Here is a 269,047-nt window from a genome sequence, read left to right on the forward strand (position 1 = left end):
TGAGTGAAGACTCCGGGAGGGGCACGGGCACATATGTTTTTAAGAGTGGACCGCAGTGTTTTCCGCCATCCCTGCTCTTCATGGTGTCCTTTTCCACCTCCCCCTTCACAATCATCATTCCCCCACTTGACAAAAGGAAGACATACTTCTTACACGTCTTCAGTGTTACTGTTGTGCAGTGTCCCTGTGTGTAAAAACTTGGGTTGCCACGTAAAGGGACAATTTCACCTCTTTCATCTCAGCAGTGTCACATAATACATCAGTCCTGAGAGAACCCCTTGAAAGTAAAGCAAAGAGCATTAGGAAGAAATATTGAGACTGGCAGTATTTTCTTTCATTCAGGCAACAAATTCATGGCACAGCTCTGACTGTATTAAGATTCAAAAGTGAGATTTTTAAAATGGAAAACATGAAAATGAAGCCAGACTTTTTCCACCAGAAGGTAAATCAGTTTTGACTGGTTTACCAATGAGGACTTTCCACTTAGTTTATATGGTAGTCATTTTTCCATAATTAGAATTAGCTGCATTCTGCAGCTACAAAGTTCTGACAAAAACATATTGAAAGCAAATGATTTAAAAATTATCAAAAAAACACTGTTGGTGAGAATGAGAAATTGGAACCTTTGTGCATTGCTAATGGAATGTAAAATGGTGCAGCTGCTGTGGAAATGTGTGGCAGTTCCTCAAAAAAATTAGAATTACACTTTGATCCATTTCTGGGTATATACACAAAAGAATCGAAAGCAGGGACTCAAACAGATATTTGCACACTAATGTTCATAGCATTATTCACAGTAGCCAAAGGTGGAACACAACCCAAATGTCCATTGAGGGATGAATGGATAAACAAAATGTGGTATATACACACAATGGATTATTATTCCAGCTTTAAAAGGAAGGAAATGCTGATAAACGGATGAAACTTAAAATAAGGCAGACACAAAAGACAAATCTTATATGATTCTACTTATGTGTGGTACCTAAAATAGTCAAATTCATAGATAGAAAGTATAGTGGTCACCAGGGGTAGGGATGGGGTGGGATTGTTTAAAAGTACAGAATTTCAGTTTGAGATGATGAAAAAGTTCTGGAGATGGGTGGTGGTGATGGGTGTACAACAGTGTGAATGTACTTAATGCCCCTGAGCTGTACACTTAAAATGGTAAGTTTTATGCTATGTATATTTTACCACAATTTATATATATATAAAGCTATACTGTCCCAGAAATGGAAAGATGTATCAATAGATAATTCATTTTCAGTCTCTCTTTTCTAAGTAGTAAAAACATTTTAAGGACATAAAATCAATTGATTGTGAATGTAAAGGTTTATTTCTGGACACTCAATCCTATTCCACTGATCTATGTTCATCTTTATGCCACTTACTACACTGTCTTGATTACCGTAGCTCTGCAGTAAGTTTTGAAATCAGGAAGTGTAAAACTGCCAACTTTGTTCTTTTTCAAGATTATTTTGGCTCTTCTTAGTGCCTTGCATTTCCATATGGATTTTAGAGTCTTTCTGCAAAAAGGCCGGCTGAGATTTTGATAGGGATTGCATTGACTCTGTAGACAAATTTGGGGAATATTGCCATTTTTAACAATATTAAATCTTCTGATCCATGAACATGAGATGTCTCCATTTATTTATCATTTCTTTTCAATGTTTTGTAGTTTTCAGGTGCAAGTCTTGTACATTCTTTCTTAAATTTATTCCTAAGTAATTATTTTTCATGGAATTGTTTTCATTTTCAGATGGTCCATTGCTAATATATAAAAATACAGTTGATTTTTGTATTTTGATATTTATTCCACAACCTGGCTGAACTCTTTGATTAGTTCTAATAGTTTTTTAATGTATTCCCCTTAGGATTTTATAATAAAGTTTAACATCCTCTGGAAAACATTGTAATCTAAAAATTATATATAAAGCTTATCTGTTTTTTTCCTGAGGGTAAAAAGGAATAATGAAAAGTTTCCAATTCTGTTAAAAAACAAACAAACACATTAATGATGTCATTTATTAAGAGAACCTTTTTTTGTTTATTAAGGGCAGTTAGGCTTGGCCAAAAACTCTTTATTGTAAAAGTCATCAAACCTGTTGAAAAGTAGAAAGAAATAGTATAATGAAAACCCCTCTACCCTTCCCCTAGATTCACCAGTTTTAAACATTTGCCTAATTGCTTTATTAGTCTATATACAAATATGTATATATGTTATATGTATAGAAATATGTGTACTTTATTTTTGCTGAAACATTATGAAACGTCACCCCTAATGTATATCTTACATAACTACAATTCTATTATCATACCTAAGAAACTTAACAATTGCTATATTACCTAATATACAGGACATATTCGGATTTCTCCAATTATCAAAATGAAATTAACAATTACATTCATAGCTGGGGGGGTGGGGGGGTTCAGTTTAGGATATAGCCAGGGTTGTGTCTTGCATTTGGTTAGCATGTCTTATTAGCATCCTTTCATGTAGGAAAATCTGCCTTTTCTTTCATGGTATTTTGCATTTATGAAGGTGCAAGGCCAACTGTCATGTAGAATGTCCTACAGAGATTTGGACTTTTCTGATTGTTTTCTCATGGTTAGATTCCGGTTGGAAAGGCTGTTGCAGAGGTGATGTGTACAATCCATCAGTTCTGGGGGCATAAATGTGTGTCCCATTTTTTGGTCATTTGATCATGCTGTGATTGCCAGATCTTTCCATTGGAAAGGTGCCTTTTCCCTTTGTATCAAGTAATCTGTGGAGAGAGATTTTGAGACTACATCTTACTCCTCAACAAACTTCCATCCAGTGCCACCCATTGATGATCTTTGCCCCAATTTATTACGTTAGTGGTTGGAAAATAGTGATTTCCTAATTCTGTCATTCCTTTTCCACTTGGCATTTTCTTTTCCACCCCAAACAGATTCATCCATATTGAAAGATTCATCAAAATTTATTTGAGTATGTGAACATACCTTCCATGAAGGTTCTGCAGCTGCCCTAAAGGAATCTGAGGGAAAGACTGCTCATGGACCACTGAAATCTCCTTCTTCCCCGACACAAGGCCAGACTATATTCCCAGACCCCTGGTGGTAAGATGTGGGTACATGTCTAACTTGTCTTCAATGGAATGTGATTAGAAGGGGTGTGTGCCACTTACTGACATAAGTCTTAGGATGTTGGATGCACTCCCTCTGTGCTTTCTTTTCACTTACTAATTAAACTCATGGCCACGTGGCCTTGACCATGAAGATGACAATGCCTTAGAGCAGGGGTCAGTAAACTACAACCACCACAGGTCACATCAGACCCTATGCCTGTTTTTGTAAATAAAGTTTTATTGGAACATGGCCAAATTTACTCATGTACATATTGTCTATAGCTGCTTTCACATAACAAATGGCAGCATCGAGTAGTTGGGTCAAAGATTCGCCCACAAAATCTAAAATATTTATTGTCTGGCACCTTAGAGTAAAAGTTTGCTAACCCCTGCTCAGTATACAGTAGGCACTCCTTAAGTGAGTGAGAGCTGGTAACTCTTCCATTAAACAGGCCCCTTCACTTCCACCACCAACTGTATTTGAGGCACATCTACCTTGAAAAATGCTGTGACTTTAATACCTCCAGTTCTTTCCTTTTTTAGCCACTAAACTGGAATCACATGATCCTACTATACAAATTCCAGTATCTCACTTCCAGACTGCCCTCCCCACCAGTCCACCTTGCACATTGAATATTTCTAAAATATTCCTAAATTGTCTTGCTCAAGATCTCCCATTGTCTCTTTACTGCCCTGATATAAAATCTACTGGCTCTTAGCTTTCCAGACCCGGTAATGGGGACCCCCTCTCCCCACTCCTGCCTGACAACCAGGGCTGGGACTAGGGTGAGATGAGTGAGACTTAGGTAGGCACCAAGATAACTCAGTAATCAGAATAAATAATACTTTAATGCAATATTTTTAAAAATAAAAATGCGGAAAGATATATGAAAAACAAAATATCCACATTTTAAACTAAGTCTTCCAGAACTGTCCCTCCACCCAAGTTCACAGGTTTTTTTACATGAAAAGGAGGTAATCACTCAAGACAGCTGGTCAGCTGCCCTCTGCTGAAACCCACAGATCTCAAGAGAGAACATTCTGAATCTTCCCCCACACAGCTGGGACTGACAGAATCTTAGCTTTTGCTAATGAATATATAATAATGTTTTGGCTTTGAAGTGTGAAGCCATCTGCTGATCCTAGAGTCTCAGTGGCTTTCCAGGTCTTATCATTTTCCATTAGCAGCAGAACCTCTTGCAATGTGATACATTCCATCTCACCGCTGGTTGGCTGTTCCCTTCACAGTTGCACTGCGTGGCAGTCTTCGAGTGGCAGAGGAGTCTGACTTTCATATTTAGTTCACTCAGCAACAACAACCGCCTCAGCTTTGTGTTAGTCAAATAAAGATGCCAAAGATACAGTCTTTGCTGTCGAGGACCCTGCAGTCTAACAGGAAAGGTACTCAGATCAGTGTTGCTCAGAGTGAAGAGGTTCAGAGATGGCAGCAATGCCACCAAATCAGGGCAATCGGGAGAGGTGGCCTTCAGCTGGGCCTTAAAGTATTTTAAGGGATTGGGGGGATGGGGGGAGGTGAGAAGGGTGGGTGCATTTTAAAGAGAGAGAAAAGTGAAACAAAAGCAAAGACGAGAGGAAAAAGCTTTGTACAGTTGCTGCCAAAGAAGAAAGTGTTTGGACTAGCACGCGTCTGTTGTTGGGCTTATGGTATTTGTCTCATCACAATACAAATAATTTTCAAAAGGTTCTAAGCGCTGCCTTTTCTCCCTCATTCTTTCACTCCACGCTTGCTTTGGATGAGGAATCTGCTGATTAGCCATGTCCTCCACCCCAGGGCCATTTGCCTTCTATCACTTACCTGAACTCGTGAAATTAAGAATTTCAGTTTCCCCACTAGAGAAATTTCAAACAGAAGACAGCAGCTGGGCATATTTTTTTGGATGAAGGGGCCTTCCAGTGAAAGTGCTTGGCCTTGAAAATCTTTATCTACAGATAACAAACTTGGCTGGGTGAGATGTTGTTTGAGGAACAGTCTCCTTAACAGCTGTATACACTTACCACAGTCTCTGGGCAAATCGCACACCCCTCCTGCAGCAAGCAGTCCAGCTTTAAAAGTGCTGCCCTGTCCTGAAAGCTGTTTTTGGAAGGGGGAGCCTGCCCCTGAGACGCCCTGGGAATGCTGGAGCTTGGTGTGCTGACAGTGTTCTGCCACCCATGACGTTCACTCCTGCTCACCGCCCCAGAAGCACCCTCCACCTCTCTCACCTGCTGTGCTCTCCTTCCACCCTGCTGACTGTCCTCCCTAGTAAGCCACCCCTCCTCCTCCCCAGAGCCCACACCCTCAGCTTTGATCTGCTGTAAATGACACCTGGCTCCCCCTGCTCCCCAAGGTCTCAGCTTCCCCCAGCTCTCTCCAGGATAGGCTGTTCATTCTCTCACATTCCACAAGCTCAGGGTCCAGAGGTGGGGTCACCAGCCTCCCTGCTCCCCAAGACCACATTCACCCGTTTCCCCTCCACTCTGAGATTTGAGCCATACCTCAGCCCATGGCCATCTTCCTCCTGGGGATTCCCCTTTTATAACCAAGACTTTGGCAATGGGCTCAGTCTTCTCCCCACCCAACTGCCACCACCATCCTAGGTGGCCTTTGCAATCAATCTAGCCCATTCTCTGGGTGCTCTCTGTCCCTTGACCTCATCTCCAAAGACCTTCCCCTCCACCCTATTTCAGTCACACATTCTCATGGGCAGAAACTTTCCTGACACCAGGAACTCAGACATTGCACCCCCTTATCATCATCTCCCACCCTTCTGGCTCATTCATCCAGTTACTCTCATCACACTAGCACTGCTTCCTCAGCCTCAAATCCATTCATTCTGCCACTTCCTCTCTACCAGCCCTTTTGGCCTCATGGTGCTCATATCCTATCCAGATTGAACTGCACCCTCCATCGCATCAATCACTAGTTCAGCTTCTCAAAATCACCATTGTCTTCCTGAACCCCAACCTGGATGAGTCCAACAGCCGCCTTCTTTCTTTTTTTAAAAATAGATTTCAGAGAGAGGAAGGAAAGGGGAGAGAAAGAAACATCAATGATGAGAATCATTGATTGACTGCCTCCCACACACCCCCAGTAGGGATCAAACCTGCAACGCAGACTGTGATCTCCTGGTTCTAGGTGATCTCCATGCTCAAGGACTGAGCCATGCCAGCTGAGCCGGGGGTTTTTTTGTTCTGTTTTGTTTTTTTAGCAGATCTCACAGTGGAGTAAAGCACACAGCTTAGAAGATTGGGGCCTTCAGAACAATGGCCACGCACATCAGCTGGGCCCTCTACACTGCCAGCAATATCTCTGTCCTAGTCCCCCATGGGGCCTAACCCGGGGAGCACAGAGCTCCTGTGACCTAACCCTAACCCTTCTATTCTCTCCAGTTCCTCGGGGGCCTGGAGCCACATTTCCTGCCCTCTTCCTCCTGTATGGACAACCTGTTCCCCGTCCCAAAAACTTCCAACAGCATCTAAATAAGCAAAAGTGCTCAAAAGTCTTCCTCATTTGAAAATAAGCCTCCTTTCGTGAGCACATGTCCTTCCAGCTATTGCCCTCTCTCTCCCCTTCATAGCCAGGTATCTACACTCCGTGTCTCCGTTTCCTACTTCCTTACTCCTGGCCCTGCTGTCATCCAGCTCCTGCCTCCACCCCCCGCAGCTGCGGTCACAGGGCCTCCAGGGGGTACCACGCCGCGCTGCTCTGACAGCGGGCCCTACCTCTGCCCCCGTCTCTGTACTATCACTCTCCTGCTGTTCTCTTACAGGCCTTCTGATCGCAGAACTTCAACTCCCACCAAACGTTAATGCTCGTAAATCTGCATCTCCAGGCAGGTTCGTCCAGTTGCCGACTGGACTTCACCCAGGTGTTGCAGGGGCTACTTAATGTCACCATGGCCAGAAACAAATTACTTTCCCTTCAACTCCCTTCTCCTTTGTGTCCCTCTTCTCCGCGAAAGGCAGCCCCGTCCATTCTGTCCCAGAGCAGACCTGGGTCCGGCATATAAAGATGAGTATTTGCTGAATGAATAAATGAATCCTCCATCCTCCCTCATTCTCCACAGCCAATCACCAAGACCTGCCAGTTTCACCTCCTACTATAACCCTCTGCTTTTTCAGTCGAGGCTGGCTGCCTCCCACGCATCCTTTGGAAGGCTTGCGGGACCCCTCAACTCCGGCGGGGCAGGGATCTTGCCGGGTGTTCCCAAGTCCGGGACTGCCGCGCCAGGCGCGGATCACGACGCGCCGTCGGGACGGCCCCGGTCTGTGGCACTCCCCCTGCCTTAGGGCTGCATCTCCATCGGGGCCCTGCGGGCGCTCTTTACGCGCTAAACCGAGAGGGAGGGAGCGGACTTAGGAGGGAGGAGGCCCGGGTGGGCAGCCGCCGCAAGCCCCGCCCCCGGCACGCCCCTCCGTCACTCGGTCCGCCAGGTGGCGGGGAGCCCCGCCCCTGCCTGTCTTCTGGACACGCTATACTCGGACGGGCCAATGGACGCGCGTTTTTCCATGGCAGCCAATGGAAGCGGCTGGCGTAGCCTTCAAGGGGGGCGGGGCGAGCGGCCTGGCACAGGGTCTCGGGACGGCGCGCGGGCTGGTGCTCTCTTCCCACGTCGGCGGTCCCGGCGAGCGTGTCGTCTACTCCCACCCGGCCCTACCAACGGATGATGGGGACTCTGGGCGCCCGGCGCGGCCTGGAGTGGCTGCTGGGGTTCTACTTCCTCTCCCACATCCCCATCACCCTGCTCTTGGACCTGCAGGCGGTGCTGCCGCGCGAACTCTACCCCATCGAGGTGAGGGCCCCGGTCGGTCGTGGCCGTGGGCCGCCGAGTTTGGGCCCCCTCCGCGCGCTGCGGTCGTGCCCAGCGTCCCCTTGACTGCTCTCCTCGGCCCTCGCGCCCACCGCGCCCACGCAGCGTCCCAGTTCTGCCTCCGCTATCCTCCCGCCTTCCTGCCGGTGCTCCGGCCTTGCCTTACCCTGCAACTCGGCATCTTCCTCGGGGTTTTCTTTGTCTATCCCAGACTCTTCCCACAGATTGCTGGGGGCAAACACTCTTCCTTGTAAAAACAGTTCTTCCACGGGTATGTTTAAGTCTCTTACAACCTCAGGTCAGTTGTCAGTAACAGAGAAGTAGCCTGGATGAACCAGTCTAAATCACGCGTTGGATTTGTTTTAAAGTTGTGTTTTTGGAAGAGCTTTAAAATACCGTCTAATCTCAGAGAAATAATCCAAGTAGAATTAGACCTGTCTAAAGAGCATTCACAGATCGTCATTCAACAGATCAGGATCCAACAATTTAAAACGCTCAGAAGTAAATTAACAACACCTTTTCTTAATTGAGTTCCAGTAAGAATGATACCTGAGTGGAAACAGGCGAAAAACTTCATTTTCCTGGTGGGTGGAGAGCATTCTTTACCCCAAGCTTTAATACTTTTTATTTCTTCAGGATTTTATTTTCCTAGTCTTTTCACGACTGGACCCTGTGTAACTTTATTCTATGGAATTCTTGCCCTCAGTTCTGTTTCTCCAGTCTGTCTGCAGAACTGTGGCAAGACTGACTTGTGAACCTATAGGTTTGACTTTGCCTCTGTTTCTTCTTAAATGCTTTTTCTGTGCAGAGCAAGGTTTCTTAACCTGAAGTCCATGAACTCCTGATGGTGTATGCAAAATGTGCCCTTGTGTTTTCTGGGAGAGTACACCTTCCATCAACTTTTCCAGGGGGTCTAACCCTCCCCAAAAGGTTAAGAGCTGCTGCTCAACAATGTACCCCTACTCCACAGTCTTTTTTTTTTTTTTTTTTTTTACTTCTGGATCCAAGCATAACTGGGAAGTCCTCTAACCTGTCTTTTCTTGGGAAAAGTTCAGGTAGTGTGTAATAAGAGCATTAGACTACAGACTAGGGACTGAGTTATTCAAAGAACTGCTTGAGTGTCTTGGGCAAGTCAGGGCTCTGTAGCCTCAGTTGTCAAGTAAGAGAGAGCTGGGTTAAATTACACGCTCAAACATACACAGGGTGTATTAGTGTCCTGTTGCTGCTATAACAAATTACCAAAAACATATTGGCTTAAAACAACACAAATTTATTCTCTTGTAGTATGGAGATCAGAGTTCAAAATGAATCTTGCAGGGCTGGTTCCTTTTGAAGGTCCTAGGAGAGAATCTGTTCCTTGCCTCTTCCAGTTTCTGGTTGCTGCCAGTGTTCCTTGTCTTGTGGCCACATCACTTCAATCTCTGCTTCTGTGATCCCTTTGCCACCTTTTTTTCTATACCATATCCCTCTGCCCTGCTTTTTTAAGGACATATGTGATTACATTTAGGGCCCCACCAGATAATCCAGGATAATCTTCTCATCTCAGGATCCTTAATTTAATCATATCTGCAAACTCTCTTTTGCCAAGTAAGGTTACATTCACAAGTTCCAGGGATTAGGATATGGACATCCTTGGAGGCCATTGTTCAGCATACTTCACAGACCTAGATAGTACATACTCTTTCCAAACAGGTCGTGGAAGCTCTGCATTAGCTATTAGTTGCCTTGAAGAAAGGAGAGCCATGTGTGTGGTTTTCAAAGTTTGTATGCTAACAGAACTCAAGACAGTCTGCCTATTTACAGTCTGTGATGTTATGAGTCCTTTTTTTATATACACTTTGTTGGTTTTGCCAAGGTAAGTTTATTTTTTTAATCCTCACCCGATATTTTTTTCATTGCTTTTCAGAGACAGTGGAAGGGGGAGGGAGAGAAACATCGATGTGAGAGAGAGACATGGATTGGTTGCCTCCTGCACGCTGCCCAACCTGGGGATCGAGCCTGCAACCCAGGTACTTGCCCTTGGCCAGAATCAAACCCAGGACCCTTTAGTCTGAGGACTGATGCTCTAACCACTGAGCCAAACCAGCCAGGGCTGAGTCCTTTTAATATTGGACAAATATGTTACTTCAGGTTATTCCAGACTTAACTGTTGGTTTCTTTATCCTTTCTGAATGTGCCCTTCCCGCAAGTCTTTGCTCAACAATCACAAAATACAATTAAAATGTATCCAGCATAATGACCTCACTTAAATTTACATATTTGATTTGGTAAAGTTTTCTCAGCTTTATTTAATGTTGACTTATTGTAAAAGGTCAAGGGCCAATGTAGGCAGGATGTGGCCAAAAACTGTGTGTGTGTGTGTCTGTCTGTCTGAGTGTCTGATGCTGTCTTAAAGGCATTAGAAACAGGGGCATCCTGGCTTGGAAGGCCTGTGTCTCTAGCCATTCTTGTTGCTCTGGGGTGGGGAATGAGAGTTTTGTTGCTTCTCTTTGGGGAAAAGAGTAATAATTAAAGCCTTGCGTTATCCTCAGATTCTCTTCGAAAATATGCCAAAATTTAACATCTGTTGTTCTTCCTCCTTAAGTAGAGGAATTTTTCCCTAGAACTAAAGCCCACATAATGTTTGGGCTAAAATTTGCAAATTAAACCTTTCTTTGTTTGAACCAGCCCAACACTTAGAAAAACTATTATTAAACAATAAGAATTTAGTTTGGGTTAGAAGAGCAATTTTCAACCGGTGAGCTGCAAGAATTTTTAAAACATGCGATACCTGACTATTTAGTCAGGGGCACTGACCTCTTTTCCCTTAGATTGTCAAATTTAAAAAATGGCAACAGCCAGCACAATAGCTGTCCTGTGTGAATGAATCAAAATGGTATTTGTTGTTAGATTGGCAAAAAAATTTTTTTTGGTGTGCCGCAGAATTTTAGTAATTAGTTTGTGTGCCATGAGATGAAAATCACTGGATTAGAAATGGAGAGGGTGACAAGCATTTTGAAGTATCATTTGCAGCTGGGTAGCATTGCTTCTGTTAAAATAAGGAAAAACAGGTGAGCAGCTAGGTCTGAAATCAGTCTGCTCTCCCGTTAGAGAAATGCAAAATTGTTCAGCAACTGCTGGTTTAGAATCCCATGTGCACAGGCCAGGTGAACATTTTTAATGGATAGCAATGGTAAGCTGAGTGAAATGTGACTCAGATATATAAATGGAAACAGTTTTATTACCTTTTGGTGGGGTCTTATTACCTAATAAAAATAGTTACTAATGACCAGTTTTGGGCTGAGATGTTAATGGGATTAAACTCTTACCTCTCCAAATATGTATGGATTACATAATCAATTAAGTAATCTTTTTGTGCTAGCCATTGTTGTAAAGACTGTGTGTATTAACTCATTTTATCTTACCAACAGTGAGGTAGGTACTGTAATTGGGCAACAAACTTAATGAGATTAAGTGATTTGTCCAGAGCCGGCGCTCAGATCCAGGCGCTCTGCCACCAAGTCCCATGCTCTTCACTCTGCCAGGGGCCTGTGCCTTGCCTTCCACCAGCCCTTCTTCTGGCATCAGATGGCTGTTAGGTGACTGTGGGCAGGTGGTTGTGTTGCAGTTGATTATGAGTGCTGGCTGATTGTTTTTAAATTTTGCTAATCTCATCCTACAGCCCTTAGAAATTACAGTACTGTACAAATCTGCCTGGATTTATGAATAGGTGGATCTGAGAGATTGTATACAAATTGAATAGAAAATGAAGTCCAAAGGAACCAGAATGCCTTTTAAGTTCTACAGTAAATCTTTTAAAGCTTTTTTTCTAAGTAAACCTGGAAAGCAAAAAAAAAAAAACCCAAACAACTTTGAAAACATAGTCCAAGTTGCTGTTTTACAGGTGAGGAAATAGAGCTCAGGAGAGGTGCAATGACCTAACCTTTTTGTGAATATTTACTACCACATTACTTTCCCAAAAAGTACTCAGGAGGAAGCTAAGGGTATTACCACACAAACTTAAATTTCAAGTCAAGTACAAATTAAGAGATCACTTGGTCAATAAATTGGTTATCTGGACAGAGCCTATTTTTTAAAATATTGATTTCAGAGAGAGGAAGGGAGAGGGAGAGAAACATCGATTGGCTGCCTCCTGCATGCCCTCTACTGGGGATTGAGCCCGAAACCTGGGCTTGTGCCCTGACGGAATCCAACCGGCAACCTGGTGCTTGGGAGGACACTCAACCAGCTGAGCCACACAGGCCAGTTAATATGCTAACAGAATGTTTGTCTCTGGATATTTGCTTAAAGCTCACTCACAGCAGTGAGGCTTCTACTTAACAATAGTGAGCCTTTATCTTTTGTTAAAAATTAACAGGAAAAATATCTTTGAATTTTCCATTGTAAGCTAAATTCTTACCTTGGAAGTAGACTTTATCATGATAAAGGACATATTTGGCTTTGAAGGCAGGTGTTTTGAGACCACGCCATTTCCAGGAGGTTAAATGCAACAGACCTTCACATGGAGAGCCCTAGGCTTTGTTTGGGCTCTTTAAAAAGCACAGAATGGGCCCAGCTGGTGTGTCTCAGCGGTTGAGCATCGATCTGTGATCCAGGAGATCTCAGTTCAATTCCCCGTCAGGGCACATACCCAGGTTGCGGGCTCGATCCCCAATAGGGGGCGTGCAGGAGGCAGCCTATCAATGATTCTCATCACTGATTGTTTCTCTCTCTCTCTCTCCTTCCTCTCTCTGAAATCAGTAAAGACATATTTAAAAAAACAGCAACAAAGAATGGGCAGCCTCGCCTGGCCGGGCTTGGCTCAGCGGTTGAGCGTCGACCTGGGATCCAGGCGATCGGGGTTCAATTCCCGGTCAGGGCATATGCCCGGGTTGCGGGCTGGGCGGCCGATCACTGACTCTCTCATCATTGATGTTTCTATCTCTGTCCTTTCCTCTCTCTGAAATCAATAAAGATATATTTTTTTAAAAAAAAAGAATGGGCAGCCTCAAACCCTCTTACTTCCTTTCCTCGCCTGTAGCCATGTCAGCATGGGTCTGTATCTTTTGACTTGACAGCATAATTATGAGGGTGGCGCCCCAGCTAAGAACTAAGACTGCTAACTCAAGCCTTGACATAGCCTAGAAGCTATATAGTTTGTGGTTTGGAGTAGAGTTTGTTCTTCTACAAATATCCTACTGGTTTCCTAAAAGAAAAAACCGAGAACTAGGGAGTTAAGAATGGCAATTTATTTAAATTGTCTAAAATTACATCTTCACAAAGGTTCAATTTACCTAACTGCCCCCTATGCCCCCCTCCCACCAAGTCAAATTAAATTCATTTCTGTATTTAAGGAAGTCTGGCCCTCAGACCTTGGTGTGCAGTTGCTACTGTGGAAAGGCAAAATGTCAGGATGGTTTTTGTCATCACTATATAGAACTATATTGTTGGCAGATATGTCACATTTGTGTTCATTCAGCACACTAAGTGCCAGAAATTAATTTTGACAATGGGCAGCACACCTAGATAAGTGTTACCATGGAGTCACACCAAGGGTGGCACCAAGTCGCTGCAAGAGCTGAGGAAAGCTTCTAGGAGAAGCTAACATTTGAGTTAGAGCTAGTGAGTTTTTATTAAATGACCATCTAGGCTGCACCACAAAGCCAGCTAGGTGTGCCATCTGCTGCCAAGGGGGCTGAGTAATAAAAGACTCCTAGTGGGTTGGAGCTGCTGAGCCTACCCTGCCAGTGGTTGCATTCATTCTGATCTTTTTTTCCAGTTGAGAGACCTGCTGAAGTGGTACGCTAAAGAGTTCAAAGACCCTCTGCTACAGGACCCCCCAGTGTGGTTTAAGTCCTTCCTGTTTTGCGAGCTTGTGTTTCAGCTGCCTTTCTTTCCCATTGCAACATATGCTTTCTTCAAAGGTTAGTAAATGGTGGGGAAATCCCTTTTGCTCTGAAATCAGGTCCCAGAAATCTTTTGGGAGAGTTTCTTCAAGGGAGAGAGGAGTGGTCCCTCTAGTTTGTCTGGTGGGAATGACCAGGAGAGCTCCTGTAAATGGACATTAACGTGGCTTAGGCTGATGTCTGTCACCAGTTGGGCTACATGACCACCTCAGCCAAAGGAAATGTCTCATACACATGAAACGTGAGGCTACTTAAAGATTGAACTTGTTGCTTTCTATTTCTTTTTCATCATTGGGTTTCATTTCTCTGCTTTACATAGTATCATACTGGCTTATAAGCAGTAGCATCAAGCTAATTCCTAAAGGGCTTAACTTCTTACTTAAAAATTATTCTTACAGTGTCCCCATATAACTGATGCTTTTATTAAGAAGGTGGCCATACCAACATACATGGTAACTAAGCTTGTATAGCTTATTTCCCACCGGAGCTCCCACATCCATCTTTTGCAGAATCTACTGATCTTTTCACCTATATTTACTGTAATTACTTAACAAACAGATGCTGCTGCAGCACCTCCCTCCCCCACACACACATTTAGACCAAACAGGTTTAACTTTTACTGCCCTAGTTTTTTTCTGAATTCAGTTCCAACCCCCACCCTCGGTTCTTTGGTTGCCAGTGTGCTAGGGACCTGCCCTGTCACGTACATTTGCGCAGGTAGGCAGCATTATAACACATCCAGTTTTCCACTTGGAAAAGGAGGTAGAATGATTCAGCTGAAAGGAGCAGGCAGCATGGAGAATGTCATGGGCATCCCTGGAGTCTTGAACAGACCTAATGCTTCTCTCTCTTCCCGACAACTTTAGGAGGCTGCAAGTGGATCCGCACCCCCGCAATCATCTACTCGGTTCACACCATGACAACTCTAATTCCAATTCTCTTCACGTTTCTATTTGAGGATTTCTCTAAAGCCAGTGGTTTCAAAGGACAAGGACCTAAGACTTTACGTGAACGCTTAACCCTCACATCTGTCTATGCCCCCTACTTGCTCATCCCTCTTATGCTTCTGCTTTTGATGTTGCGGAGTCCCTACTACTATAGATATGAGGAGAAAAGAAAGAAAAAATGAGAGAGAACTGCTGGCCCAGTGAAGAGATGCCCACAGGGCAGTTTCCTGTTGGACCCAGTACAAGGAAAACTGCTCAGAACCCATGTCTTCAGTAGCATTTGAAACACACAGCAGCAGGAGCCACATCAAAATTTCCCCTTCCAAGGGCACTGGCACAGACCAATCACCTGAGGATGGACCAAGTTCAACATGTGCCCAAGTTCCATTGCAGAATTACTAAAAACAAGGCCGGACCAGAAACTAGATCAGCTTCTAAGAAACATCCTGCTTGGCATTTTCGTGAGTCATTTCATCCACAATATACATGTGACTAACCCGTTGACTCAGGATTCTCTACAGCAAATCACTGTTCAGCAAAATGAATAGTGGGATCTTTCAGGCCATTTTTAAGTTTGAAATTATGCCTCTTTAATATTCATTAAAAGTAGTGTTTTTAGGAGGTTTAAACTTAGCTTTACTTAAGGTTCAGCCCTGGCATGACTTCCAATCAGAAATGGGTTGAACTAGGAGGTGTTTTGTGTCTGTCTCAAGCAGCTCATCCAAGGAGGAATTCTTTAAAGTCTCCTTGTTCATCTTTCCAAAGCTCAGTCCTGTATTTTTACAGACCACCTGACAGAAGTCTCTCTACTCTGAGGTCTGGTTCTCGAGCCTGATCTGAAAGTGTGCTTCCTACTGGGTAACATCATTCCTTCCAGTCTTATTCTCAAAGGGGGGGCACAGCTGGGCATAGCACGTCCAGCGTCTCCACGTCAGTACCTGGTGTTCCACTAGCCGCCTCGAAATTCATACTCGAGGCTAACTCCAAAAAAACCCAGAAGAAACTGGTCCTGATTAGTTCTCTCTTTGCCTGTTCTGCTCACAAGTCATGTTGCTCTAATTGTTGGGAGTATCCTCTGACTCATGTGTCCGGTATAAATAAAGGTAGCTGCTGATGACTGCTCTGTTTGTTTTGTGGACTAGGGGCTGGAGAGTCCAAGGTTCTCTTACAAGTGGTTAAGTGTACACTTTAAGGGCACCGGGAAGAGATGTGGATAAGCCATTTGAAAACAATAATTTATTGCTTTTTCTTCCAAAGCTTCGTGAATTTACAAAAAAAAAAAAATCAAAGTTGACAGACTGCTTTTTTCAGACCAAGAATGCAAGAGGTGAGAACCTGGGCCACCGCGGTCACTGGGTGTTCACCAGATATGCACCGGCATCTGAAATAAGCCCCCCAGATTTGTTTTATTGCCTTCAGAGATGGTGCATCTCTCACACACCATCTCACATGATATACGTGGGTCATTAGTCAAAGTCACTGGAATGGCACAGAGGGTTTTTTGCCCTCCTGCTAAATAATGAAATTTTCAGTTCATTTCTGAAAAATAAATTGGTCAATAAATTCATTTTGTTCTGCTTCTACTTTACACAAAGCTTCATATTCAACCCGATACCTGAAAAACAAAATTGTTAGAAGCCCTAAAAATGGGTGAAACCATGGACTTAATTCTAGCGAAGAATATAGGTGATTTAAATGACTCCAAGAAATGGTGTCAGACTGAAGCAGTTAGGGCAAGAAGAGAAAAGGGTTAGATGTGCAGAGCCCCGTGCAGGGCTCCCCATGAGGGTCTGCAGCCCTGAGGGTTTTCTCCCTTCAGAGAGCCAGCCAGCCAACTGCGCACTCGCTCCTGAGCATGCTCTCAAACTACCACAGGCGGCTTGATACTAACAAATTTTCTTTTTCCTTCCCATCAAGTGGAATTTTATTTTTTAAATCTTCAAATTAGGATGACAAGTGAGACACTATTCCTGGGAGAACGATGAAAAGGACAAGAGGTGACATTAAGGAAAAACAGAATTGCAGATGAATAACAACCTTGCTTTGCATAATGTCTTACCTTTCCAGCTGCATTTTCTTTTCTGCTATTAGTGCTTGGAGTTGCTGCTGTTGGGCTTCTCTCTGCTTTGCTATAGATTTGAGCAAATTCCGAGCACCAATGGCCTAGAAAAACAGTATTGCCAAAGAATGTCATGGCTTCATTAAAACATTCTTCAGCATTAAGTCCTCAGTTGGGAGCTGTCTAACTGCCCGACAGGGAAAAGAAGGCTGAACCCCAGAGCCTCACAACTCCAGTTAGACCTGGCCTGGACTCGAGGCACATCCAGGAGCGTCCCAGTCTGGCGCACACGTGTTCAGTGGCCCGTTTGGTGTGCACATTTAATGTCCTTTGCCAAGTCATCTATACTCTGCACACCTTCCTTTCTTCATTTATAAAATGAGGATAAAACCATCTATTTCAGTGATTATGTGAAGAGTAAAGGAAATTATGACTAAGTGTACTGGCATATAAGAGTTCAATAGTAGGTTAACTGGACCAGGAATTGTTTTGTGTGTTGTTTTTTAAGTTTCTTCATTGTTGAAAATATTACAGATGTCCCCTTTTTACCTCCATTGATCCCCTCCACCCCGCATCCATCCCACCCTGTTTGGTTTTTTTAACTGGGGTATAATTGACATGTAATGTTTCAGGTGTACAACATAATGAGTTGATACTGGCATAGGGGAAAAAATCTTGTTTAAATTATAAGAATCTCTCCCCCCCCCACCTCCCCCCCCCCCACACACAAGTCAAGAGGGCAGGATGACAGGATAGTGAACAAGGGGGCCAAAATTTAGATAGAACACATGTTGATCTTACCTTCATCTTCTCATTTTCTGCTTCTTTTGCAAGTTGGTCAACAAGCTCAATTAAACCACCAACTATTTTCTGAAATTGGCCAATTTCTTTGAGGGAAAGAAGAAAATGTTTTTTATTTTTTGTGTCATCACTCCCTCAGTGTTCCCTTTCAACAGAGGGTAGGACTAACTGCCTTTCTAATGTATCAAAACAATTGGTGTCTATTGGCCTAAAGTCTGCCACCCTTGGTCTGAACCTAGAGATGGGTGGCCAGGTGCCCAGAGCTAGACTGGGCAATACCTGAACCTTGAGCCAGCGAGTTGCTATTACCTCAGGCTGTGAAGTGTCCTGGTGGGCCCATTCTATGGATGGACTCCATCCTGCTTTCCCAGGAGTGACAAAGGGCCACATTCATGAAAGGACTGCACAGGACAAGAACGCTTCCTCTTGCAGCCACAGATACACTAGATTTCAGTTAATGGTGGGGTGGTGGCTGTCCACTGTGACCACAGCTAATAAAGAGCTCAAAGCATTTAAGTGCCTAATCTCCCATTCCCTTTTATCAATATCCTTGGGTATGGTGGAAACCCACACTACTGAGGAGTAAACTAAGGCCCAGAGAGGTGGGACAACATTCACACAGAAGCAGAAGGCTGGCAAGAGAACACATGCTACCTTTCACCAGGCAAGCTCCACAGCCTAGAGTCCCCAGAAGGCTCAAATCCCTGCTCTACCTAGGCCTGCTCTATATTCACTGCTCCTGGGCTTGCGTGGCTGCTGGGACAGGAGGTGTCTTGGATATCTCTAGTTAAAAAATGACTTCATGGGGTCTGCTTCTAGAGACTCCAGTTAATCAACTTTCACTCCCAATACAGACAAGGCTACCACTGAGAATACTATTTCTCCCTAGAAATTAAATCATCAGTACATAAAAAAATCAAAGATGGCATATCTCAAATAACACCCTCCTCTCTACATTTCAGTGTGTTTTGACTGGTGCTCCCTGTGGGACTACATGAGAGCATAAGAGAGCAGGTAGAAAAGGTGGGTGGCACATAAAGGCCAGGCTCAACCTCCAGGTAGCCAGTAGCTCCGTTCTGGCAGGACCAGAGCAAAAGCTGGGAGGTGGGGGTGAGGTAGTTGGAACAGCTCAAAGCTGACCGGCAACATGTCTCCCCCCAATGACACTCACTGTCCACAAAGTCCTTGCACTCTTCCTTGAGCTCAATGGTCTGCTGGGTAACCTCTGGGTCCAAAACCCGCAGCTTGTTCAGCTCATCAAAGTGCAGCCCTGCTTCACCCAGGATGTCCTTGGCCATAGCTGTAAAGAAACCAACCCCAATCCATGATCACTTCCCAGCCAGCCAAGGAAATGCCTGCCTCCAGCCCAGCCCCACTCTTGCCCCCAGATACCAATGCCCAAAACCCAGATGTTCCAAAGGCTCCCCCTTCCCTCTGTCTCCACCTCTCTAAGCCTCACCTGTTTCCCTTCCAGCTTCTCTACAGATCTGCTCTGAAGGAGTGATAGTGGCAGCCAGGAGGAGGTGTGTCATAGGAGCAAGGGTCAGGAAAAATAAAGTCCAGTTGCTTGTCACAGGCATCGTTCATTCAACACATTTTTCTTGAGTGCCTACTACATGCCAACATCGCTAGATGCTGGGGGTACAAAGATGAGTGCAACATGGTACCCACCCTGGAGAAGCACAGTTTAGCTGGAAGAAGACAGACATGTAAACTGAGAAATTATACTGTTAAGTGCTTTTACAGAAATATCACTAAAGAGCTAGAGAAGAACAAAGCAGTTAACTTGGGGTGAGGAAGTTGACATTTGAACTAAGTTGTCAGACATAAGCATATTTATTTATCCCCAATTATATACTCAAAAGGACATTAAAAAGCTTTTCAAATAAAGTATTGTAACAACACAAAAAGCAAGTAAAAAAGAAAATATGGGTGAATTTAAAATTAGGGTTAAAAATATAAGAAGCTAGGAGTAAGAATCTTACCCAAAATGTACGCCACAGTATACTGTACACTTGCCTGAACTAGGACCCAAAGTTGGGTCAGTCTCTTTCTAGCAGAAAACACAAAGTAAGGCAGTCAGGGAAGGCATTCCAAGCAGAGAGAACAGCATGAATAAGAGCCAAAAGTCGCTGGAAGGGCCTATCCTGCCTAGAAGATGAAAGGACAGACGATGGAGCTAGAAAGGTCGGTCGGATGGAGCCAGATCAGAAAGACCCTGTGTGCCAAGCTAAAGAGTTTGGGGGTTTTCTGAAGGTAAGAGAACCAGCACAGATACCTTCTCCCTTCCCAGGCCACTTTGCATTCCTAGTCCAAAGGATGCCTCAATTCTAGGAAGGAAACACTGAAAACTTAACCTCATTCTGGCTTAAAAATAACAACACAAAAAGGAGAGACCACATGCCTTGTCTAGAAAGGAAGACAATGCTACTTAGGACTAGCCATTAGCTGCTATACCAATTCCAAAACTGTAGGTGTTCCAAAGGCTACCACCACCTGGCCCTGCACCAGCCCTTCCCTCTGCTCCCACCTTCCCTAACCCATTCTCTTCCAGCTTCCTTAGAGAAGTTCTGTTCTGAATTCTGGGACTGACTGCCCAGAGCATGTGTACCATAGGAAGATCAATGGTTAAAAAAGAATTAAGTCCCACTGATTTTCAAGAGGACCAGAAATCCAGATTTATATATGGAATCTGATTTTTAAAGGAAAGTATCTAATTCAACAATTTAAAGTGAGGAAAAAAACACATCCAACACTGTGTGGGCCAACTAATGCATGTCTATAGGTTGTCTGCGTATAACTGGCCCAGAGCCTTTGGCGTCCCTGGAATCCACTGAAGTAAGTAGGCTAGATTCTCCCTTTAGAAGCATTTTAATCATACAGAACTTCCTTATGATCAGGCTTTTCAAAAATATTTGTCTTCCAACTCGTTAACATTCACACATATGGTCTGAGCATTTAATACCTGCTGGGCGATTAATCAGACCAACTGCTCTAGAAAGCTTCAGGTAACCTGAGGGAGCAAACATCTGCTTCAACTTCCACTCCGTTCCCCGAGAGCATTCAGAAACATCTACTGAGTCCCTGCTCTGGAGACAGAGTAGTGAAGACAATGCTTTACTGCTTTGGTTCCTAGCCTCTGGACAGAGTAAACAGATAATCACAAATTGTGGTAATAGTATGAGGAAAAGCACATGGTGCTACGTGAAGCTGCAGCAGGAGTACATAATTCTTATGGGGGTGGGGGTGTCAACAAAAGCCTTTTGCAGTCTGCAGGTGTGGCTCAGAGGTTGAGCACTGACCTATGAATGAGGAGGTCAGGGTCACGGCACATGCTGGGGTTTCAGGCTCTATCCCCATTAGGGGGCGTGCAGGAGGCAGCCAGTCAATGACTCTCATCACCGATGTTTCTATTTCTCCTCTCCCTCTCACTTTCCTTTCTCTGAAATCAATTTAAAAAAAATTTTTTTTTAAAGCCTTCTGCAAAAGTGACAAAAGCTGAGGCCTAAAAGATGTCCGAAAGATTGTCAAGTAAAGGAGGAGGAGGCGTTCCAGGCAGAAGGAAAAGCATGTGTGCAGATCCCGAGGCTGTAACAAATTAAGCTCATCCCAAGAAATCAAACTAGTGTGGTTGAAACACTGTGAGCAAGGGGGAGCGTGAAACAGGATGACGGCTAGATAAGGAAGCTACAGCTGGATCATGAAGGGCTCTGAAAGCTGCAGTAATAAGCTTGGATTTTATCAGAGGGGTAATGGGCAGCCCGTGGATTCTCAGCAGAGTGACGTAATCAGATTTGTCTTTTAGAGAGACCACTCTGACCCAGGATGGAGAATGAATTGGAGGAAACAAGAGGGTCGGGCTATACCTACCTGGTTCATCACTGTAACCCTAGCATCTAGCATGGGGTCTGTACATAATTGGCACTCAGTAATTGTTTGTGGAATGAATGACTGTGAAAACAGAGGAGCTTATTACAGTAACAAAGGCTTAGAGCTGAAGAAAAGTGTCCCAATTTGAGATGTTTTGTAAGTCGAGTTGTTAGGACTTAGTAAAGGATAGACTGAATGTAGTAGGGGTTTGGGGATGAGTGAAGGAAAGAGTCAGACAAGATTCCCACGTTTCTGGCTTGAGACAACTGTATGGTTGAATGAGATGGGAAAGACCAAAGAAGGAGGGAAGGGAGAGGGTTCACAGTTGTTTATCAGATCCCTCCCAATTCCCACCACACAAGCGTCTGAGCATCTGAGAAACACCGGGCACAAGAGCCAGAGTGAGCTCCCTGGAGATGAGGACAGTGTCACTCTCTCTGCCTCTGGCTCTCCCAGATCCACGCTAGGCACTACGAGCAAGCTCCACCAATGGGGTGTGGGGAAAGGGCGCTGGGCAGAAAATTAGAAAGATCTGGGTGATGGAGCTAGCTGTCTTCACTATGTAAACTCCTCGAACTTATCTGACCCGCAGTTTCCTCATAAGATCGTTGGGAGCACCAACGTGTAAAGCTGCGGGCCCAAACTGTGTGTAAAACCGCTCCCGAAGAGCGGGGCGGAATTCCCAAGTTTCTTCCGGCCTGGGGCTGTCTTTCCTCTGGGCGCGGGCCCGTCAGGTTCACCTCGCCCCGGGTCCGCCCGCGTACCCCAACCGGAGTCACGGCCTACCTCCCGACCCCGTAGCGGCGGCGCGCTGCTGCCCAGGCTGATGTCGACAGGTAGCTTCTCTCTCCGGTCCGCGGCGGCGGTGCCTGCCCCGCCAGCCTCAGCCGCTGCCACGGCTACAGGATCTGTGTACACGGAACGTCATGACTTGACACCGGAAGCATTTACACCCGCCTGACCCGCAGGGCCTGCTGGGAAACAGAGGCCCGAGAAGAGAGAGATGGCTGCTTACAAGACCCAGAGGCCTTTGCACCGGAAAGGCTTCCGGAAGTAGCTGTGCTCTCACCACGGAATATTCTATGGGGCTCTCCACTCTCCCCTGATTGGATGCTGGGCTTGCCCGACCCTACAGTCTCAGACTCCTGGGCCCGCCCCGCTGGGCGGCAACTCGAGACGGAGTCGGCGCTGGGAGGACGTGATTTCACAGCCAGGGATTGCCGTTCGGCAGGCGGCCACAGCCTAGGGGCGGGACGGTGTGGGCCTGCGACCCACCTGACCGGAGAGGCGCCGCCGGGGACGGTGAGAATCGGGTCCGCCGATACCCCAGGGGAAGGGATAGACGGCCCGGTGCTGGAGCAAAGAGGGCCGCACCTGGTCCTGGGGACAAGGCGTGGGGCGGCGTAGGGGAGATGGAGAGCTCAGACCTCTGGTGTCTTCTTTGTGTGTACGTACCGTCTCGATTTCTCTGGAGTAAGGAAAGGTACGGGCTGGGCAAGACTACAGTGGCCACAGAGAGGTTGGGTCTTCTTGAATTTCTCCAGACCCTTCGGATGAAGCCTAAGATCTTTAGACCTAGGACTTTTGCTAGACCCGCCCTCTCTAACCAAGATCTGCTCTGTCCCCACGCCCCATTTCCCCTGTGCGTAACTAATTTCGGAGTGCTCTGCCTTTAGGACCTCCCCTTTCTCCCACCGCCGAGGTTGTTTGCCCTTTATTCCCCTTAGCTTCCCTCGGTGTGACACTCCCCTAGCTCCCTAAATATCCGCACACAAAGTCCGGAAGGAAGAGCACTGAGGCTTCCAGTGGAAACTTCATTCTCACTGGAATTACTTTCTGGGCGTCACCTGCCAGAGAATTCCTGGAACCCATTGGTATGGGCAGAATCCGAGCTGACGTCATCCAGGGGCTCATAGCAATTGCTTTGTGGGAAAAGAATAGATTAACTCTGGGTTTGTCTTTCTCTGTTGGCAACGACCTAGCCTTTGAGTTCCTTTCCTTTGGCAGAATATGCGTGTATGTTTTCTTTGATCCTGGGGAAATTGATGCTGAATACAAAACACGTAGGAACTTGTTAAGGCTGTTAAGGGGCGGGTTTATTCCTTTGGGGTGGGCTGATGAAGGTAAGGTGGTCTCAAACTACTGTTACTGATTCTTCCAGCGAGGGTTCATTGTATCCTTGAGGCAAGTGAGAGTCACCTGGACAAGCCATCGAGGAATTCAGTACCTCACACAGCACCTGCTCTGGCCCTCTCTTGGACGTTCTTCCCAGGGACCTACCTAAATTATCAGGGACAATTTCCATATGACAAACGAACATATAGTAAATGCTTAAAAATGTGTATGGCATTGTGCTAAGTTTGGAGAATGGAGCAGTAAACGGGAAAACCAGTGCAATGTTTCTGGATTGCACTTGCAAGAGTTGGTGTACAACTGTAAACTTCTGCATGTTGTAATGATTAAGTGAAATAATTCCACTTTTTTCCTGTCTCCATTATAGTTGAAGCCTTTACCATCTCTTGCCCAGACTACTGCTGCTTCTAGTCTTCCCACTTGATCTCTTGAACCCTTACAATACACTCTCTACACAGCAGCCAGAGTGATCTTTTGAAAATGTAAATAATTCAGATTGTGTCAGTCCCCTGCTCAAAACTCTCCAACCGATTCCTATTGCAATTCATATAAAATCTGAACTCTTTAATATGATCTGGTCTTCCTTCCTTTCTCTGCACCAGCCGTCGTGGCCTTATCTCTGTTCCTAAAACATGTGTCTAACTCACCTTTTGGCACTTACCTTTCCACCTGTCCGGAATACTCTTTCAGACCTCAGCTGGAATGTCACCTTTCCAAAGAGGCTTTCCCTGGTCCCCCTACCTAGATTAGTGCCTCTCCCTAGTCACTTCCTTAATCACTGTTTTATTATCTCTATTGTATTTCTCACTTTTGGAATTACCTGCTTATTTACTTGTTTTCTTGTTGTCTATATCCACCAACTAGAATGCGAGCTCCATGAAGCCATGCCTTGTTCTCCTCTGTAACTCCAGTGCCTGGCACATAGCAGGGGCACAGTAAATGCTAACTCTTAGTATTTTTATGCTTGTTAACATTATGATCCTTTGAACTCCTTGAAGACAAGGATGATATCTCTCTATCCCTATTGCTTAACATAATAGGCACTCACTATTGTTTTATTGCTGAATAAATGAAGTGAAGTAAATATTGAGTGCCTGGAACATAATAAATATGCAATGAGTGTTTTCTATTATTTTTTCTTCAGTGAATGGATTTTAGTGGTTCTTTAGAAAACCAAAACATATAATATAGAATATAAATCACAAGGGGTGACAGCTTTGCCCTCTTTTGCTTTCCTTGCTCCTCTCTCCTGTGAACTATTAGTATTTCCGTTTCCAGGTCACTTAATTGATTTTAGATTTATCATCTTTTCTGGTCCTTTCTTCCCATTCTTGTTGGGAGGGAAGAGAGGAAGAGATAGGACTGGGCCCGTTCTTTAAAAATAGCCATCCTGTGGTTGTTCATTTCTAAAAAATGGTGACAATTTCAGGAACTTAGGATAGGGCTTGTGCCAAGAAAGGGGAAAGTCAGGGAACCCCAGCTAGAGCCAGGGTCACCTCTGCCAAGAACACTGGCTGGCTCCCCCCAGCCTGGCTCATTTCATGCTCTCCTGAGCTGCTTTGACTTGCCTTCCTGAAGCCAGACTCCAGGTGTTACTCAAAATAAGCACTGGTGCAGGCTGCTCCTGAGCCTGGGATCTTTAGAAAGGAAGTGTGTCCTGTCCCTCAGGCTCCTGGGAAACTCCTAGGCTGGCTGGACTTCCAGTAGGTTTGGCTAGAAGTCTTGGACCCTCGGAATCTTGAGAAGAAAATAAGTGGAATCTGACTGGCAGATCCCCAGGGTGAGAACTTCTGCTCTGCCCAGTGTGTCCCTCTGACTGGCTCCAAGGGCTTGCTTGTCCTTCTTGTCACCCAGAGCTGAGTCTCAGGAGGCTGGTGAAGTGACCAGTTTCGGGCTCTGGAAGGCTGTGCCCCCAGACCTGGTTCCTGGTACCATAAAGAACAGCAGGAGCATCTTTCTTACCATTGCCTAGGACCTTAGCCTCTGCCAGGGAGTCTTGTGCTTATCCGGGAGAGAATGACTGGATGGTCAGTGTTTCTCCTTTTGTTCCCTCCTGACTGAGGGCTCTCCTCTGCTGACTCTTGCCTTCTCTCCCATCTCCTGCTCACAGCCTTGAGAGTATGAGGCTCTCGCCTCCACTGGCCACTCACTCGTGACCCTTCCACCACGGCGGAACCTTCCAAGCCCTCCTCCTGCCGTGTGGTGATCTACCTGAAGCGGGAGATGTCGGGGGATACCTGTCTGTGCCCAGCGTCAGGGGCCAAGCCCAAGCTCAGCGGCTTCAAGGGAGGAAGCCTGGGCAACAAATACGTCCAGCTCAATGTGGGTGGCTCCCTGTACTATACCACTGTGCGGGCACTAACCCGGCACGACACCATGCTCAAGGCCATGTTCAGCGGGCGCATGGAGGTGCTGACTGACAAAGAAGGTGAGGTATTAGGGCTTGTTGGGCAAGGTGGGGAGGGAAGGAGGAGTTCCTGGGGACGTGACTTCAGGGGAGGGGTTAAGTCTGGGTTCACTTTTCCAGTTCACCTAGTACAGGACTCCACCTGGAGTCCTTAGTTGAACTTCAGAATTCTTTGTAATTGTACATAGATTACTGTGTGTTTACGCATTTTCCAGAGAGGCTATCCATACTTTTTTTTTATTCACATAGGACTAGGTTCTCCTAGGAAGCATCACCATAGTGACTAGGCAGTGGGCAGAGGCCAGCCAGGCCTGGTGGTTTCTGTGTTGTCAGGAGGGGCCTGAGCATTCCTGAGCTTAGACCTCTGTAGGTCTCCCTAGAGCCTGGAGGGCCTGTCTCTGCACAGTATGTGCCAGCTCTTGGCTTCAGGGAGGAGGAGTGAAGAGAACCATGAACGTAAGAGCTTGAGGTTCTGTTTTCTGTTACCCCATGCTGTGGGTCTATGCTCATGTGCTCTCTACCACCTGTCACCAGGCTTGTCAGGTGGCCTTTGCTACTGCCTGCTTCTGAGGTACCTGGAGGCAAGTAGTAACCCTCTGGGGCACATTTCAATCCCTAGGCTGGATCCTCATAGACCGATGTGGAAAACACTTCGGCACCATTTTGAATTACCTCCGTGATGACACCATCATCCTCCCTCAGAACCGTCAAGAAATCAAGGAATTGATGGCTGAAGCAAAATATTACCTCATTCAGGGCCTGGTGAACATGTGCCAGAGCGCCCTACAGGTACAGAGGCAGAGTCGGGGCTGGACAATAAGGTTGGGAGTTGGCCCCACCTTCAGGGACATAAGGGGCCATTTCCCGGAAGGCTCTGTGGCAGGTGTGGTTGATGAATCCAAACCTAGTCAGGTACTCCAGGTGTTGCCCAGGCTGAGCAGGTGGGCTGCCAGGTGGTTCGTAGGGTGACGGACTCAAGCAGTCTGACTAGGCCCTGCTGCTAGTTTATAGCCTAGATATCTGGGTTTTAGGTTTTCTGGAAATGGGAGTCTGCTTGCCAGCTGGCAGTTTGTCCTACCAGGGGCCACCTAATTTCTGTCTGATGCCTCAGTATGCAGGGCTGGCCATGGCAGAGGGGCTTTGACAGTTCCTGGGGAAAGCCTGGCCAACAAGATCTCAAAAAGGCTTCTTGGCTGTGTGTGTCACCCAGGACAAGAAGGACTCCTACCAGCCTGTATGCAACATCCCCATCATTACATCCCTGAAGGAGGAGGAGAGGCTCATCGAATCTTCCACCAAGGTACTGGGATCTCTGAGGGACCTCTGAGGGCTCCAGGCAGGGCGTTCCGGGACTCGGACCTGGCCCTCACACTCTCCTCCCTCACAGCCTGTGGTGAAGCTGCTGTACAACAGAAGCAACAACAAGTATTCCTACACCAGGTAGGGTGGGCGTCAGTGGGGGGTGTCGACGGGGGACCTTGGGGAAGGGCTGTAGAAGCAGCTAAAAGGGCTGAGCAGCCAGCGTGGAAGTTTGGCAGCAGACCCAAGGGAAGCCACCTGCACTCCTGGCATGGTTGGCATGGGTCTGGGCCTTAGGAGGGAAGAACAGAGTAGAAGGGAAATTAGGCATTTGGAACTTGGTGCAGGGCCCTGGCTGGGATATAGACGAGACTGAACATGTAATACCCTCTTAACATCTGTTATGCCGGGCAGCATGCCAGGTGTTTTCCCAGCATTATCTTATGGGCTGAAGGAAGGACACTGAAGCCAGTGGCCTGGGACTCCTCCTAAGCTAGCCTTTGTCCTAGGCCAGTTTCCCCCTTGCCTCCCTGAAGTCCCCCAGTGTCCTCTCAACAGGCCACAGTTAGGCTGCAGGAGGCTGCAGGCTCAGAGTCCCAAACCTTCCCAGTGGCTCTCTGGACAGACACGTTGCCAGCATCACCCTTACAGCAAGGGAAAGAATCCTGCTGATAGCAGCAAGCCTCCTTCCTTCAGGCCTAATGAGGGGAGACTTTCCTCCCTCAGTTCTCTCTGCTTTAAATTAAAACCAAGTCAACTCCTTTTCCACACAGGCCCCCAAACCCAGACGGTGCCCCATGACCTTTTCTCTTCTTGACCCCTCTGGCGTCTTGATTTCTCCTCATTTCAGCATGTAAGGGAAGGGTGGGGAGAGCCCAGCTAGTACCCTCCCTGTGCTGGAACCTCATTCCCGGGCCTGCTGGCCCTCGTGGGTTTTTCAGCAACTCCGACGACCACCTACTGAAGAACATTGAGCTGTTTGACAAGCTCTCCCTGCGCTTCAACGGTCGTGTGCTCTTCATCAAGGACGTCATTGGCGATGAGATCTGCTGCTGGTCATTCTATGGTCAGGGTCGTAAGCTGGCAGAGGTGTGCTGCACCTCCATTGTGTATGCCACAGAGAAGAAGCAGACCAAGGTAGGGGGCTTCCCTCTGCATGGGTGGGAGCAGGACACACACGAGGGAGTGAAAGGGGCATCCATTTTGCTGTTTTTCCCAAACTCGCTGGGATGGTGCTGGGCAAGCTGATTGAGCAGGACAGTGTAAGGGGCTCGGGGAATGCATGGAACTATTTGTTCTGTTCAGCTGAGAGGCAGGGGCTGTTGGGAACAGCCGGTGTGCTGGGAAGAACTGGGTCTTTGGAGTTGGCCCAGTTCAAGTTTGAATTCTGGTGCCACCATTTACCAGTTTTCTGACTTTAAAAAATTCTTTTTTTATATCTTTATTGATTTCAGAGAGAGGAAGAGAGAGAGACAGGAACATCAATGATGAGTGAGTCATTGATCGAGCCCACAACCCAGGCATGTGCCCTGACCGGGAATTGAACCCCGATCGCCTGGTTCCTAGGTCGATGCTCAATCTCTGAGCCACGCCCGGCCAGGCCAGTTTTCTGACTTTAGATAAGCCATTTAAACCATCTGGGCCTTGGTTTCCCCATTTGCAAACATGGGAAAGATAGTGCGAATTTAACAGAGCTATTGTGAAAATGAGGCAATTTTTAAGAGAAGCAGTGCAGTGTAGTAGAAGTAGCTGTTCAGATTTCTTCCCTGGCCCCTGCTAGTTTGGTGTCCTGCTCAATCAGCTTAAGCCTCTACAGTAACAACCAAGTGCCAGGTATGCGTGAGGGACTTGTTAGGTGATAGTTAACAAAAACTCAGCTAACCCCTCTCTCCTAGACTGCAGGTGGTCTGTGTCCTGCTTGGAGAGTAGCTTTCCACCGTGACTGCATGTTCTGGAGATGGCTGGGCTTTGCTAGGGTGGGAGGGCAGCTCATCTGGGGAAGTCATGTACATGTAAAGGGCTCAAAGCAGCCACACTCATGTGTTACCTTGTGGCCCCCAGGCTACTAAAGTGCCTTCAGCTGGGCGGTCTGAGCGTCAGGGAAGGACAGCTTAAGGAGGTGGCCTTGCTTCCTCCCATCATTTTTGGGGTAGGAGCTCCCATGGCCACATATCAGTGGAGTCAGGATTCAGGGGCAGGTCTCTGGGGAAGAGGGGGCTGGTTGCACTGTGGAAGTCGCAACAGCACCTCTTCCTTCCTAAGCGCCTCGTCCATGAACTTTCTGACTCCACACACCTCACCTGAGAGAGGCAAGGCTAGGGCCCTTCTCCCCATTTGTCAGATGAGGGAACAGAAGCTCCTGATGGCACATGTTAGTCTAGAAACCGGGTGCCTTGAATGCCATCCCTTTCCATGTTTCAATTAATGTCCAAAACTCTCTGATGTAGATATTAACCATGACTTTACACAGGTGGGAACTCAGGCCTAGCAAGGTTAAGCCCAACGCCCCACAGCTATTAAGTACGTGCGCTGTATTTGTACCTAGGCCTAACCACAGAGCCAGAGCCCTAACTTCTGCACATACCAGTCCATTGGTCTGGGATCAGGTAGGACGTGGAGAGGGTACTAGTCTTCTGCATCCTTATTGCATAGAGTACATCTCCTCACACCTCCTTCGGAGGGAGACCTGCCCTCGGCCTCATGAGACACAAAGCCAGCTGTCTCCTGAGAGTTCAGGCAGCCTCATGAGCCAGCACAGAGCCAGGGGCCTTACATGCTGCTCTCTCTCTGGGATAAAACCTCGTTCAGTCAGTCCTCTTGTCCCCCTCACCCTAGGTGGAATTTCCAGAGGCCCGAATCTATGAGGAGACACTCAATGTCTTACTCTATGAGACCCCACGAGTCCCTGACAACTCCTTGCTGGAGGCCACAAGCCGTAGCCATAGCCAGGCTTCACCCAGTGAAGATGAGGAGACCTTTGAACTGCGGGACCGCGTCCGCCGCATCCACGTCAAGCGCTATAGCACTTATGATGACCGGCAGCTCAGCCACCAGTCTGCCCATCGTGACTGACAAGACCCTCAGGGAGTCAGGGCAGGGGACACCATATCTCCCCTCCTGTGGAACCCCGCCCCATTGGCCACCCCACGCTGCTGCTGGCTGGGTCTCTGCTCCAGCACTCAGAGGCATGACAAGCCCTGCCTGGGAGGTCAGAGGGCCTGAGTAGGGGAGGGGCCCTATTCCCTTGTCCTGCTCCCTGAGCACTTCATGATGACAAGTCCTGGCCCCTTTGCTCAGCATCTCCCTGCGTGCCTGACTGGGAGCTGCTTCTGCCCCTGGGGTGAATGGATTAATCTGCCCACCAACTGCCAAGAACATTCCCCTTGGCCTTTTGCTGATGCCTCTTTGCTCAGCTGAGGCCCATGGGGAGTGGGGTTGTTCTGTGGAAAAGGTGGCTGCTGGTGCTGTGGAGGCCCAGTTTCTTGGAAGGTGGGGCTCCTTTATTCCTAAGGTGTTTAAGCACAGGCTTGATGAAGTTATTATTTTTTTTTTAATCTAGGAAACGAATAGTTTTAGGTCTAATAGTGAGGGGCTGGGTATTTTTGCTACCCCTGCAGGATGCCAAAACCCTAGGTAAGGCAGAACCCTGGGTCTGTCTCAATTCCTTTGGGATCTGTTTCTTTAAAGCACTTTGTACTTTTGTTCAGGAGATTTGTATTCTTCCCTGACCTGTTGTCTTTTTTTGATCCTGATCCCCTCTTCCCTGCAGAATCAATCTGAGGGAGGAGATAGAAGAAGCAGTAAAAACAATGACCAGTTTTGGCTTTGCCAGGCTGGCCAAGCAGCCTGCCCAGAGCAGGCTAAGGAAGGATGTATAAGTTGGGACCTGTAGTTCTAATAACGCCCCTGTGAGAAAGGACATTTTACCCCAACATCTTAGTCACATAACTGACCCCTAGGGTCTAACATGATTGCTCCTTTTGATTCTCTTGCCCTCAGCTCCAAGGCATGCTGTCCTTAGTGTAAAGCCAAAGAGCCATTTCAGGGGCCAGGAGCATGAGCCACAGCAGGAAGGCTATGGAGCCCACGGGCACTGAAGAGTTCATTCTCTGCAGCCCTGTGCAGAGATTGTGTGTGCTTGGCCATACATCCTGTGCCCCCACCCATGCTATTGGTTTTGTGTCCTGGCTGGGGATGGTGGTTCTTTCCTGGGTGAGTCTCTAAACACAGGATAATGTGAGCAGTCTAAGCCCCTTGAAATGTTTCTCCATTTCTTTCTTGTTGGGTAACTTGGTCATGGAGATGCCAAGCACCAGCTCTTGGGCAAGGATACAAGTTCCTCTTCAGGGCTTTGGTTTTTAGGGCTTTGGTTTTCATTCTGTTTGGCTTTGCCCTTGAGAAGCTGCTTATCTGAATTCCTTCCCAAAGGAATGCCATCAGGAAGGGAATGTCCAGCCAGTCTAACAAATAACAAAGCAGCATACCCACTCATTTGGGAAGGGACATAGGTTATCAAGTGCATCTCAACTACTCTTACAGTAAGCCCCTAGGTGGCTGTGTTCATGGCTGATCCACAGAGCCTATAGGCAGATGCCTGGCCAGGGTTAGGAGACACTCAACAAGGACCTGAAATTACATAATGGGGCAAGGGAAATGTGACCCTAATCAGGTATTTTACACTTGTCACAGTTTTGAATGTATAAAGACTTTCAGGTGAGGGAGCCTGGTGATCTGCTATGACAGTTCTTCCAGCCCTCAGTGGAGTAGTAAGAGGACAAATCCATTTGGGGCCAGATTCTGGCTTTGGTTTTGGGCCTTTCTCAGAGCCTGGATTAATTCTGAGGCCACTGGCCTAATTCCTCAGCTCCTCCTGAAGCCCTTTAATACTCAAAGTCCCAGCTTCCCACTGAAGTATTTTGACTGTCCTTTGACCTTCACTGCCCCTGTAGCATCTTTACTGCTCTGACATTCAAATCCTCTTCTGTCTCAATGGTGACTAATCTTTCTTCCTGAGCACGATAGTCTGGAACTCTAAGACACTTTCTCTGATTGGAAATATCTCCTTGTTCTTAAGAAAAATACTAACATTGAGCTCATTGAAGTAATCTTAGCTTTTAAGTTAGACTTTGTGGTGTAAGGGCTTGGAGAATTTTGAGTTTCCCAGCCCCATTCAGAAAGCAGCTCTTGGTTGTATGAATTTTTCAACTCTGAGCAGCCCAGGGGAAAAGTAAACAAAAAATGTGGGTGAAGGTCAAACCTTCTCATCAGTTTCTCAGAAAACTAGAAGCCTACTGTTAAGGACACATACCAGTATTGGGTTTTATTGTTTGTTATCTGACCAAGGTCTGCCTCATAGATGGCACAGATCCTGGCCGGAGGGAACTACTTATCATACAACTACAATTCTTTGTTGTTCAGCATAGGTGATGGAAACAAACACTAATTTCTAATAAAATTGTTACACTACAGTGGTACAGAGCTGTGCTTACAGTGAGTAAAGCTTGGTCAGCTCGCTGCTATGGACATGGTTGTTGTATTTGTGTTCGCCGCCTGACCTTGTGCTCTCCCTAGGTGGTTAAGTCCAATTGCACTCAGCTGTCCTGCAACCGTGGCTCCCCCTGGTGGAAGATTAAGGACAACACTAATAAGGGCTGAAACTGAGGTTTAATATTAATATTAATTCAAGAGTAGCCTGTTTAACAATTGCTGTGGTAGCGGGGAAGCAGGAACCCTAAGAATCAGGGCAAAATGCAGCATATTTCATCTCTGGCTCTTGGAGATCTGTAAAAAGCTCAAAGTAGCTTGGCTTAGCCACCACCCATACCTAAAGCTCCTTGGCTGAATTTCCACCTTTGTAGTCTAGAGGCGCAACAAATTTGTGCACGTGCCTGGCAAGCCCATTGCTCCAGGAAGCCTGGTTAGCTTCCCTCATTCCTCTCCCAGGCCCAATGAAGCCAGAGATGCCAGTGGTTGGCCAGCACTAAGGGTCAGGCCACTCTGCCTCTGATGTTGGCCTCCCACTCCACACTTGGCAGAAGATAAAGAGAACAAGAGTCCAACCCAGCCCCCACCCCACTGACTGAGAGGCACAGTGATCCTGAGAGATGCCTAGCCAACCCCAAGCCTCAGGAGGGAAACATACATACCCTAGTAGAAGGGGCAGCTTCCTGAAAGGAGAGCAAGGAAAGCAATCAAGGGGCCCCTCTGGGTCAAAACGAGAGCATGAGACCCTGGGGGCAGAAATAGCGAGGGTGGCCAAGCGTGCACTGGTTTATTGACCAAACCTCACGTTCCAAACAACTTGTGTGACAGACCAGGAAACTCCAGGCGTGTGGCAGCTGAACACAGAGGTCCTGGTGGAAAGCTCTACTGGAACACAATGTAGGCTGGGCTTACAGGGGAGGTGAGCCTTGGAGGAGTCCTACATGGATCTTCTGGAGAAAACAGTTATAGCCCACTCACCAAAAAAAGAACCCCATATTCAAATGGTGCAAACAATTAAGAGACCCACTGTGGCCCATGATGAAGAGTTCTGCAGCAACTGTGGGATGAGTGCTATTCTTCAGGAACCGAGCCTGGCCACTCGGCCTCAGCTGGCCTACCAGTGAAGGCCTGAGGGTGGTGTCTTCTCATCTTTATTGCTTTCCAGGGAGAAGGGAGGGATCCGGACATCAAAGTGGGAGCCATCAGGCCTCTCAAAGCGGAACGTACCCCTGTAGGTCAGAGAAGCTAGTTCAGAAGGAGGGAGGGCTGAGGCCCTCTTGAGGATCTGGGTAGCCCTATGCCCTCAGCTCCAGAACCACAGCAGGATAGGGCAGGCCTCGCTCGTGCCAGCATAACACTGGTCCAGAGACCCAAGAGCCCTTCCTGGCCCTCATGAAAGAAAAAAATACAACTGTCCTGATTCTCACCCTTAGATGCACACTGCATAAAAAACCCAACTATACTTTCAGGTTAAGGAGTAAAATACCAGGAGGGAAAATTAACTATGTAGGCAACTCTGCATCATCAAATCACCAGACCTCTTTGGCTTAAGTTCTTAGTCCACAAAACCACAGGGAACCAGCAAACACAGTCATAAAAAATCAGAGGAGTCCCCCCCAACAATGAATGGCAGGTAAGGTTCCGCCTCAGGACTTAACTTGGCCCAGGGTTAATTGCAAGCTATGAGCTCCCACTTTTCTGACCTGCAGCTTGTGTCTGTGGTTAAACTGCCCCTGCCTCAGCCCCAGCCCCAGCACATGCTCACTCACCACATATGCCCACTGGAAGCTTGTAGGGAGACGTGGCTGCTGTACTGGAATGCAGGCTGCTCCTTGGATAACACTGGTTCCTGTCAGGGTTCAGGCAAAACAGGTCAGGCCAGACAAGCTCCCTGCACCCTGGGGACAGATGCTACTGCCAGTTCATCAGGACTGGATGCCCCCTCATGCCTCCCACAATGACAGCCTGCCAGTGCTTCCGCCACTGCACAGCCATGGACCTAGGCCTTTTATTCTAACTCTGGGAAAGATCTGAGGGCACCGGGCAGAGATGCTAAGCACAGGACCTACTTTGTAAATACCCCTCCCAGCGTCCATTCACTGAGTGCCTAAGTGGAAGGCCCCATGGCAGTGCTCTGCAAACCCTGGCTAACTCAAGTCTCCAAGGACTCATAAGGTAATAGATATAATCCCCATTTCAGCAGTAAGAAACTGAGATTTTGGTTAAATAACTTACCCAAAGTCATGGTGAGTGAAGAACACAGATGGCATTTGAAGCCAGACTACCCAACTCCAAAGCCCTATCCTTACTCTCTATCCTACCCTGTTCCCCTAAGTCCCTGCTGATTTAGATAAATGCTTGTTAAATGTGACCCCTGCCCACTTTTCATGACTTTATTCCTCAGGAAATAGGGTGGGGTAGTACAGGAATTGAAAAATCAGATCTCAAGGACCAGCAGAAGATGTAAGCATGTAAAAAGGCAAACGGACACCAGGAGTAGTGGGGGGTGCATGCCCCATCTAAGGGCATTCAAATTCAATTTTTAAAAAGGCTCTGTGCTGGCAAAAACTCGACACCAGCTTTTTTTTTTTAATCCTCACCCAATGATGTTTTTCATTGGCTCTAGAGAGAGGAAGGGAGAAAGAGAAACATCAATCAGTTGCCTCCTGTACATGCCCCAACCGAGGACTGAACCCATGTGGGTATGTGCCCTGACCAGGAATCGAGCACACAACCCTTCAGTGCACAGGACGGTGCTCCAACCAATTGAGCCACGATGGTTAGGGCTACACCAGCTTCAATTTCAGACTTACTTGGATTCCAATCTAGGTCCTACCACCACTAGCTATGGGACCATAGGCTAGTTATTTAACTTAGTCTCATTTTCTCCATCTGTGAAATGGGTTGTAAGAAACCTATCTCACAGAGTTGTAATGTTTCTCACCAATGCATTCACACCCAGAGCCTCTGTCCCTAACCACAGAGGAGGAAGAAACCACACATTAAGCCCCCGAGCCTGCTGGGCCGGACCAGGAACTGGGAATTATTGGCCCATTAATGATGATACTTACCCTGCCCACCACCCCTCGGCCTCGCACTGTCTCCAAGGTGCCAGATAGACTGAATATCCTCCAGTGTCGCTCCCGGAGCTGTACCACGTCACTGTCAAGGTTCTCCAAGCGGATACAGTAGCGCCACTGTGGGAGTGGGGGAGAGAGTTCACATCTGAGAAAGTAAACTTTGGACTAGTCTGCCCAAAATTCTAAGAGAGCAAAAGGCAAAAAAGGCTGACACCTGCATTGCACAGGCCCCACTCCCCAGACGTAAACTCCATTATCTAATTTGTCCCCCCATGCACCCCTCCTCAGGTCCTCCTACCCCGGGGTAGACACTCACCCAGTAGACGTGGGAATTCTGGGCTTCCTAGGGGGGGAAAAAAGAATTTAAGTCCCAGAGAAGAGGGCAGGATCAAGTGTGTTCCACTCAACATCTCTCCAATGGAGTAGACATCTTCCAGGAAGGCTGCAGAGCCAGAACAATGCTGTATCTGTAGATGATGATAACTGAACTACAGCCAACAAGCCCACTGTGAGGGGACAGCCTCCCCTGGGTCCATCCCTGGCCTCTTTTCCTCTTATCCACAGGACTCATCCCTTTCTCTGGACCAAATCCCTGCCAGCTGCTGCTCCCTACCCCTCACTGCTGGCCCAGGCCACTGCCCTCCTCTTCGGCCCTACCATAGCCCAACCTTATTACGTTACTTGGTATGGTGTATGTTGACATCCTCCACTACCATGAGGTCTGGAAGGCAGGGACAATGTATTATTTTATCTTTATCCCCAGGACCTAGTTTACAGCCAGGCAAGAAATAGTTCAAAAAATATTTGACTAATGCATAAAAAGTATGAGGATCAGCCTACAATGATTTAGACAAGTATGTGTATATTCTTCATAAACAAGGCTCCCTTTGAGCCAGAAGAGAAGGAAGAATCAGCCTGGAGGACTCCTCCTGGGACCCAAAGGTTTCCCTGCTCTAGGTCTTGGTGTCAGCCATTGCCAAGAGGCTGCTCAACCCCACCCAATACATGGAGGACTCAGACGCACAAGCACAGGCACATGCTTGAAATGTGGAATCTGCTCCAGCAGTCACATTGGGAATACCATGGAGAATCTGGGGGCCTAGCCCTAAGGAAAGGGGCCATGCTGGGCACATACCCTCATGCCCATGTAGAAGGGGATGACAGTGACACGGATGTTCTCGGTTGTTTCCCGATGGACATCGGAGAGCTCTAGCCAGGGGTGATTCTTCTCTTGCCAGGCCCGTAGTGTCTCTCGAGCCACAAAAGGGGGTGCTGGGGCAAAAGGATGACTGGTTAGTCCAGACAGAGTCCAGGGCATTATACCCACTTTCCAACTGCCCCTCCTAGAAAACCCTTCCCAGTGGTGGCCCAGGTAAACAAGACACCCAAATGTGAAGCAAAACACAGGCTAGAAGGCACAGAGCTGCTTCCAAGAAGCCCTGAGAAGGTATGTGGCATCATGGGAAGAGAACTGGACTGGGAGTTAAGAACCCTGGTTTTCAGACCTCGCTCTGCCACTAACTAGAAATCTTGAGTCCCTTCTCATCTCAGCCTGTTTCCATAGCCATCCACCTGACAGGTCTAATGGGAGGCTGAATAAAATTGTGGAAACAGAGCTTTGAAATTACTTCTACAATACTATCTTTGAAGAAAGGGCCCTCCTTCCCCAGCTTCTCTTCTTGAAAGATTACCTTTTGTCTGGTCATAGAGAAGAAATCTTTCAAAGAGCTCATGCTGAATGGGAACCTGATCGGTGGAGGTGTAGGGGAGGATGTCTTCATGGCTGACATAGTCCAGTCCTGGCACAAAGAGGCAAAGAGACAGTGAAACTCATGTAGGAGAGGGGAGGAACAGGGCTGAGAAGAAACACAATTCCTGGCCTTGTCCTAGAATGGGATAACCCTGGTACCATAGCTCTCAGCATCTATAATCCCTCCCAGCATATTAGAGGACATCAGAAAGGCATCCAAATCATCTCCCTGAGACACACCAAACCCCACATTGACAGGCACAATTCAGATGCTCATACTCACCTGGGATGGCATAGAGGGCCCGGCTGTCGTCATGGTTAGCCAAGAAAGTCACAGCTTCTGTCTGAGATCTCTGAGACTAAGGCAAGAAGCAAGTCAGCCTTTCTTAGTCACTCTCCAGTCCTGAGGACTTGGGGACCAGTACTGATCTGGGCTGTCTGAGCCCTCTCCCTCCCTTAGTCTCCATTGGGGTTCAGGCCTTTCCCATGGAAAGGAACCCCAAGCCCAGCCTTCTTGCTTACTTACTATATGTGGACAGTCTCGGGCATCAATCAGCACCTGATAGTAAGTGTGAGTTTTGCCTTTCACCTCCTTAGAGCCATGGCCAGCAGGATTCTCTGCTCTACAGGGTAGAAGCCCAAGATCACCCGAAGAGAAACCGAATCAGTGTCTGCCCCAGCTCCCCACCCCAGTCCCTCCTCATCTAAACTGGTGCCTGATCTGAAGGGGCTTTAGCAACACCCAGCCCAGCTGCTCCCCAGTCAGGGGCAAACAATGGAATGTGGAGGACCCATGGCACAGAGTCATCATTTGTCCTCTCTGGCTGCCTCTTGGAAGAAGGAGCAGATGCTGAGAAAATCAAATTCCTGCCTCAGTCCCTAGAGCCCGAGTACCCTACACTTCTCACATTCCAGGGGCTGTCTGTGGTCACTGAATGAAGCTGGGCCTTTTGTTTTTTAATGTATTCTAATGATGATAAGAGATTAAGGGGAAGATTCTAACTGAATGTCCAGAAATCAAGATGGCTAGTCCCCCAATGCCTTCTGGGTAATTATAATGCAAACCGAGAATAGCTTGGAAGAGTATCCTGCAGAGGCCTAAAGGGATCCTCTGCTTAAGACTGTCCCTGGCACTCAGCATTAGTACCAGGGAGTACTCTGGGGCTGTTCCTAAGGCCCAGGAAGATGCTATCTTCACTCCTAGAATCCCAATTACGTCTGTCACGAGTCAGGCCTCCTTCTGAGGACACTGTGAGGCACAATGCAGGGCAACTTACTTTTCTGGAGCTGCAGAAGCCACGTCCCGGTCATAGAGTCTGGCCTGCCAGGGAAATAGGACGACACCTCGGTAGCCAAAAACACTGTGAAGGAAAAGCTGGGAGGAAAGAGAGGCCTCAGTGAGCCAGCAAGTGCATGCAGGTGGGACCCAGACCACAAAGCAGCACAGGTGTGACAACTCCAGCACACGGTCTTGGCACTCGTCCTTGAACTCCGTGATCCACCCAACTGCAGAACACTCTTACCCTCTCCCTTCCTGGCTGACTTCTACTCATCCTTCAGGCCAGTATGTAGGCCTCTAAGAAGTGTTCCCTGACCTCCCCTCCACTTAGCCCAGTGCACAGCCATTGACCATTTGCATATCATAATCCCTTTCTAAACTGTCAAGTCCACAAAGGCACTGCTTTCTGATTTAACTCCAATGCACAATGCCCAGTCCATTGTAGGTATACAAAATGTTGGAAAAAACAAAAAGTCCTCCTTACCTACAAGAAGCCTAAATCTATCTCAGTGCATCTGGCACAAAGCTGATAGAGAAAAAGAGCCTCAGACCGAGAGTTTACAACACTGTGGAAGAGCTCAACTATGATAATAAAGCACCAAAGGTGTGCTTTTCTGAACACTCCCTACACTGGCTTCCCACCATCCACAATGTTAGAGGACTCTTCAGTAACGTGACTTTCTCCTCGCTATAGTCCAAACCATCTCTGTCCACACTAATTTGGACAGAGAACCCACTGATACATGAAATGCGTTCAAATCCAGGAAAACAGAAACCCACCTTTAAACATTTGTGATTCTGGTCTGGCACCAAACACCAAGGCAGAAAACCAAAACATTCAATCCTATAGCCAAATCTGACCCTTTCAGAAACAGAGCTACACCATGAAAATGAAAGATGACCCAGCCCAGCACTCACCTGCCCAGTCTCGTATTTTCCATTCTGTTTTGGCACCTCAAACACACCAACTGTTTCCAAAACTTTGCCCTCTGGTCGGTTTCTGATTAGGAAGGACAAGAACAAGCAACTGAGCAGCTAAAGAGGTAACAGAACTTATCCATCAGAAAAGGCTACTAAGATACCAAAGGGCCAAGGCCGTGACATCAGAGAAGGGTCAGGTTGTGGGGCCAGCTGAAACAATAGGTAAGGGTCTTGCCACATCACCACTCCACAGAGCGTCTGCCTATCCTCCTCTAAGGTCCAGCCACAGGCTCCTCCCTGGTTGCCATGTTAGGTCTGAGCTCCCAGATCACTGTTTCTCTCCATTCTCAGCATTCTTCATGTTGCGCCTTCATACCCTGCTTAATTGTGCTCCTTGTCTCCCTTTCCTCCCTGAGCCACCCTCCTGATCTCCCACAGCACTTTAACTGTCCTTCCCACCTTGCATTTCAGTTATTTGTATCCATGTCTTATCTCCATTAGAGACCAAGTTCCCTGGGAGCAATGACTGTGTCTGATTAGCCAGTGTTACCCCTCAGAGCCTAGTGTGTACCAGGAGCTCAAAAAATTGTTGTTCTGTGTTATAATTCCATGCCTGTCAGCCCCCCTCCCCCAAACTGCAGTCTTCACTTTGCGCTTGAAGGGCTTCATCATCCTCTCTAGATTTCCTACTGTACTCCCTACATTGCACCTAGTAGTCTCCCAATCTAGTTTTTGTTCAGATTTACATCAGTTTGCACAGGGGTCTGAAAATGCAAATAGTCATAATCTCTCCCCAATATAAGTGTCTAATCTCAGCCACTAAAAGGCCAGTTCTCTGAGCAGCGACCTCTCTGGACAGGTGCTTATTCTAGGGGCTTTTCAAAGCACTGTTATTCTTACTATTTTTGAGATGTGGCCATGTTTCCTCCTACTTGATCCACTAGCCCCAATTTGATCTGCCTGTCCCATCCCTAGAGATAATGTTCACACCATCCCCATGGCCTCAAGCCCCCTTCACCAAATCACATAGAGAGAACCGGTCTCCCCAAGGTCACACTGAAACCGGGGGGCCCGTGCAGGGTTCAGGCTCAAGTCCTGTTTTCAACTTAGAACATCTTTCTAAGGGAGGCCTTGCCTCAATCCGGGGCTGGGGGGGGGGGGGCGTCAAACTCAAAAGCCCTAGGACTTAACTAAAAGGCTGTCCACTAACAGCAGCGCTGGAAGATCTCCACTCGGGGAGGTAGGATTCACTAGGAGGATTACTGGTTCCCCCTCAGAGCCAGCCCCGCACAACCCAGGGGTCTGGAGCGCGCTCCCTTCTCTGCTCCTGGCACACATCCCAGGCGGCGCAGGTCGGCTCCCGAAGGGGACCCTCTCTGTGTCGAACTCCAATCACTCTCAGGGGCCCAGACCTCCTGGCCTCCTCTCTGGCCAGGAACACGCTCCCTAGGCTACGGGCCCCTGCCCCGCGGTCGGTCCCTCACCGGGACGAGAGGTGCCTCCGCGTCGTGGTCGCCGCTGGTAGGAAGGCCCCAGCTCCACCTGCCGCACAGAGCGGCCTTGGCCCCCGGGCCCCGGTCAGCGACCGGGACCACCAGCGGCTGCCCACGGCCAGGGCCCGCCGGGCCACACAGCCCGCCATGTCCCCCCCGAGCGTCTGCTGTGCTGCTGACACAGGGCCCGACCCGCGGCCGGGAGGCGTCCCGCCCCCGCCCCACACTGCCCCGCGCCGCGCCGCGCCCCGCCCCCTTGGCCCTCTGGCCCGCCTCGCCCCGCCAGCTCCGTGCTCCTTCCGGCGGAAGTCCCTGCTCGGGGGTCACCTGACCGTAGAGTGGGCTAGAAATGGCGTCTTACTTGATTGCTGGTGAGCGGCTAGTGCGTGCTTTGGCCCCTGGCGGGGAGCTGGAGCGAGAGCAGCTGCCACGGAAGCTGCGGGCAGAGCTTGAGGCTGCGTTGGGGAAGAAGCACAAGGGCGGTGATGGCTCTAGTGGCCCCACACGCCTGGTTTCCTTCCGCCTGGTCCGAGATCTGCACCAGCACCTGAGAGAAAGGGGTGAGGCCCGTTCTCCAGTTCGGAGTCGCCTCCTTTTTTTCCAGAGTCTGTTCCTTCTTGAGGTCTTTTTCCCACATCTAGCATCTTTATTCATCTCTCTTTCGCTCGCGAAACGGTCATCGAGCCAACCCAAGAGTCGCCTCATAAATCCTAAGGCAACTTACTCCCTTTCCAACTTCCATGGGAGTTTCTTATGGATTACAGAATTTATTGGTGCAATTTCTGCTTTCCTGAGAGTCGCCACTTCACTTCCAGGCCCAAGTAGGCCCACCTGATCCTTCAGGAAGTCCAAGTTCTAACCCAGTACCACCTCACAGGTTCAGTTTCTTCCTTTTAAGCCACATCAGAAACCAACTAAGCATAGTGCGTTTGTCCTGTTTGGGAATCTGTATTTCTTCCCATCTCAAAAGCAAAAGTAGTCAAATCTGATTTTTTTTTGTGTGTGATAGGATGATAGAAAGCTGTGTTGAAAAATCTGAACTGGGAGAAGCAAATGAGTTCTAGTCCTAGCTCTGTCGCTGACTCCCATTGGAGAAATCATTTCCTTGGGCCTCAGATCCCTTAAGGGTAAAGGGAGGAAACAGGACATACTGGCATGTGAGGTCTTTTGCCAGAATTAGCATAGCCCACCGAGAAGTGCAAAGGGTAGACTGCTTAACTGTTAGAACTAAAAAGGACTTTAGAGATCCTCTAGTACAGTGTCCTCTGAGTATTCACTAAGACTTAAACCTATTCAGGGCAGTTCTATCATGGCCACCGAAATGACTTAACCTAAAGGCAAATGTAAATCGCTTGCTTACATGTTAGCTGTGACATTGCCAGGATAATTGAGAGTTGACAGTTAAACTCAGCTGTGCAGCACTAAGAGATGATTATGTGGAATTCTCTTACATTCTTCCTAATTGAAAATGATTCTGGAGATGAACTAGTATAGGAATGCTCGTGTTTTATTTTAGTCAAAAGACTAGAAAGACCTTCTCTGATCTTAATGCTTTGACTTTAGCTCTATGGATCATTATGTTTGTGGAAATCTTTTCTTTGCAGATTCCATACTATACCTTCATGAGCTCCTAGAAGGCAGTGAAATCTATCTCCCAGAGGTGGTGAAGCCCCCTAGGGTATGTAAGGGATATATTTGTGAGAGTGGGTGTTGGCTGAGTTGAGCTTATTTGTGATACATCCAGATTTATAGGTCAACTTTTGGGTTCAAAAATTTGTCTTTTAAATCCTTGGGAGCTGAGGAGGGGGGAACCAGATATTGTCCTCCATGTTTGACAGCTTAGAAAACATCCATAAAAAACAGTTTCCAAAGGAGTGGAGGCAGAACTGGTACATGGATCTCCTGTACCCTTAGCGGTACTTTGCCCCCTGAAACCAATGATTGTGACATGCTTTCTAGCAAGCTGGGAATATCATCCTTCTCATTTTATTTTCCTGCCTTAGAACCCAGAGCTAGTTGCCCGTTTGGAGAAAATTAAGATACAGCTGGCCAATGAGGAATATAAGCGGATCACCCGCAATGTCACCTGTCAGGTAAGGGCCTGTTCTTCAATACATGGACTTAGTAGCCCTGGAAAGCAGGGCCCTGCACTGGGAAGAGGCACAGAGGAAAGAAACAACACAGAATGGTTCATATACTAAGGACCAAAGATGCTCTGTGTTACATGCAAACCAAATATAATTCCCAATTCATTCCCTGAGACTCTGGGCTTAGATGGTGTCTGATTCTTACAAGTTGTAGAGGTAGGAATGAGCATTGGAGCCTTTCTTCTGACAGGGCTCCCTACTGTTCTCTGCATTCTCCTGCCCTGGAGCAGTAGAGGGGTAGATGAATACTGGGAGCCTATGTCCTTTCTTTGAAATGCTTAATCTGTGGTACAAAAAAGAATCCAGCTGGTCACAGACGAAGGAATCCATGGAGCCCGGCCAGGCGTGGCTCAGCAGTTGAGCATCAACCTAGTACCCAGGATATTGAGGTTCTATTCCCAGTCAGGGCACATGCCCAGGTTGCGGGCTTGATCCCCAGTCAGGGGCATGCAGGAGGCAGCCGATCAATGACGACACCTCTCATCGTTGATGTTTCAACTCTCTCTCTCCCTCTTCCTTCCTCTCTGAAATATATATATATATGTATAAAATCCATGGAGAAGAAAGAGGTAATGTTTTGGGGAATAAAAAGGTCTGAGCCCAGACTAACATATGGATACTCTCTGGGCTGCCTCTGAGCTGCTTCTGTTCTGAAGTCATTTGCTTTTGCTTTTTCCCAGGATTCAAGGCATGGTGGGATTCTAAGTGACCTGGGCAAGGAAGGTGAGATACTAGGATGTCACATGCTAAAGTCTGTTCCTGCAAGGGATTAATCATGGCACTTCTTCCCATCCCAGTGTTCTGGGGTTAAGCCTGAGCTATTCAGGTTTGCTGTTTAAGGGAAACCCAGTTGATGGGGGAGGCAGCTATGAGACAAGAAGGCCTCCTGGAGGATGCTGACCTAAAGGTTTCTTTCCTGCATTCCTCCTCAAAGTGAGGTCAGTGAAGGCTCTGGTCATCAGCATCTTCAACTTCATTGTCACGGTGGCAGCTGCCTTTGTCTGCACTTACCTTGGAAGCCAGTATGTCTTCACAGAAATGGCCTCGGTGAGTAGGCACTGGGCAGAATAGGGGGCTCCAGGTGGGGGCGTTAGTGGGAAAGGGAGATGTATGTGAAAATGCCTTGCATAGGTTAGGTGTTGAACAAATATTTATACACTAAAAAAGAGGAGCGTTTGAGCTTTTGAGTAGTCTTAGAGGAGCATTTGAGCTTTTGAGTAGTCTTGTGGGTAGATAATAAGCTCAAGAGAATTAAGATCCTCTTTTCTTCCCTTTCCTCCAGCTTATGGGCTGGGTTGGGGTCCTCTTCATCCTTATTAGAGGTGTTGGAGGCTGCAGAGTTGGTGGCTGGCCTCCATCCCCTGAGCCTGGTTCTCTCCCTCCCCAGCGGATACTGGCTGCGTTGATCGTCGCCTCTGTAGTGGGTCTAGCCGAGCTATATGTCATGGTGCGGGTGATGGAAGGCGAGTTGGGAGAGATATAACCGGTGCTTCATCATCAAAACCTGGAGACAGTTTGGAGGGGCTCCAGGCTCCCAGCTGCCAATCACCGACTCTCAGTCAACCCATCAGGTTCTTTGTGTTCAGGGCCATGCCAAGGCTACCTGCTGTTTCTGTGGAGAGTCTCATCCTCTGTCATTTCCCAGAGGGGGCAGCAGAGGAGACTCAGACAACTGAAAAGAACTGGTCTGCCAGTACCTTCTCCTTCTCCTGATGGCTCTCTGCCTTCTCCAGTCCATTCTGGGCACTGCTGGGGCTGGGGTTTTCCATTGAGAGTGAATGGAGTCCGGGCCTTCCCATACTGCCTGAACTTGCCCAAGTGCACATATCAGTCATCGTTCTTGTTCCACACATCCTTGATGCTGACCTGTAACTTAGTTCTGAAGCCGCCAAGAAAACAGAATGGATTCCCTTTCTCCACGTTATGCTGGAAGAGGAACTGATAGAGGACGTCAGGGAAGAGGAAGAGGAAGGTGGGTTGGTACAGAATGGTGGGAGTGGAAGTAAGGCAGCTACCTTTGTGGGATCTTTGTTTCTACTTTTGCCCTCTCCCTTCTGCTTGCCTTTCTCAGGTTCTCTGTGTGCTTCCTTCTGCCTCTCTACCATCCACCAGCCCTCCTTAAACTTCCCACCTTCTCTGCACCCTTTGCTCTGTCTCCAAAAATGAAAACAATTCAGGTAGCAAAACAGTGTATCTGCTTTTAATTGCAAAATCCCTTTACTTGTTTGTGTTTGTGGGGAGAGTATGCCTCAACTAGTAAAGGGAGGGACAGGGGCAATTTTCAGATTTAATTATATATATAAATATGAATAAACATACACATTAATGTGTATACCTAATATATACATTATGAATATGTATACATGTTTTTATACATGAGCCTAATACAGGATGTTTTATGTGGGTTCTCAGACATGTCTGGGTAGATGCAAAAAATAGTATGTAAATGCTCACAGTTGACTAATTGTCTTATGTAGTTGCTTTTGGTCTTTATCACAATCTTGGAGGTTGGAAAAGGAAATGGTCTTAGGCCCCTTTTCCAGAAGACAAAACTGAGGGTAAGAGAGATCAAACGACCTACTCTGATCCTTCCTGTGTTAAATGGAGCCAAAGACTCCTAGATGGTCCTGAAGTCTCTGTGTAATGTTAAATTTCCAGAACTTAGATTGGTGGTGTGATGATAGAATCTGTGTAAGGCACAATAAATATTTATTACATTCAGTGTGCTTTTATTTCCAATCCGTGACAATACAAGAGCCCAAAGACTTTTACAGTTCTGAGAATTGTGCAGGGTCTGCTCCTAATGGTAGGCTCCATCTTTCCATTTGTTCACTGCATGAGCTCTGGTGCCCCCCTCCCCGGCGCTCTTCTGTTCTTAGAAATTATACACTCATTGGCTGAGTAGACATTCCCTCTACAGTGTTTGCCTGTTTCTTAATACATAGCAAGTAGAGCCTATCACGGCAGTATTCTATATAAGAATATATATGTAAAATATATATATATATAAGAAATATATCTATATAAGAAATACAGAAGGGTTTTGGCCCTTCTGTTCACCATAGATCACTTTGTTGAGAAAACTTAGGATTTCTGTTGTTGGTTGGCAGAAATGAAAGCTGAGGGGGGAAAATGTAGGTGGCATTTTACAGTGTTTCTAGCAACCTAAACTGTTTTAAGATTAAGTTTTTAAAGCTTTGTGGAGATTCCTGGCTCCGCTTACCTGTGCTGAACTCTGTGGGCCAGGGTACCCGCATATCCTTAAGCTTTCACATCCCCCAGGTACCTGCATTCAGGTTGGAAGACTTCCAGATTTTAGCTAAAGAGCAGGCCTCCTCAGATAGCTTCTGACTCAGGGTGTCTTCTCATGATGAGATTGGGGTCATTCCACACACACCCCTTTCATTAGAACGTGGTCATTACCTCATTCCAGCTGACTCACAAGCCAAAGGCTTCTGTGGCATTGAGCACTTACTGAAACCTCCTTTATGGCCCAAGTACTGTGCTAGCTTCTGGGGATAGAGAGGTAAACAGCCTAGTTCCTGCCAAGGAAATGGCCACTGTGCAAGGTAGTTTCTCTCTATAAGGGCACAGTTAGAAATAGGAATTGGTGGCCTGTCCTGCAGTTCTCATCACAGAAAAGGGAACTTGCTGCTCTCAGTCAGTCACTTCCTCTGTCTCACCAGACCATGCTTTCTCTGGTGCAGTCTTGGTCCAGGGCTTCCTGGGGAGAAATGGGAGTGCTCAACAGGAGGCCAGAGGAACAGGAAGTTTGGGCCCTTCCAAGTTTCTCATGACCTGCTGTATAGAGAGGGAATGGGAACTAGTGTTGTGTTGAGAGCTTTTACAACACATAACACACGTGAAGCCCTTCACCTACATTATTGCTCTCATTTCCAAAATGGAGAGGAGACAAGTATCATCCCCATTTTCAGGCTCATAGATTCAGAGAGTTGCAAGGTTACGTGGCAAAGCCAGGATTTGCATCTGATTGCAGACTCCATGCTTTCCTCCCTGAAGCAGAGCAGCTCCAGAAGAGGAGGCGGCAGGATTGTCCTGGGACCAGTGGGATCAGGAGCAAGAGTTGCCAGCAGAGGTTCCCACCTCCCCAGGGTCTCAGCAAGAGCCCTAAGGCCTTCAGTTAACTGTCTCAACTATTCCCAGCAGAAGCTGGGGTAATACCTCCCACCCAGAATCTGTGTGGAACTTGACCCATTTAGGGATTTGGTAATGGAGCTAAATTTCAAAAGCAAATGGCCCTCTCATCCCCATTCATTTGCATCACACAACAATCCAGATTAAGGTACAGAGTTTGGGTTTTATTTGGAGATTAGTTGGTATTACAGATGACAGTGATACCGAAACCCAATGCTGCCATGCACACACCACCCTACCACATCCTAAATCTGTCAGGCTCTCTCCACAGCCCCAGGTCAGAGGGCAGCCAATCTGATCTTTATGAAAATTAAATCAGTGTAAGCTCCAAGCTCCTATTTCTACTTTATTACTTTAATATCCCTTCATCTTCAGATCCATGATTCTGATTAATTTGTCCAGGTGGTAGGAGGTCAGAAGAGACCCTCAACTATGAAAGGGTTGTTCCCTTGCAGTCTAGAATTAGGATTAGCACACTGTAATATCCTAGCTCACTTAGTAGTTAGGTGCTGGCTTGAAGATGAGGGGCAGCTGCACATTCTTTAGAGGGAGGAGGTGCCTTTGGCTCGGATGAGAAGAGTTCGGGACCAGGCATGGCAGGAGAGGTGGAAAACATAGCCCCACACCTTACCCCTCTGAAGGTACCTCCTGCCGAGATATTGGGCATATGCCCCAGGAGGTACAGATTGCTGGGTAGCAGAAGCCAGGCTCCACTTACTCCATAGGACCCACATCTAGGCTGGCCTGGAAGATGGTGGAAGGGAGGGGTCCCTGAGCTAAACATTCTTCCCATAAGAAAACACCCTTGTGTAAAAGAAGGGGGTGTGGATCCACTTCTGATGTGTTCAGTCCTAAGGGGCAGGTGGGCTACAGGAGTTAGAGGTGGGGGTTTACAAGTTCTCAACCTATATTAGGAGTGGCCCAGGTTGGTGACAATGGCCGAGGTATAAATGAGGTCAGACAGGCTGCCCAGTGAGGTCTGAGAAGTAACTTGCTCTGAAGAAAGGTGGACCCCTGAAGCCCCAGCTGACCCCCATGGAGCTACAGCTTTAGCCCCCACCTGGCCCTGCCCTGGACCCAAGTCAGGAGCTGGACAGGAGGCATGTTGACACCCTGAGGTGCACTGAGGTGTGCTGTTGGAGAGTGGAAGTTGGCCTAGTATTTGGGGCTCCTGAGGCTGCTGGAGGGTATCTGGAAGAGAACAGGGTCTCTGGGGGGGCTCAGGCCTGGGGCTTAGGCCTCCTGGCTTCCTGTTCTTGATTCTTGATTCTCTTGGCCCGCCGGTTCTGGAACCACACCTGGTAAGAGCGGAGGAAGAAGTGTTCTCTTCTGGTCCCAGTACCCCCTCCCCTGGCACAGGGAAAGCAGGACTTAGAGGCAGGATACTCAGAAGGAGCTGTGGGTCAAGCCCAGAAGCTGGCTGTGCAAGAGTACCCCCACCCTGAGAGGGGGTCACAGCTCACCTGTATCTTAGCCTCAGGAATGCAGGTGACCTGGGCCAGATGCTCACGGGTGCCAATGTCAGGGTAGGGCCATGCCGCAAACACCCGCTCCAACTCCAACAGCTGCCCTCTGCTGAAGGTGGTGCGCTTTCTCCGGTGGGGACCCAGCCCACTGGCATAGCCTGTGGGCCGGGTTGGGGGTCAGTCCAGGACTCCAATAGCCTCTACACCAACCTCAAAGCCCCCAACAGACCCTGAAGCATCTGCTCCCTGCCCAAATTTCCCCCATCACACCCTCCCCACATCCTCCCCCCGCCCACTCTTCCCACCAGATCACCTGTTGGCGATGCATCCGCAGGGTTAGCCATGGAGCTGGCAGAGAGTGAGGAGCCAGAGGGCCATGCTGAGGCTGTGCCCACACGGGACTCCTCCGTTAGGGGTTTTATCCTGCTCAGAGAGCTAGCTGGCCCCGCCTCCAGGAGGGGAGAGGTTTATCATCTAGCTCGAGGAGAGACAAGTGGCCGGGGCACTGATGGGGCTTGGCAGGGTATAGGTGGGGCAAATGTTTTGGGCCCCCTGCTCCTCCAGGGCTTCACAAAGGAAGCTGGTCCTAGCTCTCCTCCTTGAATGGCAAACTGTGGCAGCCTGTGTCTGAAATCCTGTTACTTCCTGAAAATTCTCCCAGGACTCATTCCAGGAAGCCAAAGAGATCCCTCTCTCCAATGCTCCCAGTGCTTCAGCTGCCCCTCTGGAGCACTCAGCCTGGTGCTGGCTGCCTTCAGGGGAGAGTGGGTGGAGTCCTGTGCCACAACTGAGGACTAGGCTTCTGAGGCTGGACAGGGTGCGGAGGATGACGGGACAGCAGATGAGCTGGAGCCACCCACCCTCAGCAGGGCTGGGAGCAGCTCTCGCTACTAGATCTCCCTCAGATCTGCTTTAGAGCTTTACCTCCATCTAACCCTTTCTCTCTGGTCCCTTGAAAGCCCAGGTGGGCTTCATAGAGTCCAGGAACCTGAAACCAGAGGAGGTTCCACAGGTACAATTGAGGGGTTTTAAGTAAGCTATTTGTAGCCTGGCTGGTGTGGCTCAGTGGTTGAGCATCGACCCATGAACTGAGGTCACTGGCTTGATTCCCAGTCAGGGCACTTGCCCCGGTTGCCAGCTGGATGCCCAGTAGGAGGTGCACAGGAGGAAGACGATTGATGTTTCTCTCTCATCAATGTTCTATCTATCCCTCTCCCTTTCTTTCTCTAAAAATCAATAAATAAAACATTTTTTAAAAATAGAAATGTTTGTATTTATATTGTATTCGTCCTTAAAAGTCTTCTGGGCCACTTTCTAAGAGAAGTAGGTACATTTGAATTTCCTTTGAGACCCTGCCTTCCCTCTCCTAACCTCAGTGCCCTGCACCTCAGACCCAAGACAGAGTCCTCAAAGAAAGGGGTCACTGGGAGAGCACAGTGACCAGTTCCCTAGGGACTCAGGTGTCTGAGATAACCACATTTCAGGCTCAGAATGGCCAGAAAACAGAGCCAGAACCCCATCCCCTCTACCCCTTCACCCCTGCTCTGTCCTCCAAGACCCCAGAGGTCAACTCCAAGAGGTAAAGCAAGCCCAGGGCTGAAGGGATGTTTGGTGACTCCTGTCATCATCAGAGGGGCTCAGGCTCCTGCTTAGGTCAGGAGGAGGGGCTAGCACTCATGAGGCGTTCCCCAGCCCATAGCTTTTATGGTTCCAGTAAAGGGCCTGAGCCTGCCCGGCTGGCCTGGTGTGTCTCAGCGGTTGAGCATCAACCTAGGATCCAGACAATCAGGGTTCGATTCCGGGTCAGGGCACATGCCGGGTTGCGGGCTCAATCCCCAGTCGAGGGCATGCGGGAGGTAGCCAATCAATGACTCTCATCATTGATGTCTCTCTCCCTCTCTCTCCTTTCCTTTCTCTGAAATCAATAAAGATACACTAAAAAAAAAAAAAAAAAAAAGGGCCTGAGCCCAACATGGGCTGGACACACAGTGAGGCTCTTCTCTGTCCCCTCTCCCAAGCCATCCTAACAGCTCAGCTTCCCCTCTTTCACCCAGGCAGATTCCTCCCTCCTGCCTGTCTACCCCAGTCAGGACAGTAATCTTAAACTCATGGCCAAGGGATCTTTATTGAGCTGGGAGGAGGAAGCTGAAGGAGGGAGCAGCGGAGGGCCCAGCTATATGGGCTCAGACTCCTACAGGTGACCAGGGGCTGGGCAGTCCAACCAGTACTGGGCAATGTTTCGTGGGTAGGGAGGGCTCACAGTGTCCACTCGCCGGTTGCGAAGGTTGACTCGGTAGTACTTGTCTGAAAGAGAGGTTGGGAGAGAGTGTGTGAGACCCGGTCTTGCCCTGCCCACTGCTGCCCTGAGAAGCCCGGGTCTCTCCTGGAAGGATAAGTGAACATCACAGTGCAGGCAAGGACTCCGCCTGGCTCTCTGGAGTCACTGCTCAAGGGCTGAGTTCAGCTCATGGGAACTAGAAAGAACAGGGAGGACGACTGTTAACCCAGCTGCAGGGGTGGCAGGGGCTCCCACCTCCTGAGAAGAAGTAGACGCTCTGGTCAGGCTCGCATTTGGGAGGCAGAAGCCAGTCCAAGTCGTAGTTATAGTTGTCAGTTCCCAGGCCACTCTCCTCGCTGGAGAACAAGGACAGCCAGATCGAACGGGATTTCCGGGTCTGGCTGTGGCCACGGGCGGGTGCAGGGCGTGACCGGTAGCGTTTGCGGCTGCGGCGCTTAGAGTTAGCGGGGTGCGCAAACTTAGCGCTCTCGGTTAAGGGGGAGACGGGAGCTGAGCCTGCGACGTAGATCCGGCCAGCCATGGCTGCGTCCACTTGCTCCGGCAAACCAGGCCAGTCCTCGCTGATGGAACGAGGCTCTCCGGCACCACCTGTGGCAGGGGAGGGGTTAATGGGGAGCCTTGAGAGCCTGGACCCTGCTCCCAGCGGGGGGGCAGTTCAGCGGGTGCTTTGCCCAAGGACACAGCAAGCTAGCGGCTGAGCCCAGCACCCTTGCCTTCTGACTCCCTGTTTAATGCCCTTTCCCCTGGCCTCCCTCCACCATATCAACCCCAGCCCCTCCTTCTGCTGGTTGTGCCCTTGGCTGTGCTAGGCAAAGTCCAAGATGTGGGGTCCAGGTGGAGGCAAGCCTCCCCGCAAAGGTCAAAACAGATGCAAAGTCTGGCCTGAGCAAACAGCTTTGGATCGATAGCTCTACAATCACAGCCCCCTCTGGCCAGCCCAGCCCTCCCCCGGCCCCGGGGATCCCAGCCCTCTTGAAGAGAAAACAAGAGCTGCCCTCCCTCCATACCCAAGGATCTGCCCCAGAAAAACTCAAAGACGTCCCTCCAGCTGTCCCGTTGCAGCATGACAAAGTGTCCAAACACGGCTGACAGGGAGCTGCCTTCGCACTCCTCCTGACTGGGCTGTTGCTGGAATTCGTACACCCAGTACTGTTTCCCTGCAGAGGGGTGGGCATGAGCAAGGCTGGGAAGCCCAGAGGCTGTTAAAGTGTTGAAGTTAGGAGCTCCAGGCCCCGGCAGGGCAAGCACGGGGTTGGGGGTGGGGGGGGACATGACACACAAACACACACACATCATCTAGGCCTATCCTCAGTGGAGTGTGGGAAAAAAACTGAGACTGCTCCACTGCCTGAGTACCCCCAGCTCCTCCACCCCCTTAGTACCCTTGAAGAAGTAGGCCCTTTCCCGTCCACTGTAGCTGTGACTTGGGAGGGCGAAGGCCGCATCCAAGTTGTCCGGAATGCCCGTGAAGCCTTCAGAGATGTCCCGAGGGTAATCGGGGTCCAGGACACCATCCTCAAAGCGCCAGTACTGACTACCCTAAAGGGCAGGAAAGGAGGAGGGAGGTGAGGAGGTGGCAGGCTGGGCACAGAGGCAGAGTCCCCCATCCAAGGCAGCAGTCTCAGTTCTAGACCTGTCACCCAGGACCTGGAACCTTGGGCTTCCCTGTCCTCACAGAGCCCCAGCCAGGGACCACAGGCTAAGATTCAGCCTCCTTGCTGACCCTGCCCAACAACAGCACAACAGCCCTCAACTCCTGCCTGGATACCTTCAACCCTGATCCACAGCCCCTGGGCGTGGCACCTTGAAGAGGTAGGTCTTCCCCTGACAGTTGATGCGGGTGAAGGCAGCATCAATGGGGCCCTCTATACCCCAGACGTCTCGGATGAGCTTGGGGTACCCAGGCCTCACTGCCTTTTCATCCAGCTCATAGCAGTACTGCCCTAGAGCGGAGGAGGCTGTGTGAGGGAGGGGATGTTCCTAGGGCAGACCTCCCACTCCCAAGATCTGCCCCTGGAGTCACCTCGGAAGGCAAAGAGGGAACCATTCTTGAGGTCAGTGAAGGCATCAAAGGGCTTCCCACTGCACAGCGCCTCTGCTGAGGATTCGAAGATCCCTTGATCGGTACTCTCAGGCCATGAGACCCCCTGTTCTGATTCTGGGGTCTCTCCCACATGGTCCAGATGAGCGGTGTGCTGAGGAATCCTTTCAGATGGGGCCTGCAGGTTAGGGTTGAGGTGGGTGTTCTCTGGCTGTGGGGGGACAGTGGTGCTTACGTGATCAAAGCCCCAGTAGTCATCTTCTGGCATAGTGAACACATCCCCTCGAGTCACTGCGGACAGGGTGGGTGGTGTGAGTCTCCAGCTGCAGAGGGGACCCCAGGCCCACCCATCCATTCTGAACGCACCTTGGGGCTTGCACTCAGCCTGGTAGTCAGCACAGCAGCTGTCGTAGTAAGAGCAGAGATCGTCACACTGACACTTCTTTCCGGCATTGAAGCCCTCAGTGCAGCGGTCCTTGCATGACTCTGTGGGGAGGGGGTGTCAGTTGGCACAGCCAAGCCCAGACCACCCTTGCCCACCCTACATTGGCCTAACTGGCCACCAACACCCTCCTGCACCTTGATCAGCCAGAACAACCCAGGCCAGCAGGGTCAGCATCAGAAGGGGCCTAGGGGGTGCCATGGCAGGGCCTCTAGCCATGAGCCTGGCGTACTGGGTTCTGTGCTCTTTGCTCTGATGCCTGAGACAGAGAGGGAGAGGCGGGACAGAAAGGGAGGGGATCAGAGAAAAGGAGTGAGCTGCCTTCCCTGACGCTGTTTGTTCAACCTCCCGCCCAGCCTCCAGTGCCCTGACCCCCAGAGATTGCTGTAGCCCAGGGTCACATACCTGAAAGAAGAGCCTGGGAGAGCTGCAAACAGGATCCTTGCCAAGGTCAGGGTCATCTCTAAAAGGAAATAGTACAGTGCATCTGAAAGGCAGAAAGAAGGCCTCCACCACTTACTGGCTGTGTGACCTTGGGCAAACTGCTTCACCTGCCTTAGTTTTCTTTTTGGTAAAATGAGACCAACAATATTTGCCTTATGGGGTGTTGGGAGAATACATGAGTTAAGCAGACAAAATGCCCAGTGCCTAGAGTAGCCCCAACTTCAGTCTCCATAAATGGTATTGATCCATGATCTGTTTGATCAGGCACATCCTGGCTGTGTGGCTCATCCACTCATTGTGTATTTAGGGCAGTGAAAGGGGGAGGGTAGGAGGAATGCTGGTAAGCACCCTGGGGAAATCTTTTAACCATAAAAGAACAAAGTTTTGTTTCTGGGTTCATCTCTTGGGTGCATTGATTTCCCCAAGCTGGTATTCACAACACAGAAAATTGAGTGAACGTTAACCCTTTGGACTGGATTTGATTCCTGAGTTTTCTACTAAGTTACTGCTCCTGAGCAGGCCACTTCCTGTCCCCGCCCTCAAGAGTGGTCTGGTTCCCCACACTTTAAGACTCTTGTGAGAAGTAGGATCCCTTTACCCAGAAAATGCCCACTAGCACAGAACGCCTGACTTTGTCCCTACTTTCAGGGGTCCACAGAACTCCTGAAGCCCTCCCACCACCTGGAGTAAGTGATCCTCAGAGTTTCCAGCTGATTTTTTTCTGTTCTATAATTAGAGAGGAGTGTAACTTTCGGCACTCTCTTTTCCATGGGCCTAAGTCGGTTCGTCTGTTAAATGGGAACACTAAGTCCTACCTCATAGGCAAGTTGTAACGCTGAACTGAGAAACGGGCATAAAAGGCCTCAAGAGTTGTACAGAATCGTTATGATGATCGTTTTAACTACTAGCAGGCGAGGGGTCACACTCAACGGTGCTGCTTACTCTTACACATCACCAGCGTCGAGGTTAAAACCGAGGCAGTCCTCCGGGGGCTCGCCGCCCGCTGTCCCCGCGCCCAGCGGAGGGGGCGGGGCCTGGCGAGGGCGTGGGCGGGGCTGGAGACGACTTGAGGGTGGGGCTACGCAGGAGGCAGGGGCGGAGCCCGGCGGGACGGAGAGGCTGGGCGTCGGCCGGGGGTCCCCGCCTTCTCCCGGGCGGGGCTGCTGCAGAGCACCTTTTCCAGCGGATCTAGAGCGGGAGCGGTGCTTTGTTCCGCGCCTGCCTGCTACACCCTCCGGCGCCTGGGTCCACCCCTTGCCTCCCAGCTCCCTCCTCCAGCCCTCCTCCAGTATCTGGGCCTGCATTCCCTTTCCCAACCGCTTCGTCCCAGATCCCGCCTTCACCCCTCCCCAAAGTGCTGGCCAGCGCCCTCGCCTGGTACCCTTCTCTCATCCCTCCCTCCTGCATCTCCTTCCCCCTGACCTCCTCTCGGGTCCCCCTTTTCCCAAGGTTAGCTCCTCTGGTCCCGCCCCTCCAGGCCAGGGATGTTCCCTGCAACCCCGCGCCAATGGTCCTGACGCTGCTCCTCTCTGCCTACAAGCTGTGCCGATTCTTCGCCATGTCAGGCCCACCGCCAGGCGCCGACCGGCTAGCGGTGCCGGGGCCAGACGGGGGCGACGGGGTGGGCGCGTGGTGGGCCGCTGGCGGCCGCGGGACCCACAAGGTGTCGCCCGGGGTGGGCACCGAGGTGCGGGGCGCCCTGGAGGGCGCGCTGCCCGAGCTGCAGCAGGCGCTGTCGGCGCTGAAGCAGGCAGGTGGCGCGCGGGCCATCGGCTCCGGCCTGGCCGAGGTCTTTCATCTGGTAGAGGAGGCCTGGCTGCTGCCGGCCGTGGGCCGAGAGGTAGCCCAGGGTCTGTGCGACGCCATCCGCCTGGACGGCGGCCTCGACCTGCTGCTGCGGCTGCTGCAGGCGACGGAGCTGGAGACTCGAGTGCAGGCTGCGCGCCTGCTGGAGCAGATCCTGGTGGCTGAGAATCGGTGAGGATGCCCGGCTGGGGGGAGGGCGCCGCGTGGTGTGGGGCGGCCAGGGCGGTGGGGGGCCTGGATCTGTCGTGTGCCTTGCACTGTGCTTGCACTGCCTTCACTGACTTACCTCGCCAAATTCCGGCTCTACATCCACGCTGGGGATCAACGTATCCATTTTACAAATAAGAAAATTACGAATAAGAAAACTGATGCTTGGGAAAGTTTAGTGACTTACACAGTGTCACACAGTGAAATAACGGTGCAGCCAGAATTCACTGCCAGGGCTAATGAGGTGAGGAATGAGACAGGGAGAGGAGGAATGGCATAGTAGGGCAGGAACTTGTCCCTGATTCTGAGGATTTATCCCTGATTCTCCCACAAGTGTGAGATAGGATCCTCTTGCCAATGCCCCCCTAAACCCACAGCCCTCCTCCCCACAGACCTGGATGCCTTTCTAGGCTACCTCCTCCCTCCTGTACCTTCTCCCTCCCACTGAGAAAGGGAGAGAACACAATGCTCAGAGAATGGGAGGAAGCCCCTTTCCTCTCTCCCCAGGCTGAAATGAGTACCGATCGATCTAAGGGCTACTTGCCCCGCTCATGCCACCCCCAATCCACCTCCTGCTTCCTTCCTTCTTCACTTTGGTCCATGTAATAAGCCAGACATGATCTCATTCTGCAGCTGCTGGTAGGGATCAGGAGGTTTTCTGCTGGGATGCATGGGTGGGGGAAGAGGAAAGTGAGGTGCGGAGCTAGGCGGGGACCAGACAGAGTGTGTGGTCTTCATCTCTTCCCCACATTGTGTCAAGATACAGTAGGTGGGGTCCAACTGGGGCCTGGCTGCCACTCTCTCGCCTGCTTCTTGGGATCTCCCCTATAGAATATGAGAACGCCTGAGTACTCACATTCTCTCTCCTTTGATGCCAGAGCAGATCAGGCTGTTTCAGTCCAGTCTTGCACTGAAGTCTCAGGCCCCTCAGGTTTAGAAGGGTCACTTTCCGTTCATGCGGCTCTCACAAGTGTGATGGTCATAGGTTAGGGGTGCTTTCCTTGCCATTTTCAGAAAGTAAAAATAACTTGGTGGGTGGTGGAAATGATACAACTCTCAAAAATGCATGAATGAAGAAATTTAAATTGGGAAACCAACTTAGGGTTCTTCTTGTTCAGTAAGTCACTAATCTCGCATCTAACATCAGGTGTCCTGATGGGAGTGGACCATACATTTAGAGATCTAGCAAACAGAGTGGGTGCTCACTGGATGTGTGGGCCCATGTTGGTGGGTGTGCCCTGTAGGTCTCGTATGTGGGGTGGGGCAGCTATAACTAGAATTCCTGGGGAGTGGGTGCAGCCAGCCCCCTAGAAAGAGAAGGGTTATAAGATGCAAATATCGCTGATATTTTTAAGGCTGACAATAGCAATTCTCACATGATTCAGAACTACTGAGAGAGGCATCACACTAACCAGTGTCCCTGGTCCCAATAAACCACGTCCTGGTTCAGGCATTGGTTCAGGCATCACTTCAGGACCAAGGACAGTGCCCAGCGCCCGTGGTCAGCATTAAAATCCTTCCAAAGAAACGCAGTCTCCTCACCCCTCTACCCTGTGCCAGGAGGAGGCTGGAAGGGAAAGAAGAGGGGGTGACGCAGATAATTTGTGTTTATGAAATATTTTTCTTCCCCTACCAACCAACCTCCTCTTAAAGAAGGTTCTTCTATCAGTGTACCCACTCCTTTTACTATTCCCTGTTCTGCAGCTCCCTTCTTCCCAAAGTACTTCCACATCCACTTCCCAGGAGCCCAGGTGACAGCTTCCCTCCCCCCCAAATACTAGGATAAGTCCAATAGGATAGGGCCCTTTCAGCTTGGTCCTACAGCACCCAGTGAGGGCCCCGTCTGACTACTAGCCCTCTAAATTCACAGCCCAGCCCATCAGGGGGCCATAATGAGGTTAAATGGTTTAACTCAGGGAAGTTAAATGGCTTTCCCAAAAATACACAGTGAATAAGTGGAAGAGACATATATATATATACACATATATACATCCTTGTATATGTATGTGTATGTACAATTTCCCCTTCCTTTAGAGGTGGGATTTGAACCCAGACAAGCTGCAGAAAAATTGGGAGCTGAGGGAATAGTTTTAACAACAAGCACACAGTTCAAGTTCTGTGCAGGGGCCAAATGTATAGGGACAGGTGAGGGTTGGGGGTCAAGAGACTCAGAATAAAGTCCTCTCTCTGAACTGATGTTCCTGAGCAAGCCCTTTCCTTCCCTGTCCCTAGAAAGTGAGGGTGTTGGATTAGATGACTGCTTAAGCACATCTTGGTTCTGATATTCTCAGAATTTATGAGTTAGATTGCACAAAATACAGATGAAGGATCTTGAAGACAAACAGATATGAGTTCAAATCCCAGCTATGCCTCTCCCAGCTGTAGAACCCTGGGTTTGTCTTATAACCTCTCTGAGCTTTGGCGTTTTCATTGGGAAAAGGAACAACTGCAGTGCCAGCTGCCCAAGTGGATGATTAGGACCCATCTGAGAGGCTCAGTGATCAGCTCAGAAAAGCACTGTTGAACTTATGCCATGTTCTAGGCTAACTAAGCTGGGCTCTGTAGTGGACACAAAGTCACAAGAACTGTGGTCGTTGTGGCACTCACTGGGCAAGGGCTTCATGGCTGGCTGGATCTCCAAGTCTTTGGGGCTAACACCATCTGTGGAGGACATCATCTGTGGAGGACATCATTTGTGGAGGTCAGGAAGACAGGAAACTTTCACCTCTGCCTGGAGTGTGGAATCTTTCCTGCCTGCTCTCTAGTCTCCAGGTTTTCTCCCTTGGACCTCTCCCCCCCACAGCAGTCAGAGTGAGTTTTCTAAAACCCATGTGTGACCAGGTCACTCCCCCTCCCAAAGACTTTTGATGACTCCTTATTACCATCAAGATAAATGCCTTGAGATGGCTCAAAAGGCTTCCAGGATACTTTTCTCTATCCCCTTGAACCCTCCGCCTCAGCCACTTGAAGTGGCTTCACTTCAGTATGGCTGAGGCAGGGGCAGGTCCCCAACTACATCAGCTGTCAGACATCTCCAAGTCTTTTCATACATCTATGCCTAGAATGCAAGCTCCCCTTCTCTTTTCCTTATTTTACCATTTTTTATTTTTAATTACAGTTGACGTACATTATTAGTTGCAGGTGTTCATCCCAGTGATTAGACATTACATAACTTACTAAGTGATCATCCCAGTAATTCTCTCACCCATCTGGCACCATACATAGTTATTAGAATATTATTGACTATATTCTCTATGCTGTACTTTACATCCCCGTGGCTATTCTGTAGCAACCAAATTGTACTTCTTACTCCCTTCACCTTTTTCACCCATCCTCCCAACCTCCCTCTCATCTGGCAACCATCAAAACATACCTATGAGTCTTGTTTCTATTCTGCTTGTTCATTTATTTTGGTTTTTAGATTCAGTTGTTGATCTCTATGTAGTTATTGCCATTTACTTGTTTGTAATTTTGATCTTTATTTTTCTTCTTCTTCTTAAAGAAGACCCTTTAACATTTCATATCATAGTGGTTTGGTGACGATGAACTCCTTTAGCTTTTTCTTGTCAGGGAAGGTCTTTATCTGTCCTTTGATTCTAAATGATAGCCTTGCTGGGTAGAGTAATCTTGGTCGTAGGCCCTTGCTTTTCATCACTTTGAATATTTCTTGCCATTCCCTTCTGGCCTGCAAAGTTTCTGTTGAGAAATCAGCTGACAGTTTTATGGGAGCTCCTTTGTAGGTAACTAACTGCTTTTCTCTTGCTGCTTTTTTTTAAATTGATTTTAGAGAGAAATAGGAAGGGAGAAAGAAAGAAAGAAAGAAAGAAAGAAAGAAAGAAAGAAAGAAAGAAAGAAAGAAAGAAAGAAAGAAAGAAAGAAAGAAAGATTTGTTATTCCACTTATTTATATGCATTCATTGGCTGCTTCTTGTATGTGCTCTGACCACCTTCCCACTGAGATCCCTCAGTCTGTTCCATGCTTCCATGTCTCTGGATCTATTTTGTTCACCATCTTTTTTCTTTTTGCTGTTCTGATTTGGTGTTTTTTGCTTCCTTATATTCCAAATCACTGATTTGATCCTTGGCTTCATCTACTCTACTGTTGATTCCCTGTAAATTATTCTTCATTTCAGATAGTGTATCCTTAATTTCTGATTGGTCTTTTTTTATGCTGTTGAGGTTCTCACTAAGTTTGTTGAGCATCCTTATAATCAGTGTTTTGAACTCTGCATCTAGTAGATTGTTTGCCTTCATTTTGTTTAGCTCTTTTTCTGGAGTTTTGTTCTGTTCTTTCACTTGGGACATGTTCCTTTGTCTCTTCATTTTGGCCACCTCCCTGTGTTTGTTTCTATGTATTAGGTAGAGTAAGCCTCATAGAGTAGCCTAATGTAGTAGGTGTCCTGTAGGGTCCAGCTGCACAGCCTCCCCAACCACCCAAGCTGGGCACTAGATGTGCCCCCAGTACGGACCGTGTACAACCTCTTCTTGTAGTTGAGCGTTGATTGCTGTTGGCATGTCAATGGGAAGAATTTACTCCCAGGCTGATCAGTTGCAAGGAATGGCTTCGACCATTGACCACTGACTTCCAACCACCGCGGAGGATCAGCTGTGCAAGGCCCACCCCACAGAGCAGGACTAACTTCAGCAGGGCTCTAGTTCCCCCTGAGTCTGCCCCTTGAGTATGTTGCTTGTGGAGGTGGTGGGGTAGTAGTGCTTCAGCGTGGTCTGAAGCTGTCCACTGGGCATGCAAGCTCTGGGGCCTGGGGGGAGGTGTAGGCCAAGGTCAGCCACCACCTGTGTTCTGCCCTGGGCCACCTGGCATGAGCTACAAGGCAATCTGCGTATGGCTGCTACTTGTGCTGGGCTTGGAGGTGCTCCAGCGAGGCCAAGCTCTGAACCAAGGCTGGCTGCTGCTCGTGCTGGGTCTAGGGAGAGCTATGGGGCTCACTGAAGCCAGATGCTGTTTGTTTGAGAGATTTTAGGAAAGTCTGAAACGTGAGCCAAGACAGGCCACTCATATGGAAAAGCCACTGGAAACAGATTGGGAGGTGGGGCCTGAAAGTTGCTTGGGGCAAGGCCTCAGGGAATCAGCTGGGCAGGAGAACAGTGATAGCCAGGTTGATGGAGTCTCACATATGGCTCCCGCCTAATGGCTTTGTGAGGGGAGGGCTCATCAAAGGAATATTGACCTCTGCCAGCACTTCTGTCTGGGAGAAATCTGTCCTCCCACTCACCCTCCAGCTCTGGCCCTGCTGCTGGACAATTCAGTTTCTCTCTGTTTGTCTCTGGTGCCTTTCAAGCTGCTACCCCCATGCTGGAGCTCAGAGGGAGTGAGTCTGTGTGCAGGCCCTTTAACAGGAACTACCTGGGACTCCAGCGGCCCCTGTCTCCCTCGGCCTCAATCCCCACTAGTTTTTACAGCTAGAAATTATGGGGACTTCTCTTCCCGCCACTGGGACCCTGGGCTGGGGGTCCTGGCGTGGAGCTGGGACCCCTCGCTCCTCAGAGGGGACCTCTGCAACTGAGACATTCCTCCCAGTTTTTATCCACTACCCATGGGTGTGGGACCAGCTCGTTCCTGTCTCTGCCCCTCCTACCAGTCTCAGTGTGGAGTCGTCTTTAATTCCCTCGTTGTAGGATTTCCATTCAGCTTGATTTCAGGCAGTTCTGAATGATGGTTGTTCTGTAGTTTAGTTGTAATTTTGTGCGAGGAGGCGAGTACCGTGTTTTCCTACGCCTCCAACTTGACCAGATGTTCCCCTTGTCTTGACTAATGTCCCCCCCATCTTTCTGACTTAATCCCATGGGCAACCACTCAATATATAGTGCATATCTTTCTGTGTTCTGGTAAAATCTTTGTTCTAGTTTTGTGAATATATTTTTAATTTACACAAATTGTGCTGTGTTATATAGCACATTCTATTTCTTACTTTCCCCTACTCAGTGTTATGTTAAGATCCTTCACGCTATGTTACTATCTGCTCAGTTACTTGTAACTGCTCCATAGTCCTCCAGACTGGATACCTGCCCATGTTGTCCCTTCACTCTCCCAGGCTTGACACTGGCTGTCCCCAGTTTCCCCCACCACAAATAACACTGCAGAGAATTACTTTGGCTATGCCCTTTTGTGGATCTGTGTTACAATCTCTTTGGAATATAAACCCAACAGCCTTAATTTCTGGCTCATAGGGTGTGTGCCACCTTAATTTCATCCATTCATCCCAGTCTGCCCTCCAAATGGACTGCCCCAGCCAGTACCTCCACCCACAGAGCTCCAGGGTGTTCATGGCCCCACACTTCACCAATCTTTTGTGCTACCCAGCTTCTACTTTTTGCCTAATAGGTGTAAAGTCATTGCTGTTTTAATTCTCACTTCTCTGATTAATAATGTGTTAGAGCGTCTCTTTGTTAACATTTTGGATTTCCTCTTCTGTAAATTGCTCATTTATGTCCTTTGCCCATTTCCTGTTGAATTTGCTGCTTTTTTCTTGTGGATTCGAATATTTATTTATATATTCTATATATGAATCCTTTGTTGGTTTTATATTTTTCCTTGCTGGTTTTAGACATTGCAAATATCTCTGGCCTTATTTCTATTCCTCAAACATGCCAAGCTCATCAGCCCTCAGGGCTTTTGTCCTGACTCTTCTCTCTGCCTGTTATGTTCTCCCAGATACTTATAGGCGGGGCTCTCTGGACATTTAACCCTCAGGTGGCACCTCCCCAGACATATCCCTGCACCCAGGCACTCTCGATTACATCACCTGGTTTTGCTATCATTATGGTGATAACACTATTATAGTGTGAATTCATTGTTTACTTGCTTATTGTTTGTCTCCATATTAGCTGAGTCACTCTCAGTCACTAACTTCAGCCACTAGCACAATGCCTGGCACACCGTAGGTTCTCAATAAATGTCTGTTGAATGAAGGAATAAATACACCCCAGTCATGCAGCATGAAGTGGAGAGAAAACTGACAGCAAGGCTAAGAGCTATGTGCTTTGCAAGTGACACTTCAAATGATGATGAGAAGTTAACATTTATTGTTTCCTATGTGCCAGGCACTGTGGCAAGCATTTTACATGGATTAACACATTCATTCTCATAATAAACCTATAGAGTAGTGTGTTTTTTAAAATCCTGTTTATGAGATGAGGAAACTAAGGTAGAAAGATAAAGGAACATACCCAAGGTCCCGCAGCTAGAAAAAGGCAAAGAATTTGAAACCAGGATCGAGGGGGTCTGCCCCAGAGTTAGGTTACTTATCCAGGACACATACTGCTTCTCCGGCGCAGGGTGTAGGGAAGGAAATGGGTGTGGCCAGGAGGAAACACCCTCATAATCAGAGAAGCTTGGTGCTCCCGGGCAAGAGGTGGGGAGGGAGGCAGGGAGAATATTGTGCACCCTCATGTCTTTATGACACTAGTGAGGCCCACAGACTCAGCAGGCCCAGCGACGCCACCGTCTCCCTCCACTTTCTCTCGGCAGGGACCGGGTGGCGCGCATCGGGCTGGGCGTCATCCTGAACCTGGCAAAGGAACGCGAGCCGGTGGAGCTGGCTCGGAGCGTGGCAGGCATCTTGGAGCACATGTTCAAGCACTCGGAGGAGACGTGCCAGCGGCTGGTGGCGGCCGGCGGCTTGGACGCGGTGCTGTACTGGTGCCGCCTGACGGACCCGGCGCTGCTGCGCCACTGCGCGCTGGCGCTGGGCAACTGCGCGCTGCACGGGGGCCAGGCGGTGCAGCGCCGCATGGTGGAGAAGCGCGCGGCCGAGTGGCTCTTCCCGCTCGCCTTCTCCAAGGAGGACGAGCTGCTGCGGCTGCACGCCTGCCTCGCCGTGGCGGTGCTGGCCACCAACAAGGAGGTGGAGCGCGAGGTGGAGCGCTCCGGCACGCTGGCGCTCGTGGAGCCGCTCGTGGCCTCCCTGGACCCCGTCCAATTCGCCCGCTGCCTGCTGGACGCCAGCGACACGAGCCAGGGCCGCGGGCCCGACGACCTGCAGCGCCTAGTGCCCCTGCTTGACTCCTCACGTTTGGAGGCACAGTGCATCGGGGCTTTCTATCTGTGTGCTGAAGCTGCCATCAAGAGTCTGCAGGGCAAGACCAAGGTGGGTGCAGGTGGGTGTGTGTGTTGGGGGGGCGGGGGGGCGGTTAGATGGCACCTGGGAAGGCTTCCCAAAGCAAGAAGCATCAGGAAACAGTCATTCTGGTCTTGAAGGCAAGACCAAGGTTTTAAAGCAGGGGACGCGTGTTTTTATAAAGATTACCCAGGTGCTGCGTGGAGATGGAACTGGCAAGGTTGTGGTTGGAGGCAAGGGGGCCAGATAGGAGGCCATGACAGGGTGCAGTTGGGATGGCAGAGGTCAGGACTAGGGCACAGAGAGACAGAGAGAAGTGGACAGATTCCAGAGGTGCTGAAGAGCTAGAATTAGGACTTGGTGGGCGGCTGGGTGAGGGAAAGGGAGGAGCTGAGGATGATTCCTGACTTTGGACATAGGCGACCCAATGGATGGTGGCACCAGGTACTGCAATAATATGAACTGCGTGAGAGACAGGTTGAATTTGAGGTGCATGAGAGATGACCAATTAGGGAGCTCCAGTGAGCCATTTTGTCTTTTGGGTCTGGAGCCCAGGAAGGAGATGGAGTGTAGAGAAAGAGGCCTGGAACAGGGGGTCAGTGTGTCAGCCAAACAACTCCCACCTGAGTCCCCAGAGGTCCCCATGCCAAGGGTCTGACTTGAAACCTTTGCCCTCTGCTTTAACTTGCTGTGTGAACTTGGGTATCTGGCTTCCCCTCTCTGAGCTTCTATATGTCTCATATTTATCCTCTGGAAAATTGAAGGAGTGGACCACAACAGCAGTTCTTTGATTTTTTTGGGTTTTGCTTTTTGGGTTTTTTAAAACTATGCCTTTATTGGTTTCAGAGAGAGTAAGGAGAGGGAGAGAGAGATATATAAACATCAATGATGAGAGAGTCATTGATCGGTGGCCTCCTGCACGCCCCCCGCTGGGGACTGAGCCTGCAACCTGGGCATGTGCCCTGACCGGGAATTGAACCAAGATCTCCTGGATCCTAGGTCAATGTTCAACCGCTGAGCCATGCCAGCTGTGCCACAACAGTAGTTCTTACCCTGGATGTGGGACTAGTAAGTTAAATTATCAAAAGTTTTTATTTTTATTTTTAAAAATATTACAGAATCAAGATTATTCCTATAATGTGACCTTCCCTACTTTCCATTCCTGAGGAAATTGGGGGATTGGTGGCAACTGGTGCAGAGGGAGTGGTGCACACAGCATGAACCACCCTGTGTGTGCCACTATGGCCTTCTGGGGGCTGCTCAGAGGAGTGTGTCTCACAGATGATTGTCACACATTGTGTATGTCCCCACAGATCAAGGAGACACTTGTGTTAGGGGGTCTCTGAGGCCTCTTCCAAGGTCCAGCGTTCTAGGAGTTTCTGATTCTCCTCTCTGTGCCCTAGAGGTGGGCCATGGGAGGACTGACTTTACAAAGCAGGTCATTTTGCTTTGGGGAAAGAGCCTTGAAAGGGAGTTGGGAAATATTGCGTCTGGGCAGCAGCCATGACCACCAGCTCTGGCACCCCTTTCCCAGCAAGGCTAATGAGTGCAGTTCAGTAAAGACATAATAAGCCCCCACTCTGTGGCCTGCAGTGTACCAGGTTCAGGACTCCAGGGGTAACTAAGACATGATCTCAGCTTATCATCCAGTGGAAATTGTATTATCAACTAATGTCAGTGGCATTCAGAGTGTGGTACAAGGTCTAATTGGAGGTGTGGGTGAAACTGTGGGGAAATCAAAGCAGGCTGCATGGAAGAGGTGCTAATCAATTTAGATTCCAATGGATGAATAGGATTCCCCCAAACAGGCCGGAGGAACTAAGGGCCTGGGAACACCATGGGCCAAGGCCCAGAGGTGCTCGAGCCTTCGTGAGTGGGTGTCAACCCTAGTGTGGGTTGGCGAAAGGGGAGGTGAGCTGAGATGGTGGACAGAAGCCGCACTGTGCCAGGCCTGGCAGCCATACTGAGAGCTCAGACTTTATCACCAGGACAGATGGAAGCTGTAGAGGGGAGATATGAAGAGGATCTGCCTGGTCAAGAGCTTTGAGGGAGCTTCTGGAGGGGGAATCCAGAGGACTCAGTGATTTGCTGGATGAAGGCAGGGCTAGGGCAGGTGGTGGGACTTTCAGCAGCGAAAAGCAGCTGGGCACAAAGGAGGGACTGGGCACATTTGGGGGCGGCTGGTTGGAAAGATGGCAGATACAAGAACACCCCCCCACACACACACACACACACACTCCTCCCTAGGTATTCAGCGACATCGGTGCCATCCAGAGCCTGAAACGCCTCGTTTCCTACTCCACCAACGGCACCACGTCGATGCTGGCCAAGCGCGCGCTGCGCCTGCTGCGCGAGGAGGTGCCCAGGCCCATCCTGCCCTGCGTGCCCAGCTGGAAGGAGGCCGAGGTCCAGACGTGGCTGCAGCAGATCGGCTTCTCCCAGTTCTGCGAACGGTTCCGGGTATAGCGGGCGCCCCCCCCCCCAGGGCCCGTGGCCCCTAGGGGCGCCATGCCTGCAGGCCACCTCGCCCCTCCTGTCCCGCAAGCCCCTGGCACCAGGGCGGCCTTTTGGGGGCGGGGAGCCTCTACTCAGCAATATTCGGGGTCACTAGGCTCTAATCTGGGTCTCGTCCGCTGGCCTCCCTTACTCCGGGCTCCGGTTCCCGCCCCTTGCGTCTTGTGCTTGGGGTCCAGGGCTTTCTTACCCCTCCCCCTCCCCCACCCACCCCCAGGAGCAGCAGGTAGACGGCGACCTGCTTCTGCGGCTCACGGATGAAGAACTGCAGACCGACCTGGGCATGACGTCGGGCATCACCCGCAAGAGGTACGGAGCCTCCTGCCTCCCCGCCCCCGCCCCGTCTACACGCCTCCTCAGCCGCTAGCCAGCCTGAGGCAGGACTTCTCCTTGGGGCGCAGGTTCTTTAGGGAGCTCAGGGAGCTCAAGACCTTCGCCAACTACGCGACGTGCGACCGCAGCAACCTGGCCGACTGGCTGGGCAACCTGGACCCGCGCTTCCGGCAGTACACGTACGGCCTGGTCAGCTGCGGCCTGGACCGCTCCCTGCTGCACCGCGTGTCGGAGCAGCAGCTCCTGGACGACTGCGGCATCCGCCTGGGCGTGCACCGCGCGCGCATCCTCACGGCCGCCAGAGGTCAGCCTGCGGCGGGGACCCGCCCCGGTCCCGCCGCCGTCCCTGGAGGGGCGAGGGGAGACACACGGTGCAGCCGGACGCCGTGAGGGGCTGGATTCTGAGGATGCAAAGATGAATGTGTTGCGCTTTGCCCCCAAGAAGATCCTAGTCTTCCCAGCTGGTGTGGCTCAGTGGCTGAGCGTGGACCTAGGATCCAGGAGATCACAGTTTGATTCCCGATCCAGGCACATGCCCGGGTTGAGGGTTGGATCCCCAGGAGGGGGCGCGCGGGAAGCAGCTGATCCATGACTCTCTGAACATTGATGTATCTCTCTCTCCCTTCCCTTCCTCTCTCTGAAATCAATAAAGACATATTTTTTTAAAAAAAGGAAAAAAAAGAAGTTCCAAGTAGGAGTAAGGCAGGCATATAAACAGGGGGGTGACCGCAATAGGAGGCATGCCCAGGACTCCAGTGGGAGCCTAGAGGAGGCACTGCCTACCCTGTCCCCCCAGGTCTAGGCATTTAGAGGATGCCTGGCCAGGTCTTGACGCTGGGATGGGGGGGGGGGGGGTGCAGCAGGAAGAGCAGACAGGCAAAGGGAACAGCATATGCAAGTATGGAGGTGAGACAGAGCATGGAGAGCCCATACTTGAGAGTGGGAAGACAGGTGGCTTGTTCTATTAGACAACAGTGTACACAGTATGGATTCTGAAGGTACTTTAGGGAGGTCAAGGGCTCTAGCAGCCCTCTTTATTTACTGTTTCATTTACTAATTTACTATTTAGCTAATTTTTAAAATCCTCACCTGAGGATTTTCCACTGATTTTTTTTAGAGAGGGTGGAGGGGAGGGAGAAGGGGAGGACCATTGATGTGAGAGAGACACATTGGTTGGTTGTCTCCTGCACACGCCTACAACCGAGGTACTGTCCTTGAGCAGGAATTGAACCTGCGACCCTTTGGTCAGTGGGCCAATGCTTTAGCCACTGAGCCAAACCGGCCAGGGCAGTTTAGCTAATATTTATTGTCAATTACTATATGCCAGGTCCTGTATTAAGTTTTGAACAGGTATTATCTCATTAGGCTCTCTATCCATTTGATGCAGTGGGCATTAATTTTTTAAATCAACTTTTAAAAACTTTGAAAGAATGAAAGAGGTATAATTTAACTTAAAAGTGTTCAGTTTGCAGGGTTTGAAAAAATGTCTACTCCTGTATAACTACCATCATAATCAAAGATAAAGAAAATTTCCATCAAGGGTATTAATTTTAAAGATGATGAAACTAATGTTTAAAGAGTTTAAATATATTTTCCAATGTTTAAAAGCCAGTAAATAACAGAATTAGGATTTGAAACCCTCCCCTCCTGTTTCATAAACAGACAAATGTTGTCTGTGAATGTTAAGTCTGAATATTATAAGACGATAGATTCTTTTCATTGATATATCCATTCAGCAAGTACTTACTAAGCTTTGTTCCATGCTTTTGCTTCAACCAAAGCAGGTCAACTTTTATCATTTTTACTTTGCAGCTCTCAGGAAAACCTTAGGTTTCATTTTTTTAAAAAAGGATCCTATGGAAAAAATAGCTTACAAATCTCTCTTTTATAGAGAGTAGGGACAAATGAATGTTTTAAAAAAATATGTTTTTATTGATTTTTTTAAAGAGAGAGGAAGGGAGAGGGAGAGAGAGATAGAAACATCTCAAGCCCACAACTCCGGCATGTGCCGTGACTGGGAATTGAACCAGCGACATCCTAGTGCATGGGACAACGCTCAACCACACAGGCTGGGCAGCAGTGAATGGGGTTTTTTTTTTTGTATTTTTAAAAAATAAATCTTTATTTCAGAGAGAGGAAAGGAGAGGGAGAGACAGACAGACAGAAACATCAATGATGAGAGAGTCATTGGGAATTGAGCCTGCAGCCCGGGCATGTGCCTTGACAGGGAATCAAACCTCGATCTCCTGGATCCTAGGTCAATGCTCAACCGCTGAGCCACGCCCGGCCGGGCAGCAATGAATGTTTTTTAAGTGGAGGCAATGACACACTCAGACTTGGATTTTAGAAAGATCCCTTTGGTAGCTGTGCAAACAGATTAGACTAGGCAAGTGTGGACCTGGGGAGAGCACTGAGGAGGTTAGAATTGGGGTCCTGGACATAGGGAGGGCCCTGAGGCTGGAGGAAGAATCCACAGAGCACGGTGACTGCCACTCAGCACTGAGCATCAGCTCCGGGAGGGCAGGGCTTGTTCTGTTCACTGCTGTATCCTAAGCGCCAAGGATGGTGCCTGGCACACAGTAAGCGCTTAGTAAACATTGTTGAGTGAATGAATGAGAGGTAGGAGTTGAGGCTGACACCCACGTTCCTGACTTTGGTGGGAAACTAGGAGGAAGGGGACCACAGGGGTGTTTAGGACAGGTTGGGTTTGGAGCGCCTGTGGGGAGCTGGCTGTGCAGGTCTGGAGCTCCAGAGAGAGGGCAAGGCTGGAGGTTCATTTCAGTGTCCCTCAAACACAACGCCTGCCTCCTGAGAGGGACTCACCAAGTGTTAGCTGCCTTCCTTCCTGTAGACCCCATCTCCCTACCTCAGTGACCCTTTTTGGAGCAAGGCACCCTGCCTGGGCTGGGCTGGGCTGGCCTGAGAAGGCTGGACGGGCGAGGGATGATGTACTTCATTATGGGTGTTGGGGAGCGGCCACCTTCACCATGCTCTCTCTTGTCGCCCTCAGAAATGCTACACTCCCCGCTGCCCTGCACCGGCTGCAAGCCGAGTGGGGACATTCCTGATGTCTTCATCAGCTATCGCCGGAACTCAGGCTCCCAGCTGGCCAGGTGAGGAGGAGCGGGCAGGCCGCAGCCTCGGGCCTTGGGGCGAGGCCGGGGCAGTGACACAGGACCTCTTCGCAGCCTCCTGAAGGTGCACCTGCAGCTGCATGGCTTCAGTGTCTTCATTGATGTGGAGAAACTGGAAGCAGGCAAGTTTGAGGACAAGCTCATCCAGAGCGTCATGGATGCCCGCAACTTTGTGCTGGTGCTGTCGGCTGGGGCACTGGACAAGTGCATGCAGGACCACGACTGCAAGGACTGGGTGCACAAGGTAAGTGCTGGCGCCTGTGGTCCCAGCATTGGCCTGCGGCCCCGGGGGACAAGGCCCTCCTCCTATTCCTTCTCATCTGCACACCCCACTAACCTCCGTGGCCCAGGTGGAAGTCAGGAGGCACAGCTCTGACTGTAATAGGACTCTAGCAAGTCACTTAGGCTCTCTGAGCCAGTTTTTCTCATTTACAAAACAAGGATACTTACCTGTCCTATTTACCTTGTAGAATTGTTGTGAGGGTCAGAGAGGGATGAAAATGCTTTGAAAAATAGCCTCCATGAGGGAAGAGGGGCAGGTCAGCACAGTGATAGGCACAATGGAATCATTAAGAACACAAAGCTAGCCTGACCAAGTGGCTCAATTGGTTGGAGTATTGTCTTGTAGACCAAAAGTGGCAGGTTCAACTCCCAGTCAGGGCTCATACCTAGATTTTGGGTTCGACCCCCGGTAGGAGAGGCAACCGATTGATGTTTCTCACATGGATATTTCTCTCTCTCTCTCTCCCTTCCTCTCTCTCTAAAATCAATAAAAACATACTTTCGGGTGAGATTTTTTTTAAAAAGAGCACAAGGCTATGAGTTTGAATCCTGGCTCTGGCCTTGAGCAAGTTACTTCCTCTCAATGAGCTTTGTGTTTATTACTGTAAAGTGGATAATTATAGTACCTAACTCCCTAGGATATTGTTATAGGGATTAAAAGAGCTAAAATTTATGAAGTGCTTAGCAGAACACCTGGCTTTATAGTAATTGTTCTATGATGGTAGCGATTACTAGTATTAATATCATTATTATGAGCACTGTTTAACTCACCATTGTATCTCCAAGTGCCTGACACATAGTAGAAACTTACTGAATACTTTAGAACAGATGGATGGATGGAGCCATATCACATCTGCAGGTTATTATTCATTAATCAATGAGTAGGAATTGGGGCCAGGGCTGAGGGATACAATAGTCATCTGAGATGGGGCCCTTGTCCTAAAGCAGCTAAGGAAGCAAGACTATGCCCAGAATGACTAGATCATATATAAGTTGGTGTCATATATAAGCCAGGTAGATGAACCTCTTACTTGCCCTAGGACTATGGAAAATGGAAAAAATATTAAGGGCAGGAATAATCAGGGAAGGCTTCATGGAGGAGACAGGACTTGAGAAGAGCCTCAAGAATTTAGGTAAGTGGAAGAGAAGGCATCCCTGGCAGGGGAACAGCATGAGCAAAGATCGAAAGAAGGGATGAGAAAGGTGCCAAAAACCTACGTGCATCACTGCTATTGCTCTCCCCGTCTCACAGATAAAGAAACTAAGGCTCAGAGGAGTAGGATAGCTTTTGCCATGGCCACACTGGTGTAGAAATCAGAAAAGCTGGGCCTTGAGCTCCGTCTCTCTGACTCCAAAGCCCATGCTCTTTCCCAGGACCTGTGTTTCCTGGCACAGATCTGAGGGTATTTGTGGGAGGTGGTGGGACAGGGCTGGGTTCAGCTGACACCAGATGATTGTCTGCATTTCTTCCCAACTCTACATTCAGCGATGTTACGTTGGTAGCTTAAAGTCAGCCATGGTGGGAGTATTTACAGTAAGGAAATCAGTAAATACTACAAATTGGGGTTTTATTTGTTGGTTTGTTATTGTTTTTCTCCCTGGATAGCTAGCTAAGCATTTATCAGCCCACCACGGGCTGGATAGGAACTGTGGAATGAGGTTGCAGAGGCCTAATGTGCTTACAGCACTGAGAAAAGAGCTCCCATGAGTGCGGTGATGCCCCCCTGGTGGGTTTTGAGGAGAAGGCTCTGACGCTAGAGTGCAGTCCAGACTGGCAGTGGGAAAGGGGGTCAAGCCCCAGAGCTGTGTTTTAGGGGTTGAGTACTGGGCTTGGTTTGGGGATGGGGTGCTGATCTGTCAGCCTGGAGGATGATGTCTGAAGGCCTAGAGCAGGTGGCAGGTGGCCTTTTGAGAGAGAGAAGTGCCTGTGATCTCCATGAGAGCTCAGATCCTGCCTTATTCACACTGTGTCCCTGATGCCTAAAACCATGCATGGTACAAAGTAGGCCCTTGAAAATTTTATAGAATAACTGAATCGGTGATAAAACAGATTAGTGATTCTGATGAAGCTGAGATGACTGGGGAAACCGTAGATATCAATTAGGTTTACAAGAAGACTCATCTCTAATCAAGTTCTTCACCAGCTGCGTGATCTTGAATAAGCCATTTTTCCTCTCTTGGCCAGCCTCTGAATCTGTGTAATGAGCAGTGTGTGTCTTTGGTTCTGTGTAATTCTGGATGAAGCAAATGTCTAAATCAATTCCAAATCAATTGCTGCAGGGTCAGAATTCATCCAGATTCTCAGTAGAGAGGCAGAGGGCTTGGTTGAAACAACCCTGGACCTGGAATCTGAAGGCATGAGTCAAAGCCTGGCACCTCCTCAGCTGGGGGAGGGGGGGCGACTTGGAGCAAGTCCCTTCCCCTCTCTGGGCCTCCTCCTTCTCATTTGCAAAGTGGAGAGGTTCCCCCAGATGTCAATCAAGGTTGAAGTTATGCAGGTACTTTCCCCACAAAGGCTGTGCTCAAGGGTCTTGGCACCTACTGTTTCCCCAGCAGACTGCAAGGAGGGAGGAGGCAGGCGGGGTGGTGGGAGCCTTTGCCTTGGACCAGTCCCAAAGGCTTCATCATCCCTCCTTGGTTGTTTTTAGTGCTTAATTGCCTTTGGTTTTAAAACTCCTTTCCCTGAAGCCACATTTAGTGGGTAATCAATATGGAAAACCACAAGTGAACTTCACTCAGGGAAGTCCAATCCCTGTGGTTCTCCCTTGAAAGAAAAAAAACCCAAAACATTAAATAAGCATTTACCAGAGCACTCATTAATAGTAAGTAATATTCTCAGAACAACCTTGCGAGATAGGTTTATTATCCCCACTTTACAGAAAAGGAAATAATGGCACCTATTATTTATTAAGCATGAACTACCTGCTAGGCGCTGTTCTAACCACTTGCCATAGGGTATCATAGTCATTCCTTCCAATGATCCTACAAGATAGGGACTGTCATTAACTCTGTTTTACATATGAGAAAACAGAGGCTTGAGAGCTAGTTGCTTTTGCCTCAGGTTACAAAGCCTGTGTCAGAGACTCAATGTGACCCAGATCTGATGATTCCAGAGTGCACTCCCTAACTACTATGCTATGTTGTCTCCATTCATTTATTCATTCAGCCAGCCAGCCAGCCATTAAGTATTTAGCCAGGGCCGACTATAGGCATGGCTTTGTGAAAGATACTGAGATAGAGGGTGAATAAAAACCAAACATCATCCCTGCCCTTATGTCTGGTGGGGAAGACAGATATTAAGTAAATTACTCATTAATTAACTTAAATTGACGACTGGTGCATGTGCTACAGAGGCTATGAAAGGGAAGACTTCCCTGGGAAAGTGTTAATTGGATTCCAATCAGAAAAATGAGTAGGCATTAGCTAGGTGAAGGGGTGGGGAAAAGTGTTCCAGACAGGAAACAGCATGTGCAAAGGCCCTGTGCAGGGAGGGAGGAGGGCAGATCTAAGGGGCTGCTGGGTCTGTGTGGCTAGGAGGACAGTGCAGACTTGGCGTCTGAGAAGTGAGCTGTGGCCAACCACACAGGACCTTCAGACCACGTTAAGGAGTTTGAACTTTATTCTGAGCCTTGAAAAGCCTTAAAGAGTTTTAAGTAGGGAGTGACATGATCAAATTTGCATCTTGCAGAGTAGCTGGGTGAAGGGGCAATGTAGAGAACAAATTAGAAGGGGGCAAGAAGTGGATGAGGGCAGACCTGGTAGAGGAGAAAGGGGAAGGGTTGGAGCAGGAGAATAGAGGGGGGGACGTAGAGAAAAATGGGTGCAGGTGGTGCGATGTTTTTTTTCTGACACAAAATTATGTGGGGTTCTTCCCACACCAACACCCGTCTCCAATTCACCAACACCAATTGGGTGTCCCATCATTCAATTCAATTCTGATACTAACGACCCACAGCGAGTGTCAGACTCCACAGGTAGAAGGGCTCTGTCCCATAAGTCTGCCCTCGCTTCAGATGCCACTCGAAAGTCCCAGGTTCCCAGGCTACCCACACTCTTGTCTGACTTGGCTACAAATTCAGGGGTTCCTATGACTCTCCCCACTAGGTTCCGTAATTTGCTAAAATGACGTGCAGAACTCAGGAAAGCACTTTACTTACTGGTTTTTTATAAAGGGTCCAAGGGCAAGGTACTGGGGTGGGGCGCAGGCCAGGGAGGCACAGAGCTTCCATGCCCTCTCCAGGCCACTCTCCCAGCACCTAGATGTGTTCACAACCCACCCTCTTGATGGAGGTTTAATTATGTGGCATCTTTAAGTCACTGGCTGTTGGTGATTGAACTCAATCTCCAGCCCCTCTCCCCTCCCGTGTTGGGGCAGCTAAAAGTTCCAGCTCTCAATCAGAGCTTGATCCTCCCCCCACCAGTCCCCATCCTGAAGCCATCTAGGCACCCCCCCTCCCCTGCCTGTCTTCTGGAGAGTAGAAGGGTTTTAAGAGCTCTGTGCCAAGAACCTAGGACAAAGACCAAATATTTATTTATTCATTCATTTATTTATTTATTAAATATCTTTTTCTTGGTTCTAGAGAGAGGAAAGGAGAGGAAGAGAGAGATAGGAACATCAATGATGAGAGAGTCGTTGACCGGCTGCCTCCTGCACGCCCCTTACTGGGGATCAAGCCCGAACCCTGGGCATGTGCCCTGACCAGGAATCGAACCATGACCTCCTGGTTCATAGGTTGATGCTCAACCACTGAGCCACGCCGGCTGGGCTATTTATTTTTTATTATATCACAAAGGGTGAGGGAGAAGTCAAGGTGGGCTTTAGGACCAGTAGCCCACCCTGGGCTCACCCTCAGGCTGTTGTTTGCCCTTCCAGTGTTGGCCTGGCCCCAGGGTCCCTAGCTGGGGACCTTGGTATCTTCACCCTCCCTTCTCTCTCCAGGAGATTGTGACTGCTTTGAGCTGCGGTAAAAACATTGTGCCCATCATTGATGGCTTCGAGTGGCCAGAGCCCCAGGCCCTGCCTGAGGACATGCAGGCCGTGCTCACCTTCAACGGCATCAAGTGAGCGGAGGTGGGGGGGTGAGGGGGGGTAGGGGGTGGAGGGTGGATACACAGACCTTGCAGCCAGCAGCTCCCTCTACCCAGCCCTCTGACCCACCAGCCTCTGTGCCCACAGGTGGTGCCATGAGTACCAAGAGGCCACCATTGAGAAGATCATCCGCTTCCTGCAGGGCCGCACCTCCCAGGACTCGTCTGCAGGCTCCGATACCAGTTTGGAGGGTGCTGCACCCATGGGCCCGACTTAACCAGTCCCTAGTTTCCAAGTCCTGCTGTAACCCCCATTTCCATTATCTCCCTGGAAGGAGCAGCTCCTCACGCCGGCCTCCCTGAGCTGAGACAGCCTAGGCCCTACTCAGGAAATGGCTCTCCCTCTCCCAGACCCTCATGGGCCACCTGCAGCCCAGCTTCCTCAGCATCCGGAAAGGGAAGGGAAGCTAGGCATCAGGGGTGGTAAGGGTTAGGCCGCCCTTAGGCCCTGCCACCAGGTTCTCTGTCTCAGGTTCACTGATCAATTCTGGAGACACTGAAGAGCGAGGGTTTGCTACACACAGCCCCCTCTCCCTGACATTCCCCTGCTTGAGTAGGGGAAGTCAGGCAGCCTCTGACAGGAATTAAGGCAATGCCCAGCCCTCCCAGCCAACCATGCCCCTGGGCCTGGGAACCGGAGGGGATGAGAGCCCACTGGTGGCTCTCCACCTACACTGTGCCAGTCCCTGGCTCACTGCTTCCTGCTGCCCTGTGGCCTTGCCCTGTTATCACTCAGTGCCCTTAGCTGGCCTGGCCTGGTCCCAAGCCCCCCCTTACCCTCCCTGAGGTACAGTCTCTTTTGCCACATCTGGGGTCATGGCTGGGCTGAGCCGGTCCCCACTCTGGCTGGTTTGCAGCTGCAGCTGGGTCTGAAGCACTCACAGGTGTGTGGGCGCTCCCTGCTTGGGCCTGGGCAGGGAAGGCCATGTCTCAAAGGGCTGCTAGCCACCCTCCCACACCTTGGTGCTGGGCCTCAGGCCCCTGCCCCACCTGGCGCATCTGGCTTCCCAGTTCCTCCTAGCAGTAGCCCCTTGGGAAGAGGCAATGTCCTGACACTTGCTACCTAAAGTGTCATTCTTGACAGCCAGCACTGGCTCACCAGCAGATGCTGGTCAGGTTACTCTTAACCAGGAAATCAAAGGTATCAATCCAGGCTTGGGACTTCTTCCTTCCACTCCCCTCCCTGCCAAAGATACTGTTGAGCTGGCCCTAGCCCCAACTCTGGCAATACATTTAAATCACCTGGGAGTTTTGTTAAAATTCCATTCAGGAGACCTGGGCCTCAACTTCCACATTTCTGATTCCCAGGTGAGCCAATGCTGGCTGTCAAGAATGACACTTTAAGTTGCAAGGCTCTGAAATACAAGTCCCTCACACACCTTCAGCATTTCCCAGCACCCCACCCCATGGACTCCACAATCATCAGAGCAACCCTACCCAGTATTATCTCCATTTTACAGAGGAATCGAATGATGTGCTGTTTTCCAAATCATGAGTGGCAGCCCAGGACCCAGACCTGGCCTCCTGGTGCTCAGCCCACTGCTGGTGGGACTGCTCTCGAGAGTCATCCTGGAGGCTGCGACCTGGGCGGGGCTGCTGCCCCACAGACAGCTGGCTTCTTCCTTTCCCCAAAGAATATAGAAGTGGGGATAGGTTTTTGACCCAGGGGCTATACAAAAATAAATGAGCAGGAACACCCCTCTGCCCCCCTTCCTCCAGGAGGGTAGGGCGGCTCCAGCTAACCAGCCTGTCTTTTCCCTAAAAGTAGTGTGTTCACACCTCAAAGCTGGCTCCGCTCCCAGAGTGCCTCCTGCAAGTGCTGGTCAGGTCACTCTTAACCAGGAAGTCAAAGGTATCAGTCCAGGCTTGGGACTTCTTCCTTCCATTCCCCTCCCTGCCGAAGATACTGTTGAGCGGGCCCTAGCCCCAACTCTGGCTTAGACTGCACTTCCTCCTTCACGCCACGAGAGGGCCCACCACTGCCAGGTCCTGGATATGACCGTAGCTAAGGCAGACTCCACGCGCCCTCACAGACCAGAGACAATACAGTGTGGTGAATATCCTCCAGGGGGAGCTTTCTGTCCTTTTTGTCCCCAACCCCACTCCCTCCTGAGGTCCCCCAAGAACAGTATTCAGAGAGATTTCCCAGCCCTGCTTCTTCTGTTTGGTACACCCTCCACTGCTTCCCCTTCTCTCTGGGGAATCAGAGCTTAGCCCTCCCATCTCCCCGGCTGCTTAAGTGGTGGCCCTCCCCCCAGGTGGGCCAGTGTGTTTTGGGGACTGCCCATATCACAGCCGGGGCAGGCACCTTGGCCCTCACCTTCCACCGAAGCTTGGTTTCGCGGGGCTGGTCCTGAAGCAGAGGGCTGAGACACAGTCTTTCTCCCAAAGTCTGCTCTGACGCAGGGCTACAGGGCCAGGGCTGTCTACTTGGCCGGACTGTAGCTGCTGCCCCCAGGTCGGGGCTGAGTCCAGTAGGTCCTACCCTACCTCCTCACCCCACCCCTCCTCAGGGACCAAAAACTGCTCAGGGACACTCAGAGATCAAAAGCCCAGCTCCAACTCACTTATCCTTCCCCCAGGCCAGTGAAGAGAGGCATCTCATTCTAGAACGTTATGAGGTGGAAAGGATCTGAGAACATTACCTAACTCAGTGTTTCCCGTCTTGTCCAACCATCATCAGACAATCTGGGGTATTGCTGATCTAGCCTTTCATAGAGGGGCTTGCTCAAGGTCACCTGCGAGCCAGAGGCAATGGCTGGAGTACAGCCAGGTCTGAGGCCAGCCCAGAGCCTTTCCCTCTCCTCCCCCCCTGACTCATGCTGGGCCAGTCCGTGGAGGGCCCTCTTCTTGTTTGTCTTCCAATGACAGCGGACAGTGAGATGGGAATCTAGAAACAGGCCTGGGTTGCAGAGGCCACGTTCACCCTGGTTTGCCCTAGGCCACCCCGTTTTACCTGAGTGATTTCTAGCCAGAAAACTGACTGTGAGAGAGAATGGGGTAGAAATGAGAGTAGGGGGCTGAACCCTATGGGTCTGTTTGGGGGCTCATGGCCCTCATCAAAGCCGGTATCTTAATATTGAATCCAATTTTGCCTTTCAACTTCAGGCCCAGACTCTCATTACGCCCTAAAAGTGGCCCCCTCATTCTCTGGGAAGCTGGGGGCCCTGGATCATGGGGAGTCAGGCCCACCTCCAGGTTCCCATTGACTTACAGATGCATGAGGGATGGTCTCAGCACAAGGCCCTGCTGAAACACCTGGTGATGGGAGGTGTTGAGGGCTGAGGGATAAAAACTAATTTTGCTTGGGCTGTCGTAGCCAGGAAGACCAGTACAGGTGCTTTCAGGGAAGAGATCTCTGACCCTCAGGAAGGAGTGGCCAGGGCTCTGGTCCAAGCCTCTCTGCTTGGCTTGATGCAAGTCTGGCAGCCCATCTCCCAGCAGCTCAGGTGAAAGAACCGGCAGTCAGATGAGGTCCCGGCTAGCCACACCCAGTACCAATCCCATGGCAGCTCAGGGGCTTCTGCCCAGCCCAGCAGCTGTCTGTCTGACCTATGGTGGGCAGACAGAACGGGAAAATAAAGGGCCCACATCCCAATGCCTTGGGTGCTGGAAGGTTCATTTCAGTGTGCTTATACTGCTTTATTAGTATGATTGGCACTGCTAAGCCGAGGGGATTGATTCCACTAAGTGAGAAGCACTCTCTCCATTCCCAACTCTTCCTCCCCTCGAAGTATTCATCATTAAGGAGTGGCTGGTGGCTGTCCACCGTCGACTGTGCACTGTGAGCTGTGCAGCTTTGGTTGGAAGCGGAGATGCCAGCACTCATGCTTCCACTGGTCCCTGAGGCATCACCTCTATCAGGACCTGTCTTCTCCCCTTCAGGGTTTTATGCGATTGACGGCATAAAGGGTAAACAGACCCCTGTTCCAAATGGCTTCCCAACTGCCTGCCCTCGAGTCAGACAGTCTGGGTTACAATTCTAGATCCTTGAGTCACAGGCTGGCACAGCTATGAATGAGGTGGGGGCCTTGGTCTAGCTTGACCACCTTATCCAAGGTGAACACTGCCTTTGAGGGGAGCTGCTGGTGCTGCTGTGGGTGGGTCCCAGGTGCATACTTCCAGTTGGTTAGTGCTCACTTCACTCCTCTTGGCCTCTGTCCTCTGGTCCTGGCAGATCAGGGGCTCTGGGGAAACTGCTGGAATTCAGAGTGAGGATTAGCCTTTCCCAGCATCCTGTAAGAGACCAGAGAGAGGGTTCAAATTTTATATGGGGGAACCCTCAATTCCTGAAGAAGTGACACAGGCTTTATTGGGTAGTCTGGTACAGGTATCCCCCTCCCAAGGTAAGGTGAAAGACAATGTCCTGAGAAGAGGGCTCTGGAAAGTGACTCTTAAGGCTATGGAGGAAGAAGTCAGTGGGGCAGGCAAACCTGTGGCCCAGCCACAACGAGCCAAGGAAGCTGTCCAGCTTCCCTTTAGCAGATCTGTCAATTTAGTTCCATCTATAAAGCGTGAAACGGGGAGAGAACAGCCTTGCCAAGAAGCAATGTTAGCCCGACCCTTCCCCTACTGTCCCTCTGCCCTGCCCTTAGGAATTGGCTTCCAGAGGATCAGACAGCCATCTGCACGGGGAAAGTCAGGCTGGGACTGAAACGCCCGCAGAGGAAAGGTTCCAGGAACAGGGCAGCCAATTCTGGTTGGGAGGAAGAGGAGGGAGAGGAAACCTTTGGGATAAAGGGCGTATGAGCTTGGGTCAGAGTCCTGTGTTACCCAATCAGAATGGCAGGGATGAAGAGGAGGCCAGCTCCCAGCAGGAAGGGAAACCCTTTCATGAAGTTCAGGGTGGCTGGGTAGAGCGAGTTGAAGATGCCAGAGGCCATCAGCATGGCCAAGCCATTCACACAGGCCACAGCAGAAAAGAGAGTACCTGTGAAGAAATAAACACACTGTGGAGTCTGAAAGACATAGGGCTGTGATCAAATCCATGTATTAAAAACTACATGTCGCCCGGCCGGGCGTGGCTCAGCGGTTAAGCGTCGACCTGGGATCCTAGGCTATCAGGGTTCGATTCCCGGTCAGGGCACATGCCCGGGTTGCGGGCTGCAGCCGATCAATGACTTTCTCATCATTGATGGTTCTGTCTCTCTCTCCCCCTCTCCTTTCCTCTCTCTGAAATCAATAAAGATATACTTTAAAAAAACAACAACAAAAAAACTACATGTGATATCTTCTAGCAAAAGCCTGAGAGAAATGTTTTTTGGCTTATCCCCTTGGAAATCATATCCTGTTTGAGGTTAGTTCTGGGGTTAATTCCCAGTTCCAACACTTATTAGCTGTGGTTGGTCCCTGAACAAGTCGCTTATCCTTGTGGGTTTTTGTGCCCCTCCTGTTAAATAAGGATACTACCTATCTCATAGATTGTTGGCAACATTAAATTCCCATGTGAAGCCCCTATCACAGGGCCTAGCCTCCTGGAGGAAGCCAGTTAGTAAGGGCGGTTCTTTTTTCTTATTGCCCCTGGCACCTCTGGGCACAGTGAAGGTGCTAGATAAAAAGCTTGAGTGAATGAGTGAAAGCTCCTGGGTCCTGGGACAACAGAACTGACAGTGGTCTATATATGGCTCCAGGTCCTCCTTCCAGGACAGATGGGGAAAAGTGGATGAGCCAGATGTTTCCAGATTGGGGTCTGAAGACCCAGAGGCCTGAGTAAAGCTATTCAGATATGCCAGCAGAATCCAAATTTTTCTAAATGAGCAACAGCCCAAGAGAAGCTGAGATTAAACTGTCAGACTGTCAGAGTTGAGGGCCTGTAGATATCACCAAGAACAAACCACTCTTGCCCTGGCTGGTGTGGCTCAGTTGTTCGAGCATCATCCCACGCACCGAGAGGTCACCGGTTCAATTACTGGTCAGGGCAAATGCCCAGGATGGGGGCTTGATCCCCAGTAGTGAGTGTGTAGGAGGCAGCCAATCAATGTTTCTCTCTCTCCCTCTCTACCCCTCTCCCTTTCTCTCTCAAATCAATAAAAAAAACATTAAAAAAAAAAAAAAAAAAAAAGAACTACTCTTGTATGGATCAAGAAACAGGCCGAGAGAGAGAAAAGGGACCCGCCTAAGATAGCCAGTGGGTGATGGTGCCAGGACTAACACCCATATCTAAGACCTGCTGCTCTTAAAAACAGACCTGGCTTTGCATCCTAGCTCCACCACTTACTGAGTGACCTTGGGTGAGTCCATTTAACCCTGTGGGCCTCTGCTTCTTCATCTGTCACTTGGGGACAATGAAACCTATATCACAAGGTTGTTCACTCCTTCTGAGCTTGCATGATCCGACCCCAGCGAAGCAGGGAACTCTGGCATCACAGCATCCATTTTACAGATGGAAAAGCTGAGGTCTGGAAAGGGAATATCCTCTGCTTGGGTTACCCAAAAGAAAACTATACTCTTCTGACTGCAAATTCCAACTCTGTGGTCTGAAAATCCCAGGCACTGTGGTCCTCTGCCAGCCCTGGGCAGTTTGTTAAGAGACCACTGGGCATAAGGAAGCAGATGCTGGTTAACCATGACACTTACCCTGCTCTGACTTGCTCACCAGCTTGGAGAGCTTGGCCCGGACAATGGGTGTAATGACTAAAGACAGGAAGAGGAGTGCGTACCCTGTGGAGAAACAATCATCAACTAAATGGCGTTAGGAAGAGGAGTGCACAAGCAAGATGTAGCAGAGCTCCTACACATACCCCAGGTGGGACTCTGGTTAGACACAGAAAAAACTTCCTTGATGGTGAAGGAGACCATGACTAAGGAGGAATGGAGACTACTCTTCTCAAGCTTTGGCCTGTTACCTCTTTTATCAATGAATGCTGATTCCCTACCAATGGCCTTCTTGTCAGAACATCTTTTGTGGACCCAGCAGGTATCACCCACATAGAAGGGAGGTGGCAGGGCACATAAGACAAGCATGGACTTTGGAGGCAGCCGAAGTTCAAAACCTGATGCCATCGCTTACTAAATGTGTGGCCTTGGGTCTGGCTCCCATCTGTAAGAGGGTAACAAGGCTTTCACCACAGGATGGTTCTGGTGTGTAGGGGGCTGAATAATGGCCTGAGATACCAGGTCCTAATTCCTGGAATCTGTAAATGTTACCTTATTTGGAAAATGGGTCTTTGCAAATGTGATCAAGTTTAGAATCTTGAGATGAGATTATCTTGGATGATGATAACCTGATAGGTTGGCCCCTAAATAATTTGACACAGACAGAATGGAGGAGAAGGCACACAGAAGAGGAGAAGGCAATGTAATCACAGAGGCAGAGATCACAGTGACGCAGCCAGAAGCCAAGGAGTGCTGGCAGCCTCCAGAAGCCGGAAGAGGTGAGGGACAGGTTCCCTCCTAGAACCTCTGAAAGGAGCAAGGTCCTACTGACACCTTGATTTTGGTCCAGTAATATGGATTCTTGACTTCTTGCTTCTAGAACTGTGAGAGAATAAATTTCTGTGTTTTAAGCCACCAAATCTGTGGTAATTTGTTACAGCAGCCGCCCTAGAAAATGGATACACCAGAAAGCCCATGAAGAGCATGGCACAGTAAGCACACAGTAAATGCAAGTTCCTTTTCACTTTGCATTTTGTTACTCTCAGACTTAAACTATTTCCTTCACAACCATTTCTTTCCCTCGTGTGACTATTTCCTCTTCAGTAAAACTGCAAACTCCTAGAGCAGCAATTTTCAACCGGTGCGCTGTGGCACACTGGTAAACCACAAGAATTTTTAACACATGAAATACCTGACTAGTCAGGGACACTGATCTCTTTTCCCTTAGATTGTCAAATAAAAAATGACAATAGCCAGCACAACAATAGCCATCCAGTATGAAGGAATTAAAATTATACCTATTTTTTTGTCAGATTGGCAAAAATATATTTTTTGGTGTGGTGCAGAATTTTAGTAATTAGTTTATGTGTGCCATGAGATAAAAAAGGGTTGAAAATCGCTGCCCTAGAGGACAGTAGATCCTTCAAAGTGGGTATATGATGAGGCACCCCAGGGCCCCTTCAGGTGTCAGGCTTCCAAATCCCACTCTGCTGAGGCTCCCCAGAGCAATGACAGTGCCGTCATCATCTCTGCACCCCTGAGGGCTTTGAGCCCAGCATCAAGTCCATGGGAGATCTGTGGGCAGGAGAGAAAGGTACCTGGCCCTCTTCGGCCTCACTGTCCAGGCAAGCATCCAAGTTAATAAATCTGTGATTACTGACTGGCTCACTTTGTACACAACATAGTTCAGAGCTTTATCAAAATAAATCTGTCTCTTTATTAAAAAGTTAATTTCCTCATTCTCAGCTGCCTCTCTTTCACCAAAAGAAGAGGAACAAACACAAGCAGGAATTTGACGTCTGCAGTAAGAGAAGACTGGCTTTTAACAAAAAACCCAAAGAAGCTGACCAAGGATATTTGAGGTAGGTCTTATAATTGTCAGAGAAGTGAGTACTAAGACATTACTAGCATGGACTTTGTCTAAGAACACCGTGAATATAGGCTGTGGGAGGTGAAGGAGCGAAGCAATTAACCTATGAGCCATATTGTGTCAGTTGCTCTATCTTACTAACACTATTTATGATCGATAATGTGGGTTAATTAATTTGGCTACTGAAGTTCTATATTTTGTGTGTAACAAAGGTGCCATTTTTATGAGGTTTCTTAGTTGCCTGTCTTCCAGTGCAGGCTAGGAACATAACAATGTTTCCAAAGGCATAAGCCAGCAAGTGGCTGGCCCCAATTTTCACCCAGCGCCTCTGGGACAAACCGTCCGTGAGCCCACACACATTACCTGTGAACATAAGAGGTGTGATGGTCGCAAATGCAAAGACCACCATCCCCAGGATGTTAAAGGCCAAGCCAATCTCAGCCACCCAAGTGTCAGTCAGGCAGAGTTGCATAAGCCGCAGGCCCAGCAGGCTGGTGAAATACGGGAGGTGCCTAGCTGCAGAACCGTAGCCAATCAGCGTGGAGTCCCAGCAGAGGGGTCTGCTCAGCTCATAGATGGTCAGGATGTCCTGGGCCCCAAAGTGCACAGTGATGACCACAAAGATAACCAGTGAGTACAGGGCTAAATGCTTCCTGGACTTCTCCGGGGCTGGAGCCATGTAGAGCCGGACAATGGATTGGTGGTGGCGGAATGTGAAGAGCCGGGCAGGTGTTGGCTCCTTCACAGTCTCACCAAAGCAGAAAGCAGAGTAGAAAGCTATGAATATCAGCAAGGCCAAGGCCAGCCAGAAGGGGTTGGCATAACCCTGGGCCTGGAGCCAGTGGCCCCCAAGGAGGCTCGCCAGCATCCCTGCCACCCCGATGCACGCTTCCAGCAGGGCCATTCGGATGGTTCGGCTGTGGTGGGAGCTGACATCCGCCACGGAGGCAAAGCCAGCAGCCAGGAGGCCACTGAAGTCACCGAGGAGGGCACAAAGGATGCGGCCCAGCACGAAGTAGCCCACGTGGAGCCGCAGCTGCACCACAAAGGTGGACACCAGAGCCTGGAGCAACAGGCCCAGCGAGGCCAGCACCAGCAGCGGGCGACGGCCCACACAGTCACTCCAAGCACCCAGCAGCGTGGATGAGAAGAGCCCCACCAGGAAGCCGCCCAAGTTCATGTAGAGGATCCAGTGGGAGGTAAGGGTCTCCACTTCCTGTGGGGGCATGAGTCTTAGCAGGGTGTTCTTCCTCACTCTGGGTTCCCCCCAACCCACTTCCCGACGGAACCACCGCCATCCTGGGAGGCACAGGGATGAGGCCTTTGTCTGAAGCCCTAAACTTCAGGCACTGGAAGGAGGGGGGGGGGGGTATGGAAAATGGACGTAGGTCCCTTTCCCTTAATTTGTTTACCCCCTTTTGTTAACTCTTAAGGCCGGAGGCGCTTTACGCATGTCCAGTTCTGCAGCCCTCAGTCAGGCCCACCGCCCGACACCCACAACCCCGGGCGACCCCCCCTCCGCGCCCGCGCCGCCCCCGCGCCGCCGCCGCCGCTACCTGCATGGCGGGGTTCGCGCTGTGGTTGCCGCAGCCCCCCCTGTCGTGGGTGCCGTTGTAGCCGAGGTCGGCGCTGAAGCGGTACCACAGGTACTGCGTGGTGAGCGGGCCCTGCAGGACCACGGCGAAGTTGGCCAGGAAGACGATGGGCTCCACGGGGCCCCGGAACAGCACTTTGGCCGCGGGCCGGGCGCGGGGGTCGCCCGGGGAGCTGGCGGGCCGGGCGCGGGGGTCGCCCGGGGAGCTCGCGCGCCGCTCCATGCGCGTGCGCCTCGGGGCGCCGGGGCTTTCTGCGCCTGCGCGGGCCTCAGTTCAAAGTCTGACGGGACCCGGCTCGTCCCTGGCGCTCGCCCAGCCCCCAGGTGACCTCACCTGCAGCCCGCGCGGGTCCTGCCCTGCGGCGCTCCTTTCCCGGCCCAGACGAACACCCGCGGGAATATCAGTATTTAACTTGTATCGATCGCTCCCTGGGCGCCGGGGACCGTACTAAACTGTGCGCTTTCATCTCCCAACAACCCTATAGACTCGCCGCTGTGTAGGACCCAGTCTGGAGACGAGGGAACCAGGACGTGGGGCCCTCGAGGCCCAAGTGGGGAAACTCGTGACTTCCGAGGCCTAGGCTGATGTTGTGTGTGTGACTCAGACGGGGTTAGAGTACAGCCCCGAGCTTTGTTTACTGCCTCGGTTCAGTTACGTGGTTTCTGCTGCTATCTTGGATATACCACTTTCTGCCCTGGGCCTCAGTCTCTTCATCTTTAAAATGGGGATGCTGATAGAAACTTCCTCCAAGAGTTGCTGTGGGAAGAATGGTGCCGGGTACATTTTAAGTGCTATTGTTGTTGCTAATAGGCTGTCACTTGCTCCACTCTGCCCTCGGATCTTTTCCTGGGGAATTAGTCTTGGTTTGGGGCTGGGGGCTGGCTCTGAGGTGCCCTTGGAGAGGCAGAGGAGGAGGAGACAGTGGAGGGCCTTGGAGGCCGTTGGGTGTGGCCCTGTGTTCCTGAGGGCTCCTGCTATAGGAATTGGGCCAGAAGGCCTGTTCCATTGCCGGTAAAAGGGAACAGCATTATCTGCCTTTCTCACTTATTTATTCATTCGGTGCATTTACTGAGTACTCTTTACGTGTCAGGGACCATGCTGGGGAACCTCTGGGAACACAGCGGTGAAGGAAACAGACAAAGCCCTTATCAGGCCCTGTAGTTCCTAGAATGGTGAAGGAAAGACATCAAAGAATCCTTCTAATAGTTGTAAGATTTCAACTGTGGCTTTAAGGAAAAGAGTTGTGGGACTCCAAGGCTGCTAATTCAGGGACCTGGGCCTGGTTTGAGAGGAGCAGAGCCAGGGATGGTTGCTTCCCCTGGCAACGAGGCAGCTGAATGGATTTCTGGAGGCAAGCCCTGATTATTGGGGAGGTGGGGCTCCATTTCTGGGCACCACGACTGTGTGTGGCCTTGTTGCTGGCTTTTTGACAATCTCCCACCTCCCCTGAGCCAGAAAGAGTTCCACGTTCAGGAGTAGATGCTGACTATTTACTGGTGGACTGAGTGATGGCCTGCACCCCCACACGACCACTGTCACCCTTGGTTTTCCTAGAGATAGGAAATTCTACATTAAACATAGAGACCTTGGGTTGGCTCCCTTCCCTCTCCACCACCTACACAAAAGTTTGGCCCAGTTAGGTCAGCTACAGTGAAGGAGGAGTACCCAGCTGAATCTTAGAATTATTTCCTAGATAAAGAACTAAGGCCGAGAGACGTAAGGCCAAGGCCAGTCAGCTGGGAATGGGTGAGGCCTCTTCTAACGTCCTTAAAACCTAGCTATGATCAGGTCATTGCTCTGCTCAGAACAATCCAGTAGTTTCCATTTCATCCAGTGAAAGCCAAGTCATGAGGAGGGCCCTAAGACCATGTGCCTTCTCTTCCTCTTTCCCCTACTCTATCCCTCCTGCTTCCTTTGCTCTAGCTACCCTGGCCTCCTTGCTCCCCTTACAACTTGTCCAACAGTCTCCTGCCTCAGGGTCTTTGCATCTGCTGTTGCCTCTAACTAGAATGCTCTTCTCTCAGATATCCCCCTGATGACAGGAGCTTTGTTTCCTTCACTATTGTATCCCTAGTACCTAGAATAATGCCTGGCACATGGTAGATGTTCAGAAAGTGGTAGGTGAATGAATAAATGAACCCCTCAAGGAGAAAGGATTCCCTGGCTGGAGTCCCAGAGCATGAGGAGAGGGTTGCCCATGTCGAGCTGCCCTATGGAGTCCAGAGCTCAAGAATCTCTACCTAGCCCGGCGGGGCATGGCTCAGCGGTTGAGCATCGACCCAGGATCCAGCCGATCTCAGGGCAAATGCCTGGGTTGCGTGCTCGATCCCCAGTGGGGGGCATGCAGGAGACAGCCGATCGATAACTCATCTTTGATGTTTTTATCTCTCTCCCTCTCCTTTCCTCTCTTTGGGATCAATAAAGAAATATTTTTTAAAAAAAGAAGAAAAGAATCTCTACCTAGAAGGAAGCTGAGCTAGAGATCACAGCTTTGCCTGCCTACCCTTTTAAAAGATGAGGAAATTGAGGTCCAGAGAGAAAGATGACATCATCCAGGAGGAGCTAAAAATTTCTTCCCTTTCAAATCCTTAAAGGAAAGAAGTGATTGCAAAGTAATCAGATTTAGTTCCATCAGAATTAGAAACCTAAAGTAAAAGGCAAACAACAAACAAAATATTCCCCTTAAAATATGACAAAAGATTAATATTTTATGTATATATGATAACAACTTAAGGTCTCTCCCCCATCCATCAACAACTGGATAAAAAAACTAAACATCGCCTTGTAACACAGACCGAATATGAGACACTCCTGAGCTCTTCTCCCACTTCCAAATAACAAAGGAAGTGCTGTGCCTTTGCTTTTGTTCTTTGTGGCCAACACATGAGAAGAGATTTTGTTTTAAATGTGAATGGAATGCCTGAAGCTGGTAAGGCTTGTGTCAAACAGACATCGCTGAGGGAGCGCCAAGGTACCCTTTCAGGAAACAGTTTGGAAGCATTTTATCAAAACCCTTAAATTCTCTAATTCCTTTGAGTCTCTATCCTAGGGAAATAATCTGAATTACACAAAAAACCCTCATGTACCAAGATGTTCTCCATAACATTGCTGACAATAGTAAAAAAAAAAAAAAATTGTAGAGGAACTACTTGTCGAACAGCAGGCAGATGGTTGAATAAATTACAGTAGATCCATTCAGTGGATGCTAGCCATTAAAATGACATATTCAAAGAGATTATAATAATATAGAAAACTGCTTATGTCATTATTTTTATGTGGAAAAAAAAAGAACTTTTATTACTCAGCCATCAAAAAGAATGAAATCTTGCCATTTATGAAAACATGGATGGACCTAGAGGATATTATGCTAAGTGAAATAAGTCAGAGAAAGACAAATACTGTATAATTTCACTTATATGTGGCATCTAAAGAACTAAACAAATGAACAAACAGAACAAACAGACTTATAGACACAGAGAACAAACCGATAGTTGCCAGAGGGTTGGGTGGTGGGGGAATGGGCAAAAAATCGAAGGGGATTAAGAGAAACAGCTTATAGTTGTAACAAACAAGTCGCGGGGATGTCACGTACAACATAAGGCATATAGTCAATGATACCACAGTACCTTTATATGGTAATAGGTGGGTACCAGGCTGCTTGTGGTGATCACTTTGTAAGGTATATAAATGTCAAATCACTATGTTGTACACTTGAAACTAATATTGTATGTCAACTATATTTTAATTAAAAAGAGCTTTCCATTTGAAAATGTAAAGAAGCGGACTTTTCGTTCACATGGTGTGCTTACAGGTGTGGAAAAGAAGCGTACTGACTCTAAAGACCGGATGACACTGCACCAAATATTCGCAGAGGTTCTGTCTGGGTGGGAGAGTGAGATAAGGGTTTTTTTCTTCTTCTTTTTCTTTTAAATATATCTTCAGCCCTGGCCGGTGTGCTCGGTGGTTAGAGTGTTGGACACACACACACACGCACCAAAGCCTCCTGGGATCGGCTCCTGGTCAAGGGCACGTACCCGGGTTGTGGTTCAATCCCTGCCGGAGGCAACCAATCAGCATGTCTCTCTCACATCCATGTTTCTTCCTCCCCTCTCTCGCTCTCCCCCCCCCTTTCCCTTCCACTCTCTCTATAAATCAACAGAAAAAATATTCTTGGGTGAGGATTTAAAATATGTACATATATATATATATATATATATATATATATATATATATATACACACACACACGCACATATATATATTTCAACTCTTCTAATATAAACATGTATTTTATCATGGAAAATATGAAAATGTTTTCAATCTGATGATGCTGATGACGTTCCTCTGCTTCACACCTATTCTAACTCAATTGCTAAAGATCAGCTTCATGCCCCTTAGTCTTCTGGAGACATCAGTAAGAGCTGACTTCATTCCCAGGCGCTACGTGAAGGTGTTACACATTATCTTATTTAATCCGCACCACAGCCTTATGATGACGTGTCTGCGGTTCAGAGAGACGCAGGAAAATGGCCCTTCTCTCTCTGAGCATAGGTTTTCTCTTTACACCTGCTCCAGTGCTTCCTGGATCCCAAGATTAGTATATGTTAGTCCCTTTGCCAGGAATGCCCTTCCCACCTTGCTTGGCCTATTCAACTCCTATTCATCCTTCAAGACCCACCTCTGTGTCATGCTTCTAGGCAGAATTAGTCATTGCATCATGTGTGTTTCCACAATACTGTGTTCATATATTTAACCCCAGTTTTGCACTTAACCCGATTATAAATATGCGTTTCTAGGGTTGTCTCCTCCCAACCCATGTCCATATCCTACCTCCAGACTTGAGGGTAGAGATAATGTTTTATTCACCTCTGTATTTCCTAGCAACGGGCCTGGCATGCAGTAAGATGAAATATTAAATAGGTTCGATGGCTTGCACCAACTCCAGGTAATTGATTGCAGTTGCCTGGATTGCTGCATTGAGATTGGCTATTTCTCTGGCTTGGTGGAAAGGAGTCCTGGACCCACTGGTTATGTCTGCCATGGGCTCAGGAATGAAAAGTATTGACACTAATGGCAGTGCTGTCCAACCCTGGAATTTGTGCTCAGTAGGTTTTGTTGAGAAGCTTTGGAAGTCTTGGAAGCTAAAATGGTTTCACTCTCAGCTGGGCATTCCCTGTAGAAGGCTGTAAAACGTCTGCGAGAGAGGCGATTGCAACACTGATTCCTCAGTTCCACAGCAGTCTTGTGACAGGTTACACCCAAAGCCTGTGCTTTCTTTCCACAAGTGGCTAACCACAGCTTCTAAGTTGCTGATCGTGCTCTAGGATATTAAAAGGAAGGGAGGAGAGAGCATAAGGGGAAAGCCATTTGAGTTGTCACTTCTCAGCTCTGAAAGTCAAAGCAGCATTCATGTTGCAACTGAGGGTCATCATAGCACTGAAGTGGAAGCTGAGAATATATCCATCTCACTGTGAGACTTTAGCCAAGTCCCTTTCTGGCCTCAGTTTTCTCATCTATGAAGTAATTTCTGGCCTACAGAAATTACTTCTTGTCTGTGAAAAACGAAGTAATACTATCTACCCCTAGGGTGGTTGTTAGGATCAAGTGAGAAAATGTAAGTGGCTTTGAGTTTTTATGGCATGTACAGGTGGCTGCTGTTGAGCTGAGCTTGAAGGTGGAGAGGGATTTCACCAGAAAGAAGTGACACTGTCCAAGGTGAGGGTCAGACAGGCACCATCCCCAAGGTGAACCTTAGAGAGGAATGCTGTCCAGAGTCCAGAGAAGTGCAGGACTGGAGATGCAGCTCTCCAACCATGTACCCCACAGGGGCTCCTACTTATCTTGGGGGCTCCTACCCTTGCTCTCAGTTTAAACACTTTGTTCTCCATAGAGCCTTCTGATCTGATTGTCCCTCCATCCATTCATTTAGCATCTGCTGCTTGCCAGGTCCACTCTTAGGAGCTGGGGTTACAGACAAAAGCTTACACAATCCCTTCCTCAAGGAGTTCCTCGGACAGTAGGAAACAGCACCACAAATCCAAACTTACCATAATAAAAGTATACAGTCACTTTAAAAAATTCAGTGTCCTCAAGAGGAAGTCAGAGAAAAATTCACAGCAGAGGAACTGAGTTTTTAAAAAATGTACGTTTTTACTGATTTTTGAGAGAGAGGAAAGGAGAGAAACATCAGCGTGAGAGAGAAATGATGATTGGTTGCCTCCAAAGGTGTCAGGGGGTCCTCCCTTATGGACCGGGGGTCAAACCTGCAAACCTAGAACCAGGAATCGAGCCAGCTGCCTTTTGGTGCATGGAACGATGCTCAGCCAGCTGAGTCACACCAGCCAGAGAAAGGAGCTGAATTTTGAAACATGAGATGATGAAAGGAGTTACCAGAACAGAGAAGAAATGGAGGACTTTCCGTGCCATGGGAAAGGCGGGTCCATGTAATTATTCTGTGAATAGCACAGTTAAATAGCACTATATTGTATGTGTTAAAATGTGTTAATTTGTTACATGTCGATGTTTAAATTGTGCTGTAAAAACCTTTCTTGGCAAGTGTTCACTTTTAATTACCTAGCTCAAATAAGGGAAGGGGCCCAGGCCTCTTGACTTTTCTGGGAGGCCATGCAGGTGCCCCTTGTGGCTGACACAGTTTGGGGGTAACAATGAGGGTAATATCTTAGGGTTCTCAGGAAGGACATCTTTTAGTCAGGCCCTCCCTCCAGTGCCAGGGTCCGAACCCCAGCTGTGACCGTCAGCCTGGAGCACCTGGTTTTTCTAGGTGCACCAGAGAACTAAACTGAAATGACACTGGGGTACAAATCAGGTCTGTTCACAGACTGTAAAGACCCCATGGTTCATCTAGGGCTGCCATTCCCAGTACCAGAAAGTGGGCAATGGGCTTCCTGGTCAGCAAGGTGCCAGGGAAGCCAGGAATCAGAGCCCAGGGAAGGAAGATGGTTTGGGGGCATTTTCTCCATGCACAAGGGAAGCCACCACTGAGAACTGCTCGTTAGGGACTGAAGTGCTTGCTGCACTGTCAGCCAGGCTCGCTCTCTCCCCTTCCTTGGTGGCGTTCGTAAGCCCTATTTCCCTATGCTGACCACGTAAACCTGTTCTTTTTATAGATACGTCGACCGTGCTGATCAATTGGCTTCCACTGAGGGAACTGCTCTGCGCTAGCAGTTTTACAAACAGGATCTCTTGTCCTCACTATGACTCAGTGAGGGAAGTGCTGTTACCCCAGTTTCACAGATGAGGAAACTGGAGAGGTTATGAGACTTGCCCAAGGACACACGGCTACAGAGTAGAACTGGTCCTAGAGTTCCTGTCTGTCTGACTGCCAAGCCTCCGCATGTCCTACTCGCACAGACACATGCCCTGCGGGCTCAGTGTAGCCCACGGGTATGTTTTGTTCGATTCACAGTGTTTTTAAAAAAAAGTAGTTGGCTCACAGCACATTTTAAACTTTGAATTCGTTTACCAATGGGATGAGTCACGTGAAAATCCGGGTTTCTGGATTCTTTTGAAAACTCAGAAGTCATGGCAGTGTTCACACAAGCCTACCCCTGGCTGAAGCTAAAGGAGCCATCCCCTGTTTTGAGGCGGGGCATATGTTCTCCAGTTCACCACTCCCCCACCACTTGCCTTACTCATGTGCAAACTGCCTGGCCCTGTGGGCGTCAAGCTTGCAGCCCCTTTTCTGAGGTGTCCTTGGAGTAAGATCCCCAAGCTTTCCACAGGGCCTATACCGAGGCTTTGGGAACGTAAAGCAGGTGGAACCACTGCGGCACTATGCCAAGCTGCTACTCCAAGGATCTGAAAAATGTTCTTTCCTCCCATATTAGGTTGATTAATTAGCTCTAAGGCCACTGTAGTTTCCAATGTTGTATTTCTATGCCTCATAGCAATGGAGAGAGAGTGTGGAGCCAGAGAAGGCAGCAAGGCCCACATGATGCCTCCATGGAGTTCGATTTGGCTGTTGCTGACTTTGAGGTGCCTGTGTCACATCCCGGTGGGTGGGGAGGGGGAGGTGTCCCAGGAGCAGCTGTGCCCAGAGGTCAGGAAGGGCAGGGCTGGGAGTCCCCCACATATGTGTGGTAGAGGCGTGGGAGGGGACAGATGAGAAGTGACATGGAGCCCGGGCAGGGTCAGTGAGGGGCACAACCAATTCAGATGGACAGAGGACATGGAGCAGGCAGAGGGGGAGGGGAGAAGCAGCAGGAGAGAGAATCGAAGCCAAGAGAACAGAACGTGCAGGCAAGAGTGACGTCCTGGACACTAAAGAGAGGTCTAGGGAAGCGCTGGCAATTAAGGGTCAGTGCTGGGCACCCCAGAAATTTTAACAAGTGAGATGAGAGAAGGAAAACTTAGAAATCGGATCACAATGGGTTATGTAAGGATCAGTTGGACATTTAATACCGAGGGATGAAGCGAAGTTGCCCCTTGACAAGCTCGCCCTTAGGGAATGTAACAGGCAAGACATAACACGTTACGGGGGGAGACTGGTTCCTTCTCCAGGTGGGGGCTGAGGAGCTTCAGGGACAGGCAGGCCTCATCTCATGACCAGTGGAACCTCAGAGAAGCATATCTGAGGCTGAAACTCAGTCAGGGGGAGCGAGACGGGGAAAGCTGCAGTTCTAGCCAAGCCAAGCGGGCTCCGTGACGGCAGCGGTGCACACGGCCTCGCACCGTCCACGGAGTCAGCCCGCCAAGGCAGCCAGCTCCCCCCGTCGGCGCACTGACACCGCCCTACGCACACTCCCGCTCTCCTGGGTCGCCTGAAGCAGTTAGCTAAGCTGGGGGACAGAATGAGCTGACCACCGAGCCACCGCTCCAGCCCTCCCACGGGCCTTCCCCACTTTCAGCTTCTCTATGCAGCTGTTTTGACAATTGGTTGACACGGGCCCTCATTTTATATAAGACTGAGTGGGAAAAGGGAAAACACGGGCCAACCCAGATGTAGATGTAGTTTGCCACTGCCGGCAGCGGGCCCTCCTTTCCCCACCTTCCACCATGCCCCCTCCCTTGAGAAGCGATATAAACGTGGGGCTGGCACATTCTCAGAGAGGGGAAGGCGAGCTCCCACGCTCAGCAGCACATATACCAGGCCCTGTAAGGATTAATAACACTGAGCAAATACTTTCTTTTTTAAAAAAAAAATATATCTTTATTGATTTCAGAGAGAGGAAAGGAAAGAGAGAGAGATAGAAACATCAATGATGAGAGTCACTGATCGAGCCCGCAACCCGGGCATGTGCCCTGACCGGGAATCGAACCCCGATCGCCTGGATCCCAGGTCGACACCCAACCGCTGAGCCACGCCCGGCCGGGCAGCAAATACTTTCTTTCTGAATGTGTATCTGAATCTTCCTTCAGATATATACTTGACCTGTGGGATATCATTCCTTGCTCTCAAACGCAGGATGAATCTCCTTTTAAGTATACATCTTCTTTTCCTTATTTCCTCTGTTTTCAAAGTGTGGACCTGAATCATTTTCTAAATATATACTCTGAGAATTTTAGTTTTGAGCGCAAGGGTGCTCTTCCACTTTAGGATATGGAGCCTAAAACAATTTCTGGAGTGATGGCAACGGTGTGGTGAGATCTTGGGAGAGCTCCATGAATAAAAGAGAACCTGTAGCCCTGGCTGGTGTGGCTCAGTTGGTTGGAGCATCATCCTGTACACCAGAAGGTGCTGGGTTCGATTCCCAGTCAGGGCACAGGCCAGGTTGCAGGTTCAATCACTATTCGGGGTGTGTACAGGAGGTGGCCCATCAAATGTTTCTCTCTCACATCAACGTTTCCCTCTCTCTTCCTTCCTCTCTTCCTCTCAAATCAATAAAACATATCCTCAGGTGAGGATTAGATAGATGATAGATAGATAGATAGATAGATAGATAGATAGATAGATAGATAGATGATAGATAGATAGATAAAAGAGAACCTGTAAAATCTGATGTGGGCAGTCATCCAGATTCTGGTAGTGGATTCTGGATAATGAAGTCTCCCCCCACTTTTTCCTGTATGCATATTTTTTAGGAAACTGCAAAAGTCATATACAAAATAATAATGATGATAAAGAAATGTCAGTGACCCAAATGCAGCAAGAATAATAATAGTAGCTAATGATTAGTGAGTATTTGCCATGTGCCAAGCACAAAAATATCTCAACTAATCCTAATAAATCCTTATAAGTTGGTAATTATCATTCCCATTTATAGAGCGGGAGCCTGAGGCTTTTAGAGGTTGAGTGTTTTAGCAAAGACCTTTGGTTGCCCTAGCCAGTTTGGCTCAGTGGTTAGAGCGTCGGTCTTCGGACTGAAGAGTCCTGGGTTCGATTCCAGCCAGGGGCACATGGCTCGGTTGCAGGAGGTAGGGGCGTGAGCGGGAGGCAAAGACTCGATTGATCTTTCTCTCTCTACCCCCACCTTCCACTTTCTCTGAAAAATATCCTTTGGCGAGGATTAAAAAAAAAAAAAAAAAGATCCTGGGCTGGAACCCCATCTGCTGTTTCTAAAGCCAAACTTCTCACCCCTGCCCTCTGCTGCCTCCGAGCTGTGTAGACCTGTTGGCTATGGAGACCTGTTGGCAGAGAGACTGCTCATTACAGAATCCTTCCTCAAGCGAAGAAACTAGCATTCAGTATCCTCTTGACATTTTTTTCAAGAAAAGTCACCAAAACCCATCCACATCACAGTCTCCTACAGAATCCTTGTTGAAAAATCAGCCTTGGCAAGCCCTCGTTCCCATTTTACTAAAGCACTTTACCATGAATTTCTCCTATCTTCTAAGTAAGATGGCAGAATGAGAATTGGGTGGTAAGAAATTATCCTAGAAACTTAATTTTTATTGTTTTTACTGTTTAATCCATCTTAACTTTTTTATGATTATGAAAATGTTCAAACACACACAAAATAAAGAGTAGTGCAATGAACCCTCATTACCCATTACTTAGATTCAATAATTATCAAAATCTTGCCACAGATTCATCTATTTTCATCGTTTACTGAAGCACTTTAAAACAAATTCCAGATGTTATGATATTCTGTCATTTTATCCCATATTTTACATCTCTAAAATACATAGACATTTTCTCACATAAGCCCCTTATCATCACCTTACAATTTAATAACAATTCTTTGACATGTGATCTAATACTGAGTATTCAATGACTGTTTCCAAAATTACCTTTTTATGACTGATGTGTTTGAATTAGACTTCAAACAAGCCTATAGAATGCACTTTAAAGGCATGTCATGGCTCTTTCTTCTTTTTTTTTGTTTTAGAACACTCTATTTCCCACTGTCCCTCGCATTGGCTATTTTTTTTATGCCATTGACTTGTTGCAAAATCAATGTTTTCCAAAAAAAATTATGTATACATTGAATAATACTGAATTGTTTAAAAAAACTCAAAAAGCCATAAGCATTTATATAATAAATAGGGATTTTATAGCATTTATGAGCTTTAGGAATGGACTTCACAATAAGACATGTAAATCATTTCTCAACTTTTGTATATTTTTAAATATGTTTTTATTGATTTTTAGAGAGAGAGAGAAACATGGATGTGAGAGAGAAACATAGATCGGTTGCCTCCCGTACGTGCCCCAACCGGGGACTGAACTTGCAACCTGGGCATGTGCCCTGACCGGGAATCGAACTGGTCACCTTTTGGTGCACAGGACGACCCTCAACCAGCTGAGCCACACTGGCCAGGGCTCAACTTTTGCATATTTAACTTCCATATTATGTTAGAAATAAGATACTGCTTGTAATGGAAAATTACATCAACTGAAAAGAGTGGCCCAAAATAGGATGGGGAGATGTGCAGATAGCGGAGATCAAAGGGAAAGATGAAATTTGGTAATTGTTCACTCCGGGGTGAGAGGCATTGAATTGGCATTCACTTCACAGCAATGTGGATGCATCAGTGGGCAGCAGTCCTTGCCAGAAATTAGCTCACAGTCGTCATGAACAGCCTTGCAGCCTCCCCACACTCCCACACATACCTTCATTCCCTCCTCCTGTGGTGACTTCGGATGACCTTTCCAGCCTCCAGGGACCCTGATGCCTGGATAGAAGTGCCTGTTAACTGGTACATGTAGTCTGTTCTCTCTGGAAAGATCTAATTTTTTATTTTTTCATGTTGGATGCTCTACTGGGAGTTAACACGTTGGTATTTGGAACTTTGAGGCAGACCCTTATGGGTTTGGTTACTGTGTGTCAGCCTCTGAAAACGACATGGTCTGGCTGTCCTGACAAAGTGGCACTTGGCAGCCCAAAGTTCTGTTGCCATGGCCAGGATGGCTCCTTTGGACGACCAGCTGCCACCCTCACCACTAAACGTGTTCCCTGGTGAATGAGGTCTTCTGTGACCCCTTCTTTTCCTCTCCTCCCCTTTATTCTACCACCCCAATAACCCTCCCATCAATTCCTTCCCTCGGGCCTCTTTCCTTCTCGGACTGTTCCAACTAACCTAACTTGTCTTATATATTCTAGTCTCACTCTGCAAACAAATCTTTTTCCAGTGATCTTTTAAAAATGCAAATCTCATTTAGTTACTTTTCTACTTAAAAACCTTCAACGGTTCCCTTGTCATGACATCTGAAGCGCTTTCTTAATGGTGCCAGCTCCCTCACACTCTGTCCCCACTCCATGCAAAACAGTATGCCCCCTCCCCATGTAGTCCTGGCACCTGCTACTGTCCTAACCTAGAAGGCCCCAACCCCATGCCTACCTAACCTACTAATTTGCTAGAGTAACTCCTTCCTACACATCCTTCTAGACTCCCCTTAGAGATCCCCTCCTCCAGGAAGCCCACTCCCCATCCGGAGCACACACTGTCACAGAGCCCTGTACTTCCTCCATTGGGGTACTAGACTGTTAGTTCTCTGGAGGAGACTATGTGTTGCCTTATCTAGCAGTGACTTAAGTGCCAGGAATAATTGTCAGATGACCGAGAAAGCAATATTTTAAGATAGTAAGCCTCCTCTGCTCCAAGCTGAACAACTCTGCTTCTTCCATTTCCTCTCCTTCAGTGGGATTTCCAGATTCTTCCCCATAGTGGCCTTCCTGAGCATTCTGCAGGACACCATGGGGCATAGGCCCCAATAATGAAGCCATAATTGGGTAGAAGGGGCACTGTCACTGCCTTGCTGGCTCCTTCTGTGTTGTTCCTGGAATCCCCAAGTTCTCATCTTACATTCCCCTCCTGCCTGGGTCCATTTCTACCATCTGTTTCATGTACAAGTGGTTTTTGAACCCATTTTTAGGCCCAGACAAGTATCCCTTACATGTAATGTCACCTTGTTAGATTCAGCCCATTTTGTCACATAGCAGGGGGGAAAAAAATTCTGGCTGTCTTATTTTAGTAGACTCTTTTTTATTCAGGAAAAAAAAAAGTTTTCCAGCCACACACAGGAGGGGTACTGGCTAGAGAAAGGTGTCTGCCTATTCAGCCCTGGCCCCCAGCCCATGTGGCTTGGGCAGCAATAAGGGGTGTGAGGTAATGGCCCCCAAAATAAAAATGGTGCACATGTGTGTATGGGAAGGACAGGTGTCTAGAAGCAGTGGGAAGTGGGGGGAGGGGGGAGACGAGGTCAGTACTGGGAACATTGGGGGTGGGAAGTCATGCATAACATTTCTTGTTGATCACATCACCACGGACACCTTCTTTGTCCATCAGCAGGACTAGTGTCTTGCAGTCACGGTGACAGTGATGCTGCAGGTGGGGGGCTCGCACCTGCTCTTCGTATGAAGAAGATACATGGTAAACTCCCCATCCTGCAGCAGTGAGTCCCAGATCACAGATCATTTCTGACCCCCAAGTGTCAGCCAATTCACACAAAAACTTGACCGGTCTCTGTTAACTAGAACCACCACCACAGCTGGTGTGATGCTGATGCAGGTTTTCTGGGAGATGGCAGCCCAGACGGAGGGCTGGTCATTCTAGCCCATGTGGCGTGTCCTGACAGGCCCCGTCTGCCCTGAGGGGTCGAGGGAGGCGTTCCACCGGCCCTGGCACGGCCCTGGCACTGCTACTCGGGCTGAGGGCTGGGCTCGGGCTGCCTCAGGCTGGCGGCCAGGGGAGGCGGAGAGCTTGGAGCACACGCTGGCCCCTGGGCCGTGCTCTGCTAGCTGGAAAGCAGCCCTCCCACCACCACTTCCTCTGGCTGTCTTTTTAAAAAGAATTTGTTTGGCGTGGCTCAGCGGTTGAGCGTCGACCCAGAATCCAGGCAATCGGGGTTCAATTCCCAGTCAGGGCACATGCCCAGGTTGCGGGCTTGGTCCCCACTCAGGGGCTTGCAGGAGGCAGCGGATCAATGACTTTCTCATCATTGGTGTTTCTATCTCTCTCTCCCTCTCCTTTCCTCTCTATGAAATCAATAAAGATATATATATATATATATTTTTTAAAACGTCACTTAAAAAAAAAGAATTTGTTTGGAGGCTCTGGAAGTGTAACTCTCAGAATACAGAATGCTGGATAGCCAGGTCACAATCAGGACAAGTAGCAAGAGACTTCGGGAATCCAGGCAGCAGGGGCCATCAGACACACTTTCCAGGACATTGCTGTGGGAGAAATCAGCTGTAACCCTGTTCTGTGGCTCTCAAGATTCTGCTCCCAGGAAACAGAGGCTGGCTGGCCAGGCTGGGCCATGCGCCCACCCCTTGGCAAGGAGGGAAGCACCTTGATTCTTCCAAGGCTGCAAGCAGTGGGGCAGGCAGAGCTAGATGTTATCAGACAGTGAGTTGATTGCTAGTGGGGGGGGGGCACTGATCTCCATTCTGCTGTCCCTTTGTTGTAACTTGGACAAATTCTACAGATAAAGGAAGCCAGGATGGGGAAGATTCAGTGCAGCATGCAAAGGGTAACCTTGGCTCAGGCTCCAGTAGACTCCACCCAAGGCTCTCTTCTGAGCAACACAGCACGTGGCAGGTGATCCTGAAGGCAGCGGGGCAGCCAGTGAGGCGCTATGGCACCACTCGGCTCAGAGCCAACCCCGCCAAGGGACAGGCTAGGACTTAAGGAGTGTTTGTGGGCTCAGTGCTCCCCGCCCTGCAGTTCACCCCAGGGACCAGGCTTCAGCAGCAGGACAATTTCAATCCCCATGGCCTGGGAGGTTGACCTGCTTTATGGTGACGAGGAGCCTTAGCTGCCTCCGTCTCTCCTTGGGTCCTGCTGCTAATACAGCGGTACCCCGGTTTTCAAATGCGATCCATTCTGGAAACTGTTCGAGTTCTGAAACGTTCGGAAACCGAGGGATCCGCAGCCGACAGCTGGGCCTCTGGATCTTGCCCTCAGTGGAAGCCGAGTGGCATGTTCGACTTCTGAGGCGTGTTCGAAAACCGAAGCATTTACTCGCAGGTTTACCGCGTTCATCAACCGAAAAGTCCGTCAAGGGAGACGTTGGAAAACCGAGGCACCACTGTAATTTCTCAGCCCCTGCCGAGGCTGCCCTTGTTTGCCCCCTGGTGGCCATGCCTGGTATGACAGTGCTCTCCCGTCTCGGAGGAAAAAGTCCCCAGCCTGCAAATAGGGACCTAGCGCTCTCTGCATCCTGAAAGCGAGCCCAACAGATTAAGCAAGCATACTTTTCAAAGACTTGTCCACAGAAGTTTTTTTTCCAATGGCTTGATTTATGTAATGTGATTACAAGTCCTATAAAAGCATGAATGAACGATTATATCCTGCGAACCACCTGCCAAGGCATCTGCGTTGAAAAGAGTAGAAGTGCGTGACACAAGAGCTCTCCTCGAATGTTGCAAATGTAAGGCCACAGTAGCAGTGACCCTCCGAGAGGCTGGCTGGCCCTCTTGGCTCTGTAGGGCTTTACCCTGGGAGAAAGGCACACTGTGTAGTTGAAATGTCAGCCTGTCAACACATCACGTGCCCTTCTGCCAGGAAATTCCCTATGCCCCCCCCCAAGACCTTCACCCCCTTCAGACTTGACTGGCAGCATTTCTTCTCCAGATCCCATCAGCTTTTGGTCTACCACCTGCCACTGTCAGCCTACGGACATCCCCATTTTACAGGGGCAGGCCCAGGCACCCCACAGTTAGCAAGAGGCAGGGAACTCAACAGTGAGTGGGGTTAGGGGCTGTGGGGGGCCTCTTGAGAAAATGGCTGCACCCACTGAACCAGTCTTGTGCCGGAAATCCTACCACAAGAGAGTTGTTCCTCTTAGACCTCAGGTCTTTTTTGGGGGGGAGTTCTCATTGAAAATGGTCATTAATTAAGGGTTCATGGACCAGAATGTTTTACCAATGGAGTCCTGTGTGCGTGTGCGTGTGTGTGTGTGTAAAATATTAAGAACAAAGTCCCTAAATGATTTTTGCTTTTCTCTGTCATGAAACCCTTGCAATCTCTAGAGAAGGATTCAATTTGTTATTATTTTTATTTATTTTAGGGAGAGAGGAATGGAGATGGAGAGAGAGAGAGAAAGAAACACATGTGAGAAACATTGATTGGCTGCCTCCTGCACGTCCCCCTACTGGGGATCAAGCCCAAAACCCAGGTATGTGCCCTGACCAAGAATCCAACGACCTTTTGGTGCATGGCATGATGCTCAACCAATGAGCCACACTGGCCCAGGCTATGACCCATTTTGAGTTAATTTTTGTAAAAATTAAGATGTGAGGTTTCAGTTGAGGTTCATTGTTTTTGCTTATGGAATCCAATTGTTCCAGGACTGTTTGTTGAAAGACCAACCTTTCTCCATTGAATTACTTTTGCTCCTTTATAAAAAAAAATTTAAAAATCAGTTTTTTAATCAGGTCTGTTTTTGAGTTCTCATTTCTGTTTCATCCACCTGCCAATGGGTCTATCCCTCTGCCAATACCACACTGTCTGGATTACTGTTACTATATTATAACTCTTGAAATCAGGTAGACTCCTTCCTGCCACTTTATTTTTCTTTTCAAAATAGTTTTGAGGTATTCAAGTTCATTTGCCTTTCCACATGAATTTTAGAATAATCTTGTGTATATCTACAAAAACTCTTGCTATGATTTTTTTAAATATTTTAATTGTTGACACTATTACAGATGTCCCCCATTTCCATCCCCCTTTTCCCACCTCCACCCCTACCCCACTCTTGCTATGATTTTGATAGGGGTTGTATTAAATCTGCATGGTAATTTGAGGAAAATTGATATTTTTACTAGTTACCTAAAGGCAATGTATTTATTTGAGATAGCTATCATTGAAGTGGATGTCTGTTTGAAGTGGATGCCTTGGCAATCAAAGCTTAATTTTGGATGATGTTACTGTGAGACCTCTCTGTAAGTGGCCAATTTCCTTTCCAGGGTGTCCCAAGAGACTGTGTTGGTATTGGGGTCTTCCACTGGTGTGATTTGCACAGGGTCTTTGGGAAAAGCCCCTAGGCCTCTCGAGCATAATACCAGATTCTTGGTGTGTTGGTATGAATGGTACTATAATTCCTAGAAGCTTCCATGGAGTTTTCCAGTAATCAAGTAGCTGGTGTACCTACCTCCTCAGGGTTTTTAGGAGACACTGGCACCAGTCATTCAGGACATTTATATTTATCCATTAATTTTTCAGCAACATCACCCCAGGGATTGGACTCATAATATTCCATCAGGTCAGGGGATGAAGAGAGACAGTAGTGAGTGAGGTGGTGACAGAGACCCTAGGCCTCTGTTGCACTTTCCCCCTGGTTGTGCCACTGGTTGCAAGGCTATTTCACTCTTCCAAATTAGGACACGTAGTCTGAGTACTACCCACTGGCTCAGTGGTCACAGCTGAAGTCTCCCATCCTCCTCACTCACTGGAATCTTTTCCTTGTGCCTTTAGCTCAGAGCCTCTACCTGGGCACCGACAATAGCCTTGCCATCCAATCCACCCTCCTTAGCTCTCCTTACCCTTGAGGTGTGAGTGACATTTACCCATATGAATAGTAATATAATTAGTGGCCTATTCTTCTCATTAGGCCATATGCCTTGATTACCCTGCTCTGGGGAAGTCTTTGGATTATTATGGAAACCAGGACCTTTTGGGTTGGACACTGTAGTCAACACAGACAGAGGCAATAAAGGAAAGTGAAACAGATTCCCCCAGCAAGCGGTGCTTTTTTCCCTGATGGTGTTTTATCCACCTGAGTTAGGTAGTTAGTAAGCAAGTTGCAGGTAAAGGGCATTCTCCTCAGCTAATTGCAAGGGCAATTATGCAATCCTTCGACGATGCAAATTGCTTTGTGCTGGTCTCAGCCTATTAATAACCAATGTTATTGGCTGAACCAGCCCTTGTGGTTCTTATTGTGATTACAAGATGCACCTCAGCAAAAACCATAAGGAAACTTTGAAAAAAATAAAGGTTTATTACTTACAGGATCTGGAAATTATACAGCACACCTGGACCCACACAGCAAGGTCACAGGTAAAGAGAAAATGCACAGGCCTAGGCATCTGCTTTTATTGGGGTCAAGGGTGGGGGTCTGGAAGTTTTACAGGCTCACTCTTTATTGGGGAATTTAAAAGCAAAAGCAGGAATTTAAAACGAGAGTAGAGAAAAAAGAAAATAACAAGTGGCCCAGTGGTCAGTTATTGAAATCAACCAAGATCTCTAAAACAAAGGAGCCACAGTGAAGGGAGAAGGAGAGACAGAGAGGGAAACATCGATCGGTTGCCTCCCGCACACACCCTAACCGGGGACCGAACCCGAAACATGGGCATGTGCCCTGACCAAGAATCCAACTAGTAACCTTTTGGTGTATGGGACGGATGACACTCAACCAAGTGAGCCCACCAGTCAGGCATGTAGGTCATTCTTTTTCATGGCTGCATAGTATTTCATCATATGGATACTTCATAATTTATATATGTAGTCATTATGAATGTCCTGTACAAAAATGTTTAGACATTTGAGTAATTCTGTAGGATAAATTTCATAAAAGAAAGATTGCTGAGCCAAAGGGATTTGCATTGAAAATTAGGATGGTTACTGCTAAATTTGAAACGGATAAAATAAGATGTTCCCAAAAATTGTTCCATCGAATCAAACCCTACCAGAACAAATTGCCCCATCAAGGTAAGCCCTGCTGGAACTATGGCAGTTATCAATAGGTAGCTATAAAACAATGGTCCAGGAACTACCTTGACTTCTTTTAAGTTTGTTTTTCAAATCTAAAGCCAAGCCACAAACCCCAGAGACAAACTCAAAACTTAGTTGGGAAAGTCCCTCCCTGCACCCCATAATAAGTGCTGCACAATCCCAGAACTCTTCACTTTGCTGACATACACCTGGACATCAGTTTCCGTACACCAGGACAGCAGTGATCTAAAGAAGGAAGAAGCCAGCTAACCTACACCCCGATTGGTTAACCCCAGCAACTTCCATATTCCCAAGGAATAAGAACCCCTAAGCCCTTCATTTGAGGCCCAGAACCTGGGAACCTAGCTCAGTGTTCTCACCCTCTGCAGAGCCTCAATAAATCTGCCTTCGCTTTTACCTTTGCTTTTATCAGTATCCTTGGTCTAAATTCTTTTACCAGGAGACAAGAACCCAAACTCATTGGTAACATATTATTTCCAGATAAGTTGTACAAATTTATATTAACATAATGTTTATTTATTTTTAAGCCTCACCTGAGGAAATTTTTTCCATTGCTTTTCGGGGAGAGTGGAAGGGAGAGAGAGAGAAATATCGATGTGAGAGAGACTTATCGATTGTGTCCCTCCTGCACAAGCCCCGACCAGGGCTGGGGACCGAGCCTGCAGTGGAGGTGCCCGTCGCCCTTGGCCACAATCGAACTAGAGACCCTTCAGTCAGCGGGCCCACATTCTAACCACTGAGCCAAACTGGCTAGGGCTACTCACACTTTAAAATTAGCCCATTTCTCCCCACTTCCACTAGTTTTTTTTTTTAAAAATTATTGATTGATTTTGGAGAGAGAGGAAAGAGGGAGAGAGAAACACTGATTTGTTGTTCCACTTATTTAGGCATTCATTGGTTGATTCTTGTATGTGCCCTCACTGAGGATCGAACCCACAACCTTGGCGTATAGGGATGATGCTCTAACCAACTGAGCTACCCAGCCAGGGTGTCTCACTAATTCTTTAAAAAAAAACAAAACTGGCGTGGCTCAGCGGTTGAGCATGGACCTAGGATCCAGGCGATCGGGGTTCGATTCCCGCTCAGGGCACATGCCCGGGCTGCGGGCTCGATCCCCAGCAGGGGGCGTGCAGGAGGCAGCTGATCAATGGCTCTCTCATCATTGATGTTTCTCTCTCTCTCCCTTTCCCTTCCTCTCTCTGAAATCAATAAAGATATATTTTTTTTTTAAAAATTGTAATCTGTTGGGGAAATAATGCTTTGACTGATGCCGAAATTCAGTAGTTTTTCCTGTTCTTGGTCATTTACTTTCTTCTGCAAATTACTTGTTCAAATCCTTTTTTCTATTGGACATTTGGCCTTTTTCTTAGTGATTTGTAGTTTTAAGTATTTTATGTGTAACAACCTGTGTTTTTCTCCCCAGCGGGTCACTGTGTGAAGTTTGTTTATGGAGTCTTTAGCCTTAAAGAATTTTAAATATTTGTTATTAAGTACAGATTAAGTCCTGAGTTTGTTTTCTTTATTATTTAAAAAGAACCTGGAGGGCTTATAAGAATATATGTTATAAGATAAAAATGAAGACTAAGACGAAGCCAAGAGAGACAAAAGTGGAATATAAAGCTGTGACTCCAAGACAACTCACAAGTCGGTACATGGTCAGGAAAGAATTCGCACCTTTGCTCAGGAAAGTCCTGGTTGGGGCGGGCACGGGGCGGTGGCAAGTCCCCTCCCCCCAGGGACTTCTCTCACGTGTGAGGTGCGGAGGCTGCCCTGGCCTCTCCGCCACACCCCACCCCACCCCAGAGGGGCCCTAGGCGGGAATCCTATGAAGGCCACTGCCTCTGCGAAGTGACTCAGAGATATATGGGGTGACAGCATGTCCCCGGGATCTTATCTTATGGCAGGATCCGCCCTCCCTCCTTGCAGCGGCTCCTGGAGCTCATGCAAGTTGCCTCTTGGAGGGGAGCACAGCACCTGAAAGAAGTGATCCTTGGGGTCCTGCCCAGCCCAGCTCAGGCAACTTAGAGACGTCCATCCCCCATAAATAAATTTTGCACATTAAATTGAGTTGCCCTGAGAATTTACTTTTTTTTTTTTTTCTTTTTAGAGAGAGAGGAAGAGAGATGGAAACACCGATGTGAGAGAGACACATCAATTGGCTGCCTCCCCTACGCTCCTGAACAGGGGATTGAACCCACAACTCGGGTATGTGCCCTGACCAGAATCGAACCCACCACCTTTTCAGTGTATGGGGTGATGCTCCAACCAACTGAGCCACACCGGCCAGGGTGACAATTTACTTTTTGAGAAAACATTTAAGTTGTTCATTTTTATTTTGTAATTTGATTTTTTTATTTTGGTGTCCCTATGAGTTTATTTTCAGGTCTCAAGCATTTTCATAGACTCATGAAAAGTGCTTAGCTCCTCGGCACTCTGGGTAACCTCTCCCAGCCAGCGGGGTTTACCTTACCAGACTCACTTCAATCTCCAGCTGCTACTAGGACCTGGGACTGCTCCTAGGATGGGATATATGACCTGGGCTCCAATAAACTAATTTTAGGGAGGAAATTTGAGAAGAAAAAGGAAATTTCTGGCTCTTTATGCCTCCAACTCCAAATAGATCCGGGGTTGCAGGTGGAATCTTAACAACCCAAGAGGCACTTTAGGAGTCTGCAAGGCAAGGACTGGGGCATCCAGATTCGAGTGGGGCTGGGATGGGTGCTGTTAAATATCCCCTGACCCACTAAATATGGATCCTAGCATTTAGCATGGTTTTTAATTGTGTATTTATTTTCGTCGTTGTTAAGTGGTCTTTCTCACTCACCCACAATTAACTCCTTGAGGACAGGCATGGGTTTGTTCCCACTTCCCAGCACAGTGCCTGACACATTGTAAATGCTCAGTAGATATTTGAAAGTTGAATTTTTTACATTCTCCCAACGTGAGATTGTGCTAGACTCTCGGTGATAAAGCTCAGGGCCTAAGTAGCACCAGGGGCACACCTGTCATCAAAGTTATGGGGAACTGTGGGCATCTTAGTAAGAGACAGGATGGGCTTGTTGCAGGATTTGAGATTATGCTTAGCAATTTTGGAGAGTGCTTAAGGAAGCAAAACTTTGTTCTAGGCTGAACACTGTCAAGAAGCAAGTGAAGTCCGATTTTTAATAATTTTTATCTAGGAGGCAGGAGGAACAAAGCAGGGCCAGAGTTGTCGTTGGTAAGGGAGCAGTAGTCACTCATGTTAGTTGAGAGAGAAAGATGTTTGGTCATTTTTGAATTGCATAGTGTCCTTATTTTTATTTTTTAGCACAAACACATTTATTTACTAACCAAAAGGTCGATTCTAATTAAACCAACACTCGGAAATAGTTGCATGTAAAATGTTTGTGATAAAGATAACTGAACACAATAAAGAGAAAAACAAGCATGAAGAGATTTGTTCATTGAACTGAGCTTGTTTATCCCACGGCTAATTCCTGTTCAGGATGATGGACTTCTTTACTCTACCTTTTCATAGACCCGAGTACAGGTGATCTTGTTCACACTTGATCTTAGCCAAAAGGCCGAGAAGCGATCCTGTTCACGATGCATCCACCATGAATTTCCCACCTTCCAGTTTTCTTGGTATTGTGCTTTCCTTTCCATGCCATTCCTGATGTTGAACCAAAGCACCGTTTATATAGTTGCAGACAGTCTGAGTTTTTCTGCCATGAGCTGTAGTTTTTTCAAACTTCTCTCCCCAGTAGCATGAAAACTGTGTCGTTTTCAACGTGCTCTCAGTTTTTCTGGTGAGGTTTTTGCCATCAGAAGTGATGACACAGTCTGGTTTGGCCACGGCACTCATTTTCCGCAGAGCCATTCCTCCCCCTCCATCTGTCATGTCATGTCCTCGTTAAAGCCTTTGCTCTCTTTCCACTAAAGCACCACCTTCCTGCCAGCTGCTGCAGGGTGGTCGCTAAGGGCACAGGCAGGGGGCGGGCTGGGCGAGCAGAGCAGAGTGCGATGAGGGGAGTGTGGCTGTCCTTGCTTTTGTCTTGTTCTCTCATGGTCACAGAGTGACCTCATCTGATAGTGATCTTCTGTGAAATTGTTTATGTTCGGCAGGGAATACAGACTGTTGGTTGTCAGGCCAGTAGGGTGACCAGCCATCCCACTTTGCCTGGGACTGAGGACTTACCCAGGATGTAGGACTTTTAGTGCTAAAACTGGGAGAGTCCCAGGCAAACTGGACAATTGGTTACCCTATTGTCCAGCCACCAGCTGTCAGAATTTTTCCACCACTAGGTTCAATGATACTTCATGGAGTACTTGTCAAAGCCTACCTAGCCACTGGAAAACATACATGTAGACACATGCATTTTAACATGCACTTGCATGCATCCACCACGTAACACTAACATGTATAAATGCATTCACATAAACACACACATTACAAACAAATACAGATACCATACTCACTGTACACACATATATATCATATACATATATATCACAAGTCCCACATACATATAAATACATGTATCCTAACACTTATGCAAATACACACACATCCAAATACAAGCATGTACATGTAGGCCATTGGAGAGATAGGGAAACACAGAGGAGACTAGTGAGTAGGCCTGTGTGGATGAAGCTGAGATTGGAAAGGGAAATTCAGGCAGGTTGTAGAGGAAGGACTTTAAATAGCAAATACCAAGAGTGTCGTGATGTCATGGAAAGAGCCTTGGATTTGAAATTGGGTGATCCTGAGGTTAAATCACAGCTCCGTCATTTACTAGCTGTGTGACCTAGGCAACTGGCTTAACTTCTCTGTGCTTTTGTTTCCTTATTTGTAAAATGGAATGCTGTAAAGATGCAACTAAGTTCCAGAATGTTCTAGGTGCTTAATAACAACTCAGAACTGTTATTGTTATTATGAACTACGTGGGGACTAAAGGTATATGAATGAAGCCTTGACCTCCGGGAAGTGATGTTTCAGGAAAGTAACCTTCATATAGGCCATTATCATCATCATTCCATTTGAGACCAGGAAATCAAGGCCCACAAGAGGTAAAAGTATTAGCCCTCGGGCTGGGGAGGATGATGTTTGCATTGTAGGAAGTGTGCAGCAGGAGACTTGAGCCAGGCCTGGGCCGAGGGGGTGGGCCAGCTACCATCAGGAAGCCCTGCTTGTCAGGGACTCTGCCTACTCTCAACCATACGGAGCAGTTCTGCAGCATTCCTGAGGACTCTGAGGCCTGATTTGCATGTTATGCCAAGTAGGGCCATATTTTTCCAGAAGGTCATTGTTCTGGCCCTTCACAATCATCTCTGCCACCCAATGTCTCCAGTGGGCCTTAATCCTTACCTTTTCCTCTGGGCATGGGTGGCAGCCCCCTCACCCACCTTTCAGTATTGCCAAGGAGGGACTGCAGGCTTGGTGGAAAGGGTGCTGAGATGACAGTTGAAGGATCTAGATTGAAGTTCTATCTCAGCTGCTTATTAGCTGTGAGACCTTGGGCCAGTCATTTCCCTTTTCTGAGGCCTGAGTTTGCCCCTCAGTTCAATTATGACAATAGCCACCTCCAGCAGTATAGCAAGAATTACATGTAAGAATGAATATGAAAATGCCTACCTAGGGCTTGATCCACAGTGCGGACTCATTAATGTTGGTTGAACACTTGGAGGATAATTAACAGAGAAAGAGACCTCTGTTCTTACCAATCAAGGTGGGCGAATCAGATCCCCACTCTGCTCCTCAGGCTCTCACAGTCTAGTGAGGACATGCGGGGGACAAATGTTACCATCAAAAGCACAGTTTGTGCTAAAAAAAAAAAAAAAAAAAAAAAAAAAACCCAAACAACCAGAGTAACCAGTATGTCCAAATATTCTGGGTACGGCGTGGCCAAGACAGGCCATGACCTCAGGCAAGGGTGGCAGGTGTGATCCGGTCTTGAACGATGGGGAGAGTTTTCGTGGAGTGGAAATGGAGCTGGGCAGCCTATTATGGAAGTCCACGCTCTCTTCAGCCTTGGGGGAGTGTGGAGCCCTGAGGTTGTTTGGCCAGGAGGGATGCATGCCCCCGTGTGTGGAGGTTTGGGAGCTGAGTAGGAACCGAAAGCCATGAGGAAAGAGAGAAGGGGGAAACCAACCTTTGCCCCAGGACCTCCTGTGTGCCATATTTCCTCTGACACACCCTCACATCAAGCCTTCCTGGCAGGTTTTTCTCGTGCTGGTTTTATAGGTGAGGCACCTGCGACTCAGAAAGACCACGATCTGATGGCACAGCTGGAGAAAGGCAGAGCTCGGATTGGAAGTTGGGCCCAGAACCCCAGTCCCTTCCCCCTCCCTCAGCCTCCTGGAAGCTTCTTCTAGGCTTCCAGGAGTTGCGGATCCTTTGGCAGGAGGGGAAGAACCCGTTGGTCCCGGGAAGGACTCAGAGGGCGTCCCACTTCTGGGCAGCCTTCCAGTTGCTCTCCTGGTCGGAGAGTTCCATATTCCAAACAAACACTGTGGCCACTCCGTTAGCCTTATCACCACTCCCACACCCACGACAATCTGATTAAATCCTGCTGTCACCAGTGAAAGGTCTTTTGCAAAAGGCTCCTCTCTCTACAAACACGAGCCTCCTTGCTTCCTACCCAGGCAGGCCCGCTCCCCGCCCCCCAGCCTTCAAGGTCAGCTCGTACAAGAGGAAAACTTTGTCACTATCACAATGGGAAGAGGCTTGGTCAGGCAGAGTCCTGCTTCGACTTATCAAACACTAATGATCTCTTGGGCAAACAAACTGAAGCTGAACCCCCAGAGAGCACACTGGTTCCTTGACCTTGAGGCTCAAGGAAACCTGACGAAGGGCTGTATCCACCCAGCGCTGGCCACCAAGAAATAACAAAAGCTACCATTTGCTGAGTGTCCACCCAGGGTGGGCCCTCCGCACTGTTTCTAGTTCTTCCAACAATTCTGTAAGGTGGGTTCAAGTCCTCTCTTCTGGCGACATTTTCAGTTTCTTCTCTACCTTACGGAGACAGAACTGAAGCTCAGAGAGGGGCTCTGCCCAAAGTCACATAGGTACCGAGCTTACGAAGTCAGGAGTGTTTGATTCTGTTAAAGAACACGGCAGAGTCTTAGTTACTGATTTCATTTTCGAAAAGCCTAGGCTTGTTACATTGGTTTGCCAATACAATAAATAAATAAAAATTTAAAAGCAACACAATTCAAATGAGTATAGTTGAAGATGTAATTTATTAAGTGATTCATACACTGGGCAGCATCCCATCTAGCGACTAGCAGGGGGCCCCAAGGGGTCGTACAAATGGAAGGTTTTTATAGGAAGAAAGAAGGGTCAACGGAATATTAACGAAAGAAAAGAAAGGATTATTTTTAGACCAGGAGGGAGGGAAGGCAATGGCAAAGGTGTTTATCGCATCAAAGACGCCCAATTAGTTTAATATCTCCCTTACATTTAGATTTAGATTTTGTCCTGGTTTTCCTCTTCTAGGTTGCCTCTCTTTAAGATAAGGTTATTTTCTTTTTCCTCAAAAAAATAAAATAAAATAAAATTTCTGTTTTCTTACGCCTTCTTCTACTGAAAACACATCCTTGCATTCAAAGCTGTTTCCTTATTATTACAGTCGTTTTAATTCCAACAGTGTAATTTTTAATGAAAACTAAGAAATAAACACTTATGAACTATCTCTTATATTAATGTTCTGTGCCTGTGCAAATTTAGAAATACTTTCTATAATGTATAGAAATGTGTCTTTTCATAGAAAAGTTCTCAGTGTGTCATAAAACATGTTTCCCAGTAGACCCAATTTTATCTTTCGTTTTTCTACACTGGGAAACCAAAAGTAGGTAAATGTAAGATTAACATTCCAATTTTTTTCACCCTTATTTGGAAATGATCTAGATATTTAATACATTCTTCAAAAAACTTTTAGGGTTCCTCCTAGGTTTAGGAAATTCTTGAACTACAGACCTTAGTTTTGACCAAGGGGTAAAAGATACCTGAAAGGGTTCATCTGCAACCTTGGGGAGTTTTATTTTAAACAGTAACTGTTTAATCGTGCCTTCAGAGGGGAAAAGCAGTTCAGACAGATAATTAGTAAGCCACGAGTACTAGGGTGAAAAAGTAGGGGTAGCCCTGGCTGCTGTGGCTCAGTTGGTTGGACCGAAAGGCTGCCGGTTCAATTCCCGGTCGGGGCACATGCCCAAGTGGAGGGCTCAGTCCTCAGTCGGGGGAGTGCAGGAGGCAACTGATGGATGTTTCTCTCTCCCTCTCCCTTTCTCTCTCTAAAAATCACTTTAAAAATATATATATATTGTTTTAATTCTACACTGGGAAATATATATATTTTTAAAGTAAGGGGTAGGGAGCAGTAAGAGTCACATCCATTCTATCATTATTTGTCTTAGGTGCCTCTTGTATCTTTAATTTTTCATTAGCCTTTTGTAGTGAGTCTTTTAATGAAGCTATCTTGGAATACTAAAGGCATTTGTAAGCTTCTGCATGCCAATTAAAACAAGTATCTCATTCTGTTTGCTCAGTTTGGGAACCCTTACTTTCAAGTGCAATTTTAAAATGATTTTGTTTAACTGAACGCTCCTCCCAATGGCCATTGCCAACTCTAGGCTGTGTCCACAAAGCTTTAGCCTCCTTTGCAAATATCCGCGGCTTCCGGGATTATAGTTCTTAAACATAAAATAAGCAGGTACGCTAGAAGGTGGCACACTCGGTTCTTTGGATATAAAGGATCCTGTTTCTTAATAGTCACCTGAGACCTCCTGCTGGACCCAGGACAGCTCAAGTCAAACCCACTCCAATCCTGGACCCAGTGCAGTCCTTAAGCTGGACCCAGTCTAACTCCGGCTGGTAACCACCACCAATTCCTGTGGAACCTTGGACTGGGAAAATGATTGAACCAGAAACCCCCAAAGAATGAGAATTGCTGACTGATTTCAAAATAAATGGAGAACTGCAACCACAACCAGCAGTTCTCAACATGGAATCTGGGGGCTGATTCCAAACAAATGGGGAATTGCAGACTAGATTCTCAGCAGTTCCCATCATAGAATCCAGGGACAGAGGTAAGACCTGGGGTTTTCCACCGGGAAATTGTGGTCTTGTCACCAGAAAAAAACCAGGACCAAAGCGGGTCTGCCCCTGGCATGGTCTGGAGTATGTAAACTACTTGCTCTTAAGTGTCCTTGGTTAGGGAAGATAAGACTTTGTGATTTATAAGCTGGCTATAAATTTCTTGTCCCTGTTGAACTGTCTCAGTTTCCCAGTTCCACTTGCCATGGAATTGTCCTAGCTTCTTACTAACCTGCCTGTCTAGGGGCTTGCTCTGGGCAGAACTATCTGCCAGCTCAAGCTTACCTGCCCTGTAAAGGCAAGTCATTCAAATCAGGAGCTTGAACACAAGATAGAATGGAGCTCAACCCTAGATGGACTTATCAGCAGCCCTAGGAAACAGTGAGAAAGACAGTGAACTCAATATGAAGTTGTGTTTCTTGTCCCCCAAAACCACCAGAAGTTCACTTCGGTCTCAGTACTGCCACCAAATCTGTTCAAGAACAAAACTCAATGGAATAAATGTGAAGATCTAGTTGGCTTTATTAAGTGATTCATGAATTGCGCAGCATCCCATCTAGCAACTAGAAGGTGCTACAAGCAGTTGTACAAAATGGAAGGATTTTCACCCTGGCTCCTGTGGCTCAGTGGTTAGAGCCTCGGCCCATGCACCGCAGGGTCATGAGTTCTATTTCTGGTCAAGGGTACTTACCTGGACTGCAGGTTTGACCCTGGGCCCAATCAGGGTGCATGCGGAGGGCAACCAATCTATGTGTCTCTCTCACATCAATATTTCTCTCTCTCTCTCTCTCCCCCTCTCTCCCTTCCACTCTCTCTCTCAAAAAAAAAAAAAAAAAAAATCAATGGAAAATATATCCTCGAGTGAGAACAAAAAAGAAAAGACTTGAAAGCAGGATCTCAAAGAGATATTTGCACACCCATGTTCAACAGAATTATTCACAACAGCCAAAAGGTAGAAGCAACCCAAGTGTCCAAAGACAAATGAATGGATAAGCAATATGTAATATACACATACCATGGAATATTATTCCGCCTTAATGAGGAAGGGAATTCTGACACATGCTATAACATGGATGAACCTTGAGGATATTTGCTAAATGAACTAAGCCAGTCACAAAAAGACAAATGCTCTATGATTCCACTTACATGAGGTCTCTATAGCAGTCAAACACACAGACCCAGAAAGTAGAATGGTGATTGCTGAGAGCTGGAGGGAGGGCGGAGGTGGGGCGTTATTGTTGAATGGATATAGAGTTTCAGTTTTGCAAGATGAAAAATTTCTGGAGCTTGGTTGCAAAAGAGTGAGATTGTATTTAACAGGACTGAGTTGTACACTTAAAAATGGTACAGATGGTAAATTTTATGTTATGTGTATTTTATCACAATTTTAAAAAAAGGAACTGGGCATGGAGAATTGGAAATAGAGGGAACAGACTTGCTGCTTGGGAATGCAGGGAGGAGGCTCTTGGGCTGACTGTATCTACATGAGCCTCAGGTCCCTCTAGCATCAGAGCACTCCCTGGATCCCTGCGCGGCCTCCAGAAGCCAGGGAAGACAGGCAGTGCCAACTCTGGGTTACTCCCTATGTGCTTTTCACCATCTTGATGGTGGGGAAAACCTATTCACTTCATTGCCTTGTTATCTGACTGATGACCCTCATCTGTCCCAGATGAAGAATCAGGGACTAGCTCCAGAACATGCTGGAAAGAGGCTCTCTGACAGGAAATTTATAAATTTTCATGAGCCTCCCATCTATCCCCCCACCCATCCATTCATCCATCCATCCATCCATCCATCCATCCATCCATCCATCCATCCATTCTTTCAACACATATTAGTTGGGTATCAACTCAAGAGGCTGAGAGGGTACATACAGACAATCATACAGACAGACCCTGTCCCAGTGGGATTTATAGTCTACTAGGGGTATAGGCAGGTTTTCTGGACAAAGAAATGCAGCGTGATACGTGCTGGGATGGGGGTCCTATCGGGCACTCAGCAGCCGACCTGAGTTAGTCTGTGATGAGAGTTCATGAAGAAGGTTCAGTCTTAGGCTGACTTGAAAGATAAACGAGACCTAACCAACCAAGTGGGGAAAGGGAGGCAGGGAAAGTATGCCAAGGAGAGCAAGAGCATGGCCACCTCCTAGAGATTTTAGACAGTGCAGGGCCAGGTGATGATCTGAAAACAGTTGAGTCAGGGCAGAAATGGTGAGAGCTGAGGCAAAAGAGGAAGGCAAGGATGGGATCTCGTAGGGTCATTTGAGCACCTTTGGGGCACCTTGTAGGGTGCTGAGGGAGGTATGAGACAAAATGAGTGGATCCAGCCAGAGAGGCAGTGTGAGACATGGGGGGCAGTCAGGAACCCTGCAGTCAGATTCTGGGTCCAGCATTCTCAGAGCTGTGAGCAAGTTGCCCACTCTCCGACTCTGTGTGGGACCCCCCCCCTTCACCTCTCCCTACTATCTCAGAGCAAGCTAGCCACCCAAGAAAGACACTTTTGGTGCTAGGGAATGCATCACCTTTCACCTTTCATCCTGGGGTGAGGGTGGAGGTGTCCTTGTAAACAGCCTCAGTGCGCCTCCCTAGCCCTGCTACCTGTGATCCTCCATCTGTGCTTGAGAATATTCCTGCCCTCTTCTTCAATCAAGATTTCACAGCCAACCCTATACCCTATCTTCTCTCCTCTAGGCTGGGCAATCTCAGGTCTCACAAATCATTCCTGCCCCCTGCTATGTCCAGCCATCCCATCTTTCCAAGATCGCTTGGGCTGTGCCCCTGTGGGCTCCAGGCCCAACCTGCTCAACCCTGGTTGCCTCGGAGGCTTCTGTCTGATGCCTCCCCATGCCTGTGTCCAGGTCTGAACTTCCTAAAAGCTATCTTTGAGCCCCAGCCCCAGCTCTGTCTCCAGCTTATCTGCCACCTGCTTCTAAGAATAAGCTGGTTCTTGTAAGCTGGGGACCGTCTTCTGTCTCCTAGTACTATCTTGGCTGTTCCCAGGGAGCCCTCTCCAGGAGGGTCAATGGCCAAAGTGCAAGGTAGGTATTTTCTGGTTATGACTCCTCCCTGAGATAGTGCAGAGACCTGTCACAGGAAAGACTGAAGAAGGACAACCTCAGCACCCGCCACGAGTTGCTCACAGTCCATTAGGAGCCATGAAAAAAGGAACAGTTATTTGCAGGGTTAATTGAAAGAAAAGGTGGGGCAGGTTGGAGAATGGAACAAGGTCTGGCAGAATGGGACCCTGGCTGTGACTGTCTGGCAAGGGGAAAAATCTGTGATGGCTGGAGACTTCCCACTGGCCTCAGGACACTGCTTCTGATATGAATTCATCATCGATGGGGCCTGCTGCTGGGGATGCGATAGCGCCCCAACATTGGTCCTCCAAAGAGGATCAGCAAGGATCCCAAGAGCCTCTGACTTTGAAGGGGGCTATAGAAGCAAAGGTAGGAGGAAGGGTGTCTCAGTAAAAGAGCAGCCATCTAATTTGGAAACACTGAGTTTTACCATCACAGGGGCGCAGGGCATGGAAGGCTAGGCAAAGAGCATGGATGTGAATCCGAATTTTCTGTATTACTCACAAGCTGTGTGACCCTGGGCAAGTAACTTCACTGCTCTGAGCCTGCATCACAGAGTTGTTGTAGAGAGTTGGGCAAATTGGGATGCAGATTACACATGTAGTGGATGTTGTTCCTCTGAGGAGGCCCAGCCATGCTCCCCTTGTGGCTTCACCAGAGCCTCAGGCCATGGGAGAAGCCTCCTCCAAGGTGAAACAGAATCGGGGTATTGTCTTGGGTAACTGAAACCCTTTGTCATCCCTGTGCTTTCTGACTCTTCCTCACCTGCAGGTGGCAGGTTGGTGGTGTGGGAGTGGAGAGGCCACAGTCTGAATGGGGGCGTGGGGGCAGCCAGTCTGTCCTGTCTTACTGTAGCTTTCCACCCAGGCTGGCTCCAGGAGTCCCGCCACCCAGATTCGTCCATAGCTCTCTGCTCACCCTGCAGAAAGCATTGAGTGTCTCACACAGACCTCAATGGCTCCGGGAGTATCTCACTGGCCTAACAGCCCAGGCCATGCTGTTGTACACCCTGGAAATGTGGTTATGAGCTCTCAATCCTGTCCCCCATAAACCCATATTTCAGCCACACAGAAGCTTCTTTTCTCTAACCGTCACCAGTTCTCCCCAGGCTGTGCTTACTTCCTGAAGCATTCCCTCTGGCACTCTGCCTTGTTATCCTGGCACACACATCATCACACTCTGAAAATCAACAGAACCATGGGTTGAGCTTCTACTGTGTGCAGTATGGGGTGGGGAGGGGCGAAGGTACCAAGAGACAGAGACTCTGGCCAGACAGACAACCAGCAATTCCTTCCAACCCACAACCGGCACCTCCACCACACACGTATATGCACACACACGCCATCCTCCAGGCCTTATTTCACTCTCCCACCAGCTTGTGATCCTGCCTCCATCACCCTGTGGCCAAATTAGCCTCAACTTCTAAGTTACCATCAGCTTCCTCACTTCCAAGCACCGAAGCCCTTTCCTTTGCCTCTATAACTTGATTCCTGAGTCCATTTCTCCTATAAATTACTTCTTCCACCTCTGTGATTCTATAAATAAATGTTCTCTTATCATTGGAGTTTTGGCCCTGGATTCTTTCCTAGCCAGAACTCAAGTAATGAAGTTGCTGAACCCAGGCCCCGCTCTAGCGCCATGGATCCCACGCCCAGGTCCTTTCCTGCCGCCTGCAACAAACACACCATGAGTTATCTAATTTGAGCCTCATAATAGGAAGATATTCCAGGGGACCAAGGAAGCGGTTATTCTGAGAAGTTAAGTCAGTGGATCAACACTACAGAGTGAGTAAGGGATAGTCAGGACCCGTGGCCGTGCGGTTTCGTAGACACCTGGAAGGGAGAGGAAGGCTTGTTCCAGGCCTTGGCCTCCCACAGTCTTAGGCTGGAAACGCCTAGAGGGCAGGGCCTCTCCAGAGGGGGGCCGCCCGCCCACGGTCCTGTCGGAGCAGTTCTCGGAGAACAGGGCTTTGGGGAATGAAAGGAGGGAGGGCGGGCTGGGTGGGGAGGTGAGGGGACTCGCCCTCTGGAGGCCGGCGGTGCAGCCTCCGGGGCACCCTCCCTTCTCCAGCTGCTCCAGCAGGCGCCCTTGCCAGCCTTCATGCACAGAAGGGGTTAACTCTGGGCTCGACTCCCTGACTGAGCCTGAAGCTTTTTACTCCTTGATCTCACTCTCCTCCCTTTCTTTGCAAAGTCTTCCTGATCTTTATACCTCCCCGCAAGTCCCTCCTCCTTCCTCTCACCCCCGGACTCCAAAAAACCCTGCTCTGATTGCCAGGGTGGGTCAATGGTTAACACTCCACCGCTTTATATAAGCCTGGCCCAGCCACCTACCTGCTCCAGTCAGTCCCTCAGGTCCCCGGATTCCAGAGAGACGGCGGCTCCAGCAGCCCTCCTGGGTCCACGCCATGGCCACCTTCTGGCGGGGCCTGTGGGCCTACCACAACTACCTGATTGTCCTGCTCCTGCCCTTTGTCCTGCTGCCCCTGCCCATCCTCATCCCCACCCAGGTAAGGACTTGGGGCTCAGGCACGCAGAAGCTCGGAGGGGGCCACAGGGGGACTGTTTGGCCCAGGGCTGGGGATCCTTAAGACCAGCATAACCGACTGACCTCTCCTAGCCTGGAAGGGAGGCGGTCACCGCCTGGTCTCCTGAGGGATGCAGGTGAAGAGGTCCAAGGGGGCTTTTGCTTGGCACCCAGGAGTAGGAGCTCAAGGTGAATTGCTTAGGTGCACTTAGGATCTACTGCCTTGGGAGTCAGGAAGCCAGGTCAGTAAAAGAGGTGCAGGGGGAAGCAGATGGAGTTATCTGCCTACTGTGTGACCACACTGCCCTGGGCCAGGCTTAGTGGCTGGCTAAGGAGCACAGGGCTGGCTGCTGGAGGGGATGGAAAGGGAGTAGGATGAAGCTGGCCTCCAGCAGTTTGTGCCCTTAAGAATATAAACAGAAAGAGAAGGTATTCACCTGTGATCCTAAGGGCAAAATCTGCTGAGGAGGAGGGGTGGCACCTTGCCATTGGGCATCATAGACACCCTGGATGGAGGGGGAGGTGCCAAGGCTCCCTGCCCCCCCCCACCCGATATTATACACTTCGGAGGGCCTCTTGTAAATAAAAGAACACAAAATTATAAACCTAAAATTAGCACAGGGCTTGGGGAAGGGTTAGGTCAGGATGAGGGAAGCTCAAGCTTCACAGTAAATCTTATCCTCTGGCAGGTCACACAATTAAGAAGTGGCAGAGCAGGTGGTATGGGCTAGCTCCAAAGCCTGTGTTGTCTTCTCTCTACCTCACTGCCTCCTGAAGGCTGAGACAGAATCATGGCCCTGGCCCCACCCTGCAGCCCCAGAACTGCCCACCGAGCCATTTTCTTCCTTTTGTCACAGATAAGGAAATCGAGGCAGGCTTTTTATTCATGCTGTCCCAAAGGGGTGAGGAACTGGGAATGTAGTGGCACAGCCCCTGGGCCCCTGACATGCGCTAGGTGACAAGGCTTGGCTCACCTTTGAGATGATCGTGGTCTCAGGCCAAAGCCAGTGACATTTCTGTACTGGGAACCCATCAAACAGGTCTTCAGACAGACAGGGCCAAGTGTGTTAACCCCAGGAGAGAGGACAGACAGGGACTGTGATTCTCATTTCACCCCCAAGAAAGCACAGCCCAGAAGAATTCAGTAACGTGCCCAAGGTCACACAGGAAAGCCTGGGTCAGTACTAGAAGCCAGGCCTCCTGCAGGGGAGTGCAACATGTCAGAGCCTCTGTTCCCTGTGCTGCGCCTAGACCCACTGCCTGCCTCTGCCCACAGACACTGCCTCCCCTGTCCTGACTCAGACGAACTGTCCCCAGTCCTATCTGTGAGGTCAGCCTCTCCACCAGGGCACTGGACACCAGCCCCTTTCAAGGATTTTGCTCCTCTAATTACCCTCTCTCTCTCCTACATCAAGTTCCCCTTCTCTGCCTGATCTCTGGCATTAGCATAAGATATTAGCTGTAATATCTTCCATCTTAAAAAGCAATCAAACCTTCCTTTGACCCCACATCCCCTCCACATATGCCTCCTTTCTCTTCTCTCTCTCCCAGAGAAGGCCTCAGAGACTATCTACATGCACGTGTCTCTCCTTAGACAATTCCAGTCTCCAAGACTCTACCCACTCAGAGGGCTCTCTTCAAGTCCCCATCAGCTTCTGTGTCCCCAAGCCTGTGGTCCATGCTCACCCTCCTCAACCCCTCAGCAGCATTTGTCACAGCTGGTCAGCCCCTCTTTGCGATACCGTCTTCTTTTGGCTTTGGTGACACCTGGTTTTTCTCCCCCCTCAGCCACTTTTTCCTGGCTCCTCCCTACGCATCTTTTGCTGTCTCCAGCTTTAAAAAGCATCTCTGTGCCGATGCTTCCCGAACCTGTAGCCCCAGCGCTAACCTCTAAACTTGTTATCCAGCTAACACAAGACACTTCCACCTGAATGTTCTCTTTTAAGCAGCATACACTTTTCCACGTGCAAAACAAAACCCTCGTTGCTCAGCTTTTCCAGTTTTCTCCTCCTGCAGTCTTATTCTTCAACATACAGTTCAGCCGTCTACCTTGGAGCCAGTCCTCATTCCTCTCTTTCTGTCATTTCCACATGCGCCTGCAGGTCCTGTTGACTCCATGTCCCCAAAACACTTTGAAGGCGATCACTTTCCACTGCCTCCACTCTCATTTGGGCCACCATAATTTTTCACCTATCCCTATCTCTCCCCAGACCATTCTTCACCCCACCACCTGGTCTTTTCAAAACCTAAGATCATATCACTACCTGCTTAAAAACTCCATACAGACTTCCCATCAAACCTAAAATAAAATCCAAACCTCTTAGGGCAGCCACGAGCCCCTGAGGCTCCTCCCCTGCAGGCCCCTCGGTCCTCATGCCCAATGTCCTATCTCCTGTTCACTCTGCTCCAGTCCCACCAGCTCTCTCTCTGCTCCTCAACTTGCTCGTCCCCCCGCCTGGATTGTTCTCCCAGATGCCTACTTCTCATTCCTTAGGTTTCAGCTTAAATCCACCTCCTCAGAAAAGCCTTCTCTAACCATCCCCAGTCACCCTGTGGTTTTATTTAGAGGGCTTTCGCTGTCTGAAATGATGTATTTGTTTATTTTTTTATTTACTCTCTGACTTCTTATACTAGAATGCAGGCTCTATGAGGATAGGCACTTTGTCATTTTCCATGCAGAATCCCCAATGCCTGGCACAAAGGAGGTGCTCAATAAATACCCGTCGAATGAATGAATGAATGTGGGCAAAGAGGTCCCTGTCCTGAATTCCTGCTGAGTCCTTGTTCTCTGTGGTGGGTCCCTGAGCTTACCTCCATGCCCCTGGCCCCTGAAATGGGAAGAAGGAGTTCCAGGCTAGGCTCAGACTCATGTCCGTATAATAATAGTTGGCATTTATCGAGATTTTTTTGCGTGTGTGCTAGTCATTGTGCCAAGTACTTCAAACCATTAATCTATTTATTTATCAAAATAACCTCTGAGTTACTGTGAGGTTCCTACTGTTAGCTCCATTTTATAAAGTCTGGACTGGAACCTGATCTTGGGGTCTCTGTCCGAGATTGTCCAGGGATGCAAGGTGGTGGCCCTGTTATGAGTCACATCTTGAGCCATCTACCCTCATGTCCATCCAGCTGTCAGCCAGTCCTTCCACTGTTGATCAGTCCAGGATGTCTGTTCAGCTCCTGCTCTGTGCAGCAGGTTACCAAAAAGGAATACAGACATTTTGCCCTCAAATTGCTCTCAGTGTAGGGGAACATGTGTCTACACAGAGGTATAGCCAGGAGGCTGCTGGAGCTCAGAGGAGGGAGAAAATCCTTCCAAATGCATCAAGGGAGAATCCGAGGCAGGTGGCACTTGAGTTGGGCCCAGAAGGCTGAGTCAGATTCCAACAATCAGAGCCATCTGTAGAGGGAAGGCCAGGCGAAAGGACTGCAGGAGCAAAGGTGTAAGGGCTGGAACTAGTAGGTGTGTTTGAGGAATAGCTACAGAATCCTTGAAATGCTCATCATCTTCCTGTGGTCCCAGCAGATGGGGAACCGTGGGGCCTGAGGCTTTCTCACTACTCCCACAACCCTGCAAGCAGACCAGGAGGAAACACCATCAATCTGCCAGAAACCTTCCATCCAACCACTCATTCATGCATGCATTTAGCTCTTAAGGAAACATACTATGTGACAGGCATAGTTTAGGTGCAGGGGGTGGAGAGAAACACAAAAGCATATCCTGTCCATGCTGTGAAAACCACACAGCAGGTGGTGACTGTGGCTTAGGGAGGGCCTGCTCTAGACCCTCTCTTCCTTGAGGGGTTCTCAAGGAAGGCCTCCTGGGTGGTAATATTTACCCTAGGACCAGAATGGCAAGAAAGAGCCAGCCAACCACAGCTTTGGGCAAAGAGCTGTCCAGGCAGAACATACTGTGCAAAGGCCTGAGACCAGGAAAGTGGAGGGATAAACAGCCACCTAGGCATGGAGGCCTAAGTGAGAAGATGGCTTAAATTAGTTTAGAGAGGGGAGAAGAGGTCTGCCTACGTCATCCCTGCAAGGCTAGGGGAGGGAGGCAGGGTTTTATGCATGAGGGGTGAATATTCGCTCAGGGATCAAAATGCCTCTCAGGACCCAAGGGGACCTAAAAACAGTCTCCCCATGACACAGTATCCACCAGGACAGAGCTTAGCTGAAATCTATATTGTACTGATGGTGAGAACAAAAAGTGGAATTCCTTAATCCGAATCACCTGTACACTTAGAAACCTGTATAACTAAAATGCCCTTACTGCAAGCTATTCCTGAACCCCAAAATGGACTCAGGACTCAGATGATTCACTGTGGGCATGAAGACTGTACAAGGAATTTGGACCTCACTTCTAGGACCCGCCGCTATCTTTAGAGACTTCCTGGCTCTTGGTTGAGAAGGCAGAGTCCAGGGAACAAAACACGGATTTGGGAGCCAGGCAGATGTGGGTCAAAATCCACTTGGTAGCATGTACAGTGGCTTGACCTTATCCAAACCTCTTACCCCAAAGGAGCTATTATCAGGATGAAATGAAATAACCTGAATGCATAGAGTAGCTGGCCCTGGGAGCTCAAGAAACAGTGACTCCCTGTGCCCTTGGCCTCTTGTCTGAACTTCTAGCCCCTGGATAATACAACTAGTCTCAGGGGCTGTGGAGATGCTTGACTTCCTTTCCAGAGATGACTTGTTTTGTTCAAACGAGCCATTGTGGGCCTCGGTGATTCCACCTATGAAACAGGAAGACGAGGTGTGTCTGGTCGCTTCCACCAGAACGGCGGGGTGTGGTCCCTAAGGGTGGCCTGAGCAGCACTGGGACTACGCGAAGACAAATCTCCTGGCCTCTGGGATATTTGGGAGTAGAATTAGAAGAAGGAGCCAGCTTCCAGGGCCAGGGGAATCCCTGGAGTAAAGAGAGAAGATTCCCCAACTTGAACTTTGTCTCCTGATTACCAAGGGGTGCCCATACTTCTTAGCACCTGCTAAGTGAGGGTCAGGAAGAATCTTCAACAGTAGTTCCCTGGATATAATCCAGCAGTGAGGCCAGGGCTGTTGTGAGGCTCAGCAGCACAGAGGGGTGTGGGAAGGCTTCACTCACCATCACTCCTGCCTGCTGTTTTGCTCTTTAGTGGACACAGGCAGGTCTGGCTGCAGCTCAAACTGTGAGGTCAGGACTCTCCCCACTTTGGTTTTCTCTGACACTCAGAAACTCATTGTTTCCCTTTGGCCTTTTAGAGCAGAAGCTGATGCAACAAATTCATAAACATTAAGGTGCAGGAATAAACAAGACAACCCAAATGAGATCAGGCAGAGAACCAGAAGGGAGCCAGCACCATCACTTGCATTTGGCAGAGTCTCAAAGGCAGGCAGGGGCTGGGACACTTTCCAGTGGAAAAGGGGAAGGCTTCAGCTGTTCCCTGATTAGAGGTTGGTGGTGGGGGAAGCAGGGTGTCCTATGTACTTGGTTAGGGGAGCATATTTGGCTCTCACTGGTTGGAAGTGGGGGTAGAGAATGGGGGGGCAAAAATGAAGGAAGCTGGTGGGCACTCAGCCAGTCCTGACTGGGGCCAACTGCTCTGGGGGCTGTGGCTTAGCTGCCCGGGCTGGTTGCTGCAGAGGTTGCATTTTCATATGTGGCCTGGCCATTGTTCCCTTTATATATTCAGTCCCCCAAAGGTATTAGATATTTGGCATGGGCCTATCATTCCTAGAAAGGGTATCACACGCCCACAGCCCACTCTGTACCTCCTTCCCCAAGTCTCTTCAGCCTGGCTTCCCTCCTTGTGGTCACTGCCATGTGGACACTCAGGACAGGCCTCTGGGAGTTTCCCTCCTCCCATTCCTCCTACCCAAGTCATCAGCCACCACCCAGACCCTCTGTCTTCCAGCTCCTAACATCTCTGGAGTCCGTTCTCTTTCTCTATCTCCTCTGCCATGACCTGCTCGGAGCCCCTGTCATCTCCCCACTGGACACCCAACCTCCCATCCTGTGTCTTCTGATCCATCTGCTGCGCTATAGTAGGTGTAAACTCCTTATTTTCATCTTTACATGATTTATTTGTTTAGGTGACCCATGCACATTGTATGAAATTCAAAGCACAAAAGAGTGGAACGGAGAGGCCCCTCCCGCACTCTGCCCAGTGCCCTTCCAGAGGGCAGTCTCGGCGACCAGCGTCGTGCATGTCCTCCAGAGCAGGGAATCCGCTCCAGGGGCGTCTGTGGGGACAATTCAGGAGGCCTATGGATTTGGATGGGGAAAAATTACATTTTGTTGTCAATAGCCTCTAAAGAAAATTTAGCATTTCCTTCTGTTATGAATGTAGACAACAAATCACAACAGTATAATGATAGCTTTGACTTTGCCACCAGTAGAAATCGCAAATATTTTTACATCACATTAGAGCTGTTTCCTGTACCTTGAAATCTTATTTATGTTCATCATGACTTTGAAGTTACAGTAGCTGTTAGCCAACGAAGGTCTTATTAAGTAAGAAAGAATCACATATATCATTATCTTACCCCTTTTTCATATTTTAATCACTGTATTTCAATACAACTCGTTTTCTTTATAATCCTATTTTATTTATTTATTTCATTTTATTTTTAGAGAGAAGGGGGGAGAGGGGTAGAGAGAAAAAATGAGAGTGAGAGAGAAAGAGAGAAACATCGATCGGTTGCCTCTCATACGTGCCCTGACCAGGAATCAAACCCACCACCTTTCGGTGCACAGAACAGCGCTCCAACCAACTGAGCAACATTGGAGAGGGCAGAAAGTATTTTATTTAATGCATTTAAAAACATTATTGTAAGGAGTTGGAAATCTTTGTCACTCTGCCAAGGGGATCTTAGTACCAAAAAAAGGGTAAGAATCCCTGAGTCAGATATATACATATGTATACTTAAATACTTGTGTCTATATGTAATACTTGTACACATATTTTTTTAATCACATATGATAGCATCCATGTTTTAATAGAAATGCCAACCTAACAGTATCACTCTTCTCTTTCTACCTGTCTTCTGGATAAAGTCCTAGATCCCTCCCAGGACAGATGAGGCTCTTTCCAAGCATTATACCTTTCCAGAATGCATCTTGATCTTTTATGCCTCATTCTGTTCCCTCTGTGCTTACTCCCTCACCCCAACACTTTTTTCCCACCAGTGATCTCCTATTTATCCCTCAGTACCCCCTCAGCGTCTCTTCTCTGGAAGCCTTCCTCAGCCCAGAAGGAGGGAGGCTCAAGGAAGGGGCCTCGTCTCTACGATCCCACTCTCTGGTCTCTCCTTTGCCATGGTGCTTGGCAGGCTGCCACCCAATGCCTCACCTCACTCTCTAGACCTGGAAGTCCTTACTGCCAGCAGCATCCCTACTTGCCAGGGGCAGAGGGGCAGTGGGAGTGGCCCGCTATGTGCCAGCCCATCCCCACCCCTGGGTTAACCTTCAATCACCAGGAGAAATAAGTTGTGACACTTCTGAGACTGTGGGCATATTTGCTGCTGCCCAACAGCCACAGGCTGCTCTGTACCCGTAACGGGTAAAGGCCGTAATGCCCGCAGATCCCACACCTTGCCCACACCCAGGGTCCAGAGTCTGCCCTGGATTCCTCGGCACCTTCATCTTCATTTGTTCCTCTTGCATTCACCCTGCTTCCCCAGCACCCCAAGAGCACATTTCTGTCCCAACGTCAACCCTGCCATCTGCTCACTGCCATCTACAGTCCTTTATAGCTTGTAGCTACATATTCACATCCCTCATCCTGATAATAACCCAGCAAAGTGGGTGTTTCTCTTATTTGTTGATAAGGAAACCTCATAAGAGAGATAAATGTGTATACAGCTGGGAATGCTCAGTGTTGCTTATCCAAAAAAAAAAGTGCTGAGAGGGGTTAAGTAACTTGTCCAAGGACACACAGCAATAAAGCTGGTCCTGGGCACACAGGTTTTCTGAACTCCAACCTGTGTTTTCCTTTACAAAAGAAGCAAGCTGCCAGCCTTGGGGTATGGAAGCCCTCTGAGGGTTTATCTCTTCTGTCCACTGTTGGCTTTGCAGGGCAGCCTGCCTCCCATGGCCCTGTGGGCAGCGCACACTCAGACTCCCTGAGGGCCAGGGCAGGGTCTGACTCATGTCTGTGCCTCTAGTGTCCAACATTCATTCACTCATTCATTCAGAGTGTCAGCTCCATCTAGATGCCAGGCACCCTGCTGGGTGAGCAAAAACAGACTTGGACCCTGGTCCCTGGAGAGAAAGGTCTGAGATTGATAGTAATCAAGAAATTTGTGCCCTGCTGGGCGTGGCTCAGCGGTTGAGCATCAGCCTAGGATCCAGGAGATCGCAGTTCGATTCCCAGTCAGGGCACATGCCCGGTTGCAAGCTTGATCCTCACCCAGCAGGGGGCGTGCAGGAGGCAGCCAATCAATGACTCTCTCATCATTGATGTTTCTCTCTCTCTCCCTCTCCCTTTCTCTCTCTGAAATCAATAAAGATTTATTTATTTTTTTTTTTTTAAAGAAATTTGTGAAACTAAGTGTTTCATTACAGGCTGTGTTGAGTGCTAAGCAGAAGAGTTACAGGAGCTTAGGGTATAAAAAAATAGTGAATATACTCCAGCCTGGAAGCCATAGAGGCTTTCCTAAGAAGAAATATTTGAGCCCTAGCCAGTTTTGCTCAGTGGTTAGAGCGTAGGCATGTGGATTGAAGGGTCCCGGGTTCGATTCTGGTCAAGGGCATGTACCTCTGTTGCTGGTTCAATCCTTAGCCCTGGTAGGGGTGCGTGAGGGAGACAACCAATCAACCTGTCTCTGTCACATCGATGTTTCTCTCTCTGTCTCTCTCTCCTCCCCTTCCACTCTCTCTGAAAAAGCAATGGGAAAAATGTCCTCCAGTGAGGATTAAACAAAAGTAAAAAAGAAAACAATGAGTTGAGATTCCAAAATTGAGTAGACATCAGCTGGGCAAAGTTGGGAGGGAAGAGAGGAAATTATGCACAAAGGCCCTGTGGCTACAGGGAGAATGAAGCGTTTGAGGAACTGGAAGAGGGCCAGGGTGGCTGCAGCAGAGAGAACAAGGAGGAGGGGCACAGACCAGCCCTAGGCTTTTCCTAAGGGCAGCGGGAAACCCTGAAGGGATATGAGCTGTTTTGAGGTGAGTGTGTGTAGGCGGACGGTGGATTATACAGATTTGTGCCTCAAGATCACTCTGACTGCAGCAAGGAAGAGAGATTTCAGGGGCAAGAAAGGAAGCTGGGAGGCGAACAAGGAGGCTGTTGCAGGGATCTTGGAGACAGATGCTGAGTCTTGGGCCGGGCTAGTGACCCAGAGCTGGAGAGAAGTCAAGGGGAGCATGTGAGGCATAGATCCAGCAGGACTGGAGACCCGGAGTGGGACGGGATATTTGAATGAGTGTCTGATGAACAGGTTTGATCCCCAAGTTCCCACTTCTAAAGGTAAGGATATTGACCTTGGAATAGGACACATGTGGGGCCAATGGAAAAGGATCCCCAGAGCTCTCTCCTCAGGGGGTGCCCAAGGGTCTGGCACCTCACTCAGAATGCAAACAGCTCCCCAACCTCAAACCCAGGCCCTCTAAGATTCAGCCAATAGCCCAGCCGGGTGTGGCTCAGCAGTTGAGCGTCGACCTAGGATCCAGGCGATCGGGGTTCGATTCCCGGTCAGGGCACATGCCCAGGTTGTGGGCTCGATCAATGACTCTCTCATCATTGATGTTTCTATCTCTCTCTCTTTCCTTTCCTCTCTCTGAAATCAATAAAGATATATTTAAAAAAAAAAAAAAGATTCAGCCAATAAATATCAACAAGGCAATGCTAGACTCGGAGTCTCGGTTTTCTCACCTCTCCATAGAGCGATGAGAAGCACTGTCTCATGGAGATGCATGAATGAAATGGCCAGAGACGGAGAAGCATAGAATAGACTGACGAGTCTCAGAGGGAAGCGGGGGGCGGGGGAATTGCGGAACACGGTGTCATCGGGGGGAAAGGGGACATCTGTAATACTTTCAACAATAAAGACAAATTTTTTTAAAAAGAATGAAATGAGAGAGAACATGTGTAAAGTATCCACCGGGCTCTTCGTGACCCTGTAACTGTCCACTCTGGCTCACCTCTGCATCGCTGGGGCTTGTAGAGACCCCTGCTCCCTCCCACATAGGGTGAGCCTGGAAGTTTAGAAAATTCCCAAAATGATTCAGGAAGGCCACAGTAGTTGGTACCAGGTAAAGTATTTTCTTTCTCTCTTCTCAGGGATTCTAACCCATTTCTGAGCCATGACTGCCTTTGGCCATCTGGTGAAGACCATGGGCCCTTCTCAGGAGGTTGCTTTGAAATGCACAAAATAAAATGCATAGGATCACAAAGAAAAGCAACGATCTTGAGACCCATTTCTAAAAACATGAAAAAATAAATTGCAATTCAGAAATGTAGGTGCTTCTTCATGATTGCATTGAGTAAGATCTAATGTTGGTGTCATAACTACCATAATTCCAAAACACCGATGGATGTAAACACTATTTTGAGATACATTTTGAGATAAGCTGTGACAACGGACCTGTGTGGGTATCTAATAGCTAACAGCTACAGTCAAATATCTGTCACAAAATCACCAATAGTACCATTCATAGTTGTATGGTTTTGTTGTTACGTATGTTCATAACCTTAGTTAGATGTTAGCAGAAAATTGAAATAGTTTTCCCATTGGACTGCGTGGATTTTTGGAATTCCATGCCCCAGTGAAGAACCCCATGAACCAGGAAGGACAGGTCAGCAAGTTAGGCTACCGCTGGACAGACTCCCCAGGAATGTGGGAGGGGGACACAGGGCCAGAGCCACCGGGCCAAGGAAGGCTCCTGGATGGAACTGTGAAACCAGTTTTGGGTTTTGATCTAGAGATAGACAGATATAGAAAGGGACACAGAGAAGTTGTAACAGGGTAAGGGAGCCATAGATTGCACACACTGGAGCTCACAGAAGCAGATTTGACTGTTAACAGCTGCCTTTGGAGTTTGGAAATGGGATCTCAGAAATGAAGGAATTTGCCCAGAGCCAGGTAACAAGAAGTGGCAGTCCCCTCGGGTAGCTTCTGTTTGGATTCAGAGCCCCGTACACCCCAGTGGCCACAGTGGGCCTGAAGCTGGGGACACCCCTCAAATGCAAGGGATGGAGCACAGGGTAGAAGGTAAAAGCTGGGGTTCAAAAACCAGATGGCCTGGCTTTTCCACTTATTTGTGTAACTTCGAGACATTTACTGAATGTATTTGCACATTTGTTTGTTATCTGTGAAATGGGAACAATAGTCGCTAACTCACAGAGCAACTAAATGTGATTAAAAACCATCTGAAGCACAGAGCAGAGAGCAGAGTGCTTGGCATGAGGTAGTCCTCAGGGTCCTGCTGTCGTGATTAGCAGAGCTTTCTTCTTGATTCAGCAGAGTGACGGTCTGCCCCAGTCTCCCTCCTTGGGGGTTTGCCAGGGTCCAGAGGGGCTGGCCTGCCCTTAGCCCCAGGGGAGGGTGAGTAACTGGCCAGGGCAATCTTTGCAGGTGAAAAAGTGGTTGAGGAAACAGCAGCTTCAGCAGAATCAGCCTCCTGCTGGGGGAGGAGTGGGGGGGTGGGTCTCTGGTCAAGGGTCAAGGTGGCCCCACCCCTGGAGCCCAGGAGTTCATGCCTGGGGTGAGGAGAGGGGGGGTATTGGAAAGAAAATGAGCCTGGCATCTAACAGACTTGGCTCTCCAGCAAGGCTGTGCACTGTACCACTCCGGGACGCCAATTATGTAGACGACGGGGAGAACTCTCTTGGAGTCACGCAGTCTAGACACCTTGCCTGGATCCCATGCTCCTCTGCCACTCCTAGTTCTGTGGCCCTGAGCAAGCCACTTACCCTCTCAAGCTCATCTCTAACGGGGACCGCCACACCCGCCTTAATGGCTGTTGGAGTTTATGTAACAAGATAAAAACAACTGGCCAGTTTGGCTCAGTGGTTAGAGTGGCAGACCCTGGACTGAAGGGTCCTGGGTTCGATTTTTGAGCAAGGGCATGTACCTCGCTTGCAGGCTTGATCCCTGGCCCCTCGTTGATGTGTCTCTTTCAAATTGATGTCTCTCTCTCTCTCTCTTCCACTATTTGAAAAGCAATGGGGGGAAAATATCCTCATATCTCAGGTGAAGATTAAAACAAAAAGCAAACAACCAGCTCCTAAGAATTGCTCCATAAACAGCAGTTTCTTCTTCCCCCAGGGACCCACCCTAAGCTTCAGGGTTCTAAGGGCATGAGGTGCTAAGGGGTGAGCCCAGCCTGTAGCAGGTAGAGAAAAGAAGGAGGCCAGGACAATTGAGACAGGCAATTGAGACCAGTAAGAGAGGAGGGCGCCCTAGCCCCACAGCTCTTTCCTTTGGCAAGCACAGAATTTGCAGGTAACCCTGAGGAGGCTGGGATGTGGGCACTGTTCCCCACCACCCCCCTCCTCCTGGAGAATGATTCCCCCACTTTCCCTCTGTCGATAAGGGTGGGCCTCTGACATCAGGGGTTGGCTGACTTCCATTTTGCTCTAGACTTGGAGGTCTTGTCACAAAGAGGAGAGCCTCTGGTACGCAAAGACTCACAAGACTATGACTAGGGGTTTACCCCACAATTCCCTGCACAAAGCAGGAATGGAGGAACCTTTCACATATTCTATAAAATGTGAATGGCGTCTCCTGGGGTTGTGCAATGCAGTGATCATGCCAGGATTGCTAAGAGGGAGACACCACCATTCCCAAAACTTTCCAATGATTCCTTTATTCAGAAAAGATTTGCTCTGAAGCCTGTTGGGTCTTGAGCTCCAAGGACCCAGATGCCACAAAACTGACTATCCTCACAGAGCTTATCTCCTAGCAGAGGGAACAAACACGAATTAAATCATCATACAAATAAATACTTTCTTACAGGCTCTGATAAAGCCAGGGGAAGTTAGGGTACCAGGCAGGGTCCACACTGCACCTAGGCCCCAGTCTGGCAGCCCCATCTCATCTAGGGGTCCTCATCTGGGCCTTCTGAAGTCCCCTTGGGCTGGATGGGGCCTGATAGCCAACTCCAGACTCTCTAGCCCCTCCCCAAGGTCCAAGTGGTGAGAGGGCCTTGTTTTGTTTTTTATTTCCATTTTTAAATAGGACCCTGGGCTCAAAAATCAGTGACTGTGGGTTTCATGGGCTCTCTTTACATTGTTACAAATGGCCTATTTTCTCCACAGGCAGGAGGTGATGACTTTGGGATACAGGCCTGCCCCGTCCAAAAACTCTGCCTTTCTCCTCCCACCCGCAGGCAGCCTACTGTGGCTACACCATCATCCTCATGGCGATCTTCTGGAGTGTCGAGGCCCTGCCCCTGGCTGTCACCGCCTTTTTCCCCCTCATCTTGTTCCCCATGATGGGCATAATGAGTGCCAAAGAAGTAAGCCTCCCCCATCCCAGGGGGAAGGGCTCCTGGGGAGGGAGGGGTCTACTCTAGGATGCCCGTGACCCAAGAAGTTTCATCATCTGCAGGGCACACAGAAGAAGGGTCCCCGTCTCTGCTCCTCAGTCAAAGAGCACTGAAGGGGGAGTCAGCTAGAAGACAGGGGGCAGGACGTTCTAGATGTGTGTGGCTGGTGTTGAAGGTTCATTTGAAATGGGAGTGATTAGGCTTAAGCCAGGGAGGTGGAAAAGCCTGCTGACAAAGGAAAAGGGGCCTCGAAGTCCAGCTAAAGAGCTTGATTCTTCTAGTGTAGTATCCCTTCAACTTGAGTGTCCTTAAACTGGAGGGCAGGTTAAAACACAGATGGCTGGGCCCACCCCAGAGTTTCTGATTCAGTAGATCTGGGGCAGGGCCTAAGCATTTCATTTCTAGAAAGTTCCAAGAACCATTGCTCTGGTTTCTAGAAACAGCACTAAATTGTCATCTCCCAGTCCATGGCTGTAAACATGAGTGAAATCAGGCTGGATTTCCTCCCAATCAAACCTAAGGGGGGAAAGAATGAGCTTGGCAGGAAGAGAGGAAACTGGTTAATATTAAATACTGCGTAATCCAAAGACTATTTCCATTCAGTTTCAAGAGCCCAGGGACCAGCCTCTGTTTGTGGGAATATCAGTGACTGTACCCCATAAACCCAAAGACCCGGTAGGAGACCCCAGGGTCTTCCAGCCTCTCAGCTGGCCCTGCCTCCCAGGTGTGCATCCAGTACCTTTCGGACACAAATATCCTGTTCATCGGGGGGCTGCTGGTGGCCATTGCTGTTGAGCACTGGAATCTGCACAAACGCATCGCCCTCAGTGTGCTCCTCATCATCGGCGTGCGGCCTGCTCTGTGAGTTCCCACAAACCAGGACAGGACAACCCAGTGCCAGTGGCATTCTGGGCATCCAATCCCTGAAGGGACACTGGAACACCAGGGTGTCCATCTGTCCATTCCTAGGCTGATGCTGGGCTTCATGGTGGTCACGGCCTTCCTGTCCATGTGGATCAGCAACACGGCTACCACAGCCATGATGGTGCCCATTGCTCACGCCGTCCTGGAGCAGCTGCACAAGGGACCTCTGAGCAAGGACGCGGAGGATGGCAGTGACAATCCCACCTTCCAACTGGAGGAAACAAGTCCCCAGAAAGAAGTGACCAAAGTTGGTGAGAAAGATGACACTAGGCCCTGCTCCAACCCCTCCAGTCTTGGGGAGGGTCTGAGGGGACATCCATTCCCAGGGGTGGTCATCTTGGATCCCTTAGGGAAAGAGGGAGGCAAGAAGTGCTGTGGCCAACTTGTCTTTGTTTTCCTGGGATTTTCCTGGTTTTAAAATAAAGAGTCCCATGTGCTGGGAACCTCCTCAGTCCTGACCAAGATGCTGGGTCACCCTAGCAAGCAGAGAGCTGAAATCTGGGTGGGTCATTGGGGGTCCAGGCTCCCTTTTTCCTGTGTGGTTTAGATAATCCTGTGCCCTTTTGTATGCCTCAGTTTTCCTCTCTCAGGAGATAGATTGGGCCACATGGTGTCTGAGTTCATCTTAACCTGAGACTCTAGGGAGTGCTGGGCCCTTGCAGGCCTGGAGGCAGCCTCTGCCCTCCAGCAATCTGGGCTACTCACTGACAAGGTATCCCGCCTACACCCCAGGGGCCATGGAGCCACAATCCCCGGAGCTGCCTTGCATCAACTCCCCAACCTGAGCTCTCCCTTGTTCCCAGATAATGGGCAGGTCCACCCTGTCCCACCTGGTCCTTTGAAGCCAAGGGCACAGACGAAAGAGGAACAGCTCCATTTTTCCAAGGGTATGAGCCTGTGCGTGTGCTACTCAGCCAGCATCGGGGGCATCGCCACACTGACTGGCACCACACCCAACCTGGTGCTGCAAGGCCAGATTGACAAGTGAGTGACTGACAGATGGGGCGTCTGCACTCTCACTGGGGGGGAATGGGGCTTGGTGGTCACCAGGCAATGTCACACAACAGCCTACATCCCCCTGCAGGATCTTCCTCAAAAATGGCAATGTGGTGAATTTTGCCACCTGGTTCGCTTTTGCCTTCCCCGCCATGATCATCTTGCTGCTGCTTGCCTGGCTGTGGCTTCAGGTCCTCTTCCTGGGGTTCAAGTAAGTGGCCGAATGGGTGAGAAAGGCCCAGGTCTTGCCCTGATCCCCTGAGAGCTTTCAGTTGGGTACTCAGATAGTTATTGTAGAAAATGATAAAATCACCATCCCAATGAGAAGGCTTCTCCTTCCCAAGGCCCCTTGGTGCTCTTGGTCACCCCCCACCCCTCCACTCCCATTTGAGGTAGTTACTGGGCCAAGGGTATTATTATCCCATTTAGCAGATGAGCAAACTGAGACTTGAGGAATGGTACTAGATTTGTCAGTGCTGGGATTGAAAGCCAGGTCTGCTGCCCAGGCCAGGTTCCATTCCACAACACTCTACAGTCCTTTGGTAAGTGCTTAAGGAGAACACACTGAGCATGGTCAGGTACAAAAGCATTTGCTGTGCTCCTACTGGATGCCTGGCCCTGTGCTAGGCACTGAAAACACTAAAAGACATTAGGCACAGTCCCCATCCTTGGAGCTCACCATCTGATGGGTGATGGCATAGTGGGGCCATGACACAGGGAAGCCCAGGTGCTGTGGGAGCACAGCCCAGGAGAGTGGGGGGTTCCACAGGCCCTTGGAGGAGATGATGCCAGAACTGAATCTTGTAAAACTAGAAGTCAGCCAGGTAGAGAAGGGGGTAAAGGCGTTGCAGGCATTGGGAACACCTTGTACCAATGCACAGAGGCAAGAAAGAACACAATGTGGGAGAACTCTAGTTCTGTGTGGTTGAAACATAAAGAACCGAAAGGAGTAATAGGAGAAGAAGCTGGAGAATAGGTGGGGGAAGGATTTTGGATGATTTTGTGTGCCATATAAAGAGTTAGGACCTTGTCCTTGAGTCCGAGTAGTAAATAGGTTTTATTCTTTTTTAAAAAATATATCTTTATTGATTTCAGAGAGAAGAAAGGAGAGGGAGAGAGAGAGAGAGAAACATCAATGATGAGAGAGTCATTGATCGGCTGCAGCCCGCAACCCGGGCATGTGCCCTGACCGGGAATCAAACCCCGATTGCCTGGATCCTAGGTCGACGCTCAGCCGCTGAGCCACACCCGGCCTGGCCTTTTTTTAAAAAAAAAAATTTTATGGATTTCAGAGAAAGGAAGGGAGAGAGAGAGAGAGAGAGAGAAACATCAACAACGAGAGTCATTGATGGGCTGCCTCCTGCGCACCCTCTACTGAGAGTCGAGCCCCAACCTGGGCATGCGCCCTGACTGGGAATCGAACTGTGATCTCCTGGTTCATAAGTTGACAATCGACCACTGAGCCACACTGGCCGGGTGATTTTATTCTTACTAACAACCCTCGATTACTTGTAGTCACTAGAGTTCTGCGTTGAAAATCATGAGAACTTGCTAGGGCTCAGTAGGAATAGAGTCTGAGATTCACTAGTCATGCCCGCTATGAGTACAGGATAAGAGTGGTGACGTGAGCAGTACTGAGGTGTGAGTTATTTGCCCTTCCTGCCCAGGCACTGGGGAGCCACTGAAAGTTTTTAAGCCTTGTTGCTATACTTTGGAAAAATCGCTTGGGCAGGTGTGAGGAAGATGGATTGAGGTTGGGGGCTGGTACAAGGCAAAATGGTAGTCAAAGAGACCAGCACAATGCCAGGCACCATGGGGGACTCAAAGATGTGTGAAGCATGGTCTTTGCCCTTGAGGAACTCACCATCCAACACGGGAGATGCAATTTGCCCAAGTGAAAAGTTAAAAGTCAATATGAGTTTACTAAGTAAGAGGCATATGGAAATGGGCCTTTTGTGCCTCTGGGGACAATGGGGCGAGGAGGGCAGGGGTGGGGGGGTTTGGCTGGCAGAGGATGCCAAGAAGCTGATAGGAGAGGGAGGGGAGGATTTCCTGAAAAGTTGTTGAGGGAGGGGAGCAGTGAGTCAGAGCCAGAAGAAGGTATGGGGTCCAGGCTTCTAGGTCCCCCTCACCCTGGGCAAGGGAGGGCTTGGCTTAAAAGAACCCTTGGAGGGATGGGGGTCAGTGGGGCAGATGAAGCAGAGCCAAGCATGGGGAAACCTGGCCCCCAGCCGCAACCTTGTCTCTGCCTCATGACCCTCTCCCCAAGTCTGCTTTTCTTCCAGAAACTTGGGTGGACCCAGGGCCTTAGTGTAACAACTCTGAGATGGCCTCTGCAGCCCTCAGCCCTTACATCGCAGGCACTCAGAGGCCCTTGTTCCCCTGCCCAATGTGAGGCCCTCATGAGCTGCCCCTCCCCTCCACTTGCAGCTTCCGGAAGAACTTTGGCATGGGGGAACAGGCACAGGAGCAACAGCAGGCGGCCTTCCAAGTCATCCGAAAAGAGCACAGGCAGCTGGGCCCCATGAGCTTTGCAGAAATAGCTGTCACCATCCTCTTTGCCCTCCTGGTGCTGCTCTGGTTCACCCGGGATCCAGGCTTCTTCGTTGGCTGGGGCAACCTGGGTTATATGGATTCCGAGGGGAAACCGTGAGCATTCTGGGGGGATGGAAATACTCCAGGGGCTTTCCTAGCTAAATGAGGAGGGAAGGGAGCAGAACAGAAGGTAACATGGGAGGGTGGGGAGGGGACACTTGCCAGAAGGGGTTGGCACATCTGTGGGAGGGCTCCTCTCCACCACCTCCTCCACCCTGCATCCCTGAGCAGCCCTGAGCCACTAAGCCTGCCCTCTCTGCCCCACCCATAGCTTGATGTCCGATGGGACAGTGGCCATGCTCATCAGCATAATTATGTTCATCGTGCCCTCCAAGATCCCAGGGCTGACTCAGGATCCTGGTAAGCACCTGGACTGGGGCAGGGAAGGGCCTCTGGGCAGCTCCTGGTTCCAGCATAAAATGTGCCTTAGATCATATTTGGCAGGATTAGACAAAGCCCTGGGAGGTTGGTGTGACTTACCAAGGACACAGGGGCTCAGGGACAAAGTTTGGATGTTGCAGAACTTGGGTTACCCTCCTGCACGCATTAAGTTCTGATAGGGACCCATACAGGAGGCCCCAACTGGAAGGGAGGAAAGGCCTGAGGACTCTTGGTGACCCATCCTCTTCTCCCTGGGGAGTAGAAAACCCAAGGAAGCTGAAGGCTCCTCCTGCCCTCCTCAACTGGAAGACAGTGAACGAGAAGATGCCCTGGAATATCGTATTCCTGCTGGGTGGTGGCTTTGCCCTGGCCGAAGGCAGTGAGGTGAGAAACCCCTGCCCGCTCCTCAGCCTGTTTGAGGGAGACCCTGTGGCAGGGAAAGAGGGGTCATGCTTCAGTCCCTCACAAGGGAGACTTGATCCCCACTTAGGAGCCCCCTGGTGGCAGAGCCTCTGCACCTGCCGGAGAGAGGTTAGAGTGTCGTCTGAGAAGGGGGGAAGAAACACAAGCCATAGGGATCTTTCTCTAGTTGGGTTCTCAAAGCCAAAGGGGAGGCAGGTTTCTCTGGCCAGCAGGGACTGTTCTCCGTGACCACCCACCCACCCCACCCCCTCACCCCTTCGAGACAGAGAATGCAATGTCTTTAGCACCTGAAGAGTACTTGGCTTTGGGTTGACAAGGTTAGCCTGCTTCAGCCACCAGGGGGCACTGTGATCACACCCAGCCAGGCTCTGGGGACTAGGGCGTCATTCCCAGAGCCTCTATCCAAGAGGGAAATCTCTGAACCTGCACCCCTGGGCCTGTGTTCCCATTAAGCTCATTCACTGCACAGACAGGAGGCAGCTTCCCTGGGTCAGGGATTGGTGCTGGGGACTCCTAGGTCCGAGGTTAGTTCATCCATCAAGCATTCACCAACTGGGCCAAGCTCTGTGCTGGATGCTGGGTAGCCATCATTGAGGCTCACAATCTAGCATTATAGACGTGGGCAGGAAAGACCTTGGAGCCCTTCTGACCCTGTGGACTGTCCCATCCTCCTGTCAGCCTCTTCCCAGCCTCTACCAGAACCCTTCCCCACTCTCCCTGCTCTGGGACTGCTGTGTTGGAGAGGGCAGAGAGAGGGCTAAGGTTGGCCAGAGACCTCCTGAGACAGGTGGGGAGACGTCTTTACTCCCACCAAGCACCAGGTTTCCCAAGAAGGCTCTTTGGCCCCCTTTCTTAGCTTTTCATCTCACCTTTCTCCCCATATCCAACTGTTCTTCAAGAGCAGAAGAGGGGAGCCTTGGCTGGCATGCTCAGTGGTTAGAGCGTCGGCCCATACACCACATAGTCACAGGTTTGATTCCGTCAAGGACAAGTACCTGGGTTTCAGGTTCAATCCCTGCCCTGGTCAGGGTGCATGCAGGAGGCAACTAATCGATGTGTCTCTTTCACATTGATGTTTCTCTTTCTTCCCTCCTTCTCTCCCTTCCACTCTTTCTGAAAATCAATGGGGGGGGGAAGAGAGGGGGACCCCTTGGTTCTAGCTGGGTCTTCCCTCCCAAGCTGCTCTTGATTTTGAAGAATCTAGAGAGGTATGGACAGGAAAATGACCCTCCCAGGGCCTCAGTAGGGAATGCAGGGCCCAGGAACCCCAGCCTCTCACACATCAACCTCTTCTGCCCACAGGCATCGGGCCTGTCTGGCTGGTTGGGGGAAAAGCTGATCCCGCTCCAGCGTGTGCCGCCTCCTGCCATTGTCTTCATCCTCTGCCTCATGGTTGCCACCTTCACTGAGTGCACCAGCAACGTGGCCACTACCACACTCTTCCTGCCCATCCTGGCCTCCATGGTGAGCTGGCCCTGCAGACATGCCTCCTCCAGGCAGCCCTCCTGCCCACCCCCACTCAGGGGCCCCACCTGTAGGTCACAGTGACCTGTCTGCACCTCCTCTCATTTCCGCGACAGGACCTCTGAGCTTCTGCTCTTCTTGGGGCTCTCCAGCTACCCTGGTCCCCAAAGTCCCCTGGCCCCTGACTCACCCCGTCCCTGGTGACATCACCCCTTGAGTATCTTGATGTGGCTCACAGGTGGCCTCGCCCTCCTCCCCAGCCAAGTCCCTGTTCTGGTCATTCCTGAGGTGATGGGGTAAAATTGCTCCCTGGAGCGTCCCTAGCCCCTTCCTCCCAGGCGAGAGCGTTCCGGCAGCCTTTGATGATACCCAGGGCCCCTTTGAGATCCGTTTTATGGGCCCCTCTCCTCACCACACCCCACAGGGCAGGGCCACACAGTCATTCCCTCCAGAGAGGTCAAGGCACCCTTCCCAGGTCACCCAGTACCTCCTGGTAGAAATGGTGGGTTCATGCCCAGAGTACGTGGTGGGGGTGGGGAGGGTTGTCTCTCAAAGAGGGGAAGCAAGAGGATTGGGAGCGACACCTTTCCCTCTGAGACGAGGACTGCCATCAGCTCTGCCCCGCTGTCGCCCTCTCCAGGCTCAGGCCATCTGCCTCCACCCTCTCTATGTCATGCTCCCTTGCACTCTGGCTGCCTCCCTGGCCTTCATGCTGCCTGTGGCAACCCCGCCCAATGCCATCGTCTTCTCTTTAGGAGGACTCAAAGTGTCTGACATGGTGAGTGGCAGGGGCCCCGAATGTTTCAGCACTCCTTCCTGCTCTGCCTTCCTGTCTTGGTGGTCTACAAAGTAGCATAAAACCATTGAGATTCTCATGGTTGAGAGTGGATCTTGTCTGGGATGGGGGACACCAGGGAGGTTGGGATATGACCCCCACAGTGAGAGCATCTTTAGGCCCTGCCAGGCCCAAGCCATGTGAGAGGAAGAGGAAGGAGAGGGGAATCTAGGGAAGGTTCCAAGGGGCCAAGTAGCCACTGCCAGGGAGATGGACTCAGAGAACGAGGCCCAGGACCCTGGAAGCTCAGGAGAAGCTTCCCTTCCCCCTGTTAGCACTGGGAGTAAAGCAAGAGGCAAGGGCACTGCCTAGTGCTGCAGGTTAGATGCCAGGGAGGACTTCCCAAGGGAGAGTTTTGCTAGTGAGAGCTCCTGGGCACCTCTGGACACTGAAGCGGGGGTGCTGGCCCAACTCAGGAGCTGCTCGCTCACACTGACTCTCTGCACACCAGGCGCGAGCGGGAATCGTGCTGAACATCTTGGGCGTGCTGGTCATCATGCTGGCCATCAACAGCTGGAGCTACCCCATCTTTAACCTGCACACCTTCCCCTCCTGGGCCTACAACGCCAACACAACCCACTGCATGGCGAACACCACTACCCCTAGCCCCTAGACCGGGGTACAACCTGGCCAAGACCAGGAAGACCCAAGCCATTCCTACTCATCTGAGCCAAACAACGAGAGAAAGGCGCACGTGGACACAGCCTCACGTGTGTCTGCGAGGAAGGTGTGTGTGCACTCGATCCTGTGGGTCTAAAGAAAATGTGTATATAGTATGTTTGTGTCTGTGTGAGGATGGTGTGTCTTGCGAGGATGTCTGAGAGGGGGATTTGTGTACATGCATATGATCCTAGGTGTGTGTGCTGAACAGTGCATGTGTGTGAGTTCACAGATAATATAACATGCCCTCTCTGGCGCCCCAGGTCTTGATCTCCCCAGTTTGCTGGGTGACCAGACCCCTTTACAATGTATTTATTGAAACTCAAGGTTGGGGTGGCCTGGGGAGCAGGGCCCTACCAGCAGTTGCTATGGCAACAGCCTCTGGGTCCAGCCCTGCACACTGAGCTTTCCCCAGCCTCTCCGGTTTGGTTTGGGGAAAGGGCTCGAATACTAGCCACATTAAAGTCTTTTTCAGTAGAGTCTGGGATGGTTTTTCACGGCACTTTCCAGGGCTGGTCCGCCACATGGTTCAGGTCCTAGGCTGGGGATTATGGTAGGAAGGGACCTGGCCTATGTCCTGTATGGTGGCCCCCCTTGCCGCCCCTCCCACCCAAGAGAGAAGGTAATGGCCAGGAACCCCTGCCAAGGCCAATCGGAGTGGGAGCAGCCACCCAGGAAAGCAGCACTGACATCACCCGGCCTGGCTAATTGGGAGCTGCCAGTCCCTGCGTGTCTTTGGGAAAACCGGCCTCCCGGTTCCCAGAGCACTCCCTGGGTATTTACATAAAACCCTCTGCCCCTGCCAATTCCTCACCGACCCTTCCTCCAGCCAGAAAAACCAGTCCCACCAGACCAAGGGAGGCAGGTTGACCCATGCTAAGACGGACCCTCACCCAAAACAGCAGCCTGCAGGATGAAGGAGGCAGGCGAGACTCACAGCAACAGGTTCAAAACTGGCACGGCCTTCAGACTTCTGCCTCCCCACCTCACCTCCATCCCTCCTCTGCCTCCCCACCTTCATGAACTCTGAGTTCAAGTTCATGGCAAGGTGTGATGGGGATGGGGAAGGGTGATACCACGCCCCTCATCCATTCTGGGAGCTCAACATTTCTTCCCGGCTGGAAGTTCATCTTTGTACCAATCCTAAGTCCCTCATCGTGGACAGTGGCATGTAAGCCTTGAGTTCATTAGATGGAAATTTCCAAAAATCTCATCCAGTTCCCTCCTGCTGCAGTGGGAGGAAAAAAAGATATTTACCATCACTCTCATGCCCAATAAAAAAGAGGGCTGAGTTGTGAAGAGAGAAAACCAGAAAGGATTTCATTCTGGATTCCCTCTGGTCTGGGCCTTCATTCAGTGCTCCTAGAGCTGGGGGTTCAAGGGTGGTGGGCAGGCGCAGATGGAGGGGGCTATTGCATGAGGGAAAACATGGCTGTCCCCAGGGGACAGGGGATCCTGACAGGACATGCCAGACATCCAGCAGAGTGAGGAGTGTCAAGTGAGTGACTCCACCCCCACCCCAGCCCCCCAGGCTGGCATTCCTCATTTATGAAGCACATCATAAATCATGGCTCCCACCCAGCCCCACACTGAGACCCCCACAAGGCCCCAGGCAAAGCCCCCCCACCATTGGGAATGGGCCAAACCTAGAATGGTGGGACTCCTCCAGCGGCTTACCCACAGTGCAATAGCCTCCTAAGGAGCAGCCCCAGCTCCATCTGCAAGTAGGACCCTCTGCTACCACTTTCTTCTAGACCCTGGTTGGGTACCCTGATCCAGCCCTGGCTGGGGAGGAGGTGGGTGTGCTTCTCAGGGGGACATGCCCCATCCACTGTTATCCGCTCCCCTTTGTACTCCCCCTTCACTTCTTCCCTCAGTCCTGCTCAGAGAGGGTGAGATGTGGACTAAGGTCACACAGCAGTCCCAGGGAATAGAGACTGAGCTGACCCTGCCTTCTCCAGGGAGGAAGTAGAGGAAAGCTGGGCTGGGGGTTGAGGGGTCAGCCGTGGGGGGTGCCCTGGCAGAGCTTGGGGGCCAGGCCTCCCCCAGGTGCTCAGAAACCATCCCCCTCAGCAGGTGGGAGGGCGGACAAGAGGCAGGTGGCACCTGTTGGCCTAATCATCGTCATTAGCTGGGCAATAAAGCGGCACGGATCTGGCCAGCCTTTGAAGGAAGAGCCTGTCAGCCCAGGTCAGGTTCGTGTAAGCAGCCTAGCAGCTCGGCCCTCCTGCACACATACTCCGGGCTGTGGCAGGTGGATGGGGTAATCCTGGGACTAGGGTCTGTGTCTTCCCTGCCTGGGCACCCACACCCCTTCATTCATGGCTTCCAGAAAAGTATCGAGGTGCTTTGGATGTCTCCTACCAACTGACTTTGTGCAGTGCTGGGACTCAAGACCTGCTATGGTAGTGAGCTCCTCATTGCTGGAGGAGATCAACAAGGCCAGAAACAACTTGAAGACGGTCTGCCTGCTGCAGCTGTGTCCTCTGCTCCTAGCACAGCACCTGGCACAGTTACTGTTGTATAAATGAATGAATGTATTAGAAGCACAGGGGGCTTCTTGCTCCTGGAGGAAAGTTGGACATGCTGCCCTCAGAGCCCCATTCCAGACTGCTATGTATGGAGCCCTGGGTGGCCTCTCTGAGCCAATGTCATCTTAGGCTCAGCGTAGGTCCAAACTGTTTGCCTGCTCCTACTGTTTGCCCCTGAGCCTGTCCCCTGGGGCCTTGGGAGTGGCCCTGTTTGCCTCCTGCTGGCCAGCACCAGCCCAAGGCAACTGTGGCAGCCAGAGTGCCCAGAGAAAAGATATCAAGCCAAGTGTTTCAAGGAGAAACCTGGCAGATCGAAAAGGGGCACTTGTCATGAGATGGAGAAGGTGGGAGCAGGGCTATTGATCCCATTCTCTGGGTTTGCCTTGACGTGGGCTTAGGTGAAGGGCAGCTCTAGGGTTTACAACGCCAGAGTAGGCCCCTTGGGGACTCAGGCCATAACTTGCCTGTCTCCCCAAAGTCTCAAAAGGGAGGCTGCTCCCTGAAGAGGGAGCGGTGAGCTGTGTGGGACTGAGGGTGGTGCAGCCATGGGGTTCAGGGTGAGGGGTGGGGTAGGAATGGGACGAGTGAGGTTCTGATGGGGGCCAGCCTGAGGAGGGTGCCCCCTACAGCCTCCATCCCAGTCTGGGCCCCATTAGTCATGATCAGCAGAGCCGAGAGGCTTTACTAGGGCAGGGAGTCTGAGGGTCTCCAAAAGGGTTAGCCCTCGCCCTCAGGGAGGGGGGCAGGGAAAGGAGGGAACATGGAGGTGGGGGAAGGGAACAGAGCAGCCTGACTGGAAAGATTGTGACAGGGAAGAGTTGCTCTTAAGTGTGGAAGATCCACAAACATGTATATACAGAGCTATGAATCCTTAGGTACACATAGAACGACTCACAGACACAAGCACAGACATGGATACCGGCAGACACACAGTTACACACACACATAGACACTGGTGTGTATACAGTTATTCACAGGCACTCCCAGCCCTTCAAACACCCAGAGTCATTCACACACACACAGACACACACACACTGAGACACAGATTCTGACGTGGACACGCCCAGCATCACATTATAGCTCCACAACTTAACTGCACACCCATGATGGCACGTGTGAGCATGAGAACAGACATGTAAATATGCACACACTCACACACAGTGAACACACACACCCTGGAATTGCTCCTCCCCACCTCCACGACCGTGCCTCCCAGTAGCAGGAGAGATTAAGACAAGACAGGAGAAGCCTGCCCTCCCCACCCAGCAGGACTCTAGCTATGTCCCTCCCCACCGGACACCCCCACCAAGCTCTTGGCTTGGAAACTCCCTGGATTTCCCAGAGGGTCAGCCAACCAGAACAGGCTCAGATCTCCCAACCCAGCGCCCCTGCCACACACCCTCCACAGCTCTGGCCAGCACTCCTCCATCATCCACAGCCAAGGAGCTGCCTGGTCTCCCCCAGAAGCCCATCCTAATTAATCCCAGACCTCTCCAACCCTTCTTTACATGGGGTCCTCAGGCCTCAGGGCCTCATGGGAGCAATGCTTGGGCCCAGAGCCTCCACAGATGTTCCTAAGTGTCTTCCGTGCCAGTGGAGTGAGATGGAAGGCCTGAGAAGTGGCAGGTCTGGTCTTGGAAACCCACGTAGGAAGACAAGTCTGGTTCACACTGAGCAGAAGTAGACAGAAGATGGCCAATTCTAATGTGGGGTGCAGGGAGGGGGCCCTCACCAGCACTGGGGCTCCCAAGGGTGAGAACATGCTCTTCCTTCTCCTTGGAGTCACCAGAGTCTTGCCTCAGACTGGAGCATGGCAGACACTGGCCGCAGAGATTTCCATCCCTAGTCAGGGCTGCTACTAGCTCCAAGCAGCCCAACCCTGGGCAGAGCTCAGCAGCAGACAGTGAAGCAGTTCTGCCCTTCAGGCCCCAGAAAGACAGAGCTTCCCCCTGCCCCAGTCTGTTTAACTAGCTCCAGCCACATACAGTCCATCCAGGCCAGAGCCCACCTCAGCTACAGCTGCAGGCCCTGAAGTTAGGGTGCGGGAGTGTGTGGGACCAGACCTCCAGACAGAAGTCCCTTCCCAGGGGAGCAGAGCCAGCATAACAGCAGCTAGAGTTGAAGCTAAACACCAGGACAGACTTTCTGGATCTAGGAGAGACTTCTGAGGGGCCGGTATGATAAGAGGAGAGGATGGTTCCGCCTGGGGGCAGGTAATGAGGAGAAGAACCTCACCAATCCCCTTTCATTCCAAGATTCTCTGGAATTCCTGAGGCTCCTGCTTCAACTCCCAGACTGCATGCAATGAGGAAATAGTGTTTCCCAAAGGAAAGAGGGAGCCAGAGTCCCCACCCATTCCCGGGGCAGAGGTGGATCCTGTCTCAGGAGAGAAAGGAGTTCATCTCACCCATCAGAAGCAGAGTTTCACTGTGGGAAGGTAAAACCACAATCTTTCCTATCACCCCATCACAGCCTTCCTGGGACCCTTGGACCCAGAAATAATTTGCAAGTCCTTGATTTTTAATAAAGTTGCAAGTCTTTTCATGTGTTTATTGGCCATTAGCATTTTATCTGTGAATTGCTTTTTCATACCTTTGCCCATTATTCTGTGAAACTGTCTTTCTTCTTACTTGTTTAGAGGAGCTCTTTATATATTATGGACATCAACCCTTTGTTATATGCATTGTAACACTTTTTTTTAGGCTGTTTTTTGTCTTCTAATTTTTTTACGGTATATTTTGCTCTAATGAAATATTTGATTTTTACTTAGTCAAGTTGGCTTCTGGATTTGATGTCATGCTTTAAAAATGTCTTTTCTGCCCGGCCAGTGTGGCTCAGTGGTTGAGCATCGACCTATGATCCAGGAGATTGTGGTTTAATTCCCAGTCAGGGCACATGCCCAGGTTTCGGGCTCGATCCCCAGTGAGAGGCGTGCAGGAGGCAGCCGATCAATGACTCTCTCACCACTGATGTTTCTATCTCTCTCTCCCTTCCTCTCTCTGAAGTCAATAAAGACATATTTTTTTAAATGCCTTTTCCACTCCATAATATAAAAATGTTACCTATATGTTTTCTACTTATTTGTATGGTTTTCATTTTCTATTAGATGTCGAATCCATCTGGATTTTTTTAATGTATAGTGTGAAGTAAGGCTTAACTTTATTTTTGTCAAATGGAAAGCCCATTTTCCAAGCCCATTTAGTGAATTCTTTTTCTGTGCCTGCTGCTTTAAAACACCATATTATCATACACCCAGTTCTCACAAATACCCAAGTTTATTCTAAACTGTATTCTCTTCCACTAATTTATTTGCTAATTTGCACCAAAATCACACTGTTTTAATTGCAGAAGGCTTATTAAGCATCTTTAAATCTGGCAAGGCAAGTTCCCCCTGTTAGTCTTCTTTTTCCAAAAGCTCTAAGCTGTTCTCATGTATGTACTCTTTCCCAAACTTTAGAACGAACTTGTAAAGTTGGGGGAGGGGGATTAGACTATATTTTTTAAAATCCTCACCCTAGGATATGTCCATCGTTAGAGAGAGGAAAAAATAGAAAAAGAAACATTGATGTGAAGGAGAAACATCTGTCAGTTGCCTCTTGTATGCACCCCCACCTCGGATTGACCCCGAAACCTGGGTATGTGCCCTGACTGGGAATAGAACCCGTAACCTTTTGGTGCACGGGGTGACTCTCCAACCAACTGAGCCACACCGGCCAGGGCGGAATTAAACTTTTGATTTAAATTATATTCAGTTTATAGATTATTCAGGGCACAGTTGACATGTTTACAATATTATACTGAGCTTTGCCATTCAAGAACATGATATACCTTTATATTTTTTCAGGTCTTATTTTATGTCTGTCAGTAAAGTTCTATTGTTTTCTTCATGTAGATTTCCTCATGTTGTTGCTTCTGTGAATTGGTTCTTTTGTCTCCTTATATTTTCCAATTGGTTGTTTTAGTTATATAGAAATGGTTTTTGATATATCTAAATATATATTCTGATTCTGCTCCCTTACTAATTTATCTCATTAGTTCTAATAGTTTTTCAGTTGATTCTCTTAGATTTCCTAAGTAAACAATGACATCATTGGTAATTCTTGAAAATTTTGCCTCTTTCCTTCTCATATTTATGTCCCTTATTTCTTTTTCTTATCTTATTGCACCGTTAGGGCCTTCAGAATAATGTTGATTGATAGCAATGAGAGCAGCCTCCAATTTACAACTTTCATGCTTCTCTGTGCCCGGATTAGCCATATGGAATTACCCATGAGTCTAGAAGTAACAATTAGCCCTGTAAATATTAGGTAGGAGCAAGTAGCAAACACACTAGTAGGTCCTGACAGCTACCCTTTTGCTGTGAAATTTCACCAGTTATTAGGTTAAGGGAGCAGAGTTTTGATTGCCATTGTGAGTCCCAGGGAAAGGTGGATTGAGTCAGGGCCTCTGTTCTAGCCCCAGAACACAATTCCTATACCTAAGTGGGCAAACCACCACATCCTCATATCCCACCCAGCACCACTGGGCTTGGTGAAGAGAAAAGGGGAACACATTTATTTATTAAACATCTATTGTATACCAGGGATTGTGCTAGGAACTTTAAACATAATCTTATTTAATCCTCACAGCAATTCTATGGGTAAATAATATTATTCCTTGTTAACAGACAAGGAAACGGAGGCTCAGAGTGGTAAGTATGGAAGATGACACGGCTAGCCATCACCCACAGATGGGCTCATTGTTATCTGCCTCAGCACTCTCTTTTCTGAAATGGATGTTCCCTGCCTAGACAAAGAAGTCTCCAAATGTTTTATTCTACTCTACATGCTTCCAGAAGACCACCACCAGCTCTTAGCCAAAGCTGACATTATCACCCTCCTTGGAATGAGAGAGACTAAGTGGGAGGGGCTCACTTGTCCACACCCTCAGGCCAGGAGCCAAGTCCCAGGTCTTGCTGGGCAGCAGATCTACCACTAGGTCCCTGGAGCTCCAGGAGGACATAAAAGTGGGTTTAGAGGACAAGAAAGGGAAGGAGAGAAGGGGAAGAATGGTGGGGGCAAGAGACAGGGGTGGGACAAAGATGATGAAAAAGGAAGCAGTGAGAAAGTGGTGGGGACGGGGTCTGTGCAGAAGCAGGGAAGGCTGTCAGGGAGCCAGGGACAGGCCCTAGGCCTGAGTCCAGGTAGGAGCAGTGGGGCCGATTCCCAGGGCTCACCAGGCACTCTACTCTCAAGGTGGACTCTGGGACCAGGGCCACAACCACACGAGTTTCTGTTTCCATGCTCTAGACCATAAGGAGTGGCCGTGGGATCATGACACAGAACCTGAGGGACTCCATCTTCACCTACTCAGTGACACAGATACACACACACAGGGAAGGACGGCTGACCCAGAGCGGAGACATGTGCATAGACACAGGTGACATACAAGCGGACATGGACACAGACCTGGACACAGGGACACGGATCCACACAGACAGGGTGAAAGACTTAGGTGCAGATGCACCAACCCAGGAGATGAGCGTACAGACACATGGAGAGACACACATGCCCACGGACACAGGCAGGGAGTCACGGACACATGTGCACAGGGGCCCACACACCCACACACACAAGGAGACACCCTGAGGTGTCAGAGGGATCACAGAGAGACAGACAGAGGGCCAGACCCCATGGACAGAGCATTCCCAGCAAATCTGTGCTTGTGCTTGGCCCTTAAGGGGTCACAACTATCGCCCGTCCACAGCGGGCGTCAGAGACCCCTGGGCCACCACCCAGAGCTGCTCCCCAGAACCTTCTCACCGGCTCCATGAACATACATGTGGTGGCCTGGCTCTCCTGACACATGTGTGCATGTCCCAACAGGCCAGTGCCCCACCTATGGGGGCTGACATCCCCGTTCTCGAGTGCAGGTGGGGGCCAGGGGACAACCCTCTCCTTCGCAGGCTACAGGCTATGCCTGCTGGCAGAGGCAGGGGGCCTGGGCTGGCTCCGCAGGAGGGAGGGGTTGGGGGGGCCAGGGCGCGGCTGGGGCGGGCACAAGAGCCTGTACCTGTCAAACAAGAGCCAAGGAGCAAACTAGCTTCTTAGTCACCTTGCTCTTCTCCCCGTTTTGGCAGCAGCCCCTCAGGGCAAGGGGAAGCTGATATCATAATTATTGGCTCACCCAGCAGCTGCCTCCCCTCACCTGATGTCAGCACAGACCTGGGACAGCAGAGCTGAAGGACTGACAGACGGACTGAGCTCTTGGCCCCCCAGCCTTGGGCCCCCACGCCGACCTGCTTCATTGAGCAGGTAAGAGGAGACCCGGCCCAAGTCAGCCGTGGAGGCCAGCAGGGCCGGGCCAGGGCATGGGGTGGGAGGGGTTGCTTTTTTAACGGGCCTGGCCGGGAAGTGACTGCGTGCACTGGGGTCCTCCCCATCTTCTCGCTGCAGCTGGAGGGAGTCTCAGGAAGTGGGTGAGTGCCTGGAGGCCAAAGAGGACCTTCTCTTCCATGCTCCTCCCTCTCGTTCCTGTTTCGGGTTGTCTAACTCCAATCCTTCTTGCTGTAGCGAAGCTTTTCGTTCTGGTGTTTACTGGAGTTTGTGTGTGCCTCTCTGTTGAGAGGGTGTATTTAGCCACCCTGTGCTGGGAGGAAATGACTTGGAAGTGCTAGAATTGGAAAACTTGAGCTGAAACACAGGGAAGCAGATTCCCAACTTAGTGGTTTTTCCAGGTAGAGAGGGGAGAGCTCAGCTCTGGGGGCTGGTGGTTCCAAGGGTGTGTGTTGACCAACAAATCACTCAACATCTCAGGGCAGCCTGGGCTGTGGTCTAGATGCTGGAGTCTGAGGGGAGACCTGGGTTGCAGGAAGGAGGTGGTGCACCTGGTGGAGAAGATGACAGGTGGCAAACAGGTGCTGTGGCCAGTACCTGATGCTGAGCTCAAGGCAGAATCCCCCAGAGATCGAGGAGCATCTCTCTCCCCCAAGAACCCTGAAGCCAAGAGGCCCAGTGAGCAGACCTGGGACATGCAAGGAGCGAGCTCTTGGACCCTTGAAGCCTAGAATTGGGGTCTGGGAAGTGAAAGCCCTTAGGGAATTGGCTGGAGCAGCAGGAAGCCCCCTCTGGCTCCCACAGCTCCTCCCCACCCCTACCTCATCAGGTAAGGTTCTGGCATTCCCCGTGGAGTCCCCCAGGCCATCCCTAAATGTCCAAAGAGCAAGTTAGATTAAGGATAGACTCTACCAAGTGGGTGTGTTTGCCTTTCCTCTCTGCACCTACGGGTGTGGGGGATACGCTTGTATGTGCTTTGTGGCCAGACACAGCTGATCAGAGGGAGAGGGCCCATTCTCTCGAGAAACTGTCTCACCCATCCCCCTGCCTCTAAGCTGGTCATTTTCCACGCCAGGCAGGACTGCCCCTCCTCGCTTTCCTAATCCCTAAGGAGGAAACTCAGTCATTTCCCTCACAGACTCCTTCCTGGAGTCTGGAGTCTCTAGTGCTGCAGGGTCCAGCTCCTCCAGCCCTCGTAGTCTTCTCTGTTCCCCACTGAAAAAAAAACACCAGTTTCTCTGGGCTGCTTGAGGGGGTGAGGTGGGGAGGATGGCCCTGCACTCCAGCACAGTCTCCATCATGCCTGGCTCGGGTGGTTTCAACACCCTGGTCATTCCCTGCCCCCCAGGATGTAGGCAGCAGAGAGGCATCCCCAACTGATGGGGGGCAGCACCTCCTGTCCTGGCTCCTCTCTTGTGGTGGACCAGGCCGGACCAGAGTTGGGCTCGGGATCCTCAGAGGAGAAGGTGCCATGGGGAGAGGCACATGTCCTCCCAGCTCCCGCCCAGCCCCGCCCGTCCTGCCTCTGCCGAGCTCAGCTCTCGGCTCCAGGGCCTGCCGAGGCACGCTGCCCCCCCAGGCCCGGCGCCTCACTCACCTCCCAGGGCCAGGAACCTGTTCTCCCAGGAATGCCAGGGAGTTCTCAGAGGGCTTTATTTCCCAGGGGCTCAGGGAGCCCCAGAATCCTCTTGATTCTGCTCCTGGGAGGGCAAGAGAAAAAATAGGGGTTTTGGACCCCTCCCAGCTGCCGGTCTTTGTCTCACCCTCACACTGACCTCTCATGGCCCCCACCCAACAGCTTTCATCATGCATGTGAGAGGGAAGAAAGCTCCATACAGTTCAAGACAAGGGGAAGCCCACTGGCGACACGTGCCTTCTGGGAAGCTGTGGTGTATCCCCTCCTTGCTCTCAGGGAAAGCCTTCCTTTAGCCTCCATGGAGAGTCTCATCTGCCCTCTGAGAAAGCAACACAGCACCCCTTCCAGAGGGTTCTCCATCCTCCCAAGCCAGGAAGTCCTTCCCGATGTCTAACCTCCCTCCTTCTAGCTTGAGTTTTCATGGACCAGAACCCCCACTGCCTGCACAGGGCTCAAACACATAGTCAGAGACTGTTACCAAGTCCCAGGGAAATTTCCTGGGAGTTTGTGTACAAGGAGAGACGGAAAGAAGGCCCCATACCCACTGCCCCTCTATTAAAGTCTCTCCATCTCCATACTCTAATGAGGAGGAGGCTGTTGGGAGCCACTTTTGCCTTCCTCCCTTTGTTCCCCCATAAGAGAGGGACTCAGGGGACAGAGGTCCCGCAGGTATGCCCTGCCCGCTTTCCTTCCCAGTCCCAGTCCACCATCCCTGCTGGAGCATGCAGGGGGAGTTCAACGAGCCGAGGTTGGCTTCTGCAGCAGGAAAGACTGACAGTCTTCAGAGCGATGTTTCAGCATTTTAAATTGAGTTTGGCTGGACTATGTGACCACAGGAGGTGGTTTCCTGAGTGGAGAGGCAACCATTGATCTGGGATGGGTGTGGCTGGACTGGCAACATGCCCAGGAGCAGGGGAATGACAAGATGACCTCCAGGAGAGGGCATCTCAGAAGCATCAATCAAAGGCCCCTGAATAATTTTGGTCTTTCCAATTGACCCATTCCCACCCTCCAGCTCTCTGCCCATCCCCAACCTCAACCCCCACCCCATCCCTAACCCCTCCACTCCATCCCTATCTCCTTCCACAACCCTACCCTATCCCCATTCCCATCTGCAACCCCAATTCAGCCCTCTTTCTGTCCAACTCCCCATCTCCAGTCTCACCTCCACCTTCACAGTCCCATCCCTCTCTTCTCTCCCCACCTCGCCATCCTCACCCCTAGCACCACATTCCCACTCCCTCCCCAGGGTGGATCTTCTCATACATCAGAGACCCGCCCTTGGAGTCCAACACCCCTCATCAGCACCCCCCAGATCAGGTCCTGGTCTGTCCTCCACATTCTCCCAGTGTTCAGAGAAAGGCCAAAGCCATGCCTCTAGGACAAAAACGGATGGGCAGGATCATCCCTGGAGAAGCCCTCAGCTTCCTGATCCTATCTGGACCCTTTCAGGCTGGATGCTGGCCAAACAGTAAAAACGAATTCAGATACAACAAGACAAGTTGAGGTGTGATATGCACATGGGTCTCCCTACACTGCAGGTGGGTGACAGGTACAGGGGGAAATGGAGAGACATATGAAGAGGGCCCCCAAAGGAGGCAGTAGCGACCTTTCTTGGGAGGCTGAGAGCATAACCCGATCCAATCGTCACGGCCAGTCCCAAGGCAGGGAGGTGGACAGAAGCTGAAGCAAGGAGGCCTGCTGGGTTGGTTAGGAATGACTGCCATCGCTAGCATCCCCGGGTCTCTACCCCGCCTCTGGCTCTGCTTAGTCAGCTCAGATTAATGGGGCCTGGGAGAGAATTAGCTGAATCGTGATCTCTCAGGAAACTTGACTAGAGAACCAGCTGTGAGTCACAGAGAAAAGAGAACCCATGTTCTCACGGCTACTCTGGAAGCTCCAGAGTGTAGGCACCCCTCAAGATCCACAAGGATGCAACAGAGAGCCCACTAGGACGTCTAACCTAACCCTCTACCTCACGTTCATAGGAGGATGCGTGGTCAGTCAGTCTCAAGCCCTGCTTCCCCACCCTGAAACTACTGCATCTGACAAACTGCAGCTGTCCTGGGCACCAACACACACACACACACGCATGCACACACTCACGCACATGCACATATAGAATGGGGTGTGTCTCTGGAACCGGATCACCAGGAGACAATTGGAGATCCCACCTACACTTGTAAATTCCACAGCCATGTCCCAGACTGTACCAGCTCATCAGTTTTGGAAGGCATAGGATATGCACAAGGACACACACACACACACACACCACTGGAATCAGAAAACTCAATTATCAGACTCCATACTTAGCAGTCCACCCACAACAGAGCCAGGGTGACCACAGAAGTGTTCACTGTCAGAGGTGTTCCCAGTCCCTTCTTGGAGGAGAGGGGAGCCCACATTGGGCCTTACAGAGCATGTGGCTTTGGAGAGGAGGCTCTACCTCTTTGGGCCTTCCCATGAGCATGTCCAATCTGCCGGAGGTGGGAAGGACTTTGGAGGAAAAATTCTTTGGGATGATAATGCCAGGCCCAAGAGGATCTGGGGGGGTCAAGAGAGAAAGGAAGGGTCTGGAGCCCAGGAGCTGGATGGGCTCAGGGAAATCCCCAGAACCTGCCCCTTTTCATCCTTCTCAGATGGGCAAAAAAATGACTAGGTGGTCAGAGCTGGCTTCACCCAGCCCAGGTGCCAGTACACAGGCACCTGCATGGCAGAGAGCAGTCCCTGGTGGGGCCTCAGTTTCCCCATCTGTCAAATAGAGAGAAGCTTGAGTGGGAGGGCCTCCCAGTACCCTTCTCACTCCAAACTTTGATAAGTCCAGGCAGTCAACATGCTGCTTGCCTGCTGTGTGTGCTAACTCAAGCTCTGGAAGGTGTGGGGAGGGGGGTGGGGCTCTGCCTGAATGTGTTTGTCTTGTACTAGATCTGTATTATTAGTAGTGGTGGCAGAATTAATATCCCTAAAAATAGATTGGTAATAATGAGCAGTCCTTCTGATAATGATATGTATAGAATGTGGGAGGCCCGTGGCCCAAGAAATAGTAGGATCCTGTGCCATCTCATGCCCTCACTAAGGTGGGCATGCAGAGAGGAGTCCAGCAGCTGAATGGAAGCTTCTTGGCCTCCCCCAGGGGGAGCACCCTGGGAAGGGCAAATGGTTGAAGGGGGAAAGACCTCAGCTACCATTCCTCTCCTGAAACCCCAATGGCGGAGACAGGGGCACCAGACAAGGTGGTATCATTCAGACCCCAGGACAGCCAGGTAAGGTATGTAAGGCAACGAGGAGGATCCCATTTTATAAAGGAGGAAATGAGCTTCATTCCTGTGACTGATGGCAGAGCTGGAAGAGGATGTTTCTGGGGCCCTTAGCCAGAAGGACACCCTAGGAGGGCCACAGGGATGGAGGGGGGACTTCTGAAGTGATAAATGCCAGGCTAAGGTATGAGGTGAAACAAGGTTCTGTCATCCCTATTGGTCTCACAGCTGCCAATCACCACCACAGCCAGTCAGTTCTGCAGCCAGTTGCCAATGCAGCCCACAGGAGGCTGGGGGTGGGACCACCAGGCTCAGCCCTGAGCGACTTCATATGAAGGAGGGACTTCTGGACCACAGGGCCACAGAGCTAAGGGGTACTCAGACTCGTGGAACTTCCTCCCATTCCCTATCCCATTCTGTCACCACCCCCTTCAGCCAGTGTGGCTGGAGGAAAATGGTGTGGCTGTTTTCAAGAAGCATGAAGGCAATATTAATCTGTGAAAAATAATCTGTGAAAAACCCTCCTGTTCCTTCAGTCACTCCCATGTTATCATCCATTCTTTGTTCCTTTTTGCAGCTGGGCAGACTGAGGATTAGAAAGAACTTTCCTCTCTGGAAATCAGTGTCCCAGGCCTCAGACACACACTGCCCCTGGGAGAATTAAGCGGGCAAGAAGTCCCCACTCCCCAGGAGCCCAGCAATCCAGTGGGCCCCCAGAGGTTCTAGGTCACCTTGGCTACCTACAAGTTCCTTGCCAGACCTGTTCTCACCATCAGACTCAGTGGTGCCTTTAAAAATCCCTGGGGAAGGGCGAGTTGGGGGCATCTTCTCCCTAAGTTGCCCATCTAAGGGTCTCATGTTTTTTGAATTTTGCCTCCCTCTCCCCCTGCTAACCTTGGAGGGCAAGCTGACCTTACTTCTGGGATGAAGATCTGAAGATGGGCTCAGAGCCGCAGAGCCTCGGCTCCAGGGTAGGCAGGAGGAAGGAAAAGGCAGACCATGAATGAATGATACCCAAGAGCAAAAGATCCTTTGGGGGCTGGGGCTGTTTAGGTGGGAGGTCTCTAGAAAGGGGCATCTAAGGAGTAGGGGGAACCCAACAGAGCCAATCTCTCAGACTAGGTGGCCGTAGCAGAGGAGAGAAGGGGTCCTCGTAGGTGTGTCTTAAAAAAGGATGGATGGGAGCTATGAAGGGTAGCATTTTTTGTTTCCTTGAAACCAAGCATCACTTCCTTCCCATATACCAAATAAGCATTCACAAGCACGTCGAGGGCTCCCATCAATCTGTGCCACTGTTCTTTCACCCACTTGTTTGTCCATCTATCCATGAGTCCAGCTTTCCATCCAGTCATTTGTCTGTCTGTCCACTCATCTGTCCGTTCCATCCATCCATCCATCTATCCACCCATCCATCATCCATCCATCCAAAGAGGGCAGGTCTCAGTTGGTCTCCCCAGGGCTGCTGGGAAGGGCCTGTGGTCCTGTGGCATTTATGGGGCATGTGACCTGCCTGCCTGGCCTGGGGAAGCAGCCCCGCCCCAACCCTAAGGCAGGGGGCTGGTCCAGGCATGTGGGAGTATTTATACCTCCATGGAGGCTCCTAGGGTGTTGCTGGCCTGATGATTCCCTGAAGCCGTGATGGTGACCATGGCCCAGAGCCCACTGTGAGTGATTGGATTCAGCTCCATTGGAACCAGGGCTGGGTGGCAGGGGCTGGGACGGGCTGGAGAGATGGAAAGCTGCCCAGAGGTGGTCAGGGGTGGTGGAGAGGAAGAGGTGCTAAGCAAAGGAGAGTAGAACAGGACGCTGTTGGAGTCAGGCATCTGCAGCAAGACCGGCACCCACCCTGGAGGAGGGGTGAGTCCTTTGCCATTTGTTAGCTTCCAGAGTGTCCCTTGGTGAATGGCAGAAAAGATGAGGCAAGAGGACTAAGATTATAAAAGAGATTAAGGCTAGATATCTGGAAGAACTTCCAAGTCAGCCCTGGGCATGGAAGGCGGCTCAAGTGTTTTTTCAGGATGCGCATACTGAGTGATACTCTAGGACCAGCCTGCTGCCAGAGGCAGGGGGGGAGTGACTGAAGTGGCTTTGGGAGAGTGCTGGTTTGGGGGATGGGAATGACCCAGCTGCAGGTGCCAGTGGCTCAGATTTGAGGAAAGCATCACATGGAGGGCAAAGCTGCTCTTCATTCTTTCTTCTTCTCCACTTCACCCCCATCTATCTGTCTGTCTGTAGCTGCTTTTCAAAGCCCTTTCATCAGATCTCAAGGCAGGGACAGCTGACCCACTTCCTAAAACCCAGGCAGGGTCAGGAGCCAGAGGGGCCAGAATTTTGGCCTCAGAAACCCCAATCTTGATGAGAGGACAGGAGCTAGAAAGCCCCTCCTTCTTGGCACCCTCAGATTCTGAGTACCCTGGGGTGCCCAAGCCTCAGGAGAGGGCCCCCAGGCCCTTCCCTGCCACCCACCCTCCCCGTAGGTAATTACCGAGCTGCTCCAGGGGACCCCTCCCAGCAGCCAGGCGGGCGGAGCCCCGGGTGGGGCCACAGGCAGCACTGGGCAGGGGCCCCACCCCTCGTAAAACATGCTGCCGCAGCCAGCAACAGAAACCATTAAGGCGGAACTGCACTGTCTCCACCTCACTCATAAAGGGCGGGTAGGAGGCACCCAGGTAGGATGCAGCCCAGGTGGGAGGGAGCGTGGAGAGCCCAGTGAGGGCCTCAGTGTCCCCTGTGACTCAGCTGCCCACAGGGGGTAGAGGGACAGATCCTCCCAAGGATACCTCCAACCTTGCCCCCCACCTGCCATCCTGGCTTCCAGATGTGAACTGAGGTGCTCCTGAGGTGGGGCCCTGTAGGGTAGTGGTTAAGCACACCGGCTTTGAAGCCCATGTCTGGATCCTAGGGAGCATAATTTACTAGCTGAGTGACCTTGGACAAGTCTGGTTAACCTCTCTGAGCCTCGGTTTCCTCATCTATAAGATGAGGGTGATAATATAGTACCTCCTCTCTGGGGTGTAATAACACCCAGCTGTTCCTGGTCCCATTGAGGATTTCCTCAGGGAGCCTCCTGAAGGCAGAGCAGAGCGAGGGCCCCGTTGACAGCTCTGTGGACCACAGTCACATCCACCAGACCAGCTGCCGCATCTTCAGATGCAAATAATTCCGGTGCCTTATTTCACTTAAAAAGGAACTGAGTATAGAAAAGGGAAGTAACTTGTCCAAAGTAACACAACCAGCAAACCGGGTGTCCCCCAGATGGCCCCTTTTGTCTGAGCCCTGACATACGAGGGAAACGATCTGAGAGATGGGAAAATGTGCTGGGCAGAGGGGGCACAGGTCTCGCTGTTTGTGAGATGGGCACAGAGCAGCGATTCAATAGGGATTGTTGTTGATCCTGATTTATGCTTTCTGGGGAATTTCGTACCTGTCACGCTCCCTACTCAGGTTAGAGGGCCGTTTCTTTCCTCCCTCTGACTCCAGGGAAGATCAAATCTACTTCTTCCACCCCCACTCCTGCCCTCCCACTCCCCAAGGATCATGGAAGGAAGTTCAGAGAGTAGAGGGTAGACAGAATGCTCCGATATTGAAATGGTACTCAGCTAATGTTTGCCAAGGCTGAACCCCTGGATTGTGTGTGTCTGGGGATGTGATTGGGGCTCTCGGCGCCTGAGAATCAGTAGATGTGGTTTTCAGTTTTAGCTATGTGGTCCTGTGCTTGCCCCTTCTCTCTGGGCCTCAGTTTTCTCCCCTGAAAAATGGGGTGGATGACCTTGCTCCCTTACCAGTGGTGTGCTAATAAATGTTCACCAACCAGCTCTCCAAAAAGGGGAGAGGCCTCTGATTTATAATTTGTAGTATTTGCTCATTTCTGTGGGAAAACACTCCCACCATGGCCACTTTGGGTTGAATTCACTGAAGGTGGAGTTGGGAAGAGATGGGCACAATTGGCCCTCGAAAGCCCATAGCTGCTGGCTCCAGCACACCACTGCTTGCTCCCCTCTGGGGCAAAGGGCAGATGAAATGAGATGACAGATACAAAAGTGCTTTGTAAACGGCAGGGCGCTTTATAGATGCGGAGTTGTGATGATGACCAACCTTATAGTGGAAGGGACCCCAGGGCACATTGAGAGACCTGGCCTGGCTCCAGCTAAGAAAGGGGGAGATTGTGGGTTGTGGGTGCCCACACTAAATGGCAGGGTGATTAGTGCCATCTGGGATAGCTCCTGGGATCTGAGAAAGGCGGAGAGCTGACTGGACCTCCTGTATTGGTATTTGCACACGTGCACCCCACAGTGCTTCCTGAAACTGAAGTGGGTAGGATTAAGGTCAGCCATCAGTAAAGGATTCCTTCTGAATGCAGAGGCCAGGCTGGAGCTACCAGAGAGGCCTCCTGAGGGGTCCAAAGCAAGTCACTCCTTCCTTCTTATGCTAATCCCTGGGAGTTCCGCCAGCCATCCCACCGCAGGGGAATGGCTAAAATGATATCTGAGGCCCCAGAATCAAGAGGACGGAAGTTTAGCCTCTGCAAATGGGGTAGGAGGATGTCAGGGAGATGGAGGTGGGAGGCAGGAAGAGGAATTTCCTTTGCTCTACCTGCCCCACACCTAGAGCTCATGCTTTAAATTAACTCTGCCCCACTGTTAATTATTAATAATAGCTATCATTTATTGAGCACATACTATGCATTAAGCTATTTACAAGCAATATTTCATCTAACCCTCTAGAGAGGTACGTATTATTAGCTTTATTTTACAAATGAGGAAACTGAGGCTCAGGAAAGGAAGTTAAGCAGCTTGTCCACCCAAAGTCCCAGTTACTGAGATTCAAATCCAACCCTGACTCTAGAGCTTCTGAACTAGATCATCCAACTTCAGGAGCTCCACCGCTACTCCAGGTTGGGGTCAGGAGCCAAGGAAGCCTCATCCCTCTCCCTACAGTGACCCCTTCCCTACACTGGACAGGAGCCCCCTCCCCCCCCCATACACACCAATTCTGACTGGTGGGTCCTTTGGACTGCAATTGGTAAAGGACCCCCTCTTTCCAGGACCATGTGATCTTAGGCAAGTCACTTAACCTCTTCTCTGGGCCTTCTTTCCTCATTTGTAAAATATAGCTTTGGCTGATGCAACCAAAGGGGTGCCCTGGTCACTAAATCGGGAGTCATTGTTTATAAAACCTCCCAGAGAAAACCCTGCACTGAGGATCATTCAGGGACCTCTGCATGCTCAATGCAAGTGAAGGGATGGGCCTCCAAACTCTGCATAGCCTCCCTGGCTCTGATCCAGTCCCTGGGGGCTTAGAGCAGGTGGGGTAGGGTATGAAAGTCATGACTATGAATTGAAACCTTCAGTTAAGGCCTGTGACACGCAGGAGCTCAGCCAGGGCTACAATGTCCTGGGATGTAGGGACTGCTGCACATGTAGGGATGAGGCAGATACTACAGGGGTCCTTCCAGGAAGGCCAGACCTTCAACAGGAAGTGTGGCCCAACCTGGGGCTCAGAGAGGCCTCCTCAGGTTCATGTCTCAAAGGAGCAGAGCTGGGGTCTGAGGTCCCTGAGGCCAGGCTGAATGAAGGCCGGGCAGACAGGGCAGGACTAGCAAGGGCAGCTGCCACCAGGGCATGCGGCCATTAGCCAATCTCCCCAGGCCTGTCAGGCCTGAAGCAGCGAGACCATCAGGGAAAATACAGTCTGAGGTCAGAGAGCACAGCCGCAGTTGGCCAACGTGTGACACATGTCCTTAAGGCCAGATGTGTGACACATGTCCTTAAGCATTTTCTACGTGCTGAGCACCATATATGCATCATCTCACTTAATCTTCCTGACAACCCTTTGAGGTGGGTTCATGATCCCCATTTATCAAAGGAGCAAGGAAAAAAATAGATCTTTGCTGAGGCAACAAAAGGGGTGCCACGGTCACCAAATCGGGAGTCATTACAGAGAATTACACAGTTTGTTCAAAGTCACCCAGCCAGGAGGTGACACAGCTGGGATTCAAACTCAAGTCAGCTGAAATCCTAAACCCTTGCTCTTAACCACATTTTACTCTGCCCCTGGAGAGGCGGCCAACCACAGCCAACTGTGGGAGGAAGGGCGCCCCACCACCACCACCACCAACCCCAGCCTTGCCTCTGGAGGTGCTGGAGAAGCCTTGGGAGAGAAACTCTGGGCCAGGGCCAGGTGTGATAGGCAGGCCCCAGCTTTCCAGGAGCTGTCCAGGGAGCGGGGGCCAGACCAGGCGGTCATGCGGAGCCAGAGATGGGCTGCCCTGCACCTTGGGCCCCATGCCTGCTCCACTGCGGTGTCCAGTTACGGCCAGCTCGGCGCTTCCCCTGTCACGCCACATTTAGCATTGCCGAGTGAGCGGGCGCCTGGACATGGAGAAGGGGCGGTGGAGACTCTTGAAGGGGCGGGAGAGCCTCCCACCAGGCCCCCACCTGGCCCCCAGCTACCAGCCCCCACCACCACTGATCCCCTGAGGGACTTCAGGCAAATGCCTTCTCTTCCTTGTTCCTGTTAATACTCTGTCAAAGGAAGGAGACAGTTTATTTAGCAAAGATGTGCTAACCCCAGGCTGGGCACCACGGAGTCACCAAGGCTAATCCTCCTTCCCAGGGCTCCTAGGATAGCATGGCTTGGGATATGCAGCTATCCTGCTCTGCTTGAGTGGGTCTTGGGTAGGAAAAATAAATGTGAACCTTATGCTTTTCTTGTTGTCTCTTCCCCCCAGCTTACCCCACCCCCTCTCTGGCTCCCACCAAATGAAGAAACCCTAAGACAGATTCCAGAGTCAGACAGATCTGGGTTCAAATCCTGGCTCTCTCAGCGATTAGCTATGTGACTTGGGCAAGCCACATAACCCCTCTAGGCCTTGGTTTCCTCATCGGAAAAGTGGGATTAATAATGTACTTTCTTCAGAGGTGTTCTAACAAACCAATGAGGAAATTCTCCATATCATGTACACAGTGGCCAGCCCAGAGCAGGCATTAGTAAATGGTAGCCTTTACCAGAGATGGGTAAAGAAGAGTAAATTCAAAAGAAACTGCCCTTTGCAGGTGGTGGAAAAGGAAGGCAGAGAGCTGAGTGATAATGATAGTAAGAGCCATACTAATAAGCCATAAAATAATGATAGCTGGCATTTATTGAGCACTTACTACGTGCTAGGTACTGTTCTAACTACTACTTGGCCGTGATTTCATTTGATACAGCGTGCTCACGAGGGAGGCCCTAGCTCTCTCCCTGGTTTGACGATGTTGCTGCTGAGGCTCAGAGAGCTTTGCTGGCACAGCTGGCAAGGAAAGGCCAAGGCTGGCTTTGAACTGAGTCCTCAACTGTGCAGCTGTGGAGGGGACAGAGTTCGTCTACAATTCTAGGTCTGAGCAGAAGGAGCCCTCAGATAGCATGTCATCTAAGCCCCTTGTTTTTTGGATGGTGAAACAACAGCTCAGAAAGGGCAGTAGCCTGCACAGAGTTTGGAGGACAGAGGAGAAAACGGCACATGTCAGACATTCCACAGTGGACCAGTGGTGGCATCCCCTGTGCCATGCCAGGCTCACAGGGCCTCCAGCAATCAAGTCCCCTCAAGTCCCCAGTTGTACACTGGTCATGCCAACCAGGCCAAGGCACCCGAGGGTGGCACCACAGGCCTCTGCTGAGGGCTGGTCACCTGTAGTATGAGGGTCACTCCCACCCCAGGCCTGGGCCTGGCCCACTTCCTTCCTTCTCCAGCTCCCCTTCCTCTCAGGACCACCCACTGGCTCAGCCACTGCACAGAGACTGCTGCCATGGTCACCTCGCCCGGTCCTTCACTGTGGAGATAGGAGACAGAGCGCAAGGAGCCTGAGGCAGGGTCTCCTCTCCTAGTTCACTGCTCTGCAGCTGCAGAGCCTAGAGCGGCCGAGCCTTCTCTCTCCTAACTGGTTCATTTTGCTCTCTCCCCACCAGTCTTCTCGCTCTATCCTTCACATTATCTGCTTACTTCTGTTTCTGATGTTTCTCTCAGTTTCTGTCTGTCTGTCCATCTCTCTTTCTCATCAAGATGTCTGGCTGGAGTCAGGGTCCCAGCCCAAGGATGGGATGGGAGTGGAGGTGGTGGACTTGGGATTGGTCACCCTTGGACACTGGTCCTCATTCTCATCCCAGCAGCCTTTCTTCGAGGCCAGGACTGGGTGATGGTGTCACTACTCCCACCGCAGTCTGACGTCACGCTGCCAGGCCCCACCAGACTGGAGGGCGAGCCCCAAGGGGACCTCATGCAGGCACCGGGCCTCCCAGGCTCCCCTGCCCCACAGAGCGTAAGTACCTGGCACCTAGGCCTGGGCTGAGGTCAAGGCCTAAGGGCTGCATGGGAAACAGGTGAACAGTCACCCCCACCCTCCAGAGGCCTCCCTGGGATCTGTCTTGTCCCTTCCCCCAGCAAACAAGTACCCAGTGACTCCGAGATCCAGAAGTATTCAGATACGCTTATTCCTTCAGGTTGGGGATTTTCCAGGGCAGGAACATACATCCACCTACTTGGGGGGGGTGGGAGGGGGGCAGGTTTAAGAGCAGTGTACCCTCATCAGATTGGGGCTTCCAAGGACAGGCTAGATCTCTCCCATCATTTGGGGACTCCCCAGAGCTCTGCCCCAGACCCCTTTACCCAAGCACAGAGTAGGATCCTGGTCTGGCCTCCACTCACAGGCCTCTACCCTCCGTCCACCCAGAAGCACGCAGGCTTCAGCTGCTCGTCATTTGTGCCCGATGGCCCCCCGGAGAGGGCACCCTCACTGCCCCCTCACAGCCCCAGCATCGCATCACCAGGCCCCGAGCAAGTCCACTGCGCAGCTGGCCCTGGCCCAGGCCCTTTCCGGCTCTCACCCTCAGACAAGTACCCCGGCTTCAGCTTCGAAGAGGGGCCAGCAAGCAGCCCCGGGCGCTTCCTCAAGGGCAGCCATGTGCCTTTCCACCCATATAAGCGCCATTTCCAGGAGGACGTCTTCCCCGAGGCCCAGACCGCCCTGGCCCTCGATGGACACTCCTTTAAGACCCCAGGGATGCTGGAGGCCTTTGAAGAGATCCCTGTGGATGTGGGGGAGGCTGAGGCCTTCCTGCCTGGCTTCTCAGCAGAGGCCTGGTGCAATGGGCTCCCCTACTCCAGCCAGGAGCACAGCCCCCAAATCCTGGTAAGTACCAGTGGTCAGTGGGCATCTCACCTACCCTCTGTGCCAGCTCCCAACAGCACAGATGAGTTCTCTCAGATCAAACTCCCCTCCTTCCCTTTCCAGACCTTTCTACTCAGGTTCCATGTGTATCAAGGAAGTTGCAAGCTCAGACTTGGGGTCTCTTGGCTTCATTCTGGGCCTCCAGGTTAGCTAGGGAGGGGTGCTGGCCTGGCCCAGCATGGAGGGGACAAGGTGGGGTAGGCAGGTCAGGCTAAGGTAGCTAGCTGGCAGCTTCCCAGTGGCTCCTGAGTCAGGATTCCAGTGTGTGATTTCTCTCTGTTTGTTTAAGTGTCAAGAATCCCCAGCCAGACCTATACACCCATATGCAAATGTGAGAAGAAAAACACATTCCAGAGGCCAAGAGAAAGGACTGAGGGAGGAGCCACAGAATACAATATTCCCCTCTCTGGCAATTGCATGCAGAGTTGAGAGAGGCTTGTCTTCTCAAAGGACACTTCCTGGCCCCATTCTTTGCCCAGAGTGGGACCTGGGTATGTTTGTAGAAATATATTGAAAGCACTTTGGAAGATCAACGTGTCCTTCCATGGCCATATCCACAAGCTGTGTGACCTTAGGCAAGTCACTTAAGCTCTCTGAGACTCATTCGAAAAGTATGCTTAACAGTATCTGCCTCATGGACTTGTTGCCTTGGGAAGAGGAAAGCTAAAAGGAGCTTTGCTCCCTGCTCCCCAGCTGTGGAGGTCCCTGAGGTGAGCACTGAGTGGTCTCAGCCTGGGCTGTGACGGCTTTAAATGCTCACCAGCCCTCCTCCTCTCTTGCTTTCAAATAGGCTCCCATTCCTTCGCCCAGCCACCCCAATAAAGGCATGTTTCCCAGGCTTGGGAGATAAAGGGGTTGGGCACCTACCAGGTGTGTCCAAGGAAGGACCTTGTTCTGGTTTGGGGGCCCTTTGATGGCTTCTCCCCAGGCCTATTGAACATGACAGCAGCTCACAGGGCAGGCACCATCACTTTAGATGCTGCCCCTCACCCAGTGTCCACTCAATGCCAGCCCCTGGTCACTCCACCAGGTGATTTCTTTCAAGTGCCCCATTTAGTCCTCACAACAATCCTCTAAAGAGTTCCCACCATCTCCATTTCGCAGATGAGTAAACTGAAGCTCTGTAGAGGCCAAGTGACCTGTAAGAGAGGAGGCTGAGACTTGAGCCCGCACCTTACCCCACTGCACAATGGAGAGAAGCTCAAGCCCAGAGTCCCACAGCTAACTGGTCACCTCTCTAGGTGACCTGAGTGCATCACTTCCCCTTCATGGGCTTAGCCCCATCATCTGCCAAATGAGGGGGTTAGACACAGTGCTCTTGGCGCTTCCAGGCCTAAGATTCTATGATTATGGCTATCTGTACATCAGCAACCCCAGGGCACACCCAGAAAGAGCTCATAGCTGATTTCACCCTCTGGGCCCAGATTCTGGTTCCCAAGTACCCTCATAACCTCAGGAACAGTGGTCCACCTCCTCCAGGCCTTGTTCGCCTTCTAACCTAGCTGAGCCCATCTTTCCTGGCCCTCCTCAGGGTAGAGCTCTGTGCTAGGCCCTGAGGGCTCTGTGTAGTGCTCACAATTCATAGGAAGCCAGCGTCTGGCCACCACCACCGGCAGGAGCTACAGGCTCCCTGTGCCAGTTTGAGAGAGTGCCAGAGGCTCTCTCATGCAGACCAGCAATGGGGCAGACTTCCTGGAGTGAGGGATGATCCGGGGAGATGGAGCAGGGAGAGGACTCACTAACCCCCTCCAGGGAGCCTGCTAGAGCTTCCCTGAACTTTGCAGAAGAGAAGGAGGCATGGCCTGGGGGCCCCAGCTGGACCAACCTATTTGGCACTTCCTGTGCTCCCCTCCCCATGGCTCTGCAGTGGGAATTCTGGAGCTGTGGCCTTTTCCATGGCGTCCTTTGCAGACCTGTTCTAAGAGGCTGGGGGCTCTGAACCGGCAAGCAGGCCCTGGGCTCGGCTTGGTGAGTAGGGTCAGGTATTGCACCCCTGTGCCATTCCAGGGAGAACTCTGGCCCTGCCCCAGCCTCAGTGAAACCATTGACAAGCCTCCCCCACTTCTTTGGACAGCCCAGGCTCAGCCTTTCACCTGCAGCGAGGTGGGAGATAGGGAGCACTGTTCTCCCACCTGCAGGTCCACCACTAGCTTGCTGAGTTCCCTCGGAAAAATCCTTGCCCTTCTCTGTTCTCTCTTCTCCAGGAACAAGCTTTGGGGGAAGCAGAGTAGGGGTTGTTTTGGGGGAAGGTTTAAGACAAAGAAGAGAGGTAGGAAAAAAAATAAGGCCTAGCCTAGTCATCTGCTTTTTCTTCCAGCAGGGGTCGGAAGTCAAGGTCAAGCCCTCAGCTCTGGAGAGTGGTCCTGGCGTGTACTGTTTCCAGCCCCCCTTGCAGCACATGTACTGTCCCTCTCAGCCTCCCTTCCACCAGGTGGGTCTGAGGCAAGTGGCGATGCTTCCCCAGAGTCTCAGGATATTATGTGGGTGTGTGGTGGGGCGGGGTGTCTGGGTGGGCAACAAGGCCCTAACCCTCAGGCTGGGCCAACTGGTGTGGGAGACAGGGTTCATGGGAGGAAGCAATTGCCCTTCCCTAGGGTTGGGTGGGGCTTTTCTGAGACCCAGGCAAGACCTGAGAGGTCTCAGAAAAGAGAATGGGGCTGAGATTAAACCAAAAAGGGAGGGAGGAAGAGAACCAGACAAAGACAAGGCAGAGAGAAAAGGAGTGTGTGGGGTGACACACAAGGCCAAGCAGGGCAGGGAACAATGGACTGCCGTCTGGGTCAGCCACCGTCTTCCTATGTGGCCTTGGCCTTGAACTTCCTTTAAGCCTAGACAGGGTGGGACCAGGCATCGGGTTAGGGGACCTTCCCACCTGGAGGCTCCAAGTCCCCATGGTCTTTAGCCCTTTCCCCTCCCCCACCTCACTGCACAGCCTCAGCTCCTCCTAGATGTACAGGATGCCAAGCAATTGCCCCACACTGGCATGGGCTGGAGGTTTTTAGAAAGAGAAAGAAAAGAGCCCCAGAGCAGGTAAGCAGCTCCCAGGAGTCACCGGGCAAGACGGAGCAAGTGGCTGCCCAGCGCCCAGTTCCATCCACCTGCAGCCTGGCACTGAGACAGGCCCTGCCTGTGGAGCAGGTTCTACTCCTGGCCTTTGGCATTCGCCCTGATCTTGGCCCAGCAGGGAGGCAGGCACGTGGCGGGGGAGAAGTAGTCAGACTGCTTGCTTTGTGGGAAGAAAGAAAGAGATAGAAGGAAGCAGAGGGGACACATGAAGGGTCAGCCCACGAGGGGCCCGGTTGTAATGGCCAAAGCCTTCCTGAGGCCCACGGTCTGACCCAAGGTAGAGGGTGTCCCTGAGGCAGCCTGGCCCATCAAGGACTAAGCCACGGCAGGACTAAAGGGCTACCAGACCTTAAATGGCCTCACCATGCCCCGCTTTGATGCCCTCTGCGTCCCGCACCCCATCCTCCACCAAGATGGCCGCACCCAGGGCTTTATGGAGCCTGCAGAGAGGGTGACTCAGGCACTAAGTGCCGCTCGGGTGACCTGGAAAAAGCACATCAACTCGGAGCAGATGGGGGAGTCAGAGTCTCCCTCCCCCCTCGCCCCCATAAAACACCATGCCTGGCACCACAGCCACTCCCTTTGCTGTAAAACCACCTCCTACCCCAACCTGCCCACCACTATGACCGGCCCTTTCAAAGAACCACTGAAACTCATAAAAGGTGGCAGTGCCCAGCGAACGCCCAGGCTGGACATCCCACTTCCGGCCCAGCTGTTCCAGGACATGCAAGGGAGGCCTGAGCGCCTGCCCAGAGAAGGGTGCGAGCACCAGGACTACCCATCACGCTTCTAGCCCAGCCGGGCTGCTCTCTCATCACCATGGCAACCAGAGTACCTAGAGGGCCTGAGAGGAAAGAGCTGGAGGAAGGGAGCTTTGAGGCCTCGGAGATCCTGAGTCCTAAAGTGTGGATCTCCTCACAGGCGCTCAGATGTCCACACCCTTGGCCAATGCCCCCAGGTAGCTCTGCCATTGCAGCCCATGACCATGAGCGGTGGAGCCCAGGGCCAGGGAGAGAAGAATCTAGTCTCAGCTCCCTCTCTGGATGTACATGAATGGGGGAAGGACCCCCTCCTTGGGAAGGCTAGTTACCATGGCAACCACTCTGCCCCCTTTGACCTCTACAGTACTCACCAGGTGGCGGCAGCTACCCTGTACCCTACCTGGGCTCCCCACACTATCCGTACCAGCGGATTGCACCCCAGGCCAGCACCGATGGGCACCAGCCTCTCTTCCCCAAACCCATCTACTCCTACAGGTATGTCTCCCAGCATTCCTGGGTAGAACGAAGAGGGGTGAGAGGACCCCTGGGGAAACTGAGGCATGGAATAAGGGTAATGGTGTGGGGGGCCTTCCAGAGCATGTTGGAGAAGGGATCTTTTCATGGGGACAGCGGGATAGACTAGATCACCTCTGCCCTCTCGTCTAACCCTGGGGGAGCCATGTCTGTGTCTCAACTCAGCAGATCCGGTGCCTTATGGCGAGCCTGCTAAGTTCTAGCCTCCTGGGGCCCAGGGCTGGGACTGAGAGTTTAGGAGGGATACTTGCCCCCTTTCCACCCTCCCTCCCCAGATCCAGATAGAAGCCCCACCCCAAAGCTGTACTGGAGATAGTGAGGAATGAGGACTGCAGACGGGACGCAGTTATCCAGCATGTGCCAGAGCTGTGCACCTTCTCTGGGGCTGGGGTTGTAAGTGCCAGGCCAGCAGCACCCAACCCGGGTGGGAGACCTTCTATCTGAACTTTCCTTCATCCAACCAACAGTGATACGCAGCTTCCTGTGTGCCAGGCCCCACATGGGGGCAGGTCATTAGCCAGTGTGAGCTCAGGGGAAGGAAAAGGGATTTAAAACATCAGACAAGAACACAGAGAAGGGATTTGTGGGAGGCAGGATGAAGCACAGAAAGGAGCACATGCAACCCGTGGAGTCCAGCAGAACTGGGTTCAAGTCCAGGCTCTGGAACTTACTAGCTGTGAAACCTCAGGCAATTCATTTAATCTCTCTGAACCTCTGTTTATTTGTTTTTAAAAAAAACCAAACAGCAATATTCAGGCCTTTAGAAAGATTAAGTGCAAGAATATGCCTGGCATATCGTAGAGGTTCAAGAAACCTTAATTCCCTCCCTTACTATCCAACATTTCTGCAGTTGGCTGAGGGCTGGCTGGTAATGACAGCTTTCATTTAATGAGTGCTTCTATGTGCTAGGCATCATCCTTAATCCTCACAACTCTGAGGTAGCTATTACATTCTTTACTTCAAAGCTGAGGAAACTGAGGCTCAGAGAAGTTAAGGCACTCACCCAAGGTCACACAGCTAGTGAGTGGCTAAGCCAGGATTGCAACCCAGGTCTCTCAGATTCCACAGGATCCTCGTATATCTGTAACTCCTGACTTCAGTGGACACGTTTTCATGCCTTCTCCTTTTGACCTCATAGAGCCTCTCACCCATGAATTCTGCAGCAAGCTATCTCTCCTCAACTACTCCAGCTGGGACAGGGGGGTTGCGGGGAGACTCCAGGCCTGATCAGAGGTTAAAACTCTCAGGGTTTTCTCTGTCTTCAGCATCCTCATCTTCATGGCCCTTAAGAACAGTAAAACGGGGAGCCTTCCTGTCAGCGAGATCTACAATTTTATGACGGAACACTTTCCTTACTTCAAGGTGAGCCCAAGATCCACCTCCACTCTCCCGCGCCCAAGTGCTGAGCAAGCCAGGCCTCTGGAGCCAGCTGGGAGGGGGGAGAAGGTGGGGAAACCCAGGAGAGGGTTTGCCCCCCACGTGCTTTCCTTTGTCTCCACTTCAGAAAGACACAGTTCCATGTAGAGAACAGAGAGCTCAAGCCATTCACCCAAGGTTGCACAGCAGGCTGGAGTCAGACCTTATCCTGGTGGAAGCTGGACATGTCAGTCCTGTTAGGCTTCAAGGAGCATCCACCTACCCCCAAATGGGGAGAGAGAGCTAGGGAAGAAATGAGAGACAGTCCCCACCCCTGCCCCCAGGATGCCGTAGGGCTGGAGGAATTTGGGTAAGAGCTGGCCAGCCAAGGTGACATAGATGCTAGGACCGCAGAACCCATTGCCTTCCAGGGAGAGATTAGGATCTGCCTCTGTGGGCGGCAGGCTCAGCTGCAGTTCTGCCAAAAAGCGGGGTGTGGGCTTCATGGTCTTTGAGTGTCCCAGGGAACTGGCTGGCTCACCTAACCTTCCCATGTATAGGATCTAGTTCCCATCATTCACAGAAGGGGCTTCTGGGACCTCTACCAGACTCCCTCCCTAAAGGCAGGACAGATGCCCTTCTCTCCAGATGGGCAAACCATCAGAGAGGGTGACCCATCTGTTTAAGGTGGGACCAGTTGCTGGCTTGAGCTGTTAGGCTTTATCCAGCACCCATTTCCCTTTGCATGCCCCCAGACCCTCCTGCACAGATCGCTTCCCCTGGGGTGGGTGCAGGGGAGATCAGAACTTGTGAGGAGCACCTTCTCCAAGGCCTGCACCCTGGTGGATACAATCTCATCAGCTACCCAGGGAGAGGGCGGGAGCTGAGGCCCAGGTAATCCAGAACTCAGCTCCACCTGCCGGTCCCACATCTTCCCAATTGTCCTGCCTGGGGATAATTTGAGGCTGATATTCAAACAAGTTTGTACTTGCTGAGCTGCCATCAGATGAGGAGTGGGCCAGAGGGGTCTGGGCAGGAATGGAAAAGTATGGTCATCTCCCAGAGGTTCTAGAAGGAGAGGAGGAAAGAGGGTTGTCTCTGGGATTTGAGAAGCATGAAAGCCCAGATCCAGGGCTGCCTCTGCATCCTAGCAGGTCAGGGAACCAAATTCTCCCTAACCCATGAAGCCTTTGGAGGGTCCTGTAAACCCTAAAGCCTCTGGAGGGTCCTCTAGGACTTTAAGGAGCCAGGCCAGAGAGAGGGAAGTGAGGACCCGGCCCTCCTCCTCTCCTCCCAGCCTTTCCTTCCTGCTAACTCCAGACCTGGCCCCCAGCCCCTCCCTGCATTTCATCTTCCTGGCTTAATTATTTTTTCTGGGAGCCATGTAATCCCTGTTTTATAGAGCTGAGGAGTGAAGAGGTCTAACAGCTTTTTTTGTTTGTTTGGTTCTAGTTGTTGTTCTTAGCAATTGCATCACTCCCTCACTCCCTCGTTTACATTTGACTTCAGAGAGAAAGCATCTTTGAGGATGGGACGGGCCCAGATGGTGAAGCCAACCCTATGGGGTGACCTGGGCAGAGCCTTTAACTAGGGGACAGAGTTGGAGTCCGGGCTCTGTCAATGCCTCCTTGTGTGATCTAGGGCTAGGCCCTTTCTTCTCTAACCCTCAGTTTCCCAATCTGTAAAATGGTCAGGTTGAACCACTTGGCACACAGATTTCTTCCCACTCTGACACTTCCTCCCTGACCCACCCAAGGAATTAATTCAAAGATCCCCTGCCTCCTCTGTCTCTCACTCCCCATCTGAAGGTCCTTCTTCTGGGCAAGGACAGAATGGACCCTGGGGTGGGCAGCACTCATGACCAAGGTAGCTGAGGTGGGCGTCCTGTAGCCCCATGAGTCAGGGCCGTGGGACTGGGGACATACAGCCAATGGACATAATTGCTAGTGCTGACCATCCTTCTTCCAAACAGGAAGTGGCTGGGGTGGGAGCTGCCCTGGCATCCAAATTCACAAATTTATGGGGCTATAAAAGGGCCCAGTGCCCATTAACTCTGCCCACCGGGCGACACAGCCTTGACTCCTAGTAGCGACTGTCATGGGAGTTGAAGGTGAATCCCAGCTGGCTGGTCTGGTGGCTCAAGAACTCTTCCTTGTGACCCTGGGAGCCTTAAGGGGTCATCTCAACCAGTCCCCTGCCCCAGGCCAGCTGCCCTTAAGAAAGACTCTGGCAGCTCCTGCCAGCAGCTTGCAGTGACGCTGGCATCGCTGGCATCGGGGCCCAGTTCTGCTGGGCATGATTCAGCCCGGCTGTTCCCTGGGGCAAGTGAGCTGGGGAGGAGTGACCGCCCCTCATTAAGCAGAAACTGGGAGCTGAAAGGGAGAGGGGCCCCACTGGCAAAGCAGGAACTCTATCCATAGTGGCCCCTCCTGGGCCCAAAACTGTCAGAGAGCCTGGAACTGAGCTGGAGGTGGGAGGACTGGGGGTGCCTACTGGCACCCCTGCCACTGCCTCTCACCCAACTGAGTCAGCCTAATGGTTTTCATAACCCTCCCTGGGCACAATTACTGCACTGGTGACATGACCAGGCCTCCTAATGGGTGTTTATTCTGTTGGCACTAGTACCCCCTCTACCCCCCCGCCCCCCCCCCCCCGCCTAAGGGCTGGCCTCCCCACCAGGGCACGCCCCTCAGGCACACTCATGTGAACACTCACACCCACATATGCATACAATCATGGACACCCACACACACCAGAGACACTTTCTCACACACACTCATCTTCAGGGACACATCCTCACACTCAGGAATTTACAGACTCATGCCCAGGAGACAAGCTCACACCAGGGGAGACACACTTAGGGACGTGTGTGAGCTCATACACACAGCCTCCCTCCCTCTCTCTTTCTCCCTCTCTCACACACACACACACACACCAAAACTCAGATAAACACACAAATTTATGTGCAACAGTGCACACACCCAAGCACTCACCAACCTCACCCATCTTTCTTTTCTCCCACATTTGCCCCAGAGGGAATGAGGCCAACCCAGAACATTCCATAGTTTCCCCCTCATTCCCTCCCCAAAGTTGGCACCAGAGCCCTCAGAGCAGTGAGTTCCCTTCCCACAAAGGGCTCCAAGCACAGGCTCCAAGCCCCGTGGGGAGTGGTCCGATTCCAGGTGTGAGCGGGAGAAGCCTAGGCCTCGGGAGCACCCCCAGCCCTCCCTTTATGACCACCTTGACATCCTCACGGTGGGCCAGGAACAGGGTAGGAGGAAGGCAGATTTTCACTCGTGCCAACCCCTCCCCCACCACTGAAGGACCGAGCCTGGCCTGGGTGCCGAGATGGACAAGCCCAGAGTGGCTGGCAGTCCTGTGCAGAGTGGAGGTTTCCTGGAGCCCAGGCCCGGAGCCAGCTCTAGAGGCTGCCCCCGGCCTGATTTCTTGTCTTGCTCTGCTCTGGCAGACGGCGCCCGATGGCTGGAAGAATTCTGTCCGCCATAACCTCTCTCTCAACAAGTGCTTTGAGAAGGTGGAGAACAAATCGGGAAGTTCCTCTCGCAAGGGCTGCCTGTGGGCCCTCAATCCGGCCAAGATCGACAAGATGCAGGAGGAGCTGCAGAAGTGGAAGAGGAAAGACCCCATCGCTGTGCGCAAGAGCATGGCCAAGCCGGGTGAGGCTGGCAGGCTGTGAGGGAAGGCCCAGGGCTCCCACAAGCCAGAGAGAGAGAAAAAGTGGGAAAGGAGGACTGATGAGTGAGGAAAGGGCCTGAGTGCAGTTCCAGGGCAGGGGAGGGTTTGCGGGAAAAGCGGGGTCTCATGGTATCCCTCTCTCTTGGGCTTTTTCAGAAGAGCTGGACAGCCTCATTGGAGACAAGAGGGAGAAGCTGAGCACCCCACTCCTGGGCTGCCCACCCCCTGGGCTGGCAGGCTCAGGCCCCATCCAGCCCCTGGCACCTCCAGTTGGGCTCTCCCAGCCGCTGCACTCAATCCACCCAGCTCCAGGACCCATTCCTGGCAAGAACCCCCTCCAGGACCTGCTTGGGGGGCACACGCCCTCTTGCTACGGGCAGACATACTCACACCTCTCACCAGGCATGGCCCCTCCTGGACCTCCACAGCCATTGTTCCCGCAGCCAGATGGGCACCTTGAGCTGCGGGCCCAGCCAGGCACCCCCCAGGACTCACCTCTGCCTGCCCACACCCCACCCAGCCACAGCACCAAGTTGCTGGCTGAGCCCTCCCCAGCCAGGACCATGCATGACACCCTACTGCCAGATGGAGACCTTGGCACTGACCTGGATGCCATCAATCCATCTCTCACCGACTTTGACTTCCAGGGTGAGCTGGGGGTGGGAAAGGGGAGGTGAAACAAAACTTGAGAGCTATACCTGCCAGTGTGGCCTATCCCCTCCAAGTCTCCAGGCTGTAGCCTGCTAGCTGCCAGGTTTCCACGCAACTGGAGCAGAGCAGGCAGGAGGTGTCAAGGGGCAAAGAGGAACACCCTTGCCCTCCTCCTGGTGCCCCTCAACATATTCCCACTAACCCCAACATCAATCCACTCTCAGCTCTGGGTGGGCTGGGAAGGGTCTGATGTTTCATTCCGTACTTGGTTGTGAGCAACTGATATTCCCCAAATTCCCAGAAGAAGTTGCATCTTCTGAGTTCTTCCCCCTAGAAGAATGTAAGGACTCAGAACTAGACAGGTGTTGGAGACATTTGGGGGTAAGAGTCCCAGGAGAGGTTCTCTCCATTCCACGCCATCTTGTCTGCTCCATCTCTGCATGTGACCAGGCCCACCAGTTTCCCTCTGAACTCCAATGCACCCCAGGCCCTGGTACTGGCCACGGGAGGTTTGGAGGATTATGCTGAGACAGGCCTCCGAACCCCTGCGTCCACTGGGATGGAAACACCCACAAGCAGGTGGAGGCAGCCAAGCCTCTGAGAGCTCCCAGTGTGATGGGAAGGCAGTGCAGGTCTCGGGAAGCTAGATCCTCACCCCCATCCAGAAGTGGGAAGCACATTTACTTGACACCCACTATCAGGCAGCATGCTAGTCACTTTACTTGTCTTCTCTCATATGGGCCTGTAGGATAGGAGGGATTATTAAACACTTTTTACAAAAGTACAGAGGTTAAGTAACTTCCTCAAGGTCACTTAGCTAGAAAGAGGAAGAGTTAGAATCAGAACCCAGGCAGCCAAATTCAGTATTTAATCTAGCCTCCTTCCCCCAGACCCTGCAACCCCGATAACCAGGGCCATCACCCGGTCCTGGCCTGTCCTGATGCAGGTCACAGGACATAAAGAGGGGGATGAGATGGCAGCACTATTTTCTCCTCGGAGTAAGGTGTGCTTCCTGGTTCTGCTCCTGTCCCTTGGGCCCTGCAGTAGAGGCTCAAGGAGTCAAGCTCAGCCATCTTATTGGGGCCAGCAGTGCATTGTTGGAAGATCTGTGGTCTGGGCTGCAGATCCACCTTCCTTGGAGCCTGGGCAGCAGCCAGGGTGAAGAGTTCCTGGGGCTCCCTCCCCGGGCTAACCCTGGAGTGCACAGCAGCTGCATCAACCCTTCAATAGGCAGCTTTCAAATTCTCAACCCTCCCCACCTCCCAAAAAGGAGCCACAGAGGTCATCTAGGCTGTGGCTCTTAGACAATACATGGGAGGAGGAATCAGAGAGGTTGGGCAACTGCCTGGGTTCACACAGATAGTGTCAGGGTCTGTTCCCCAGCAAATGTTACCCAAATTGTGCTCTATTTAGCATGTGAGAGCCATAGGGTGGGGGAGCAGACAGGGCCCCTTTGGTGTCTCCCAGTGATGCCTGTTCTCTCCCCCAATTAGGAAACCTGTGGGAACAGCTGAAGGATGACAGCTTGGCCCTCGACCCCTTGGTGCTGGTAACCTCATCTTCGACATCATCAGCAATGCCGCCACCTCCACCACCATCCCACTGCTTCCCCCCGGGGCCCTGTCTGGGAGAGACAGGCAGTGGAGCAGGTGACTTGGCATCACCAGGCAGCGGGGGCTCGGGAGCACTGGGTGACCTGCACCTCACCACCCTCTACTCAGCCTTCATGGAGCTGGAGCCCACGCCCCCCACGGCCCCTGCTGGCCCCTCCGTGTACCTCAGCCCCAGCTCCAAGCCCATGGCCCTAGCATGAGCCATGCCCAGCAGCAGCTCCAGCCTTTGCCTGGCCTGGAAGTCCCAGCTGGCCGCCCACATCGGGCTCACCTTAAAGGTCAAAGAAGGAAAACTCTCCCTGCCCCCTATGCCACTAAGCCAACTTGTTTGTTAGCTGACAGCTGGGGGGTGGAGACATCACCCAGAATGCTGCCCCTCACACATTTCTGCTGCCTGGTGGGCCAGCTCCTCACTCAGAGCCCCTGGAGAGCACGTGTCTGGGCAAGAAGAAACCCACTCGCACTCACCTTCACTCAAGCCTGCATGCACACGCGCACATGCGCACTCGCAGTTATTCAGACATACACCCACCCACATGCCTTTATCCAGAGGAATCGGAACTACATACCAGAGCCTGACTTCATTTCTGGGGCAGCTGAGAGCTGAGGGCTTTGGTTACCGAAAGCTCAGGACCCCCATGCCAGGTCCTAGACCACCCTGAACACTGTTTTGATGTCCACATTCTCTTCGGGCCTGGCCCCCTCCAGGCATGATCTTTCCCCAAAGTCCCGGTATTTATTCCCCCATCTTCATTCCAGCAGCCCATGAGGGAGGAGGAGACATGGGGCCTCTCCCCAGTTGCCAGGGGACTCCCCAGGGGGCTGCTGTTCAGCAGCACTGACTCCTCCAGGCTCTACCCACCCTCAGCATATACTCTGTCTAGCCCCAGGGTGACACACAGGAGGGGCCATGTCCACCCCAGGCCCAAACTGAGCCCAATTCCGACACAAAGTGTTTGGAAGAGCCCCTACCCTTGGAAACTTGAAAGTGTCCTCTTCTCCCAGTCCTGGGTGTAGGAAGGGCCCCTCCAAGTCACTACAGTCTCCCTCCTTCTCTATAAGTTCATGTAGTTTAGGTCCCAGCTTACTAATTACTTCCAACTGCCTGAGGCAGCCTGGGCATTCAGGGGAGGGAAGCCTGGCACAGGCTGGTGGGAGAGCACCCATGTCCCCTCTCTTTGACTGCTTGGCAGACCCAGGATGCCCTTGGAGCTAGGGGTTGTGGCCCAGTTGCCTGCGATGCCCTACCTGAAAGCCCAACCCCCACCAAGTGGGAGCTTCAGCCCATCCTGGGCTTGGGGATGACACCCCACCCCCATGAGTTTAGCCTCAGATGAGGCATAAGCAGATCCCTCAATGGCCTGCCATTGTCCCCTGTCCTGGAACAATAAAGCAAGTGCCTTGTGGTCTCAGCTACGGAGTCTTCCTTTCTCGACCTCTCCTCACTAGGGAGAACGGTCAGGCCGCACTGACTTCACCCCACCCTCACCCAGGACTGCGCAGCATCTGGGAGGATGAGGGGGCAGGTGGGTGGAGTCTCTTCCCGGGACAACTTCCAAAGGGATGCGGAGAAGCAGCTGCCCTGCCCAGAGGAAGGGAGAGGATGCCCTCCCCTCGCACCCCCTCCAACGGAGACCCCCCCCACACCAGCAACCCTCATCTCCTCACACAAGAAGGGGTCACCTCCCTGTCCAGGCTGTGCCTTCCTGCCCCCATCTTTCCCTGGCTGGGGTCTTGGGTTCCACAGGTGACATGAACAGAGCATAGCCTGGTGCTATGCACCTCTGGCCCTGGAAGACGGTCCCTGGAGGATCAGGAGGGCTACTCGTCCTCACTTCAGCCTCACCTCTCAGGTGCCACCTCCAGGCAGGCTGCTGTCACCAAAGGGCAGCCTGAGAGGCAGCCCTACACTCTGCCTGAACAGGGATGGGGAAGATGTAGGAGCCAAAAGCACATGCATGAGCCTCAGTGTCACAGCAGCCACAGGTGAAGCCTATGCTTAGAAAGTTCTTCCAGGGTCCAGGCCGGAGGGCCGGCCACCATCACCTGCTTGCCCCAGAGGACAGCTCCGCAAAGATCTCATAGTGGAACCCCACCCTACATCAGTACCTCCCTACCAGAGGCTCTAAGGCTGGGTCCAGGCCTAAGGGGATAGGGTGGGGTGAGGGGTGGGGAAAGGCATGGCCAGTTGGTGCACCCAAGAGGAAGACCGACCCAGCCCAGCCCAGCCCTGGCTATGTAGGAGGGGGGTGAAGGGTCAATGCCAAGCCCCCAGGGGATGCTGTACCCCATTTCTGACCAACCTTGGGCCTGGGTCTTGATGTCCAAGCCCCAAGAACAAGGCAAGTGTTTCACGAGAGAACTTTACTGGAACCACCTACTTGCTTGCCTCAGACTCTTGAATCCTGGGGGCTCAGACAAACCTGCTCTATACCTCCAGCCTAGTGGGTGAGCAGAGGGCATCTCCAGGGCTCCTCAGTCACACCTCTGTCCCACGGGCCCATTCATCACACCTGTGAGTGAAATGGCCCCCACACAGCTAAGACAGGTAGCAGACAGGTAGGACTTTAAGTCTCATCTTTGTTTATTACCAGATTTGGCCCTTAGACTTTTAAAACCGGGCAACAGTGCCTCTCTAAACTGAGCCCCACATGCCCGCTCACATGCTGCCCCCTGCTGGCCACCTTGTGCCAAGTGTTCAACCACCATTTTACAGTGAGCAACAGTCTGAAAGGATGCAGGGGCTGGAAGTCCCTTTGGGGAAAATTATCCTTTTTGTTCAGGGCCCCTAAACCTTAAGGTTTTAAAACTGGTTGAATTCATGTGTCCAATGAACTTAAAGAAATTATACCTTCATTTTTACTCATCTCTACCTCAAATTTAGCATTTCCCTTGATTATGAGTGTCAGCAACAAATAACAATAGCTTCAGCAGAATCTCTCTCTGCCATTAGGAAGAGAAATCACAGATGTTTCATATTACATTACAGGTATTGCAGAATAGATAGAGGTGACTATGGTTTTTAATACATAAAAATATAGGATTACAATATATTTTACATACAGAAAAACCTTTTATTGTCTATATGCTTCAGTAGACAGTAACAAAGGGGTCCACGACACAAAAAAAGTCAAGCACCCTTGCTTTAGTTACCAGGTGGTGGGGAAGTGGAGGGTGGTTCTTAGGGGATGGGCCGGGTAGTAGGGAAGGCCCAAGGGGCTTGAGACAGCAGCCCTTCACCAGCTGGAAGGGAAACAACTCAGTATTTTACAACAGCTTTGGCAGTCCCAAAGTGTACCCTGCAGGCCAGCCGGGGTGGGCACGAGCAGATTGTCTCCCTCTAGCATTTGGGCTTTCCTGCTCAACCCAGTGGTAAGGCCTTCGTGACATCCCTTAGGAGTCAAAGAAAAAATATCTGGCTGACTTCAGAGAGACAGAATCTGAGCATGGTCATATCCAGCCCAGTCAAATCAACCTTCAAAGTCACCAGCTCATCATATCACAGCCAGACTAGCACCACCCGGCCCTTCTTCCTCTTCTACTGCCCAGGAATCCCTTAGGTTCCAAGGGAAAGTGCCAGGAACCAAATGTAGCAAGTTGCACCATTAGCAGCAGGACCAATGCCAGAGACATGAAGACTTAAAATGGGCAGGGGGCCAAGGGACACAGGCCTCTCTGGGTGAGTGCCAACCTGGCACCTGCTCCAGGGATGAAGGCCTCAGAGGAGGGGCATCCTTCCTGTCTGAAGGTGGAAGTGCTGCAAGCCCGATCCAGAACCTCAACCCAATTGGACTTAGCGGGCGCAGTGAGAACTGTTATCAGGTGCTAGAAGAGGGTCCTCTTCCTGACGCCTGCCTAAAAGTCCCACTTCTTCACTGTAACTTCTCTCATAACCCCGTAAACACCTCCAACTCCAAATACTTCTATACTTACACAGCATCTTCTGTAAACCAACACCCCCCTCCCACCCCATGCCCCTTTTTCACCTTGGTGACAATTACTGACCACCTGCTTCTTGGTGAAATTCTTTCTTGCCTTTGCTTTAACATAACCTGCTCTAAAACAGACTCCTGTGCCCATCTCTCTGGCTGCTCCTCCTGTCTCCATTATTAGTTTCACTCCGTCTGGCCTGCTCTCGAAAGCTCCTTGATCTTCAGGGTTACACACTCTCATTCAGCGACCCTCAGTTGGGGGTGTGGACTATTAGCATTGAGCACCCCATTAACTGGAGGACATTTGACATTTCTGCCCCCATTCACTTAACACCAGTAGTGCCAGTTGGGGACCCCATAATCTCAGCCATCATCACAGTGTCAGCAATCACCTTGTGACCAATGACCTCCAGGCATCACCATCTCCAGCCCTCATCCCGTTCCTGGTCTCAGTGCCCAAATTTCCTGTCTCCCCCTGAACACTGCCACTTAGCTGTGACATTGGCGAGGCAAACTAACCTCTCTGGGCCTGCATGTTCTGCAAAATGAGCCTAACAGTGCCTTCCTCAGAAATGATTGTGAGCATCCTATCAACACATATAAAGCACCCAGCCGTGGGCTCAGCACTCAATATATATTAAGTTTTATTATTAGTCTCACTCTTTCCAATCCACCCTTCACTAATCTGACCAGGTCATCCTCCTCAGTGGCCCCCCGTGTTCCTCAGGAGAAGCCTCAACGCCTGAACAAGGCTCCGCAGGTCTGTCTGCCTTTCACAGCATGAATCCACTCTCTTGGCTACACCTGCTAAATCTTGCCTCCAGACCTTTGCTTAATGCTGTTCCGAGCCTAAATGTTCTTCCCCCATCTCTTCCAGTCAAAGTTGTTCTGGAACAGTCTTCAAGCTGTTTTAACGCTGCCTCCTCCAAGATTCCTCCCCAGGACCGTCTAAGTAGTCAACCCCTGTTCCCCTATATGCCCAGCCCATCTTATTCTAGAGACAGGTATTTGTTCCCTGTGTCTCATTCGCTTTACAATTCCCAGAGTCCAGCCCAGGTCCTGGCCCCCAGCAAGGGCTCCATGGGAGCCAGCTGAATTCCAGTGCATCTAAGCCTCTGAGGGCTTAGCTTTAACTCAGTCCAGAGACGACTAGCACCAGGAGTATCCAAACTAGTGCCTGGAACGGTAGGGTGTGAACTCTGAGATAAGTTCTCCACCTTCCTCTCAGTTCTTGAATTTTCTCCATTAAGGAAATGAAGACCCCCCCTCTGGGCCTGGGAGCAGTGTTATATGTAGGGTGGCCAGGCCAGGGGGCTTTCCCAAGGCAGCTGAGAGCAAGAGGGCTCCAGGCCTTAGCCACAGCCCTGTCCACCTTCTCTCTCTGATGAGGGTTTAAAGCACAATCTAGTGGTCCCAGTGGCCTCAGGTGGTCAGAGAAGGTAGGTTAAAGAACGAGACCACCTCCCCATACCTTCCCTCCCACCCTAAAGTTGGGGGCCCTTATCCCAGCCTCTCTTCTGTCAGGGTTCGCTATGACTTGGGCCTAAAGCTTCCCCTCTCAGAGCCTGAATCTCCTTCATCAAAGGAAAAACGCTTTCCAGCTGCAACATGTACTAAATGCTGACTCTAGGTACCAAGAGGATTAGGGCACAAGAGGACCTGGGGACCACATTATTGTCTGCCCCACACACACATCTCCCCAACAGACACACATGCTGGCACACAATCAGAGAACAGAAAAGGAGAAAGAGTTTATTGAAAACTATATACAGTTGGTCCAGCCCCTACCTCAGGTGGCAGTCTGGGCCAATCCCTCCCACACCTCAAGGCAGTATCTTGGCCCCTGATGGTGGAGGCTAGGGCTGGGGACAGGGCCTGGACTCCCTTGGGAGGCTTGGCAGCCAGACCCCACCACGGATCTTCATCTGTGAATTTACAAGTCTAAATGGCCAGTCAGTGATGGGCAGGAGATAATGGGTCCCTGCCCCAACCTAGTCAAAGCCTGGATAGGGAAACACTATTCTGATACTTGGGCCTAAGAGGCTCAGCTAGGCTGTCCAGAAATCCTGGCCACTCTTCACACAAGAGGCCTTCCTGGACATGGAGGCAAACATCCCCCCTACCACCCTTTCCCACCCCAGGTACCAGGTCCCATTAGCTTCATGAACTTGGACTGGGGACATCAGGCACCCTCCCTCCCAACACTGACTCAGGGTCCAGGGCTCCTGGGACACTTCCCAAGCAGAAGACCTGGGGTTGAGATGAGAGGTGAGTGCTGGGAAGTCACATCTGAGGGCCAGGACGCTCCTGGGGTAGAGGGCAGTTGAGGGGTCAGGGCGTCCCACTGTAGGAATAGTCTGCTTTGTTGTGCATCACCAGCCGGTCATCCACAAAGTAGAAGCTGTCGGACTGTGTCTCATATGGGTGACGGATCATCTCATTGACTACAAGAGAGGCCCAGCCAGGTAGGGCAAAGGTCAGGAGCCGGAGCCAGGCCACTGCAGTGCCTTCAGGACTGTGGGACGGGGACAAGCTGAACAACCCCAAAGAATTCCCCCAACCTCTTTGAGCCTGAGTTTCCCTATAAGTGACATGGGAATGGTGGCCAGACACAAGAGACCCAGGGTTGGAAGAAAGGGGGTCAGACCCACACTCCCCCCCCAGCTTGGTCTCTCTGAGTCCCCTTGCCCACAGGGCCCTGCCCACTCACTCAGCTGCTCAGAGAGAGGGGGGAAGTCGTAGATATGCTCGCAGGTGTTCTTGCTGCTGGGGATGCAGAAGCCAAAGTGGAAGTCAAAGCTTTTGAGCAGCTGATTTCTAAAGTAGTGCCTCTCGATCATGCGAAAGTTGTTGACAGGCTTGTCTCCCACGGTGAACTCCACCCTGAGTGAGAGAAGGCGGCAGGGCTGAGCTCGGCCTTGAAGTCAACCAGCCAGATTCAGAACAGATGGCCCCTAAGAGAGGCTCAGTAAGAACTCAGGAAGGGCTCACTCCCACCCAGCCCTTACCCCCAGCCCTTGCCCCCCTGGCCCTGTGACTCACGTGGCTCCCACCTGCCTCAGGCGGAGGAAGGCAGGCGTGAACTGGTAGCGGACAAAGCGCCCAGCATTGGGGTCCAGGTCCCGCCGGTTGATGGGCAACCGCTCTGTAATGCACCCCAGCTGGGGCTCAGTGGGCTTCAGACTGGGGCCCATGCCCACCCAGGGTTTCATCCCATGGCCCCCATCTCTCAGAATTTTTTAAAACTCCAAGGAGATTCTGATGCACATTGAGGGTTCAGACCTTTCGCTGAATGGTTCCACCTGGGGGTTCTAGGTCAGCAGGTCAAAATTTTCAACTGAAGTTCCCAGGGCCACAGGAGACACAAAGGCCTAGGGCCTCCAGGACTGCAATTCCCAGGAAGGCCTGCAGAGGGCAGGCTGGCAGGGATGGAAGGGACAGGACTGTCCTAAAATGTCCAATCCCAGAAGCAGATGGGAAGGAAAAGCAGCCCCCTGCCTGACTCCTGGGAATGATGGGGTCCAAGTCCCAGCTCTGACTCCTCTGCAGCCTGAGGAGTCCCTGGCTGGCTAACTTCACAGCTCTCACCAACCTCCCTCTGTCCAGGGCCCACCCAGCCACTCACCTGAGGCTGGGGGCTTCTTGATTTCAAAGAGGACAGTGCCTGAATCCATGTCCCGAATCTTGAACCTGATGAAGTCGATCTTATATATATTCTCCTCCGGGGAGCACAGGTAGTCTAGGGGAGACAGGTGGCTGCTGCCAACTCAGCTTTTGTGGGACCACAAACTAACTACTACTTTCTCTGATCACTAAAGTCACTGCCTTCCAGAAAGAGAGAACTGAGCCCCTGACCTTGAGGAACTCCAGTGTGGGGGAGACATAGCTGTCATTGAGATCTAATGGGGAACAAACATCTCCAACTAGTGGCCTCTGGGGGCAGGGGAGGCAGGGCGGAGAAGGGTAGAGGACAAGGCCACCTCCCCAACATTTTCCCTCCTACCCTGGAGTTAAGGGCCCGTGTTCCAGTCTCTGCTTTACCAGGGCTGGCTCGGTGACTCTGAGCCAAAGGGGTCTCCAGTCTCATAGGAAGCCCCAGGCATGATGCGAAGATACAGCCCCACCTTCGAGAACCTCACTCTAAAAGGAGACTCCTGAGCTTGGCCTCAGGAGACAGAGTCGTTCTCTGGAGGATACCCCCACCCCCACACACAGCTGCCCTTGATGTCACATCTAGGTGTGTGAGGCAAGGACTTCTCCTGACCTGGGCAGTGCTGGGGCAGACAAACAACCCCTTCCCTGTTCCTCCTCAACCCCTTCCCCCACCCCCAGTCACCTCCTAGCCCCATAAGCAGCTTATACAGGCCCAACTCCCTTAAGCAGCTTAGCCAAAGCTCTGCTGACTCAAACCCAGAGCCTGGAATTTGGGGGATGGGGGCCACCTTTGCTCCCATCCCCTGTTGATCTCCAAACAGAGGGAACCCCTTCAAAGGTCATTTACCCAGCCTTGGCACTAAGCCACTCCCAGAGAGAAGAGTATGGGGGAGGAGAGGAAGAGGGTGTGGCAGGTGCAGCAGAGGGTGTGCATGGGGGGTAAGGGGAGTCCTCAGTACCCAGAAGAGGAACCACAAACAGTGGCGGGCCCCACTGTTCGGGAATACCAGGGCCTGAACAGACCCTCACTGCTTGTAGCAGCTGCAGGTGCTCAGGGAGGCCCTGACACTAGGAAAAGGCAGAGGTGCAGCGAGGGGCTCTGTCAGCCTGCACAGCATCACATCCTCCCAGAGGCCCGGAAATCACCCTCCAGGCCCCTGGGTAACCTCCTATTCCTCTGGGGCAGGAAGAGGAAGTAAATGTAAAGTCATTCTCTTCCCCAAGCCTGGGACGGCCCCCTCCACGAAGACTTCCTAGTAGCCATCTGGCACCGGGGGTCCAACAGAAACTACATAGGGCTTGGGAAGGGGCTGAGCCTTGGACTGTCCACCACAGACCATGGTGGGTAGAAGGCAGAAAGAGTAAATGGAAGTGGGCAGCCCCTGTATACACCTAGTTCCACAGAAAGTAAGCACTACTCCAAAGATGTAGAAAGAAAGTGCTTGACACACAGCACCCCCTTCCTCTCTTCAACTTTTGGAGCTTCTCTCATTTAGAAACGTCTCGCAGTCTGACCTCAGTCTGTCTCTTCTGCTGCATATTCAATCTATCAACCCCCTGAGGGAGGAAAGAATGGGGGATACCAATGGCTCAGGACACCATAGTCACTCCTTCCCTCCTGCCAGGGAAGGACGAGGCCTGGGACCCAGGATCAGGCCAAAGAATGTATAGAGTGGCCCAGGGCTCAGAACACAACTGCTCCCCCTTCCCCTCAGCCACAAATAGCTTCCTAAGCTATATTCAGGGGCAGTAATCCAGGAGGAGCAAACCTCAGACCTATGTGATTAGGGTCAGAAGAGACCAGGAGGTGCCAGGATGGAAAGCCCTGGCACCCTATTCTCAGCTTCTATAGAGCAAAGAGCTCCCATGAAGCCTCCTTCCCCTTTCCCTCCCCCACAGATGCCCCATCTCTAAGGGCTATGAATTTCCTCCAATTTAGGAGACAAATGATGGTATGTGGGCTGGAACCCCACCCCCACCCCACTCACACACACACATAGGTGCAAAATAACCTCTAAAGTTACCTAGGACCTGGACACATCAGCCTGACCTCCAGACATCATATAAGGAAGTTCTGTTCCAGAGCTAACCTGAATCCTATATGCTGCTGCTGCCAATTATAGCCCAACTGGCAACAACATCAGACTGGTCGGGACCCCTTCTCACTACAACAAGTGCCTGCTTGGGCAAGGCAGCTCAGCACTCTGGGGGCCCAGCCAAAAATGGCTGCTGCCTGGCTCAGAGAGAAAAGAGAAGCTGGTCCCCTAGGGACCCAGACGTACAGGCTTAGACCTGCCATCATGGTCCATTCCACGGCTCTGTCTGGCAGCCTTGGGCTCTGCTGCTCTTACAGCTCCAGAGCACAGGTCCACTCCAGCATCCTCACAGAGACACCTCAAGAGTTGCTTCCAGAGGGAGCCAGTGGAGGGTTACTGATGAATGAGGCCAGAGTGGAAGGCCACTGCCTCTCCAAATGCCTTCTGTGCTTTGAGGCTCAGCCACCATTTCTCCCATGAGGCTTCTTAGTCCTGTTCCCTGCTTATGGTGACCCCCTCTCCTGCTCTGAATGCCCAGTTGTCTGCTTCCAGGCAGCAGCCATTAGCAGTTCTGTGGAGCCCTCAGTACTACTCATAAAAGAGTCCTATTTACAGAGCATGCACAGCATGCCAGACACTGTGCAAAATTAGAATTTATTTTCACAGTAGCCCTAAAAGGTAGGTGTCATTATCCCCATTTTACAGATGAACGTGCTCAGAGAGGTGAAGTTACTTGCCCAAGGCCACACAGTCAATTACACAGCAAAGCTGGGACAACCCTGGCAGTCCAGCTCAGAAACTCAACCACAGTGGAGACCTCTAGGCCTCCAGGAAGAGGACTGGCCCTAGTCCAGGCTGAGGGGCACTAACCTACTCCCTTAAGAAGGTCCAGACCCAACCCGCTGAAGCTTCCTGCTCAGGTCCTTTCCTGGGGAGGGGGATGGCCCCAGACTTCCTGGGGGATCCTGGGTGAGGGCATTAATGGTCAGGGAGACCTGAGAGTCTTAATGTCACCTAACTCAGCCTCTACCTAGCCTCCAGGCTGGGGGCTGAGGACAGACTGCACTCAGCCTCTCTCCTCATTATTGCAGAGAAAGGACTCAAAGGGCTCTAAAAACTACATGGGGAAGAGGTCACAGTGGCAGCTGCTGCCTCACCTCCACCAGGGGAAAGGGGGATGGACTCAAAAAGGAAGGAGTTAGGTGGAAATAAATCTCTAAAGGGAGAGGAGGGGGCACAGGAGATCAGGGGAAGGGGGGACATGGAGAGCTCAGGTTTGGAGGCAGACGGTAGGGGACTCAGGCGAGGGGTACCGGGTTGGGGAAGAGGCAGGGGGAGGGCGGGAAAGGGGGCGGGGGCCGGGGCTTCGCGCGCCGCCAGGGCCCCCTTCCTCCCGCGGGCGGCGCTCCCTCGCCGGTGCTCACCGCCCGTGATCCGCTGGAGCCCCAGCACGTCCTCAGGCCCGATTGGTTGCCTCCTCTGCAGCGGCCCCGGCCTGGGCCCTGGGCCTGCCTCCGGTTCCGACTCGGACCCGGATTCGGATTCCGCCTGCGGCTGCGGCTGCGGCTCCGGCTTCGGCTCCACACTCAAGCCCGAGGCCCCGGGAGCGGGCTCCGCCCCCGTCCCAGCCCCGCCGCCGCCGCCCTTCTTCACCTTCATGGCCTCGCGGGGCCAAGGCTCGCCTGCTGCCGCCGCGGCTGCCTGCGCCGGCTGAACCCGAGAAGGGGGAGCGTCCGCAGCCCCACCCCCGGCCGGGGCCCCAGGTACCGCCCCGCCCCGCCCCGCCCGAGGTGTGCCCGCCCCTGAGCCCGCCCACCGCCAGCCCACCCCAGCTGAAAGGCTACTCACCCCGGGCAGGGTGGGGGCTGGCCCTGGGCTTCGCTCATTTTTTCAAAGAGTCCTGGCTACCTCTCTGGTGCTCCTACCACTCTGCCCCTCCCTCGGATCTTTGCCTGAGATACTGTTCCCCCAGGTGGCCTCCTCTTGTCCAGGTCTCAGCTCAAATGTCATCTGCTCATAGGCCCTCCCTCGAAGCCAATCCAAAGTACTAACCTCAGTCACTATATGATCAGCCTGGTTTTCCTTTCTAATGCATTATCTGAAATTAGTTTTATTTGTTCACCGACCCTTCCCCTTAAAAGAGCAGTTCTAGGAAAGCAGGGATCCTGTTTTTAGTCTCTATAATACCCAACCACAGTACCCGAGTTCAATATATATATTTTTTAATGATTTTCAGAGAGAGGAAGGGAAAGAGAGAGAGAAACTCTGATTTGCTGTTCCATTTATTTACGCATTCATTGGTTGATTCTTATAGGTGCCCTGATGGGGGATCAAATCCTCAACCTTGGCATATTGGGATGATGCTCTAACCAATTGAGCTACCAGGCAAGAGCAATATATTCTATTTTTGAATTTATGAATGAGTTAGTATCTGAGGTCTTACACTGGTACAAGCCATTCTCTCCAGAGACCCTGCTAAAAAGCAGAAGTACAGTGGTACCTCGGTTTTCGAATGTCTCCATTGATGAACATTTCTGTTTATGAACGCCGTAAACCTGGAAGTAAATGCTTCGGTTTTCGAACACGCCTCGAAGTCAAACATGCCACACGGCTTCCACGGACTGCAAGATCCTGAGGCCCAGCTGTTGGCTGTTGATCCCTCAGTTTTCGAATGTTTCAGAACTCAAAGGGTCTTCCAGAACGGATTACATTCGAAAACCGAGGTACCGCTGTAGATGTTAACAGGCTTGTTGGGCAAACCAGGACATGCTGAGAGACAACTGCCTAGTTGTCTAAGCCACCAGAGGGCCCTCCAGGACAGGGAGGAGGGAAGGGCACATGGCCAGGTGAAAGTAAGGTGGGCCTGTAGAACAGATACTAGGAAACCATTACTTCCACATGAATGAAGAACAAAAGCTATGCTCATACTTCATATCACTCCAATTCACATTCAGTGTTTATTGAGAGCCTAGAATATGCCAGACACTTTCAAATGCTTATCACATTTAATCCTCACAACCACCTTATAAGGAAGGTATCACTAGTGCTGTTTTAACAAATGAAAAACTGAGGCTCAAAGAGATTAAGTAGCTTATTCAGAGCTCCCCATATGACAAGTGCAGAAGCCAGGGTCTGAATTCAGGCATGTTTGATCCCAAGTCTGGAACTTTCTCCACTGTACCACACTGCCCCTATAAAAGGATGAAGGGAACCTTTGCCACACCCACAGCATCAGGCTATACCAACAGGCATAGCTAGTCAGGAGGGAGGGGAGTAAGGGAGAAGGCCCCAGAGGCGACCTACGCCTGGCCCCTTCCATGAGAACAGTGCTAGGGCTCTCCCGGAGGGGTAAAGAGAAGCATGGAGGGGAAGGGGCTAGAAAACAACCAAGGGCTTTCCCCTAATGCTCCCTCTCAGTGCAAGAGGACTGTGAGAAACAGGGCTGCCCTTGCCCAGGGGGATAAGAAAGGACCTCCAAGTTCAAGCCATAGGAGGAGACCCACATGATGGGAGTGGGACACCTGAGCCAGAGGAATGGGGAAAGAAGGAAAGATGAACCCATCTTGGAGTGTTACACTTTGGTTGCTGGAGAGTCAACAGAGGCTGCTGGAGATAGGTCATTCTAGGCAGGACCCATTTATGTGCCTCTCAATCTAATACCTCCCACCCTGGCCAGAAAGGAAGGCTTCCTACTGAGATGATGCCCTGCTCAGTCTGTCTTCTCAGGCTTTTTCCAGGACTTGCGCGTCTCCAGGAAGATCTTGACCAGAGACAGGAGGATGGGCACAGCCATAGGCAGGAAGAGCGGGATGTAGATGGCAAACTTCTGGTCATCAGGGAAATAGAGGAGGTGGAGGAGCGAGGGATCAAAAAAGGCACGCTCCGAGGATGTCACAGCTTCCTGGCTGGCAACAAAGGCAGAGGCCAGGTGCCCAGAGGCCAACTCCTCCGCTGCCTTCTGGACTCCAGCTACAGCCCTGTATACCTGGAAAGGGGGCAGGGCATTACCAACTAGTGCTAGTCACTGATGAAGAAGGTGGGGAGTGATGAGCTTTACTGTGTCTTCCATTTACCCAGACAGGTGACAGGTTGCCTGGAGTTCACCCAGGATATGTGGAGGCTAATATAAAATGGCTATGGTGTACTTTCTTAGTGCCTGCTTACCACCCCCCCAATCTGGACTCCTGCTGGGGGCTAGCACTGCCCTCTAAAGAAAGCCTAGGGCATTCAAGGCTGGCATGCCCACACATACCCCCCACTTCAATTGGCTCTAGTTTCACCACACGCTGGCCCTCACTGGCCATTCCAATCCTGGGCCACAGAATCCACTCCCTGCCCACTTACCTCAGATGCCACATCATCCTTAATGACAATGTTGCTGATCTTGCCCAGAAGCTGGGCCAGGGAAGTGAGGGTAGTGGTGGCTGTGGCCAGGTTCTCCACTGACCGAGCCCAGAGCAGCCGGTCCAGCTCCCAAGTCATCAGCCCTTCACTCTTAGGTCTGGAAAATAGGCATTTTGGAGGCACCTGGGGCTGAGCAATCCCAAAGAGCAGCCTGTAGGAACAGCAAAGAAGGTCAAAGGGGCTGAGACTAGGCAGTGGAAGAAGATGGCTAAGATCCCTAGAATAACTAAGATTTTCAATCATACCCAGACTAACAGTGGTTGCAGGAAAGTGCCTCAGGGTCTCAGCTTTTACCTTTTATCTGCTTCTATATTGGACTTCCAAGATCTTATTTGACAAAAGGTTACATGGCTAAAATATTTCTGATAACACCAACTTAGTTTAATCCTCTCACCCTGTCTACTCTCTCTTTGGACAAATGGGGCCACTAAGGCTTAGTTAAGGGATGATCCAGGACCACTTCTGACAAGATGTGCCTCTCCAATCCTGCACCCACAGTGGACACTGCGAGTCCATCAGAATCCTCTTTCCTAGTGAACCCAAAGAATCCTCAACACAGGGCATCAGGTAGCCACTATCAATAGATCAGTTAGCACGAGAATTAACAGCTATTTTCTTAAGCTCCCCTAATCAAACCCTATGGACCTGACATTCATGAGTCTATTTTTCTTAAAAGTTTTTGTCAGCAACTAGTTCTTCTTAGGAGGATGAAGTGATCCTTGGAAACCTTTATTGGTTTCCTAGGGCTCTAGGCACAGCCAAGGTATCCCTGCCAGGTAAGATTTTATCCCAGTCAGCCCAGGAGACTGTGGTCAGAGTCAGGGGCCATGTCCCCAAGTGGACCACCTAGGACCTCACCGCAACTGGGCCAGGAACACCTCCATCACTTGCACCATGTTCACCTCAACTCGCACTGGCAGCTCCGAGGCATTGTAGGCTTTGGGGTCCACATTGTATACCTGCAAGGGACAATGAGGTTGCCTTGACATCACGCCAGGACCATATGCAGCTGTGCCCTAGACGCTCTGGAGACCATGAGAAAAAAGGAACACATATTCTGTGCTCTTTAGAAATTACAAACCTGATGGTATAACTAGTATTTTTTTAATACCTATTAGGAGCTTTTCATAAATTATCTCCATTACCCCCAAAAGTCCTGTAAAAGAAATACTTTTTATTCCAGTTTAGAGTTTCTACCCTTGAGAAACTCCCAGTCTAATAGGAGAGACAAAGTCCCAAACTTTGCAAGATTTCCACAAACAGGTCCAAGATCTAAGATGTAAACAGAAGAGTCCTCAGTAAGTTCAAACTGCTAAATGCAAAAGGGTCATATTATAGAAAATACTGACAAAATAAATAGCAGTGGGGCTGGCAGAGGAGGGGCACAAGCTCACTCACAGCACCCTCACCTCCTTGGTGCCTCCCCTTCCTCAGGCTGGGCCATGGGGGACACCAGAAGAACAACTGAAGAACAGTCTCAGGGAATATCTGTCTGTCCCTGAAGCTTGGGGTTTGGGGTCAGCATAGCGTGATCATTACCATAATGCCACCCCAGCGGGGACTGTGGAAGGCGTTGGTGACCACTGGAGCCCCATCCTTGTCCTGAATGTACAGGGGGGAGTGGGCAAGCTCAGGTACATAGAGTAAAAAGTTGAGCACAGGGTAAAGGGAGGCAGCGCTGGATCCTATGGTACAAAGAGAAGGGGAGTCAGAATATTGAAACATGTTAGTTCTAGATCTTAGTTCCAGGTCTGCCTCTAACTTGCTGATCACCCACTCTGGGCCTCATATCCTCTCTAGTGGAGGATGATCACTAGGATATTCTCCAGTCCTCAATTTCTGTGGCAAAGAACCTCAGAACATTCTCCCAAGATGCACCACACACTTGAAGGGCAATCCTTAGCCCCAAAATGCCCCTGGAATCTCCCCTCCTCCAACAGTCCTCCCTAAACTGTCTAAGTCAGCTCTCATGGCTACTGTTACATCGCACCCACATTACTATAACTCGTTTTATGCACAAGTATAAATGTGACCTCATGTCAGTTCCCTGCTTAGTATCTTTCAACGGCTAGCCATTCACACCAGGTTATTCAAACTCCTCAACGTGGTCCTGCCTGATCTGATGCCTGCCTGCCCTGCCAATACCACCTTGGTCACCCTCTCACAATTCAGCCTCATTAAGCTTCTCTGAGCTTCCTGAAGGTCTATGTGCTCTTACTCTTCTATATCTAAGCTCATAGTCCCCTTGCCTGAAATGCTCTTCTATCTGTACTCAGCACTGCCACAGAGCAGTCCCTTGGACTTTGCTGAATGAAGACAGAGGAGGAATTTGCCAAGCCCACACCCCTTGGTCAACCCTGGCCTGGCCCTGATGTCTTAAATTCCACACCTAGTGATTTACTCATTTTGGTTTGCCTATATTGCAGTTCTTCGTCACACCTACTTTTCCTAGGTGCCACCCCCAAAATGAAAAACTGGAATCCTAGCGTCAAGGTTGCTCATTCTGCCTTCATGTGCTTTTGCTGTTATCTTTCCTACGTGCATGACCTTATCTTTCCTGGATGGTTTGCAGGGAGGGAGACACACCCCATCCATTCATTTATAAAAAATACTGGGAAACATGTTTAATAAATGCTTTTTGCTATGATAGTGTGGAAATGGAGATGTCAACAGAGTATCATGACAAAGGAGCCTAAGTGCCCAACACTTCCTCGATGCCCTCAGACCAACCCAACCTGGGAACCATCGCGATGTACAACTCGTCTCCAACCCAGGCTGAGCCTTCCGGGTCCCTCTCTGGCCTGGCAGAAAGAGCCCTCAACCTCAGGAGCTCACCTAGACGGGACTCCACTGGATTGATGACGTGGGGGAGGCTGTGTGTGGCCAAGTAGTAGCTGGAGGAAGCTGGGTCAAAGCGGGGGTTTACCCCCAACACTGCATAGTAAAGGATCTAGAAAGTAAAGAGAGAGAGCGTTATTTTGTTTATTGATTTATATTCCACTTTGTCCCAAAAAAGATTTGAGGGGCCTTAAAAAGATACAATTATGACAGGATGAAATATCAGAGACAAAATCAGGGATAAGAGAAAATAGGCGTAGGAAAAAAAATAACAAAGTCATGGGTAAAGTTAAAACAGTAAATATGTTCTTTGAAAACCACATATTTTCCCAGGCTTTCTCACAGCCTAAACAAAGGAAACAAAGAATAGCATAAGTAAGTGTGCACAAGATCAAATCAAGTCAGTCAGTCAGAAGTAATTACTCCCACTACCAAGACCTAACAAAAATTTCTCCCACATTTCCCTCAAAGGACATTGTGTGATACAGAAAGCTACACTCTTCACATCTTTGTTGTTACTACATTAACATATTTCAGGGAGTTTTCTGTTGTTGTTTAACTAAATTCCTGCCCGGCCTGGTGCGGCTCAGCGATTGTCGACCTGGGATCCAGATCACGGTTCAATTTCCAGTCAGGGCATGCAGGAGGCAGCCGATCAATGACGACTCTCTCATCGTTGATGTTTCAACTCTCTCCCCCTCTCCCTTCCTCTCTCTGAAACCAATAAAGATATATATATATATTTTATTTTAATTTTATTATTGTTTAAAATATTACAGATGTTCCTTTTTCTCCCCAATAACCCATTCCACCCCGTTCCTTCCCCCTCCCCAGTCCCTCTCCCCATCATTGTCCATGTCCTTGGGTTGTGTATATAAAAGATGTATTTTTAAAAAACAAAAAACAAAATTCCTTAAGGATGGCACAACTGGTGAATACAGTTCTGGAGGGAGCCATAAGGAAGTTTTTTAAGCATTGATGAAACTCCCCAAGCTGGACACAAGGAGGGAAAGCAGACTCCAGAACCTTATATGTGCACAGGAAATTCCTAGCAAATCAGCAAGGCCAAAGAGCTAGGACAGACTACACTTGCAAACACTAAACATGGATGGACTTTGAAAAGGATGATGCAGCTGGGAAAAGGACTCCTCAACTTGCTCCGTCTCACCTGGGAGTCCACAGAGAAGTTGCCAGCAACACTGAGGGCATTCAGAAAGGGCTGCACATAGCGCCGGACAGCTCCCTCAATGTCCCAGTGAACGTCGTGCGACTTGGGGTCTGGGTTGAGTAAACTGAAGGTGATCTCATAGCCTATGGAAACAGGCGTCAGGAAATCCAGAGGCTTCCGTGGATGAGGGGCAGCCCATAGCCCCTGCTGAACTGAACTTGTCTCGCCTCTAGAATGGGGCTGATTGCCATTATGGAACCAATGGGGGTAAAACTGGCATGAGGAACACTGAGCGCTTTAAGAAAAACTTGAAACCGCAGAAGAAAGAAGTAAAGAGTTTGTATGCAGATTCCCCTCCTGCCCCAATGCCACCACATAATTCATTTCCCTCTCTCTTCCCAGAGCAAAGCCCAGTCACCCTACCCAAGCTGGACTTGAGAGGCCGCCTCTTATCAGAGCTCCACTTGTCCTCTGGAAGGTGGTCAGCCAGGGCTGCAGCAAGCACATCCTCAGTCAAAGACATGGCCTGGGCTACTTGGATTATGCGGCGGCCAATGATGTTAAAAGCCTCCCGGTGCATTATTCCCCTCACGACTGCTGTTCTCTTAGGCCCAATGTAGCTCATCATGTCCTATGAGGGGCAAGCAAGGAACAGAATGCCCATGGCTCAGGGAAGAAAGCAGAAGAGCACTCTGGCTCTGGTTTCCGAGAATCTGGCCTTTTGCACTGAACAACAGGCATGCACCTCTCTTTAGATCCATAGTGAACTATTATCTTAGCATTTCTGAGTTATGGGTATATTGTATCTTTATTCAATTTCGTTCCCTTCTCCTTCCCAGTACACATAGTTCCAGGAAATACAGCTGAATAAGAAAAGCAGAATAAACAAACAACTGGATAGTTTGATCTACATAAATGGTGCAGGGCAAAGAAACAAGTAAAGCTTTTTCACAGCAGCATTACTTGTAATAAAAAGCTGGAGATAATCCAAATGCCCATCAGCAACAGAACAGACAAACTGTGGTACATCTATACAATGAGATATTAGACAGAATTAAAAATAAATTCAATAGATTCAGCTACACATATTATCATGGATGATTCAAACATAAATGTTGAGCACACTGAAAGTTACAGGTACGTGTGCTGTATTATACCATTTATAAAAAGTTCAAAAACATGTAAAACTCAATATATTGTTTATAGAGATACAACATATGTGATAAAATTTGAAATAAAAACAAAACTATACTATAAAATATGGTCACCTTGGGCTGAAAGGATTGGGATGTAACCATGGAGACACACAAGGCTCCAACTACACTGCTGTATTATTATAAGCTGGGGCTTATAATAATATGTTTATTTAAATTTTTCTTCCTCTTTTCACAAGAATTAAATATTTCATTATAGCCCTGGCCAGTTAGCTCAATAGTTAAACATCATCCCATATGTCAAGGTTGCGTTCAATCCCAGTTCAAGGCATATACAACAATCAATCAATGAATCCAGCCAGTGTGGCTCAGTTGGTTGAGCATGGTCCCATGCACCAAGAAATCACTGGTTCAATTCTGGGTCAGGGCACATGCCCTGGTTGCAGGCTCCACCCCCAGTAGGGAGCGTGCAGGAGGCAGTCAATCGATGTCTCTCTCTCATCAATGTTTCTCTCTTTAAAAAAATAAAATTTAATTTAAAAAAAAGAATCAACCAATGAATGCATAAATACATAAATAAGTGGAACAACAAATTGATGTTTCTCATTCTCTCTCTCTCTAAAATCAATCAATAAATTTTTTTTAAAAAATATCTCACAGGCGTGGCTCAGTGGTTGAGCACTGATCTAGGATCCAGGAGAACACCATTCAATTCCCAGTCAGGACACATGCCTGGTTGAGGGCTCCCAGGTTGCGGACTCAATCCCCAGTCGGGGGCATGCAGGAGGCAGCCAATTAATGACGACTCTCTCATCATTGATGTTTCTCTCTCTCCCTCTCCCTTCCTCTCTGAAATCAATAAAGATGTATTTTTTTTAAAATCTCATCATAAATTCATAAAGAAAATGGTACATGGTATAACTTCCACCAAACCCTTTGCTCATAAAAAAGTCAATGTATTTCCCATGTTACTAGCACAAAGCAGCTTCTTTTATTCCTACTGACTTCCCCCCACACACACACTTTAAATGGTCATTAGAACTTTAACTGTATACAAGTCTTGGATTTAGAAAACCAGAGTCAATGAAAAAATTCCTATTTGCATTCTTTAAAAAATATATTTGGGGAGTTTTCCACAGCAAATGGAAGAAATGGGTGGTAATACTACAAGAAGGGGGTGACCAGGGAGAGGAAGAGCTGATGGGATTAGGGACGGCCACAGCCTCTCTGCTCATCCTACCTGGGGGAGAAGCGAGGAGTGTTCAGAGATCACATACACAGTCAGGGAGCCCTCTGCTTGCTCCTGTGGCTCAGCTAACATGGTTTCTGCCTCTGGGGACAAGAGCAGGTGGTGCACCAAGAGCAAAAACACCATTCCCTCTCCCTCTGGCCCCCACAGAGTGCCTAAGCCACCCCTCCACCTCCCACTGACACCCAGCTGACATGTGGGCAGGCTTGGCTCTCAGTGGCTCAAGCTGAAACACATCCCATTCACAGCTTTCCCAAAGAGATTTTGGAGTTAAGACAAGATATGAAAACTACACCTTTAGGGATCAGAAGGGAAAACAAAACAGGGCTTCATGTTAAATGGCGTGAGCTCCCCTTCCAGTACCTTGCATACTGCCCAATGACAAGGCCTCTTCCTCGTGGTCCAAAGCCCTCCGATAGGCCTTCTGGAAGCGGCATTTGATTTTCATTTTGTCTGAGGAGAAAAGGAAGAAACATGAAGGGAAGAGCAATTATCACACTTCTGCCCACCTTCCTAGCCTAATACTGTCCAGTGTCTGAGGATAGCAAAATGACTGTTTGCAGAAAAAGACCAAAAAGCTATAGCCAATTCTAATGATTTCTGCATGGGTATCAAACATATGACACTCCAGCTCTTCCACCTGCCCGGCTCTTACCTCTGCCCGTGTACATACTACCTTCAACCTGGAGTACTCTCCCACGGAGATATCTATTACAATATTCATTACACAAATAGGGGAAAGGAAAAAAACCATAGGCCATTTTAATAGGTGCCTCAAAATAATTAAAATTCAATGAACATTCTTGATAAAACAAAAATGCATACTTAATGGAAAGCACTAAATAAAGTTCTACCAAAATTAGTAATAAAACAAGGATGACTGCTAGTTCCTTTATCATAAGAGAAAATGTGAATATTTGAAAGAAAGAGATAAAATGGCCACTTTTTGAAGCAGTAGTTATTTTCCCTAAAAAATAAAAGAGAATCAATTGAAAAACTATTAGAACTAGTAACAGTTCAGTGAAATGGCTAGATATGAGAATACACAAGAATCAATAACTAATAAATATCAGCAATATCTAATTAGAAAAGCAAGTATTTTTAAAAATCCCAATCTCGATTTTAACAATAAAAAACATAAAGATACTCAGGAATGAATGTACAAAAGTGTAAGAAAAAAGCTCAGGACTCTACTGAAGGACATAAAAGATCTGATAAAAAAGGAAAACACATACAAGGCCCTTTAGAAAGATTAAATATTCTAAGTATGTCAATTCTGCCCAAGTTAATCTATACATGTAAGGCAACCCCAAAGCAATTTTTTTCAACCCCTGGAATTTGACAAATTGAGCCTAAAATTTACTGGGAAAATTCTTTATAGAACTTCAGGCCATACATGTAGAAGAAATGATAGGATTTAAAAAACACCATTTTGCAACAGATAATGAAATGGAGTCCAGCATCAATGAATGTTAAAATCATCAGGTGAAAGGTTGACAGGGAAATACTGAAATCAAGCTAACAGTATCTAAACTCACTGAATCAACTGTGTATCACCGAAAGTAAAACAACCAGCCATTACATGCTTTATGATGTAATGATAGTAAGTTCTGCATACCAACTATGAAGTATTCTTGCCTAAAAAACTGAACCTGATTTTAATCAAACCTCTAGATCTAACTACCAGTTTATAAGGAACATGGATAATAGAGGAATAAGTTAAATGAAATTAGAAGTAATCTGCCAAATCCAGAATGCGAGATGTTTTATAAAACAAATGATGTGGGTTTCTCCAACAAACCGATGCAAAGAAGTGTATCAAGATGGGATAGGGGAGATGATATATAATAAAAGAGACAGATGAGATTTAACAAAACTTAATGTGTTGACCCTAATTAGACTAAACCAGGACATCTTTGAGATAATTGGGAAAATCTTAATATAGACTAGGAATCAGGTGACATTAAGGATTACTGCTAACGTGGTAAGGTATAATAATCTTTTTAAAAAAAAACAACCTTCAATTAATGGCATACCTTCTCATCCAGAATAAAAGCAGCATGTGAGTCTGGCCCCCTTTTGTCATTCTAGTTTTATTTCACTTCCTCTTACACTGTCCTTCATTCACCTCACTCTAGCCACAACAGGATTATTACTGCTCTGCAAAGAAAGGGACTGCCCCTGCTCCTACCTCAGAACCTCATACTTGCTTTACTCTGCCAAAATGCTCTTCTCCCAGATACCTACACAATTTACTCCTTCACCTCTCATCTTCTCCCTACTCCAATGTCCTGTTTTCAAATGATGCCTCCCCTGGCCACCCTTTCTAAAAAGGCAGTGACCAACCCTGGCCAGTGTGGCTCAGTGGTTAGAGAATTGGCCCATGCACTGAAGAGTATCGGGTTTGATTCCCAGTCAAGGGCACGTACCTAGGTTGCAGCTTCGAACCCCAGCCCCAGTCGGGGCACATGTGGGAGGCAACCCATCGATGTCTCTTTCTCACATTAATGTTTCTCTCTCTCACTCCTTCCATCCCTCCCTTCCACTCTCTCTAAAAAATCAATGGAAGAAAAATCCATGGGTGAGGATTAACAAAAATAAAAATAAAGTAAAATGGCAATGACCTCCCCACACCCCCCAAAAAACCTCCCTATCTCATTGCCCTACTCCTATCTCATTGTCCTATCACCATTTACATACATTCCACTTGTTTATTTTTAATTGTCTGTTCTGCTCTTTTTTGTCTCCTTTGTTCACTGCTGTGTCTCTAGCAACTACAACAGTATCTGACATGAGTACTCCATAAATATTTGTTGAATTAATGACCAACCCTATTACTATCCCTATTTAACAGATAGAAAACCAAGCTTTACAGAGGTTCACAACCTCACTCAAATTCACACAAATAAGTAGCAGAACCAAGGCTTTAGTCCAGCTCTCTTACACCAAAGTTCCATACTCTTGGCCATTCCATTATTACTGAATATCGTGTCAGTAACTATGAAGAAGTCCATGAGATACTGATAATAACCAAGTTGCAAACTAACATGTCAGGTATAATCCAATTTTCATTTTGAGAAATAAAAAGTATACGTGTGTACATTAGGGTGAACCATATGAAATATGATTTTCTTTTTAAATGTGTGACCAAGGTTAAAGAGCTAGAAAGTAAATGGTATGGTCTGGACTCAGCCTACATCTCCCGTCACTCCCAATCTTTCATTTCACACTGCAGAAAAGTAAAACTGCTCATGGACTCCTCCCACCCCTAACATGCTCATTTACGCCTCCATGCTTTTACACAGGAGGCAGCCAGCACAGTTTGTTGGTGAAAAGCCTGAACACTGGAATCAGTCAGGCCTGGCTTTAAATCCCAGTTCTACCTCTTACTAGCTAGCTTAAACAAATTAAAATCTCTTAAGTCTGTTTCTTTCATTTTTGAAGTGGGGATCATAATGTAAGAAAGGGTGAAATGAGGCAACACATAAAGTACTTCACTTAGTTTTTGGCATATAATGCAAAACAACTAACATTAGCTAGCATTATTATTGGCTCATGTTGTTCCCTCCCTCAACTCCCCATTTAACCTGAATTCTTAAACATCCTCTAAAAATCTGACTTAAAACTTACATCCCTCAAAACTTTCTCTGCCCTTCTTTCCTCCCAAAAAATTAAAGGCTTTCTTAAGTGCATATCTGTTTCTTATATACTTCTGTGATTTCTTTATCTAAGTGTCTTTCTCCCCTACCTATGAATTTCTTGAAACCATTATCAATTTCTCAGTCATCTGCAAATTCCCGGTACCTAAGAAAAGTGCCCAACAGCCCTGGCTGGTGTGGCTCAGTTGGTTGGAGCATCATCTTGTGCATCAAAGAGTCTCAAGTTTGATTCCTCATTAGGGCACATACCCAAGTTGTGGGTTCTATCCTTGGTCGGGGCATGTACAGGAGTGATGTTTCTTTCTCTCTCTCTCTCTCTTCCCCTTCCTCTCTCTCTAAAATCAATAAAAACATAACCTCAGATGAGGATTAAAAAAAAAAGGGGGCCCCGCCTAAGTGGCTCAGTGGTTGAGCACCCACCTATGATCCAAAAGACTGCAGTTCCATTCGGATCAGGGCACATTCCCGGGGTTTCCCTGCTTATCCCCAGTGGGGGGCGTGCAGGAGGCAGCTTATCAACAACTCTCATCATTGATGTTTCTATCTCTCTCCCTTTCCCTTCCTCTCTCTGAAATCAATAAAGATATATTTTTTAAAAAGAGAGAGAAAAGTGCCTAACACTCAGTGAAATATTTAATGTTAAACTAAATAAGGCCTATATACAAGTCCAACTTGATTCCAAGGCTTTCCACTACATCCCACTTCCTCCCCTATCCACTAATGAGGATCAACTAACTCTGATCAGGTAGCACAACTGTTTTATGAATCAAATTGCTGCCTTAATGCTTAACACTGAATTTAATGTTGCTTTTCTTCTAACCAAACACACTGCTCATTCACGGAAGCCTTTTCGTAAGTTCTTAACTACCTTTATGGGACACCCACACTCCTACCCAACGCATATATGGACTGAGCTCAGACCGGAAAAGCAGCCCTAAACCCCCCAGAAACTCACACTTCAGAGGGATCTCTCTCTCATGCACAACGGTGAAGGGCAGCTTCTCCTGATCGTCCAACGGCACCGACTCTCGGGTAAACACGACAATGACGGGCACCATGAGCCGGAGCTGCAGAAAAGCGCACCAGGGCCGTAAGTTGAGTCTGTACCTTGCAGATGAGCTGTCGTCTGGCCCACCCCCATCAAAGTCTCACCTGCAGGGAATTCAGCCCACTGATCTGGGAGTAAGGCAACGAGGCCCGGTAGGTCTCCGTGGTCTTCCACCAGAGCGGCAGCCCCAGCACGATGGCCACCGTGGCGAAGAAGAGGGCGGCGCGCTTGCCTCGGACCACCTCTGGAGGTACGGGGGTACGGACTGAGGCGCAGGAAGTGGGCGGAGGTACCTGCCCCAAACCCGACGCGGAGGAGCCGGGCAACCCGTAGGCGGAGGCTCTCGGCCCTCGTTCGTAGGGATCCCCGTGCTACTGGCCTGGGCCCGAGTCTGAAACGACCCCGGGACCCCAGTCCGCAGGACCTCTGGCACACCACAATCCCCACCCTCCTCATTCCTCCCTCGCAGTCCGCGAATCGCACGCCCCAACCCGAATGCCACCGCACCTAGATCTGTAGCCGCGGCCCCGGCAGCCGCCATGCTTGATTCCGACGACTCTAGCCGTGGGGCGGAGCAGCGCAAGCCTCCCCCAATCGGAAACGGGGGGCGGGACCACAGCAGCGCTCGCGGCCAATCGCGAGCGACACTCCAGTCTCAAAGGCGGGAGAAAGCTGGCGAGCGGTGGGCGGGGTCCACTAGGGGTTAAGAGAGTAAACTCTGCAGTGGTTAAATCCTAATGGGGTGACCACGGGCAGCTCTAAATCTGTTTTTCATCCAAAAAGTGGAGATATTTACTAAAATGAGCTCATTCATGTAAAGAACCTGAGACACGGAAAACAGTCAAATGTCACCTATTAGGATTATTGTTTGTCATCTATCAACGAGCTTCTCTTCCAGGCTCCCTTTCCTCAAGCCTCAAACATGCAGGCGGCCAGCTAGTAGTACTCTTTCAGCTATTTGGCTCATTCAGTCTTTTTTTAAAAAGAATTTTTATGAGTTTATTTGGGCCAAACTGATGACATATGCTAGGGAGCAACATCCCAAATGCTCCCATGTCCACTGACTTGAGAGGAAGGGAGAGAAACATCAATTTGTTGTTCCACTTACTTATGCATTCATTGGTTGATCCTTGTTTGTGCCTGGACCAGAGATCGAACCCATAACCTTGGTGTATTGGGATGACACTCTAACCAACTGAGCTACCCAGTATTTTTAAATTCATTTTAATTCCTTTCCAACTTGTAAAAGTCTGAATGCTCCGCCTAAAATTTGCAAGCACAGACCTGGCCAGGTCGCTCAGCTGGTTGCAGTGTGATCCCATACACCAAAAGGTTGTTGGTTCGATCCTTGGTCAGGGCATGTGGGGGAAACCTCGATGTTTCTCTCCCCCCACCCTAAAAAATAAATAAAAACATATATTTGGGTGAGGATTAAAGGAGTAATTTTTTTTTTAATTCACAAACAAAATCTGTATTCTGATTACTTGAGTTCAAATCCTGACATCACCACTTCACCTGAGTGCACTTGAGAAGTTAACCCCTTTGTGCCTGTTTCCTCATATTAAAATAGGGATAATAGTCCTAGCTGGTTTGGCTCAGTGGCTAGAGCATTGACTGGGGCACTGAAGGATCCATGCTGGGTTTGATTCTGGCCAAGGTCAAGTACCTGGGTTGCAGGCTCAATCCCCGCCCTGGTCAGGCTGGGGCATGTGTGGGAGGCAACCAATGGAGGTGTCTCTCTCACCTTGATATTTCTCTCTCTCCCCCTTCCACTCTCTCTGAAAAGCAATGGAAAAAATACCCTCAGGTAAGGACTGAAAAAATAAATTAAAAATAAATAAAATAAAGAGGGATATTAATAGTGTCTATTTTATATAGATAGTGAGTTAATAAACATAAAATGATTAGAATAAGGCCTGGCAGGTGCACACAGAAAGTACTATATAAATATTAGCTATTTTTGTTGATATAAGGTCAGATTACACTAGGCCTACATTCCCATATTGCAATAATTAGCTGGGTGTAGCATTAATTGTGCATTTTAATCACAGCATGGCCTCCCCAGTTCACAAGGAACACATTTAGCAGGTTCTTTCATCTTTTTATTTACTCAGATAGGTCTAGGTGCTCGCCCTACCCCCACAGCCCACCGAAGTGGTCAAAGTTCATCATGAGAACTCACCAGGTCTGCCTTTGCCCAAACCCTCAAATTGGCCCCCTCTGTGCTCCCATCTACCCCAAATGGGAGTGGACAATAGCCCTTGGCAACCTCCTAGATACTCTGATCCATCTGGCAGTCCCAAACCTTGGGGATTCCCTTTGTTGGGCAGGAGCCCAGGTGCTCCTCCTACAGTGATTCTCCCTTGCAGAATGTGTCAAGCCCTGGCAGGGCTCAACACAGCTGAGAAGTGACAGACTCCCATCCCCTCCTATCACAGTTTGGGGCCTTGCACAAAAGCTGCCTTCAGGAATTGCTCAGGTCTTGCACCACTCCATCCTGCTACAGCTGCAGCCTAGTGCCTCTGATGTGGCAATTCTTGAAAGACTTGCAGCCCTCCATACGGCCTCACTCCAGCCTTGGACAGCAACAGGGAAGAGAGATGGGAATGATGACGAGGTGTACTTCTCCCCCATAAACTTAAAACCCAGTGAATCAAAACCCATCCTCTCCACCTCCACAATCAAAGGGCCCTGAGACAGAGTAGGCAGAGATCAGAAACTGGGAGGAGAGGATTTGATGTGTAAAACAGACAGACAAAGTAGCATGTTTTGCTATCATTTATTTGCTATGTGGTATGTACCCAAAGCATAAGTCAGGTCTGGTGGCCTTCCCTCTGATCCCAGGAGAAAGGGCAGGCAAGGAGAGCCCAAGGAGAAGCTACCCCATCATGGGGAAATTGTGGGGGCTGACAAAGGCAGGGGGAGTCTTGGGCATCCTGCTCTGACTTCTAGCAAGTTCTGCCTTCAGCCATGAGGGGCTTCCTACCCCCCATCGGTCCCAGGTGCAGCAGGAAGAGGGGAGGGGAGGAGAAAACAGGAACATGACTCGGTGCTGGATGGAGGCATCTTTGCTCTGCAAAGCTATTTGGCCCTGGCTGTGACTACAGGAAAAATTGGGTGCAGGTGGCTGGGCCAAGAGCTGTGGAATGGAGTACTCAGTAGGCATGGTTGGCAATGTAAAGGGACTGTGCTGCTGCTCCTCCATCTTCTCCACTGCCTTCATACTTGCCCTGGGCTGCAAGCCCATTCACCTGCAAAAGTGAGGGAAGGGAAGGTGTAAGCAGGCCGAGCCAACCTGCAGATGCCAAAGGCTGTAGTCTTTGGATGCTACCCCCTGTCTAGCACTACCACCCCCAACCACCACCCCTAGCTCCCAACCTCAGCCCGCTTGATGAACTCCTCAGTGGCAGCCCCAGCATTGTCCCTTTGCCCTCGCCAGGCATTGAGTGCAGAGGCCTGCAGGGCACGCCCATAGGAGAAGGTGAGGGCCCAAGGCTTCGGAAGGGGGCAGCGATTGATAGCATTGAGGTTGAGTGATGCCTCCTCTTCACTCTGACCCCCAGACAGGAAGGTCACTCCTACAGAGAAAACAAACTGATTAGTCACTCCCTGTTTTTCCAGGGTAAGGGACCCTGAAGGCACAGGAAGAACCTGAGGATGGTCTAAGGACAGGAGTAGGTCAGGAAGCAGGGTGGTACCTGGGACAGCTGGGGGCACAGTGCGACGCAGGGCAGTGACAGTTGCCATGGCAACCTCCTCTGGGCTATACTTGATGGGACAGGCATGTCCAGGGGTGACCATGTTGGGCTTCAGCAGGGTCCCTTCCAGGTACACGTGATGGTCACTCAGAGCCTTATACACAGCAGCCAGGACCTGAGGATCAGAGGAGGTTTACTAAGGCCTGGTCCCTGCCACTTACTGCTCTATGCTCCCTGTCTAGAGGTGGATGGGCATGACTGTGAGGGTCAGTATAGGCTCAGGCTCACAGGTCTATTCTAGGATCAAGTGAAAAAGTGCTTGGGGAAAGTGCCTGCATCTGAACCAGGGACTGTGGCAAACAAGCTTCCATCAGGCTGTCCCTGTGGTATGTGTCTATGCCCAGGTGAGGACTTACCTTCTCTGTGACATACTGGCAACGTCTGAGGTCATGGTCTCCATCAGGCAGGATTTCAGGTTCCACGATAGGCACAATGCCATTCTGCAGGTAAGAGAAGAGTAGCTTGGCAGGGGCAATAGGGAAGATGGGAGAAAGTTCTCTCTCCAACAGGCACAGGGCACCAATCTGAACCCCTCATGCATGCATACACACACCTGCTGGCAGATGCTGGCATAGCGGGCCAGCACACTGGCATTCTCCAGAATGGCAAGTGCTGAGGGTGTGCGCTCACTGATTTTCAGCACACAGCGCCACTTGGCGAAGTCAGCACCATCCTTCTTGTACTGAGCACAGCGTTCAGAGAGTCCATCCAGCCCTGCAGGCATATTGCCAGTCTCATCACTCTGCCCCTCTTTGCCAGCATCAACCACCCCCCAACCCTGTGGTCCTGAAGTCTACCCATCCTGTACCTTGAGTGGTAGTTTCTCCGTCAGTCCCAGCTAGAGGGACTACACCTTTGTCAACCTGAAGTGAAAACACAGGCAGAAGGTTGGACCCAGGCAGGATTCCCCTTGCCACCCTTCACACACACACACCTATTTCCATGCTCAATCCCCATCCAGGGTCAGTGGCTGCACCTTGATGCCAACGACAATGCCCTTATCCTGGATGGTACGGACGAAGGGGACACCATTATCATCTTTCTGGTAAAGTGTCTCATGAAAGAAGATGACACCTCCAATGCACTTCTTCACACGGTCATCAGCACTGAACAGGACCTGGCGGTACAAACGGCGGTTCTCCTCTGTGTTTTCCACCCCAATTTGGCTCAGCCGCTTGGCCATGCTGCCTGGGGGCAAACAAAGAGGGGTAACAAGGTGATCCCCAGGGCTTCCTGGCCACCTTTACCCTACCCAACCACAGGCCCCCACCTACCTACAGACTCATCTGCGGCCAGGATGCCTTTGCCTGGTGCCACAATCCGGAGAGCAATGTCAGATAACTCCTTTTTCTGCTCAGCAGAAAGGGCTGGGTATGAATGGGGCATGGTGACAGCTCTGTGGAATGGAGACAAAATATAAAAGCCGTACCCCCACCTACTACCTCCTCCGCTTCCTCTCCTGGCCATATGGGCCAAATGGCCCTCCCTCCACCCCCCCAATAAGCATGGGGCTGGGAACAGGGCAGCAGTCCTTGGCATGGGTCCTGGGCATCAAAGTGGCACCAATTTTTTTGACAGCTAGCAGGCTTAGGGCCCCAGTTCCCACATCTCCTTTTGTCCCTGATGGGCACCCTTCCCAGCCCTGGAGAAAGATGCATGGTGGGGGTGGGGAGTTAAGCAGACTTGAATCTACAGGTCTTATGAAACCTGTCCAAATGAAGATGCCAATCCTTCTCTTGTTAAATTTGGCCCCTTCTTCAGGTAGGCATAACCCCTGACCTTTCCAACTTCCCTTTTCTCATCCTCAGTAGGACCCCTAGGGAAAGTGCACTTACTTTTAAGCCTTCAAAATATGGCAAAAAGGACCCATCACCCTTCTTCCCTTGGCTTGTGGATGAAAAGGTTGGGAGGAGGGGGGCAGGTAGGGAGTAGGACTGGCAGGCTTCTATAACCTGTTTTCCATACCCAAACCGGACTACCTCTGCAGGCAGGAGATGGGAGCAGAGGGTCAAAATTGAAATAAATGAGTAAAAAGGCTAAGAAAGGGAGGGAGAAGGCAGATTTGTTGGGTGGTGACAGTGAGACAGGCTAACTAGTAAGGGGGAAGGACCTAGACCAGCGGGACAGAGAAGGCAAAAGAACTGTAGAGGGAACTTAGCCAAGGAGAGGGAGCAGATGAAATTAAAATGGTCTTGGTGGAAGAGGCTGACCCCATGAAAAAAAACAAGCAGAGGAAGACTTGGGATTGGAAAAGCTGAGGTCCCAGTGTAAGAACTGAGAGGAAGGGGTGTTGTGGGAGGTCTGAACCATGGGATTTAGAGTGGACAGAAAGGACAGAGGTTGTAAGGAGAGAGCTGAGAGGGCCACAGGGAGCAGGGCAAGGATGGCAGGGGGAAGAGTCAAGAACAAGAAGCAGAGATGCTGAGCAGCTCCCGCCTTGCCCCAGCCTCACCTGTGAGCAGCGAGTTAGCGGTGGCAGCACAGTTAACAGCCTGGGTCCAGGTCTGAAACAGCTGTGGCTTCAGCCCTGGCTCCTGTAAATGAGGCTGAGGATGCCGCAGAGCTACGTGACTCCCCCAGGGGGCGGGGCGTCACCTCCCGCCCAGGCCCCGCCCCTCCCTAGGACTGGTGTCCTGGCAAGGCCACGCCCACGGAGGCGGGGCAACGAGGTGGAGTGACTGCCCTGCCAGAACCTGGAGGCTGCCATGGACCGTCCCCCTCCCACTTGGTGGAACCCTGCCACCAGGGCCCCGGAGGCAGGAAATGGCCTTGCCCTCATTTCTGCCACAATTGCTTTAACCATGTGCTGGGCACTGTGCTGAATGGGGATTAAGCAGAGGTCTGGTGAAGGAGAGTCACCTAAACAGTCACAACAGGTGGGTAGGCAGAAGAGAGGCATCAACAAAGTGTGGGAGTCCAGGCCAGGGAGTAAGAAACTGAGTTTCTCTGTCCTAACCCCTTTATTCACCATGGCCTACTGGAGAATGAAGCCTTGTCTGTCCCCCATCCCCACCCCCCAGGCTGTGAGCCAGAGAACAAGCAGTCCAGTGCCCAGCATATTTGGGGAAGCCAGGGAAGCGAGGAAGGGCAGGCTTTGGCCCTGGATGTAGCAGGAGGGGGTGAGTGGAGGTTGCCCAGGCAGGAAGGCCAAGCTGCTTCTCCCCTGACTTTAGCTACCCCCTCTCACCCAAGAAACAAGATTCAGTGAACTTGAAGAAACATATTAAATATACTTTATTTAAATAGCATTAAACCCAGCTGGCTCTATGCCAATTGGTCCTGGTGTTGGGGTAGGGGAGTATTATAGGTAAAGAGGGGGTAAAACAGACTCCAGCTTTTCATTTCTTAGCTTAGAAATTCCAGCAATTCCTGTAGCTCCTTGCAACCCCTCACGACCTCTGGGATGGACAGCAGAGTCTGGGAAGAGAGAGAGAGAAAAGGCAGTTCCGAGTTACAGCCCCAGGAAGCACCCACCAAGTTAGAGGGACAAAAACGGAAGCCACAGAGAAGCCTGCAACATTACCTTAATTGAACCCCCTCCCTCCTTTACCTCGTAAATATGCTGAACAACGTCATCTAGTTTCTTTAACTCCTTGTCAGAGCGCCGAAGATTCTCCTCCAAAATGTTTCTCTAGAAAGCAAATAAGCTGCATAAGCTCAGTGCTTAAAAGAATAGCATACATAGCTTGTGGGGCAAGGAAAATATGACAGGGTACTTGCTAGTGGTGGTGAGAAATGGCCCCCCAATGGCATGGGACTTCTTACATGGCTCTGGAACTTGACCATGAGTTTTTCCTTCTCATTTTTCATCTCCAGGAACATCACCCGCAGTTTATCCACCTGTAGATATGTCCAGATCAGTAGGGGCACAGCCTAAGGTTCCCACGAAATGCCCACTTCCTCTGTTAACTCTGTCACCTCCTGGGAAAGCCACACTTTCTCCTGGATCCAGTTAGTGGCCATGGGCTGAGAGCTGGGGTCCAGCTGGCCTGCCAGGGTCTCTTGGAGCACCTTAGTCTCTGTCTCCGCACGCCGAAGTGAGCGGGTAAGCTGGGTCACCTCCTCTCTAAGACTCTGGGGGTGAGAATAGAGAGGTATCCAGTAGGCCTCAAAGGTCCTCTCCATCATTCTTTTTTTAAATATGTTTTTATTGACTTCAGAGAAAGGGAGAGGAAGAGAGAGATAGAAACATCAATGATGAGAGTCATTGATCAGCTGCCTCCTGCATGCCCACCCCACCCCCAATGGGGATTGAGCCCGCAACCTGGGCATGTACCCTGACTGGAATCGAACCGTGACCTCCTGGTTCATAGGTCAACACTCAACAACTGAGAAGCCAGCCAGGCCTCTCCATCATTCTTATCCCATGCTGTGAACAGGTAGATCAGGGGATTCAATTCCCACATTTGGGATCCTGGCTACCAGTGACACAGAAGGCAGAGGACTGGGCATTATGATGAACGTACTATGAGCTCGCCACTCTTGTCTATTTGCTCTAAAATCTTCTCGTTCTGCTGCTGTATCACTTCCTGGAGCTCCTTTTCATTCTGTGAGGGAAAGGGAGGTAAGAAGGCACTGAGAGAGCTAGCTTCTTTGCAGCCCTTGCCAGGAGATAGGATTTAGTGCCTGACCCATGCTCAGCCCAGGTTGCTACCAAGTGATAACGCTCTTCTTCCTCTAGGGCTAAGTCAGGCAACGCACACCTCAGTGGTGAGAGAGCTCTGCTAGAGTTCCCGACTTCTAGGTCAGCCTGGGAGATGGGTCAGCCCATAGCTGATTCCCAAACATGTGAAATGTCTGACCCCAGGAAGGGCAAAACTAGGGCAGTGGTTGGAAAATCCCCACCACCCAGATTCCCAGAGAGACAGTGGTTCCCAGTGGGCCAGTACAGCTGCCCCAGTTCTCCATCGCCCCACTTCTAGGCCCCTCCTTCACCTTGTAGCGCAAGCACAAGGCCTGGTTCAACTTCTCTATGTCTGCTTCCTTTGCCTTCTGGGCTTCCTGATGCTGTTCTTCCTGGGCCTGCAGCCTAGCCTGCAGATCACAACTTAGGGGAGAGAATTCAGCATTATTCCTGTGCTCTGGAGGGCTAGCTGGGCCCTTGATGGAAGGGGCTGACCTCTCTCACCAAGACTGCACTCCACTCACATCTTTTGCTGCAGAGTCCTGACAGCTTCTTCTTTAGAGTCTTGCAGCAGGGAACACAGGCTCTGAAGCTCCAGAGTCATAGTACTCATTTCTTCCAGGCTCTTCTCCATGCCTGGGGTCTCTGAAAGAGAAAGTCCTAGATAGAGGTAGAGCCCTTTTACTCTGGAAGGAGTATGTAGCCATTATTTCCACAACTTTTACCCATGTTCCCCACCCACAGGATTTGAGTGTCTAGAACATTACAGGTCCCAAAAGACAAATAAAATGAGCCCAAGTAGAATTGAGGTTTTTAGAGCAAAGCACTTTTCACTGCTTTTGTCTTTATCATCACTACTTGATCTAGAAATGAGGCAGGATCCCTGGAGCCCATCCTAACCTGTAGGCTGAAGGGAAACCACTGATGCAACTCGGGTGAAAGCACTCTTGTCACTTCCAAGCAAGGACACAGGAGCTGATTCTGGCTCTAAAACAAAAACCAACCATGGTAGAGGGCCCCTCTGGTGATCCAGTCAAGGATCTGCCATAATGGAAGCAAGGGAGAGGTCTGTTGGTGGGCATCTTTAACAGCTGAAGATATTAGCAGGGTCAAAATTTTCCCACCCCTAAATTCCAGGGCCTTTAACCTTTGTCGGCCATTGCTGTCAAGATGCTTCCCAAGAAGGTGCTGTCTGTGGGTGGAAGGTGTTCCTGGGCAGAAGCACAGGCTGTGCTTTTCAGGAGAGTATCCGGCTCAGGCTAAGGGCAAATGACAACAAAGCATCAGCTGCTTTTCAGGGTTAGTGATTTCCGTGAATTCCCAGGTACTCCCAGGTGGCTTTTTGTAAAGACACCTCTGGAATGCTGTTCTCTCTTCTCTATCTTCAACTTCTCCCTTATCTCCTTTCCCTGAACGTAATTCTCTCTCACTAAAGCAACATTTTTCCTTAAATAAACCTTCTTTTTACCTTAAATCCCCTACATTTCTTGCCTAAAACTCTCACCATCTATTGACTCCCCAGCTCACTACACTCAGGCTTCTGACACACTAATCTACCAGAATTCTCATAATTTCATTCAATGGCATCCTTACTTTCAAATGTAATAGACACTTTTCAGCTTTTATTTTACCTGACCTATTTGGTAATTGATGACCACGTTCTTTAGAAACTTCCTTTTCTTAGCTTCTGGGACATGACTCTCTCTCCTTCATAGGTAGGCCTCATACCTTTCTGGATATTCTCTCTATAATTGTTGGGCTCCTTCTGGTTAAGATTTGGCCCTCTTTACACTCTAATCCATTCCCCAGGTCTCCTCACCTCAGGAGCTCCACAAAAATATCCACTTCTAAATGGATAACCCTTCAATCTGTCTCAACTGGATTTTTCCCCAATCTCCAGAATTAGAGGCTCAACTGCCTGTGAAAAATCTACCAGAATGTGCCATAGTTCACCTGAAATTTAGTATGTATAAAGTTGAGCTCACCATTTTCCCTGTCCCACCCCACCAAAAATCTGTTCCTTTTTTATTCATGATCCTAGAGCAGGGGGCAGCACTGTTTGCAGCTTAAATCTGGCCTGCCACCTGTTTTTGTAAAGTTTTATTGGACCACATCCACATCCATTCATTTACATACTGTCTATGGCTGCTCTTGAGCTACAAAGGCAAAGTTGAGTAGTTAAGACACAGACCACTTGGCTCGCAAAGCTGAAAATATTTATTACATTTCACTTTATAGGAAAAGTTTGCCCACCCCAGTTCTAGAGTGTCACCATCTTTCCAGCCATCTAGACATCAGCATTCACTCTTCCACCTTACTCCTACAATTGGTCATAAGGTTCTATTACTTCTACTTCCTAAATATGTATACAATTGGAAAACCTCAGTAAACTAGGAATAGAGGGGAACTTCCTCAACTTGATAAAAAATAGCTACAAAAAAATCTACAGCTAACATCATACTTAATGGTAAGAAACTCGAAGCTTCCCTTTAACATCAGGGTAAAAGCAAGGATGTCCCCTCTCACCACTCCTTTTCAACATCATAGTGAGAGTTCTAATGAATGCAGTAAAATAAGAAAAGGAAATAAGAGAGATGTAGATTGGAAAGGAAGAAATGAATCCGTGTTTGTTCAAAGATATGACTGGAAGGGAAGAGAAAGACCTCCAGATCCTACCTTCTCCTTTAGTTTCGTGTGCAGGAAGAGGGTCAGGCTCTGTAGCTGCTCAGTTAGCACCTTTAGCTCTTGGGAATACTGGCATGTCTTCTCCAGGTCTTTCTCCCGATTCTCTGCTATGGTGCTAGCCAGTTTAGCCCTGAAATAGGCAAGGAAGAGAGAGACCATGTGACTTTCCCTGAACACCTCTCCTAAATCCCATATAGAAGTGCATTCAAAAAGGGAAACAAAAGGCTCTTGGACCCTGTCACAGTTCTGTCCTTGGAGACTTTAGCTTCTAGAAAGGCTCCTGAGAAAGATAAGCACTTAGGAGGGAAAGCAAAGAAAGGTAGAGATCTTACTTCAGGTTCTCTACAGTGTCCTTGAGGTCCTCACACTGCAGGCTGCGCTCCCGTAGCACTTCCAGTGTGGTTTTCAACTGACACTCAACCTGGCCCAGCTCCAAGTGAGCTACCTGATTCTCTTGATCTGCAAACTGGGGAGACCGGAGAAGGAAGAAAGGAAAGGAGCAAGAAAAGGAGGGGGGAAATGAATCTCGGTGGGAAATGTTAGAGCCCTGGGAACAGAGGCTTTTTCTAGTCCAGTCTCAAATCTCACCTGAGTACCATCAGGTAAGAATCACACTCCTGCCAGCTCCCTTGCCCTAAGCCATATTCCTTACCTCCAGAGTCTCCTTCAGGTCCTGCACCTCCTTGGCCAGAACAGCATGTTGTTGCTGGAGCTCTGCTTGCACGTGTTTTAGTGCCATCTCTTCCTTTTGCCACCTGCCAGAGACCTTATGTTAGATCACATTGGTCCTATACCCTGGGGACCTATCGCCACAGTAACCTGATAGGAACTCACTGAGTAGCCTGCTTCTCATTGCTCTGGGTAAGCTGGCAGAGCAACTCATCCTTCATGGCCAGGTCCTGGGTACAGTGGGCATGCTGACTCTGTAGCTCTTTTAGCTGACTCTGCATGCTGGCCAGAATCTGTAGCTGAGCCCGGAGATCTAAAAACCAAAAGTATCCTAATGACACCATGTGGTCACCAGGCCAGAACCTCCCCACACTTCTGCTCCAAACAAGTACTCTAGCGCCACAACCCAAGCCTTAGCAGGGCAAAACTACTTGCATGCATGCACACACACCTGTTGCTAGGCGACTGTTTTCCAACTCCAGTTGTTCTATTTGGCCTTTGCAGTTCTCTAACTGGGAAGAGACTTGTTCCAGCTCCCTGGAAATCTAGGAAGAAAAAATAGTTTTCCTCCCACAGTTCCTCTTGAATCAAGAGTCCCAGCACTTGGTCTAGCTTCTCTTTCTTGACAGAACAGCAAACCACCTGTTCCTGGGCAGCAACACTACAGTAAAAAAGACTGATCCTCAGGAAAAAGTAGAAACAGAAGACAAATTGCTGAAGAAAATGCTGAAGGGCAAAGGAAATAACTAAGCCCAAGGCCATCTTACAGGGAAGGGACCTAGATGGTCTCCAAACCCACAGAGTAGGAAGAAGACAGGTCTAGGGTAAGAGGCCGCTCATTAGAAAGGCCTTCTGAATAGGAGGAGAGGAAATCAGACCTAAGCAGTTCCCACTCCTAGTTTGTACCTGCTGCTTCTCCTCAACTGCAGCATCACGTTCTTGTAGGGTCTGCCGGCTCTTGGATGTGAGTTTCTCTGTGAGTTCTCGAGACCGGCTCAGTAAAGCTGTCCATGTTACATACTACCAGGGGAAGCAAACAGACTGATCAGTCAAGCACTCTTGAAGCAAGGTTCCTAACAGGGCTGGCTGTAACAGAGTGGTATGATGGCCCCAAATACTCACATCCAGTTGCATGGATATCCAGTCTTGTTGCAAGATTGAAGTAAGACTTGCTGTCTCCTGAGCCAACTCTTCTTGCTCAGTATGAAGACCTACCTACACAAGAAGGAGTGCCCATGGAGGAGCCCCTTCCTCTGAACACAACAAAGTAGGGGTACAGGACCATCGTCCCGTGTATCAGCATGGATCTTAATAAAGAAAATGCCCTCAAATTACCAGTTGGGTCTGGGTCTCCTTCAAGAGTCCTCTGAATTCCCTCATGGATGCCAGGTCCTGTTGCAACTGGCTGATGCGCTGACTGGCATGTGCACAGAAAGCCTCTAGCACTGCCTCTGCCTGTTTAGGGAAGAGGTTGCAAGGACATGGTGGGCAGAGGAAGGAAACAGCACAAAAAGCCATACTATCTGCCACATCAGTAGTTTAACTCATTATTCCCCAGGGCAGGCAATTCTTAGGCCACCCATCTCTGTCTCACGTAAATTTGTGTTCCTGCAGGAACTCTGAAGAAGAGATCTCCCACATCCAGGAACAAAAGCATGACACCTTACCGCATCCTTGCCTCTGAGGGCCATTTCCTCTCTGTGCTTTGCCTCCTCCCTTTCTGTGTTGAGGCTCTGGAGCCTTGTCCTCAATTTTTTCAACACATCAAAACAGCAGGAGACTAAGGTTTCTGTGCGCCGAGACTACAAGATAAGAATCAGATGCTGTGTCTGGTTCCTTCTTTTGCCTTTCAGTCCCACCAGAGGCCTCTGCCTTCATCTTCATGCTGCTTACCTCCTGACTCACAGTAGTTTTATCTTCCTCTAAGTGCGACAGAGATAGGTAAAGCAAGGATATCAGCTCCTTAGAGACCAGCACCCATGACTGCTGTAGAGGGAAAGATGGTTAGGCTAGATCAAATAAAGTCACTAAGCGGAAATAAGAACACTGGTGAGGAAAGCCACTAACCCAAATTTTAAGCTCCAATAAGGAGATATTCTTAATGGTTTGGAGACCTCCCTCCCTTCACTACCACGGCTGAGTACCACCATCTGCTAACTACCCAAGATTCTCCATTCTTGATTTTCACAGGAGACCCAGTAGTGGTATAAGGTCAATCAATATTTACCATGACATTTCTGGTCTGCTGCAAAGTCTGTTCAATCTCTCGGCTCCCTCGAAGATGCTGCAGTTTCTTACTTATCTAGGCAGAGAAACAGAGTTGTTCCTTTTGCATAGGTAGCATGCACCACCAGTACATCATTTCCCCTCCAACTCACCGAGATACAGGAGCCTTTCCTATTAAAAGCAGGAGCAAGGCTCACAGCTTGATGAAGCCAAGTCAGAAAAAAATCCAGAGCTAGGTAAAATTTTTCTTTTTCAATGACCTTTTTCTAATTATAAGGATAGTGTTTATTGTAAATTTTTGAAATACACAAGTGAATAAAATGGAAAAAGAAATCATTACTAATTTCACCACCTAGAGCAGTGATTTTTAACCAACAGTATAGCACCTATTTCAAGAGATTCCAACATATCTCCACACCAGAGATTTTGCTATAGGAATCTGCTGTAACTGATGGGGTGGGGGGTGGGGTGGGAGGGGAGTTATAGACTATTGGTTTAGAAAGAAATTACAATATCCAATAAATTCTAAGATGATTATCTTTTTACATTTTAACACCACTAAAACTGGGATGCATGTTAATATTAATAGTGTCAAATTTGATGAAAGACAGTAATGCTTAAAAACACACACAATTGAGATTGTTTTATATATATATATGTTATATATATATAACATATATATATATAACATTAAGCCATATATATATGGTGTCCCCAAAAAATGTATACACACTTTGAATGATTATAAGGTCAATGTCAGTTAAACCTGAAAAGGAGTAAAAATTGAGTTATCAGCTGTTAAAGTGCATATACATATAAATTTGGGGGTCCTGCTTTAATTACTTATTTTTATTATACTAATGTTATTTAGCCTTGAATTTATATTTGCTCTACTCATTGGATTGGCCTGAAACTGGAATATCTGCTTTAGGGGGACCTATCAAAGTAGAGCCACCACCATTTTAACTTCTGCTATTTTACCTCACTTCAAAGCCTCTCAGAGGTGATCTAAACTCTGATTTCCTTTCTTTAAAAACCTTGAACTTATGTTAAACTTCTTTGCCCATGTTATTAAAAACTCTTCATAAACATACTTTTAAGTAACTGCAGAATATTCCATCTTATAGATACACCATTCATTATTTCTTATATTTTTTTATTATTATTATTATTATTTTTTAATATATCTTTATTGATTTCAGAGAGAGGAAAGGAGAGGGAGAGAGAGAGATAGAAACATCAATGATGAGAGAGTCATTGATCGAGCCCGCAACCTGGGCATGTGCCCTGACCGGGAATCGAACCCCGATCGCCTGGATCCTAGGTCGACGCTCAACCGCTGAGCCACGCCCAGCTGGGCTAATTATTTTTTTTAAGTTACCATTTTTATGCAGAATTTTTTTCTCCTTAGGATATATCCCTAGAAGTGAAGTTACTGGGTCAAAGTTTGAACTGCTTTAAGGGTCTTACTTAAATGTCCTTCAAAAAAGGCTGAACCAATTTATATCCTACTGACAGCAGGACAATGCTTACCAGCATTAGCTATTTTACTCTTTGCTATTTTGTCAGAAGAAAATAACATCACTGTTTCATTTCTCTGACCATCAGTAATGGTAACCTTCTCAAATATTTATTAGTCATTTTTATTTCCTTATTCTCTAGCTGTTCATTACCTTGGGGCAGACAAAAATCTTAGTGTGCTATGTAGACACATGATCTCAAAGGCAGCAGAGCTATAGAAAGACTTTAAAGTTATGAGAGAAAAGCGGGGAGCCTTCATTACTGCTGAAAGGCAGCCATCATCTGGGGAAAAACACTGCTGTAAGCAATGCTGAGTCACGATGTTACAGCAGTCTGGATTTAAGGGGGCAGCTCTCTTGGAGTTCATCACTCCCTTCCTCAGCAAAGCAGTCATCATTCCCTCCTGCGCCGTGCAATAAGGCACGGAGTAGCCCATGAGTCCTGGAAAAGGCACACACGCTGTTCAGAGCAGGGCAGTCAGGCAGGTGATGAGATTAGTGTGAAGGAGGAAGCCAAGTGGCAAAGACCTGGCACTGTGATGGGGAATGGCTGAAGGTGCTGTCATTTCCCCTTTTTGGTTCTGCTTCAGTGGCCTCCAAAGGGATTTGGCAAGCTTCAGGGGAATAGGTACAAGGCCTTTTACTCAGGGTAATAGGTACTCAGGAATAGGTACTCAGGGACAGGCAATGAGGTCAAAGACAAGAGGAAAGGATACAAAAATAGGAAAACACAGGAGACAAATTGAGCAGCTAAAGGAATGATGAGCCTACGGTTTCCAGGATTTTGGCAAACAGTAAAGTCATTATTTGAGGATATTTTCAACCCAAAGGAGTTCTTTGGGCATTTGGAGAGCATCTCTTCTTAGCAGCAGCCACCTATTAACCTCACTAGCCACAACACTGAGACTCTCAGTTCCTTCCTCTGACACCATTCCCTTCTTTCCTCAGCCTGTGTTGTCTGTCACAGCTAGAGTCCTCTACTAATTGTTCTTCAAACTGTTTTCCTCTCATATCTGCTATACTAATTTTGAAAGACTGAGTGTCCTTAAGTTTAAATTGTTATAAAGACTACAATTTCTACCATATTATAAATATTGATGGTTTGAAATAAAACTGTTAAATCACTCTTAAATATATCCAATGGAATAATACATACACCATAAAGATTTAATACCTGCTTTATACCTTTAAAAATACATGGACAAGCTCTTTTTTAACAGTCAGAAATTTTACATCATCCCTTTTTCTTCTTGAACCTGTATTTTTACTTCTGTCAGAATTTTATCCTAAAGAACATATTTAAAGCCTGTTATTAATCAATATATTGGTAACAACAAAAGTTCATCTAAATCTAAATTAAAGTTTCTTTTAAATTCCTCTGACCAAAAGCTTTCAAGTGAAAGCATTTTTTTAGATAGAGAAATATTTTCAACAGTTGTATACTAATCATTGTAATATTATAATTTTAATAAAATTACAAACATACCTAGTAAAATTTTATTGATCATCTATTAATGAAATGGATGGAACCTCCCTCCCCTTATTAGTTCATGTGTCTGTGGATTACTATAATTCCTACAATAAGACATGGTTTAGCAACAATTCTATGCCTATTTTCCATCCTCCTAGATGTAAGCACTGAGAAATCTTCACATAAATAATGGGAATAAAAAGGAATGAAAGAAGGCAGGAAGGGGATGTCACCCGACCCTAGGAGCTCCTTTGGAGATATACGCCAAAAATCTCATAGTGAACTTTCATCAAAAATGTTTAATGATCCACTAACAAAATTAAAGTTTTCCCTCAATTTTGTTGAAAGCATGCAAAAATTTTACATTATATGATCACTGTAGTCATTTACTTTCTCAGCATGTACACAAATATTTTCTATTATTCGATTGCTATCCCTTGACAATGTAAGATTCAGGATATGTAGTAAATATGGTCTTCTTTAGTAAAGTGGGCAAGGGTAATTGAGAATGGGGAAGTGGGAAAGCAAAAAGATTAGCAGAGTACATTTGGAGATGAAGATCTAGAAACTGATTCCCTTAAAACCTGCATGCATTCCCTTAGAAAGTCTTGACATACCCCTGGAGTATAGTGAGTACCCACAGCTTTACTAAGTTTTCCAGGTCCGTGGCTTTTACATATTCTAAGAATGAACCTGTGGCAGTATATCAGCTTAAATTCTGAGGAAGACAGCCCACTGGGATTTTCCATGCTTTGGGAGTAACCTTCTTACCCCACTGGGACAGGTGTCAGTTGTGTCAGTCTGTGTGCTACTGTCCTGAACTTCTGGGTGAGGGGTAGTCAGCTGGCTCTTCCAATTCCGCAGCTGGCGGGAGAGAACCTCCAGAATGACAAGGGAGTTCATCAGGTTACCTTCCAGGTCGTGTCGAGATAAGGCAGTCAGATCTGGAGGATGGCTACAGCAAAAAGAGAGCATGAGAAGAAACATAGGTGAAGGGATGGAAGTGGCAGGTCCAGGTTAATGGAACCCAGGAGGCACCAGGATATAGGGACACTTACTTCCCCCATAGGAGATGCTCCCTCTCAGAAGTACTGTCCTTGGTGCCCACCAGGCCTGTCTGGGATGTGTTTGTACTCTTTTCCTGTGGTGGTGCTGGGGGAGTAAGCCAAGTCCCCACTGAGCAAGTAGAGAAAGGAGCAGTGCCAGTTGCAGCATCCTGAAGCACAGAGGGAAGGGATAAGCTCTGGCGGAGATTTTCCAGCATTACTGAGGTATTTACACCTTTTTCCAGCCAGGACAATGGGGACATCCAAGGTCCTGCATCAGAGATGAGAAGTCTACCAGCATCTTCTACTGCTGGGCCTGGAGCTGCCTGGGATTCCATTTCTCCTGAATTTGGGGTCAGGCATGTGGGTGGAATACCTTGCATATTTGAGACAAGTGCTTGATCTCTCAATTCAGCCTCCTCAGGGAATGTGGAAAAGCTCATTTCTCTTTCCTCTACAGCTTTGTGCTCTACAATTTCCTGCCCTGGGTCTACATGACTGACAGGGAAATCTGCTGCAAAGGCAGTTGAAGGGGAAAGACAGAGCATGGAGGAAGGCAAGAAGGCATTACTTTCAGAAGACAGTAAGTCCTCAGGCACGGCCTCAGTTCTACTGTCCTTCAGGCTTTCCTTGGAACAGTGTAGCTGTTGCTCAGAACGGGGATTTGGTGGATACTCCAAAAGATGGTACGGAGGATCCTGAAATGTAAGTTTCTCAGGCATAGCAGGAACAACTTCTGAAAAGCTATCTTCCCTGCAGGGTTCCACCCACTTTCTCAGCAGATCTCCTGGCCTCAAAGGCTCATCTAGAGAAAAACCGTTTGTTTCTGCCATGGTATTTAAATGGGCCTCAAGTGTAATGTCTTGCTGCTGCCCTCCTGGAGAGGGTACAAGGACCATGGCTTTAACCACATTGTTGTGCAGTGGGTCTACTGCTTCCTCAGATGTTTTGGGAGTAGAATTGTTCTGGGGAGTCAGATTTAGGGGCTGCTCATCTGATTCATGTTGACAAGCTGGTAGTGACCTTGAGAGAAGGCTGAACTGTTCTGATGGGGAGTCTGTCATCTTAGCATTTTCAAAATCCAGTGGAGATGAGTTGTTGCTGCCCTCCTGCCAAAGGAAACAAAAGTAGTTGACTAAGGCAATCAATTCCAGTTCCCAACATACAATGATGGGTGCAGGATACTGTCCAAATTCAAAAAAGGTAAGATTTCTCATTACCTCTGCTTAGGTAAGACCTTGACTAAGCCTTGCTGCTCACTACAGAGACCCAATAGCAGGGAAAGAAATGCTGTGAAGCCACTTGGGTCCTTCCAAGTGAACCTGCCTATAGTATAAACAAGGCTGAGATAATTTATCTCTATCAAAATGACCCCACTCCTCTTTACTGCTATCTCCAACTCACTTCTAGGGGAAATAGGTAGGAAGGGTCCCTATGTTCAAGCTCTGTTAAAATCTAGAGTTGGTACAAGATTTATTTCCTTCTTGAACAGAGTTAGAGAGCACTTCACCCACAGAGATCCATGGGCCCTAGGGAGAAAGGGCAACATCAACTTGTGCTAGTAACCAAGAGCTGAGGGCATCCTGAATACATGGGTTGAATCCATTGAACCCATGGGATTTGAAGGGCTCTAGCCTTTGGAGCAGAGGAGAATAAAGAGCAGAGAGACTTCCACCTAGTACCCTAATAAGAAACTGACAACCTCCCTACTGCTGATTCACAGGGACAAGGACCACTGCACCTTCTACCACTTGCAAGTTGCTGGTCCTGAGACTCAATGAACAAGAAAAGGAAAATGTGGATGTACTGAAGTGGATCTAGTAGCCACAGAAAGAACAAATCCTAAGATAGTTAGAAAAGGTAGACTCTGCACTATCATGTTTTGCTCAGTGGTTAGAGCATCAGCACGCGGACTGAAGCATCCAGGGTTTGATTCCGGTCAAGGGCACGTACCTCAGTTGCGGGTTAGATCCCCAGCCCCGGTCAGGGTGCGTGCAGGAGGCAAGTAATTGATGTGTCTCTCTCACATTGATGTTTCTCTCTCTCCCCCCCCCTTCCACTCTCTCTGAAAAGCAATGGAAAAAAAGAAAAGGTAGATCCCAACAAAACACAGATGATGGAAGAAACAGATGACAATTTGAACTAAAAAAAATATGAGTATATAAAAAGATTCAAGTACCACACACACACACACACAGACTTTCTGGAAATAATAAATATTACTATTAAACAAAAATTTCAGTAAAATGAATTAGAAGAGGATGGTCAGTGTTGAAACTGGAATTACTGGCCTGGACAATCAAGCAGAAGAAATACCTTAAAGTAAAGATAAAAATACCCAAAAAAATGTAAATCTTAGGGAGAAGCTACAAGGATTGGAATATAAATCCAATAAACCTAATAAAACAAGTTTCAGGAGAAAAGAGAATACATACAGGTGAGTCACTGATTAACAGATATATATTAGAATAAAATTTCTCTAAGGTAAGAAAGACCTGAGTTTGCATATTGAAATGGCTCATCAAGTTCCAAACAGTATTAACAAGAAAAAAATACAATAAAAAAATAAAAATTTTGAACTACAAAGAAGACAAAACTATTTTAGAAGTATTAGATAGAAAGACCAACTATGGGGGGAAAAAGAATCAGACTTACATGAAAAGTCAAAAAAGGGCCTGGCCGACGTGGCTAAGCAGTTGAGCATCAACCTATAATCCCGGAGATCAAGGTTAGAGTCCCAGTCAGGGCACATGACCAGGTTGTGGGCTCGATCCTTGGTTGGGGGCTTATAGGAGGCAACCAATCAATGACTCTCTCATCATTGATGTTTCTCTCTCTCTCTCTCTCTCTCCCCCTTCCTCTCTCTGAAATGAATTTTTTTTTTTTTAAAGTCTAAACAGGGTTTCTGATATTCTAGCATGTCCTGTTTACTGACCTGAATATTGGTTACAATGATGTGTAATTTATACAAATTTGTTAAGCTGTATGTTTGATGTATTTTCACATATTATATTTTAATTTTTAAAAGTTTTTCTTTGAAGGTTCATTAATCATATATAAATATTCTGGTATGCATTGTTTATAGTGAAGTGTTACTACATCACATCTTATTTTAGCACGTCAATATATTCTTTCTTTAATTATAAAAAGTTAACTTAGATCCTGGCCAGGTAGCTCAGTTGGTTAGAGCATCATCCCAATACGCCAAGGTTGTGGGTTCAATCCCCAGTCAGGAAACGTATACAAGAAGCAACCAATAAATGAATAAATAAGTAGAATAGCAAATCAATGTTTCTCTTTCTCTATCTCTCCTTTCCTCTCTCTCTCTAAAATCAATTTAAAAATAATAATAAAATAAAAAGTTAACAGTTCTTGAAATTTATTTGCAAATACACTTTTTCCATTTGGCATTATGGATTGTTGCCTACTTAACTGAATATATAATGTCAGCTTATCCTAAGGGTGCCCACATACTGTACTTACTTTCTTAAGTATTCATTTTAAGCAAAGTGCTCACTAATAGGAATTTGTATTTTGGAGGTGCTTGATCTATCTACAAAGAAAAATTAGGAATTAATGTATTATAAAATGCTCCTAGAAGTCTTAATTGTGTTTATTTTTTTAAAAACCTGTAATGATAGATTTATATGCATGGAAGTAATTAAGGTATATCATTATTGTAGCTTTTTAAGTTGTATGTGATAAGACATATTTTCTTTTTACTGTATGTTTTTGTTTTGTTTTGTTTAATCCTCACCCAAGGAGTGAGGATATTTTTTCCATTGGTTTTTAGAAACAGTGGAAGGGAGGGGGGGGGATCTATTTAATATATATTGATTCATTAACATTGAACTCACAGTCAACAGCACTCATGCCTGAATGAAGCTTAATTAACTCTCATAAGGCGCATCACAGCTTTCTTGCACTTAGGGACACTAGCCAGCACTTCAGCACTATGTTTGGGGGCCATTTAAAACAGTGAAATAACCAACAAAAAACACAAAATGCAAAAACCATGGCACTAAAATAGATTATGAGAAGGACATTTGCTTACAGTATGCTAAAACAAGAAGACAAAATGTCACCTTTTTCAACCTCAGCTGGGGATATGTGTTTAAGGTGATTCATTTTTTGCCTCTCTGCATGTCACAGATGACCAAAAGTGTTGCAAGTATTGATTTTGGGGTTACAAATAAATTTTAGTGAGTAAGTGAATTCACAAATACTAAATCCACGAATAATGAGGATTGACTATATACATTTCTTTGCATGTCGCTTTTCTCATTTAACAAAGTGCAAATCCCTCCATGTAAACAAAAAGCACAAAAATGTAAAAACCATGGCACTAAATAGCTGGTGTAGAACTAATCCATAAGCTACTATGGTAGGCATGAATCACAATTCATTCATAAATGGTAATTTATGTTTTCTTGGTTTTACTTCTACAATGTTAACATAAATATCTTTGTACATATACAGGGTGGGGCAAAAGTAGGCTTACAGTAGTGAGCACTAGAAACACAGAGTTTATTCTTGTACTATCATTAAGTATTATATTATTTTCCATAGAGCAACTGTAAACCTACTTTTACCCCACTCTGCACTGCCTCACTCTGTCAGCTGTCTGACCTCTGCATAAGCAAGCTCATGTTAGAGGGAGACTACTAATCAGAATGATAGTATTTTTATCTAATTTCGTAAAGATTGAACAGGAGAGGAGATGGTAAAATCTAACAGCTAAATAGAGGTCCAGGTTCTCAGTGGATTTCCTTTAACCACCCTAGGGCACCTCTCTGTTGGCCTGAATAGCTGTAAATGGATGTCACTAAGAGAAAAGATTTCATTATCGTTATTAATTACGTGTCAGCTCTGGCCCTCAGTTCCTCTGAGCTCTCGGTCTCGGCAAAGAGCCCAGTGCAGAAGCTGGCCAGACGAATCTCACCTGCAGCCCCAGTTTGCACAGCGATGGGGTCAGCGAGCAGCATATCTGCGGCCCTTTTCCAGAGCTGGTGAGGGCACCGGGCTGCAGGTTAAGTTCTCGGAGAGGAGTTCTCATAGTTGGTTTTCCCTGAGAAAGAAAGACACGGTGTGAGGAAGCCTGGGCTCTCAGCCCGGCCCCGCTAAGAAGCTCAGAAGGCAATTAGAGGCTCTCCCCCTCAGACGCGCGGAAGCGCCAGGACCAACAACAATCCACACGCCCCCGCTCCCGCCCCCACCCCGGAGCTCGGCCCAGCTGTCTCTCTCCATGAGGCTCTCCCGCTCACCGGTTGGGGCGAAGGCGACAGGCTCAGTTTTTTCACCCGCCACATCTTCAACCCAGAATACAGAACGACCACCTAGCGGACCCAAGAGGTGACGGCTAGTTCACCCGCCATCTTCATTTAAAACTGCTCCCCGTTTCCGGATTGGCTGCGAAGCCTCAGTGCGTCAGTCCGGTGCGTCCGCTCGGGGCTCGAGACCCGGGAGCGGAGGGCGAGGCCAACGCAGGCCACGCCCCTCCCCGCCGGCGGTCGCGCGGGTCGTCTCCGCCAACCCCTCACCGCGGACGGGAGCGGGAGGGCGGGACGTGCGCCAAGCCCAAGGCGGGTAACGTAGCCTCACCTCGGGAAGAGTACCTGGGAGGCTAGGAAGTCAAGGAACCCATCCCTTCTGCTTCCCGTGGCGCCGCCTCACACCCTTTCAGAAAAGTTGTCTCTGTGGCCTGGCCCTTGAAATTCTCTCCTCAGGTTTCCCTCAGTTACCTCGCGCTTCAGCCTCGACCAGAAAGAGCCCGCCAAGCAGTCGAAGGGAAAGGGGAGGGGAGCGTTTTTTAACTTAGGCTTGGTCTGTCCGCGCATAGGTCCTGTGTCCGAAATGTCCGGAGACGGGTAGTTCTCAACCCCAGCGGTAATTTAGCCGCTTCGGAATCTCTCGTGTTTTCGTGGCACTTTATCTCAGGGCCTGCAGCGAGTTGACTGGAGCAATAGCTAACATGTTCCAGATACTTTACATATATTAACTCCTCTAATCCTCATAAGGATCAATGAAGTAGGTACTGGAAATATCCCCATTTTACTGACGAAGGAACTGAGTCATAGACTATGAAATTTGCCCAACGCCCGGCAGATAGTAAATGGCGGTCAAGATTCCAACCCACACTACCGCTCCATTTTCCTGCCTCTTAAATCCCCTCTGTGTGGGAAATCTAGCCTCGCTATTGGAGGTACAATTGAGTTTTGGATACAGCTAAAGGTAAGTATTCAGAGATAATAGTTTGTGATAAAGTATGTTCCTCTTTGAACACTTAACAGCACCTTGTTTTACACTCCGAAGTCTTTATTTTTTATCCTCACCCGAGGATATTTTTTCCATTGCTTTTCCAGAGAGAGTGGAAGGGAGGGAGAGAAAAACATCAGTGTGAGAGAGACACATCCATTGGTTGCCTCCGGTGCTCGCCCCAATGGGACGAGGCAGGGATGGAGCCTGCAACCAAGGTACCTGCCCCTGGCTGGAATGGAACCTAGGACCCTTCAGTCCCCCGCGGGGGCTCTAACCACGGACCCAAACTGGCTAGGGCGTATACTCTGAAGTCTTAATTAATTTGGAAAAGGCAGTAATCCAAAGAGGAGGAACTATAATTGTTATGAATTGCAGGGCCCACAGGGGATGGGTGCCTTTAGAACTGTATTGTCCAGTACCAGAGCCACTAGCCACTAGCTACTGAACACTTCAAACGTTGCTGGCTCAAATTAAGATGTGTTATAGGTGTAAAATACAAACTATTTCGAAGACTTTGTATTAAAAGAAAAAGTAAAATATCTTACTTTTAAAATATTGATTATATGTTGAAATATTTTAGCTATATTGGGTTGAATAAAACAGATTAAAATTAATTTCACCTGTTTCTTTTTACCTTTTTAGTGTAGCTACTAGCAAATTTAAAATTACTTATGAGGCTTACATTTCTGTTGGACATCACTGATCTAGAAACATAATGGTCCCAGACTGCAGGCTCTAGAAATAACAGTTGCTTGAATGGAAAACTGGGAAAAAGACAACCTAAGACACAAACTTAAGCCTGGGATTGCCCAAGATTCAGCAGAAGGAATCCCAAGGTATATGTACTTTTGGTCAAAAAGATTCAACAAAACAAGTGTGGGAAGTGACAGAAAAACCAGGATGTAAAACTTTTAAGTGCTAGTAGTAAAAGCTTGTATATTATAGAAATATGTGAATTGGAATGCTTAGTCCTTGTTGCAGTTGGTATGTCAGATGCCAGGTGAATAGCCAAAGGGATATGGTGTTTCCAGCAGCAAATTAGGAGAGGTATGGAGGGATAGATGTGAGAGGGAAAATACCATTGTAAATAGGTAACATAAACAGAATTAGTTTGTTGGTGTATAATAATTTTTTTTAATTTGTTTTTTAAATTATAAAAACAATAGATGCTTGTTACAGCAAGTAAAACAATACAATGCAAAGATGTATTAAAAACAAAGCTTTTCCGCCTGAGGTAACCAGTGTCTACACCTTTATAAACATTTATGCACACACATGTGTGCTTTTTGTATTTGTTTATAAACACACATTTTTTACCCCCAAAATTAACTGATGTGCAGACTGGGGTCTCTGGGATTGAGGGCTAGTACATTTCTATTTTTTCTGTTTTCTTTCCACTTGCATTACTCTTCTCTCTTTTCCATATTCTCTTTTTCATGTTTTCTCTCTCACACATACAAACACAAGGATGGGGAAGAAGGCATTGAGTCTTTACAAAAATGGGACCATTTCTTACACTTCTGCATTTTTTCCCCTCAATGTCTTGTATAGAGCCTCCAAGTCAAGTGATATAGATTTAATTGACTTGTCACTTCATATTCCTTGCCCTTAAAAAAATAGGTTCTCTTTTCTAATTTTTAAGAGTTCTGTGTTATAGACATTAACTGTCATCACATTGTGAGTATTTTTTTAAGATCTATTTTTTTGTTCATCGACTATATTAATGCTATCTTTAGCCATACAAAGATCAAACTTATATGGTCAAGATGTTTATCTTTCCTTTAAGAGCATCTGGATTTCTTGAATGATTCATTCATCAGATTTTTATGTAATATTTTTTCTTTTTATAGTACTTTCATTTTCTTTAAAAAAAAAAAAATGTTTTTATTGATTTTTAGAGGGCGAGGGAGAGGATAGAGAGATAGAAACATCAATCGACTGCTTCTTGCACACCCCCTACTGGAGATTGAGCCCACAATCTGGGCATGTGCCCTGACTAGGAATCGAATCAATGACCTCTTGGTTCATGGATCAACACTCAACCACTGAGCCACATGGGCTGGGGCAGTGTTTTCATTTTCTGTCTTGGTTTACATATCTCCTCCAGTCCTTGATTGTAGGTCTAGTCTCCCAAATGTTCTTCTAAGATTCTTAATGTTTTGATATTCACATTTAATGCCTTAATGGATTTGAATTAAGTTTTATTTGTGATATAAAGTAGGGGTCCAATTATTTAAAAACAACCGTAGTTTTTTAATTTTAGGATTAGAAATTACTTATTTTGTAAAAATCCAATTTCCATAACCCAAATCAGCAACTCAGAAATATCCACCAGGCAGTTTTTCTGAGTGAACCCCTGGATGAAACTGGAATTTTAAGCCTTACTACTGTGTATAACAGAGTACTGAACAAAGGAGGCAATGTGACATTCTGTAAACCAACAAAACTCAGAGGCCAATGAAATCTGAAATAATATGTTCTCAGAATATTAGCAAAACCAACCTATAGGGAAGAGGTAGTATGTGTTTTTGTTTTTTGTTTTTTTTAAATCATTCTTGATTAATCTATTAGAACTCTTCATAGGGGTTGAACTAGTTTGCTAGGGCTGCCATAACAAAGTATCATAGACTGGGTGGCTTAAGTAACAGAAATTTATTTTCTCACAATTCCAGAGGCTACAAGTCTGAGATCAAGGTGTCAGCAAGTTTCTTCTGAAGCCTCTCTCATTGGCTTGTAGATGACTGTCTTCCTGTATCTTCGCATGGTTTTCCCTCTGTGTGTGGCTGTGTCCTAATTTCCTGTTCTTTATAAGGACACCAATCATATTGGATTAGGGTCCACCATATGGCCTCATTTTAACTTAATTACATCTTTAAAGACCTTATCTCCAAATAGTCATATTCTGAAGTACTGGGGATTAGGACTTCAATATGTGGGTTGAGGGGAGACATAATACAGCACATTACATCCCTGGCAGGTGTCACTCAGTGGTTAGAGCGTCGGCCCATGCACCAAAGGGTTGCAGGTTCCATTCCTGGTCAAGGGCACACTACCTAGGTTGCAGGTTCAATCCCCAGCAATCAATCGATGTCTCTCTCATATCAATGTTTCTCTCTCCCCCACCCCTTCTTCTTTCCCTTCCACTCTCTCAAAAAAGCAATGGAAAAAATATCCTCAGGAAAGGATTTTAAAAATTACAGCACATTACAGAGGTTAATAAACCTAAGTAACCAAGGAATTGAAATTGCCAGTTTTTTAAATCAATGAACAAGTAAACAAATGAACAATTCAATATACGATAAAGTAACTTAGATTAGAGGTGAGAAACAGTAAGTGGAACTACAAAGATACTCTCCTAGAAAAAGAATATAAGGGTTGGTTTTGAGACTAATCTTAAATTCTTAATGAAGCCCTAGCCAGTTTGGCTTAGTGGTTAGAGCCTCAGCCCTTGGACTGAAGGGTCCCAGGTTCACTTCCAGCCAAGGGCACGTACCTCGGTTGCAGGCTCAATCCCTAGTGCTGGTCAGGGCTGGTTAGGGTGGTGTGGGAGGCAACCAACCCATGTGTCTCTCTCACATTGATATTTCTCTCTCCCATTCTCTCTGAAAAGCAATGGAAGCAATGGGAAAAATATTCTTGGGTGAGAATTAAAAAAAAAATTTTTTATATGAACATGATTTTATTTCATTAAATTTTATTTCAATCTTTTTTTAAAAAGCTTTGAAAGATTTTTACATTGAAGACTACTTAAAGAAGTAACAAGTAACCAAGACGCCCAAGCCAGGAAGATGTTGGTTGGAGCATTGTCCTGTACACCAAAATGGTTGTGAGTTCAATTCCTAGTCAGGGCACATACCTAGGTTGCGGGTTCCATCCCTGGTTGGGGTGTGTACAGGAGGCAACTGATTGATCTCTCTCTCTCTCTTTCCCTTCTTCTCTCTCTAAAGTCAGTAAAACATATCTTCGGGTGAGGATTAAAAAAAGAAGTAACCAAGGAATTGAAATTGCCAGTTTTTTAAATCAATGAACAAGTAAACAAATGAACAATTCAATATACAATAAAGTAACTTAGATTAGAGGTGAGAAACAGTAAGTGGAACTACAAAGATACTCTCCTAAAAAAGAATATAAGGGTTGGTTTTGAGACTAATCTTAAATTCTTAAAAAAACACAGAAGGGACCCCTGGCCGGCTGGCTCAATTGGTTGGAGTGTTGTCCCACACACCAAAAAGGCTGCAGGTTCGATATCTGGTCAGAGTACATACCTAAGTTTTGGGCTTGATCCCCAGTTGGGGCATGTAAGGTAGACAACCGATCGATGTTTCTCTCTCTCCCTTCCTCTCTCTAAAAATCTAAAAAATAAACATATCCTCAGGTGAGAATTAAAAAAAGAAAAAGGGAGTACAAAGTAAAATATCCGTATTTATAGGTGTATCTGATTTCTTCTAGGTAGTAAAAAATCAAAGCGTAAGGTTAAATTTAAAAGATCATTTCAGGTTGTATATTTTAAAAAATTTAAATGAATTTAATATAAACTTTTAAAAAGATATATACATTGGTCAGTGATTCTGAATGGTAGTAGAGGGTGACGGAAAAGAATGCCTTCCAGGAGTGAACATATCAGAACTAGGGTGTGGGGGGCAGTGCTTTCTTCAAATTCTAGTGTCTGAAACTTTGATTTTCTGTCACCCCCTCCACTGTACCCTGAAAATCACTGCTGTAGTGTACCACTGATTGAAGAGTATGTTAATATCCTCATTTGGTAAGAAATTATTCAAACTACACTTATATGATCATGGTCTCTAAGCAATCTAATATGACCTAGGAAAGGGACCCTAGTGATATCATATTAACCATGTCCTAAAGACCTTAACCCAGTATGCTGCTGTGACCAGAGAAGATATATAATGTTGGGTGACCTGAACATTAATTAACAGTGGGCCGGACACATAGTATCATAAAATCATCTGCATCTGCCCTTTGAAAAAGCATCACAGAAATCTGAAACCCATCCCACACAATTAAGAACCAGTGGCTAGCCTGGCCAGAGTAGCTCAGTTGGTTGGTTGAGCACTGTCCTGTGCACTGAAAGATTGCCAGTTCAGTCAATGTTTGTCACATCGATGTTTCTCTCCCCCCCATCCTTCCTCTCTCTAAGCATGTCCTCAAGTGAGGATTAAAAAAAAAGAAGAGCCAGTGACTATAACCCATTCATTTTATACATAGGAAACTAAAATCCAGAGAGATTAAAATGACTGTGTAAAGACACTGAAACAGTTATTGGTGGATCCAGGCACCAGGCCTAAATTCCAATACTCTTAACTACTAGTTTAGAAATCATTCCCATTTCTAGTATTCAGGGTTTTTATCCAATGGTCACTACAACTTGAATGTGAAAAAATCTTTAAAAAAGTGTCTAAAGAGAAACAAATGAGATAAAAAAGATTAAAGATACATTCTTTTATTTATTTACATCCCAACCTCATTCCCAAAAGGCTTACAAAGATGCAGATAATATAGTAAGATAAAAATAAAACATAGGAAAATAAAGGTAGAAAATACAGGAAACCAAGAACGTGTCTAGCATACAAAATACATAACACGAGGTCCTAAACACTTGCTGGATGGAGGTGGGCCAAAAATTGGCTCTAAGTAGTCTAGCATCAATATGAAGGGAAAAATACAGTCAGTTGAATATTTAGTGTCTTTAATGTAAAACCAAACAGCAACTCAGGAAAAGCACAACTGGGTTCAGAGAAACTTTTCTCCTATGCATCTTTAAAAAGAACATTATGAATTGTAATCATAAATACCCTTTACAGTACCTACGGCAATTAAGTTTCATAGGGATTTGATACAGATTGCCAAAGTGCAATCCAGAAAAAGCAATTCTAAAGAGCCCAATAAAATGCTAGCTATGTACAGGGAAAATCTGGCTTAATCCAGGGATAGAATTAAAATACACAGAATACTTTCCAGACTCTTTGATCTGGAAAAAGAGATCAGATATAACTGAAGAATAATAAAAATGAAGCTTTTGAGAAGTTAAAGAAAAATGAAGTCATAAAGGCCAGAAATGTATACAAATTTAAGGTCCAGATGATTTTCCTTACTAAGGAAAAGGTTCTTAAATTTTAAGGTTGATGTCATGCCTCTTAATCCCTTGGTTTGCCCATTAGAAACTGAATCCTGGGATGTGTAAGGCAGTAATCAGTTTAAGAATCCTATGCCTTTCAAAGGGGCTTTGTTTTGGAAAAAATTTGGATAGCTATTTCAGTTACCCTAAGGACATTTAACCCACCCATGTTTCAGTTTCTATTTATTCTCTTCCTCACTTTAGGCTATTATGATTCACTTTTTAAATTTTTTAAAATTAAATTTATTACAGACTGGCTTTGAGCCCCTAGAATCATGCTTTAGGTGCTTATCTAGGAACTGTAATGGCAGCTTTTGAGACCTCTGAAAAATATCCATACTGCTTCTGACAAGCCTGTTAAACACATAAATAGCACCTTATGAATCCATGAAGTGTTATTGCTCAAAAAAGGAAACATGTTGCAGAAACAAGGAGGGGTAAAAGTGAAATAAGCTCTGGCTAAAAGCTTTAGGGTATGAGCACTGGAGAAATGAAGCAGAGGAAAAGATCAACACTCTGATCTGAAATGTTGAATTGAGAGATGGGTTGTATAATAGGGGAAGGGCTGAGGCCAATTGTGGCTGCCAGTAGCAGAATGCCCAAGATTTAAACTCTGGTACAATGCGTAGAACAGAATCTTAAGAGGCTACAAACTGAAAACAAGCTAGATCATCAAGGTGGTCATACTGAGTTGGCAGTGGAGGAGATCCTCAGGTTCCCAGACGGCCCGAATCTATAGTAGAGGGGCTTGGGCAAGGCCGGGGTAGACCAGGTAGGACTCCAGGTTACAGTCAAAATCCTTGAACAGCAATGATTCTGATGAACTACGCTGGCCAGCTTGTGTCTCCAAGACAAAGTTCACTGGTTGCTTCTGTAGGAGCTCTGGGTCAAAGGCCACACCCCGAAAGAAAGGGTGGACCTGGAAGTGATGCAAATGACGTAGCCGCTGGAGGGGATTCTGGCATAAGAGCTGAAGGGAAATAGCAACAAGGAATAGACACTGGGATAGGAAAAGGGCTGTTAACAGAGAAGCTGGAAAGGGAAAAAGAAGTTCATGGAGCTGTGGAGGGCAGAAAAAAGAACCCTAAAGAGAAAAGGATTTGTAAAAGAGGGAGATGAGCTAATTTGGGGGCAAAGGCAGGAATAAAGGAGCTATATTGGTAAGAAAGCAGCACTGGCCCACTCTCTCAGAAATAACCTGTCTGTCATGGATGGGGAGGATATTTGGAGGACTGGGAAGTCAGGAATGAAATTTGAAATGCTGGTTAGAGGGCAAGTAGTGACATAGTACTTGATCAAGTTGGAGTCTCCCAGCTCCAAAAAACAAATTAATCAGAGGAATGGGGAAATACCACTTCAATGATAGGGAAAGGAGAGAGTGAATGGTTTGGTAGTCAAAAAGGAAAGTAGTGTTCACCCTTACCTCATGGAGCAGAAGTGAGAGCCCCTGGTTAAGAGAAGCTGGGATCTCAGAGTCATAGTGAGTCACACTTGCCAACATGGCCACATGATCTCTCTCTGCAGCCACTGGGAACTGAGTTGAGGGAGGGGGAGGGTGTCATTTCTTAGAAGGAAGAAGGCAAGGTTTCCTAAGATCTTCCTTCTTCCCACCACAGGGCAAAACACTCTTTTCTGCCCAGCATCACTACCATTCTCTCACCTTTCCAGTTGCCAGAGAGAAAAGTAAGACACCCAGGGACCACCAGTCAGCAGCATGGTTGTAAGGCCCTCCACTCAGGACCTCTGGGGCTACAGATTTGATTTGAAAGATACTGTCATTGACATCTATTGGCTATCCTCCTGCCCAATGCTTACCTACCAGCTTTAGCCTTTTTCTTACCCATGTATTGAAGAGTGCCACAAATAGTATAGGCTCGAGCTCCCTGGGACAGGTGGCGGGACAGACCAAAGTCTGTCAGTTTCAGGTGACCTATAAAAGATAATGCAACAGCACCACCCTGTTCCATCCCTCATCAGCCATGGCTCATTCCCAAACTGAAGTACCTCCCATTCTGGGGCTAGGAAAAGGATTTACCTCGTTTATCCAGAAGGATATTCTCCATCTGAAAAATCACAGGTGAGAAGTTATTATTCACCCTCTTCCTTTCAACTCTCTTTCATCATGTATACCCCCCAGCTGAAGATGCCCTACTCAACATTCAGGGTCCTTGTCCAAATCCTTAGCACCCATGAGAGTCCTAAGGTCAGCTGTTCTCAGCTCCCCCATGCCTTCTTGGACCTGTGGAACTTCTTACTAAGCCCCCTCCTCAGACAAAGAAAAAAGTGCTTAACTCTACCTTCACATCTCGATGGATGATGCCCAAGTCATGGAGATAGCCTGTGGATGACAGCGAGCATGGGATGTGCTGAAGCTCTCCTGTCCTTTCCAATTTCCCTGGTAGCCCCACCCCATCCCTATTCCTGGTTCTTTGACCTCCAGAGTTAATTCTTTTTGCCCCCACTCCATTAATTCTTCCCTCATTTTCATTACCACTCCTGTTTCACTTACACAGCACCAGGACCAGCTCAGCAGCAAAGAGGCGGATGGGAGCCTCAGCAAAGCACCCAACAGCGGACCACAGGGAGTAGAGATCTGTGCTACAGTAGCTGCACACTGCAAAGCACCAGAAGTCTAGGCAATATTTGGGGGCTACTGTGCCTGGGCTCAAGGCATTAAAGGCCTTCTGCCCAAACTGATGCCACATGCTGTTTGTTCCCTCTCCCTTTGGGAGAGAGAAGTGCTGTGAGAAAGGGAACAGAGCAAAGGCAGAACAAGCCAAAGGGATGGGTACTCTCAGGGATGGGGAGTACGGTAGAAGGACCTTGGGAATGAGGGGACCAGTCACTCACTAATGAAGAGATGCCGTTTTCCCTGCCAGCTGTCTCCCAAACCATGTACAAAAGGATGATTGATCTGCCGCTAGGGACAAGAAAACAGGAAATTAGGGAAGAACAATATAACAGGATCATGGCAGCCAAGGAGTCAGAATATACCTACTTGTGCAGAAAGGGAGCTGCTGCCCCACCTCTCAGTTTAGGTGAACTAAATTGGGACTGTCTGCCTGGTAATCTGAGAACCAGCATAATACTAAGGAACATACTAGGACAGGACATGCTGGAGAGGATTCCCTGGCATCACAGGCTCAGGTGACACCCAAGATAAAGTTGAACTTGCTGTAAGCAGTAGCTGGAGGAAGCTGCTGCCGCTGCCCTGCCCCACCCCCAGCACAAGAAGGTAGAGGGGAGGTGGGGGGAGTGAAGGGAAGGTGGGGAGGAGAAGGATTTTATTGTGCCTTTTACTGTAGAGCCAATAGAAGTTGGGGATAAAATTAACTCTGTTAGCAAATCTTGGTGACAACACAAATGCTTCTTCAAAAGAGACTAGTACCTCTAAAGGGGGGAGTCCCATGGGGTGTCTCTCAGAAACCCATGACAGCAGCAACACGGTAGAGAAGGTGGCATCTGAGCTCCCCCAGATGTGCCAGGTACAGAGGGCAACCAGTGTATCTGCCTCTGTAAGGGAATCCTTCCCTTTTGTTGTAAAAGCTGAATTTCATCTAAAACCTTTGAAGTATCTGTTTGTTCAAGCTGCTTGCTTACATAAGTGCCACTGGATTGCTGAACTGTCACCTAACATTTGGAGTTTGACAAATGTTCTTGCAGCTAGTGCTTTAAACTCATAATCTTCATACTTTTTAAAGTTCATTTAGCTGTTTTTGTCTAACAGACTTATTTGTGTATTTTATCACCAGACCATAGTGGCAGATATTTTGGTTTTAAGTACTTATATACTAATGGCTCAGTGTTGAATGATTTGATATTTCAGTTCTGTATGTGCCTAACAGATTAAATTTATGTTTGCATGTGCTCATATAGTTTTTTAAACATTTCAAACCATATCATAATAGAAAATCATTGGCATAAAATGTTTTGCAAGATATATTTCACGTAAAATTGTAAGTTAATCAGTAATTCATATTTTAAGCTTCTTAAAATTAAAATTATACTCAAAATAAGTTATATCACACCAAGAGTGTCATTATGCTTTTCTTTTTGCAGTTTTTAAAATTCTTTTTGCACTTTTTAAAAGTGAAAAAATTTTTTTATTATAGGAGCTATATGTATTTTTTTAAAAACAAATTAGAAAATTTCAATGAGCAAAACAAGAAAATAAGCACTGGTAATTCCACTAAAAATCAAGAATTATAGTTAATTATCTTGATGGAAATCCTGAAAGATTTTTTTCTACATATTATAAAAATTTCAGCGTGGCTGGGCGTGGCTCAGCGATTGAGCATCGACCTAGAATCCAGGAGATCAGGGTTCGATTCCTGGTCAGGGCACATGCCTAGGTTGTGGGCTAAGCAGCTGATCAATGACTCTCTCATCATTGATGTTTCTCTCTCTCTCCCCCTCCTTTCCTCTCTCTGAAATCAATAAAGATATGTTTAAAAAATTTTTTTTCACATAATTATTTTCTTTCTCTAGTCCCTTTCCTTTATTTTAGTCATTCTGGTAGGAATGTAGAGATATCTTATTCTGGTTTGGACTTGCAGTTCCCTAGTGACTAAGGTTGAGTACCTTTTCATGTGTGTGTGTATATGTATGCACACATATATACATATATATAGGTAACTTGGATAGCGTCTTTTGTGAAGTCCCTGTGAGTTCCTTTGTTCATTTTCTATTAAATGATCTTTTTTTAAATTTGTGGTTGTTCCATGGGTGAGAGTAAATCCAGTCCCTCTGCTCCATCTTGACTGGAAGCATTAGTTCCTACATTTATTTTTTTTTAATGTTAACCCAACCTCATATTCCTAGAATAAATACAACTTGGTTGTGATGTATTTTCATTCTTACATATTGTTGCATAGTTTATTAATATTTTGTTTATAATTTTTTTATCTACTTTCATGAGTGAGATTGGCTTAGTGTTCCTTCTCTGATAATGTCCATGCCAGGCTTTGGTGTCAAGATTATACTGGCCTCGCCCGGCCGGGCGTGGCTCAGTGGTTGAGCGTCGACCTGGGATCCAGGCGATCAGGGTTCGATTCCCGATCAGGGCACATGCCCAGGTTGCGGGCTCGATCAATGACTCTCTCATCATTGATGTTTCTATCTCTCTCTCTTCCTATCCTTTCCTCTCTCTGAAATCAATAAAGATATATTTAAAAAAAAAAAAAAAAAGATTATACTGGCCTCATAAAATGAGTTGGAACAAGTTCCCAACCACAAACCAAAAAAAAGGACCTAGACTAACTCTGCTGGTAGCTACTTTTCCCAGGATCTACTTGGCTGAAGCAGAGGGAGGGGCAGAGCTAGGAAAAGCTGGACAGTTGGACAAGAAAGGTGCTTTCTCCACCTGTAGTTTAGTTCTTCCTAGGATCCTTTCCAGGGCTCTATGCATACCTGGATGCTAACCTCCTCTTTGCACTGCCTCAGGATGTCCTTCTGGAGGACCTTGACCTTGGGCACCACCTATAAAAGGACAGGAATGATGACTCATAAAAGGGAATAGTGCTATTGAATTGTTTATTCCTCCCAACCTTTCTGGAACCAAAACTGGAAGCAGGGACTAGAAAATAAAATGGAAGAGTACCTAGGTCCCTACCTTCACTGCAAACACTGATTTCCGGCCACAGTCTAGGACCTTGAAGACAATTCCAAAGGAGCCTTTAGCCACAAGGCCTAAAATCTGTACAGAAAAATGGAGAACAGAGCAATTGAAACTCCGGTCATTTCTAGATTTCTCCCCAAGACTGAGACCCCGTTCAGTGATTCCATTGACCTACCTTTAGCTGCTGATGCCCCCTAGGGGGCCTAATGGGAAACTCCGGCAGAAAGAGGTTGATGAACTGAGGCACTGGCCACTCAGACAGAGGCTTCTCTACTAGCAGTGGAGCTGGCTCCAGGGGCTCCTGGTGCTGGCACTGATGCCCTGGTAGTCCCCACCGTTCTTCCAGGCCTGACCTGGTGGTCCCCACACCTGACCAGAGGCTCTTCCAGCCTTGGACCCAGGGACCCTGGATGTTGCCACCCTGATGAGAACCAAGGGAGCCACTCTAAACCTTCTGCCCCTGAGGTATTACAGGTTCTGCCCATCTCAGCAGGCACTCCCTCTAATCTCAACCCTAGAGATGTATCTTTGAGACCAGGCAAAATTGCCACCACTATTCTTGCTTTGGGTCAAGGAAGACTTAGATTTCCTTAACATAATTCAAATACTCTAGGAAAGCAGTATTTGGACATTTTCCCCATGAAGCATCAAAGATTCAGCTGTACCTCCCAGTATGGGGCTCGGACATTTTCACAGTATAGCCTCCCCACCCCCACAGTGGGTATCACTAACATACTCCTCACCAGTCACTTCCCAGGCCTCAAGCTCAGGTCTCCTTCACCTCCCCTAAACAGGCTGCCAGAGGCCCATAGCCTACCTTATGAGGAGCAACCACCCGGGCATGTTGCCCCTGCCGACAATTCACTGTTCCCATTCCCAGCCTCTGACTCTTCTCTCCTTTCATTAAATCTGCTGTCCCCGTTACATAAGCAGTGCCTCCCCGATGCTGCATTATACATGAGCCCCGCCTCTTACTTGCTGATCATGACTAGAGATGCAAGTGGTACAGCCAAACCTCACCCTTATCCCCAAATCCTATCACCCCTGGTTAAGAATAGGTTTATAACCAAAACTAAAATGTGCAGAGACCTATCAGCATAGGGCCAGTGTCACACCAGAGCCTGGAAATATCTGTGATGCAGTTTCAGGCAGGAGGGAAGAGGCAGCCCTCATTAGAGTGGCAGCTAGAGGATGTGTCTTAGGTTGATGGGGAGGGAAGAATACAGACAGTTGAACCCATGCACTCAACACAATAAAAAAAAAAACAGCATCAAATTTAAAATATATTTTTTCTTTTTAAATCATTTTCTTACCATTCTCCAAGGCATAACCCAGGGGGACCCGTGGCTAGCCCTGGCTCCTACTGCCATCTCCCCAAGTGAGCTTGGCACAGATTGGGGGAGGGACTGATTCCCCCCAGAACACTAATACCTCTTTCATAAAAGGCAGTAGAATGAGGGACAGATCAGCCCTCTGGCCCCCAACTTTCTAGCACAGGAGGAGAGCAGTTACACTTAGAGAAATATATATGTATTTATATATGTCTATTTATAAAAATTTATCACACTTGATCAGAACTGTCCCCCACCCTTTCAGCTGACCCCAAGGGAACCAGATCCTAGTCCTGGAACCATTCCCTGGCCCTGGGCCTGCTGATCAGTGTGAGGTAGAACTCAGCTTTATTATCCACCATGCTCTGCAGAGAACAGGCCAGCTGCTAAAAGAGTAGTGCCTCTCTCTGCAGTACCCTGTGGACTCCTAACCCCAACAAATCCTGATGGATAAAGGGAAGTGCCTCCCGCCCCACAAGTCCCTGGGGTCTGAGCCGGAGTCATATCCTGTATGCAGCCATTCTTGGAATGCCGGATCACTTGCGCCTGCCAAAAATGGACTTCTTGCCAGGGTTTTTGTTGCCCACACTTAAACCGATGAGGAGCCGAGCTTTCTCCACTTCTTCCTGCTGTTGCATGTTGAGGTCAGATTTAGTTTCTAGCTTTCCCCGGACTTCTGACCCTGTTGCAGGCTTCAGCCTTAGCTTCTCTTTGATTACCTGATAGGTCAGAGAGGAGTAAAAGGGAAGGTAAAAATTAGTAGGACAGAATAAATCACAGTGAATCAACTCAATAAAGATTTATTCAATTTACACAGAGGCACAATAAAGCCTTTCAAATCCTAAAATGATCTCTGCTTTCAAAAAGCTTAGAGTCTAATTAGAACCCATTCTAAACTTGAGGTTGTGTCAGCCCCCAGTTTCCTAAAAATCAATAGTAGTTAACATATGAAACAGTAAACACTCAATTTAATCATCTGAGCAAAGTCATGGAGAAAGCAGGGAAAAAAGTTGCTCACTTTATTCACCTGCCCCATCCCAAGGCTGCTTGTTAATACATCCTACAATGAAATGCTCCTGAGCAGAGGATCTGCTTGCCAGACCCTGCTAACCAAACAGCCATGAACTCTGCCGGGATACCTGGGCAACCAGGGCTTTGCGGCTGTCCCTCTTGACAGCCATGGCAAAGTCTAGCCATGTCCATGTGTTGTTGTGGTACTCCAGACAAGGCAACACCAGGTTAAGGTCACCCCAGTCCACACTGTTCTTCTCACCCTGCAAGAGAAGGATGGGAGGGAAGGGAAAAAAGATATCAGCTGCCACTTTTAGTCCAAGCCAGTACCTTGGACTAGACTTGAGTCCAAGTCTAGTACCTTCCTATAGCAGTAAACTACAGATACTGATTTTCCCTTACCTCAGTTTGATAATAGGAGAGGAAGCAGATTTATCACCCATGGGCCAACTTCACAAGCTGGACCATCTCCCTGTCTTTAATCTAAAATGATCTTATCTGGTTCCCTTCCCACCCTGTTCTAGTAAGTGCTGGGGAGGAGCAGACCTTGTAGCTGACACACAGTGGAACCTGTGGAATCTTTATGTAGATGAAGGAGTTGTTCATGGCGGCTCGCTCTTTCATCTTGTCAATATCATCCACAGGGTGCTAGGAAAGGCAGAAAAGCAGTATGAGCCCCTGAACCATCAGAAGATACTTAGGACCCCAAACATCTCCATCTCCTTTCACCCCTGGAATAAACTCAAAGGTAACAGAAGAAATCCCTAGCCAGGCTTAACAAAGTATCCTAGGACTCCTCCATTTTTCTATCATTAGGGGCATGTCCAGTACCTCAGGGGCTTTGCGAAATGACCTTCTGACCCCAGAACTCCGATTCAAGCCCTGTGCCACACCCTTCCCAGGGCCCAGTGCTGCTGCATCATCTGTTGCAATCAGCTGCCGAGGCTTCACCACTGGTATTCCTATGAAAAAGCAAGCACACCAAATGTCTTCTTTCTGAAGCTTCTGCTATCTCCGAGGCTGCTATGCTAACCCAGTGTTCTGGAGCTCCACCATAAAAGTTCTCACCAGTAGTCACCAGTTTGGACTTATCTTCCTCATCACCAACCTCATCATCTTCCACACTTCGACCAGGAAAGAAAAAGCCCATTATTCTATGGAAGAACTGGTGTGTCAGCTGGATGGTGAGAGGCACCACATTTACCTAAAGAGGAAAAAGGCTGAAGAAGCAATTAAGTTCAGACATCATCCCTCAGTTTACCTACCCCTAACAGTGTAATACAAAGCACAGATAGCTTCTGACTGCCCTTTGTTCCTAGATCTCCAAAGGACCATTTACTAACCTCAAAGTGCTCCTTAACAGAGATACCCCCAACGGGAGGCCGGACTTTGCTGAATAGGCGGAGGGCTAGCTGTCGCCCAGACTGGCAGGGGCTCTGGGGCCGCAGGACTACCTGTAGGATAGAATGATAAATCAACTCACAAATTCTCTGTAGACCAAGAGGAGAAGCAGTGGTCTTGCTAAGATGGACAAGCTTTTACCATCTCAGATTACCACACTGTTTCCCATAGTGAGCTTATGTAGAAGGGTCATTACAAATGGCCTGTGCTAGAAAGTACACGAACGGGCTAGCAATGGGGAAATAATACTTGCCTTATAGACAGCATTGGGCAGGAGGTTGTTCATAGTGAACCAGCCCAATTCCAGAAGATGTTCTGCTGTGTCATCAGACTTATTCACCTATAAAGACAGATTCCCCCCAATCCCCAATCCACTGTAATAAGCCTTTCACAGGAGCCTGCTAGAGAATTGCTATATATCCTATTTGTTTTCAGGTTCTCCATATGCCTAATCCCAATCTTTGATCTCTCTTTCAACCTCATATAATCAATGTACCCTCTAATCCCATGTTTCTCATGGGGGCTACTGGCCAGGGCACTAAATGCCAGTAGTACTTTCCAGTCGCTATGACATTCAAAAATGGTCTCATTCATTTCCAAACATCCTGGAAGGGGTGGGGGGTTGGGGAAGAAGGAGGAACAAACAATGTCCTCTCCTCCATGCCATGGGCAATTGCAGGAAAGCTAAATGCCTACATAGAAGTAAGGTTCTATTTCAAGCAGGACTTAGAATACTTCCCTCTGGGCCACATTTCTAGGGGTAATCTTATTTATGGAGGGAAGCACTTGATCACCCTCATCTATATCAGCATTATTTAGTATTACAAAAATGTATCTAAGGGGAACTCTGCTCATGTTTCATTAATAACCTTTAATACCATCATTAATAGTTATAAAATAACTAGCCCCTTTTTGTTTCTCTTTTTGTGAGACTCCTGAGATAGGTCAGTGCCTCTCAATACAGCTGCCTTTGTGTGATATACTCAATACCTTGCTATAGAGAAACCGCTGCAGCTCCAGTTCAGCAATGCCTAGCTGTCCATCTTCCTCTGTCAGGCGCCATCGTGCCTGAGCAAAGTAGAACTCAGTGCGACGAACCACACTCACATCTTCCTGCTGCTTTCGCAGCTCCATCTTGTTGGCCTGCTGCAACTGGAAATCCTTAAAACACCTAGTAATGGACAGGAGGGTCAAAGCCAATAAGGGCAACAGCATTTGGGTTGGGGGTGGGGTGGTATGCTCTAGAATGATGCATGAGATAAACCCAGAGATAGACCTATTCTGGAACAGCTATTCTCTACATTTTTTCCACTGGATTCATTGGTTCTCACACCTTGCCATGGGATACAAATCCATCTTTCAGTTCTACAGCTTCTTGATAAAGTAATCTCTTTGCACTAATAACCCCGATTATACCTACAATTGTGTTCCTTACTAATCAACTCAAGATTTTTATTTTCAGTTCAGCTGCACAATATTAAGACCACAAAAGTGATCTTTCCCAATTACCCATTTTTCTCCTTTCCCACCAGGTAATCTACTGATGATCCAAAGGAAGGGCTCCTTTGTTCTCAACCTCTTGGGTAAGTGCAATAAGGCTCATTCAGAAAGAGGTGCCTGAATCTACTATATCAGCCTTTGATAATACTCACTAGACCTAAAGACTATCAGAACGTGGGCAAAGAAGAGAAACTGACTCCAGCTGGGCAACTGGAAAAGGGCAGAAAAGAATGCTCTGTTTCACCTGATGAGGATATTAAGCTCTTCACTTTCCAGCTGTAGATTGGCCTTCTCCTGGTGTAGCTGCAACTGAAGCTTTTGGTTCAGGTCAAGAAGGTTCTCATTCTTGCTGTCATCCTGCAAAGACTAGGGAGCCAGGACAGGAGAAACTGAGAAGAGATTTCCCTCATCCTAAGAAGCCTCCATATCCTCAGACTGCCCAGGTGACTACCTTCATGATAGAATACATCTGCTTTTCCAGCTGCCGTATCTGGGCCACATGCTGCCGCACAGCCTCCTGCAAATGTAATATGCTGCTGCGCTGCTCCTCAGGATTGCTGGAAATCTCAAGCTGGAATCTGACCCGTTGCTTCTTCTCACTATGCTCCTAAAGGAATAGAAAAGAAAATGAGCATGAATGGTGTGGCTTAGAGATTGAGCATGGACCTATGACCCAGGAGATGGAGGTTCAATTCCTGGTCAGGGCATGTGCCCAGGTTGCGTGCAGGAGGCAACCAATCAATGACAAGAGAGTTGATGCTTCTGTATCTCTCTCTTCCTTCCTCTCTCTGAAATCAATAAAGATATATTTTTTTTAAAAAGAAAAGGAAATGAAGAAAATTTTCTAATAGATGTCTTATAGTAAATTGAAATAGAGAAAGAAAATAAATGGGGATCTCTTCTGGAAAGTTCATCTTTACCTGTCACCATTAGTAGCAAGAATAAGGGGTAGGCCAATGCAGATTTGGTAATATGTATTTCACAATAAGCCAATCCCATAGGGTAGGGACAGTGGAAGTGGGGAGCAGTTACTGTTCTTAGAAGTATTTAAGTGACCAAGAGCTGACCAAGAAAAACAAGTAAACAAGCTCTACATGAGTCTTAGGGACACTCAGACCTTTCCTAGATAAGTAAAACTTCAACTGCTGCTGTTGACTAATGGATGATGTACCAACCACAAGGCCCTTTTTCAGTCTGAAACATGGCTTTTCTTAATGGACCTCTAATAAAACCCAAGGTCTGAGGGTTCCTGTGACAATAACTGGCATTATATAAGGGCCCATGCTCACCTTCCGCTTGGGTTCTACATGGAGCAGCAGGTTGTTGACAATGTCCAGGATCATGGCATACTGAGCTGGGTTGGTGGAGATTTCCAGCTCATGATGGATGAGGGTGAAGGTATCCACAGCCCCTAGGTAATTGTTAGCAGCTAAATAAGAGTCTCAAGTTTCTCGATAAATATCTACCCCATCTCCTAACCTGCATTTGGAACCACTCCTATTAGTTAATCCCATAGAAAAGGCTTGGTGAGAAATGCTCATGGATAGAAACATGTTTGCTTGTTTCAGAATAAAAAAATACTCATTCTTTCCAGTTCCCTCCAAGAATGCAGGTTATTCTCTCATAGAAGAACTTACAAAATATAGAGCAAAATTAAATGTTAATGTCCAGTGCAGAGAAGGACTTTTAATAACACCACTGCCTCAAAACCACTAAGGAAATAACTACTTTCATAAGTTCCTTAGTACCTTCCTAAAAGCCTTTCAAGCCCTGAATACCTTCCCGCTTCTTTAGGAGATCTTCCTTTTCCTGTTTCTCATGAACCTCGGGTGGCTTAATCTGAGTTGCCAACTCAGGATCAATGTCATGGCTGTAACTAATATAATACATTCGACAGTTGCAGCGTGAAATGATCCGCTGGACTTGCTGGGCTTGTTGTGCCTCAGCGGGCTGGTTCCAATCTGTGAAGAGGTGGGAAAGAGATAACAGAAAGACATTCTCAATAGAGGTATTGTGAGAGCGTCCCAGCTAGCTTTGTGTGATGTCTAGGGAACTCCAGACACTTGCTTTCAACCTAGCCTAACACAAAATGGTCCTACTCCAGCATTAAGAGGAGGTAAGGAAGTCAGGATCCTTTGGGCTTCACATCTACTCCTAACCATATAGCCATATGATGAGGAAGAGAGGAGAGCTGACCTGTGGTGGTGGTAACCATGCCTCCCACTGCCTGCCCACTCTCCATCAGCTCTTGCACAGAGTCCAGACTACGCTGCCGGTGCTCCTCGATATTCTTCACCTAAAGAGAAAGATACAGGCACCTTTAACCCCTGGGAATCAGTAGCTTGTTTTGGCCAACTGAGTCACAGATCTCCATGATACACATAGTTACACTATCTAGATTCCCACTTCCCGAAATAGCTTAAAGGATCTCCTAGGGTAGAGGACATATATGTCTCTCTCATGGCCCAAACCACCCAAATTCTGAGTTACACGCACATTTTGCCAGGCCCACAGGCCTCAGGCCAGAAAAACAAGCTAGGTTAAAATCAAATCATGTCCTACTTCACACCCATTAGGAGTGTGAGGTAGGACACTAATTATAAAAAAAAAATGGAAAATAACAAGTGTTGGCAAGAATGTGCAGAAATAGGAACCCTTGTACACCATTGGTGGGAATGTAATGGTACAACCACTGTGGAAAACAGTATGGCAGTTCCGCAAAAAATTAAAAATAGAATTATATGATCCAGTAATTCCACTTCTATATATATACCAAAAAGAACTGAAAGCAGGGTCTCAAAGATATATTTGTATGCCCATGTCCATAGAAGCATTATTCACAATAGCTAAAAGATGGAAGCAACCCAAGTGTCCATTAGAGGATGCAACATGGAATATCTTTCATTCTTAAAAAGGAAATTCTGACATATGCTACAACATGGGTGAACCTTGAGGACATTATACTAAGTGAAATAAGCCAGTCACATACACAAAAAGACTGCATGACTCCACTTACATGAGATACTTAAGAGTAATTAAAATCAGAGAGACAGAAAGTAGAATAGTGGTTGCCAAGGACTGGGGAAAGGGAAGGTGGGAAGTTATTGTTTAACAGGTATAGAGTTTTTGTTTTTAATCCTCACTCGAGGACATGCTTAGAGAGAGAAACATCCATTGACTGCCTTCCATATGTGCCCTGACCAGGGACTGAAACTGCAACCCAGGTATGTGCCTTGACAGGGAATTGAACCAGCAACCTTTCGGTGGACAGGATAACGCTCAACTAACTGAGGCACTTCAGCTGGGAAACAGGTATAGAGTTTCAGTTTTATAAGATTAACAGAGTTATGAAGATGGATTGTAGTAATGGTTGTATAACATTATTTAATATCACTAAATTGTACACTTAAAAATGGTTAAGAGGGTAAATTTTATGTTAATATGTATTTTACAACTTAAAAAGTTGGGGGGTAAATCAAATCATGTCATGAGGAAAATTTTAATCAAAACCTAAATTTCCCACCCACTTTGGTATTCATGTTTTTGTGTTCTTGCTGTTTTCTGTCTTTAGACAAACCACTCTGACACTGTTGCCGTGGGGGAAGGGGGCTGAATTATTTTGACTCTCTCTGCCTAGCTGAAGTCAAAGTGAATAACAGAATGAGTGATATAGCAAACCATAAGCAGATCTGCCAAGTCACACAAAAATTTATATAGAAAAGGGAAAATCAAAGGCCCTCCCACCTAAGCCAAGGACATTCCACCCTAATACTAACATCATAGCCTGAGGGGAAAAAGAAGGGTTCACTTGCAAAAGAGGGCAAGCTTAAAAGAAGCAGAGGCCCAGGAAATGCCAGATTGGTAGATCTTGCATAGCTCATCCTGCTTACCTCTGTGTAAGTAGTTAACACCTTCTGTACCTACCTTCTGGGACTACTGGTAAAGGGCACTGCTTGCCTGAACCACAGCTATAATATATTGGCATGTCTTTGCATATTATCAATAACCTGACCCTTATTTAGCTTGATATCTGATGAAATGCTTACTACTTCTTATATAATTACACTAGAGGTTGCCTGAACTGAGCCCTAATGTCACTGGAATAAGAAGCACCAGCCATGCCCAGCCAGCATAGCTCAGCGGTTGAGTATGGACCCATGACCCAGGCTATCATGGTTTGATTCCAGTCAGGGCACATGCTCGGTTTGTGGGTTCAATCACCAGTAAGGGGCGTGCAGGAGGCAGCCGATCAATGACTCATCATTGATATTTCTACTTCTCTCTCCCTCTCCTTCTCTCTGAAGCCAATAAACACACACACACACACACACACATTATTTTTAAAATTTTTTTTCTTTTTTTAAATATATCTTTATTGATTTCAGAGAGAGGAAAGGAGAGGGAGAGAGAGATAGAAACATCAATGATGACAGTCATTGATCAGCCGCCTCCTGCATGCCCCCTGCTGGGGATCGAGCCCACAACCCGGGCATGTGCCCTGACTGGGAATCCAATCCTGATCGCCTGGATCCTAGGTCGATGCTCAACCGCTGAGCCATACCCAGCCGGGCTATTTTTAAAATTTTTTTTTAAAAAGCAGCACCAGCCAAAGAGGAAGAAGGGATTAGCTTTAACCCCAATGAAGAGGATGGCAAATGATGTTATCACATTGGTCCTTATCAGACACAGCTGGAACTGGTAACCACGCCCAACACAATGTGAATACTTAATACCTATTAAATAAGTAATGAGAATGCAGAATATTGACTCCGTACATCTTATAACCATTACATCTCCCAATAATAATGTTTCCTAGAAATTATAGTACAAATTTTACCAAAAAGCTGAAAAGAAAATTTACAGCCACTGCTCACAATCTCACCATCTAACAAAAAACATTATCTGACACACCTCCCCAGACATACTACTGACTTAAAAAAAAGAGTCTACTTTCCACCTGAATGAAGCTTTCTATTTTTCAAAGTACTTTCTCCTTTCAACAATCTTGTCTAGGTGAAGTATTAGAACTCCATTTTACAAATAAAGGTGACTTGTCCAAGGGCTCATGGCTACTATAATGGCAAAGCTGGTATTAGAACTCTCATAATCTGACTCCTAGACAAGCAGTCTTTATATTCAACCTTACTGCCTTGCAACCACTCAATCATCTTCATTAAGAATGATCAGAGCCTGGATGTTGTGGCTCAGTGGTTGACCTTCCACCCATGAACCAAGAGGTAACGGGTTCAGTTCCTGGTCAGGCACATGCCCCAGCTTCGGGCTTGATTCCCAGTAGGAGGTGTGTTGGAGGCAGCCGATCAATGGTTCTCTCTCATCAATGTTTCTCTCTCTCTTTCAAATCAATAAAAACATATATTTTTTAAAAAGAGTGATCAGAGAAAATACAGATAGAGAGCTTATCTAAAATTCTTACTTACTGCCTGTTTTCAGGCTATCTGCTGATTGGTATGATATTACTAATAGGAATCAGCAAACTTTTCAAAAGTAAAAAAAGTTCCAACCCATTTTATTCTAGTGTTGGGAAATGAGAATTTCCTTTGCAATGAAATAAAACAGCATGAGATTTTTAAAAAAATAAAATATAAAATACTATGTATTCACAGTAAAAAAAAGAAAATATAAAATACTATGTATTCACAGACACACCAGAGCTACAGTTCCTACATTCTCCTAAGCTGTTAGCAATAGGTACTGTCAAGAACCTTGCAATTATTCTGCTGGAAGGGTCCAATTATGGAAAATTTGCCCTGCTGACTAACCTCTAACCAGAGCTGTCGGCCATCCTGCTCAGTAGGGCTGCTTTCAGTGGTGGCAAAGTATTGCATGCCATCCAATAGGCAAGTCCAGGATGTCTTTTGCTTCAATGTGTCACCATACCAAGCTGGATGATGTTGACACTGCAGCAGCTGGGCTTTAGCAGCAGACACAATGACACAGCCTTCTGTCTCTGCTCCACGAAGAACCATCTATGTCAGAGACAGAAGCAGAATCATAGCACCAGAACCACCAAGAAAGATGAGGTTAGAGGACTATACCAATAACTGCAGCTGGGTCTAGTTCTGGTTTACCGAGTGAACTCTACTGGCTTTTAGATATGGTTAGTGATTATCCCTGATACCTGCTGGAAGGAATAATTTTTTGGAGCTCTAGACACCCATTCTTATTTAGGGGGAAAGGTAAACACATATGATTATGATCTAGCCCAATGTTGGAGTGCTCTGATAAAGACATGATACCTGGCAGTTGACCAGCTCAATTAGGCAGTTTCGGTTATATATATCATCCGTCTGGCAGGCAGCAATGCCACACAATTGGTCACTCACACCTGACTCATCTTCTGTGAACACTACAAACCTATCTGTCTCTTCAATCAGCTTCTGCAACATGTAGGCACCTGGTAGAGAAACAGGAAGCGGGAAAAGTCACAGTCTTAGAGGAATACCATCCAAACTGATCCTCCTTCAATTTCTCTGACTAGGTAAGGGCTAGAACATATTCGCCTCCAACTGCAACTCCAGCCCATCCCAGTCCACCCTTGACCCCTGAAGGCAAAATAAGGGTTGCCATTTCATTTCCCCCTCATTTTTTTTTTTTTTTAATGTCTTTATTGATTTCAGAGAGGAAGGGAGAGGGAGCAATAGAGAGAAACATCAATGATGAGAGTCACTGATTGGCTGCCTCCTGCACGTCCCCTACTGGGGATTAAGCTGGCAACCCGGACATGTGCCCTGACAGGGAATCAAACCTCTATCTCCTGGATCAACTGCCGAACCACGCGCCAGCTGGGCCATTTCCCTCTCAATTTTAATAAAAGTAATGGGATTCCCAAAAGAAACTATGTTAAGTGGTAGGATTTTTTCCTCTTAGGCATATCCACCTCTAGATTACTCTAGAATCTCCACCCCCACCCCCATTTTGTTCCTTCTATTTTTCATTTCAAATTATTTGAAATACGATTTGTCCCCCTGGCCAGTGTGACTCAGTGGTTGGAGTGTTGGCCCGACATCAGCCTGCATACCAAAGGGTCTTGGGTGTGGTTACTAGGCAGGAGCATTTACCTGGGTTGTAGGTTCAATCCCTGGTCTTGGATGGGGCAAGTGAGGGAGGCAACCAATTGATGAGTCTCTCTCATATCAATGTTTCTCTCTCTTTCTCTCTCTCTCTCTCTCTCTCTCTCTCTCTCTCTCTCTCTCTCCCCCTTCCACTCTCTAAAAATCAATGGAAAAAATATCCTTGGGTGAGGATTAACAAAACAAAAGAAATGCTATTTATCGACCACTCCTTCCCATGTGAAACCACTCCCTTGCCATTAGTGCCATTGTGTTCTAGCTCTACTGCTTCCTCTGATTATGCCTCTAGACTCTCTTCCTTCTCCCAGGTCTTAGAAATAAGTATCTCCCAGCTCAGCCAGTGTGGCTCAGTTGGTTGGGCATCGGCCCATGCACCAGGAGGTCACCCACTCAATTCCTAGTCAGGAGGCATTCTTGGTTGCAGGTTCGATCCCCAAGTGGGGGATGTGCAGGAGGCAGCTGACAGATGTTTCTTTCTCTCTCTCCCTCTCCCTTCCTCTCTTAGAAATCAATAAAAACATTTTAAAAAAAAGAAAGATAAACTTAAAAAAGTCTATCCTTGGCATGTTCCCTTTTCTTTCTTACTCTTTCTTCTAGTGAGTTTGTGTAAGTGTTATGGTTAAGAACACAGTCTCCAGAATTAGACTAGTCTGCTTCTGTTGAAGATCGTCTATCTCTGCCAGTTACCAGTTACTTGATTGTAACCCTCAGCAGCTTGCTTTAACCTCTCTGTGTCCTCAGTTTCCTTGTTCATAAAATAACAGAAACTCATAAGGTTGAGAGAATTTAATGGATTAATATATAAAAGTATTTTGCAGATTACCTGCCACAGTAAGCAACTATTATTCTCTCCTTTGCATTCACGCTAAGCTCTATGCTAAACTTTCCAAGTCTCTATCTCTAGCCCTAAGCTTTTAGACCCTCATTTCCTGCCGTTTGTTAAACACTGCTTTGATGTACTATTTGCATCAAAAACTCAGTATGTCCAAATCAACTCTATACCTCCCCAAACCTGTTCAGCCTCATTTTCACTTTCCTCCTGTTTTAACACCTTTTTCCAACCAGTTTCCAAATCTCTTATATGCACAAGAACATGTGCATCCATCCCCTCATGTTCATTCCCATTCCCTCTACCTAGTTCAGGCCCTTGTTGAGACACCGTAAGTTTCCTAATTTGTCTCCCCACCTCCAGTTCCTTCCTCTCCAGTCCTCCTCTGCACCACTGCCAGATTTATCTTCCTAAAAGTAAAACTCTGATGACACACCCTATTAAAAAACCTTCAGTAGTTCACCATTGTCTACTGAATAAAGACCAAAAGCTCCTTAGCCTTGTATGAAAGGCCTTTGATGATCTACCTCCAGCTTTCCTTTCCAGCATCTTCTCTCGCTCCTCTTTTAGCTACTCTCTATGCCAACCAATCAGACTGTTCTCTTCTTTGAACACACTAAGCTTTACCACCTCCACTGCTATTCAAGATATTCCCTCTGCCTTGAATGCCCTTCCTCCCCATTTCCACATGTTCAAACTATACTAGACCTTCCAGGTCCAGCACAAGTGCTATTTCCTCAATAAAACCTTCCCTGCGTGCATTCCCCCCTTCACTCCAATCAAAAACAATGTCTATATTCTTTAATTTCTTTCTTTTTTAATATATCTTTATTGATTTCAGAGAGAGGGAAGGAGAGGGAGAGAGAGAGAGATAGTAATATCAATGATAGAGAGTCATTGATCAGCTGCCTCCTGCACGTCCCCGACTGGGGATCGAGCCCGCAACTCGGGCATGTGCCCTGGCCAGGAATCGAAAAGCAATCTCCTGGATCCTAGGTCGATGCTCAACTGCTGAGCCATGCCTGGCTGAGCTCTTTAATTTCTTTTTTACGGCATTTATCACGTTTCATCTTGTTGTTAAACTCACATGAACTTGCACTCCTCTGTAGTTGTTATTCCCTCTCCCTAAAATGCCTTCTTTCTTCACCTGTCAAACTCATCCTCATCTTTTAAGACCCATCTCCATTATCATCTTCTCTGTGAAGGCTTTCTAGACTTCCCTGCGCTGATTTAAAAACTTTCTTGAACATTCTTATGAAGCAATTTCATATTGAAATAATAATTTGCATATCGTTATATCTACTAGTTTCTAAGCTTCCTCCCATCTTTGTATCCCTAAAGTCTAGGGTCATGTCTGGTATATTATAAACCCTCTCAATAGAGCTAAAATGAATCTATGAATAAGTGAGTGACTGAGTGAATGAACTAATCTTAGCTCATCCAGACATGACAACTTGTTGAGGCAAGTTGAATGTCATGCACTTCTATATCCATCACTCAGCCCAGCACAGTACTCTGTGCCTGTTAAGTACTCAATAAATATTTGTTGACTGAACAAAATAATTCATCAAAACACAAAACAATTCCCTAATCCTTCGCTTCTTTGCCTTATTCATCCTGTATTGGCCCCATCATTCCTTCCTGATCCTCTTCCTGGTCACAGGACCAGACCCTTTAACGCCCCATATCATTGCTATTTAAGACTTGGGTGGCCTGATATGGAAAAACAATGGTTTCATCTCTACGCCTAAATAGAACCAGCCATGATTTAGTGCTTTTCAAAACTCCTGTCCAAGCCAATGTATATATTCTTTTTTTTAAAAAAATAAATCTTTATTGATTTCAGAGAGAGGAAAGGAGAGGGAAAGAGAGATAGAAACACCAATGATGAGAGAGTCATTGATCGGCTGCCTCGAGCCTGCAACCCGGGCATGTGCCCTGACCGGGAATCGAACCCCGATCACCTGGATCCTAGGTCGACACTCAACCGCTGAGCCACGCCCGACTAGGCCAATGTACATATTCTAAACCTAACCCAATGGAGTCTTATCTCCCCCTGGCTTACCTCCTGATGACCCTTTATCAGGCTGTCCACTAAAGCTGGGAGTGCTGACGGGAGGTGGGGCTGGGGCACTGGTTGGAACACTCTGCTTTGGCTTTTTGGCTGGCATCTGGGGATCAATCTTTAACCCCTTCAGGGCCTCAGTAGAGAGATTACGTTTTAGTACAGCTGCCTTTTTGTAGCCATCATATAAACCGAAGGCAATGTCCCGATTAGTGGTTGTCCAGGAAGCCCGTAAATCTACCAAGTGCAGCTGGTGTGTATGAAAGGCAGGATCCCCAACTTGAGAGGAGGGCTCCTAAGAAACAGGAAAAGAACCTCAGTGTAGCATGGAAATTCTCATCATTTCTCCTGGACCATAAATGCAGAGATAAGAAAACAAGCTTGCTGAATTCAAAAACCTGTTCTGGGGGAAGACAAGGCGGCCCTGGAGAAAGAAAACTAGGTGGTCTTAGCATGTACATTAGATATACCCACTGTATTTTAAATAACTCAGAGAATTTCATTTAAAAATCCTTCCTTAATTGGGGGAGTGAAGGGGGGAACAAGTAAGGTACTAAGGGGAAAGTTGTACTCCACTTCCTGAAGGGCAAGAGACTATCCTTAGGAGAGAGAGAAAAGTAATCTTCAAAGAGTGATGCTGATACAGCTGATGCAAGTGAATGCATCACAGAGTAAATGATATATATCAGGGGTAGGGAACCTTTTTTCTGCCAAGGGCCATTTGGATATTTATAACATCATTTGCAGGCCATACAAAATTATCAACTTAAAAATTAGCTATGAAAAAAGCTCCTAGATTTATTGAATTTTGAGTCCCACCTGTGGTTGCCTTGGCAGGGCCAGACCAAATTATTTCTCGGGCCGTTTATGGCCCTCAGACTGGACATTCCTCACCTCTGACATATGCATGGAATATAGTTAGGGACATTACCAGGGACTTAGTCTGAAACCTATTGTTATACACTGAATTGTGCCCCCCACCCCAATTCATATGTTGAGACCATAATCCCCAATGTGAAGGTATTTGGAGATGGGGCCTTTAAGAGGTAATTAGGTTTAGATTAGGTGATAAGGGTGAGGCTCTCATGATGGGATTTGTGCCCAGAGAACTTGAAACACAGAAGAGCTTGTACTCTCTTTTTTCGCCATGTGAAGACACAGTGAGAAGACAGCATCTACAAGCCAGGAAGAGAGCCCTCACCAGAACCTGACCATTCTGATACCCTGATCTTGGACTTCTCGGCCCCCAGAATTGTGAGAAATAATATGTATTGTTTAAGCCACCCAGCCTATCGTATTTTGTTATGGTAGCCTGAGGAGACTAGGACACATACTGATGCAAGTAAGGTAGTAAAAAGGCTGTTTCAGGTAGTACCTCCTCCGCTGTGCGATTGCTATGCCGTTGGTAGGTGAGGGAGGACAGGCTCAGTAGGTGGGTCTTTGTTACCAAGGGATCAAGGCAGTGATCAGCACTCTCTTCAGTGGGTGAGGCCATCAGATGAACAGTCACTTCACTTAAGTCACTAACCATCTGGGTCACACTCCAGTCAGAGATGAGACGCCGCATCACTGTGCCAGCTGAGAAAAGGAGGCATACAGAGTCCATGCAGACCAGCACAGAAGGATAGTGTGGAACAGAAAGAGAGAAAGGAAAGGGAACTGAGAAAGGGAAAGAGGACAAGGAATAGGCTAGGAGAAATAAAGGGGTTATTTACCTTACCTTGAGGTATAAGCCGCTGAGTTCCCCGAGTGAAGACATGGCCCTGACTGCATTCAATCTGGATACCCCGCTGCTGAGCAAATGAGGCCCAATAGTGCACCTGGTAAGAAGAGAACTTAACACTGAATAAAGAATGGCATTGGAGATGATTGAGAGACCAGATAAGAAAAAAACAAGTAAACAAGGGAAGGGAAACAGAACTGAAGATGTCAGCAGGGATGTCAAAGCTAGACCTGTAGCTGAGGAAAAAGTGCAGTAAACGAAAGCTGCTTGTAGTGCTGGCCAAGTTTCTTCTTGCCGGGTTTCAGATTATTGAAGAGCTTTCCCCTGCAGATGGGCCTTGTAACACTAGTCCAAGTTGCCCAGAAGTTTTGCATCCAGCGCAGGGTACTGCTATATAGCAGAATTCGGGGCTGGGATATTGCTGCAAAGGAAAGGATAGACATGTCCTAGCTATCGTTAAAACACAGAGATGAAGCTAAATCCTTCCTTAGCTCAGGTTCTAGAGGTTTAAAAACCCAAACAGCACTCAGCCTCACACTAAATACCTATAACACCCTCTCCTTTCAAAGATCCAACTTCTTTGAAAAGGTGCTAACCCAAATCCTCCCCTGCCTTTTCCCTATCCCCTCCCCAGAGGATTGAGCTGAAGTCCTCAGTGTCTAAGTCCACCCTCCCAGCCCTTCCTCCCCATTGTCCCAGACCCAAGCCTCACTCCCGCTGTGCCGAGTCAGATCCATCTTGATGGAGAGATTGAGGTTCTCAGAGCGGAAAGCCCGGTAGGAGTCGTGGAGCTGGCCCAAGGGAACCTCAGGCAGAAACTCTGGGGCCCGAAGAGTGACACCATGGTGATCATGGGGGTTCCCATGGCATAGCCACTGCAGGTCCAGTGTCATACAGAGGTCAGGCAGGTGAAGGAAGCAGCAGTCGTCATACCTGCCTCACAACAGATTCCCAGTCCTCAGTGCCCTGGTCACTTGCAGCCCCTGGCTTCTTCCCCTCTCCCTCCACCCTGAGTCCTATTAAAGCCCCACCCATCATTCCACTCACTTAGAGGCTGTTCTCACGTTGACATCCAAGTCACCCTTGAACACAAACTGACCAGGTTTCCAGTGAAACGACAGGTGGCTCCACTCCCAGTGCATATTCTCAGTTGTGTTATATGGATCCTATAACCACCCCAAAAACTTGGTGAGATATAGACAAGAATATCACCCTCATCTCTAAAATCAGTACCTTTCTCTCTTCCTCCAAGTGCTGTACAAACCTCAACCATACCATCCTAATAAGAAACAACTCCTCTGGACTCTCACCTCAGTAGCCAGCTGGTGCAGGTTTGCCTGTTCAACATCCATGTGCCAGTCCCCATGGAACAGAAGACGGCTCTTGTCCCACCAGGGCAAGGGTGGGCTGGGGTCAGCTGAGGGCTTGGTCAAGAGGTCCACAGATTGGCCAATCAGTGTCCAGGCTGGATCCCAGCATGGGCCCCATACCACTGTGTACTGGAAGATTTCCGCTGGGAGAGAGGGGCAAAGGATACAGCTTATTACACAACTCCATCCCTTTCCTCTTCCTTCACTACAGAAGGGCCTCACCACATCTTCCACCCCAGTCATCACAACATCCCTTAGCCAAACCAACTGCCCTTCTCTACTCACAGCGGAAGTCGTGGTAGAACTTGAGTGGGGGCATGTTCCTCTCTACTGCCACATTACCCCATGGTAGCCCTAAGTGCAGGATTTGACGCCGACGGGAGCAAGGCTGACCACTCTGCTCAGTGCCCACAAGTCGACCTATCAGCCGCCAGTCACGGATCTCAAACAGGTACCGGGGATAGTCTCTTATCCGAACTGTTATTATAGGGAAGAAACACACTGGCTATTCAGGGGACGGGTCTCAGCATTCTCAGGCATTTTTTCCCCTGCCACTATTTTTACCCACCTATTTTACAAAGTCAACCAGGAGAACAAAAGCTAGTAGGTGGTAGTAAAGCTGAAAAAGGGCACTGAGACCCTGCACAGATGGTGAGAGGAAAAACAATATCTAAGAGCCACATTAACCCTAAAGATGACTGAGTTAGTTGTTCCTTTAAGTTAGCCTAGTAGTTTCAGGGTGAAATTCAAGAACAAAGAAAGGAAAGGAACCCACTCCACCCATCCGAAAACAGCCACAGTTCCCAATATAACCAAGCTCCTCTGTAATCATTCAAAGAGCTCCCTGGAGCTCCAATGGCAAACACTAGGTTCTGCAAATAAAGACTTACCCAGAAAAGTCTTGACACTGCACTTGAGCATTCGACACCACTGAATAACAAGATCTACTCCCTCAGCAGGAAAAGGGCTCCCTGGATCAAGCTCTCGAACCTGCTCTATCACACGTTCAGGCCCGTGGAAGGAGGCATCTGCCAGAGCCACCAGCTCTAGCCCTGCCAGGCTCCAAGTGAGCAATGCTCGGCGCATGGGTGTGTTGCCATAGAGACGACGGGAGCGCTGGATATAGATTTCAATGTTTTTGTGTTCCAAAGAGGCATAGAGCTCCTCAATTTTGCGGGCTGGCAATAACTCCCCATGCTGCTTCCGAAGGGCAGCCACTTTGGCATCTAGCAGCTGCAGCCTTTTGGCACTCTCCTTACTTTCATCCTTCATCAGTTCATAATTATCACGAAGTTTCACCTCAAAAATGTCATCCAGGAAAACCCATGAGAAGTGCTGAACCTTCAAGAGTAGATCAGGTGGGAGTGGGGCAGGACTTGGAGAGGCCTGAGCATGAGTTCCTCCTCGATGCAGCCCCTTCAGCCATTTCTGAACTCCCACAGCCTCATCCAGAGTTTGAGAAAAATCATACTGATAAGGAAACTCCACTGAAACTGAGCCAAGGGAGAGGAGCCAAACACGGTTCCGGAGGGTCTGCAGCACAGGCAAGGGGTTCCGGTGGAGGATCATTTCCTCCAGCTCAGGTAGCAGCTGTACCTCTACTTCCTTGAAGTTGAAAATGCTATTGCCATCAAAGCCAGCAGCCAGCTCTGGGCAGTAAGCCTGAAGTGAACCCCCATGCCGGCTCAGTGACACACTCTCTGCAGCCAGGGTAATGAACTTGTCCTCAGCTACAAAAGCTGTCAGCTTAGCTGTGTTCACCTCTAGTGTCAGGTTCAGCAACCGCTTTGGGGGAGATGGCTCGGGGGGATGGCCTTCTGGCTCAGAAGTGGTCCCTGGAGTCTCTAGTGCAAGGAGTGAAACAGTCTCGGGAAATACAGTGGCCCTTAGTAAGTCTCGGCACTGCAGGGTGGCCAGGATATGCTGATACAGATACATGTGATCTGGGGGGCTCCAGAGTAAAGTCAGCCCTGCACCACACTGAACCTTTAAGCAGCAAGAGAAAAGGATCTGTCAATTACCATGTCCCAGAACAGAGGAGATAACAGGAATTATTATACATGACTCAAGAACCATCTCCACCTAGAAGTCTTTCCTGAATAGCCACATAATTAGTCCCTTACCATATTCTTAGCACCAAGAGCACTTAGGAGCACTCACACTTAAGTTCTCCTCAACTGGACTCTAAATTGTCTGAGAGTAGAGGCCATGTGTTTTAATTCTTTGGTATCTACCAAAGTACATCCAGCAAGTACTCAATAAGTCATTTGGCTTTATGTTTCTGCTCAAAAGTTATCTTTCTATAACTTCCACACTCTGTATAATAACCACTGCAACAACCAATTTGAAAATGTTTCATGCACTGACTTCATCTTGACTAAATTCTTAAAAAGTATAAAAAGTAACAACCACAAAAATCTATACATCAACTGACCTATATGAAAGTATGCCTCAAAGAAGGGAGCAGAGTCCCTGTCATCTTGAAAAACAAAGTTGGTTCTGAATAGCTAAGTGGACAGAGAAAGTTTAAATTCCAGGACAGAAAAAGTCCTTTGTGTTCCGGCCTCTTAAAAGGAAACTATTCAGTTTCCAAAGGAAAGTGAAGTCTGACAAACAGGAAGCTATTCCACTCTCCTCTTAAGAGAGTCCCACGTCCATCTTAATACCCTGAGAGAAAGGTACTGAAAAGCCTCTGAAAACCTTCCAGCACTTCCATCTTCCAGCTTTTTGATGAGCTGAGAGATTCAGCAACATGATACAAGATTATGATCTTTAAAAAGCCCCTTATTTTTCAGAGATATGCACTGAAATATTTACAGTGGATATTATGTCTAGTATCTGCTTCAAAATAACCCCTGAGCTAGAGGGCAGGGGTAATTGGTGAAGTATAGATGAAACAAGCTGGTCCTAAGTTGGTAATTATTGAGGCTGGGAATGAATACACAGAAGTTCACATAGTCTCTCTAGTTTTGTATATACTTTAAATTCCATAATAAAGAGCCCAGCAGGCATGGCTCAGTAGTTGAGCATCGATCTATGAACCAGAAGGTCACGTTTGATTCCCAGTCAGGACACATGACTGGGTTATGGCTCAGTCCCCAGTACGGGGCGTGCAGGAGGCAGCTGATCAATGACTCTCATCATTGATGCTTCTATCTCTCTTCCTCTCCCTTCCTCTCTCTGAAATCAATAAAAACATATTTTTAAAAATTCCATAATAAAGAGTTTAAAATGTTTAAACCAAGCCAGGAAAAAAGAACACCAGGTGCTGTATTTCTCACAGATGAGTTTTTACATGACTCAAAAGACTGGGAAATGCTCTAAGTCTAGGGGAAAGCCAATCTGACTCAACCTCCCCATAGAAGCATTACCTCTAGAGAGCGGATGCTGTTGTGATAGGTGATAGAGAGCATGGAGAGGCTAAGCACTGGAGCAGGGATGTCAGGAGCCTTGCAACAGGGCTGCATCTTCTCTGTGACTGACTTCACCAGTGCAAGCACAAGTCCTTGAATATCCACAGTGGAGGTTTCAGCACTTCCCAGGACAGTGAGTGTGTCTAGTCGGACCTCTGAAGCACCTAACGTCCAGAAACCATGTCAGCCTTGATTCTCACCTCTCAAATGGCAACTTCAGTCCTCACTCGCCTTTGTTACTTGTTCTCTTCACTCTAGTTATCTTTGTTCCCCACACCTCCCTACGTTCATTCCTCATGCTCAAGAGAAAATTCCCCTTTGCCATCTTAACCTAAACTTCTGGCAGGGAGGAAGAAGGTCCCTAACTCCTACAGACTGCCCAGAGATACATCAGTTACCAAACACAAAAGGAAAAAAAAAGAAAAAACTACATGCATCTCATTGTCTTGATCAGACATCAAGGCTGTTTTTTTCTTACATATCTTGTTTAATACGTACCTTTTATAAGCCCTTAAGAAATATCACGAAGCCTAATAGTTATGCAAGACATTCCAGCATCTCAGCCTCTAACTTAGAAAAATTCCAGAGCCCAGCTGGTTTGATTCCGTCAAAGCACACACCAGTTGTAGGCACAGTCCCTAGTTGGGGGGCGTGCAGGAGGCAGCCAATCTATGGTGTTTCTCTCTCATCAATGTTTCTATCTCTCTATCCCTCTCCCTTCCTCTCTCTCTCTAAAAATCAATAAAAACATATTTTTTTTAAAAAAGAAAAATTCCAGATAATAAACTCTATTAAATTAGAAGGAACAGATTGAATCAGCATAATGTGCTTGGGTTACAAACTACCCACTTCAGAATAGACTCCCTGTCCTACTTACCAACGAGGGCAGAAAGGGTGAACAAGTTCATGTCCTCCACTTTCAAGTCCACCTTCCACAGTAATGACACGGATTCCCCAAATGAAGATTCCCTAGAGACTGCTGACTTCCCAGATGGTGGGCCCATGAAGAATAAGATCCGGGAGAGACACTGGGCACAGGTGTCTGATGTTTCTACCTGCAGTCCTCGGATGGTACAATCAAGAAAGAGGGTATCTGACTGGGTGCTAGACAGGCCCAGAGGCTGATTATAGCTACCCTAGAAAAAACGCAAAGGGACCCCATTAGGAGCATGCAGACACACAGTTCTGTAATGTCTTAATACATCGCCTGCTGCCAAAAGGTGCTCTAAAGCAGAGCAGGATGAGGAAACTGTATGGGCCCCTGTTCACCAAAGTCCACACCTACCTGTAGTGTGAAGGAATCCAGGACAAGTGCCTCACCCCAAACATGCATATTGGGTGGGTGGGGTGCCCGCTGAATGTGGGAGTCACTGCCCACCCGCCAGCAGAGGTGGTCCACAGTTAGAATGCCCCGCTGATGGATACTTTGTGGCCTCAGATGCTGGTAATCTAAATAGAGGTGGGAAAGAGGCATTCTATGGAGCCACTGTGGCCATCAATTGGGTCCAGCTCCACTAATGGACAGATTCTTGTTCCTTTTACATCCCAGAGCCTTACCCAGAGAGATGGAATTGAATCCCAAGGCAAAAGGTGGTGTATCTCCAAGCTGAATGGAAATGTTGACATTGGAGATGGAAGTGCTAAAGATGATGGGAGCCAGGATTTGGGGGAAAGTTCTGCATAGGGACAAGACATCGTTGTTTGATAAGGAAAGAATTGCAGCTTCCTAACATGGAAGCTCTCAGAAATCAGGGTGAGTTTTATTGTGATTTTTAGGAATGGATGCAACTAGAAAATAAAAAACTGAACTCATCAGTTCACTGCTACTCTCAACAGTTAATCTGCAGGAATGCCAGAAAGATATTAGGTTGAACCATATGAAATTGCCATTTCATAGGTCAAATATGGTGAACATCAGCATATCATAGAATTCAACCTACTACAACTAAGGAGAATCACTTCCAAATCATTAACCTTAAGTTTTCTATGCAACACAATGCAAGCACTACACAAAGAGAGATAAGGCACTGCTAACATGATCTGTCACATTACAATCTGCAGCAGACAAGATACTGTTCATCATTTAAGTTCAGTTCAACAAACATTTATTTTGTATAAGGCACTGTGCCAGGTACTGAACATAAAAAAAGAGAACATCATCCTACCATCAAAGACTCTAATCTAATGGAGAAGATATACCAAATAGGATTTCTATTGAGACTGGGACATTGAAAATGAAATTTAGAAAGATCAAACAGTCAAATACATATTTCATACCAGACGTCACTTTAAACCAAAAGAATCCATCTAATGAGATGGTAGTTGAAAAAGATTACACTAACCTTTTTTTCCTTTGCTTAAGAACAGATGAACTAGACCCTTGGGTCTCAAGTGCTAGCATGTGCATCCAGTGAGAGAATTCCTGGTGCCGGTAATGAATAATACAAGTGTTGACAACCAGGGAAGCTGAAAGGTCAATGGTGCTCACCTAGAAATGAGAACAACAGAACTATGAGCTTGGGTTTCGTCTCATAAGGCAATGATGTAGGAAGAGAACAGAGAAAGGAATGATTCTTGGTACCGTAGTCATCACACACCTGCACACTAGCCTTGAGGGAGTTGAGGCAGACAATGCGCTGACGGCTCTGGGACAGCAACAACCCATCTGTAAGGGCAGAAAGCAGATCAGAGAACACCTGAGAGCAAAAGGTAAAACTAGGAGAGGGTCAGAGGCAGGCAAAGAGATGAACAGATTGTCACCAACACTCAAGAGTTGGGGCTATTTTCTCTCAGTATGGTTTCCTCCTTCCCCTCCCCACTGATATTAAGAAGATCGTGTGGTACATGGGGTAAGAGAGTGTCTGGTCCTCCCATTCTCTCTCAGTACCAGCATCCCCACCCAAACCTTTTAGTAGAAGTTCAGTGCTCATCTGTGCCATATCAGAGTCTGCTGTGAAACTTCGAAGGGGCAGCTGATCCTCATCATGATGGTACAAGAAATGCAGCAGTTTCAGGGTCCAATTCAGATGCCTGAACCAGAAACAGACTCTAGCTCAGAAATACGTGGAATGCCCTTTCTCCCCATAGACAAGCTCAGTGCAGCTACTAGCTGCATATACCCAGCATATAGCTCCAACTATCACTCTCCACACTTCTATGCCAGGAGAGATCTCACCTCTTCTGACTATTCATAGACAGCACCACACTTGTGATCTCCATTTTCACCTTCACTTGGTCTGGCAGCTGCTGAAGGAAGTATAGGCCAGGCAGAGTTGGCTCAGTCACGTTCTTTGTCACATCTGAAAACATGAATGAATAATACAAGAGCCATCAATCCTTAACACTCTCAAGTCTCCAAAAATGCCCTGCCCTCTTTGGCCGAAATCTCCCATATAAAATAGACTAAGCAAATGCCCAATCTTAGGCCACAAGGCAAATATCCCAGAGATTCAGGCACCTGCTATACTTCTTTCCCCAGAGTCTAAAAAATGGTATGGAGAACAGATTGGTGTAACAGAAAGAATATGGACTTTAGGGTCAAATAATTTAAACCCCATTTTTAATATCAACTAGCTGTGTGACCTCAGTCAAGATACCTATCTAGTGTCTCTCCCCATGGGGAGCACTCCCACGCCTTTTCCCTCCTCCTCTTCTTACCCTCAGGCATGTTACCTTTACCCTTCTCTCTCCTAAGCTGCAAGGGCCCCTTCTTTTGCCTCTATAATTTGTTTCTTGAGCCCATTTCTTCTACTGCTCACCTCTACCTGTGAATTTCTAAAGAAACTTTCTCTTATAATTTGAAAAAAAAAGATACCTATCTAATGTTCCTAGGCTTTAGTGTTCTCATTGGTGCAATGCTGAGGATTTAGTGAGAGAACATATATAAAACACATAGTACAGGTCTAATTTATCACAATTACCCACTAAACATTGGTTTTTTCACCCACCACAAGCAAATGCCCTATTTCCTCTATCTATCATCAGGGTCCAAGGCCATGGTGACTAACCAATCACACTTAAATGAGTAGTGAGGCCACTATTTTTTTTCTACTTCCAAAATAACCTGAGAGCAGGGCAGCCAAGAAGCTCACTGACTGGGGCTTTACCTGAGCAAGGAACAGGCTTGGGTGCCAGGCTTGGTCCCTGGTGCAACAGCTGACTATGGAAGAGGCCCTCATGCAGTTCAGCATGGAGTGTCCACACATCCACAGTGACTGCCTTCAATTGCCGACTCCTGATGCCCACCTCTAGACCCAGCTTTAGGGCCAGTGAGAGCTCTGCTAGGCAGGTGTCCTCCTACAAGAAGAATAAGTTTCTCAGGTATGTATGTGTAGGGAGTTTGGGAGTTCTGGATCAAAATTCAGTGGTCTGGAACACTACCTTGAGAGAACCCCATAATGACACAGAATCTATGGGATAAGCCCTAAGCTCCTTCTTAAGACCAGAAGAAAGCAAGGCACCTAAAGGACCATGGTATACTCACCAACTGGCCACTCTTTAGAACTTTGCTGTTGATTTGACTTAGGCTCACCTCACATTTTAGCCTGGAAGAGGAAAAAAATTAAAAGCACTTGGCCCCTTTCCTCACCATTTATCTTCAATCTAGCTTTGTTGGCTGGAAGGGATAAAGCAAGCAGAAGTGCCTAACCTTAGCCTCTCCTTGAACTGCACGGAATGAGAACTTGACACCTTAATAAGAAGGCCCTGACATCCACCCACCCTGAAACAGCTATAAGGCAAGAATGGGACTACTAGGCCCTTTTCTACCCAGAGTTTTTACCTTTTCCCATCACTATCCAAAAGAAAGCTGCTTTCTCTGATCTGAATATGCCACAAGGACTCAGAAGTAGCCACCTTGAGAACCATGAAGTTTATAGAATCTACATGGATGGAGAATAGCTGGAAGGAAGAAACAAAGAACAATAATTAAGGTCAAGGCCCTTCCCTTTCTTTCCAACAGAAAAAGATAAAGAGGCAGCTCTTAGTATCATGCTCCCCAATAGTAGAAAAATCCACCCATGACTACAAAGCCAGTCATTTCTGGTATAGTCCAAGAAAGTGGGAGAAGTAGTCTCACCTGACAGAAGATTTTCAACAAGGCTGGGCTGAAGGACAGCTCCTTTTGATGCACTCCAGTGCTCTGGGAGAATGGAGCAAACAGGCCAGAAACCTTCTGTAGGTCGGTTCTGATCCGCACTTCTCCAAAGCACAATGCCACATAGCGCCTGCCCAGAAGAGAAATCTCACTGCTATCAGGCCCATCCCTTCCATAGCAGTCTCTTTCTCTCCCTCACATTCACTCTCCCCTCCCTAAAAATGTAGCTCAAATCATGGAGGATAGTTATCAATATCTGTCTCACAAGATAATAGCTTACAGGCTAACCAGGAGACATCAAGCCAAGAACCCACTTCCCTTCTTGACTTTCAGGCCTGTGTAGAAGAATCTCATTTTGCAAACCCCAATCCCAAATATTCCCCAAAGAGAGAGTTAGGATATAGGGTACTCACGGCAGATCATGGCTAAGGAGTTTGCTGGAAATCCACAGGCTATCAATTTCCTAAAACATCATGGGAGAAAGCTTTGTACATTAGCTGCTAGGTAAGACATGAGCAGCTTGATAAGCCAGGAAGTGCTATAGAAGAAGAGGCGGAAGTGCTATAGCCCTTCCACTAATTATTCTCCACTCCATTTCTACCGGCTTCTCTCCTCTGCACTATATCCTGCTCCTCACAGTGATGTTTGTATTTCTTTTATGGATAAGTTGCCCTGTTTCCCATCTTAAATTAGAACAGTAAGCTCTTCTTTGTCCTGTTACCTTTGTTCTGTGCTTTACCTCTGTATCATTCTCAGGTGCCCTGGACACTCTGTGCCTTACAAGCATTTTTAACTGAACAACTTACATCAATCCTACTATTCCCAAACTAACTCTAAGATCATCTTGGCAAAGAGGTGACAAGACTGAGTTAATCAAGAAAACCAACCAGTTTTTTAAAAAAGAAAATTAAAAATTGAAATCAAGCTGGATCAACCCCACACACATACCCAGGGAGTTCCTCGGGACTCACCACTGTTTGTTGGTGTTGCTGAAACTTAAGACTGACATTCTGGATCCAAAAAAAGGAGCCAATCTTTAGCTCTGCCTGCAGCTTCCGCTGACACCACTTGGTGACCAACCGGACCACAAGCCACCTGCAGAAAAATTCCTATGAGTTCATAGAACCCTCTCCCAATTATGGCTTCCCTCACCCCTTGCTCGTCCTAGAAGCCCTTGCAAAGGGTCAAATCCTGAAGCTGGGTCTTCTGGGCAACTCTCCTGTCTCCCAAAACACCGCTCTGTCACATACATTCAGCCACAATGATCAAAGCCGTCGCCCCAGATTGTCCCCTCCACCCAGATGTAATCAGACAAATTAAACTCCACCTTCTAAGTTGGAGACAAAGAAAGCAAACCCCTCAAATCTTGAGAAACCCCAGAGGTGGAGAGAAGAGTCCCCAACAGGACTCGAAGTACAGACAGCCGTGTCAGAAGTGCCATTACACACTCCCCCAAAGGGTCTCTGTCTTCGTCCTCTAGACAGATGTCCGCAAGAAGGCACTGTGGGGTCACACCAGGCCAGCTCAATAGCCGCTCTCCACAGGGCGGCCAAACCTGTTCTGGCTTCCCAGGGCGAGGCTGCAGGTGCCCTTTGCGTTCGGTGAAGGGGACACTCCGGGGTGTAGAGAGGTCAAAGGAGACCAAGAGACGGGCCCCCTCCTCACACACACACACCTATTCAGATCCCGTGCACCTCCTCAGGCCTCGCCCGCTCCCGTAGTCTCCCCCAATCCCAGAGACTCCGCGCGAGCTCAGGCCGTGCGCTCCCGCTAGACCCCTCCCTCGTCGCCGCCCGCCGCCGCCCGCCGCCGCCCGCGCACCGTCCCCTCCAGCCCTCTCCCTTCTCGGTCTCCCCCTCCCGCGCGCCGCTATCCAGCGCGCGCCCCCTTCTCTGTCTCTCTTCCTCCCGCTCCTACCCCCAACCCCGCCGTAGCCGGGATTCCCTCACCGGCCTAGGAAGAGGGTGAAAAGCGAAGCCAACAGCAAGGCCAACAGCGCGGGGAAGAACAGGGGCATTACGGCCCCGGCCCCGACCCCGGCCCCGGCCCGGCCTGGCTCCGGCCCCCGCCCTGCCGGGCCCCCCCTCGGGTTCCCTGCTGCTCCTCCGTGGGCCAACCAGTCGCGCACACAGGGACAGCACGGGACCGGGAAGCGTTGGCGCGCGTGCGCCACGCCCCTCCCAACCCACCAGCCAGCGGCGATCTCCTTGCGTTGCCCCGCCCCGCCCCGCCCCGCCCCGCCCGTCGCGCGCTATCCGACTGGGCCGACGAGCTGCAAGCCCGAAGTGAAGGAGTGGCTTGGGAAGGAGAGCCACTAAGAGTGGACTTCGCGAAGACTGACACACACGCCCCGCCCCCGGGCGCACCCTTCCGTGCCGGGAAATGCACAGCTCGGGATATACCGGGGGTCAGAGTCTGAACCGCTCCTGGGTTTGCAGTGGATCTGGCCCGCCGCGGAGAGTTCCACTTACAGAGCACTTTACTAAGATACTTACAGAGTCGGCTTGCCCGCTTAGGGTCTGGACCGAGGATACTGCAGAAGGTATACCTGAGTCATACGAAGTAGCTGTCCTATCTTATTCAAGGGCCTTGTCTGAAAATCACTGAGAAAACCAAGAGGTAATTAATTATAAGGCCTCAAAGGAATTCGTTTTTAATGCACTAAGGAATGAGGTTTTAATTCATTTACTGTTTGACTACTGTTCTAGTCAGTTAATATGTATTGATAGCACCATTCTGAAGCCTTCATTGGAGTTTTCTTTTCTATTTAAATATTTTTTTTATTGATTCTGAGCGAGAGAGGGAGGGAGAGGGAGAAACATCAATGTGTGAGAGAAACATCCATCAGCCTCCTGCACGCCCCTACCTGGCATAGAGTCCCCAACCAGGGCTTGTGCCCTGACCCTAAATTCAACCGGCAACCTTTTGTGCATGGGAGGACGCCCAACCAACTGAGCCACACTGGCCAGGGCTGGAGTTTTCAGTGTCTGCTGTGCATAGTGCAATCTGGGCATGGAGGGGGAGGATACCACAGAAGTAGAGGACATTATTCGTGCCCTTCAGCAACAAATAGTTTACTTGGGAAGCAAGCAATTACACGAAATGGAGAATTCAGGTCAACTTTATCTTGCCTGTTTCCTTCTCTATGAAATGAGGGAACTGGACAAGGGTCCCTTCCAACTCTATTACATTGATGCTAATACAGTACAAGCTGAAGATATCCTGAGGATTTCAAAATAAGTACTTCACATACTCTCACATCATACACTCCATAAATGTCCTTCAAGATTTTACTCGGAGACTCTCTTCCATTTCTTCAGATACAGCACCATTCCACCTTTCACCTGGGTTGCCCAAAGCTGCTTTGATCCCTCGAACTGGTTTCCTTCCTAACCTAGTCCTCACATCACTTTCACATCTTCCCCAGGGCTTTACCACAGTTTCTCCCCCCCCCCCCAACCATTTCTTTATAGTTCATACCTCTCTCTCAAGCACTGTAGTTCTGCCACCCTTCTTGTAACCTAAAGGGCCCCATCAGAGTATGTTCTGTGAACCTTCAGGGAAGGCGCAACAACTCAGGAAAAACTCTGTCCAAGCCAAGGAGGGGTACTTTGCAACAGAGCTCCCCACTTTCATTCTTGTCCAATCTGTTCCCTTTATTCAGCTTATTTCTAACATTTCTTCTTTCTTCCCAGACTGTTACCACCCTACTCCCAACCATCTCAATGGACTAAAATGTTGACTTTATCATTTGTGTACTCTCTGGAGAGCTCTCAAGGAATCAATGCAACTGAAGTGGAAAGGGGGAGAGGGTGTAGATGGGGTTCAAATAGTTCATGGTCTCAACTTACTGAAACAAGTCCCTCTAAAAGAAACCAGATCTCACCCGGCCAGCATGGCTCAGTGGTTGAGTGTCAGCCTATGAACCAGGAGGTTATGGTTCAATTCCCAGTTGGGGCACATGCCCAGATTTCAGGCTCAATCTTCCAGTGGGGAGTGTGCAGGAGGCAGCTGATCGATGGATCTCTCTCATCATTGATGTTTTTCTCTCTCCCTCTCCCTTCCTCTTTCTGAAATCAATAAAAAACATTTTACAAAAGAAGAAACCAGGTCTCTTGCCCTGGTTTGGCTTGGTGTGTCTCAGTGGTTAGAGCGTCCACCTGCCAACTGAAGGGTCTAGGGTTCAATTCAGGTCAAGGAGACAGCACATACCTGGGTTGCAGGTTTGATTCCCCTGCCCAGCTGAGGCCTGTGCAGGAGGCAACCAATCGAAGTGTCTCTCTCTCCCCCCTTCCCTCCCTCTCTGAAAAAAAATCAATGGAAAAAATACCCTCGGGTGAGGATTAACAAAACAAAAAAAGTCACACCTTATAAGGCCACATCTAGCACAAACCTGATACAGTTTTTCCCAGCTATCTGAAAGTAGAGTGTACCTATGAAATCTTTCATAAGCTGAAATGGCGTAAACTATTCCCAGCTTTCCCAAAGTTCCCATTAGTACCTATTTTCACGAACTGAAAGAAACTGAAGAGGATATTTGCTTTGACGAAAAATCATCACACATCAATGTAAGCCTTTTGTAAATGGGAAGTAGTGTATAACAGGAATTTTTGGAAAGCAGGGGGTACCTGTATCCCCCAATTTATTTTTGTTAATCCTCACTCAAGGATATTTTTTCCATTGCTTTTCAGAGAGAGTGGAAGGGACAGAGAGAAAAACATTGATGTGACAGAGACACATCAATTGGTTGCTTCCCACATGCAGAGATCAAGCCTGCAACCAAGGTACGTGCCCTTGGCCAGAATCGAACCCGGGACCCTTCAGTTCAAGGGCGGCTGCTCTAACCACTGAGCCAAACTGGCTAGGGCTCCCTAAATGTTTTCTACCTTAACTCCCTAAAGCAAACAGGAAGAAAAAAATCTGGAAGTTTCTAAAAATAAAAAGGCCTGCTAGTCATAAAATTCCAACAGACGGCAGAAAGCCTTGTTCCCCACTGCATGCTTGAAGGACACAGAGCAAACTTTCTGGAATTGACCAGCAAAGGAAAGGAAAAAATGAGGTGAGCCTAGGACCAAAGTTTTCTACCCACCTTTTCAGAGAGAGATATCCCTACATTTGTCCCCCAAAG

At 48.6% G+C, this 269,047-nt stretch overlaps 17 protein-coding genes across 35 annotated transcripts; 6 read left to right on the plus strand and 11 right to left on the minus strand.

Moving 5' to 3' along the window:
- The first annotated feature begins 7,678 nt into the window (after window positions 1–7,678).
- TMEM97 (transmembrane protein 97) lies at window positions 7,679–15,867 on the plus strand. The gene is made up of 3 exons (XM_081160975.1): window positions 7,679–7,900; window positions 13,677–13,821; window positions 14,670–15,867. The coding sequence occupies exons 1-3, from the start codon at window positions 7,772–7,774 to the stop codon at window positions 14,930–14,932; spliced, it is 537 nt and encodes a 178-aa protein (XP_081017101.1). The 5' UTR covers window positions 7,679–7,771; the 3' UTR covers window positions 14,933–15,867.
- IFT20 (intraflagellar transport 20) lies at window positions 15,636–19,274 on the minus strand. The gene is given in 7 exon segments (XM_081160974.1): window positions 15,636–16,365; window positions 16,810–16,913; window positions 17,611–17,696; window positions 18,782–18,910; window positions 19,070–19,109; window positions 19,111–19,163; window positions 19,166–19,274. Coding segments are annotated over 7 exon segments (519 nt in total). The 5' UTR covers window positions 19,191–19,274; the 3' UTR covers window positions 15,636–16,283.
- A 3,182-nt stretch (window positions 19,275–22,456) lies between these two features.
- Window positions 22,457–32,790, plus strand: TNFAIP1 (TNF alpha induced protein 1). Its single transcript, XM_081161374.1, has 7 exons — window positions 22,457–22,782; window positions 25,724–26,041; window positions 26,640–26,809; window positions 27,231–27,320; window positions 27,408–27,460; window positions 28,261–28,456; window positions 30,155–32,790. Exons 2-7 carry the CDS (start codon window positions 25,837–25,839, stop codon window positions 30,389–30,391), a joined length of 951 nt encoding a protein of 316 aa, XP_081017500.1. The 5' UTR covers window positions 22,457–22,782; window positions 25,724–25,836; the 3' UTR covers window positions 30,392–32,790.
- A 785-nt stretch (window positions 32,791–33,575) lies between these two features.
- On the minus strand, window positions 33,576–41,601 carry POLDIP2 (DNA polymerase delta interacting protein 2). 3 transcript variants are annotated; one of them, XR_014000483.1, is made up of 11 exons: window positions 41,318–41,560; window positions 39,831–39,912; window positions 38,911–39,008; window positions 38,160–38,256; window positions 37,917–37,992; window positions 37,575–37,682; window positions 37,019–37,155; window positions 36,200–36,350; window positions 35,875–36,000; window positions 34,573–34,652; window positions 33,576–34,032 (listed from the first exon to the last, which is right to left on the minus strand). XR_014000483.1 is itself a non-coding variant. In XM_081161372.1 (11 exons), exons 1-11 carry the CDS (start codon window positions 41,473–41,475, stop codon window positions 33,918–33,920), a joined length of 1,104 nt encoding a protein of 367 aa, XP_081017498.1. In that variant the 5' UTR covers window positions 41,476–41,601; the 3' UTR covers window positions 33,576–33,917. The 3 variants fall into 3 exon arrangements, 2 of the variants coding, with proteins under 2 accessions (XP_081017498.1, XP_081017499.1); XM_081161372.1 differs by having other exon boundaries at window positions 36,200–36,226; window positions 41,318–41,601; XM_081161373.1 differs by lacking the exon at window positions 36,200–36,350.
- A 36-nt stretch (window positions 41,602–41,637) lies between these two features.
- VMA12 (vacuolar ATPase assembly factor VMA12) lies at window positions 41,638–46,194 on the plus strand. Of its 2 annotated transcripts, XR_014000484.1 has the most exons (7): window positions 41,648–41,886; window positions 42,931–43,004; window positions 43,330–43,419; window positions 44,154–44,196; window positions 44,408–44,520; window positions 44,861–45,445; window positions 45,545–46,194. XR_014000484.1 is itself a non-coding variant. In XM_081161375.1 (6 exons), the coding sequence occupies exons 1-6, from the start codon at window positions 41,676–41,678 to the stop codon at window positions 44,954–44,956; spliced, it is 627 nt and encodes a 208-aa protein (XP_081017501.1). In that variant the 5' UTR covers window positions 41,638–41,675; the 3' UTR covers window positions 44,957–46,194. The 2 variants fall into 2 exon arrangements, 1 of the variants encoding a protein (XP_081017501.1); XM_081161375.1 differs by having other exon boundaries at window positions 41,638–41,886; window positions 44,861–46,194.
- Window positions 46,195–48,519: 2,325 nt separating this feature from the next.
- SEBOX (SEBOX homeobox) lies at window positions 48,520–50,719 on the minus strand (the record flags this gene model as incomplete). The annotated part of the gene is given in 5 exon segments (XM_081162032.1): window positions 48,520–48,889; window positions 48,891–48,926; window positions 49,092–49,252; window positions 50,019–50,082; window positions 50,624–50,719. Coding segments are annotated over 5 exon segments (708 nt in total). The 3' UTR covers window positions 48,520–48,538.
- A 481-nt stretch (window positions 50,720–51,200) lies between these two features.
- On the minus strand, window positions 51,201–54,135 carry VTN (vitronectin). Its single transcript, XM_081161241.1, has 8 exons — window positions 54,014–54,135; window positions 53,801–53,920; window positions 53,417–53,725; window positions 53,197–53,336; window positions 52,776–52,932; window positions 52,401–52,550; window positions 51,628–51,981; window positions 51,201–51,398 (listed from the first exon to the last, which is right to left on the minus strand). Exons 1-8 carry the CDS (start codon window positions 54,093–54,095, stop codon window positions 51,286–51,288), a joined length of 1,425 nt encoding a protein of 474 aa, XP_081017367.1. The 5' UTR covers window positions 54,096–54,135; the 3' UTR covers window positions 51,201–51,285.
- Window positions 54,136–55,700: 1,565 nt separating this feature from the next.
- Window positions 55,701–76,069, plus strand: SARM1 (sterile alpha and TIR motif containing 1). Its single transcript, XM_081161242.1, has 9 exons — window positions 55,701–56,297; window positions 63,822–64,440; window positions 66,658–66,870; window positions 67,142–67,233; window positions 67,326–67,561; window positions 70,268–70,370; window positions 70,446–70,635; window positions 75,613–75,734; window positions 75,850–76,069. Exons 1-9 carry the CDS (start codon window positions 55,828–55,830, stop codon window positions 75,977–75,979), a joined length of 2,175 nt encoding a protein of 724 aa, XP_081017368.1. The 5' UTR covers window positions 55,701–55,827; the 3' UTR covers window positions 75,980–76,069.
- A 3,295-nt stretch (window positions 76,070–79,364) lies between these two features.
- SLC46A1 (solute carrier family 46 member 1) lies at window positions 79,365–86,063 on the minus strand. 4 transcript variants are annotated; one of them, XM_081161246.1, is made up of 5 exons: window positions 85,782–86,063; window positions 84,589–85,441; window positions 82,338–82,421; window positions 80,535–80,691; window positions 79,365–79,997 (listed from the first exon to the last, which is right to left on the minus strand). In XM_081161246.1, exons 1-5 carry the CDS (start codon window positions 86,040–86,042, stop codon window positions 79,940–79,942), a joined length of 1,413 nt encoding a protein of 470 aa, XP_081017372.1. In that variant the 5' UTR covers window positions 86,043–86,063; the 3' UTR covers window positions 79,365–79,939. The 4 variants fall into 4 exon arrangements, with proteins under 4 accessions (XP_081017372.1, XP_081017373.1, XP_081017374.1 ...); XM_081161247.1 differs by lacking the exon at window positions 82,338–82,421 and having other exon boundaries at window positions 79,366–79,997; window positions 85,782–86,058; XM_081161248.1 differs by lacking the exon at window positions 80,535–80,691 and having other exon boundaries at window positions 79,367–79,997; window positions 85,782–86,058.
- On the plus strand, window positions 84,797–141,798 carry SLC13A2 (solute carrier family 13 member 2). Of its 3 annotated transcripts, none has more exons than XM_081161244.1 (12): window positions 84,797–85,424; window positions 132,884–133,012; window positions 133,767–133,903; window positions 134,012–134,217; window positions 134,770–134,950; window positions 135,051–135,173; window positions 137,393–137,611; window positions 137,829–137,917; window positions 138,201–138,322; window positions 139,664–139,825; window positions 140,466–140,603; window positions 141,112–141,798. In XM_081161244.1, exons 2-12 carry the CDS (start codon window positions 132,914–132,916, stop codon window positions 141,271–141,273), a joined length of 1,638 nt encoding a protein of 545 aa, XP_081017370.1. In that variant the 5' UTR covers window positions 84,797–85,424; window positions 132,884–132,913; the 3' UTR covers window positions 141,274–141,798. The 3 variants fall into 3 exon arrangements, with proteins under 3 accessions (XP_081017370.1, XP_081017371.1, XP_081017369.1); XM_081161245.1 differs by lacking the exon at window positions 84,797–85,424 and adding an exon at window positions 119,381–119,554 and having other exon boundaries at window positions 132,813–133,012; XM_081161243.1 differs by lacking the exon at window positions 84,797–85,424 and adding an exon at window positions 119,387–119,554.
- A 14,903-nt stretch (window positions 141,799–156,701) lies between these two features.
- FOXN1 (forkhead box N1) lies at window positions 156,702–176,506 on the plus strand (the record flags this gene model as incomplete). 3 transcript variants are annotated; one of them, XM_081162535.1, is made up of 9 exons in its annotated part: window positions 156,702–156,722; window positions 163,221–163,352; window positions 163,764–164,222; window positions 166,582–166,692; window positions 168,453–168,583; window positions 169,888–169,984; window positions 173,448–173,655; window positions 173,831–174,322; window positions 175,819–176,506. In XM_081162535.1, 8 exons carry the CDS (start codon window positions 163,230–163,232, stop codon window positions 176,136–176,138), a joined length of 1,941 nt encoding a protein of 646 aa, XP_081018661.1. In that variant the 3' UTR covers window positions 176,139–176,506. The 3 variants fall into 3 exon arrangements, with proteins under 3 accessions (XP_081018661.1, XP_081018660.1, XP_081018659.1); XM_081162534.1 differs by lacking the exon at window positions 156,702–156,722 and having other exon boundaries at window positions 163,215–163,352; window positions 166,579–166,692; XM_081162533.1 differs by lacking the exon at window positions 156,702–156,722 and having other exon boundaries at window positions 163,230–163,352; window positions 163,767–164,222; window positions 166,579–166,692.
- A 5,095-nt stretch (window positions 176,507–181,601) lies between these two features.
- Window positions 181,602–187,332, minus strand: UNC119 (unc-119 lipid binding chaperone). Its single transcript, XM_081162674.1, has 5 exons — window positions 186,985–187,332; window positions 183,496–183,609; window positions 182,913–183,015; window positions 182,581–182,753; window positions 181,602–182,314 (listed from the first exon to the last, which is right to left on the minus strand). The coding sequence occupies exons 1-5, from the start codon at window positions 187,217–187,219 to the stop codon at window positions 182,202–182,204; spliced, it is 738 nt and encodes a 245-aa protein (XP_081018800.1). The 5' UTR covers window positions 187,220–187,332; the 3' UTR covers window positions 181,602–182,201.
- A 1,156-nt stretch (window positions 187,333–188,488) lies between these two features.
- PIGS (phosphatidylinositol glycan anchor biosynthesis class S) lies at window positions 188,489–201,640 on the minus strand. Its single transcript, XM_081115644.1, has 12 exons — window positions 201,588–201,640; window positions 201,185–201,324; window positions 200,988–201,099; window positions 196,737–196,826; window positions 196,365–196,456; window positions 194,394–194,601; window positions 193,971–194,113; window positions 192,800–192,914; window positions 191,504–191,649; window positions 190,823–190,923; window positions 189,905–190,115; window positions 188,489–189,545 (listed from the first exon to the last, which is right to left on the minus strand). Exons 1-12 carry the CDS (start codon window positions 201,619–201,621, stop codon window positions 189,270–189,272), a joined length of 1,668 nt encoding a protein of 555 aa, XP_080971770.1. The 5' UTR covers window positions 201,622–201,640; the 3' UTR covers window positions 188,489–189,269.
- Window positions 201,641–203,843: 2,203 nt separating this feature from the next.
- On the minus strand, window positions 203,844–207,454 carry ALDOC (aldolase, fructose-bisphosphate C; the record flags this gene model as incomplete). 2 transcript variants are annotated; one of them, XM_081115646.1, is made up of 9 exons in its annotated part: window positions 207,291–207,454; window positions 206,113–206,234; window positions 205,815–206,026; window positions 205,647–205,701; window positions 205,392–205,552; window positions 205,195–205,278; window positions 204,779–204,953; window positions 204,459–204,658; window positions 203,844–204,331 (listed from the first exon to the last, which is right to left on the minus strand). In XM_081115646.1, the coding sequence occupies exons 2-9, from the start codon at window positions 206,222–206,224 to the stop codon at window positions 204,236–204,238; spliced, it is 1,095 nt and encodes a 364-aa protein (XP_080971772.1). In that variant the 5' UTR covers window positions 206,225–206,234; window positions 207,291–207,454. The 2 variants fall into 2 exon arrangements, with proteins under 2 accessions (XP_080971772.1, XP_080971771.1); XM_081115645.1 differs by lacking the exon at window positions 203,844–204,331 and having other exon boundaries at window positions 204,447–204,953; window positions 207,291–207,413.
- Window positions 207,455–208,044: 590 nt separating this feature from the next.
- On the minus strand, window positions 208,045–224,550 carry SPAG5 (sperm associated antigen 5). 3 transcript variants are annotated; one of them, XM_081161109.1, is made up of 24 exons: window positions 224,344–224,550; window positions 224,022–224,147; window positions 219,092–220,188; window positions 218,805–218,988; window positions 215,044–215,118; window positions 214,710–214,802; window positions 214,484–214,618; window positions 214,152–214,271; window positions 213,939–214,031; window positions 213,723–213,836; window positions 213,268–213,361; window positions 212,982–213,129; window positions 212,800–212,902; window positions 212,480–212,613; window positions 212,139–212,277; window positions 210,610–210,721; window positions 210,363–210,449; window positions 209,987–210,107; window positions 209,774–209,885; window positions 209,305–209,385; window positions 208,757–208,912; window positions 208,604–208,678; window positions 208,389–208,469; window positions 208,045–208,255 (listed from the first exon to the last, which is right to left on the minus strand). In XM_081161109.1, exons 1-24 carry the CDS (start codon window positions 224,386–224,388, stop codon window positions 208,184–208,186), a joined length of 3,597 nt encoding a protein of 1,198 aa, XP_081017235.1. In that variant the 5' UTR covers window positions 224,389–224,550; the 3' UTR covers window positions 208,045–208,183. The 3 variants fall into 3 exon arrangements, with proteins under 3 accessions (XP_081017235.1, XP_081017234.1, XP_081017236.1); XM_081161108.1 differs by having other exon boundaries at window positions 209,987–210,122; window positions 224,344–224,475; XM_081161110.1 differs by lacking the exon at window positions 210,363–210,449 and having other exon boundaries at window positions 224,344–224,475.
- A 6,234-nt stretch (window positions 224,551–230,784) lies between these two features.
- Window positions 230,785–238,121, minus strand: RSKR (ribosomal protein S6 kinase related). Of its 3 annotated transcripts, XM_081161115.1 has the most exons (12): window positions 237,908–238,121; window positions 237,266–237,511; window positions 237,085–237,168; window positions 236,883–236,951; window positions 234,324–234,393; window positions 233,983–234,087; window positions 233,771–233,811; window positions 233,509–233,536; window positions 233,314–233,403; window positions 233,134–233,222; window positions 232,897–233,007; window positions 230,785–232,443 (listed from the first exon to the last, which is right to left on the minus strand). In XM_081161115.1, the coding sequence occupies exons 1-12, from the start codon at window positions 238,040–238,042 to the stop codon at window positions 232,207–232,209; spliced, it is 1,305 nt and encodes a 434-aa protein (XP_081017241.1). In that variant the 5' UTR covers window positions 238,043–238,121; the 3' UTR covers window positions 230,785–232,206. The 3 variants fall into 3 exon arrangements, with proteins under 3 accessions (XP_081017241.1, XP_081017242.1, XP_081017243.1); XM_081161116.1 differs by lacking the exon at window positions 233,983–234,087; XM_081161117.1 differs by lacking the exons at window positions 233,983–234,087; window positions 237,266–237,511.
- A 239-nt stretch (window positions 238,122–238,360) lies between these two features.
- On the minus strand, window positions 238,361–265,988 carry BLTP2 (bridge-like lipid transfer protein family member 2). Of its 4 annotated transcripts, none has more exons than XR_014000478.1 (39): window positions 265,869–265,988; window positions 264,891–265,014; window positions 264,333–264,382; window positions 263,902–264,049; window positions 263,605–263,723; window positions 263,308–263,368; window positions 262,931–263,120; window positions 262,000–262,123; window positions 261,730–261,854; window positions 261,422–261,489; window positions 261,167–261,312; window positions 260,382–260,500; window positions 260,110–260,273; window positions 259,702–259,960; window positions 258,783–258,988; window positions 256,302–257,397; window positions 255,697–255,888; window positions 255,352–255,554; window positions 255,089–255,207; window positions 254,754–254,974; window positions 254,272–254,462; window positions 254,039–254,138; window positions 253,694–253,896; window positions 252,319–252,613; window positions 248,591–248,748; window positions 248,114–248,320; window positions 244,530–244,629; window positions 244,112–244,294; window positions 243,623–243,744; window positions 242,785–242,940; window positions 242,578–242,699; window positions 241,824–242,004; window positions 241,087–241,173; window positions 240,776–240,886; window positions 240,501–240,652; window positions 240,264–240,394; window positions 239,979–240,080; window positions 239,561–239,695; window positions 238,361–239,140 (listed from the first exon to the last, which is right to left on the minus strand). XR_014000478.1 is itself a non-coding variant. In XM_081161112.1 (39 exons), exons 1-39 carry the CDS (start codon window positions 265,934–265,936, stop codon window positions 238,958–238,960), a joined length of 6,705 nt encoding a protein of 2,234 aa, XP_081017238.1. In that variant the 5' UTR covers window positions 265,937–265,988; the 3' UTR covers window positions 238,361–238,957. The 4 variants fall into 4 exon arrangements, 3 of the variants coding, with proteins under 3 accessions (XP_081017238.1, XP_081017239.1, XP_081017240.1); XM_081161112.1 differs by having other exon boundaries at window positions 240,501–240,636; XM_081161113.1 differs by having other exon boundaries at window positions 240,501–240,636; window positions 240,776–240,882; window positions 241,083–241,173.
- Between the last annotated feature and the right edge of the window lie 3,059 nt (window positions 265,989–269,047).

Source organism: Miniopterus schreibersii (assembly GCF_964146895.1).
Source record: "Miniopterus schreibersii genome assembly, chromosome: 16".
NCBI lineage: Eukaryota > Metazoa > Chordata > Mammalia > Chiroptera > Miniopteridae > Miniopterus > Miniopterus schreibersii.

What these genes read in the sequence shown, in the direction of transcription:
- TMEM97 (XM_081160975.1), top strand. Translation starts at nt 7,772, where the DNA reads ATGATGGGGACTCTGGGCGCCCGGCGCGGCCTGGAGTGGCTGCTGGGG. An exon ending in GCGAACTCTACCCCATCGAG is followed by an intron (nt 7,901 to 13,676) that starts GTGAGGGCCCCG and finishes CTTTTTTTCCAG; the next exon opens with TTGAGAGACCTGCTGAAGTG. An exon ending in AACATATGCTTTCTTCAAAG is followed by an intron (nt 13,822 to 14,669) that starts GTTAGTAAATGG and finishes CGACAACTTTAG; the next exon opens with GAGGCTGCAAGTGGATCCGC.
- TNFAIP1 (XM_081161374.1), top strand. Translation starts at nt 25,837, where the DNA reads ATGTCGGGGGATACCTGTCTGTGCCCAGCGTCAGGGGCCAAGCCCAAG. An exon ending in TCATCGAATCTTCCACCAAG is followed by an intron (nt 27,321 to 27,407) that starts GTACTGGGATCT and finishes CCTCCCTCACAG; the next exon opens with CCTGTGGTGAAGCTGCTGTA. An exon ending in AACAAGTATTCCTACACCAG is followed by an intron (nt 27,461 to 28,260) that starts GTAGGGTGGGCG and finishes TGGGTTTTTCAG; the next exon opens with CAACTCCGACGACCACCTAC.
- POLDIP2 (XM_081161372.1), bottom strand. Translation starts at nt 41,475, where the DNA reads ATGGCGGGCTGTGTGGCCCGGCGGGCCCTGGCCGTGGGCAGCCGCTGG. An exon ending in AGAATTCCCACGTCTACTGG is followed by an intron (nt 36,001 to 36,199) that starts GTGAGTGTCTAC and finishes CCACTCCCACAG; the next exon opens with TGGCGCTACTGTATCCGCTT. An exon ending in GCCGAGGGGTGGTGGGCAGG is followed by an intron (nt 34,653 to 35,874) that starts GTAAGTATCATC and finishes GAACCCTGACAG; the next exon opens with GAACCAGTGTTATCCAAGGA.
- VMA12 (XM_081161375.1), top strand. Translation starts at nt 41,676, where the DNA reads ATGGCGTCTTACTTGATTGCTGGTGAGCGGCTAGTGCGTGCTTTGGCC. An exon ending in AAGTGACCTGGGCAAGGAAG is followed by an intron (nt 44,197 to 44,407) that starts GTGAGATACTAG and finishes TCCTCCTCAAAG; the next exon opens with TGAGGTCAGTGAAGGCTCTG. An exon ending in TCTTCACAGAAATGGCCTCG is followed by an intron (nt 44,521 to 44,860) that starts GTGAGTAGGCAC and finishes CTCCCTCCCCAG; the next exon opens with CGGATACTGGCTGCGTTGAT.
- VTN (XM_081161241.1), bottom strand. Translation starts at nt 54,095, where the DNA reads ATGGCTAGAGGCCCTGCCATGGCACCCCCTAGGCCCCTTCTGATGCTG. An exon ending in GGTTGTTCTGGCTGATCAAG is followed by an intron (nt 53,921 to 54,013) that starts GTGCAGGAGGGT and finishes CCCTCCCCACAG; the next exon opens with AGTCATGCAAGGACCGCTGC. An exon ending in TTTCTGGGGCAGATCCTTGG is followed by an intron (nt 51,982 to 52,400) that starts GTATGGAGGGAG and finishes CCCCTGCCACAG; the next exon opens with GTGGTGCCGGAGAGCCTCGT.
- SARM1 (XM_081161242.1), top strand. Translation starts at nt 55,828, where the DNA reads ATGGTCCTGACGCTGCTCCTCTCTGCCTACAAGCTGTGCCGATTCTTC. An exon ending in GTCTGCAGGGCAAGACCAAG is followed by an intron (nt 64,441 to 66,657) that starts GTGGGTGCAGGT and finishes ACTCCTCCCTAG; the next exon opens with GTATTCAGCGACATCGGTGC. An exon ending in TCGGGCATCACCCGCAAGAG is followed by an intron (nt 67,234 to 67,325) that starts GTACGGAGCCTC and finishes CTTGGGGCGCAG; the next exon opens with GTTCTTTAGGGAGCTCAGGG.
- SLC46A1 (XM_081161246.1), bottom strand. Translation starts at nt 86,042, where the DNA reads ATGGAGCGGCGCGCGAGCTCCCCGGGCGACCCCCGCGCCCGGCCCGCC. An exon ending in GCGCGAACCCCGCCATGCAG is followed by an intron (nt 85,442 to 85,781) that starts GTAGCGGCGGCG and finishes ATGCCCCCACAG; the next exon opens with GAAGTGGAGACCCTTACCTC. An exon ending in GGTGAGCAAGTCAGAGCAGG is followed by an intron (nt 80,692 to 82,337) that starts GTAAGTGTCATG and finishes ATTTCTTCACAG; the next exon opens with GTACTCTCTTTTCTGCTGTG.
- SLC13A2 (XM_081161243.1), top strand. Translation starts at nt 119,453, where the DNA reads ATGGCCACCTTCTGGCGGGGCCTGTGGGCCTACCACAACTACCTGATT. An exon ending in CTGCAAGGCCAGATTGACAA is followed by an intron (nt 134,951 to 135,050) that starts GTGAGTGACTGA and finishes ATCCCCCTGCAG; the next exon opens with GATCTTCCTCAAAAATGGCA. An exon ending in ATGGATTCCGAGGGGAAACC is followed by an intron (nt 137,612 to 137,828) that starts GTGAGCATTCTG and finishes CCCCACCCATAG; the next exon opens with CTTGATGTCCGATGGGACAG.
- UNC119 (XM_081162674.1), bottom strand. Translation starts at nt 187,219, where the DNA reads ATGAAGGTGAAGAAGGGCGGCGGCGGCGGGGCTGGGACGGGGGCGGAG. An exon ending in GCTCCAGCGGATCACGGGCG is followed by an intron (nt 183,610 to 186,984) that starts GTGAGCACCGGC and finishes TGTCTCCCCTAG; the next exon opens with ACTACCTGTGCTCCCCGGAG. An exon ending in CAAGAAGCCCCCAGCCTCAG is followed by an intron (nt 183,016 to 183,495) that starts GTGAGTGGCTGG and finishes GGTGCATTACAG; the next exon opens with AGCGGTTGCCCATCAACCGG.
- PIGS (XM_081115644.1), bottom strand. Translation starts at nt 201,621, where the DNA reads ATGGCGGCTGCCGGGGCCGCGGCTACAGATCTAG. An exon ending in GTCATTGGGCAGTATGCAAG is followed by an intron (nt 196,457 to 196,736) that starts GTACTGGAAGGG and finishes TCTTGTCCCCAG; the next exon opens with AGGCAGAAACCATGTTAGCT. An exon ending in ACTTCTCTGTGGACTCCCAG is followed by an intron (nt 192,915 to 193,970) that starts GTGAGACGGAGC and finishes TTTACTTTCTAG; the next exon opens with ATCCTTTACTATGCAGTGTT.
- SPAG5 (XM_081161108.1), bottom strand. Translation starts at nt 224,388, where the DNA reads ATGTGGCGGGTGAAAAAACTGAGCCTGTCGCCTTCGCCCCAACCG. An exon ending in AAACAGTCGCCTAGCAACAG is followed by an intron (nt 213,130 to 213,267) that starts GTGTGTGTGCAT and finishes TTTGGTTTTTAG; the next exon opens with ATCTCCGGGCTCAGCTACAG. An exon ending in ACAAGAGTGGCGAGCTCATA is followed by an intron (nt 208,913 to 209,304) that starts GTACGTTCATCA and finishes TCTCACCCCCAG; the next exon opens with AGTCTTAGAGAGGAGGTGAC.
- RSKR (XM_081161115.1), bottom strand. Translation starts at nt 238,042, where the DNA reads ATGCAGCATCGGGGAGGCACTGCTTATGTAACGGGGACAGCAGATTTA. An exon ending in AAAACGGCATCTCTTCATTA is followed by an intron (nt 234,088 to 234,323) that starts GTGAGTGACTGG and finishes GGTGCTTTGCAG; the next exon opens with TGTGCAGCTACTGTAGCACA. An exon ending in TCTCACTTCTGCTCCATGAG is followed by an intron (nt 232,444 to 232,896) that starts GTAAGGGTGAAC and finishes ATTTCCCTTCAG; the next exon opens with CTCTTATGCCAGAATCCCCT.
- BLTP2 (XM_081161112.1), bottom strand. Translation starts at nt 265,936, where the DNA reads ATGCCCCTGTTCTTCCCCGCGCTGTTGGCCTTGCTGTTGGCTTCGCTT. An exon ending in TCTATGAATAGTCAGAAGAG is followed by an intron (nt 261,855 to 261,999) that starts GTGAGATCTCTC and finishes TTTCTGGTTCAG; the next exon opens with GCATCTGAATTGGACCCTGA. An exon ending in AGCGGTTTCTCTATAGCAAG is followed by an intron (nt 241,174 to 241,823) that starts GTATTGAGTATA and finishes CTGTCTTTATAG; the next exon opens with GTGAATAAGTCTGATGACAC.